This window comes from Meriones unguiculatus, chromosome 8 (assembly GCF_030254825.1).
Source record: "Meriones unguiculatus strain TT.TT164.6M chromosome 8, Bangor_MerUng_6.1, whole genome shotgun sequence".
Lineage (NCBI taxonomy): Eukaryota > Metazoa > Chordata > Mammalia > Rodentia > Muridae > Meriones > Meriones unguiculatus.
In genome coordinates, this window is record NC_083356.1 from 91367555 (window position 1) to 91655912 (window position 288358).

At 40.7% G+C, this 288358-nt stretch overlaps 2 pseudogenes; one reads left to right on the plus strand and one right to left on the minus strand.

Annotated features, from left to right (window-relative positions):
- Positions 1 to 22868: 22868 nt before the first annotated feature.
- LOC110559768 (ubiquitin-conjugating enzyme E2 variant 1-like) lies at positions 22869 to 62312 on the minus strand (annotated as a pseudogene).
- A 1204-nt stretch (positions 62313 to 63516) lies between these two features.
- Positions 63517 to 139188, plus strand: LOC110559769 (glyceraldehyde-3-phosphate dehydrogenase-like; annotated as a pseudogene).
- The last annotated feature ends 149170 nt before the right edge of the window (positions 139189 to 288358 follow it).

Genomic DNA, 288358 nt, shown 5'->3' on the forward strand with positions numbered 1-288358 from the left:
GGGCAGAATTCAGACATGAGTACAAAGCTTCCCTAGATGTATGTCTGGGTTCTGTAGAAAAGCAGAACCAGTAGAATGTATGTATTTGCTAGATCGCCTTACATGATCTCAGATTGAAATGTCCCACAGTGTTGTGAGTCTGCAACCTGGAGATCATAGGAAACCAGTATCTGCTCAGCCTGAGATGATGGGAGCATTCAGAGCCGGCGGGGAGGGGAGACCAATGACAGTGCCAGTATGAGCCAGGAAGCTCCCTGGAAAGTTTTTTGCTGAGAGAGTGAGTCTACATTTAAAAAGCTGAAGTCTGATGTCCTTGAGTAACCAAATAATTGACAGTAGCAAAAAAGAAGAGGAACATGAAGTTGAGGAGGAAGAGAAAAGGGGGGGAAAGAGAAAGGAGATGAAGGAGTGGGAGGAAAAGGAGGAGAAGGAGGAAGAGGAAGGAAAGGAGGAATAGATAACAAACAGAAAAGACAAACAATACACAGCTAACAAGAATTACACTTGCAAGTCTCGTTCTACTTTCCACCTTTTATTCCATCTGGGCCCCTGGTTATACAGAATTGTCTTGGCCACAGCCAGAGCAGGTGCCCCCTCAGACCTCGCACTCACATGCTGTCTGGAGAATCCCCTTCATAGACACACGGAGATGTGTACTTTATCAAGTTTATCATGTGCTTCAGTGTTTTTCAATCTCATCAAGTTGACAAATTCAGATAAACCAAGGATTCTGAAGTCCAGCTAGTGTTCAAACATGCAGGACAGGCCAGATGACCTCAAGCCACGTAGGAGTCAAGGTATTTTCTTCAAAGTGATGTGTCCTGAGGAAAGCAAGCTTGGGTCTGGAGACTGACAACAATTTGTAAGGCCCCATGTATGAGATATATTGGTGTCGGCCCATTCTTCCCTTTACAAAAATGTCCAGGCTCTTTTCTTCATGTTTCCAAATCACATTCTACTGAACTTGTGTTTAAATCCTAATATAGGTAACTTTTTTTCTGTCTGTCTTGTTTGTAATACTGTGTGTCTATGCACCAGAGGGCACATGTACCTTTCTTTAATTCTAGAACGTTCTAGTTTATCATTCTTTAACCTTTTCTTACTTATATGTATATTTCTTCCTTTCCAAAAGCCATACCAAAAAAAAAATGTATACCTTCTAATTCTAACCCCTCTGCATCCATCTGTGTAACTGAATGTGTGTGTGTGTGTGTGTGTGTGTGTGTGTGTTTAGCATTTCCTTTATTTTCTCCTGTGTTGAAGCATTGTGGGAATTCTTTAGCTAAAGCATCTAGCTCACTAGCTCATATACACTGTTTTAAAATCTTCCATTTAAGCCTTTCAGTCCTGTTTAAGTAATGATATTTTGTTCTATTACCTCCCATGGGCCCCTCTCCAAAACTGTCTGGTGCTACTTCATGCTTTCTACCTCCCCTTCTGTGTGGGAATGCCACTGTATTTTTGAATAACTGTTTCCTGCTTTGAATTTGTTGGTTTCTGGATATGTTTTTCATCTGTAGTGGGATTTTTATATCTTCTCTGTAGTAAGGCTTCACAGGTGTGTAAAGTGACAATATTGCTTGAGGGAAGGAAAGAGAAATAGCCTAGGTCTTGCTTTGTGTCCCCAAAATCACTCAGATTGTTTGGAGGAGGCACACACGTTTCATCACTTCTCACTTCTCCACTGTTTAATTATTTGCTTATTTTGAAATGCAGAAGGGTTTCTAGCACCTAATGATATGGCTCTTCAGACTCAGGATCTGCGTTCCCTTCTCTGACTTCCAAGGGGGAGATTCTGGGCAGGGGCTACTAGGCTTCCATTCCCCTAGAATTGTTAATATGTTGTGGACTTTTTCATCATTTTTTTAATTGATTCTTTGTGAATTTTGCACCAGGCATCCCACACACACTCATTTCTCATTCCTTCCAAATCTGTGCCTCCACCCTTGTAATCCACCCTTGTAATCTTCCCCCAAAAGAGAAAAAAAACTAAAACAAAACCAAATGAATGAACAAAAACATCTCACAGTGGAAGCTACAGTGTGTCACACCATATACCTTTTGTCAAACAGCTTTACCTGCAAATGTTCATTGCCAGGTGCCCCTGGTCTGGTTCGAGGCCCCCGGGCTCAGCTACATCATCAATACTGGACCCTCACCAGGGCTTCTCTTGGATATCCCACTGTTCCCTTAAATCATGGAGATCTTGCAGCTCTGGTTCTGGAGGGCTGGGCCCTTCAAGTGTTCCAGCAGGTCATAGGTGGAGTTGTGTTGGGGTGGGCCATCCCAGAGCCCTGAATCTAGCCTGGGTGGTAGCCAAGTTGGTCAGAACTCCAGCTCTTCCAGCTCTCCCATCCTGCCCAGGTGAGGAGCAGGTCCAACTGTCCTGCATGCTGCAGCTGGCAAAAAGTGGGGTCAGTTCAGCAAGGCCATTGGACATTAATATGACCTTGGGTGGCATCCCAGACCACGATGTCCTTATGGCTTTTGTGGTAACACAGGCCACACATATTGACCTAGACCTCTGCTGCAGTAGGGCCACAGACATACACATGGCCCTTGATGACAGCATGGGCCAAGATGTCACCATGGCCTCAGGTGGCAGTGGCAGCACACCAGGCTGTACCTTACCACTCTCTCTCTCATTTTCAGTGACTTCTCTCTTGATCGTGCACAAACCTCTCTGCTTCTCTTTCTCTCCCAATTCTCCACCACAGACTTGCTCATCTTAGTGGCGCCTGCTGCCTGAGTGGCAGACTGGGCCTGTTGCTTCTGGCTCATGATATGGACTTTTACATCCAGACTATTATTATTTATTGCCTTGTGTTTATTTGTTTATTTGTAAAGAACCAATTTTACACTATTACACTTAGATCTGGTATTATAACAGCCATGTGATTCGGTCAGTTCTCAGCAAATGAAAATGTTGATCATCAATTGCTTTTTGCGTAAATTTTTATTCTTATGGAACTGAGCAAACAGCATACATTTTAAGGTTTCTAAAATAGAATTAGGGATTACTTATTTCAAGTATAAATACACTGCTTGACAGAGTTATGATTTAATAAAAATAATCATATTTACTTTCACTTGGCAAAATAGACAGTGAATTTAAAGTTTGGAAGATGGTATATAAAATTACTAATGCCATTACTTATAATTTAACACATCAAAATGAGTATTCACTCAAGTTTTTATGAAAATACGGATTATAATTCCCATAGCTTACATGTCTAAAATATTTTTATTTTAATGAACAAACTTGATTATATGCACAACCTTTGTAATGCTTTTAAAACACTGCATACTCTTATCTTGGATTTGCTTTAACATTTATTTGGCAATAGAGAAATGTGAGGCAACCTGTGTTAACAGCCGTTATTGTCTGCTTTCTCATTTTATCTTTCTCCCATTTCATCTGATTTCCCCTTCACATAGCCCATGTTTTCACCTTGGTGTAAATGTATTTCTGTTCATTATGTCTATGATATGGTTGGTCAACTTCAGTAAAACTTTGACATATAATAATAATGATTCAATTTTGTTCAGGAAATCTCAGGTCAGCCAGGGTAGCTGGGCTGATCTGTCCTATGCCTGGCTGCTCCTTTCTAGAATTGCTTGCATTGGGAATTTGCTTGTTAACGTTATTACGGTTAGCTCCATGTAAGATGAGTCTTCTCTGGTGATGTCCCTCGGGTGAGCTACCACAGCTTGTTTCCGTGGTCTCAGGGAGGTGAGAGGAGAGAAAGTGCAGAAGCCTCATGACACCTGGCACAGTGCCACTCATACCATGTTCTATGGGCCATGGCCAGTCACTGGAGCATCTTGGATCTCAGGGAGGGAAGTAGAGTCTATCACATAAAAGGGGATCTAAAAAGTCACATGGAAAAACACATTGAGATGAGAAAAAAAAAGTCTTGAAAATACACCAGGATGCCCACAAATATTGAAAATTTCCTCAATCTTTCTTTTGAAACAAGCTTATATTCAATTATTGTTTTTGTAATTATTCCAAAATTGGAAACCTTAACCACAACTCAGCAAGAAGGTCAGACATTCATCTATGTTTTCTAAACCAATATTTATTCTTTTTCTCTAACCCCATCCTTCAGTTTTCTTGTTTCTTTTTTATTTTTATTATTTTTTTCTTCTTCACAATTTATTCATTATATATCCTGATTAAAGCCCCCTCCCTCAGCTCCCCCAAGTTCCAGCTTCCCTCCCTGTTCCTCTCATCACCTTCCCCTAGTCCACTGAAAGGAGGAATTCTCCACTATTGCCATTTGCCCATAGCTATTAAGTCTCATCAGGACTGCCTTGAGCCTCTTCCTCAGTGGCCTGGGAAGGCTGTATCAGCATGGGTGAGTGATCAGAGAGCAGTCAACTGAGTTCATGATAGAGGCATCCCCTTCTCCCCTCACTCAGAGATCCACATGGAGACTGAGCTGCCAATCAGCCACATTTGAGCTGGGGATCCGGAGAAGCACGCATGGACAGTTTTCTTGTTTGTGATCACTGCTTAGCCTTTCTGTTCTTTTGGCAAATGAGTGGTTTTTATTCATTTATTTTTGTAACAAGGTACCCAACCATGAGCATTTTATGAGGAGAAGAGGTTCGTTTAGTTCATAGTTTGAGAAGGTGAAGAGACAAGATTGGGTAATCTGTTGTGTTCAGCCTCTATTGAACACTTGGGGGTGCATAAGGTCATGAGCAGATAGACAATAGATAACACAACAAGAGGGGTAGCTAGAGAGGATATGGGCTAGGCATTTCTTCTTTTGACAACTCACTCTGACAAGAACTCATTCACTCGGGAAGGCAAGCATTAATCTCATCCTTTACCAATGTCCTTATGACCTAGTTACTTTGCATTGATCCTCATATCCTAAACGTTTCACTGACTCTCAGCACTGCCACTCTTGTGACCAAAGGCCCAACATATGAGAGAACTCACCCGATAAACATGTCTAAACCACAATAGGCGGCAATGTTCCTTACATCAGTGAAGCAATTGTGTAATTCTTAGAGTTGCCTTCTTTTATTTCTTTGCAAATCTTTAAGTGCTTTATTTTTATTTTATATCTTTTTATTGCTTCTCACATTAACTCCCCCATCCCAGTTCACAGGCCTTAAGTTTTAATTCATATACTAATGTGAACACTCAAAAAGTTTCCTAAAGATCCTTTCTTCTAATTTGAAGTAAGTGCTTTCCAGGCATGATGGTGCACACCTTTAAGCCCAACAATCTCTTGAAGCAGAGGCAGCTGGATCTCCATGGGTTTGACAACATCCTAGTCTACACAGTGAGTTTCGGGACAGCAAGGGCTATGGAAAGAGACCCCTTTTCCAAAACAACAGCAACAACAAAAATAGAGAACAACAAAAAAATAAGAAAAGAAGCATGTTACTTCAGCCATTGTGTGTGTGAGCTTTGGCTGTGCCGGTTCTCTCTCTCTCTTTCTGTCTGTCTGTCTGTCTCTCTCCCCCTCTTTCTCTTTCCGTGTGGTGTGTTAGCATGTGTACAGGTGCACGATGGTGTGGGTGCATGAGCACATGTGTGTCCATGCATGTGGAGGACAACCTCTCACGTCTTTCCAAAAGCACTGCTTGTGTTGTTTGTTTGGTTTTGCAATCCAGCATCTCTCTTTGGCCTGGAATGTATTGAATATGTTGGACTGGCTATTTATCGAGCCCCAAGTATCTACCTGCCTCCAGCCCCAGTGTATGTCACCAACTGTGACTGGCAATTTTGTGTAGGTTCTGGGGATCATATTAAATTCCTTCTGCTTACAAGGCAAAAACTTAACTGAGCTATTACCGCAGCCCATGTTCCTTCTTTAAGTGAAACAAGCTCTTCCTCCACTTGTCATCTTGTTGCAGCTTTCTACAATGAGACTGATTTTCAGTTGTGCTTTACCATATATATTACACTTTGCTGTATATGCCATGCTGTATGTATGGAGGTCAGAGGACAATTAGCAAGAGTCAGCTTTCTCTTTCAGCCACTTGGGGTCCAATAAGTGAATTTAGGTTATCTGCCTTGGCAACAAGTGCCTTTCTCCACTGATCTGTCTTGCTGGCTGTATTAATGGTTCTTTTAGTACTGGTGGTAAATGGAAAAATAAAATATTTTCTGTTGCCTATTGTAAACTTTTTAATCTGAAACCTGGGAGAGAGAATCCCCCCCCCAAATAAATGGGAAAGCATTCATTCTAATTTAAGCAAAGCGGTATGGTTTTTGTATGGACATTGTTTTAGTTACTTTTCTTGTTTCTGTGACAAAAAAAAAAAAGCCTGATAAAATCATCTTGAGGAAGGGAGGGTTATTTTGGCTTAGGTTTTGAGGGTACAGTCTATGGTGGCAGCAAAGTCATGGTAGTAGGAGCCTGAAGCAGCTGGTCATATTCTAGCCATAGTCTGGAAGCAGAAAGCAATAAATGCATTTCTTTGCAGTCTTGGAGTCCAGCACAAGAACTGGTGCCACCCACGGAAGAGTGTGGTAAAGTGTCTTAACCAATCCTGTCTAGAAAGTCCCTTACTTCCAAGCTTAGATGCTTGTTTCTCCAGGTCATTTAGATCTTGTTAAGTTGACTATCAAATATATAACTTTTAAGCTATATCCTATCTCTCTTGTCTCCATAAGTTTATGGCTGGTATAGTGCAAAATACATCTAGTCCAACTTTGAGAGTCCCTATAGTCTCCAGCAATTCTAACATTGTGTAAAATTCCAAAGTCTAAGGTCTCTTCTGATACTCAAGGCAAACTTTCAATGCAATGGCATAATTAAATATTTCCATTTTTTAAGGAGAAAAAGAATGGGAGCGTGGCAAAGAAAGATCAGATCAAAGCATGACCTCAGTCCACCAGGGAAAATACTACATGGAGCTTGAGGCAGAATCACCTGGGGCTCTAAGAGGCCCCACCCCACTCCAACTCTGCTACCTGGGGCACACATGACCTCTTTCTGTGCATGTGGTTTCTTGATGACTCATGGTTCTGACATCAGCATCTTGGAGTCTTATTTACAGATAAGGCTTCAGTTTCCTTGATGCACTAGCCTTCCAAGGTCTCTGTGGAAGCTCAGTCCTGCTAGGCAGTGCCATGTGTTGCCTGGCCTCAGCAGCCCTCTGGAAAGGGCACTACTTTCATGGTCTAACCTTTTAAATGATTTAAGCTATTTCTCTCTACCTGCTTCGTCTACAATTTAAAGCTTTCAGACATTCCTTTTGAAGGAACTCAAGTCAGCTCAAGCTGGCTCTGGAAGGCCCTGCCCTTCTCCCCATTCCCTCTGCCTTGCTAAAAACTGTTAGATTATATTCCTAAAACTAGCTACCAAAGTCTATTTCTTTATTCCACTTTCTCCTCCTAAGGCTGACTACCAAGGTCCAGCTGTCAAAGTACTGAAGTCCAGCAATCAAAAGCCTCCTTTGGTTCAACTAATTAACATGTCTAATTAAAACTGAACACATCCTAACAGGTCATTTGAAATCTTCTTAAACTGATAATATTAACCGTTACAGGCGTGAAGAATATTCTTTCCTATATCACATGCAGAACAGAATTTTCTGTGCCTCAAGAACAGTTATCTCTGTAAAATAAGAAGTGAGGCAGAAAATACTCATCACTTCAACCAGGCAAGGGTTTAAGAGAAAATACTATCTGAGAAGAAGGGGCACTCAGGAGATATCCAATCTGCTAAGAACTTTATCATGGTCCTCGAGCCTTAAGATCAGGCAGAAAATACATTTATGGTACTGGTAAGCCTCTCTGTCTAATGTTTGAATAGATGTCTAGACAGATTATTAACACGAGTCAGCTAGATGACCACACCTAAAAGCCACCTGCTTGCTAAAAGATGAAATGCCATTCAGAAAAGCTACTCATCAGCTGCTGTAACTCCTATTCTCACCTAAGAACAATAAGGAAAGGTTAACATTTGCTCTTCCACTAAGCAAACAAACAAAAGTATGAACAAGCCCCAAATCATTTGGACATGAAGTATGTCAAAATGGTGACTACATAGAAAGCAAAATTAGTGAAGATGTTAAGCACTGATACATGTTGTAAGGCCTATATAGGTTTTCAAAAAGCTAGTATTACCATCACCAAGAGCATACACTCAAACAACGAAATTTTGAGCCAAGAATTGGTTACTGAAAGTCAAGATGTGTCAGAATGAAGTAATCACAATCAGCATAATAAATGCAGGCGAGGACTTTTCGGTAAGTCACTTCTATTGCTGAACCATATCCCCCAAGCTTTAGAAGACCACAACAAGTATAGCCAATAATAAAGAGGAATGTAAAATACATATTCAAAATTAGAATGTGGGCATAGACTTCCAGAATAACACGAGAGTTCCTCAAAGAAAAAGAATTGTTAAAAACAAAACAAACAAACACCCTCACAATTCTCAAACAGCCTGTAACCAGTTCACTAGTTTAGAGAGCAGGTGGGAAGAATGTCCTTACTTGTGCCTGAGGCATGGTGTGATTCCCTCTAGCAATTTCAGGTTTGAGATTTTTTTTTTAATTTAGCAAAGGCTTTGAGGCATCTTCAGTTGTTAGGGGCGGGGGTGGGGGTGGGAGGCAGGGTGAGAAATGCAGATCTAGTTTCACTGTTTTATATGTGGGTACCTAGCTTTCCCAGGACCATTCTGTGAAGAAGTTGTCTTTTCTCCAATGTGTGTTTGACCCCTTTGTCTGGCTGGGTGACTGTAGCTTTGTTCCATTATTTCTGAGCCCTCTTTTCTTTTTCTTTTCTTTTCTTTTTTTATATTCCATCCCATCCTATCCCATCCCTTCCCTTCCCCTCCCCTCCCATCCATCCTATCCCATCCATCCTATCCTATCCTGTCCTATCCTATCCTATCCTATTTGTCTATGAATAGTCTGTCACTACAATACAGTTTTGCTTACTATGATTTAATATCATTTGCAATTGGGTATTATACCTCCAGCAGGGCTCTTTCTGCTTACGAGTGATTTGGCTACTTGGGGGTCTTTTGTGATTCTATGTAAATTTTCATTTTTTCCCCAATCATATGAAGAATGTTGTTAGAATTTTGGTGGCGGTTGTGCAGAAAATCTAGGTAACACCGCCATTTTTACTATAATAAATACAATAGCTTGGACGCTCTGGGGAGAGATTATACCATACTAGAAAAAAAATATTTTGTTTTATTTTTTCATTTTTGTTTTTGAGATAGGCCTCACTGTGTAACTCTGGCTGGACTTGAAATCTGAGGCAATTCTACTGCTTCAGCTTCCCAAGAGCTATTATTACAGGGGAGCATCACAATGTCTAGAATTAATGAAAGAAAAATGTGAAAAGCAAACTGGCAGAACTTAGAAACAAAGGGATAATATCAAAGCGCACAAAGGTTTTTTTTTTTTTAATTGAAAATTGTATAACTGTCAGGGTATTTAAAACAATAAAAATAAAGCAAATGTGATCGCAAATGTTTTGAATACAAGTATGATAAAATTTCAGACATTAAATTGAGTTTTTGTTCTTTTTATACTTTTTCATTTTGTACTGAGGAATTTTTGAAATAAAAATCAGTTTTAATTTCAAAGCAAGACCCATGATTTTTTTTCAGAAGCCTTAATGTCAATTTCTGATTTACACTTATAATTCAAACATAAAGGGAATACACGTTTATGTGTTACAGAAACCTCAATCAGTACCCTGTCTAGACCCATTAAAAGGAAGTTATCTCTTCCTGGTCAAAAGAATGGTATTTACCTCTGGCCTTGGCGGGTGGGAGATCTAACATATCATTATTTCTTCCCTTAACAATTCAGCTAAGCCTGTCAATCACCTGGCTTAGGGAACTACCCCTCAAAAAGGCAGATACATTTAAAGCCTTGCTAAAAAGATGAAATAACTCTTCCCTTATTGACAATGCACACTTTTTCTTCCCAGAACTTCTGCTACCAGAAGGTTTTTGTCAGGTCTTTCGATGTTCAGAATTCTGACTCAGAAAGGAGAAACTTTTCCTGTCTTCTGTTTCTTTTGGATTCTGGCCAAAGTGCAAAGTATGATGTCTCTGGTACTTTGGGCTTTCTACCACTTTCTCTGAGTCTACTTCCTTTTTGCCTCATCCTTGTTCCTCAGTCCTCTCCGCCTAAATCAAGAATGTAAGTCTTCATCCTCCTTCTCATCCCCATCCTCCACACAGCTGCTAAGATCTACAGCTTGTTTGCCGGGGGCTGGGGTTGGGGAAAGGTTCTCTTAAACTCTAATAAAATTGTTTCCAAGCCTCCTGCTAAGTCTGTTTATTATTATTATTACTATTGAGACTAAGAACCCTGAAAGGAAATCCCAATTTCTGGTCAAATAGATTTGTGTGGCAGGTCTATTATGTGCTCATGTGTATGTATGCCTGTGTGGCTGTGGGTATCCACCTTTGTATGTAACCCACTTTCTGGCACAGAATGAATTTGGAAACAAACGAATAAAAGCAGTAAGTAAGTGACAAAGTGCTCTGATTTGGACAGTTCACCACTGCTCACATATGTGTGTTAATGCATGTGTGTTTTTGTATAGGTAGACACAAAAATTACTTACAAGACCATGACAGTGTTCAGTGGTTTTAGGTGTTGGATCGTAGGCTATTTTTTTCTTGTCTAATTTTCTCTATATTTTAAAGCTAATGTAAATTTTTTTTGTGAGATTGAAGTAGTTCAATAAAAAACTCAACTTACCTGTCTGGACAGCTGGAGTGGAATACTGATGCTCTGTCTACTTTCTTTGCACACGACAATTTGCTAAGGTGAATTAGGTAATTTACCTGGTTCCTTGGTACGGTAAAAGAATGCTTCTGCAAAGGGTGAAGTAAAGAAGCACACAACAAACAAATCCATTTGAACTCTGCATAGAAACCTTTCACTTTGCTTTATTTTTTTGTCCCTAAAAAAATAAAGTAACAAGAAATGCTTTAGCTGATGTAAATAGACTAGGAGATTTTCTCGGCTTCACAATACCAAAATTTTTATGAAATCTCCTCAGGCCAACCCATTTGTTCTTTTCACTTGCATTGTGTGGTGGTTTGCATTATTATTTACTAACTCGATTACAGTCTACCGCGCCCTCCAACAATTCCCCTGCCCCTTTCTTTATTTTCTCTCTTTTTTCCACATGTGGATTTCCTTTCTTCTCGCATGCTAGAGAGCTCATTCATTCAGATTTTGGTGTGGTGAAGAATAGCTACATAGCAATCTGAAAGCCACAGGCGAATGTCAAAGGTGTTTCTTAGTCTGTTTCACAAATGATTATAACAACTGGAAAGTAAGTCAGGGGCAAGAAATCACCTTTCCCGGAAGGAATTTATTGTTCATTTGGGTCCAAGAAAAATCCAGCTCAGTGGGAATGATTGCATATTTTTTTTATTTTAAATGTAAGAGAATGAAAGAGACACACAAAAGAGAAATGCTGGCCTTATTCTGTGAATATTTCATTATAGCCTGGTTTAGAGAACTCAACTTGAGTTTGCAATGGACTGTGGTCACAGGAAGACACGGAGAAACGTTGGCATAGAAAAACACTTAACTTGACTCAAGTTGTAATTTCTCTCTTGAGTTTGATTTTTGCCTTTGTTACTGTTTTATTTTATATTGTATAGAGTTAGAGAGTCTTCCTCAATGAGACTTTCCTTTCCTCGGGAATAGAGGGAATAAATATGACCTTCACCACACAAGCATGGGAATAAATATCTTATTACAATGATCTCACCTTTTATGGATAAGAGATATTCTTAAAATGTAACATTTATTTAAATAGAAACGTGTGTAAATATGAACTGCTTTTTATATTTCATATTTCTATTTCGACTATTGTTTATATGATCTATTTCGAGTATTGTTTTTGTTTTTGTTTTTGTTTTATTCCCCAAAATTAAAACGGCATTTGTGTTGTTCAGGCCTTCTTTGACCTACGATTTTCTTCAGCCGTTACGACACTCCTGCACCCGGTTTGACCACTTTATCCCGAGGGCCTCACAGAGCCTGCTTGAGCCTGTACTCTCTGTGTACTTGCTGCTTTCTGCCCTAAGGTTTCTCCAGGTTGGGGATGGATGGGTGTTTGTGGGGATTTGTGTGGAACTCATTCATGATGCAGGTATTTTCAAACAGTGGAGAGACCAAAGCAGCAAGACTCATTTATCAACGCCCTCTGCAAAGATTATTTTCACCAGCGCTTGTCATTTGCAAAGGTTTCTTCCTCCTCTTCCCCGCATTCCTTTTTTTCTTAGCTCTCCGGAATCATTTTGTAACAAAAATAGCCACACACAAACCTTTGCTTGTGTTCAGGGAAACCCACCTTAAAACAGACACCGCCGGGGTAGCTCCAGAAAACTATCTGGTACATTACGGAACAGGTGATGCCCAGTTAGCGGTCAGAGAGGGAGATAAATTTCGTCCTGTGGGAACACCACAGGAACCAGGACTTCCTCCCAAGTGGGACACGTGTCTGTGACTTAACGACGAAGGTAGAAGACTTGTAAAAAGAATCATTACAACATCTCTAATGTCACCACGATAAAAGTGAGGATACCCTTTGAAAGGAAAGGAGTAAGACCCTCGGCGTGGAGCTGCCCACGAGAGGTATTTAGATGAACATGATAGACATCCACACAAGCCCACTTCTTCTGTATTCTCCCGGCTAACAGAAGGTCTGCTTGCTGTTCTACATCCTCATGCGAGGACCGGTGTCGTTCCAGGGACTTGCTCCTGATGTTGGAATTGCTGCTGTACGCTGAGCTAATGGACCCTGTTTTTAGGGAAACGCACTTGCGTGATTCACTGTTCCGTGCATGAATAAACAAGTGACTGATGGTCACCTCCAAGCTGAAAGGACTCCTCTGAACGCTTACCATCCACGGCGTTGAAACACACTGAGTCCTGATGCAAAGGTGCAGGACTCAAGCTTGAACTGGGATATGAAAGTGGGCTACAGTGACGACATTTTGTGGGTGGAAGAAACAATTAGATGAGTTGTGTCTAGATGCTAAATCCATTTGCAGGTAGTGTGTTTACATGCTTTCCCCCGCGAGGCTTTAAGTTTCACGTCGGAGGTTTCTGTGTCCTTTTATTTTCAAAGCTTTATCTCCAGTAGTTACTCCCAATGTTGGGCATGGTGAAAGTATTTACTTAACCAAGGGAAAACAACTCAACAGAATATGTAAGTAACCAAATTCACATAAAAATGAAAAAGCTGGATCTTAGAATTTTTCACTAAAGAGGAACAAGCTTGCAGATATACATGTTTGTATGCACATGCATGACTAGGTATGTTTTGTGTGTGCATGTGTATTAAGTATATTTCTCTCTGTGTGTATACATATGTACATGCACACATACTTGTGCACACAGTATATCAAAAACATTGAGGACAGATTTATTTCGCTCTAGAACACATGTAGTAGCCACAGCATTGGAAATTTCTTCTAAGCCACGCCTAATTTGAGTTGGAATAACTAAAAGGAAAAGAAAAAAAATATGCTCTTAGTGCATTCCAGGAACGCTATTTTATGTGTAAACGTTTTATGAATTACCGTGAAGGGCTGAAGGGATAGTTCAGTGGTTAAGAGTACTGAAGGCTCTTCCAGAGGACCTGGGTTCAATTCTTATCAGTCATAACTGCCCTTCAGTCCTGGGGGATCCCCTCTTCTGGCCTCCACAGGTATCGCACACGTATGGGGCACAGACGTACATGAGGGAAAACACCCGGACACATAAAAATAAATTAACAGAGAAAAAAAAGTACATTGAAATTCTTAAGTTGGCTAAATTTGACAATAATAAGGTTATCTAAATTTTCTATATCAAGAATAAGTCACAAAAGAATCAAGAGCCAAGGGATTCAAAACGAATTAAAATAAACTTTCTTGACAATCAGGGAGATTATGGGAGTAGAAGAATTCAGAAAGAGAAGCTAACTCTTACAACTTCTTAAAGTTTCAGTGATTTCTCATAATTGAACTTTTCCCTAATAAACACAAACTACTGAATCCTGAAGTATAAGTATCAGTGGCTGTGGGGCGTGGGCCAATCAGGCAACTCCACAGGACCACCTGCAGCAGCCTCGCTGCTTCACCCAGGAGAACTTGGGAATCTTGACTCGATCACAGAAAAAAGATCTACAAGAAGAGCCAGTGTGAAGCAGAGTTGGCGTTTATCAGATAGAAAGCTTAACCAACAATTATGCACGAGGGCTAATAGAAAGGTGGTCTGGGAGAGGGTAGGGTACACCACATTTGGATGTGGCTTTCTCAAGGGAGAGCCTTGCTTCTGCGGCAGAGTGACATGTGAAATTCTGGTGACTTTCAAGCAAGTTACGTCTCGGTTGCTAAGAAACATTTCCTCCATCCTTTTGATAGGTGAGCCTCTGAAGGTGCCTTGGACAGGATTGCAACCTGATAAGAGAAATCAATGCATAAGGACGTTGGGACACATTTTTTTTTTTTGTTTTTTTTACTGTGAATGCAGATTCTTGTGAGAGTCCTGGAAAAGCATAGGTTTAGAGCTAAAAAAAAAAATAAAAAAACAAAAAAAAAAACATAATGGCTTTATATAAAATGAATTGTGGTTTTGTATAGGCAATTTTCATGCAAACATTAATGGTACTGAAATTTTAAATGTTTTTCATTTATTCTTTAAGAATTTCATATATATATATATATATATATATATAACTCAGCCCTAACTCCCCATCCAACTTTTCCCAGACTGACTCATGCCCCCATCCCAACTTTATGTCCTCTTTTTGTCTTTTTTATAACCCACTTAGTTCAATTAGTGCTGCCTGTATAGACATGGACATTGGACCAGCCACTGGAGTGTGGTAAGCCTGCGATAGAGCAGACTCTTAAAGAAAACTGACGCTCCCCATCTCAGCCACCATCTAGAGTCAATAGCTCGTCAGCCAGAGTAAGGCTTCATGAGCTCATCCAAGGCTTCATGAGCTCATCCCCACTCAGCTGGAACGTGACGGGCTTGAGGTTGTCAGTCAACCACAGCTGCTGTGAGTTCCTGGTGCACTCATCCTCCATGTCCATAAGATACTGTTTAACCCCAGCTCTCACTTACCTCTGGTTCTGTGATGCTCCTTTTGAGCCTTTGGGCTCAGCATGTATTTGATAGGTGATTTATGGCTGACTCCTCCATACACTCATCCTCTGCTTTTGACCAGGAGGGAGTGTTAGGTCCCAAAGAAACTCAGGACAAATGGCTAACTGAGGGGTCGGTCTATCAGCGTATCAAAGTGGATGCTGACTGGCAAGCTCTCCCAACACCACAAGTGCCTGGGTCCTCTCAGTACTTTTTACTTCCCAACCCTGTACCCTAAACCTCTCCAGACTCTGAGCTTCGCTTCCCTTCCCCCCAGCTTCTTTTTCCTATATAATCAGACCATTTTGGCTTCACCCTCTCTTGGTTCTCTTTGTCCTCTTGGTTCCCTTGGCCTCTTGGTTCTTCTCTCTCTCCTCGTACCCTCTATTATCCTCTTATCTTTTCTCCTTTTCTTGCCCTCCTCTCCCTGTAGCCTGGTCTATTCGCTGGCCATGTTCAGTCTGGTCTCTTCTAGATGCATCTGTCTGCTCTCTCCCTCTCCCCAATAAAGATCCCTCCTCAACCATACCTTGCATTAGCATCCACCATGATTAAGTAGGCTTCATCTCAGGGATGCAGGGATGGTTCAACATACAAAAATCTATCAATGTAGTGCACCATATAAATAAACTCAGAGGAAAAAAAAACATATGATCATCTCATTAGATGCATAAAAAGGCTCTGACAAAATCCAACATCCCTTCATAATGAAAGTCTTGGAGAGATCAGGGATACAAGGTTCATACCTAAACATAATGAAGGCTATATACAGAAAGCCGATTGCCAACATGAAATTAAGTGGAGAGAAACTCAAAAAAGAAAATTTGCTAAAATCAGGGACAAGACAAGGCTGCCTACTCTCTCAATATCTCTTTAATATAGTACTTGAAGTTCTAGCTAGAGCAATAAGACAGCTAAACGAAATCAAGGGCATAAAAATTAGGAAGGAAGCAGTCACTGTATCTCTATTTTCAGATGATATGATAGTGTACATAAGCAACCCTAAAAATTCCACCAGATAGGAACCTACCACAGAGGGACTCTGAAAGACTCTACCCTGGAGGGTATCAAAGCAGATGCTGTGACTCATAGCCAAACTCTGGGCAGACTGCAGGTAATCTTATGAAAAGGGGAGATAGAAAGACCTGGTGGGGACCGGAGCTCCACTAGGAAAGCAACAGAACCAAAAAATCTGGGCCCAGTGGTCTTTTCTGAGGCTGATACTCCAACCAAGGACCATGGAGATAACCTAGAACCCCTGCACAGATAGAGCCTATGGCAGTTCAGACTCCAAGTAGGTTCCCTGGTAATGGGAATAGGGACAGTCTCTGACATGAACTCAGTGGCCTGCTCTTTGATTATGTCCTCCTGAGGGTGGAGCAGCCTTACAAGGCCGGAATGCAGCCAGTCCTGATGAGACCTGATAGACTAGGGTCAGATGGAAGGGGAGAAGGACCTCCCCTATCAGTGGACTCTGGGGGCATGGCATGGGAGGAGAAAAAAGAAGGGAGGGTGGGATTGGGAGGGGACAAGGGAAGGGGCTACAGCTGGGATACAAAGTGAATAAACTGTAATTAATAAAAATAAATAAAAAATTTAAATATTAAAAAAATAAATTAGGGAAACTACACCCTTCATATTAGCCACAAATAATATAAAGTATCTTGGTGTAAATCTAACCAAGCAAGTGAAAGACCTGTCTGGCAAAAACTTCAAGTCTCTGAAAAAAGAAATTGAAAAGATATCCAAAAATAGAAAGATGTCCCATGCTCCTAAATCTGTAGGATTAACATGGTAAACATGGCTATTTTACAAATAATAATAATAATAATAATAATATGCAGAGTCAACGCAATCCCAAACAAAATACCAACACAGTTCTTTCCAGACCTTGAAAGAACACTTCTAACCTTCATATGGAAAAAGAAACATGAACAAACAAACAAAAAATCCAGAAGAGCTAAAACAATCCTATACAATAAAAAACCTTCTGGAGGCATCTCCATCCCTGACTTCAAGCTATACTACACGGCAATAGTATTAAAAACTGCTTGGCATAGAAATAGCTTGGTTGATCAATGGAATTGAATGGAAGACCCAGAAATAAACCACATACGTATGGCCTCTTGATTTTGACAAAGGAGCCCAAACCATACAATGGCAAAAAGACATCTTCAAGAAATGGTGCTAGTCTACCTGGATGCCTACACACAGAAAAATGCAAATGGATCCATATTTATCACTACACAAAACTCAAATCCAAGTGGATCAAAGACCTCAATATAATGCCAGCTACACTAAATCTATTAGAAGAGAAAGTGGGAAAGAACCTCAAACTCATTGGCAAGGAGACAACTTCCTGAACAGAACACCAACTGCTCAGGATCTAAGATCAACAAATAATAAATGGGGCCCCTTGAAACTGAAAAGTTCTGTAAGGCAAAGAACACTGCCAATAGAACAAAATGACAGCCTACAGATTGGGGAAGGATCTTCACCAATCTAACATCTGACAAATGGGCTAATATCAAAATATATAATGAAATCAAACACCAACAAACAAAGTAACTCTAACCAAAGAAGTCTCAACAAAGGAATATCAAATGGCCGAGAAGCACTTAAAGAAATGCTCGCCTTCCTTAGTCATCAGGGAAATGCAAATCAAAACAACTCTGAGATTCCATCTCACACTGGTCAGAATGGCTAAGATCAAATTCTCAAGGGACAGTACATGCTAGTGAGGATGTGGAGAAAGGGGAACACTCCTCCATTGCTGGTGGGAGTTTAAACTTGTGTAATCATTTGGAAATTAGTCTGGTGCTTTTCAGAAAATTGGGAATAGCATTACCTCAAGACCCAGCTATACCTCTCCTGGATATATACCCAAAAAAAACACTAATAATACAACAAAAACACTTGCTCAACTATGTTCATAGTAGCTTTATTCACAATAGCCAGAATCTGAAAACAAACTAAAATTTTCTCAACTGATTATCCATTGATAAAGAAACTGTGGCATGTTCATTTACACAATGGAATAGTACTCAGCCATTAAAAACAAAGAAATCATGAAATTTTCAGGCAAATGGAATTAGAAAAGACCATCCTGAATTAGGTAACCCAGACCCAGAAAGACACAGATGACATGTACTCACTTAAAGGTGGATTTTAGCCATATAATACAGAATAGACGTACTACAAAGCACAGACCCAAAGAAGATAAGTAACATATAGGATCCAAGGGAGGATGCATAGATCTCACTTGGAAGGGGACAGAGGTAGTGGCCAAAGAGATGGAACAAGGTAGGAAAGGGGGCAAAGAATGTTAAGAGGGTGGAGATCAGACCTGGTGAGAGTGAAGGCAGGAGGACAGAAGACATGTAGAGAAAAAGAGAAACTGAGGATGGGAGTATCTCTGTGACAAGCTGAAGACCCAAGTCACAGTGGGCTCCTGGGAGGATATGAGGGGGACTCAAGCATAGTAGCAAAAGCCATAAAAACTGAAGGGAACACTCTCTAACTAGACTAGTCTCCTAGCAGAGGGAGGTGAATACCAAACCACCCACAAAAACTTCCACCCAAAATTTACCCTGTCTACAAGACATGCAGGGAAAAAAGATAAAGCAGATAGAGCAGAGATTGAGGAAATGCCCAACCAATGCCCAGCCCAACCAAAGACCCACCCTATGGGAGAGTGCCAACCCCTGACACTATGAATGGTACCAGGCTAAACTTGCAGACAGGAAACTGACAAAGTAGTCCTTTTAGAGGCTCTATCCAGCAGCGTGTCAAAACAGATACTGAGACTCACAGCCAAACATTGAGTGATGCTCAGGGAGTCTTTGTGGACCTGGAGGTGACAGGAGTTCCACAAGAAGACCAATAGAGCCAACTAAGCAGGTAACAAAGGGGTTTGCTGAGACTGAAGCATCAACCAAGGACCAAGCATGGACTGAATGTAGCAGATGGAGAGCTTAGGCTTCATGTGGGTCCTCTAGTAAGGCTCTTCCCCACTTTCTCTTCTAAGAGATTGAGTTTATCTGGCATTATATTGAGGTCTTTGATCCACCAGCTTTTTGATCACTTCCCTCTGGTGGGACTGCGTCACCTGGCCACAGGGAAAGAGGACATGCTCGGTTCTGATGCAACTTGATGTGCAGGAGTGGATAGCAAGGGGAGCTCCCCTTTTCTGGAGAGCAGGCAATGGAGGAAAGCGGGACTGGGAAGGAAGGAAGGATGGAAACTACAACAAGGATGTAAAGTGAATAAAAATTTAAAAAAGAGAGAGAAGATAGATCTGGGAGAAGCTGGAGCTGAGACTATTATCTAGTTCTGTTATATGAAATTATCAAAGAATTAAATACATTATTTTAAAATATATATTCAAAATTTGGAAATAGGACAATGAAGAGTGCAGCACATTCTTTCCTAGACACAGAGGGGAGTCTACTAACAAGTTTGCCTGAGGGATGACTTATTCCCTTCCAGAATACATTTGGGCTTGACTTCTTGATTTACTACTTAATGGAAACCCAGCAGCTCTGAAGTACTATTAGTTAGATTTTAATTTTCCCCAGGAAAGCATTTCCCTAAAGGTAGATTTCTGTCCCGTAGAACCTAGTCTTTACATCTTACCTGGAGAACTACTTCTGTGCTTTCAACTATCCATACAATTGGTTCCTGATATATTTTTCTGATTCGACTATGCCATTCTTCTAGTCATATAAATACTTAGTTAGGTCAGATGTGTCTGTTCATGTCTTTAATTGTGCCATCAGGAACACAGAGACGGGAGTAGCACTGAGTTCAATACCACTCTGGTCTATATAGTGAGTTTTAGGCCAAACCACTGCTGTATAGGGAGACACTGTGAAAAAAAAGAGGGATGGAAGGTGGAGGGTGATCCCTGTAGCTTATATATTCATTCTCTGTTTGTATAGAAGAGTTATCTTCATTTTTTAAATTATTCAACAGAAATAATCTGTATTCTAATTTATCTACCTCGACAGCTTAGATAAAGGGCTAATAGGAGAAAAGGCTCAGGGAAGCTGATAAACTCTGGACAGGAAATCTGTGGAGTTAGAACGTGGGAACTCCTGAGATGATCAACTTCACAACATCCCACACTAGTGTCTGCGACTTTGAGAGTGCAGAGGAACAGGTTTACAGACTGAGTCTTCCACTCCAAACACTGCTTGCTTTTCTGTCCTATACAACAAAAGCCTGCCAACCCAGGCTTGGGAACAGACTCCACTGCACTTCATACAGATGACGCTGTAAATGCTGCTCTCCTCATCTTTTACTTCCATGTTGCATCCATCAAACCTCATCAATTACACACCACCAATGGATGCTTTTTGCTCTCCATATGTACATGACCCCCTGCCTTTCCTTCCTTCTTTCCTTCCTTCCTTCCTTCCTTCCTTCCTTCCTTCCTTCCTTCCTTCCTTCCTTGCTTCCTTCCTTCCTAACTTCCTTCCTTCCTTCCTTCCTTCCTTCCTTCCTTCCTTCCTTCCTTCCTTCCTTCCTTCTTTTCTTCCTTCTTTCCTTATAGTTTTGTTGTTGTTGTTGTTGTGTTAGGGACCCAATCCAGGGCCTGTATTATCACAGGGAGGCAATCTGAGTTATATTCCAACAACCTTAGAGACCAGCTTTCCTAATGTAACAGAGCTTCTGTTTTTTTGTTTTGTTTTTTGGCATGGAGAGAGTGCTTTAGCTTCTGAGCCAATGTTCCCCTTCCCTTGGTCATTTAACGGTTAGAAGACCCAGGAGGTCCTCAGGCACATGCTGTGGGTGTTGGCTCCTTAAACTGTGTTAGGTGCTCTTGGCCTCTCTTTCCCCTGCACTGGTATCCTTCTGAAGGAATACACCTGCACCTAAAGGACCTGAAATCCAACAGGCAGCCCAATACAAAGACTCAGTAAGCACTGCGAACCACTTCTTTCTTGAAAATGTTAAATCTCTGTGCAACGTAATGGGGACATAAATACTGGTGAGTTGTTACCAAGGCAGGAGGCCCAAAGGGATGGCAGTAACACTGCCTTCTAAAGCCATCCTTTGGCGCCTTTGCCCCTGTGGAGCCACCATCTGGCAGGTAGGCACAGCGCCACTAAACAGATGGGACCAAGCGGAGAAGGATCTGCCACTGCACACTGCTTTCCACTCTTTTGCTTTCCACTCTGGTCCTCACTAGGTGTCCAGTAGAAAGTGCAGCCAGCTCTTTATGCCTCACCCTTTCGTACCTCATAGAAGGAGGTGCTATTCTTTCCCATGAGGAAAAGGTAGACTGGGTCTACCTCTCTGGAAGCTGACCCTCTTCCTGGAGCAGATGCTGCCAGATCCCACATGTGTTATTTACACAGTTTTAATAAACCAAACATTTGTATTAATTTTCTTTCAAAGCAGTTTAAAATGGCCTAACTTTTAGAATCTTAATTCAGCACATGTATAGAAGCTTTAAGGTGGGAATGAAAAGCAAAACAGTTGACAATTTTTTGTTCCTTAGCTCTTTTAGAATGTACTTGGACTGAGGGTGAAAAAAACCTAGCAGTCATTTGTTGCTTGGAAAAATTTTAGTGGGTACTTTAATTCATTCAGACCCAAAGAAGTAAGTTTCATAATTCTTGCCTTCTAGAAACTTACCAGCTTGCTGAGGAAATAGAACATACGTCTAAAATGCCAATAACCTTCTCCCATTACAAAATATTGTTTTCTTTTTTATCATAATTATTATAATCAAAATAAAGCATTCTGAAAATACAGGAGCCTGAGTCCACAGGGTCAGAGTCAGCTGTCAGGATCCACATCAAATTTGATAAGTGGCCAGGATGACGAGAGAGCTCTCTTCAAACCTCTTCAATGTGTAAAAGCAAAATGATCATGGGAAAAGGAACGGATTCAGACACCTATGTGCTTTAAACTCTCTGTGCATGACCTTTTTTAGGCATAATCACAAAAGACCCTGAGTGCTGGCAGGTCTGAGTTGCCCTGCTACTGCTCTCTTCACCTGGAGGCCTGATCTTGGAGATTTGAGCTCTATGCCCATGGTGGCTTCAAAGCTAAGAACCAAAAATTTCTTTTCCCAGGCCAGTGGCAAGTGTGGTCTGGATCAAAGTGAGAGAAGCCAGATTCTTTCAACCTCACCCGATGACTTCTAACCACAGCAAGTTTTGGGTGGTGATGGACAACCAGGAAGTTGAAGAGTAGGGGGAAAAACAGCCTCCTTTGATAAAGGTGGTAGGACAGGAAGCCCTGAATTACTCACCCCAGCTTAATTTCAGAGGGAGAGGAGGGTGACGATTTGGATAGGGTACGACTTAAGACTTAAGAAAGAAAGCAGGATGCAGCCAAAGCACCCTCAAGGCAGCAGTAGTCCCACAGCCACTACCTGAAGCCTTCCCTTCAATTCTAAGGGCCACCATGCAGCTGTGGCCAAAGGCAGACCGAGGCCATGTGTCAGCAGCAGGTGACTGCCCAGTGTCTGTTGACATTTGTGTTAGCTGTGCCCACACTCCCAAAGGATCCCACACACACCTTCTTGATCCCAGAAATTCAACGAGGCAGAGAGCAGTTTCTGCTCGACACAAGATGTGTCTACACAACACAACTTAGGTATTTCAAAGGGACAAGAAGTCAGTACAGTTGTCTCAAGATGAAGTTTGATAGGAGCACCCTCTCCAGTACTTGGGGTCTACAAGAGTATCTAGAAAATTTACTAATTTTGTGGAAAATGGAGACTTGGGTTATATCAGGCAGAGTTAGTGTAACTGTTCCGGTGGCTGTGGCAGCTTCATGTTCCTTTTTACCAACCCCCCTCCCCCCCCAAGCTCCTGCAGAACAACTTTGATGCTGTGGAAATTTTACCATTTTGCCAGTACTGTGGTAGCTCCATTTGAACTCCTCACGCCGCTCATATCGACTTTTATTACAAATCTTACAGACGGGGCTGCTTCTTGGTGTTCAGGCCCTTGTTCTATTTTAAAGTTGTATAGCAGGTTTTTATAAATTATTCTTCGAGGCCCAAATATATTCCCTGTCCATCTTGTGTCATGTCTTCGACATCCTCTAGACCCCAGCTAACTGTGCCATTGCTCACTCTGTGATGGCCTTCTTCCAGCTCTTCCAAAAGTCAGAAATTGCAAGGAACTTTTACTCCCAACTCTATGGTGGCTGCCACCTATAATTTTCTTAGAAAATATTCTTAGGGGAATGGTTTCCATATCAAAGTGAGAAATTTTTAATTATTGATACAGGGGATAGAGAGCTATTTCAGCGGTCAAAGGTACTGGCTGTTCTTCCAGAGAAATTGAGTCCCATTCCCAGCATCCACATGGTGGATCACAACCATCTGTAATTCCAGTTCCAGGAAATTCTGAACCCTATTCTGGCCTCTGCAGACACCAGGCACTCATGTAGTATACAGATAAAACAACTATATCAATAAAATAATTATTTTTAAAAAGATTCTTGATACATTATAAAATATCTTATTACATACTTATTAAATGTATAATTTATTTGACATATTTTGTGAGGCATTTGTATTTTCATATCTTCCCTTAAAATTTACAACCTCTATCATACATCAAATATTCTGAACTCTTACTTAATTGACAAGGCAAATAAGAGAGGCAGGAGTGATTAAAATTCAAGGATCATATCTTGCCTTTGATTTTCACTTCAGATTTTCTTACACTACATTACCTTATTCCTGACTCCTTTATATCAGATATGTTTGAAGAAAACAATGTTTATTTCTTCATGCACTTTAAATAATTTAGTAGTATAGCTTACTTGTAGACAAATAATTTACTTCCAGTTGGTTCTGGTGCCTTTCTACATCTCCATATGAAACCATAGTCATCTATCTACTAAGCTAGCCTTCCGTACAACTTCCTATAGAGCTAGCCTGTGGCTAGTGTTAGGTAATCTTGGTGGAGGAAAGAAAATTACACTGGCTGTAGAAATTTACATAGTAAATTACCTCTAGTTGTAGTCATTTGCATACTGGTTAGCTAGCTTCCTGAAGAAGGGAATTATAGGTCTACTCTCAAAAATTATGTTATCTTTCAACCTGGTAGCTTTGAAGCATAAACTAAGAGACTTGGAAATTGGCAACAATGAGAACTCTGAGTATTCCAAATCAAGTCTGAGTTTTATTTTCTGTATTTCAGGGTTTTCAATAAATAAAATAAAAAGCCGGCATTTGATTCACTGGTCTTATTATTTGTGACGTTTCTGTATGTGTTGTGAGTGTGTGACTTATTTCCTCTCCCAGTTATAAGATCGTGAGGAGTCAGATCTTACTCACTTCAGTTCCCAAACTGAGGAATTATTACAAATGTTCCCAGAGTGGGTTAGGTTATTATGTTTGATGATTGTGTTCCTGAGGACAGAAGGGGAAGAACAACATTCCACCTTGCTTCGGGTTCCAAAGGCAAGTGTTCTTTTGTTGTTCTTTTCTCTTTTAGTCTGAAAATATCACCAGGCCACAAAAAAATATTTAAATATTTTTTATGCAGAAGTGTTATAGATGATGTGTTTATAATAATTTATCCTTTTCCCCTGCCAGATAAGATTTACACTGTTCTTAATGTTGTGTTTGTGCTCAGCAGGCTAGGTCTCATAGCTTTGCCCCACTTTTGCTCAGAGCCATTTAGTGTGCATTTGTCATTTGTTTCAGAGATTAACCCGTTGAAAAATACAGTTGATGATTTAAAAAAAAAAAAATGGTAGTCCCAAACACCGTCATGCTACAAAATAATTCTGTGAATAAAATGCACGTTTGATGTTTTGTTTTAATTATAGAAACTATACAGACTGAAAATCTGTAAATGAACATTAATAGACTATAGGATCTTTGGGGAATGGAATAAAATATAAGGCATTGCTTATTTCTCCAGTGGGATGAGTTTATCCTGGTTGTTATTCTCCCCTGGTAGCAATAGCCACCAGCTTCCATTTTTAATTACCCTCACAGAATTGCTCCCCAAGGCTTCATTCTTGAAATTTCTCAAAAATACACTTTCGGTAGTGGGAAAGAAGATGTTTGTGCCCATGCTTGTATTTGCAAGAACAATTTTAGGATGCATTCTAAATGGTTGAGAATATTGAATTTAAAACCTCTTAGAAACTGCAGTGGGATACCCTCCAAGAAGACGTGAGAAGTGGAAACACAGGCTAATAAAGACATGTGGTAACTAGCAGTATTATTTCCTTTTCAGCAGTATGCTGTCACTGTCGAGTGCCGAAGAACTGAAAGAGAGTCTTGCCTGAACAGTAGTGCACCGTCTATTACTGGGTTGCTAAAATTCCTTCTTCAAGGACCTGTTCAGATTCTGGTAAGGACTGACTTCATCCCTTAGAAAGGCTATTGTTATTATTTTTTTTTTTTAATAAACTTTGGTGAAAGTATTGAATAGTTTTCTTGAGCATCAGTCTTCAGGTCTCAGGAAATCTCTTGTGCAAGTTTGAGCTGTCATGTGTCCAACAATACTCACAATTCATGATGGAAAATAAGCATGCCAACAAAGAAACATAAATACTTCTTAAGGACTAAATTAAAAATAGTTAAAATTCAATCTTATAATAAAAATAAATAGGGCTAGAGAGTTGGCTCAGAGATTAAGAGTACTGACTGCTCTTCGAGAGGTCCTGAGTTCAATTCCCAGCAACTACATGGTGGCTCACAATTATCTATAATGTGATCTGATGCCCTCTTTTGCTGTGTAGGTGTACATGGAGATAGAGTACTCACATACATTAAATAAATAAATAAAACATAAAAGGGGGCTGCAGAGACTGATGTATCAACCAAAGGTCATGCACGGAGAGGGCCTAGAAACCCTGCTCAGATGTAGCTTATAGGCGGCTCAGCCTTCAAGTGAGTCCCCTAATAAGGGCAGCAGAGACATGAACTTTGATATGAACTCAGTGGCTGGTCTTTGATCACTTCCCCCTTGCAGGGTGGCCTTACTAGGCCACAGAGGAAGAGGATCCAGACAGTCCCGATGAGACTTGATAGACTGGATCAGATAGTAGGGGAGGAGGACTCTCCCTTTTCAGTGGACTAGGGGAGGAAACTGGGGGGCAGAGGCGGGGAGAGGGAGGGAGGGGAACCAGGAGGAGATAAGGAAGGGGCTACAATCAGGAGACAAAGTGAATAAATTGTAAAAAAAATAAAAAAATAATAAAAAAAATAAAAATAATAATGAAAGTAAATAAATGTAAGTTATATTTATTCCAGAGAAAATTAAAAGGACAAGTAAAGGAAATATCTACAACATGAATAAATCTTGTAAAAAGCACATCATATTTACATGATGTGAATCCACTTGTATGAATTTGGAAAATAATAACATTGAATGAGTGGTAAAAATACAAATAAAAAGTATAAATGGTCAACTCAAAAACAGGGTTGTTTTGTTTAAGTTTGTAGCTCAGGGAGAGATGTATTCTGCTACTGGGCTATGTACATACCCAAACATTTTAAGATTCTTGTTTAAAAACAACAAGAACAACAAAATAGTGTTGTAATGCCAGGTTCACAAGACCCTCAGAGAGCACCAGGAGACAACTCGATGCAATAGCAAGAGAGCTTTATTATGACAGCGATCGAACTCGGGACCCAAGTCTCACTGACGCAACAGTAGAGAAGTAGGACCCTGAGCTCTGAGTGAGCAGGGTTTTTAAAGGGAAAGTCTGTGATCAGGGGGTTTCCATGACAGCAAGCGGGGGGGTGGGGGACATGTTCCATGACAGCAAACAGGAGGGCATATGCCTTCATGTTACAGGATTAGGTAAAAGTTAGAGGGGCAAGGTGACCTTCTCTGTGGCACAATTGCCTAAGGCATATGGTCAACAATGGCTATTCTTTTTTAAACTATATCTGAAACATTGGGGGGATTTGTTTCCCACCCGATTTTCAACCGATTCTCATTGATTATTGCCAGGGAGATTGTCTCTATTTTCTATGATTTATTCTGTGATATTTCCTGGAGGCTGTTGCTAGGAGAGTTAACTTTGTGTTCTGCCATTTCCCTCTTATTAACTGCTCCATCTTCCTTGACTCCTCATTATGAATCTGACAATGTTCATAGGACTTGCTTGCTTGTGTAGTACATGGGCATGGGGGTGTATTTCTAGCCTTGAGGTAAGCTGAGAACTTTCTGCAGTTGAGTCATAACTAACTTTTCATGGCACAACGGCAAGTGAGCTTTTGCTTGTTGTTTAGGAAGAAATGGCTGTGTATCATATGGCTTTTGCAATATTAATTATATTGCTTCTGGCAAAGCAGACATCTCAGATTTGTAACTGATCAATGTAACTAATGGCTGATTCTCTGAAAATCAATTTTGTGAACTACTCAGTTAAAGAATCAATCTTTAAACTGGAAAATAGGTTGGGCAAGACAGATATTTAATTTAGTTAATTTGCTTCAGAAAATGTTAGTTTTTCTTGGATGATTAAATGCAAGAGTATTATAATAAAAATTTAAGGACTGTACAATTCATTGAAAAGTATCCAACACTGAGCACTTTAATATACTTTGGAATTATGGCCTATTCTTATTTATTTCTTTTCAGTGATCTATAAAATGGTACCCAATTTTTGGATGCCTGAGTACATTGTTCAAATCTAAGTAAACATATTTATCTTTTAGATAGTTATTCTTTATCATCCCCACAAATTACTATTCTCCTCTTGTGTCCTATCTATTTCAAAGTCTATAACCACTAACAATCTCTTTTTTCGATACATACAAATATTAAAAGTTAGTATCTGGCTAGGCAGAGTGATGGTAAACACCTTTAATCTCAGCTCAAAGACAGCCAGATCTCTGTAAGTTCCGGGCCAGTTTGATAAATACATCAAATTCTAGTACAATCAGAGAGAGTGTCATAGTGAGAACTTGTTTCTTTTTTTTTTAATTTTTCATCAATTACACTTTATTCATTCTGCATCCCCCCATAAGCCCCTCCCTCCTCCCCTCCCGATCCCACCCTCCCTCCTCCCTCTGCATGCATGCCACTCCCCAAGTCCACTGATAGGGGAGGGTCTCCTCTCCTTTCTGATCTTAGTCTATCAGTTCACATCAAAAGTGGTTGCATTGTCCTCTACTATGGCCTGGTAAGGCTGCTCCCCCCCAGGGGGAGGTGATCAAAGAGCAGGCCAATCAGATTATGTCAGAGGCAGTCCCTCTTCACATTACTATGTAACTCAATTGGACACTGAACTGCCCTGGGCTACATCTGTGCAGGGGTTCTGGGTTATCTCTATGAATAGTCCTTGGTTGGAGTATGAGTCTCTGGGAAGTTCCCTGTGTTCAAATTTTCTTGTTCTGTTGCTCTCCTTGTGGAAACCCTGTCCTCTCCAGCTCTTACTATTTCCCAGTTCTTACCTAAAATTCCATTCACTCTGCCCAACAGTTGCCCATCAGGCTCAGCATCTGCTTTGATAGTCTGTAGGGCAGAGGCTTTCAGAGGCCCTCTGTGGTAGGTTCCTAGGTTGTTTCCTGTTTTCTTCTTCTTCTGATGTCCATCCTCTTTGCCTTTCCGGATGGGGATTGGACATTTTAGTTAGGGTCCTCTCTCTTGCTTAGTTTCTTTAGATGCACAGGTTTTAGTGGGTTTGTCCTATGTTGTATGTCTATATGAGTGAGTATATACCATGTGTGTCTTTTTGCTTCTGGGACAACTCACTCAGGATGATCCTTTCCAGATCCCACCATTTACCTGCAAATTTCATGATTTCCTTATTTTTCATTGCTGAGTAATATTCCATTGTATAGATGTACCACAATTTCTGCATCCATTCTTCAGTTGAGGGGCATCTGGGTTGTTTCCAGCTTCTGGCTATTACAAATAAAGCTGCTACAAACATGGTTGAGCAAATGTCCTTTTTGTGTACTTGAGCCTCTTTTGGATATATGCCCAGGAGTGGTATGGCTGGATCTTGAGGAAGCGCTATTCCTAGTTGTCTGAGAAAGCGCCAGATTGATTTCCAGAGTGGTTGTACAAGTTTACATTCCCACCAGCAGTGGAGAAGGGTTCCCCTTTCTCCACAACCTCTCCAGCATGTGTTGTCACTTGAGTTTTTGATCTTGGCCATTCTCATGGGTGTAAGGTGAAATCTCAGGGTTGTTTTGATTTGCATTTCCCTAATGGCTAGTGAGGTTGAGCATTTCTTTAAGTGCTTCTCTGCCATTCGATATTCCTCTACAGAGAATTCTCTGTTTAGCTCTGTTCCCCATTTTTTAAGTGGATTACTTGGTTTGCTGCTTTTCAGCTTCTTTAGTTCTTTATATATACTGGATATGAGTCCTCTGTCAGATAAAGGGTTGGTGAAGATTTTTTCCCAATCTGTAGGTGGTCGCTTTGTTTTGATGACGGTGTCCTATGCTGTGCAGAAGCTTTTCAGTTTCATGAGGTCCCATTTATTGATTGTTGCTCTTAGAGCCTGTGCTGTTGGTGTTCTGTTCAGAAAGTTGTCTCCTGTACCAATGAGTTCTAGGGTATTTCCCACTTTTTTTTCAAGCCGATTTAACGTGTCTGGTTTTATGTTGAGGTCTTTGATCCACTTGAACTTCAGTTTTGTGCAGGGTGACAAGTATGGATCTATTTTCATTTTTCTACATGTAGACATCCAGTTGGACCAGCACCATTTGTTGAAGATGCTATCTTTTTTCCATTGAATGGTTTTTGCGTCTTTGTCAAAGATCAGGTGTCCATAAGTGTGTGGGTTTATTTCTGGGTCCTCTGTTCGGTTCCATTGATCCACCATTCTGTTTCTATGCCAGTACCATGCAGTTTTTAAAACTGTTGCTCTATAATACAACTTAAGATCAGGGATGGAGATACCTCCAGAAGATCTTTTATTGTAGAGGATTGTTTTAGCAATTCTGGGTTTCTTGTTATTCCATATGAAGTTGAGAATTTTTCTTTCCAGGTCTGTAAAGAATTGTGTTGGTAATTTGATGGGCATTGCATTGAATCTGTAGATTGCTTTTGGTAAGATGGCCATTTTTACTATGTTAATCTTGCCAAGCCATGAGCATGGGAGATCTTTCCATCTTCTCATATCTTCTTCTAATTCTTTCTTCAGAGATTTGAAATTTTTTTCATACAAGTCTTTGACTTGCTTGGTTAGGGTTACTCCGAGGTACCTTATGTCATTTGTGGCTATTGTGAAGGGTGTTGTTTCCCTAATTTCTTTCTCAGCCCTTTTGTCTTTTGTATACAGGAGGGCTACTGATTTTTTTGAGTTAATTTTGTATCCGGCCACTTTGCTGAAGGTGCTTATCAGCTGTAGGAGTTCCCTGGTAGAGTTTTTGGGGTCACTCACGTATACTATCATATCATCTGCAAATAGTGATAATTTGACTTCTTCCTTTCCAATTTGTATCCCCTTGATCTCCTTCAACTGTCTTATTGCTCTAGCAAGGACTTCCAGCACTATGTTGAAGAGATATGGAGAGAGTGGGCAGCCTTGTCTTGTCCCTGATTTCAGTGGGATTGCTTTAAGTTTCTCTCCGTTCAGTTTGATATTGGCTATAGGCTTGCTGTATATCGCCTTTACTATGTTTAGATATGTGCCTTGTATCCCTGATCTCTCCAATACTTTAAACATGAATGGATGTTGGATTTTGTCAAATGCTTTTTCAGCATCTAGGGAGATTATCATGTGGTTTTTTTCTTTCAGTTTGTTAATATGGTGGATCACATTGATGGATTTCCGTATACTGAACCACCCCTGCATACCTGGGATGAAGCCTACTTGGTCATAGTGGATAATATCTTTAATGTGTTCTTGGATTCGGTTTGCAAGTATTTTATTAAGTATTTTTGCATCAATGTTCATAAGGGAGATTGGCCTGAAATTCTCTTTCTTTGTTGAGTCTTTGTGAGGTTTAGGTACCAAGGTGACTGTGGCTTCATAGAATGAGTTTGGTAATGTTCCTTCTGTTTCTATTTTGTGGAATAGTTTGAAGAGAATTGGTGTTAGCTCTTCTTTGAAGGTCTGGTAGAATTCTGCGCTGAAGCCATCTGGTCCTGGGCTTTTTTTGGATGGGAGACTTTTGAGACCGCTTCTATTTCCTTGGGGGATATAGGACTATTTAGTTGATTTACCTGGTCCTGATTCAGCTTTGGTAAGTCAAATCGATCAAGAAAATTGTCCATTTCATTTAGATTTTCAAATTTTGTGGCATATAGACTTTTGAAGTAAGTCCTAATGATTGTTTGGATTTCCTCAGTGTCTGTAGTTATATCCCCCTTTTCATTTCTGATTTTGTTGATTTGGGTGGTGTCTCTCTGCCTTTTAGTTAGCTTGGCTAAGGGTTTGTCAATCTTGTTGATCTTCTCAAAGAACCAGCTCTTGGTTTCATTGATTCTTTGAATTGTTTTATTTGTTTCCAGTTGATTGATTTCAGCCCTGAGTTTGATTATTTCCAGCCATCTACTCCTTGGTGTGTCTGCTTCTTCTTTTTCTAGGGTTTTTAAGTGAGCCATTAAGGTGCTTGAATGAGCTGTATCGAATTTCTTCTTGAAGGCACTTAGTGCTATGAACTTTCCTCTTAGTACTGCTTTCATTGTGTCCCACAAGTTTGGGTATGTTGTGTCTTCATTTTCATTGATTTCTAGGAAGACTTTAATTTCTTTCTTTATTTCTTCCCTGACCCAGCTGTCATTTAGTAACAAGTTGTTCAGTTTCCATGTGTGTGTAGGCTTTTTGCTATTTCTGTTATTGTTGAGGTCCAGCTTTATTCCATGGTGATCAGACAAGATACAAGGGATTATTTCAATCTTCTTGTATCTGTTGAGGCTTGCTTTGTGACCCACTATATGGTCTATTTTGGAGAAGGTTCCATGAGGTGCTGAGAAGAAGGTAAATTCTTTTGTGTTTGGGCGTAAAGTTCTGTAAATGTCTGTTAGGTCCATTTGATTTATGACCTCTGTCAGAGACATTGTTTCTTTGTTTAATTTCTGTTTTGTTGACCTGTCCTTTGTTGAGAGTGGGGTGTTGAAGTCTCCCACTACTAATGTGTGGGGATCTATATGTGCTTTAAATTTTATCAATGTTTCTTTAACAAATGTGGGTGCTCTTGTATTTGGGGCATAGATGTTCAGGATTGTGATGTCTTCCTGGTGGAATTTTCCCTTGATGAGTATGAAGTGTCCTTCCCCATCTCTTTATTAATTTTGGTTGAAAGTCTATTTTGTCAGATATTAGAATGGCTACTCCTGCTTGCTTCTTGGGTCCGTTTGCTTGGAAAGTCGTCTTCCATCCCTTTACCCTCAGGTAATGTCTATCTTTGTGTCTTAGGTGTGTTTCTTGTATGCAACAGATTGCTGGGTTTAGTTTACATATCCATTCTGTTAATCTGTGTCTTTTTATTGGAGAGTTGAGTCCATTGATGTTGAGAGAGATTAATGACCAGTGGCTGCTAGATCCCTTGATTTTGATGTTGGCTGTGGTCATCAGGTTGTGTGCTTGGTTGCTTTTTGTTTTACTGAAGTGAGGTTATTTATTTCCTGTGTTTTCTTGAATGTAGCTAGTTTTCCTGGGTTGTATTTTCCCTTCTAGTGTCTTCTGTAATGCTGGATTTGTTTGTAGGTATTGTTGAAATTTGTTTTTGTCATCGAATATCTTGTTTTCTCCATCTATGAGGACTGAGAGTTTTGTGTGGTATAGTAGCCTGGGCTGACATCTGTGTTCTCTTAGGGTCTGCATGATATCCGTCCAGGCCCTCTGGCTTTCATAGTCTCTGTTGAAAAGTCAGGTGTGATTCTAATGGGTTTGCCATTATATGTTACTTGGCCTTTTTCCTTGCAGCTTTTAGTATTTTTTCTTTGTTCTTTATACTTACTGTTTTGATTATTATGTGGCGGGAGGATTTTCTTTTCTGGTCAAATTTGTTGGGTGTTCTGTAGGCCTCATGTATTCTAATTGGCCTCTCCTTTAGCTTGGGGAAATTTTCTTCAATGATTTTGTTGAAAATATTTTCTGGGCCTTGGAGAAGGGAGTCTTCTTTTTCCTCTATACCTATTATTCTTAGGTTTTGTCTTTTCATATTGTCTTGGATTTCTTGGACGGTCTGTGTCAGGAATTTTTCGGATTTAACATTTTCTTTGACAGATACATCGATTTCTTCCATTGTATCTTCTACACCTTAGATTCTTTCTTCCATCTCTTGTAGTCTGTTGGTTGTGCTTACCTCTGTAGTTCCTGTTTTCTTCCCTACATTCTTCCTTTCCATTATTTCTTCCATTTGTGTTTTCTTTAATTTTTCCAGTTCTATCTTCAGGTCTTGAGTTGTTTTGTTTACTTCCTTCACCTGTCTGATTGTACTTTCCTGTTTTTCTTTTAGTTCCTTCAACTCTGTTTCTTTTATTTCATTCAGTGTTTTAAGCATTTCTTTTCTAAAGGCCATAAACTGTTTGGCTGCAGCTTCCTCTATTTCTTTACGGATGGCAATATTCTGTTTGAGTTTATCTTCCTCTATGTCTTTACGTATCTTATTTGTTTCCTCTGTTATCATCTTCATGAGCATAGTTGTTAGGTCATCTTCTTGGATTTCAGTTATGCTGGGGTGTCCAGGGCTACTTGCCCCTGGGTAACTGGGTTCTGGAGATGCCATATTGCTCTGTCTTTTGTTGCTTGAGCTTTTACGCTGGCCTCTACCCATTGTGTTATCTTAGGTGTTTGGGGTTATTTTCTGGTTGTTCCTGGGGATCCTGTGGTGGAGAGAATCCCCTTTGCAGAAAGCTGGTTTTTCCTGAAGGATGTCTTCTCAGCTTTTTGGGTATAGTCCCTGGATGGCTGGTGTTTTTTCAGGAGTTGCTCACCTCAGGGATATTATAGACCTGAGTGGTAACTGTGGTCTTTGTTAGTCGAGAGGGTTCTCCTCTCACCCAGGGAAGTCCTGAGGGCAGCTGCCCTGTTTCTGGGTTTCTTGTTGTAAATTTAATGATCAGCTGCTGTGACCCAGTTGGACATCAGGTGAGCAGCAACTGTTTGTGCCTGTGTCTGGAGCACAGCTGAATGATGGCCCCACTGGTCTGCTAGACTGCTAGACTTTTTCTAGGGAAGGATTGGGTGATTTAAGTCAGTACAGTTTCCTTCCTTCCCTGTGGATTCTCTGGAGACACGGACTCCCAGTGTCTTTTTTGCCCTGGTGCACACTGCTCAGTGTCCGCCAGCTGGCTGGCCGCAGAAACTGCCTGTGCCTGGAGCACAACTGGGTGATGGCGGCTCAGTCTCCGCCAGCTGTCTGGTGGGCAGAAACTGCCTGTGTCTGCCTTTGTGCAGCCTTTGGGAGCCTGGGTGCCTCCCTAAGCTGGGTAATTTTCCAGGGACGTTTTCAGGCTGGGGGTGTCAGCTGAGTGCTCTGAGATCAGACCAGCCGTTTCCCTCCCTGTGTGTTTGCACCAGACAGTGAAACTCATTCGCTGGTGCCCTGGTGCCCACAGTTCTATCTCAGGCGGCAAATCAGGCGCGCAGGTAGGCAGGGCTCTGTGCGGAGCCTGGGTCTCGGGCTCTGGCTCCGGGCTGGGTTCTGGGGTGCCTGTGGAACCCGAGTCTTTTCCAGGGGATGTCTGGGTGACCTAAGGCCGGTCCCAATCCTTTCCTGTACCCTGGGGTTATCTCTCGACTGAAAATTCCAGTCTCTGATAGTGTGGTGCCCAAGGTTCAGTCTGGGACCGTGACCAGAGACACTGGCTTGTGGCTCTGGGCTGGGGCTGGGGCTGGGGCTGGCGGCCAGCAGCCAAGCGTCTGGCGGAACCGGGATCTCTTCCGCAGTTTAGCCGGGTGAGTTAAAAGCTGATTGAATCCCCCACCGTGGGGTATCCTCTCACCTGGGAAACACAATGACTGTGTTTTATGGCCGCGAGTTCTGATTACTGGTCACTGTGCTGATCCTGCTGCTGCTGCTCAGAATGAGAGTCCTCCCGGCGCCGCCATCTTGACCCTCCCTCTCGAGAACTTGTTTCTAAAAAAAATAAAAAATAAAAAAGGACCTGAGAATGAGAGAGAACATGTGAGTTTTGAAAATCTTTTTTGTGGTAGGATCACACCCAACCATTTCATCACCTTTTTCAGGTCCATCCATTTTCCTGCAAATGTTACAATTTCATAATTTTACTTTTATTTACGGCAGAATCAAATTTCATTATCTATGTATGCCAATTTTTTTCCATTTATCAGTTGATGGACATCTAGGCTGCTTTCATGGGTATGCATGTACCTCTGTGAAAGGAGTAGAACTGGTCCTATGATAGCTCCGGTTTTAAGTTTTAAAGAAATCAATATTCTCTTTATACTAGTTTACACTCTCAGCAGAAATGAATGAGAGATTCTATTTCCTTAAATCCATCCCAGTATTTGTTCTTATTTGTTTTCTTGCCAATAGTCATTCTGATTGGAGTAAAATGAAATCTGAAAGTAGTTGTAATTTCATGTTCCTGCTGGCTTAGGATGTTGAACATTTTATGCAGGTATGAATTTCACAAATCACTAAAATAATTGTATGACACAGGGCCCAGAAGCCCCTGAGCTGGAATTTCCTGAAGAATAACTAGCTTTCATGGTATCAGTAGGTACCATGAACCACTACCTTTCTTATTGGACTTAAGACCCAGTCAAGAAGAGGGAAATAATTTCTGGCACTGGAAACCTATGCACCTGCTCAGGACTAGTAGTGAAGTCATAGATCTCAGAGGAGAACCTACAGCCATGACTTTAGTAAACCAGCGTAATCCCTAACTACATTCTAAGTAATTCTCCTTGTACCCACAAATAACTATAGTCCTCATCTCTCATCAAGGAAAATCTACCTTTGCAATAGATGGAGACCGTTAACAGCAAACCGCAAGCAATCAAATTGCAGAGTTGTGAAACCTAATCTCAGTGGACACATCTACAATAAGACTTTCACACATACGGCTCAGGCAACATTGTTGGTGAAAGGGAGAAAAGATTGTAAGGGCTCGAGGATTTGGGACTTCGTTGTAAGACCGAATCTCCTAATAACCTCAGAAACTACACAGTAAGACTTGCCAACATGTCTGTCCACACATGACCTGAACAAAGATGCTGTTAGTGGACATCCCAAAGTATGAAGACCATTAGGCCTCAACACTACACAAAGAACTACAGCTGAGGAACACCGAGAGCGGGTGAAATAGTCTTTCTCATGGAATAGCACACCAAGTGGTTATTGTCTCAGCTGGTCTTCAATATACACCAAAATCCCAAAAATAATTGGCTCAAATGCCAGCCAAAGAGCAAACAAAGAGGAAAAGTGAGTTTCCTTCTTGTGAGTCCTTTATATAGGCTGCTAGCAGAAGAGGTACAGATTAAAGGTGGATCTCCCCACCTCAAAGATATGGAGTAGAAGTGGGTTTTCCCACTTCAAATGATTTAATTAAGGGGAAAAAAAATCTCTCATAGATGTGTTCAGCCATTCAGTTTTACTTAATTTCAGATGTGGTCAAACTCCAAGAATAGCCATCTTAGTTATTCAATACTGAAAGGTCAGTCCTGAAAACATATATACAAGTAGCATTGTACGGACTAAGCAAGTTGTATTTATTAATAAACATGTATACATATGTTTACACGTATACATATATGCATGTAACAACAGTTAATGGTTAAAGAGGTTGTGACTTTAAAAAAGAACAAATAAGTATATGGAAAGTTTGGAGGGAGGACAGGAAAAGGAGAAATGATGTAACTATATTATAATCTCAACCAAAAAAAAAAAGGTGAAAGTTCTAAGAAGTCTTAGAAAACAAAGGACTTTTAATGAGTCAATATATAAAGAATGTGAGATTTCTATAGAGGAATTGTTAGTTCAGAACATGACTGCTCTAGAAAGATCACATCCTAAGACCTTCTAGGTGTGTGTGATCTGGCTAGAATACAGAGACACCTTTAATCCCAGGAGACAGAGGCCAGCAGATCTTTGAGTTCAAGGCCAGCCTGGTATAGAGCAAGTTTCAGGTAAAGAAAAACTTAGGTCCAGGCACAGTGGTACCTGACTTTTATCCCAGCACTCACAGGAGACAGAAGGATGCAGATCTCTGAGTTCTAGTCAGTTCAGTTCAGGCAGTTCAGTGTCAGTGAGTTGAGAGACAATGCAGTGAAGTTTAGTGCATGGCAGTTCAGTTCATGAAATTCAGAGGCAGTTTTTACCGGGAGAGTTTTACACAGAGACAGGTTGCAGAGAGAACAAGCTAGACACAGGTGAAGACAGAATGAACCAGAACATGAGAAGAAGCTAGAAGATTAGAACATATTGCTAAAGTTAGTATGAGGCCAAGCAGAGTAATTCACTTAGAAGCTAGGAGAAGCCAGTATGAATCAGTCAGCTTGGAGAGGAGTTTTGAGCTAGATAGCTGAGTTGAAGTAGTCAGCCAGAATTAAGAAAAGCTAGAAATGGTGAGTGTATTCAGAAATAAATCTCAGAGGCTGAACACATTCTAAGCCTAGATTAGGTTGCATGAAGGGTAGAGGTTCCAGAAGTAGCCCTAGGTTAGCAGATAGAGGCAGTAAGCCTCTGAGATGATAAGTTAAATCAGGTGAATGAAAGTTACTTTTATACATCTCCATTTACAATCTTATATAGATTATATAACAAAATGATACTTAAGGTATAATGAGCATTATTTCTAGGATAGTGGTTTAATAAAACATTTTAAAGTTTAAACAATTGGTCACTTGTGTTTCTCCTTTTCAAAGCTGCCTGTCTGAAGCTGTCATTGTTAGGTCATTGTTGAAAGGCAGTTTTGTTCTTCAGTGTTAAGTTCTCAATATCAGCCACTGTATGAGGTGTGGCTGGCAAAGATTCTCTCCCATTTTGTAGGTTATTTTTTTTTCTACTGCATTTTCTTTTCTGGAAGAATTTTTTAATCAATTGCAGTCCTCTTTGTTGACTTATTTTCAGAATATCATTGCCTACACATGTAATTTGAAAAGTCTTTCTTATGTTTTCCACTAGCAGTTTGAGCATTTTATTTTTTAAATCTTTCACTTTGAATTTTTTTAGTTCAGGGTAAAAGATATGGTTCTAACTTGATTCTTCTGTCAGCACCATTTGTTATCTAATCCAAGGTGGGCTTTTGACACCAATGTCAAAAATTAGATGTGATAGGTGTATAAGTCTATTTCTTGATACGGCATTTTGTTCTGTTGGACTACATATCTGTTTTTGTACCAGTAATATGCTGTGTTTGCCATCATAGCTCTATAGGAAAATTTCAGGTTGTTATTTTGATACCCTTTATATTACCACGTATGTTTTACCTTATAAGGTTAAAATTTACTTTTATATTGATGGACAAAAAATAAAAGATCTAATTAATGTTGTGTAGTTAAACAATTTTACACTGAGATTAATGGTTTGGCTCAACTGAGAGAATTGATGTAGTGAGGCGAGAGGAAGAGTAACATAAATTGCTTAAGCATTTTGGTAGTATTTGTATGTCAAAAGACAATCACACTGAGAGAAACAATATGTAGAAAACACTTGTTTGAAATACAAAATGCATCCATAGATAAGTAGTAAGGAAAAATATGAACAGAGAAATGCGCAACCAAACTAAAGTTTATGCAAGTTTTTGTAATCAAACAACTTCAGAGAGAAGAAACCCTATTTTGTTAACATTTGAGTGACAGAGGAAGCTTCCAGATCAGATCAAAATGACAAGTTCTGCAGACATATGTAATGTGTTATAGCAAGGGCACTTTCTCTGTGCGATCTCTGTGCTAATATAGTCTAATCATGAAACAATGTATCAGACAAATGCTTATTTCTCTTTGTTTTTAAGTTTTGCTTTTTACCGAAAGTTGGTGTTGGGGTAAGGAGGTGGGTAAGTTACAGGGAATACTAGCAGCACTTTGTAATCTCCTTATGGGGCTTCAGTTTAAAACATAGTTTCAACAAAAAATTGACTCTGACACACACAAAAAAAGTAATTGGTATCACCTTAGTTCTGTTGCTGGGAAGAGACACCATGACCAAGGAAGCTGCAGAAGAAAGCATTTACTGGGGGTTTGCTTACAGTTTCGGATCCTCACGGTAGGGAGCATGGTGGCAGGAAGGCTGTGTGGTGCTGGAGCAGTAGCTGGGCCCAGTCTTGAATGTTTTCCTTTTCCTTTTCTTTCTTTTTTTTTTTTTTTTTTTTTGACTCCTACATTCAAGACTGGGCCTAGAGTGGAGTTTTGAAACCACGAAGCCCAGTGATACACCTCTTCCAACAAGGCTATACCTTCTAATTCTTCCAAAACAGTCTGAGAACTAAGAAGCAAACTGTGAAATATAGGTCCATGGGCGCCATTCTCATTCAACAGACTGCAGGTGAAAAAATACCAGAGAGGTAATATTTTTGTGTTAATTAGAAATAGATAGACTGGGATCATTTCAAACACAAGAAACTCAAAATTAAGTATGACTGCACTCAGAATTCAGATTCTGGCTATAATAAAAATTATGTTAAGGTTGAGAATATTATAAACATGAACCTAAACTGTACAGTGTCTGACAGATTTTCTCTTGACTAAAGATTTTTCTACTGTCTTTGTCAATGTTCTAAAACAGCAACTTCATCTCTAATGGTCAGGAAAACATTTGAAGATTTCTAGATGATGGTTCAATATACAGATAAGCTTAGATAATCCTCATCCAATATTTGTACAAAAGGATCCAATATAAAGTTCTTCCTAGGACAATAGGTTTTGGAATGTTCTCTAAAGAAACATGAAAAAATCGAATCAATTAAGCAAAGCCTAAATCTTGTCAATCAATGATCTATTTGGCAAACAGATTTGCTCATGTATTTTTGATGATGCGCCAGCGAACGAGGGTTCATTGATTTCAGCTCTGCGGATGAGCACAGCTGGTTTTGCTGTCCTATGCTGGCTCTGCCATTCGAGCCAGTTGTGATAAGAACTGGCTGAAGATGGGAGAGTTAAGATTGGGAGCGACTTTAAGATATCATCTCGGTGAGCAGTAAACATTAAAAACAAGCAGACAGCTCAAAACTCTGTCCACCGCATCAAGCAGTCCTCACTTAGTTCTGGAAGCAGGCGAGAAAGGAAGGGCTCAAGGTCCGAGCGAAGTTGAGACAGCTGATGCTACAAGCACCCACGAAAAGAGGAGCAGTATTGAAAATGTGACGATGATAACACCCAGCCAAAGCTGTGCAACCGCTATTCCTGCTTCATTCCTATGCTTAATCTGTTTTTGCTACCGGCTTCTAGAGTCATGCACTTCGGTAAGTTTCAGTAATGAATCTGGTGGAATGAAGATAGTACCCGGAGGGGCTGCATCCTCTCACAGTCCCAGCATGAAAGTCTCTCAGAATGTGACAGGCCTCACAGGCTCTTTGGAGAGTTAATCAGAGGCGATACTGGTGGGGCTCTACTTGCAGACCGACTGCTGTCCTCATAGGTAAAGCGGATTAGAGAATGTAAAGAAAGAGCTGCCAGAGGCAGACGCACACACCCCAAATGAGTAAGCGAACGCGCAATGGCAGCCACCTTGTAATCTCGAGGAGAAACCGCCACCGAAACCACCCTTCCTGGAACCTTGATCTTGGAATTCCAGCCCTGTGGGGGGAAAAATGCAGTTTTCTTGGTTAAACCTGCTGGTCTGCGTCCGTTTGTTGAGTCTTATAAGCAATGGGAGATAGAGAGCTTTCGGGGGCTTAGGAGGAATGCCAGGTCAGGGTTCAAAGGTAGGTTGAACTTCCTTGTAAGTGCCTAATGAAAAAAAAAAATGTGTAATAAAAGAGGATTTCAGCAAGCCTGACCAGATACCCACGGACATCTTAAAGGAAGAAGGAAAAAGTGCGGAGCCAAGCACTTACTTGTAGAACCCTGTGTGGGGGAGTCCATGCCAGTAATACCTACAGAGACAAAGCTGAGCTGACCACTTCTGCAGAAAATTCCGGTAAACACACACACGGAAGGCCACAAGTGTAACAATCTGCACCCCAGAGCAATTTATCACAATGCTTTCTAATTACAATTTCTAGCCTGAAACATGCCCATAATGCTACTGTCTGAGGTCTGCCAGGCACAGAAAGCATCTGCCACATGAGCGCCATGCCTTCTCATCTAGCCTGTCCCTAAGCAGCTTAGAATTTTGCTAACATTCTCAAGTTCAAAGCTGAAACCAGATCAAATTTTCTATTGTAACAAATGACCTCAATCGTCACGTAATCCTGGCAGATTTTAAATACTATAGCAAATCCTTTTGGAATAGCTCCTGTCCCCCCACTATCAGAACCTTAGAAAATAAAGCTAAGCTGGGAGCAAACAAGTTAGAAATGAAACTGCAGGTAGAGAGCCTAGAGTGGAAGACATCCACAGTTAACCCATGAAGCACCGCTATGCAGCAGGATCCCACCAGCTGCTGAAGAAGCTATGTGAAAAATTCATGGGCCTGTTTGTCTCTAAGTCTCTTTCAGATAAAGACACGCCCTTAGAGGTTTGTAAATGGTGTCAAGTGTCAAAGATCTGAACTGGCCTCAATTTGGGGAAAGAATGATGAAATCAGAGAAACGCTTTAGCTGAGACCCTCTGTCTATGGAGAGGAATGCACACTATCTATCTTTAGGCAATCCTCCAACACAGAGGAAGCCCAGAGCAGAAGCAGGAAGTCTCCGAGTGATTAGATACCCCCGCATCAGGAAGAGTCCTACTGTGACAGTGGTTAAGAATGATGCAGGACTCTTCCGCTGTTTGGGCAGTACCTACCAGACTCTTCCAGGAAGTCTAAACTCTGATTATTGAATACTTAGCACTTGCCAAAGCTGGTGATAAGCACTTTATGCATAGTCCTTATTTATCGTTGAATGAGGAAATAAACTCAAAAAATATTAAATCATTTAACCAAAATGTGCTACTTGGAAAGTTCCGGATAGAGGAGCCAAACCCTGGATTCTGCTCTAAAGCTCTGTCTCCAATCCTTGCTGCCATAGCTTTATCTTCCTAATAGGCTGAATGTTTTCTTTCTTTTTTTTTTTTAATGCTTCTTTCCAACTTTTTCATACATTCTAATTTATGTATACGTTAAACTATACATTCTAATCTGTGTTTACTATGACTAATACTACCTAAGCAGAAGCAACAAACATAGATTTAAGTATCTTTGCTTTATTTTAGTTGTCTTCTTATTGTTCTGATTAGCTTTCAGTCATTTCTTTGGGGGGAGCAAATAGATATTGCTTAACTGACAGCTGAAGTGTCTTCACCAGTCATAATCAGGCAACTTTGTGTGAATGGTATAGTTCTTAGCCAAGGATGAGGCTACGGTAAACCCAGAATAAGCATTCAGCAGTGTGGTGTCCATTGCAAGGGGTAGGGACAAGAGGGAAGGAGGGAAGACTTGGACAGAATGAGGTGGAGCCAATGAAGGGTTAGATGTGGGGCCATTGCCACAATTCCCAGCTGTGGATCAGTCCTGCTGGGAAATGCTCAGACTTGGCCTGGCACTGAGGCACTTGAGCCTTGTATAAGAGCTTTGCAAACCTGGTTGACCACAGGGAATCAGCTGCTAGTAGCTTCGTGTGGACACAGTCTTTGAACTCTGGATTGGAGGTAGCCTTTAACACTGAGGGGAACTAGAAGTTCCAAAAGGTCAGGACAAGGCAAGAGCAGCTTCCGTTACCAAAGAAAAGTTTTGTTTAATAAATCCGGTAAGTCCTGTTCGACTGTCAGACTGTAACTATGAAAATGGTAGTCTACTTTGAAGTTTTGAGGGCTAAATTTGAAAAAGGAAAGGAAGGAAGGAAGGAAGGAAGGAAAGAAAGAAAGAAAGAAAGAAAGAAAGAAAGAAAGAAAGAAAGAAAGAAAGAAAAAAAGAGAAAGAAACTTTCACTGACCCTTCTGCTGTGGTGTGGAGAGCCACGGGAGGTGGCATAAGAGGGTTAACTTACACTTCTTCACAAGACTGCCACTTCCCCTACAGAGGAGACCCTCATTACTAACTGCTTCACAAAGATGAAAGTTAGTTCATTGAGTTTTATGAGGGTGTGAGGGGGCAGTTAGAAGACCACAGAGGTTAAGGTTTTCAGTGGGTGGAAACAATCAGAGACTACACTCAGGGAAGATGAGAGCACACATGTAGAGAGATGAAGCTACAACTCTGATGGCGGCAGAGAGACACAGATGGCTCAGAAGAACGATGAGAGATGGCAGAAGAAAAATAAGTCATAAAGACAGATGTACATCAATGAAGAAGGGAACCTGACTGTTTCACTGATCTCCTTGTCTGGTGCCTTCGACCTGCTCTGCTCTATGCATTCTGGGCTTCTAGTTCTGAATCAACTGTGTGAGTCATGCCCTGCCTCAGGGCCTTTGCCCCTGTTCCCACTGCCTGACCCACTCTTCCTTGTATCCTTGATGCTCTTCTCCTTGCTTCCTGCAAATCTCTGCTCAGTTGACTGCTTCCCCAAGGCCCTAGCACCCATTGTTCCTCATGTCTGGCATAAAATATAACTTTCAAACCTCTGTCCCTCCAGACATGATAGAATCCTCCATGAAGGCAAGAATCACCTGGTGTTTTCCTAACACTTTGCATATTGACTGACAAATAGATGGCCCTTGGTAAATGCTTCCTAAATCAATGTACTTATCAGCAAATGTCTGTCATTTGGTTGTGAACTTTAACAGCTGCTTCTTCATGGGAGGGTACTCAGGTCTAAATAAGAGTTGGTACTCAGCACACAGGCAACACATCCTAGCTCTTGAAGCAGACAGACCTGGGTTAATCACATGCATTCTAAGGCAATCAGTCTCCCAGATTGGTTTCTTCTATAAAAATAAATGTAATCATCCTTGCCTCATAGGCTTCTGACTACTTTTAAAATAAGCATATATTTATTTATTTGTTTGCTTGTGTGTGCATGTGAACACATGGCTGAACCTTTAGAGATCAGAGGACATCTTATGGGAATTGGTTCTCTCCTCCTCACAAAGCTGTCTGAGATTGAACTTAGGTGATGGGGCTTGGAGGCCCCTTGTAGGTCATTAAAAACATTGTGGTAACTAAAACACTGTTGGTAGTGTGCACAGAACTCAGAATTAGAGGCTGTTTTGTTAATACTTGTACTGGATCTTGATCTGATGAAAATCATTATGCTGTCGTGGTGGCCCTTGTCATGCAGTCTTTTTCAATGGTGTTTGAAAGCTAATGCCATCAAACATGAAAATGTGCCATGACCAAGATGGCCACTGGGAAAATAAGGATTCTAGACAAAGAATTCTTTGGCAGAGATTTTCCCCTGTGAATGTCTTAAGCATTGAAAAGCCTTAAAATATGTCAAGTAATATATGCCTTGCCATCTACCCTCTGGTTTATAGGGGAGAGAGAAACTTTTTGCTCTATGCTCTCAGTTTCAGGAGCTAATCTCTGAATCAAGTTGTCAAAAAAAAACAAACAAACATGGACAACAGTTATGTGCCTGTAAATGAACATACATTCCAAAGTTGGTGATGACTAACTCAAGGGCATTCTAGAACTGGGACCTTCTATACTTGTGTTAGTTAGGGCTGCTATTGCTGTGGTGAAATACTATGGCCAAAGCAAGTTGGGGAGTGGGGAGGGAAGGGTTTATTTGGCTTATATTTCTATATTACTGTCCATCCTTGGAGGAAGTCATGACAAGAAGTCATGACAAGAACTCAAATAGGGCAGGAACCTGGAGACAAAAGCCATGGAGGGGTGCTGCTTACAGGCTTGCTCCCTGTGGCTTGCTCAGCTTGAATTCTTATAGAACCCAGGACCACCACCACAATGGGCTAGGCCTTTCCTCACTAATTAAGAAAATGCCTCCAGGCTTGCATACAGCCCCATCATATGGATGCATTTTTCTCAACTGAGGCTCCTTCCTCTCTGATGACTCTAACTTGTGTCAGATTGATGTAAAATTAGCCAGCACATACACCATCCAATCAGAGGATGATAAACAGAACTGAGCAGACAGAGCAAAGGAAAGGGCTCTTTTTTAGAATGCTGATTGTAGGATATTGGCTAAGAAATATGTGGTCGAGAGTCTACCTCACATTGGTGAGGTCTGTCAGAACCATGCCCCTCTCTGTCCCCTGTGATAAGGATTGTATTGGTGCATAAAAGAGGATTGGGAACACTGTCAGAAAGGTAAATTCATGTCACTTTTTCAAAGGGAGTTTTATCCCTTGTGGGAAGGCAGAGAACAGGAAGTTCTTCTGATGTTATTCTTAATTATTGGCAGACAAAAACAGTGGTTTGTGCCAGTGTGTCATATTTGAGGGTAGCATTTTATATTCCCTTTCAGACTCCTACCCCATGCCAGCAGGGCTTGCTTCTCTCTCTACCTCACTGAATGAAGGTGCTCTTGTAGCCTAAACCTGCAAGCAGAGGCAGCTTCCTTGCACTGCCTGGGTGGAAGTCATTCAGGAGGACTGCCAAGTCTTTGAGCTGGGGAAGAGGTTGTTTTGATTTCCAGGTCTTGCTTGGCTACTTTAAACAAATACCTGGCTTATTATCAATAATGTTTTTAGGCAAACTTGTGACAAAGCTAGGAAGAATTCCAAAACTATGTATGGGGATAGAACTCTGCTTTTAGAAACATAATCGCTACCTGACGGGATCTAAATTGCTTCTGCCACCTGCGGCATTGTGTGCCTCTGTGCCGATGTTGCCCTTGGACAGAGCAAGCCCTGGCAGCTAGCACTCTAATTTGAAATGCATGCCAATAAATCTCTTGATCTTGAGAAAACATTTCCCGATATTCAGAAACTTTCCCATTGTTCCTTGCAGCCTTCTCTAAAGGACACAACAGGTTTTCCTAGACTGCTCGACGCCCACACAGCCTTTGTGTTCTAGGTAATGGCAGGCCACAAGTAAACCACAGTCATGGCTCACTGGGATTTACAAAAGTATTCCATAGACTTTCCTCCAATGTTGGAAATGGAGAAAGGATCCTAGAAATTCTGGATCAAGAGTCGTGTGTGTGGCTGTGGCACTGGTGAAATGACATGCTCACTAAGACATTCTGAGTGGAGAGGCACTGACACAAGAGAGGCTCCGGCTTCACGTAAAGCCAAAGTAAGTTTGGGACCTCTGGCAATCGCCCTTTCCAACTTCACCAGTTGCTGCTACTTGAGGTAAGTATGTCTTCTTAAGCATGTCCAGTCTGTGATCCAGTATCACTGGGCTCACCAGCTACATACATAACCCTTTCCCCACACTATGCTCCTCCATCGTGGCCTGTGAGGTGCTCCACAAGAAGGAAGCCTTTCTCAGGCCAAGCAACTTGAAAAATGGTGTGCAGTTTAATCCCCTTTGTAAAGTTGCCACACACAGTGGCACGTTAAATGACTTCTCTAGAAATTATCCAAATACTTAAACACAGTTCCTTTAATTTTTTTTTTTCTTTAAGTCTAGTAACCTGCAAAACTAGGAGGTTTTATAAGATGCTCACCTTGGATGCCCCTGTTTTGGTTAAACACAACTAATTGTTTTTCTGGTAATCCCAGATGGAACTGTTTTAGAGCATTGTTTCTCTATAGGAGCATACAGCAAATGGTTTAGATGCAATTGCTGCGGAAGGTACTTGACTCAGTCATAGAGTGAAGTTAGTCTTGGGCTGTGAACCAACGGGTGTGACTGTGACCTGGTAAAACTTTGAAAAACCAGACCATAGACTCAGGTTGGACCCTGGAGCATAGTTTGTCAAGCCCTGTTTGTCTACAAGTGGTTATCTAGTAGCTTGTAAGGACATATAAAACTTTTTAAAAAGAGGTCACTTTTTGTTGTTGCTGTTGTTTGTTGGTTTGTTTTTTCTGTTCCTGGTTTACATAGGCTATCATAAAAAAAAATCTGTCCATGAAACCATGATCCAGACTAGCCTTGTCCTCAATAAAGACCCATGGTGTATCTGCCAGTGAATAGAACTCAGAAGGTGAGCTCCCTGCTGCTTCATCTTTATTTAATTCTTCTCAAATGGCCTAGCAAGAATTTTCTAGTAGAAAGGGTGGTGGATAAGTGTCAGGACTCCAAACTTAGAACGTGAGATGCTTAGAAGGAAATACGCAGTAAGGACTAGAAAATACCAATCCTGGGGTTATTTTAAGCTAAGCCTTGTTGCAAAATCAACAGTGCCCATTATGCACAAGGAACCGACACTGAAGTATACAGAAACAACCTACAAGAAAGAAGACCACAAAAATGCGGATGCTGAATTTCTGGCAGGCCTGGGTTGCTGTGTTTAAGGAAGTAATTATCCATAGACACAAGATTGGGTCACTATCTTCATGTCAACTAGCTGGCAATGTTTCTGTTATCAATACTTTATTTTTTATATATCTCTTTTAAACAATCTTTTCCAAAAATTTTGTTGTCCTGAAAAAAAGAAAAAAAAAAAAGTCAGAGGAAGGTGTATAAAAATCATCTACCAAGCCTTCATTAGTGTCACTAATGAGTGTCAGTCCCAGAAGTGGTATAAAACTTCCTAGTCTACCTACATTAAAGAGATAGGCTGGGCATTTTGATTCCATGAAAACAGGCTGGCTATCAGCTGGTCAGAGGTGGAATCTGAGAGTGGCCATCTAGACTTGCAGAGGTTCATTGCCAGGGTTCTGGCTGGGCTTCTATTCCAGTATGGCTGGCGTGCACACTTCCAAAGTGGGTACTATTAATGATTGTCTCAACCACATTTCTTTCTACTCTATTGTAAATTACTTGTCCCCTTCAGAGAACAGCTAAAGCTCGGGGCTTAGTATATTTGCCTTTACAAGTAGCACAGGTACTTGTGCAAAGTGTGAGCTGGGAAAGGCCGTATGGAGATCCTTGGCCAGCTGAGACCCGGAAAGCCCCCAGCATTGGCTGGTTTTCAGTTGAGGCCTGGATGCTGTTGAAGGCTTTGAAGACTAACTTTTGGCTGTAGTTCTGCAGGGTAGAAACTAGAAGGGGACAATGACATCCTCTTTAGTCACAAACTCATGGAGCTTTCTGCATGCAATGGCTAACTTCTACCAGAAAACTTTGAGATAAAGGGTTCCAGACAGTGCTAGGCAGGAGGTCCAGAATTGGGAAGAACTCGCCTTCATTTTATATTCAACAAGGCAGAAAGTCAAGGCAATCTGGTGCAGCTGGACACCTTGAGGTTTGTAAAGGTTTGGGCAACCCAAAGAGATGATAAGTGAGCTGTTGTGTTTAGAAGTGTTGGCAGATTGGTAGTGTTTAATCGCATTAGCTGCAGGCAGGTATGGGAGGAGAAATAGCCATTTTCCCTATTTTAGGTTCCTGGATTAGGTCTCTATACAGAGACACAGATTAACAAGAGAAAACCATGCTCAGTCTTTCAATGTAAGTTTTACATGAAACGGGAGCCTCCAGAAATGAAGACTCAAAGAGACAGGGGAACCCCTGCACTTTTAACTTGAGTTTCATGTGTAATCGACACTCTCACAGATTGTGGCTGCAGAACAAGGCAGTCTCATGGTAATGAATGGCGGGGTGGCCTTGCCAAGGCTTCTTTGATAAAGTTATCTGAGTCCGTTGAGAGTTCCCTTTCTTCAGAGGATGAGAACCCCCTCACATATAAGCTTATGGCCTATTTCAAAGAAGAACTTGAGAAGGTAGGAGAAAGACCTCCCTGCCTTATAGCCTGTTACAGAGTTGCCCAGTTAGAAGTTTAATCTTTCCACTTCGCTGTTCTCCCACAGGCTGCTGTCACACTCAGGAGTACATATCAGGTATATCACAGGCAGCAAATGTCCACAGTTCAGTCAAGCACGGTGGCACACACCTGTAATCCCAGCACTCAGGGAAGCAGAGGCAGGCAGACCTCTATGAGTTCAAGACCAGCCTGGTCTACAAAAAGAGACCAGGACAGCCAAAGGCTACACAGAGAAAGCCTGTCTCAAAAAGAAAGAAAGAAAGAAACAAACAAACAAAAATCCACACTTCAGATTGTCCCCATGACCATATGAGATAATCATTGAAGAAAGAACCCTCAAGATTCTGCTGAGGTCTTAGTAATAGAAGTCAGAAGCATGTGATTGTCCTGTCAAGAAATGTGATCGTCGTAAATAGGGATTCCTATTTTTCTACAGCCACCGAAGTCTGCAAACATTTGGGTTACACTTAAAAGTGTTAATATGTAAGCTATCTCCAAGGATTTTTTAAAAATTCTTTCCTAAATGAAGTAAGAACTTCATTTTTCCACAAGGTGGGGGGCGGGCAGTGGCACATGCCCCCCAGCACACAGAAGCAGAGGCTGAGGCAGGCAGATCTCTGTGAACCTGAGTCCAGCCTGGTCTACAGAATGAGTTCCAGGGCAGCCAGGGATACCGAGAGAAACTCTGTCTCCAAATAGCAAAACAAAACAACAAGAACAAAGAACAAATCCACCAACAACAATGAAGAAAAGAACTTCAGTTTTTCTCAGCTCATCACTCACTCACATTGTGAGGGAATAAGCACCTCCAGAAGGTTCTAGTAAACCCTCCTCCTCTAACTCTGAATTCATTGTGTATGTTGTATGATACATTTGAAGATAACACATCTCCCCACAAATGAAGTCTATTCTAAGGGCCACACAGTTTGCAGATAGCACTGATAGTACAAGTAATTAAGAAAATATTAAATAAAATATAGAATATACTTCCAACCAATGCCAGAACAGTAAAATTTCCAACTTTTAGTTGAGGATATTTACTACAGCTTGTTGGTGCAAATAAATATTATGTGTATCGCTTTTAATTGAGATTGAGAGTATTATGTGGTTAACTTTGCTTATGCATATTTTTTTTTCTTTTGAGACAGGGTCCATGTTGCCCAGAGTCGGATTCACCTCAGACTCTGAGGATGACCTTAAATTCCTGCCTCCATCACCCAAGCTGTAGGCACTATCACATCCAGCTTAAAGGAAGGAATCTGTCAAATGTTTGGTTTTTTTTTAAAAGTGAATAATCACCCAGACCATGAACTTCCGTTTCCATTTCATTCTATGCATGCCCTGGTATGTCTCCTTCTCACTAAGTGCCCCACATTATCGCTAGGGCTCTTTCTCCAAACCTTAATGACCCCTTTGAGACACCGAAAGAGCAGGACCTCCTTGACCTTTCTCCCAGATTTTTACACACCCCCTGCCCCCCAGCTCAAGGGCTCTTTCCACACCAACATCCACAGCTTAAGCTAAGGCTATTACAGCACTGCTCCTACCCTCCATGTGGCTGACTGGTATTTCTCAAGTGACACATCTGACAGGTTCAGCCCTGATCCATCTTTCTTGCAGCTAGGCTTAACTTTCACCTTTGAAGCTCAAGTTTCAAAGGTGGACGCCCTGGGTGTGCCTGTAACTCCACCAGGGTTCTCATGATGGCAGAACCCTGGGCTTGCCTGAGCCCTCAATCCCGACAGCCATGCAAATGCCACACATTCCAAGGCCTCTCGTCACCTTGCGGCTCCTGGTTGTGCATTTGCTGCCCGAGGCCAGATTTAAGCACAAGCTGCAGCAAGCAAGCGTGCTATCTCCTCTTCTTTGGGTGTCATTATCACTTCCACAGCAATACACCCAGATTTCATTGTTCCTTGAAGTCCCAATTCTACTTATTTCTTGAGTACATTCAGAAAAACACCAGCCCCAAGAGTGTACCCTTCCTGGGATGTCATGTCTCATACTGTGTCCCCATGCTTGGACAGATCTCATTTTGCTGTGGTATTTGCTCATTTATCATTGTTGCACTTCCTTGAGGTCTTTCTTGGGTTTGCGGTTTATGCTCAGGTCAGCTAGTTTGCAAAATTCTTCATTTACATGTTATTCATAATGTTAGGAAATTCCCCTTGAATCTCAGTCTGGGCTACTAAGTGATGTGAAACCCAGCCACTGCATTTAATAGCACTAAGCTAGCAGAAACCATTCCAGATGTTTCCTCTGTAGCTGGGCTACAGAGTCAGCCTGGGCTACGGAGTGAGTCTTAGGCCAGCCTCTACTACATGGTGAAATTTTGTCACAAGGAAACAAAGCATATGCTTCCCTAAACATGTGTCATGTCTTGAATCCTAATTCCCAACTCAGAAAGCAAGATAGATTGACAAACAGACAAACGAAAGAAGGAAAGAAAGAAAGAAAGAAAGAAAGAAAGAAAGACAAAGAAAGAAAGACAAAGAAAGAAAGAAAGAAAGAAAGACAAAGAAAGAAAGAAAGACAAAGAAAGAAAGAAAGAAAGAAAGAAAGAAAGAAAGAAAGAAAGACAAAGAAAGAAAAACAAAGAAGGGGGAAGGAAGGAAGGAAGGAAGGAAGGAAGGAAGGAGGGAGGGAGGGAGGGAGGGAGGGAGGGAGGGAGGGAGGGAGGGAGGGAGGGAGGGAGGGAGGGAAGGAAGGAAGGAAGGAAGGAAGGAAGGAAGGAGGGAAGGAAGGAGAGATGCAAAAGTCCGTACAATGTCCGTTCACATGAGCTGCAAATAAAGACCTTCCTATAGCAAGTGTCCCCACAAGGAAGGAAGTAGCACTTGAAACAAGTATTGAAAGGACACCTTTGTGTTGGTCAAAGGTGTGTTCAACTGTGGAAACCTACTGAGTACTCTATGTATATTATATAGAGAAAATTTCAGTCATCATGTCTGTGTGCAATATGATTTGTTCAGCAGATAAAGCAGACAGCTCTCCCTATAGTCACAGAAAGCAGCTTGAACCTCTCTCCCTTTCTGTGAGACTCACGGGGATAGCCCATGTTTGTCCTTGCCTGGCCCATAGAGCGTCTGGAATTCAGTGTTTGGCTTCCACAGCTCCAGGATAGTCGCTTTAGTGCTTTGTGCTGCTGTCATGTTAAAAGTGAGCTTTCATGCTGGCTACTTCCTTTCCTCATTCCTGACGACTGCAAGGAGACAACGAGGGCTCTGGGTTTTGTGTCGTTGTATTTTTTCTTTTCTGCCAGTTGTCATCTTGCCACGCGCAGCTCTTTTCTTGATAAAGAAAGCTATTCTGGGAACCTGGGCATTGAGCAGTGTTGGGTGTGGTCTCCCTAGCACCTGGAGACTCTGGGGTTATGAAACATGTCCTCCACTTCCTCATTGGGTGTTCCTTCTGCTTGTCTGCTTCTGGACCTAGTGGGTGTGGCTAATTCAGAGGAACCACTGCATAAAACTGTCTCCATGGCCGGTGATTGGTGCCAAAGTGCAGTACCTTCTTCCCTGGGAAAGGCATCAGAGGGAGGGTGTTTTCAGGGCTCTGCACTCCCATCCAGTACTTTTGACTTCTGATCACATCAGGATTAACCCTGTTTCACTGGGTTACCTTAAAATGTGATAATGAGTCCAAGATTAACATTATGATATCTTAGAAAAAAAATATGTTCACACAGGGTAATATATGAGTTTCTCCCCATAATGACAGTAAGGAATTATATAATTCCCTGATTAAAATAGGAACATATAAAACCACAGAAATGACACTGAATAAGACATGCATAAAACATGGAATACAAACATAAGAGAGAATGGAAAGTCCTTAGCCATGATTGCTCACTAATTAATGGCTATTACTGTTTCGCACGTGTAAACATAAAAACCTGTGTTTTAGATAAATCATAAGAATGGATGCAGCCAAAACTCATCAGCGATGCTGAAAGTAGTGGGTATAAATTATTGGAGACAGTGCTGTATTTTCTCTGAATATCTCCCTGCATGTGACCAATGATAAAACAAAAAAGGTGATTTTATCATATAAAAAATGGCTGACACCAATTCAACCCACATGATTGAAGTGACAGGTGACCCTTCAACACGAGGAACAGACACATCCTGTGTGCTCCAGAGAGGATGTCCGGAGGACCACACACCACTAGCGTGACACTCTTGCTGTTAATGCACACTTAGAGTCTTCTTGCGAACTGCAGCGGCTGAACTGAGACAGACTACCTTCAAAAAAGAAAAGGAAGGACTGAAGAACACTTCAGGGAAAGAGGCTGAGTAACTGAGCACCTATGATCTTTAATTGGATTGTGAACACAGGAAAAGAAAAACATTTATGAAGGGTGCCATGGAGATATGAATGGAATTAGAATATGGCTGGAATACTAACAGTGCTTTGTAAATATAGTTTTCTGTATTTGATAACCGGGTTATGATCGTGTGGTAGTATGTACTTATTCTTAGGGAATAGTCACTGATGTGCCTTCAGAAAATCTTCAGCATCCATTCAGATTACTGTAAAATGGTGCAGGAGAAGGATGGATAAAGAAAGTCAGGATTCATGAGAGATGTGTGGCAAAATTATAATCACTAATGAACTTGGGGGGGGCCCGTCCTACACTTTTAAAGGTCGCTGTTATTTCGAAACCAGTTAAAAATAACTACCCCAAGTCCTAAAATTTCTCAGAGGGTGGGAAGGCACAGAAGTTGGAAAGTCTTACATTTCAGCCCACATATTAGGTATCATATGTCTCGTGATGACTCTCGTATCTAGAGGCTGAAGATACGGCAGCTTGTTGTGGCGTCTCCCCACAGCCAACGAACACCTCACAAAAACGTCTTTAGTTCTGATGCTCCAAGTACCTACCCTCATTACAAGATGCTCTTTCTAAACTTCCCAGATCTTTTGTCTTGATAAATTATAGCTAGGTCTCTCCTGCACCAGCCTTGCTTTCTTAGCATGTATTGGGAGGGTTCAAACACACCCCACCACCATCCTCTTTACAGAGTCTTAGGGCCAGGATGCCTTTCCACCTCTTCCTTCACTCCTCTGGGCTGGAAATTTGTGTCCCCAGCAAAGCACTGAAAGGCACACTTCCCTTCCTTCCCTTCCTCCAAATCAATTCAACTCCCTTTTGTTCCTCAACTTGACCCATAGTCTCAACTTCTACTTTGGTGACTTGGTATTAGGAGCTCCTTAACCTGGTGCATGGTATGGGTTACCAGATTAATTATCATTTTTGCCAGCAAAGCAGAAAAGATAAACCATCATTAATACCATGTAGTCAATAAAGCAGTTAGCCCACCTTCACCACTTCTGATATTGGCCATTTCTCATGATTCCTAGACATTCGTTTCTCTCTCTCCGTCATATATGCATATATATACTCTCTAATATATATGTGTTCTTTTTCCCTTTTACTCTATCATCTATTTTCTGTATCTATCTTTCTATCTATAACTCAATCTATTTACCATCTAAATCTATCATCTATTTATGTGTCATCTATCAATCTCTGTCTGTCTGTCTGTCATCTATATTCTTTTCTTACCATATATAGTCTCTATCTATCTATGTATATCTATATTTGTGCTATTTTCTTCCCTTATAGCAAAGCAGGTTTGGTCCAGCAATGGCTACAGAACTTAGATGTGTTTTCCAAGAATTGTATAAAAAGTAGGTAGTGCTATTTGGGAGGAGAGGTTTGGGGTATCCTCTTGGAATTCTGGTAGCAACATGATAAGGGAAGAGATGACTCTGCCCAGATGCTAGCTTCCAGCCCAAGCTGTCTCAAAGAGGCAGGGGTGGGGAAAATACTGTGTGGCTGTGTGTGCTGTCTAGTATACAGAAGCAATAGTGAATCTGTTGGTCCTCTAACAAAGAGTTAAAGATTATCACAGGTTCTCACAGGCCATGTCCCTTGCTCCTGTCTTATATCAGCACACAAGTCTTGACTCAGGTGTTTCTGTGAATTCGCTTCCTTCCAGAAACATCAGTTTGGCTCAAATCACTGATATTAAGTTGTATCATCTCTATATTAGGACCAGCTGATATGAATTTTTTAATGAAGAGTCTAATGTTCACAATACAGGTTAATCACTGCTTTATCTCAGGTACATGCTCCATCCAGAGTTTTAATTCCGATTCACATGCCTCAAAACTCTTTTGTGTTAACCAGGTGTGGTGGCACATGCTTTTAATCCCAGCACTCCTGGAAGCAAGGCAGGCAGATCTATATGAGAGCCTGGTCTACAAAGAGAGCTCCAGGACAGCCAGGGCAGTCACACAGAGAAACCCTGTCTCAAACAAACAAAACAAAAATTTAAAAAAAAAAAAAAAGCTTTTTTTGTGTTACAACATTATTCTTTAAAATCTTGTTTTTGTTTTATGGAATTTGTGGGCTACTTATCCATAGCTGAGTCTCCATTATACTGAGTCTGAGGGTGCTCTGTAGTTAAAATCCAACCATCACATTCTCTGATACCTCTCAGTAAATTGAGCTGACTGCTGTCTCGATATGTTTTATTCTGATTTCTTTTTACATCTTTGAAAAACATAATCATTCCCTCAGCTCCTCCAGGTGACCTTGGAGCTATTGTGTAGCGGCAAGTCCTTCTGAGAGGAGATAAATGTGTTTCCTGGTGGAGGTTTTTATGTTTGGCAGTCCGCCTTGATATTTTGACATTGACCTTCGTGAAGAGGAGTCTTTTTTTCCCATTGCAGAAAATGAGTCATTAAAATGAATTTTAAAAAATCACTTCAGAATTTGTTTGGTCAAGGAGCAGGGGCATGCATGTTTGTCTCTTTACATGAGAGCTTGCGTAGGTGTTTCTGGCCCAAATATTTTTGACATTCTGGTGTCCTGAAGAATTGAAAATTGGTGTTCTGAAAGCACTGCACAGCGGAGCTGCGGAGAATGAGCTATTCAGGTCTCAGGGCCACCGTCTACACATCTCCTCAAACGTGGGGGCCTTGAAAAGCTTTGTCCCTGGAGAAAGCCCAGGGCCCCACTCTCTGCTAACTGGAGGATGTGTGAGGTGCTGTTCCTCTGTCCCTCAATGACATGCTCCCCGAGAGGCTGACTATGGCAGAAGGAGGCTCTATCTATGTGCGGAACCCCTGAAAATAATAACATACTGCTTGACAGGAAAAAAAAAAAATAGCAAATCCTAGCTGTCAAAGCCAGAGTTCCAAATTAAAGTTGTCAAGCCCTCTGTCATTTGTACGTAAATAGGTCAAAGTACATATCTAGAGGCAGGAAGAGTGCCTAGTGGCCACTGGTGAGAAGGTTTTTTTTTCTTTCAATTTCAGCTAGTTTGTCTTCTTTATTCCTTTCAGATGTGAAGAGGGGAAGAGCAGACCTGGTGGAAAAACAAAAGTTATTTTGAAAATTGTTCTAAATCTTTCATGGGTGTTTCTGCTACTCCCTCACTCAAATGACTTTTCGTTTGCAGCATAAACCTTTTAAAATCAATGTACTTGAAAAAGCCATAAATTATAGAGAAACCTTTCAATGAAATGCATCCAGGTTTTGCAATTATAAAATAATACATGCCTAAACATAAGTAAAATTTTATTATAATTAATATCCAATTTTTTTTTTACTTTGGCCTTCAATGTCAATTTTCTTCGTTAAAACAATGTTGCAAAGCATCAGTCTATAATATTTATTGAGCTAATTCCACTTAGCTTATTTGAAATATATATATGTGTATATATATATATATTTTTTTTTTTTCCCAGAATGTACTTAACAGCAGCAACTCTTAGAATTGTATATTCAGGAAACAATTTAACCACTTTTAATGAAGACAGCAAGTCTCTCTCTCTCTCTCTCTCTCTCTCTCTCTCTCTCTCCTGACAGTAAAATATTTGGCAGGATTTGTTTGTAAAATCAGAAACTTGGGCTTTGTTATTAAGATGTCATACACTCTCTCCTGATTTTAGTTTGAACCACTGGGAACACAAGATTAATGCTGAGAGCTCCGGGTCTCTCTCCCACCCTGGAGTCCCCCAGCAAGGTCTGCCCATGGCCTTCAACTGCCCTGTCAGTTAGAGCACTGTGCTTCCCAGGCACATGGAGGCTGCATTGTCTGTGTCTTTTGGAGCATGGCACAGTGTTTAGCATGGCACTTAGCACACAGCAGGCATGCCATGCTGCCAATGACCACCATTTACACACTTCCTGCGCTGACAAAACAGGCCCCTTGTCATGTAGCCTCATTCTGGACTTCTGGCTCTTTTGTGCTAGCTGTGTGTCACAGTTTGCCCTGAATATCACTCTTTCAAAAGCTATCAACAGAGTTTTGATAGAATATCTTTCTAGGTTGATAAGGTTTCGTCAATCCAGAAGAAGCAGTTAGGGCTTGGTGCTCATGTTTCTCAAATAAGGGAGTCATATTGAATGATCTCTGAGCACATCGGTAGTAGACAGGAGTTCTAGAGGTCTCCAGTGATATCCCATCGCCAAATAGCTATCTCTATCTCAATGTCTCAGGGGCACATTTAATTCAGCAAGTTCCGAATTTAAGCCCCAACACCTCATTGTTGTGTTTTTTTCCTTTGAGGGAGTTGAAAGCGTATACTCCTCGTTCCATCTCCTTTCCACTGTGCATTAACATCTAACCAGCTGCGTGGTCTTCCAGCCTGCCTGTCTGCTTGGTTCACATCTACAACGTCCTGTTCACTGAGACTGGGGAAAGCATTATGGCTAGTTTAAATAGATCACCGGTTGGTTTGTTTGTTTAGGTAGGTAGGTAGGTAGTTCCTTTCCTACCATATCTACCCTATCCATTGCTACCTACTATACCTTTGAATGGTGACAAAATCTCCACCAGTCCCGTGTCTATTTGCTATCCTTTGGAGCATGATTCCAAAATACCTTCCCAGGCATTTGCCTTTACTCTTCAGCATGTTTTCATGTTTAGTCAAATAGCGTGCTATCCCACGATACTTAAAATTCCCTGCTTCTACTCACTTCAGTTGACACCGCCTGTCACTTCTTCCTCTGAATTCTTACTTTTCTTAGGATTCTTTCTCAACTTTCCCTGTGCCTTCTTTTTCATGTGTTTTTTGATGTTTCATCCAGATTGTCACGGCTGTAATACTTGATGCTACCACAGGTTTATCTTCACCTGGAAATCTGTCTACTCACCTTTCCAGTAAGATTTTAAATACTATGATTCCTGTCATGGTGTCTTGTTCATATACTTATTCTTTGAGAATTCTTTCATAGAGAAATTCAGGAAGAATTTGCTCAAGGCAGTGAAGTTTGAAGGGTTTATCAATGATCCTATGGTTACAAATTATAGGAATCCATATTAATTATAGGAAACAAAGAACTTTCTGGATCAGAATGAACCACAGAACTGAAAATCAGGCTGACTGACTGCTCTCATTTCTTCACTTTCCGGACACTTAGACTCTCTGTGACATTCTCTTTTTCATGCGTCCCTTACACATCTATGAGCCTGAGTAATAGTCTCCTTGTTGAAACTCCCAGAAGAAACCAACTAATGTCTGAGTACCAAGCCACATTCTCAGAGAAATCTGGCGTAACACCTCAGTCTGTGCAACTACAACTGGCCCCAAAAGCAATGAATGGAGTGCAAAGCCTCATCCACATTTGGTCTCTCATTCTAGATATCTGAAGCAAACTTCCTGAGGAGGAAGGAAAAGAAGATGGTAAATAAATACATACGTCAGAGAAAGGGATACAGGCTGGCATGAATCTTAAAAAGAATGTATCATTGTGTTTAAGGATTAAAATCACTTCACTCTTCCCCCTTCGAAAACAAAAAATAATCCGAGAAAGTAATGTAGCCTTCAAGAAGGTGCATTGCCAATGCTGTCTTCACATGTAATCAATAATGGTCATGAGAAAAGAAGGACTTTCCAGCAAATGTAGTCAAGAGCTCTCCCCACCCCCCACATGCCCTCAGGTACATACTTCATAGAACAACTTCAAGGAAACAAAATTTGACATAAATTACTGAACAGTTAAGAAGGATATGGCTGCTCCCATCTGTGAATCTGGCACTGTAGAGGTGTAGGCAACAGCAGAGTAAGATCAGGTGTAGGCTGAGCTACATAACCAGATCCTGTTTCAAATACCAAAACTGTTCTGTCAAATAGCAATTAAAAAAAAGAAGAAGAAGAAGAAGAAGAAGAAAGGAAGAGAGGAAATGAGGGACAGGGGGAAAGGAAGGCAAGCAGGTTCAGACTATAGTTCAGGTGGTAGTGCTCTTGCAGAGCATACCAAGGGTGCTAAATTTGACACCCAGCACAGTATCAACTTGGCATGGTACCATGTGCCGGGAATCTCAGAAGTCAAGTAAAAGAAGCAGGAGGAGCCAATGTTCAAGGTTATCCTCAGCTACACCTAAAAGTTGAGCCCAGCCTGGGCTACATGAAACTGTCTTTAAAAGAAAAATGTTCATATTACCAGTGGCTCGTTGGTGCCTCTCTCGCTTTCTCTTTCTGGTTTGGTCAGTGTGGTTATCTTGTCATCTTGCCCCTTACCCACCTAGCATGTCTATGAGATAGTGGGCATAGACAACTTCTGTCTTAACTTTAGAGGCCTCTACATCTAAAGCACCTCCATAGGGCCCTGCTAGAAAGAATAGCGCAAGGGGTTTTAAGCTTGATGTTATGACTGAATTGAAATGGAGTTTGGAGTCTTGGGGAAGGTGAGACTGTGTGTTAGTACAGGAAGAAAGGACGTGTGTGTGGTGTGGTGTGTGTGTGTGTGTGTGTGTGTGTGTTTGTAAATCAGAGTGCAGAATGGTTAAGTAATGAAGGCATATCCTTACTACTCTAATACTTTTTTTTTTCAAAGTATTTTCTGGCATGCATGTAGTTCTCACCGTGTTAAACTGTCCCAATGACCATATGACTTGATTTAGCCAATGGCATGAGTATTAGATTTAGCCACTGACTTAGTGTAAGTCACTGAATACAGAAGCATCAAATTCTGTCTCATGGATTTCCTCCTTATGTAACAGTGTTTGGGTATCGGCTTCTTCAGAGCGGGTCCTAAAATGAAGACAGCATGATAGATTGCAATTGCACAGTCTGTGTAGGACAGGTAAAGTGAATAAACATGAATTACTGCAGGCCACCAAAATTATAATACGCAGCATGAGACTTGGCAGTTTATGCAACCTGGCTTAAGAAGCTCTTTGTGAAATAGTTTATAAATGGACCATCTCTTCTGGACCTACCCTGTAAAGAGGATTAAAGCTCTCCACATCTGAAGAGACAAAATAATAAAATCACACAGTGCTTTCCAAATTTCTTTCTTCCTATTTTCTCTATTCTCTCCTTCCTACTTTGCTCCTTCTTTCTGCTTATTAAACATTGGTGTAAGTTCCTCAAAAATAATTAATAAAAAAAGATTATTCATAGATATATGAGAATTGAATTGCTTTGGAGGTAGGTGGAAGGGAGGGGAGTGAGACAGGCACTTTCTCCTTAACTTCCTGGCAGCTTTATTTTGCCCTGATACCCTGGAGGTGAGTCTTTGAAGCTGTTCCTTCAGAATCTTCAGCAGGCATGATTTTCCTTTCAACAGTAGGAGGAAACATACCTGCAAACCCTCAACTTGTTTATGAACTCAGCAGGAGGCATTAAGAGCAATGAGTTTCAGAATGAGACAGATGACATGAGTTTGACTCTTGCTCTCTTTGGGGCGGCTTTCTCCACATCGCCAAGGATCAGTAAAGTGGGCACTTTAAGCTGTGCCTCATGGAACCACTGAAAGGCTGGAGTAAAACAGTGAGATTGTGTGAAGGCCTTATTGCCATTTCCCCTCACACACACAAGGCTTCACCTGAATCCTAGAAATTTAATTTAATTTATTATTTTTTTTTTTGAAATGATTTGCTCTTCTGTTCCTCTAATAAGGCAGAATCCAGCTTGTCCGGAGTTGCCCAGCTAGAAAGTCCTGCGGCTCCTGCCCTGTATGAGGGTCAGGCCGCAGCTGAGTCTGTAAAGGCCTTTGTGTTTGTAGTCGCAGGAAATCCTCTTGGATTTACGGAAAGTTCCTCCTTACGCTGGACTGAGCAGCTGTGGGGTTCATTTTTCTTCTTTTGACATTCCAAGACCGAAATGTTTCCACTTAGCTCAGCAAAACCCAGCAAAGCATATCAAAAAAAAACTAGGAAACTGTGTTGGGGGTTTACAGTACAATTGACTGGGAAACAGCATAAAATGCTCAGATGAAAGAATCAGGACCCCATTTTGCTTAAGGCTTTTACTGCGCAGGTGCCATAGAATGAGGGACCTGAGATCAGCCTTTCAAGCACATTTCCACATTTCTTCCCTTGGGATAAGAGGCAAGAGGCGTCAAAGAGTTTCCCACCAGCAGAGAGAGGACCCTGGAAAGGAACCCACTGTGCTCTGAAAGGGCAAAGGACTTGCAGAGCCTGAAACCCATGAGCTACTGACCTGTGAACTGTTTTAGTCATTTAACAGCAAGATTTCCCTCCCAGGCAGTAAGCAGTAGCATTTGGGAGCGAGCAAGCAGCCATGGCATTGGCATTCCCCAGTTCGCTCCTTTAGAAGCTGTGACCCAGTAGCTTTGAGGATCAGCAGGTTCCTGAAAAGGAATCCCCTGAGACTTTGACTGCTAGAAAAGGACCCCAAGTGTGTGCTTCACCTTGAGACTTTTCTCTCCGGGAGATTTAGCAAAGTGCTTGGAAAATTGAGGAAGCCCCGAGTTAAATGTTCTCCTGAGATCTCACTTCCAAGTCTATCACTGGTAAATACGTTGCCACGCCCACTTGTTCTTCAGTCCCTTACTCAATGAAACAAAACTGAGAATCCGGCACAAAAGTACATATTGAGTTGATTTGGGGTGGGAGGTCTGTGAGCCTCAGTGATTATGAGCAGTGAGTGACCTAGTCCTGTAACTGGTGACATTTCCCTGGCACATTTAGGCAGCAGTCATGTGTTTGCACCTCTTGCTGTTAAAGCAGGTTAATCATGTCGGATACGGAGTGACCTGGCATAGGGAAGCGGTAATGGTTCATTTTCTCTGCAAACTCGGGTTTAGATTCGCCTTGGAGACAGATGTCTGTGAGGGTATTCTAAATGGTTCACTCAAAAAGAAAATGTGCGTCCCAAACATGGGGGCCCAGACTGCAGGATAAAGAGACTGGGAACTGGGCACCAGAATTCTTCCACCTCCCTTTCTGACTGTGAAGGCCAGGTGGCCAGCTACCTCACCTTCTAGCTGCCATGCAGCAGTGGTTTACTGAGATAGCCTTGGCCCCCATTGGTGGACTGTTTGGAGATGTGGCCGTGTTGGAGGAGGGGTGGGGGGAGGAGTGGGCTTTGAGGTTTCAATAGTCTATGCCATTCCCAACTCTCTCTGCCTCTTACTTGTGGTAAGGGCATAGTCGCTCAGCAATGACTCCAGTGCCAGGCCGGCTCACCTGCTGCCGTGCTCCCACCTTCCGTGCCACGACGGCGGTGGAGTTCTGTCACAGCAATCAAAAAGACATGTGCCATCCCCACCGCAATGGACTGTATCGTTACATTTTGACCCAAAAGGAACCTTTCCTACCTCATGTTGCTCGTGTCGGATATTTTAGAAGAAATGCAACTAATGCAAGGATTCCAGTGGGGTTCTAGCCCTGGTGTAGGCCAGAGATTACCAGCTAGGAAGTTGTGGGATGTTCTTGTTTTCTATCTAACTGGCATGCCCAGCCACGAATGGTCCCCTCACATTATGTGACTTCTACCTTTGAGCTCCAAAGAAGAGGTGACTTGGCCTGAGTGTTCCACGCTGTGCTTAATAGCCTCAACCTATTTATTCCCAAAGGAAGCGGATTTTGCTAGGTTCGGGATTATAAGCTGTTTTTATCCCTGTGCAGAAAGCCTAATAATAAGTTTGGAAGCGGCCCAACACGATTTCATTCAACTCTGTATTTACTTACTCCAATAAGCCTTTGTATTTTCTTTGGAAAAAAGGGGAAAATATTCATACTCTCATTACTGGGTCTATCCGATAGACAGCGAGCTTAAAAAAAAAAAAAGAAACTACCAGTTTTCCTTGGCTCTTTAAATGGATGATCAAAATTACTCAGCAGAGCTCTGCTTGACAGATTTTTAGAGGCATGTCACTGTGATTTACTATTAGTTTACTTTGTTCTCTTACCATCTTTGCTCTTTTACACCTGAACATGATTTTTATAATATACTTATGCTTTTGTAGGGCTCCACAATGTTCTTTCTTACAGCATAATTTGCCTTCGCAGTGTGCTGTGCATTCAGTCTCCAGTGGCTACAGCGTGGTTGTGTTAATATAGCATGTGGTATAGGAAATCCTGGCTGATTTACCTCCTGTACCTGTCAGGGTTCTCCAGAGAAAAAGAACCAACATGATGAGCCTAAGGATGTGCATCTACATAGGTACATACAAACATATGTGAGTGTGCGTGTGCAAGGTAATTTCGTCAGCTTTAAAGTAGTAACTACAGTAGAATCACCCCTGAGACGCTGAGAACCTTGCAGTTCCCTTCCTTGACGCTGGGGGGAGTAGTCCCCAATAGCTGTTTATCACTGGAAAGAGGTGACCCAGTCAAAAGCACTGGGTGACTCACTAATCCCAATCCGGCACTGAAAGACCTCTGGTTCCTAGTTCATGATGAAAGCTTGAAAACCCTGATTCTGCTATCAACAAGGAGGTGGCAACAGTAGCAACAGCCACGGGATGAAGAGAATGCATTGGTTCATTGCTGGACGAAAGGCCCAGCCAACAAAGTATTTTCCTTCTACCGCACCCACCTTCTCTGGGGTGTCTCCAGAAGGTGTAACCACAATTGGGGTAGGTCTCCCACGTCAACCAGGCAATCAAGCTTTCTTCAGAGGAGGCTGCCTACACAGGTGATTCTAATTTGTGGCAAGGTGGCATTAAAATCAGCCATAACAGCTTCAGAACAAGCATGCTCCCTAGTGTAAAAAGAGTGGTGGTCAAGGGGTGCTGTCGAGAGTCGACGCTTCTGCTGAGGTTCTCAACAGGAAGGGAAGATTATTTATGTTCATTTTCTAAAATATCAATTCCAGAACTCCTTAAATTAAAACTGTCTCCACAGAAAAATCCTGGAATCCAATTAAAAAATAATAATGAAACATTAACAACATTTGAGGAGAGTGCTTACATCATATTGCCATGATGATGAATGATCTATTTGTTAGCTGTCTAAATAGCGCATAACAATAGCGCAGAATAGAATTGGAGATTCTAAATGCAGGCAGTAACTTATCCTTGGTGTTATCCTAGGGAAGGAACACTAATTTACCTAAGACACGGCATTTTCCTATGTCACAGTTCCTTTCCTGTCGCTGTGATAGAACACCATGGGCCAAGCCAACTGGAGGGAAGAAACCATTTATCTGGCTTCTTTAGGTCACAGTCCATTATTGAGGGACACCATGGTAGAAACTCAAACCGAAGTTGCGTTCCCGGAGGGACAGCACCTACCAGCGTGGATCTCGTGGATGACTTCTCCTGCTTTCTTATGCAGTCCAGGACTACCTGCACAGCATGGCCACAGTCATGGCTGGATGCTCCCACATCAGCCTTTAACCAAACTGTGCTTCACAGACTCGCCCACAGGCTGATCTGATGGAGGGGGTTCATCCGCTGCACGTCCCTTTGCCCAGGTTCCTCTAGATTATGTCAAGTTGACATAAACCAAGCAGCATCGCCTGGTATTTCAAACATACACAAGATTTTAAAGGAAAACAACAACAACAACAACAAAAAACAAAACAAGGGACTTTACAATAGTATTGTTATAATCGTTAAGACAAAGTTATTATGGAGCAAAATACAAGATTAACATTTCTTAAGAAAAATACCTTCAGGTAAATACCAGCTAGTGACAAGGGTTTTCAGAGTTCCTGGCAGAAATCCTGTGTTGCTCCTCACGCCTCCTGTCAGGACATTTAGCTACGGACAGTAAACTCCCCCTTTGCAGGATCAGGAAATTAGCAGCAACTGATCCTTTTGAAATGCTCAGTAAATCTTTCCTAACAACAACAACAACAAAATACCGAATTTTTCAGTATTCCTTTATATTACAAGGGTAAAGCTCAGTTACCTACATTATTAGATATTTAAAAATTAACTTTTAAAGTATGGCTGGGAGACCATGAAATTCAGTCCAGTGTCCTCTTCTGTACTGTGGCATTTCCCAAACATGACTGATGTTCCTACAGGTGACCGAAGGGTTAGAGTCAGGTCCCCATGTAAGCCAGAACCAGGCATGCCCACTGCCAGACTTTCAAAGTGATTGGTTACTTCTCTCCTTGCTGTGACATAATATCTAGCAGGAAGAAACACTAGGAAGGGAAAGTTTGTTTGGGATTACAGTTCAAGGGTTTACAATCCGACACAGCAGGCAAAAGCACAGCAACAGAATCTGGGTAGAAGCCCGACCCTCCCCATGGTGTCCACAGAAAGGAAGCAGAGAGAGGGCAGGAAGCCAGCAGTGCCATATGACCTCCAGGTCACGGGTGACCCAGTTCATTGGCAAGGCTCAATCCCATAAGGATCCTCAACTTTCCTAGGCAGTGCTGCAAGCTGAGAACCAAGTGTTCAAACACAGTAAGAGCCTCCAGGAGACATTTTGTATTTCAGCCACGAGAGAAACTTCCACCAGCCTGTGGAAGCCGTGCCCTAAGTAACAGCACTCCCCTCCGTTTTGAAGAAATCATGTTTTAAAACACAGATCCAGTGCGTCCCTTTTTTACCAATCTCAGTCCTCACCATCACAGAACAGAAGAACCTGGTATTCCATACATGAAATGGCTTTGAGTCCCTTCCTTCATCCCAAATTCACTTTCTGTCAGGATCCCGCCCACTCCCTTTATTCTGTCGTTAGTCATCACTTGCAGAGTCTCCTCTATTCCTTTCGAGTCTCTTTGCCTGTGCATGTGTGGCTTGCCCGACGTCCCCCTGCCGTGCCTCATGGATGAGCTATTTAAATTGTCTTCTCACCAAAGCTTGTTTTGATGGCATCTTGCCACCCCTCCCCCCTCCCCCCAGCTATTAGTAGTAAGTTACTGCTATGGAGGCCCCAAGGTACTGTCAAAATGACTGCTGCACAGAAACAAACACTGAGCGTTCCAAGTGTTTATTACTAATGAGACACTGGTTTGCTGGAAATTTCTTGAAGGCATTATTACATAGAATTATTATGATTTTTTTTGTCTGCACAGTAAGCCCAGGGGTGAGCATTTAACAATTTCTCAAAACTGTTGCTTTGATAAAAATTCACTATAGTCGGCTTACTTCGAATCTATACATACAGTGTTTCATGGTGTACAAATATTAGATGAGTGGGATATGGTTCCACATGCTTGTAAGCCCAACAGTGGAAGGTGGCAGCCAGCCTGGGCTACATAACAAGATCAAGGGCAGCCTGGGCTAAAGGAATACATTAAACAAAACATGCAAACTAAGACAAGATATGGTTATGTAGAGGGAGACTATCTTGAATTTTAATTTCATTTTCCACAGACTTTGTAGTTCTGCCCAGCTCACTGTACCCTTCTTCTCCCCTATAAAAAATTTGTAAAACTAACATATATTTCATCAGGTTGTACTGAAGATAAATAATGCTTAACAGATTCAGCAAATTTGTGGTAACCGTCACCGAGTGCTCTTTTCTTTCTCTTTTCCGAAGTTCTGAGTAAACAGTGTGTTTTGTTTTTCTTTGTTTATTAGAAATGAAGGCTGCCAGCCCAAGCTCTCTATGCATGGTGGCTTAACTGTTATTGCTCTGTGTGTCCCGATAAACCCAGAGGTGAAAGGTCCATGCTTATGTTGACATGGAGCTGGGCCTGTCAGGTCTCAGCACTGACAGTGCTTTACAGCCCATGGGAGCATCCTTACCCACCAGCCAGCAAACTTCCTGTGTTTTCCCTCCTCTGGCCCAGGTCCCAGAGCTCACAAGATAGGGCCACAGTTAAGCCTGCAATACTTCATCCGTGTCAGTAGAAAAGTGACTTTGCACACAGCTGGCTGGGTGATGGGATACACTGGGACATTTCCTCTCCGCAAATGCTTCCAAGCTCACTTCCACCCATGGGGACAGAAGCGGCAGTCAGAAGGAAGCGACATTAATCTTGACCGTGTGAGAACGCTGGGTATTTCAGGAGCTGGACTTCTCCACACAGAGGGGTATAGATTATCTTTGCTTATGGGTTAGCCTAGCCCAGGTCTTGGTCTGTTTCATTTTCAAGCAGAAACCGTTTACTTTTCTCAAACACATAAATTTCCAAGGGTTTGCTGACCATGTCAATTTTTAATGCAGTTGGAAACTTGCATGAGAACGTCCTATAAGTAGGACTCACACAGACTAGAAGCGTTCAGCTGGAACAAAATTTGGTGAGATTGTCTGGAGTTCTTGAGCTTTTATTAGGGAGGAACTCAGGGCTAATTTGCAAATGAAGAAATTTTTGCAGTCTAGATGAACTCTAAACTGTGAAAGAACATGCTGAGCTCGTGTTCGGCTATGGGAAATGAATGCAATGGGAGAAGGAAGATGAATAAAGACATGCTGACATGCCATAGGAGCCCTAGCAGTTTTGACCATGTCACCTGGGACTCGTGTCTAGGGACTCCTGGTTATACTGGACTGAGTGAGAGCACTCACTTGTGTCTTATGCATTAGTTAAGAAGTGAATCCCTTGGGAACTAGAGCTGCTACAATGTCCTGGGAAACGGCAGAGACAGCTTCAAATATGCCACACTTCAGCGTTCTCTGACGCCTGGTTCTCATAATGTGCCAGAGGCTGGGATTTCATTTCAAATACCTCTCTGTAAGTGAGAGCTTTCCCTCAAACTCAGCAGATTTAACTAGGAATCGCAGAAGAGCTATCAAAAGGATGTGTTTCTTAAGGTAAACCTGAAGTATCTTTAAGCTCTATGCTATGCATTTACTTTTATATTTGAGGATGGCAGGTGTGCTTGTATGTTTGTGGAGGGGCTTGTGTGTGTGTGTGTGTGTGTGTGTGTGTGTGTGCCAGACAGTTCTTTTCAGTGCTTTACTCAGGAACTGTCCACCATGATTTTAGAGACAGGATCCTTTAACTTGGTGAGGCCTTGGGATCCTTTAGTAGGCTGGACCAACTCAACACCTACAAGCCAAGGGGACTTGGCTCTTTCTGCCTCCTCAGTGCTGGCATTACCAAGATGCTCTGCCATAATACCCTTCTTATATTTAGAGTTGTGAGCCTAGCCTTTAACGGCTGAGCCATCTCTCCAGCACCGTATTATGCTCCTTAATGTGTTTTCTGGAGATCAGGTTCAGTTCTCTATGCCTACGAAGCACACACTTTACCACAACTGAGCTACCTCCCATCCCCTAGGTGATAGCTTTGAAACTCAGATCATTAATTGTCAATCTGAAGTTTTTACGTACAAATAGGAAAGATGATGGATGTCGCCCATGTTGGCATCTTCTTAGGTTCTCATTCTGTTGTTACTGCTAAGTTCATGTGGAAGCTAATACGACAGATGTTACACATGTGGATTTTTCCATTCATCTGTGCCTTAACCATCCTCGACGAGAGAGCAAATGCATCTTCTCCCACTTTTCTGCCTCCCAGATGCTGTTGGCCACATTTTTGCTTTTCCCTGACGAAATTTACTACATGCGTTTTATTTACTGTTACATTTATTTGGCTGTTTACTGTGAGTGTCCATGTCTGGTTTCATGTGTTTGGTAGCACACCTGTGGAAGTCAGAAGACAAGTTGAGGAGTTGCTTCTCACCTGCCATGCAAGTCTGAGATGACTGTTGTCAGGGTTGGTGGCAAGCTTTTTTTCCTGTCCGAGCCAGCTCACCCACCTCACTCCATAAATTTGATTTTATAACTAGTAGGACATTTTCTACTTTAAATTGATTAAGAAATCAATGAGCACTGTATAGAGTGTTTGCTTTTGCAAGAACTAAACAGCATGACTATCCTTGTAGAAAAGAATATGTGATCCAGTGTTAAAGTTTCTCCCCGAACAGCAGTGTTGTATGTTTCAGACCCTTTATTCCCCACACACTAAATAAAATTTAAATTAAGAAAAGTCACAAAATTGCTCTTGCTGCTGGAGTGGCAAAGGCAGAACTGGCTCCGTTTCTGAATATTCCTTGCCGCTGATCTTTGCTCTTCTTGTCCTCTGTATTGAGGGGGCTTGAAACGTTGATAGCAGCCTCAATAGTGAACACATATATCAGAACTTACAGGAGGCGTGAGATCCTTGTGCTCACAGATAAGCACTATGGATATCAATAATGTTAAATACTCAGTTACCTCTTTAATGGAAGCGAAATCCAAGCAAACTAGGAATTTATGTAGTTAATAGCCTGGTGACCTGTGCTGTCTGTAGGGCCAGGCAACACCAGACTTGCTCACTTTTTCCAAAATTATACTATGTTTAAACATGGCCAAAGAAACACTCTAGAAATTCGAAACAACACCAGCTATTTAGTCATGTTGAACCAGATTTCCCTCTTGCCTTTCAAAGATCACTACTCTGCCAGCCTTGCTGTTTGCAGAGATTCTCCCCTCGAAGAACTCTGTTTCCTGCCTATAGTAGCCAGGGATCTCTAAGAGAACAGAACCAATCAATTAACACTAAAATAACAACATCTGGATCATACCCAAGAGGCTGAGAACCAGCACAGTCCTTGAGCTTAGGTGCTTCAGCAGTTAAAGTAGTCCCATGGGAGCTGTCTCTCACTGAAAAGGCCAACCCAGTAGTAACTCCCTCCATGAGACTGGGCACCTCAGGAACAATATCCTGACAGTGAAAACCTCACAGATTCTTGGGTAACCTTTGGCCCTTAGTTTATACCAGTGTAGGAATCAGCAGCAAGGAAAGTAAGCTCGTCTTCCCATCATGATCTGGACTGCTAGCAGAAGGTACTGTCCACAATCCAGGTGGGTCTCCCCACATTAGGCTATCCACCAACTATAACACTGTCTTTTCTCAATTTTGTGGTGAGTTTCTTGACTTGCATTCATCTCTATGTAAAATATCCCAATCATTTCGGTTTCTGTATCTGTATCAGAACTGATAGGCTTTCTAAGTTTATATCACTTGCCTTGTTTTTTGCTTGCTTTGCGAAATGATGTGATGTATCTTTCTACACAAAGGAAAGATTAAATGTGGGAGGTGGTCACTAACTGGGATTGGTTGAATGCTCATGTTTTCTATTCCTATTAGCCCATTTGTCCTGAAGCAAGCTTTAGCCTCATTTTATGGATGATGATACAGTCTTGGATATATTTCTCTACCCAAACCTACAGCACAAGTTGACTTCCAAATCAGTTCTTGCCAACTAAATCATGATGTTTGAAACAAATCCTCAGCAGTTGACAAGGAATAGCTTGACCTCTCCCTTCTACTCAAGTTTCCTTCATCAAATGAGCAGCTGCCCAGTCACCTTATACTCTGAGAATTTGGAAAGGTACTGGCCTTTGATGAAAACATTCCAGACAAGGAGCTCTCTGACAGGTAATTTAGGTAGAAGGTGACTCTGGCTGTTCTAATAATTTTTAATTATTACTATGCTTTAATATGTTGTTTCTAATTTCAGGTCCTACTACTATTAAAAAAGATAAACTTTTCTTAGAGAAGTGTTCTCTTTTTGTTCATATTTAGGGAACAGAGAGGGAGAGTCTCAAAAAGCCGCCCCACTCTATGGTGCTTAATGGGCAAACATGTTCACCTTTATAGGTTTCAGGCACAAAAAAAGGGCCCACATCCTGACTGAGCCAAGTTACACTGGCATTTCCCACCTGGATTCCTCCTCACCAAGGAGAAGAGAAAGAAGTCAATTTAGGGAGATTTCAGAAGATTTTTCAGATTTTTTTAAAGACATGCGTTCTAAGAAATCATTCAGCATTTCTTCTAGTTCCCAGCATTTAATGTGGTTGATTTTATAGGTTTATAGGTTGGTTTACCTTTGGTGAGGCAGGGAAAATGATCTTTTAGTACAGACGTTCCTCAAGGTGTTTAAAATATAAGTGCTGTGTGGCTGAGCAAGCCTATCCCTGGGCATACATCCAAAGGAAGTGAAATGTGTGTGTGGAACAGGCAACTGCCCTCATGCGTCAAGAAGCACTGCTCACCATGGCAAGGATGGAAACAAGCTGTGTTTGTTAGCTCCCGGCTGGAGAAAATGCGATCTGTACTATATCACAAATATAAGTAAGTGCTACTCTCTCACAAGAAGTAAAATTGCTTCAGTCGGGGCAACTGTAAGGAACTAAACATCATTGTGTCTAGTGAAATCAGCCAAGTACAACAAGACCGCCCATGGTTTTCCTGGTCTGTGGAATCTAAAGTAGGTGAGAAGAGGATGGACAACAGGTGGAGAGCGTTGATCAAGGGGCAGTAAGTTTCAGTGAGATAAGAGCAAGAAGTTCTGGTGTGCCGTCGCACAGCAGGGTGATTTTAATTAACAAGAATAGACTTTACATCTCAAAATCCAGGAGAAAGGAGCTGAGTGCCTTCATTATAACAAAACAACAGTTATTTGAGGAGGTACATGTATTTAAGCATTAGATAATATGTTCATGTGTTGAACCATTGCTTGGTACCACTACCTAACATGCATTAATTTTGTATTTTCACGGATCATTACATAGAAATTTAATTTTTTAACAAGGCGCTGTAACAAAAACAACACATTTTTCACATCCCTACATGTGTTTGTTTTCCTCTTCAGGCAGCCCAGGTGGAGAGGGAGTTAAGTTTTACTCGGAGCTGCAATGGTTTTCATCTTCATGGCTGCTGTTTGACCCTCTTCACCGTCAGAGAACTAAGAAATTCCAAGGTAACTAGCTGAAAGACAGTTTTATACAGTAGCCTATGGTTTCAGTTATCAAAGGTTACCCATGGTGCAAAGCTATCAAGTGGAAAACTCTAGGCATAAGTAACTGGTCGAATTAAATGAAACAGCTATTGTCAGTAAGCATGATAAAAGTTCCGTCCTTTCCAGATTCCTTTCTAGTTTATCTGCTCTATATACTATTCTCACACTAGTCACTTGTAGATGTCTGAGTTTACTACAGAATCATAATGCCTATGTTAAGTTATGTTTATTTTGCTTAATAATGGCTCCAAAGTATCGGGATCAGGTATAAAACATGGAAGAACAGATGAAATCTAGTGCTGATGGACGGCTTTTAGCAACTATGTTGATCAACTTTTGAATGACCGTGACAAAAGGCGCGAGACAAACAACTTAAAGCAAAGAAAGTCTTAATCTTAGGGGTTTCCATCTGTGGTGGAATAAGCTTCTTTTGGTGATCCATACTATTACAGTAAATAGCTGAGATATTTGGGTTATCCCGTTAAGAAAGCAGAATGTGTGAGCTGGAGAGTTTCTTAAAGTTTGTTTATGGCAATTTAATTTTATAGAGGTCATACTGTGGTCCACTGGGGTATATATGGCAGCCATTGCCCACTTCTAGTGGCAGAACTGTCTCTTTTCAAAAGTAGGTCCATTCTGTCATTTTATTACATATCCATCATTGTCCTTTGGTCAGAATAATTCTCCTCCCATCCCCCTCACTTGTTCTCTTTCTTATCCCAAATAGTCCCTTTTACTTTCCACTTTTTAAATTTAAAATTCTTTAACATTAAATTTTATTTTCATTGTGATTCTTCATAGGAGAGAAAATGTGACCATTATTTTTCTGTGTCTGGCATTTTTTTTTCACATGATCTCCAGTTCTACCTATTTTCCTGCAAACACTATAGACATAAATGCATGTGAAGTTAGTCATTAGTACAATATTGGTGTTGGTGTTGATACAGTCATAAACTTGGCTCCAGGAAAAACAAAACAAAACAAAACAAAAACTCAAAGCTTTGGAAAGAGAAGCATGGGAAGCTAAAGGGCTCAAGTCAGAGAGACAGACAGACAGACAGACTGACAGAGGCAGACAGAGGCAGAGTGTGAGAGATAGAATCCTGACTACCAGTCTGTTTTTGGATACTTCAGGTCACTCAAGTGAAAGAACAGGTATAGTCTATGGGAGGCTTAAGATTGCAAATCTATCTATCTATCTACCTATCTATCTATCTATCTATCTATCTATCTATCTATCTATCTATCATCTAGCACCTATCATCTACATATCCATCTATTATCTATCCTATCTATCATTTATATCTATCTATAAAATTTTAATGACTCATATAATAGAAAATGGTAATGTTCGTATTACATACGTTTTCCAAATACAAATCAAGACACTTTTTTTTTTTGATGATTTGAGTATATTTAAAACTACAAAAAAGGTTTCTCCAGGTGTAAGCAGACATATATTGTTAGAGAAAGACAGTCTGAGACCCACCTGCCTTCATGTTTGTGGTGGCACTGGTGAGCTGTAGGCACATAGGGGTCCCCCCACTACCACACCGCATAGCTCAGGCAGAGGAGGCCACCTAGAGGCCCACCCGCCATGTGACCTGCCCATATCTGGAGCCACTGCATTGTGCAAGTATGTGGTGGACAGACGGGAGAAAAAGAGAAGCGGAGCAGTTTGAGCATCATGAAGAAAGGTGGAACTGGAGATGTGAGGGTACAGAGGAACAGCCTGCTGTGAGTAGCCTGCCATGCCACCTGAGTCTATGGTGAAGTTCTAGCCTGTGCTGCCACTGAGGGATATGTCTATGTGTGTAGCCATGCAACCACAGGAATCTGTGTCAATCTCCATGGCTTATATTACCACTAATGACCATGTGCAGAGCTAGCCCTGCCCCTCTCTGGCTGCAGAACTCTGAAGAGCTCTCACCAGCAGCAATACTCAAGAAAGAAGGCCCTATACTTTACATGGGCAGCATGGCAGAGCTGGCCCTGGTGGCAGGTCCAAGGGTGAGCTGGCCCTGAGGTCATAAGCGTGGGAGAGCTGGCCTCACCTCTATCTGCCATGAGGTATTGTGGGCCCAATGGGGATGGCCTCCCTCCATCCCCCTGTTTTCCTCACCACCTGAAGCACTTGGCAGGAGAGCTGTCCCTGCCCCTTACCAGCTGCAGCACTCAGGAGAGTGGCCCCTGTACCTTACCTGGACAGCATAGCAGAACTGGTTCTGGTGGGAACAGGGTGGGTGAGCTGATCTCAAGGGCCTGAAAGCAGGAGAACTGACTTGGCTTCCATGGCTGCAGCATTGGTTGAGCTAGCAAGGCAGTGCTGGAGAGCTTGCACTGGTGGCGTGGGTGTGGGAGAGCTGGTGGGCTGACCAACTCAGCCACCCACCACGCCCCGATCTAGGGCTTTGGGTAGGCCCACCCCAAGACCTACTTCATCTACGAACTGCTGGAGTGGATGAAATGGCTAGTCCTGCCGAACTCAAGGTGCAGCAACTCTATGACACAATACAACAATAGGATAACCAAAAGGAGTCCCTGTGCGGGTCCAGTATTGATGGTGTAGCAGAAGCCAGAGGCCTTGAACCAGACCAGTGACTCATTATGGTTGAACATTTGCAAGTAAAGATGTGTGGACAAAAGGGCGTACTATGGAACACACTGGCACACTACAGATTCTACAATGGATGTTTTCTATGTTTTTTTTTTTCTTTTTTAATTTGTTCTTTGCTTTCTCTTGGGGTGGGAAGGTAGGGAACAGTTATGAAGAGACATGGGGATAAATGGTATTAGGGTACATGATGTGAAACTCACAAATAATCAATAAAAAGTTACAACAACGAAAATATAAAACCTGAAAAATAAATGACTACAAAAAAAAAAAAAGAAAAAATCTCCTATCTCAAATCAGAATTTTCTCTACAATTTTAGACAGAAAAGTTGCTTAATATAGAAGTGGGTTTTCCAGTCTCTGTCATACTTATTGCTTTTTTAAAATGTGTCTGATCATCTGGGAAGCAAAGCAGGGTCAGGGGTGGTTAGTACTTTGAGGGTGGGGTTCAGGTAGTCTTTTTTTAACATTAACTATGTTCTGACAACTTCAGAAAGCTGCTGGGAATGGAAATCAGTGGAATGAGTCCTCTCACTCTTGACCTTTCCAGCAACTTTCAGGGCTTTACATAGCAGAAACTCTTCTTTACCACTGAGCCAAGAATTCAGAAATCAGAAGAGATTTTAAGAAAGGGCTCTACACCAGGATGAAGAGAGAGAAACACGGTGAAAGCAAAACTGAAGAGTGGTCCTCAAACTCACTAACCAAGTTAAACATTTAATGTGGTATTTAAGAAAAAATCAAATAAGTGCTTAAAAATGTATATCAGAGGCTAGTAAGATGGCTCGGTGAGTAAAGACACTTGGCATGCAAGTCTAAGGACCTGAGTTCAATTCCCTGAACCCACATTTCATCATGCTACTGTCAAGGTGTGTGGTGAGACTCATCTACCAAGATGCTCTCTGACCTCCACACATGCGCTTTGGTACGTGTGCCCACCTATACATAAGATGGGTGCATACATGATGATAGAATGAAGAAGAAGAAGAAGAAGAAGAAGAAGAAGAAGAAGAAGAAGAAGAAGAAGAAGTGAACAAATGTCTTTTTTATTAATTACACTTTATTCACTTTGTATCCCCCCATAAGCCCCTCCCTCCTCCCCTCCCGATCCCACCCTCCCTCCCCCTTCTTCACGCATGCCCCTCCCCAAGTCCACTGATAGGGGAGGTCCTCCTCTCCTTTCTTCTGATCTTAGTCTATCAGGTCTCATCAGGAGTGGCTGCATTATCATCTTCTGTGGCCTGGTAAGGCTGCTCCCCGTTCAGGGGGAGGTGATCAAAGAGCAGGCCAATCAGATTGTGTCAGAGGCAGTCCCTCTTCCCATTACTATGTAACCCACTTGGACACTGAACTGCCATGGGCTACTTCTGTGCAGGGGTTCTAGGTCATCTCCATGAATAGTCCTTGGTTGGAGTATGAGTCTCTGGGAATAAATGTTTTAAATGAAGAAATTATCTGGTCCTGCATTTACACAAATCAGTCTCATGACTTTACCATACACTATCTTGACTTAACAGTTTGATACTTTATCTATTAGAATTTTTTACATTCAATTTTAAATTACTGCATTGTAAAATAATTTATCATGGGTCTTTACTTGAGTTTTGGGTCCTCTGTAAGTTTCACATTGTGTCGAATGCCTACCATACACGTTTATCCTCTGTCCCGACTAACAGGGTGACCTAGAACAGATCTCTAGAACACAGCAGTTTAATCAATGGTTGTGTGATAAAAGAATTAATGGATCAGTTAAAGCACCATGAAAGTATGCTCTTACTCTCCCTTACCCCATCCCTCATCAAAGAGACAGAAATGTACCATGAGCTCCTGGCTCCCTATTTCAGCAGAGCCATCACTTTCGCTGTTTTAAAATAATATAGTGCAATACTAAGAAGCTTGTATTTTCTCTTGCTAAAGCCTTTCATCATAATTAACTAATTACTGTCAGGTTACAGAATTTTTGCTCAAAAGATAACACCTTAGCATAGTTCTACTCTAAACTCAAGATAATCCTCTCTTCAGTTAGAACATATGGATGCTGTCCTCTGGATGGTGTTAGGAAGCCTCCTTCCTCACTCATATTCAAATAAGAGACTGCCAATAATGAACAGTCAGAAAGCAGGGCAAGAAAAAAAAAAAAAAAAGAAGACAACAGAGGTAAGGGAATTGAGGCCAGTGCTCCATTCCATTTTGACCTGTGCTTATATGGATGCCTATGTGTGCACAAGGATCATTTACTCACTCAGAAACCAGCCACACGGAAGAGTGGAAACATTGAAGCATTAGCTTTAGAGCTGAAACATTTTTCTGCTCTTGTTTGAATTACTCCACCTGGCCCTCAGATCAGCTTCCACGTGAGCCAGGGAGGTCAGCATGGCTAAACTGAACACAAAACTAAACCAAACCAAAATTGCCCTTCTGTGCTTCCCAAATGGATGGGGGAATCTTGTTCTCTGTGAACCAAATTCTCACACAGGGATTTGCAATCCAAATGCCAACTTCTTTGTCCTGTATTGAGTCCTAGATGGAGGAGGAGTCATATCTGGGTCTGAAGTTTATGTGTCCTTAAGGTCACATTCCCAGCCTCACAAAACCACCTGACATAGGAATTCTTGAAGGCAAGGATCAGGTCATTTGATGCCTCAAGAAATGGAGTAGATTTGTTTCTTCAGCTGACTGTAGCAGACCCTGTCTCTGATTCTGGACTCTGAACTTGAGGCTTCAGAACTGTTTGCATCTTGTCTCCTCCTGTTTGCTCTTAAAGTGAATGGTTCCCTTTAGCCAAGATGCAGACGTTTGAAGGCTATGCCTATGTGCCAATGGGAGGAAACAGTGATAACGCTTAAAAGAAAAATGGATAAAGAACGAAAAAGCCTTCTGAGGCCTTCATGCAAAAATCCTCTTAGGAGATAGCATAGCTGAAAACCAGTCAGGTGTTTTCATTTTTCTGTCAGCTCCTCTTGCTTATTTTGGCTTAGGCAGGAGAAAGCATACATCATAGCATTTGTGCTTCCTCCTGTCACAGATAAGCGGAAGGAATGAGTTCAGACTTAAATTGGAAAGTGCTTAGAAGAGAGAGGTAGTGGGAAAGCGAATCAATCAATTCATCTGTTAGCTAATTGCCTGACGTCGAAGATGAAAAACAGCTGAGTTTCTGAGAACTCCAACATGGAAGCTAAGTTTTCCAGGCTATTTTGTGAAGCATGTCTGATTAGAGAGTAGTGCAATGCGTTTTTCTCTAGTTATGATTGCATTATGAGGAGAAGAACAAAGAGAGTTAAAGGTGTTGAGCACTGGCTATGGAGAGGGGCAATTTCTTATTGTCAGTCTGCAGGATCAAGGTCACCTACTAAACTCAGAGGCAAATCTAGAGGATTAATATAAGGGTGTCGGCTTCCTCATGTGTTGTTTGGAGTTATAAACAAGTAAAGCTAGAATGACGAAGGAGGTTATAAAACTGCATTCAAATTTTTACTTGTAATGTAAAAATCTTCCCCCTTCTCTTTTCCCTTTCTCTCTCTTCCCTACTCTCTTTTCTTCTCATAATTATTAAGCAAGTGCATTTGGGGACTTTACTCTCCCTTTTCTTTTGATTGTTTGAGTAAGTGCTTTTGGCTCGCATTCTCCCAAAGCTGCCTGAACTTCTGTTATTAAGATATTACCACTGTTTCATGGACAACATGCTTCAGATGGAGCACTTGGTCTTGGAGGTCATTCATTTAGAAAGATAAACCCATCAGAATATTCACTGGGCACTGGCTGTGTTAATAAAAGAAGGTACCAGAATTGGTACTGGAATATATGGTTGGATCTTCAAAGAAGGAATTTTAACTCCAGTGTTTTCAATAATCATCAGCATCTCTACATAATTACCTAGGAGGTGCTCAGTAAAGGTGATATATAGTGATTTTGAAAGGTTTCTGTGAAATGGATTTTACATGTGCACTGTAGTATCAACACAAGTGTGGAAAAAAAGAAAAAAAGAAAAAAAGGCTTTTCATGCCCTCCCTGAAGTAGAGCAAAGTGGAACAAACAACTGAGTAAATAAAAAACATCAAAAGCCTCTCTTTGTTACTGAGCTGCCACGGGCTACATCCGAGCAGGGGTTCTAGGTTATATCCATGCATAGTCTTTGATTGGAGTATCAGTCTCAAAAACAACCCCTGTGCCCAGATATTTGGTCCCTGTGGAGCTCCTATCCTTTCCATGTTATACTAACTCCCCCTTCTTTCATATGATTCCCTGCACTCTGCCAAAGGTTTGGTTATGAGTCTTAGTATCTGCTTTGATACACTGCTAGATAGAGTCTTTCAGAGGCCCTCTGCAGTAGGCTCCTGTCCTGTTACTTGTTTTCTCCTACATCCAATGTCCATCCCATTTGTCTTTCTAAGTGAGTATTGATAGTCTTACCCACCCCCCAAGGGAGGGGTCTTTTCTGAGACTGACACTCCACCAAGGACCATGTATGGTTATAACCTAGAACCTCTGTTCAAATGTAACCCATGCTAGCTCTGTAACCAATTGGTTTCCCATAGTAAGGGGAACAGGGACTATTTCTGACAGGAACTCAATGGCAGGCTCTTTGACCTCCCCACCTCCCAAGAGAGGAGCAGTCCTGCTAGGCCACAGAGGAGGACTTTGCAGCCAGTTCTGAAGATACCTGATAAAACAGGGTCAGATGAAAGGGGAGGATGTCCTCCCCAATCAGTGGACTTGGAAAAGGGCAGGGAAGAGATAAAGGAGGGAGAGTGGGATTGGGAGGGAATGAGAGAACAGGATACAGCTGGAATACAGAGTTAATAAAATGTAACTAATAATAAAAATAAAAAATAAAAAGGGAAAAAAAAGCCTCTCTTTGGAAGTGAAGTTGATGTCTTTTAGTGGGTTCAGCTTCCTGGTACAGAGATTCATTTCTTTAAAGTAGAACAGATAAAAGGTAAACCAAGATAGCTATCTGAAGCTGACAGCTTGGGGCCAAGTCACAAGCTCCATGAAAGCCATGGGAAGGTCCCTTGAAGATGCGTGTGCAGCCTGTGATCCAGAGGACATCTTTTGGTACTTTTTGTGCAAACTGAACATTGAACAATCCCTTACCTGTCACAATTAATCCACTTTCTATAGTGCTGTCAAAGCAGTTGACTTTTCTAGTGGGTTTAGCAATTTTCCCAGTGTCAACCAACTTTTAAGGGGCAAAGTTAAGATACCAGTGTTTGTTTAACTCAATGTCTGTGCTCATACCAACAACACACAGTGTTGTAAGTCTATAAGGGCTCACCCTACTTAACCCTAATCATGTTTCTATTGGCGAGCGGTTTAGATTTGTGTCCAATAAAGTATAGGAGAAGCATTTAGGAATATCACACGCCTATTCTGTGTCCTTCTACAATACATTTCATTTCTGTGTAGTTATTAATTTATGTGTTGTCACTACCCACATTAACACCACTTCCTATGGGGACACTCTGATAAATGTGTGTTTACTGAAAGAGAAGATGAATGAATTTTTCCCAAAACACTCTTCTCAGAGATCGACACTTATACGTAGTCACGGATATGATTTTTTTTTTCTTTCTACTTAGTTTTTGGCTATGAGACAAGATTAAGAAAGGATCCAATTTTTGTGATTTCTAATTTAATATGCACATAGTTCCAAAGTGTCTGAGATTGGGCAGAGAACTGTGTGGAAATTCTTGGATGTGTTGTCCAAAACATCTTTAGTGTTTGACAAATAGCATACTCAGAAAGTATTTCTTAAATGACCTCATTATAATTATCTGAAAAATAATGAGCATATCTTTAGTAAGAAGGTACCTATGAAAATTAGGGTTATTAGTGGTATTTGGGCAAATACAGTGGTGGCCGAACTTCCATATCCTGAGTCTTGTGCCTAGTTGGGTTTTTGTTGTTGTTTGTTTTGTTTTGTTTTTGATGCAATACTGCATAAAGCCCTCCGCTTCAGCAGCACCATTTCTAACATTCCTCACTTGGGAAGCACAGACAAAAATCCCAAAGGGGCTAAATAAGGTATGCCATTTGTTTCCCAGATTTTTATGTTAAGCAGTAAGCCCTGGATTTCAACCTAAGCTGAGAATTTTAGCTTCTGAAACCCCTCTTCCATATCTCTTGCCTGACAAATACCCATTATCGGTCATAGTAAAATAGACTTTTTGTGCTTGGCTAGTAATATGTGAATTCAGATTATCTACCAAAATCTTGCTGCCAAGACACTGTGAGCAAGTTCTATATTGTCTCTTAAGGCATTAGATATCTACATGGCCAGTTTCGGCTTCTATTAAAGCAGAGCCAGAACTTAAAGATGCATGAAAAACAATTACCAATATGAAATCTCTCTTGATCTGCCTAATTGCTTCATAAATAGCTAATCTAAACACCTCTTCATCAGGGCTCATCAAAGCCTTTGACTTAGTTTTCATATAAATAACTTCTATTTTGTATGGTCATGCACACACACTAATGCACATGAATTGAAATTTGAACATAGAGCCTTATGCCTGTTCTGCAAACACTCTACCAATGAGCTATAATTCCAGAATATACTAACAATTTGTTTTGAATGAATTTTCATTGGCTTACTAATACCATTAAAATATATAATAACAGAAAAAAATGACTATCAAAAGCGAACTATGAACAAGTTCTTGATCAGTGGTCATTCTCCTGGGAGGAGGGGGACAGGAGAGGGCAAGAGAATGGCCTAAGAATTAGGTTCACAGGACTTAAGGTAAAGGCAAAGCCTGTCTAACGGAACACCATCGTGCCTGAGTGGACTTTACTGGAGCAAAGAATTTTCAGTCAGCATAGGAAAGCCTATGGTTTGCAGAAACCTGTTTCTTCCTTCCTTATTTCCTTCCTTCCTTCCTCCTGTCCTTTCTTCCTTCCTTTTCTTCTTTTCCTTCCTTCCTTTTCTTCTTTCCTTTTTTCTTTCTTTTTTTCCTTCTTTCTCCTTCTCTAAGTGATCATAATGAACAGGGGCATTTGTTTTTGTTGTTGTTGTTAAGTCACTTTTTCTGATGCCTTTACAATAATTTCCTGTCTGTTACTCTCTTTGTGGTTTTCAGGCTCTGGAAGGAGAAGGTAGATAATATTTAGGAGACTATCATGCCCCAGAAAAGGCAGCTAGAGAAGCCCAAAGGCTCCAGCGCATGTCTTCAGGAGGACCTCAGCTCTTTATCTGTTGTCTGTGGATTACATACAGTGATCCTCACAGCTTCCTGAGATCCCATACAGGTCACAGGGCTCTTCCCGTCTCCTAGTCAAACTGGTCACTGTCATCGCAGGGAAACATCTATCTTTCGATGCCTCAGGAATGGTGGCTGTGGTCTTCAGTTCTGGGCTTGTAAGAAAGGAAACGATCTGAACTGCCAGAAACCCCCAACAATGCCTTACTCCCACAGAAGCTGGCTTTGAGTCATAGGATTTAGTAATTTTTATCTAGGAAGAACATACTGCATTTAAAAACAAACGTAATAATTTTTTAACTATGGAATATGCATATATCTTAAATATCAGAAACAAAATTTCCAAGAGTTCTTCCATGTAACTCTATCTTCCACCACCTAACCAAAAAGAATGATTCAAATTATATACATATATATACAATATATATATATTCAAAATATGAACTATACTAATCAACAAAGCAAATAACCATGAATAATGAAGATCAATATTCAATACCATATTTGAGTTGAAATGTTAATTCAAAAGATCTGATTTTCTGGAATCTTAAACTCTATCAACTCCGAGTATAGTTAAAAAATAAAGAGTGCTCACATAAGAAAGAGTCTAACATTTAAATCACCAAAACTGACTTTTCTATCTGGAATATGTATACAGCTGTATTTTTTTTTTATAATAAATTGGCCTTAGATTGCAGTAGTTCAATAGAAAGACTCAAAACACTTCGTACAAGTTTTGAAATAAGCTTAATTTTTGTATTTTATTCAATTATTAATGTAATAAGAAATCTTTTAAAAATTATTAGTTTATCCAATGTGTATGGATATTTTTCCTACATGTATATGGGTATTAAGTTTGTGCTTGGTCCCTGTGGAGGCCAGAAGAAGACATCACATCTTCTGGGATTGGAGTTATAGACAATGTGAGCCACCATAAGAGTGTTGGGAATTTTGCCCAAGTCCTTTGGAAGAACAGCTACTGCTCTTAATTGATGAGCCATCTTTCTAGTCCCTTAGAAGGGCCAGGTATTTGGAAAAATCACAAAAACCTAGAGAATGTTCACTGGATAAGAAAGAAACAAAAATTGGTCTGAAATTGTATGATAAGGGAAACTCCCATAGACAAGGTTTTCCTTTCCCAAAAATAATATCCCAGCCATGTGTGATATACTAGCAAGTCATTTAATTGTTCTTATAGACATTCCAACAAACAAAATACTACAGCCTCTAGACATGGGAACAGAATGGCAAGCAGCTCTTTTAGGAGGTCATACGTGAACATTTTAGCACCAATTTCGAAGGAAATAATATATCCGTAAGCACTTTCAGCCAATATTGCAATGCTTTGCATACATTATGAGTCTCTCTGAAACATCTATGTATTATCATTAGGCATGAGAAAGAATGCAAGGACTTCCATCTAATTTTAACCTGATGGCTCTCATGTGAATCTCAAGATTTCCATGCACACATTAAGTCAAAAGCTTTGGCTTTTAATAAGCAACTCCGCAACACGAGATTTTTTTGTCTGTCTCCTTGGCAGGTGTCCTCTGGGGCTAAATTTGCTTAGTTCTCGGACAGATTTTGTCCTAGTATGAATTGAATGTCTCCCCAAACACCCATGTGTTAGAGGCATTCCCCCCCCCCCAGCCAGGTGTCTTTGGAAGGTGGTAGGACATAAGAGAAACCTTCAAATGATATTGGTGTACTTGGCAATTCTTGTATATAAAGCAAATGTGTCCTAGCTGGTGGGAAGAGCATGGCTGAATTCCAGAGAGTCTCCTAAATTCATTTATTGATCATCTTTTCTGCCACTCCACCCTAATCTTTAAAATGTAGGGCTTCCCTAGGCAAAATTGAAAAGCATGCATTTTGTATCTTTTCATTTTTTTTCATACTTTTCATAGCTCCTAGACATTAAACAAGCAGCAGAGAGAAGCTGCTGAATGTGCTTAAGGAATCCACATTCTAGGTTTAAAAACGCCTCTAAATCTAGGATAATGAAACTTATGTTTACTACTTTCTGAAAAATCACACATTATGAGTGTTACTGATTAGCACATTTAAAATAATGCCCTGTGTCTGAGGGGCAGTGCTCCAACTTTGCTTGGACCATCCTTGTTATTGTCACCATTATCAACAAGAGTATGTTAAATCACAGTATGTGCGTATAACATAGAGGTGACTCTTTTAGTCTTTGTCTGAGCTGACCAGCCATGTCCATTAACAAACAATAGTTCTGTGTTCTTTTGTATCCTCTAATATTCAGAAGATGAAGCGTATGACACATTGATTTTAAAACTTAGACACAGGAGTCCCGGGTGAGCAATGAAACTCTTAACATATTTTATGCCAAAAGCATGAGTTATTTGAAATAAAACAAACAAACAAAAAATCAATCAAATGAAAATGAAAGCAAGACAGAAACAAATCATGTGGTCAGGGATTGTCCTGGGTATGTGTTGCCAGTCAAACAGGACCCACTTGCTCGCTCTTCCGGGAGAGACTAAGCATCCCTGTGAGAGAAGGGCTCTGACAGGGATAGTGTGAAAGTCAATCACCTTCCCGAGCCTTGGCAGGCAAGGCATCAGGCAATCCATCCTGAAGAAAGATTTGATCCTGAGCCTCTGTAATGGTCAGTTCGATTCGAGGGAGGGTGGAATGAGATGGTAGCTCTGGAAGAGAAAGCTTCCTGTCCGAGATGCAAGGTACAAAAGAGCATGAGTGTAAAGCAATGAGAAGCTTTCAACATGAAAAGCCCCAGCACAAGAGGAGGCAAATGAGGAGATGAGGCTGAGAAGCAGGACAGGACACTGAGCACATTTGGTCACAATTTTAGGAACAGTAGAGAGGAAATTAATGCAATCATGACATTGGAAGCAGTATGGTGGCAGAGTGGATAACAAACCAACCAGTCGACTAGAGAAATGATGACAGAGAAGTGGATGTACTTTAACAGATAGATTGTCACACAGTTACCAACCCACACCATCAATCTGGGGTTATAATGGGTGTGAAGTCCAAATGTGAAAGTTAAGTTTTGATGAGTTCTATTGTTAGATGCTAGATTTCAGGTGTTGGTCACAAATCTAAGCAGGAGTCCCCCCGTGGGTTGTTAGATATAAGAATCTTAGTTCACAGACAAATTTGTGTGAAGTTGAAGGATTGGGAATTATCCATATATAGCCTTGGAAGTCAGTGAAGCCATCCAAACAGAGAGCATGTTAAGAGGAAGAAGCAACTGGGAACAGAGGACTATGGGGAGAATGCAGGCGATGGACCCACAGAAAAGACTGTGAATTAGGTAAAAAGCTGGAAAATATTAAGAGAGTGCTATCAAGGAAGCTGAGCAATGGGGGCATTCCATGGAGAGAGTTGGCGCTGCCACAAATGAGATTTGCCTGTTTCATTTGGCAATGCCTTTGGTGATTTTTAAAAGAACAAGATGATATCAACAAAATCCCAGAGGTGGTAGGTTGAAAATGGGGGCAGGAAGGGACATAATAAATATGAACACCATTTTTAAGAACTTAGGCTGTGAAAGGGAAAAGAGTTATAAAACAAATAAGTTCTTTTATAAAGTAAAATCTTTCACAATATCACTTAAAGTTTTATTTAATGTTATATGATGTTATATTAATAGTTAAAATGTATCATTATAGTTAAAATGACTATAGAGAATATTTCAAAGGAAATGCCCTTTTCTCCAACTCTTAAATATTTGAATGATTTAAATATTTGAATTTGTGCCAGTGTTCAATATTCAGAATTCTTATTTAGCATATTCCTTTTCAACTGCTTTCATTTCTCTTAACTGACAAAGTCAAATATCTCTCCTAAGGGCAGATCTGGCTCCCCAGTTCCATGGCTTTTGGCCATTTTTTTTTTCCTCTCATCAAAAGCTTTTTAGATTGCTGATTTACACAACCACAAAAGAAAAAGTACTTGAACCACCCAAAACTAATGAGAGCAAAGGTTTAGACATGCCTTTTACATTCCCTAGTGTTTCTTTTTTATTTTTGAGATTATAATATAATTACATCATTTCCCCCTTCCCTTCCTGGCCTTCATGTGCCTCCCCTGTGTTATTCTTTTTAAATTCATGGCCTCTTTTTCTTGAATTATTAGGAAAGAGAAAGATAGACAGAGACAGAGACAGAAAGAGAAAGAGACAGAGAGGGAGAAAGAGAGAGAGTTCCTAAATATGTAAATACAACACTTTCAGTTTGTATGTTATTTGTATATACATGTTTTCAGGTCCTGATGAGACCTGATAGCCTAGGGTCAGATGGAAGGGGAGGAAGACCTACCCTATCATTGGACTGGGGAAGGGGCATAGGAGAAGAAGAGGGAGGGATGGTGGGATTGGGAAGGGAGGGAAGAGAGGGCTATAGCTGGGATACAAAGTGAATAATTTGTAATTAATAAAAATTTAAAAAATGAACTAAAAAAAACCAAACCTGATAGTTTGGTGTTAAATAACCAGTTGGTGGGCTTTTCCCAGGGGAGTAACTATTTCTTCCACTTGCAACATTCCTTAGTTTCCTGTTGTTCCTTGTCTAGGGTTGAGGCACATTTCTTTTTTACTGAGAGGGAATTAAATGAGTGACCTAAATATCCAAGAAACCTATTCCAAGTATTTTATAAGTGATATTGACATTTATTAATGATGAATTAGATGCTTAGACAGTAGCTGTGTATCAAAATATGAGTATGATAGATCATGGATGTGACAGAAAGCAAGGCCGAGTCCCGCCTTCAAATCTGTGACTCCTGAACCCATCTTTGCCACTGCAGATGTGCCATTTAGTGCGAATGCAGTTTCTTTGTCAGCAGAAGAGTAAAACTTTAAAACACGAAGCAGACTTTATCTGTGCTTTAGTAATGATGAGGGGAAACATGAACTGCCAGCCCTGGGTATGTGTCACCCTGGTAGAGATCTCTGCATGGACTCTGCTGCACAGAGCTGCTCCAGAAGGTTCATTTCCACCAGGTCCTTGTCCTCCTAGGAAGACCACATTAACATCGCATTTGATAAGTTAACCGTGGAGAGCTCCAAAAGTTCAATGGCTGGTGACACTGGGCACATTTTACTAAACATGCTGGGCGAAAAAATGCCAAGAACTCCGTATACTGGAATAGTTTTGTTCTGTAACAAGTGGCTGTTTGAGATAGTAAGTTAAAATTTTGTTGCTTGAAATTTATCTCTTTTTTTCATGTAGGGGAGGGAAGGAGGATTTAGAGAAAGAGAGACAGACAGATAGTTAAAGATCTTATTGGGAACATTGAAACCTACCCCCCCCCCCAAATGTAATTAAATAATAGCAGAACTTATACTGCTATAAACAGATTTGGGAAAACCCAAATCTGTAGTTATTTTTTTAAAAATGGTAGACTCGGGGATGGAGAGATGGCTTACTAGCTGAGAGCACTCGTTGCTCTTCCAGAGAATCTGAGAATGGCTTTCAGACAGACGTGGGGCGGCCACAAACACCTATAACTGCAGCTCCAGAACCCTCCAAGGGCACATGCCCTCAGGCACATACTCACATGAAGAGACATACACACAGCCACATATAGCTGAAAATAATTTAAAAATTAAAAAAATGATAATCTGAAGGGCAATGACTGACCCTTCTTAAAAACTTAAAATAAAGGAAAGAAGAATAGTTCTGTGTTCTTCTAAGAAAGAAAGAAAGAAAGAAAGAAAGAAAGAAAGAAAGAAAGAGAAAGAAAGAAAAGAAAAAAGAACTGGTTCCAAACATCCCACATAACATTTATCCACACCACCGAATGTTATGGACAACTATGGGTGACAAGGATTTAATTTTATATTTTAAGGTAGCTTTATTCTTTCTATGAAATTTAAAAGCTATCAGAATCCTTGTGTTATTTTTTTCCTTTGGATTCCATAGCTATTGTCTTATGAACTTTTTTAAATATTACTTTTTCATCAAAAAGTAGATAATAGAAAACACATAAACTCATATGAAAATTTCAAATACAGTAAAATGAAATCGTTTTCTTTTTTTTTTAAGGTTTGCTTTTTTTTTAATTTTATTTTTTTCTTATCACTTACATTTTATTAACTCTTTATCCCAGCCGTGTCCCGCTCCCTCATTCCTTCCTAGTCCCTCCCTCCCTCCCTCATCTCCACCATGCCCCTTTCCAAGTCCACTGATGGGGGGGAACCTCCTCCCATTGATCCCATCCTGTTTTATCAGGTATCTTCAGGACTGGCTGCAAAGCCCTCCTCTGTGGCCTAACAGGACTGCTCCTCTCTTGGAGGGTGGAGAGGTCAAAGAGCCAGTCATTGAGCTCCTGTTAGAAAAAGTCCTTGTTCCCCTCACTTTGGGAAACCAATTGGTTAATGAGCTACCACAGGCTACATCTGAGCGGAGGTTTTAGGTTATATCCATACATGGTCCTTGGTTGAATGTCAGTCTCAGAAAAGACCCTGTGCCCAGATATATTTGGTCCTTGTGGAGCTCCTATCCTTTCCCCATCAGACTAACTCCCCTTCTTTCTTATGATTCCCTGTACTCTGCCAAAGGTTTGGTCATGAGTCTTTGCTTTGAAAACACTGCTAGTTAGAGTCTTTCAGATGCGCTCAGTAGACTCCTGTCATACGGAAATCATTTTCTAGGAAAAAAAATCTCAGAAGTGGCAAAAGTCTAAAATTCAGTATGAAGTGCCAAATAAACAGGACAGGATCTTCTTTGATTGAATCTCTCATTCAGCAGCTTAACATTTTTTTCGGAGCTGGAGGGAAACCAAGAGTACCCTTTTTTTGTTTCGTTAGTCAAGTGTGAGCGGAGATAATACACAGATAAGTTATAATTCATTATTTTCTAAAGAGATGAATGTAGACAAGTTATTTTACTTGTATAAATTTTAGAATAAGAAGAGGGTAGCCCTGGAAACAGATAAGATTGAGGAAATAACATAAAACCTACCATCTTACAGAATAACGTGCTGGTGGTGTTTTAATAGGAATGAAACACCCAGTTAAATGAAGCCACTTAAGTTTTTGTTCGCTCTTATGAAATATCAGCTTGCACTGTACAGCGTGCAGAAGCCCTAGCTTTGCTGTTCTCACAGCCATCTTATACACGAGGACAAAGCTGCTGCTTACATTGTTATTTCTCAGGTGAAGAAACTGGCCTTAATGATTAAAGGTTTAAAAGGCCGCCTGAATCTTAACTAAGAGGTATTTTCACCTCACACTGTGGTCCTATTGTGAGAAATTTCCCATTGCTTTAGACCTAATTAACTGACCCTGATTGTATTACGTCAGGATACATATTGACCCAGGGTTGCAATGAAATATGATTATATTAATTATGTTCTGATGCAGTTTATGCTTCATTTTTGAATACTAAAATCATACCATAAAATAACTAGAGTTCGCACATTTTCCACGTGTGACCTCTTCTGGGCGGCGAGGCACTCATTGTGACATAGAAGGAGAACATTTGAGTATGGATGGTACGGAAGTAGGTTATCTGTGAAAAACTAGAAACAAGAAATACAATGAGAAAGCAATCTGAAACTCAGGGGTCCTTTTATTATTTGTATGCTACAGCCAACTTCAAAATCACCTTCCCTGTGGAGATGAATGGATCCCATTGTCCAACCCCTACCCCCACTACTCTTCCCCACTCTCATCTACTGTGCATCACATGTGACACTTGAAATTCTTGTCAGAGCCACCCCATATAATATGTTGTACAGCATGAAGTGGTAAGTTGACTTTTTCTTAAATTTTCTCTAATAGTGAGAAATTAAACTCATGGGAAATATGCATTTGCATGGCCTTGACAATGCTCTTATGAAGTATTCACATAGTAATTTCATGATACTTATCGGATGAAGTTTGCAAGTCTGACATGAAATAAGGCATGTCATAAATGGACAAACCCTGGCTTTTATCCATGGCATATGTCTTGTGTTAAAACCTCAGCCTAAAGAGATAGCAAGGGTCACACCATTAAGTCTAAATGATAGAATAAAAAAAAAAAATCTTGAAAATCTATAAAATAAGAACACATAACCAACACCCAACCTTATGGCCAACAGAAGTTGAAGAAATCACTGGCATGAAGCCATAGGAGCTTAAATCTCCATTTTTCTTAAAGTTAATAATTTTCTTTTTTAGAAACATCATTACCACATAGTGTGATATCCTTAAATGACTTAGTAAATATGGACACTCCTGCACCTGGCAATCGTGAATAACCCTGCAAGGAGTTCAAAGAGTTGAACAGAATGTAAAATAGATCTCATGGCATTTGAAATCCAGTAAAATAATAAACAGTTATTATACTAAGATTCGGCTAGAAACCCCCCAATACGGAAGTTGCATCAGAGTTCAGGGGCTGGTAATCTTCTAGAAACCTTTTCTGGTGTCTGTGATATTGAGGGCCTGGTATTTAACAGTATTGTGAATATTATTTTTAAGTTAGTAACGTAAGGTTAGATTTCAAGGCCAGCTTGTGGTACCCCTTGGAAAGACCTTTGTAGACAGTTAATCATAAACATTGGGAATCTGAAAATAATTGGCCTCCAGATCTTAAGGTCAATGGAATATAGGCTTTAACATGGTTGTACCATGTTACAACTATATCAAGACATAAAAACCAAATTAAAAATCTCAACTGAAATCAGGAAAGTACCAAAGACAATCTCATAATAGTTATAAGATTTAAAAATATAATACTAAAGCTAAGGAGTGAGGGAATGCTTAATAGAAAATTATAATTAACAGATTAACTCTTGAAGAAGTGAGCGATGGCACCAGAGAGATGGCTCAGTGGTTAAGATCATTTGCTGCTATGCAGCAAATTTGAATCCTGTCATCCACATAATGTTTTAAAGTTTAAATGTTTTGTGTCTATCAGTATATTATCTATAATTTATTATGTCTAGTGGTTTATTGTCTATAGTTTTATTTAATATCTATTTACTAATTCATTCTAATACTTAAAATCACACAGATGACAATAAAGTTTAGCTAGAAAAAAATCAGTGTAAAAGCTCTGAAGTAATTGTGTGTGTGTGTGCGTGTGTGTGAGTATGTGTGTCTGTCGTGTGTGTGTGTGTGTGTAAACCCAGAAAGGCAACTTACTTGTGAAATAAATTTAATGTATGAAGTCAGGGAATGCCTTACCTCAAATGAGTATTGACATCACACTACTCCCCACCACCACCCCAACCTCCCACTCCCCTATTCTCCCATCTGCCTACCCCACCCACCTCCTCTCCAGGTGAAATAGTGCCTTCAAGACCTGAAGGGAACACTGCGCTCATGAACTCACAGCAGCTGTGTTGGCTGTGTAAGCCCTGTAGGAGATCAAGCTAGTCAACACCTGTAAGGAAAGGGGGAGAGCTGTTGTGCCCCTATCCCTAACTGAAGAACAGTTGATAGTTGTGAGCTTTGCAGGGAAAGAGAGGCAGATTTTCAAAGGATGTTTCCCCTGATAAACTAACCATGTTCTCATGGACGGTATGCATCTAGGAGAGTGGAGCCAGCACATGTTAGACTCTATATGAGTTATTATTTTTTTAAATAAGTAAATAAAAAGGACATAAACTTGAGAAAAGGTGGGAATGGAGAGATGGGGCATAGATCTGGGGGGAGCAAAGGGGAAGAGAAGAGAGTGAATATGAGCAAAATACATCACAGGAAATAATAAAAATATTATATTAAGAACAAATACATGAAACTTCTAAGCTTAAAATATTTTAAAATATTATTTGTGACTATTGTGAAGGGGGTTGTTTCCCTAATTTCTCAATCCATTTATCACTTGTATAAAGAAGGGCTACTGATTTTTTCAAGTTAATTTTTTTTTTTATCCAGACACTTTGCTAAAGGTTTTATCAGCTATAGGAGTTCCCTGGAAGAATTTTGGGGGTCAGTTAGGTATACTATCATGTTATCTGTGAGTAGTGATACTTTGACTTCTTCCTTTCCAGTTTGTATCCCCTTGATCTCCTTTAGCTGTCTTACTGCTCTAATGGAACTTAAAGTACAACGTTGAATAAATATGGAGAGAGTGGGAAGCCTTGTCTTATCCCTCCTTTTAGTGGATTTGCTTTCAGTTTCTCTCCATTTAACTTGATGTTGACTATTGCATTGCTGTATATTGCCTTTTTTGTGTTTAGGTATGCATCTTATATCCCAGATCCCTCTAATACTTTTAACATGAAGGGATGTTGGATTTTATCAAAGGATTTTTCAGGACATAATAAGATGATCAAGTGGTGTTTTCTTTCAGTTTGTTTATATGGCAGATTACACTGATAGATTTTTGTATATTCGACTATCCCTGCATCCCTGGGATGAAGCCTTGATCATGATAGACGATATATTTGAGGTGTTCTGGATTGTGAGTATATTACTGAGTATTTTTGCATCAGTGTTTATAAGGGAAAGTGGTATTACCCTAACCTAGCAAGTGAAAGACCTGTATAACAAAAACTTCAAGTCTCTGAAGAAAGAAATTGAAGAAGATATCAGAAGATGGAAAGATGTTCCATGTTCTTGGATTGGTAGGATTAACATAGTAAAAAAGGTCATCTTACCAAAAGCAATCTACAGGTTCAATGCATTTGTTATCAAAATTCCAACACAATTCATTACAGACTTGGAAAGAGCAATTCTCAACTTCACATGGAAAAAAAAACAGAATAGCTTTTATTGTACAATAAAAATTTCTGGAAGTATCACCTGTTTTCAAGGTGCACTACAGAGCACCTTAATTAAAAAAAAAACTGCATGATACTGGCATAGAAACAGACTAGTGGATCAATGGACTAGAATTGAAGGCCCAGAAATAAACCCACACACATACAAACACCTGGGTTTTGACAAAGAAGCCAAAGCCATATAATAGAAAAAAGAAAGCATATTCAAAAAATGGTGCTGGTGTAACTGGATGTCTATCTATATGTAGAAAATCTAAAAATGGATTCATATCCATCACCCTAGACAAAACTCAAGTCCAAGTGGATTAAAGACCTCCACATAAAACCAGATACACTAAGTCTAATAGAAGAGAAAGTGGGAATAGCCTTGAATACATTAGTATAGGAGACAACTTACTGAAAAGAACACCAACAGCTCAGGCACTAAGATCAACAATTAATAAATGGGACCTCATGAAAATGAAAAGCTTCAGCAAGGCATAGGACACTGTCAATAGAACAAAATGGCAGCCTACAAAATGGGAAAAGATCTGTACCAACCCTATACCCAACAAAGGGCTAATATCCAAATACATAAAAAAACTCAATAAATTAAACACCAATAAAACAAATAACCCCATTAAAAATGAGATACAGAGCTAAACAGAATTCTCAATAGAGGAATCTCTAATGGTCAAGAAATACTTAAAGAAATGTTTAATGTCCTTGGTTATCAGGGAAATGCAAATCAAAATGACCCTTCCATCTTACACCTGTCAGGATAGCTATGATCAAAAATTCAATTGACAGCACATGCTGGCGAGGATGTGGAGAAAGGGGAATACTCTTCCATTGCTGGTGAAACTTCAGACTTATACAACCACTTTGGAAATCAATCTGGCTCTTTCTCAGAAAATTGGAAATAGCCCTACCTCAAGACCCATCTATACCACTCCTAGGCATATATCCAAAAGATATCTCCACCATACCACAAGGACACTTGCTCAACCATGTACATAGCAGCTTTATTCATAATAGCCAGAAACTGGAAACAACCTAGATGACCCTCATTCAACTGAAGAATGGATAAAGAAATTGTGGTACATTTACACAATGGAATATTACTCAGTTATTAAAAACAAGGAAATCATGAAATTTGCATGTAAATGGGCCATTCAGAGCAAGGTAACCCAGAAAGTACACATGGGACATACTCACTTATAAGTGGATAAAAAATACAGGATAACCATGTTACAATCCTTAGTCCCAGAGAAGTCAAGGATCGCCCAAGGAAGGATGATTGAATCTCACTCAGAAGAGGAAATAAAATAGACACTTGAAGTAGATGGAGGGAGGGAACTGAGTGGAAGAGGGAGTAAGGAGGCTTCCTAGGGTGGGGATCAGGTGTGGAGAGGATGGGAGTGAGGGGTGAAGGAACGACCTGGAGAGAGAACAGAAATGGGGGAGGCATCTGTGGGACAGGAGAGGCTCCCGGGAGTCTATGGGGGTGACCCTAGCTGAGACTTCTAGCAGCAACAATGGGGGTTAAGGAGCTTGAAGTCTACACCTTCTGTAGCCAGGTGGGACTTTCAGTGGAAGAAGGGGAACACCAACCCACCCATAAAACCTTCCACCCAAAATTATTTTCTTGCCTACAAGTAGTGTAGGGCTAAAGATAGAGCAGAGATTGAAGGAATGGCAAACGAATGACTGGCCCAACTTGAGACCCACCCCAGGGGAGAGAGCCAACTTCTATAATAAACAATAAACTACATATTATTTGTTAATGTCAACTAAAACACTAATTTTTGTCATATTCTTCTGTTCATGATTTCTTGACCAAGTCTTTCTTTGACCTTCCAAAGCATGTACTGTGCTTGAGACAATGAAGGATTTTTAAACATCACAACTAGTAAAATTGGGCATCCACCTGCGGATACCTCGATGTTTGTTACATGCAACTGTAGTCCCAATAGCTTATTAAGTAACTTTTTTAATTTAATTTTTCTTATTAGTAACATTTTTTTAACTCTGTATCCCAGCTGTATCTTGCTCCCTTATTCCCTCCCCAATCCCACCCTCCCTCCGTCATCTCCTCCCTGCCCCTTTCCAAGTCCACTGATAGGGGAGGACCTCCTCCCCTTTCATCTGACCCTGTTTTATCAGGTATCTTCAGAACTGGCTGCAAATAACTTTTAAGATAAGATTTTGGAGAAACATTTGTTCAACCACCTCGAAACAGAAGGGTTTTTTTTTTTTTTTTGGTAGGTGGAAGAACTGGGGCCTGTGATGGACGTCTATCTTCTGGGGTCTTTCTTGTCCACCATATTGTTCATACACTGTGTATTCTTGGCAGGGAAGATTTGATGGAAAAACTCTTAATTGCAATATTAAGTGAATTTGAGAATGTAAGCACAGGTGTCTAAGCCAGAACTTAGGTCAATTCCAGAATTTACAGTTGCTTTTACATTAAAAAAAAAATCAATGTAATTACATCATTGATAGAATAAGATTTTTTAAAACTGTTTTTCTTAGTGGATATATTAAAAAGTAGCCAATACAGTACAACATAGATTTATGAATTCAAAAATTAATCTTTGGCAAAGAAGATTTAGTGGGCTGCCTTGAAAACTCTACAACAGCGTCTACTTATTTCTAACATGTTGCTGTCTTTTTCTTCTGATAACAGTGACAATTCAATGTTGTTTGCTGTAACTTCTCCTACTCAACACTGTATTGGAAATCCTAGTCAAGGGAAATAAAATAAAGTTAGTCGTGGTGGCACATGCTTTTAATCCCAGACTTGGGAGGCAGAGGCAGAGGCAAAGGCAGGCAGATCTCTGAGTTTGGGGCCACCGTGGTGTGCATAATTTCCAGAACAGCTAGAGCTGCACAGTGAGACCCTGTCTCAAACAAACAAACAAACAAAGAAAAAAGAAAAGAAAAACAAACAAAATCCCCAAAAACAAAGAGGAAAAGAGAAAAAGAAATTTGTCTGACCTAAAAGTATTTTTTTAATTTAACTTCTAAAAACTTATTGGAATTAAGTTATGATCTTTGTAAGTATACTCCATAAAAATGAGATGCTTCTAAATCAATTTCTGTGCGTGTATGTGTGTATGTGTGTGTGTGTGTGTGCGTGTGTGTGTGTGTGTACATAGCCATGGCTGTCCTGGAATTTTATATACACCAGACTGACCTCAAACTCAGACATCCACCTGCCTCTGCCTTCTGTATGTCACTACACATGGCATATAAATTACATTTTAATGTACAAAAAAATGGAAAAAAGATCCAGAAATGTATATGTTCTTAATAGGAGAAATTCAAGGCAATCTAAAATATAGTGATAGGTCTATGCTTGTAGTTTAGAAGGCCCAGGCTTATATAGGCAATGCTCTTCATGTTGATTCAATCAAACACTGAAGAAAATCTCATAATATTCTTGTTGGTTTGTATGGTTTCAAAGCCATTGATGTTTGAAAAACTTGGCTCTTGTTTATGGCGTGATGATAGCAATGACAATTAGGTAAATAAGGAAGGAAAATAAGGAAGAGGAGAAGTGGAAAGAAGAGGGACATGATTTTTTTGTTCCCTCATCTATCAAGTTCTACTATAAATCTCAGTAACTAAGACACTGTAGTAACTGCCCAGTGGAGAGTAAATGAGCAGCAGAGATTAAAAACTAGAAACAATCTCTATTATGCATGAATGCTTGATTGACAACAAGAGAAACTACAATACTGAGAGAAAGCATGGCTGCCCAGTCCTGTCATCCTGGATATTCATACTGATACTGGATAAAATGAATCATGGTCCCCTACCTGATGCCATGTTAAACATCAATTCTAGATATACTCAAGATCCACATGTGAAAAATCAAAGCAAGATAAAGCTGCTGCAATGCAAGGTTATCTTCATGCTCTGCACAGGGCAGGAATGTTTGCCACAAGAGCAAAACCAAAACTATATCTAAACCAATCATCTGTTCATCAAAACTATATCAAAACCAACCTTCTGTTCATCAAAAGATATTTCAAGTAGGGTAAAGGACAGGCTAGATGCAAACAAAGACATTCTCAATGAGTACATGTATTCAAACCTAGGAAAAACATGACAAGCTTTATGGTGGTCAAACTGCAAGGCAAACCACTACCTGCCATAAAATACTGGGTGGAGGGAATAAAGGGTACAGGCTGAGCACTGAACTCTGCTTGCTGATGTGTATAGAAAATACAAAGTTTACTGTATGGTAAATATGTATTACATAATTAAGTATACACTATGTTGGGAGAAAGGCAGGAGCCACCCATGATCTGCCAGAATAGTCACAACAAAACAGAGGTTATCAGTTGCTAGATATTGACTCAGGGAGATCTGGTGTATTTTCAGTTTTCTGTTGTCTATTGTTCCCTTTACTCATTCAGGTTTTATGACATTGTCATTAAAGCTTGGCTATGACATCTTGAATCTGAGATAAGCTTGTGTCTTTAGAGGCAAGGAATCAAGCTTTCAGCTGCTCCTAGATCCATCACATGATGAATAGATAATGAAAATGTGGTGTATAAAGGGAACAAATACTCCCATTCGCACCAACATTTGAGTATAAAGTCTTTGAGATAGCAACATAATTGCTTAGAAAATCTTTGAGCATCTTCTTAAAGAGAGTAAAGAAAAAAGCTATCTTCTGGTGGTAGTCCAGACGATCCCCATCTACATGGAAGGGCACTGGTTAAAACTGATCTCCTCTCCAAGGCCGTGACTTTCTAAGTTAGGTAAAGAGCTGACCCATTCATCCAAGGTCAGAGTTCACCAATGCTGAGCTTGCAGCACACACTCATTCAAGTCCTTAGGGGTTTTACTGCAAAAATCTTACAGCATGGGATCATCAGGCTTATCAAAGATTTGATAAACTTCATTATCAGTTTATTCTCTTGCCTGCAGCAGATTACAGGAAACCAAGAAAGGAAGGTGGAAAGGCTATTGGAAGCCATATGACCTGGAGAAAAAAACAAGCAGACAAACAAACAAACAAACAAACAAAAAAAAAAACAGAAAAATTAGGTAGAAACTCTTTACTGCCCTGAGCATCCATAAACACCGGAGACAGCATCCTCCAGTCAGCTATTTGATTTACAAGAAGACAGCTTTTGCAGGACAGCAGAATTTTGAAAGAAAACACTATTAAAAATATTTACTTCCACCCTTTTTGTATCACCTCCCTCCTTTTTACCTTTAATAAAATATATTCATGCAGAAAATTATAATATTGAAAGCATAAGGCTCATTACATCACCAAATAAAAAGACTGTGCAACTAGCATTCATATAAAATTAATATTACACGCAGAAACCAAAAGCTGTTCACCCTACTCTCCTAAACAAAGACCTGTTCTACTTCTGGTCTTTAAACTGCACCATATTTGCTCTTTTACCACTTCGTGTTTTAATAGTTTGGTTCAGTTTTATGCTTTTGAGGTAATGGTCCTCAGGACCTAAGAGCAACTTGTCACGCAGAGAAGAGGTAGCCAAGCAAGTCACGAAGGCAGACACTGAACTCAAGCCCTGCCTACCTTAAGGGTCAGGAAGTTTTCCTTACTAGATCTTCATGCTTTTCCTTTAAAATACCTCTCTACTGTACAAAAAAAAAAAAAAAAAAAAAAAGATACAAAACAGCAACAGCAAATGTTATAAGCAAATAATTTATTGTGTGTGAAGCCTGTCGCTTGAATGTCCAGTTTTGTGTTTCATGTGCTCCAGATAAAAAAATAAGTTAGTGTTCTGGAAAAAAGTAACTTCAGGCTATCTTGTTTTCCTCCACAAAGTAGATTGTTTTCTGTTTTTCTGTTTTGTTTTTCTAATTATTCAGTGTTCTAAAAGCTAAGTCATTTGTAGAAGCATGAGTGTGATAAATTCTCAGCTTTGAATGGGCTGCTGTGATGACCAGGATGGTGGCAAAACCACCTGATTTTGAAAAAAGAAAAGAAAAATAGTACACTGATCCCAGAGCAAAGGTCTAGCCTTCAGATGGCCCTGGCAGGAGAGGCCACACACCACAACTTGCTTACAAGTTGCTAGTTTGGCAATGTTGTTACTTCAGCACCCAAATACTAAAAGTATAATACACGTTTAGAGACAAACTAAAACCAGTAACAGAAATTATCTCTCTGAGGTACCAATTTAAACAGATTTATTTACAAAAGGCAAGTATTCCCAACTGGTGTGCATATTTAGAAACAGTCAAAATTTCTTCCAGAGAAATGTTTGAATTAATTATGCTGCACTTCCCCTGGTGGCTCCATCTCCTTTCTGGGAACATCAGAGATTGTGACAACGCACATGGCCCCTTTTCAGCTCTGTGATTTGTATTTGTAAAGTTCTTTCTTTCAAGCTGACCCAAGTCAGTGCTGCACTTAGCAGGAATTACAGTTTGTCGTTAGTGATGCCTCCTATCACACAACCAAAAGTAAACTGTATTTTCCCTAAATGTAATAGCATCCAGTTAGAACAGTAACTTTGGCTGATGCCTATAAAAATCAATGCCTTACCAGCAGAGCAAAAGAACACATGTATCAAGTGGAGAAAGGGCACTTGTCTAAGGAACCAGCCGCTCGCGTCATGTAAATACTCGGGGGGGGGGGGGAAAACATATAGAAATAAATCCACTTTCATTCTCTAACAGAGGTCTCACGTGCAAGATCATTAAAGAGAAAATGAGTTGCAGACTGCAGTTTACCCTATACTGATAATGTGTTGGTGTCGTGTCCATGTTACCATGTGAGAAGCATACCTAATCATGTTTGTAGGTATAGACTCTTATGAATCGCCTTAAATCACTCTTGAGCATGGAATATTCATTTGGGAGGCATTTAAGGTAAGACCTTTCAAATATATTTTAAGCAATGATTGACGTCAGCCAAGGATTCAAGCTTAATTTTACTTGCTATTTGTCTTTAAGGTCTCCATGGCAACCTCAGGATTCCCAAACTTTCTACAGCAACATGACAGGAGATCGAAATTATCACAAAGGTTTCAAAAAGTTGTTAAATCCAGACTGATTTCAATTTGAGGAGCAGTCAATACTTATCTACCAAATATGGAGGTCTTCTGTAAGCTGAACACCAGCTAAGTTATTTAAATAAGCTTACTGAAAATATGAAGCTTTTTTTTTCTCTTGAACTCATGGGCATCATTTCACTATTTAGACAATAGCACGTCACTGTGACAGCAGGCCTTGTCTTGGCATGACAGGAGAGGGGCTCAGAGGACCCATGCTCAGGCACATTCCACTGTGAGCCTGGGAAAGAATTCCATTCTGATGAACATCGTGTTCCCTTGCATGGGTTTTCTGCTTGCAGAGTGGAAGGTGGGAGCATGCACAGATGCTGCACGGCATTTCACCATGGCTCGGTTTTCCCATCGGTAAAATGGCGTCAGAAATGGGCACCTGCTTTCCTCAGAGCCCCAAACTCGGGCTTTTAAAACCCACTTTTAAATACTAACAAGAGTGGCAGGCCTTAAAATGGAGGGAAAGAAGAAGCTATGATTTTTCTTTTCTCTTTTTCCCTGGTTACCTTCTCCACGCACTCCTTACATAGGGGCATGATAGGAGAGAAAAGAAGCAGGAGAAAACCAATGGACCATCCAAGGGGGATGAGTGAGCCTAAGTCCCCTAAAGGGAAAAGAGAAATATAATTTTCCTAACTTCCTACCCGTCTTCCTGGGAAAACATCCAGACCATGGGCCAATGACACTGAGATTGTCTGCTGTTCCTCAATCTGCAGATGGAGAGTGACGATGAAGTAAGGGAAGGACTGTATCACGGAACGAAAGGATGAAGAAAAAAAGTGTTCTGTTTCTATCTCTGGGTTCATCATGCTTTCTCTCAGGGGATGAGAGGATCCTGGCTGATCTGAGTCAGGAAGAAAATAAAACTATCCCAACCACAGCTGCGCTGTTACTGTCTAGCTTATAACTGAAATAAGACCCCAGCCTGGCAGAATTAAAAAACACACTACCATCCATGAAAGGATTTTCCACACCAGACATTCTGTTAAGTCTAAAAAAAAAAAAAAGAGGCCTGATGTGTTAATATTGAAAATAGATGCGTGTCATTTGAGAGTGAGTATAAAATACCACGTGTATTAAATTAATAATGTTTCATTACTCTCCCATCACTGAGTCATTATTTTAAATAACCATATTTCATTTCAGTGGACAGAGTGTAAATGAGTATGTATTTTTATGTAAAGTGGACCTGCATCATTATTTATTCATGAGTTTTAAAAGGATCATTATTTTTGACAGACAGCTCCTGTCAAAAGATTTATGCATAAGAGCTCATGTTTCCCCACAATAATCATCAATCAATAAACTTTAGAAGTTGGTACTTAAAATGCAGCGTTACAGGGATGCACATTTTGTTCTAATTAAACACATGTTTGCATTTGGAAAATAAACTGCAACCTCGGTTCAATTATATATAATCTGAAATATCAATATTGCATGTGCAGGGTGAGTCATGCTCTCAGTTTGTGAATGTGTCTGCTTACATTTGAAGTGATTGCTTTGTTTTCCTTCAGCAGATTCTTTGTGTGTGTGTCCCTGTGGGGCAGGAAGGGAAACTTGACATCTAACACAGTTATTGGTTATTACTGATGGCAGTTTTCAAAGCAAGGATGCCATCCTTTACCGCTCTCAGCCTGATTTTCAGGGAACTGAGAGACAGAGGGAAAAAAAAAAGGTATCTAGGAGTCCAGAAAAATCACCTGGCTTTCCATTTCAGGCAGGGCCAGTTGAGGAGTGGATGTAAAATGAGACAGCGGTAACAGCACAGCAAAGCCAGAAGAGACTGGAGCTAAGAGTGAGGGAAGGCAGTTTCTTGGTCCTTAAGCTAGAACAAGACAGCAATGAAGTGCTATTGTGATGCAAAATTGTGATGCTCAGAGGGCAAACATCGAGCCTTTGTCATCCCAGAAGAAATAACTGGTAGGTTTCCATCACTTAGCACAAGCTGACCTCTTGGGACATGTTTCTCTGAGATAATGTTCCAGGCTTATCTGGTATGCTCTTTTCAATACTCCGAATCCCAGAACCTGAATTAAATAGACTTTCCTCCAGGGCAAAGTCCATATCCATCTCTAGATTTCTAGAGTTCGTATTATCCGCTACTTGGATGTATTGCTTGACTACCAAACACTCCACACATAGTGTTCCTTCTCAGGCTCTGAGAGTGGAAAGTCTACCTCTGCTTCTCAGACCATCTAACTGAGCCACAGACAGGGAGAAAGAACTGTTGCCCAGAGCCCATGCAATCTTTGTCTGGGAGTTACAGAAACCTTATCACCAGGGTCAGTTTTTTTTTTCTTTTCTCTTCTTTTCTTTTCTTTCTTTTTGCTTTTTTTTATGTCTGTTTATGGTTTCCTGTTGCTGTTTTTTAATTCAAGTAACTCAACAACCATGCTAAGGACAAAATAAATGTCAGGCCTCGTGGGAAGAGTTGGTGAGAGAGGCAAGGAACAGTGAGGAACATGATGGGACCAGAGAGGAAACAAGAAATGGCTGAGCTATGAGGTATCTTCAGACAGTCCCAGGAATCATGACACCTTTATATTTTCATTAGATTAAAAATGCAACCTTGGGAGCTTGCCCCCAATGCTGAGGACCTGAGTTACTTCCGTGAGAGCCAGACTGTAGAAAGAATCACCTCCCATGGGTTGTCTTTCTACTTTCACATACTCATGCAAAGAAACACACAGACACAATTAATAATGGTAATAAATGTAACAATACTAAAAATTACCTTTTCAAGTTGTATATAGGCTTTCTTTCCTCTTGGAAAAGTTTAATAAGGCATGAAAGGGTGACTCCTGTTACTTAGCTCTTCCAGCTTCTTAAGCTGGGTAGAAATTAGCTAAGTAGCAGAGAAAGAGACATCGAATGAAGAGCTAAGCAATTTTGTTACAGCCTCCAAACTTGGGATGGAGGAGAAAGCCCATAACTGAGGCATTGGTGACTTGAGTGAAAAAGCTTTGGAAAAATACCCTTATTGCAGATTGTCTGTGGAGGGGGCAAAGAACTGGGTGTTTATTTTCATAAACAAACATTTAAACATGTATTTAGAGGGAAATGAAGATAGTGTCTGTCACAGATGTGCACTGTGCAAAAGATAGTAGCTAGAGGCCTGGGGAAACATGGAAAGAGGAGGAGGAGAGAAGAGGAAAGCGGGAGGAGGGAGGGGAGAGGCTCAGAGGAGTATTGAAGCTTTGAGTACTGACTGCAGAGAGGGAACACCAATTTTTTACTTAATAGATGGTTTTCAACATATAAAAGCACCTCTATCTATTTATATTTGCAGAAGAAAACATATAAGTACTCATCATAGTATAAAATTAAACCATTTTACTTTTGTACTCAGCTGGCATTTTCATTACAAAATGTGTTCTGTATATATATATATATATATATATATATATATATATATATATATGTATGTATGTATTTCTTTCTGGATAGATTTCCAGGAGACAGATTGCAATTTTAAGAAACAAACAAACAAACAAAAAAAGCATATGCCAACTCGATATGGAAAAACAGAAACTGCCAAGCTTAGATGTCTGGACCCCTGGTCATCTGCAGGTCACAGGCCAAACTCACTTTCCTCTTCTCCAGGAAAGAGTAGTTGAGTCTATTGACCTGAGTCCAAAGTCCTGGAGAACCAGGCTTCCAAGACTCTAAAGCCTTCTCTTTGTCAATAACGGGAAAGGCCTGGTAAACGATTGGCCAATATATATCATGTCCATTTAAATCCTGTTAATTGTTTTGTGTTTATGTGTAAATCTTTGCACATGAAAATAATTCAAGATAACTGTCCTAGCTTTTCCCCTTAATTTAGATCGCCTTCTTTTCTCCCTGCAAAGGTCTTACTCATATGCATTCTCAATCGTTTTTGCAACATTACAGTAGAGCAGGGAGGTATAAACACTTCCCCAACAATCTAAATAATTGCAACCATCTGCCCATCATTTGTCCTCTTGCATTAGAGGTAGAGAACTGTTAAATGCCCGAAGCTCTTGGTAGTATCTAAACTTGTATTTGTAGAGTGTGGTCATGCCTCATCGCACAGTCCTGCATGGCATTCTTTTTGGTTTGGTAGCTTGGAGTGAGCAACCAAGCTAGCAATGATCTCCCCTCAACCCTGTCCTCTCTCTCTCCCTCTCTCTGCTTCAGTACTGAGACCTGAGTCTACAGTCTTGCACATGCTCTACCACTAAGTCTATTATTTTGTTTGTTCGTGACATTTTATTTTGACACAGGGTCTCCCTAAGTTACACACACTAGTTTTGTATTTACCTGGTAGGCCTGGGAACTTGTAACTCTCTTGCCTCAGCCTCCCCGAGTACTGGAGATTCCCAGCTAATCTCCTCCTTCACAATTGAATGAGAAGTAAAATGAGACTTACTAGAACACAAGGACTGTGATCCTATGGCAGTGGAGCTGATGAACAATTGGTGTACTAAGGGACTCCCAGTGGATAGCAAATACAGCAAGAACACTGAACAAAAAATTACTCCTGCCCCTGGAACACAGAGCAAAAACATCATGGATCTCATGGGACATTTAGAATGGCATGCAAGTCAACCTGCAAGTATGTTTAGCAGTGGTTCTCAACGTTCCTCATACTACAACCCTTAATGTACTTCCTCACGTTGTGGTAACCTCCTATCATAAAATTGTTTCCGTTGCTACTTCAGAGCTGGAATCTTGCTACTGTTATGGGTCATAATGTGATTATCTGTGTTTTCTGATGGTCTCAGGAGACCCCTATGAAAGAGTCATTGACACCCTCTCCTCAAAAAGTTGTGACCCACAGGTTGGGAACCGCTGATTGAGAACCTCTTGGATTTCCCATTTCATATTTTTGTGTTCTCATTGATTGCAGGTAACTGAAACCTCAGAAAGGAAAATTAGGTAAATACACACACTGCACACAGTTGGATTGGGTTCACTCTTACTCATTTCCTCAGGCCTTGTTTGAAAGAAATTCTCTTAAATTAAACTTTTAAAACTGGATACATGTTAAAAAATACACTTACCAACAATGTACACATAACTTTGGGTACATTTCCCCGCAGGAGATTATGCCTTTGGAAATGCCGCAGAAATAAAAAAGCGGAACACTGCCGGCAACCCCCAGGTCCCTCCTGTGCCTTCTCCCAGTCACTTCCCCCCACCCCGCTTTTCCCCAAAGAAATGATTCACCTGACTTCTGTCATCATGCGTAATTTTGTCTGTGTCTTTTTAACTTTCATTAATGTGGGTTCTCATAGAACATGTCTTGTTCTTACTTCTTTTACTCAGCCTTGTGTTTGGGAGCTTTGTGCAGGTTGTTAGGTACGCGGGCCACATGTGTTCATTTTTATTGCTCAGAACCGTTTCATTGTGTAACTAAATGGTAATTTCATCCCATTAACAGTAGCATCTGGGTGGCTCCCCATTGTGTGCTATTATCAGAGTGGTACTATGCACCTCCGTGTCTGTTGGGAACACACGGTACTTTTGTCTCGGATATATACCTCAAAGGTGAATTGCTGGATGACAGGGTGTATAATTTTCATCATTAAAAATGCTGTCAATTTTCCAAAGTGGCTGTATTAATTTATTCTCCCACAGTGAGGGACCCAGCTGCTCCCTATCACCACCATTAACACGGGGCCCTGTCAGTCACTCTTCTTTTGGCCATTTAGGAGTGCATGTGTTAGCATGGCATCGTAGTATAAATTCATATTTTCCCAGTTTTTAAGGAGTCTTGGTGCCTTTTCATATCACTATCCAATTTTGGAAGATGCCTGCTACAAACACAAATTTGTGCTTAAATTGTCTTTCTTTTTATTTGAGTCATAGATGACCTAAAAAGCAATGTTTGAGTGGCTGCTTTCATTGAGAGTCTACAACTCATAAAGCGACTGCTATGGGTTAATAGAATAAAGACTATGTAGGTTTTCACACTCACACTTCAGCAGTTTCCTTCCTCCATCATTAACAAGAAGAAGACCTTTAGTTAACTCAAGGGAATGAGTAGATTCTCAGTTAAACAAAAAAGTTCAGTTTATTGGGAATAAGAAAGTTTAGATTTGAAAAGTAGAATTGTCAGAGGGCATTCAGATGTGCCAGGGACATAAATCTTCAGTCTTATAGATGTGTTTTAAAGACATCAAGGATTACCTGGCTTTGTTTGGCCATTAAGCAGAGGTTGGCTACCCAAAATAATGAGTAATTGTTTCAAAGACTGTATTAGGAGAATGAGGTTTGTTTGATTTCTGCTATGCTTATTTTAGGAACACAGACAGGTTTCTCCACCTTTTGTTAGTCAGAAATTGCAAAGATAACATTTTCAGAGTGTGGATTTTATGCTGCAAAGTTACAAACAGAGTCTAGTTAGGAACTGCATCAAATCACCTTTGCAAATTACAGCTTCTCTACCAGTAAACAGGATAAGTACTCACATGAAGGTAAGTCAAGCCATTCATTTAAAGCATAAAGCACACAATTTCACATGTGGGAAATAATAAATTTTATCTTTATTCACCAAAGAATTAATTCCGATAGCAACCAAACTGTGAGGGTTTAAGAATACATTGTCAGGTAATCATCTTTTAAAATGAGTCATTTCCCTTAACTTTGTTAGCACAGATAAGATATATTTTCACTCTTAAACACAAATCTTGCAAAATGCTGAGAAAAAAAAAAAGCACTTCTATTTGCCATCTGCTCTTCAAATGCGTTTCTTCAAAAGGCAGCATGATGGACTGTGAAACCAAAGGCTAGTTGTCTTGAGCTCAAATCAAAGCTTTACAAAGAAAACAACAACAACAACAAAGAAACAAAACCCCACACACACTTTAGAAATTTCATCTGGATCTATACATTTTTCATTTTTGTTTTGCATCTTGGAGCGAGTCTCTGTGCCTAGTACGTAGCATCACCATTTTGAGGTCCAAGCAGCTGTAATTACTTATGCAAGCCCCTCACAGACTGTAGTTACTGAGTGTCCCTTCTAAAAAGGTGAGGGTCATCAAACTCTCACGTGAGATATTAGCCACCGCTCCCTCTTGCTCGAGTTGCGTGTGCTATTGGAGAGCTGGTGGAAGGTTTGCTGGTGGTGGGAATCTAGTGATGCCTATTTCATGACCTGTCACCAATGCTGGGATAATGTGTTTGTCCTAGTCCTTCTGTTCACTCCCCACCAATGACTCTTTAAACACCAGCACTCAAGCTAACTGATTCCAATCTCCAAAAGCTTATTGGTTCAGCAAGTTGGGCGTGGTCCATATGTCCTATTTGAAGTAATAGGCATTTCTTTGGTCTTAATTATTTCTCTTGTTTTCAGTGCAGTAGCCTATTTGATTAGTTTCTTTGAGTGCTGTTTTTGTTTGCTTGTGTTTGTCTGCATCGAGACAAAAACTTACATGTGGTAAAATACAGAGACTTAAAAACAATTCATACACCCCCATAACATCGGTTCAGTCAAGAAACAGAACATCTCTGTAATTCAAGAAAATTGCTCTGTCTTCCAAGCCAGTGTAAAAGCAAACTGTTCTGTTTCCCACCATATCTTAGTTTTTCCAATTCAAGAAGTTGGCTGGGCCCAATTTTACATGTGTGCATACTCTCTCCATGCTTTCTCTTTCTTAGGCTTGACAAAAATCACTTGAGTTTTCTCAACTGTACACCACTCAGCTCCGTTAAACTTTACCCCATTCAATTTGGGCTCCGCTGTTCCCACTTCCCATTCTGTCTTAAATTTCTAGAGGAATATGTCCCAATAAGGAGTAAGACATGAACACCCTGTGGAAGTCATTGTTGGCTTCAACAGATCACAATGGTCAGAGCCTTTACGCATTGCTCAGAAACACTTGGTTTGATGTACTTATGCAAGTGCGGCAACTATACTGTTTCTTACTCAAGCCAACTCAGAACCTTAATGTCATTTGGAGAGAAGAAGACACTGATGGTTGAGTCTGCACAACCAAAGCATTTGAAGGAAATCTAAAAGGATTTCAACAGCCTCTCATCAGTCATTGCATATCACCCATTTCCTACAGACGAAGACAAAAGCAAGCAAGCCAGAAAAGCTGCTGAGAGTTAAGCGTGCCCTAGTTGAAGATTCAGGAGTTGCTGAGTGCTCCAAAATGTGTGGGATTTGTGTACTCCGTAAGTATATGAGGTGGGACAATTGGCTGTAGCAGTATACTTACTTTTTCAAATTATGATACGTGTATATAAAGACAAATGTTTCCCCAAGAGCTGAGGGGTGAACTTTTTGATTGCTAGGGAAATGATCTACCACTGAGCAAAATTCCCTATTCACACATACATATATATATGATACAATTTGAAAACATATATATATATACTATATATATATATATATGTTAAAATGCCAAAATATAATGCTGTAAATAAGGAATACAATGCTGTAGATAAGGACTACACTACTGTAAATAAGGAATATAATGCTGTAAATACAGATAGTCAGGGAGCACTGGTCTCTAGTATTCAGAGACAGCTTGGAATACTTGTGATGGGTCCAGATGTGTGCCCTCTGCCTTATCAGGAAGCTCATTTGTCTCCACAGATGAGTAATGAGGTTCTTCCTCGTGTGTCATTTGCTCCCCAAGAGATTTCACTCTTCTTTGCAAATTTTAAAGTGAACATATACCTTAAATATTTTTGAGAAACTGAATTTTTGCCTTGTTTGAAAGCAAAGGGCAAAATAAAAACAATTTGGAGAGGTACAAAGTCTTTTTGTTTCCACATTTTTCTCTGTTTTTAAACTTTAATATTTGAGAGTCTTATTTTCCACAATTAAAAGTCCCTGTAACAGTGTTGCTTTCGTATGTGCACATGTGTGCACGGGTATGCGCGCGTGTCTGTGTGTGTGTATGCTGTCCATCATCTCTTGGGAACCTCTCCGTGGAAGGACTTTACCAGCTTCCGATTAGCTCTCTGGGTAAGGAAGCACTGCACTCAGGGTTTGGATCTTCCAGGCCCCAAAGTCTCATGTGCCGACTAGTGGTAGAGCCGTCAGAGGGAAGGGTTAAGTCAAAGGAAATTAGGTCAGCAAAGGCATGCCTTTGAAGGGGATACTGGGAACATGGACCCTTGTCATGTGTCTTTCGTTACTTCCTGGCCCACCAGGAAGAAAACAGCTTTACTCCAATATTTTCTGCTAAAGCAACAGAGCCAACTGGCAAAAAAAAACCTCTAAACCAAGAGGCCAAAGAAACATTGCACTCTCTCTCATTAGCTGATTTATCGTAGGTTTTTGTTAGCAGGGTGGAAATCTGAAGAGCCCAGTGAGGAAGGATCAGCATGCACAGTTCAACCTTCAGAAGAGATAAGCACTGACTTTAGTAACAAATCCAGAGAGAACAGGACGGGACTGAGCACTCAGGATTCTGGCCTCAGCTGTGTGGGAATGCCACGGATGGCACCTCAGCATTGTATACTCTCTCATTACCTGGACACTAAATTTTTGTTTGCAGATTCATGAAATATCTGCTTTGTTCTAAAAGAGCAGATATGCTAAAATGTGGTTATTCAGACAAGAACAAGGATTAAGGAAAGTTACCATGATCGAAAGATAAAGCTAAAATTCTCAACTGAATTTGATAAAATGTTCGAAGATCTATATTTGTGTTAAGCATGTCAAAGATCAGATGAATATTTCTGATTAATGCAAAAAGAGCACAATATTTCATGTAATGATGGTAATGTAGTAACACTGGTAATAATAAAAACATCAGTAATGACTTCATTACTGCTGATGGATTTATCTATGATTCTTTAATATCTCCACTGGCAGATATTACAGATTAAGAATTCACATCCAATGGCCAAAGGGAATGTTCATTGTCACCCACCAAATCTATGTTAAGTTTAGATGATGAAGCTTTAGATGTTGAAACGGTTTCATAGTGTGTTTTCTATGTAAGTGTGTGATGCATGCACATATATGAATGTGCTCACCCGTACATCCTCATTCATGCCGAGGCCCAGAGAGGGAGTTTGTATATCTTCTTCTAACATCCTCTGCCTTATTCCCTTGAAACAAGGTCTGTAACTGCTGCAGAAGCTCACAGTTTCAGCTAGGCTAGCTAGCCAGCAAGCTTTTAAGATTATTTTCTGCATGTTTCTCCTCCCCAGTGCTGGAGTTACAGGCATGCACAGTCACGCTTGACTCTTTACGTGGGTGCTATGAATTCTGACTCAGGTCCTCACATTGGCAAAGCAGATACTCGGACCCACTGAGCCATCCTCCCAAATCCTGAAAGAGTTTTAGTCTATAAACTCTTACAGAGATGCAAGAATGAAACCCTTGTGTCACGTCCTATGAACTGGGCAAATCTTCAACATACCTAACAAGAGGTGATCTGTGGTTAATGGAGCCACATATTTCATGTGATCTTCATTTGCGTATTATGAGCTCTGCATTTGCTGTTTCCTGAAAAACCGATGGCTCCTGAGCAAAAAATGCACTTACTTAATCACCTCCAAGATCATTAGAAAGAGTGACTTGGGCTGCATTTAAAATCACAGCGATGCTTTGCTCTTAAAGAAGAAATCTTGTTTGCAACCGCAAATTACCTCTGTCTCATTCGAACCAATGAAAACATTTATTAAAGGCAATTGCTCCCGGGAGTGTGCTGGAAGCCCACTGCAGTATCACTTAAGAGAAAAGATAGCTTTCAGAACTAAATGTGTGATTACGTAACTCCTCATTGAAGCAGTATTCCCACTCCCTGCAACTCCTTGAGCTGTGGGAAAGAGAGCGTGAGCAGTGTCTTGGCCAGTGTCTGCAGTTTCAGGACCGGAAGGATCTGCCAGGCTGTTCTCATTAATGGCCTTCAGGAAGAGAATTCTTGAACATGGCATGTTGAAAGCAGATTTGATCTGAACATGCTGTGGCTCTCAGAATGTCAAGCCCTTTGGAAATGCAAGGCACTCAAGACAGCCCCACCTGATCAAAAATGGCACCAGCATCAATTAACGCCAACAACTGCAATTAGGAAACCACAGATGAGTAGGGACATGAGAGGCTCTAATTTCTCTTTGCCCGGATATCTGTTCTTGGTGACACCTGTCATGTTTCATTGATGTGAATACTTTTGGAGGCTAGTCACCATCTTCTTGAAAATTGCATTTCTGACCAGAGCTCCCTAAGCACAGTATCAATTTATCTTCATTTGCAATAACTCCCTAGACAATCCCTGAGTACTCCCAGACATGGAGACTTTCCGTTTGAAGAAGGGTGCAGAGAAAGAATACTGACTTTTGGAGAGATAAAATCAGTTGTTATGTAGGATAAGAGTTATCACAGGCACTGAGTCCGAATGTGGCAGCTGTGCTTGGGACCACCTTCCCATTATCAGTCAGGGAATTAGGACCAAGGGAAGTGGTCTCATGCTTTGAAAATGTCACCTAAGAGACTGAGAAGTCAGCTAACATTATTATATACCATGCTAAGAATGCTACATGGAAGATTTGATCAAGACAGAATTACCTTTTAGTGCATATATCAAGTTTTAAACTGTCATTTATGTCTACGGTTGCAAACATATCACCTTCCAGAAGGCAGGAGGGTAAGACTTAGAATAAAAATACATATCCTTAGATAGACACAGAGACAATGAACACAGAATATTAAATGCCATTTTTAAGTGAAACACACAGTGAAGCAAAGTATATGGAGATCCTTGAGCTCTTAAAATCTGAAGGCTAATTGCTTGCATCTTTTACTTTCTCCTGAGATACATTCCTTTGATAACATCATTCTCATTTCTCTAAGGAGCTTGGAATCGGAAAAGTCAAGCCAGGTGCAAATACATGCGTGCTCCTGGTTCTCGGCTTTGGAGAGATACATTTGAGGAGTGCATGACTAATAGATGGAATGTTGTTTTTGCCTCCTCCCTTATTATTGGCAGTCTATTGAGAAAACAATTTTCTGGATCTTTTCTTTCAACCATAAACCATAAACATATTGAATGTCTACCTTTCTCCCAGCTTCTGAGTTTCTTCCTCACCTAATAGAATCAAGTTTAACACATGAAATCTTGATGGATGATCCTAGGTAGTTAATCAAATCTTATCTTTCTATTAATCTAATTTTTTTGTCAAGATGTAGTCTCAGCAGTTTATCTTCAGCAATAATCAGATTTCATTTTTAATCCAAGTAAGTTCAAATGGTTTTAACTTCTATACATTTTTCTTGTTCTGCCAAGATATATCTGGAGAAGATTCGCCATCCACAAGCACTTTCCTTACACTGACAGTTGTCTATCTACTTCTTTTCATGGGCCATAGACTTGTCCTGTAATTAAGATGACTATGTGACAGAGGTAAGAGAAACCTCAAGCTTGGGAGGTAAGGAAGGGCAGGGGTAAAAGAGTTTGGGACCTTGTGGTCCATCAGACAGATTCCTCATGAGTAAGTGAGGTAAATGTTTGAATCAGTGTTCACACTGAGAATAATTGTGCTCCTATGGCATTCTAATATTTGAAAGCTGCACATAATAGATAATAGTTTATAATATTTTGAATAAGAAATGAAAATTTTTGACAGTGAGCTCTACAGGGTCATCCTTTTGCTACTTGGAAGACTTGCTGTCTGGGAAAATAAGACAAACTCTATATGGTATTTTGCTGAGAGAGAGAAAAGAATGGGTGGTAAATGGGACTGAGTAGGCACTGTAGAGAAAGATACAGTGGTCAAACCACTCCTGTCTGCAAACTTACGATACAGCCAGAGGCCTGAAGGTTCACTATTCCTAATGAGTTGCTAGGAGCTCTTCAGATATCCACAGCCCCAAATGAATGGATTTGAGTGGCAAAGAGAAGAGTAAGGTCATAAAGCCAAAAATCACTCAATCCAAGTGTCACCTTCGTCCAGCACAGCGCTTTGTGTTTGCTGTTATTCTTTGTTTATAGTTTGACTGTCGAGGAAACTAGCAGTTGTGCAATGTGGATATTTACATTTAAACTAATTCAAGTTAAATAAGTAAGACTACAACTCCTCGGGACACCCAGCTACATTTTCAGTGCTCAGAAGCTCCTGTAGCAAACCACTTTGGATGGCATAGGTTTCGCTCATGGGATGTAGCAGGAGCCCAGGCCAGGGAAACACTGGGTTGAGGTTGGAGACCCTAGCCTTCTTGTTGAGCTTGCAGTGGGCTTATATGTTGCTCACACTTTTGGCTTCACAGCCCTTGAGGTCTAGGTAGAGGTTAAGAACATTCATTTTGCAAGTTACAGTGAACAATAAACTTATAAGAAACTCTGGCTTGGTATACAACCCAAGAATTGGCCAACAAATGGTACATGTTTAATAACAATAACTTACATTGTTAAAAAAAAAAATTGGTTAAAGACACCAAATAGCAGCTAGGCACTCAGGAGGCAGAGGGAGGCAGATCTCTGAGTTCCAGGCCAGCCTGGTATACAAAGTGAGTTCCAGGACAGCCAAGGCTGCACAGAGAAACAGTGTCTCACTCTCATCATACACACAATGACATCAAATAGTGGAAATTTCTGCGTAGCCTTTCTTGTCTAGGACATGAGGCCAATATTTGAGGAGCACTTTCCAGCATGGTGTCAGTCCTGTTACAGTGCGGTAAGCCTCATCTGAAACGCAACTAGTTAAATCAAATCTATACTTCTTCATACCTACTTTATAAAGATACATTTGCAAGTAGATTTGGATATAAGGGAGAAATTTAAGTAGTAATTTTTTTTTCACAAGAAAAACAGTAACTGTAAAGGTTAAATCTTCATTTAAATGCAGGCTAAACCCTGAGCATGAATGCCCTTTTCCTATCAAAAACACATTCTTTTGTGCAGTTATTAATACAAGATTAGTTTTTTCCCCTACTTAATATGCGGAATGTACCGTGACAAAAGGTGGCCCCTAGGCAGACTGAAGAAAAAGAAACAGCAGCAGGACTGCTCATTACAATGACAATGAGATAATGCTTTCTAGCAAACAATGTTTTCTTTTGTTTTTCCTCTCCTGATAGGAAACCATGAAAAGCTATTCAGTGCATCCTCTCATGTTCCATTTCAAATGCATCTCTGACAGCCATTTTAGAAGTCCTCGCACTGAAATGAATATTCTCCACATTTTAAGAATAGCAGCTTGTATAAGGATCACAGCAAAGCAGAGCTATGGGGGGTTGGAGGGTGGGGTGGAGAACTGCTGGGCTGGGCCCAGACGTGAACAATACAGACTCCTGGGTTATTTCTAGTGGGTCATCAGGTGGTGGTGTCCCCTCTGCTTCAGCTGCTGCAGTGGCTTCTTTGTCTGCATGTGTCTTCTGCATGTGAATGCTGTCAAATTCCTCTGCAAAAAAAAAAAAAAAAGTCTCTTCTTCTCGATAAGACCTAGGGACACTCTGGTGTGGTTTGGGACCTCGATGGCCCTAATGAGAGCAATTGGGGTTCCATCTGCTCTGAACTGCAGAGGGGCTCTTTGGTCAAGCTAAGGCCCCGTATGGGGTGCGCCAGTGACTGGCAACCTGTCCACAGTAGCAGTGAGAAGCATATTTGTCCTGCTGCTGATGGTGACAGTTTATGAATGAGTGGATTTTGATACTGGTTAATTAGAAGGAACTTGATTGTGGCATCTGCCACACAGCAGCAAACAATCCCTTCTGTGTGATGTTCAGACAGTTTTCCTTATGGCGTACAAACTGGCTAATAGAAAAGGCCATCAATACTCCAGAGATGAGAAAAACAAACTTTTTAAATTTTTCCCGATAGCATAAGTCTGTCTATATGATTCCATACTATCAAAACTAACCCTAATTACTGAGGACAATAATAAGCCTGATGTTTGTTCAATCTTTATACTGGCTATTGTTGTAAATGCTATATTGGAGTTTACTCAATGGAGAGACAAGCTCCCTAATATTATGAATATTCACAAATTGAACACATTCTCTTAGAATTTCACTACTGAAATTTGAAGATGTTAACAAAAATCACTTTGGATGTTATGAAACTTGGAAGATGAAGTGACATATCAGGGAATCCCTTTGACTTTCTAGTCAACTCCAGCTGGGTATCAAGAAGTTCAAAAAGATGCAAGAGCTAAAACAACAGGAAGTTTGCTGTAAGGTTGTGACTCCTAGAAATGTCAGAAAAACTACACCCATGAAGCCTCACCAATGTGACTGCCTAAATAAGACCTAAGCAAGGATGACACCAATAAAAATGCTAGCATGAATAATCAAGCGGTTTTCCAATATGAAACGATCAGTCTTGAAAACATACATACAAGTATCATAATAGTGACTGAGCGTTGTATTTACATATTTGGGAGTATTTGTACAAGGGAGAAAAGCATAGGTAGGAAAAGATGTAATTATAATATAATCTCAAAAAAATATAAACAATAACAACAAAAAGCAAGTCCATGTTCAGGTCAAAATGCAGGCAACTAAAGGCTCTCCATGTTACGTTCTCAAGTCTATCGAATCCAGAGTGTCCAACTTTCTTGACCTTCTGACCTCCCGAGTTACATAGTTGATTTCATGACTTGGTTAGTATCAAAATCTAGCCGCCTACAGCAGTAAGCAGCGCCAGTGTAAACATCACAATCAGGGCCTGGTAACAAGGAACGCTCCATATCTCCAAATAACAGACCACAAGTCCTCTTTCAGTCTAATCTCCTTTCTGTACCAAGTTTCTATGACCCCATGACGTAAGACGCTTACTATTCCAGCAAGATGGTGGGTTCAGGCTCCACAGCCAAGCCCCCGCCGGCCTTCATATCTTGTCACTGTCCTACTTCCAGCATATTTCTGGATCTTTCCATCCTCCATTTTATCATCTGTAAAACGGGGAGATGGCAGTAGTGAGTACCTCCTAAGGCAGCTGTGGTGATTAAATATCTTTAATGCACTTAAGAGACTTAGTATAGTGCCTGGCACTTAGCTTTTTGAATTACCAACTCAACTTTTTTTACTTGCTGTACTGACTCCCTTTTCCCTGCTTTCTGTCTGTGTTTGGCCTCTTTATTTCATGAGGGACATTGGTAGGAAACATAGTTATAAACACAACAGCCAAAATCTTTTTGGGATCTGGAGTACAAACGCAGCTATTATTTTCTGTCTCCAGAATTATTTTTCCTGGAACTGTAAGACTCTGATGACTCATTTTTTTTTCCTAATTCTAATTCGGCTTTTAGTATTCAACTAATAAGAATGAGTAGATCATGCTTGAATTGTAATCAACCAAGTGTGGTGGTGGTGGAGGTGGTGGTGATGATGGAGGTGGTGGTGATGATGGAGGTTGTGATGGTGGGCTGTTGGGGGGGGAGGTGAAGAAGGAGGAGGATGATGAAGAAGAAAAAGAAAGAGAAAAAGAAGAAAAGCAAGAAGAAAAGCACAAAATAAAGTAAGTGAACCAAGGTGAACACTGGGCAACAATAAACAACCTCACAACAGAAAGAGTGGTGTAAGGAGCTTGGCCTATTTGCAGTCTTTGTGTAACAAAATTTAGAAGCAAATGAGAGTCGGTGTAAATGACAAGACAAAAACAGGAAGTTCAACATTAATGACTAGATGTTAACTGTCAAAATGTTTGTAACCTAATTTCTCCTGACAGGTAATTATGCCAGGGAAAAGCCCACAGCATTAGTTATTTTTATCACATTGACAAAATACTCAATGGAAAGTACTCAAAGGAAAGAGTTTCAACCAAGAAGGGCGGCGTTGGCTCAAGGTTTCAGGGGACTCCAGTCCATCATGAAGGGGGTGGTGGGAATGCGAAGCTCAGAGCAAGCACAGATCTCAAGAGCCATCTATAATCTATCACCTTTCAGGATGCAGTACGTGTCCATAAAGCGTGGAATGAACAGGGTGTTTCAGTGTCTATTTTCCATGTGTTGTCTGTTCACATACTGCATAGCCAGACAGTGGAGCCTCCGAGTTAAAGTGGTCATTCTATTTTAGTTAATATGAGCTTTCCAAAAAGCATTTGCACCTGCCGCTAAGATAATACAAACAGAAAACAAATTCAAAGGAAAACTTTCCTGGATAAGCACTCTGTGTAAATTCTGCTTCTCCCAGATGGACTTCAGATTATTAGCCAGGAAAAGCGGTTGCTTCTGAATGTGTACCTAATGCGGTTACATGGAAGAGGCTGGCCTGCATAAACCAGGCATTGTGCAGGCCTACTCTTTCTGCATGCTGCGCTGAGAGTAGCTCAGATGCTTCAATACAGCAAGCTTTGTCTTTTCCGTGTTCTCTTAGAGGAAACTTGGCTTGTTGTGAGCCCTTTGATCATTTATCTCTTCCATCCTCAACAGGGGGTACACACTAAAAGGATTCCCCCACAATGGCCTTTCCACCCTGTGCTGCTTTTTCACTGGCTCACATCAAATCTATTTGTGATATGCAGATGCCTGGACAGTTGGAGACAGAGAGGCATCCTGTGGCTGATGGGCTGGCTGAGGAGAATAAGATGGCAACATTTGCAGAGGACACTGGCCCTCTGATTTTCAGGCAAACCCATGTACAATGGGCCTTTGTTGATTAGCATAGAAAAAACTTTAAAGAACTGTTTTGATAAATGTAAATCCTCAGGTAAACTCCCTTTCCAGGACAGCTTGGCTGGGCTGCTGCCTGGCTTCCAGAAGCAGGCTGAGGTTTTGGTAAGATGTCATCAGAGCTGTAATGCAGAAACAGAAAGAGCTTGTCAAAGATCTGCTGTTTTAAGGCCTTGAGAAACCAAGGCGGTTCTTAACATTCTATTTTCCATCTAAAGGTAGCAACACTGTACAGCCGGAATACAGTAAAAAAACAAATCTAAACAGGAACATTCTGAGCAACTGAAGGGTCCTTGAAGAGAATAGGATGGGAAGCAGCATAAGTTGTATTGAAACAGATCAGCAGTATCAAAGCAATGATGTTAATTGTTAGCCAGAGACTGACAAGGCAGAGGGCAAGTTAATGCCTGGGCTATTTTTACAGATGTTTTTCATATAGGATGAGCAACAAAAGCTAGACCCAAAGTCCCCATGATAAGTACTACAGGGGATGCCATTGACATTAATCAGGACTAGAATAAAATAAAGAGAAGCCACAGCCAGCAGGACATGGCTATCTGAAAAATCAGGGGGCAATCATGGAAGAAGGAGCCTGTCGCTAGACTGCCCTAGTAGGAAATCTACATCTGGTTCTTATCATACACTCACAGTAATAATTCTCTGTGTCCCAGTTCCTTCAGCTGTAAAATGGGGATGATGGTCCTAGAACTTACCTAACTTAGTTGCTATAAGGTTATGTGAGTTGAACTGATTTTCAAACACATTAACAAATTATGGTTGGTAATGAAGTAACACATGGATGATTGATGAATAAATATATAATAAATAAATAATGAATTGTTCTTTAATATTTGATTGTATATTTACTGGAGATCAATGTCTGTCTAAACTAGGAATCTTTTCATTTTGGGAGAATTATTACACCAGCACTATGAAGATACAGTAAAACATACACACTAAAGAACCTGTTCTCATCCTCTGGTTGAGGAATCAGGTCATGCAGACACTAAAGGTTCACTATTTCAAATAGAGAAAATGTCATTCAAAACTTCACGTTAGAATATGTACCTTGTAGGATTAACTTCAATGGGACTGGTGACAGAGATTGCAAAAAACAGAAAGTCCTCTGTTCCTGCATCATCACATCAGATCTGTCTAAGGAAAGTTCCAGTAATAATTCTCTGTGTCCCAGTTCCTTCAGCTGTAAAATGGGGAAGGGTTAAGTGTCATTCCAAGGAGCAAGGCATCTATCCAAGAAGAATTCATGTGCTGGGAAAGTAGGTGGCTCCGCGTTCCTTTTTACTACCTACAGATTGTTCTGGTTATTCATTCACGCCACCAGTGCCATACACAGGCTTTTTTTTTTTTTTAATCTAGTCGTGCCACATTCTCTACCACTTTATCCCAAGGGTCTATGAACACAGACAAAGATTTGCTGTTAATCTTCACAGGGATTGTTGGACTCCATCCGAGGGAGTCTCTCTGCAGCAGTACCTAGGGGTACATCCCACAGCAGCACATAGGAATGTGTAAGGCAGCAGGCTTCACTTTCCACATCACCAGAAAAACAGCAACAGCATCAACAGAAAACTTTAGTGTTTGAAAACAAAGCCTGCCGAAAATAAACTCGGTTAACGTTTAAAAACAAAACCGGCTTAAAATAAACTCAGTTGTGGCCACTAGAAAATGGGAAATAAAACACACACACACACACAAAAGAAAAAAAAAAGCACAATGAAAGATGTAACCTTTGTCCACACTTGTCTCAGTCGTTCAAATCTCAAAATGGAGTGAAGAAGCATTGGAAAGACTTTGCTCCTGCCCCTGCTCTGCTGCTCTGCTGCTGCTGCTGCTGCTGCTCCTGCTGCTCCTGCTGCTGCTGCTCCCTCACTACCATCACCCCTCTGTATCTGCCTGCTTCCGTTCCTCACCTTTCCTTCATTTTCATAAGCTACTTTAAAAAAATTTTTCTGCCATGTTTTCATAGAAAACAAGAGCACAGTGTTTCCTGTATGTTGGGATTTACCATTTTGTTAATCACAGCCCATTTATTCTTCCTATCTATTTAGTTTACAGTTTATTTAGTTGATAGTTAGGAAAAAGAGAGCGAGGGCCAGCACAGCTTTTCATAAGCATGACTTAAAACAGTCAGTGTTTTTCCTGAGGTTCTGAATGGTACTAATATCAGTATGTGCACATAAGTTTCGTTGATATATATATATAAAAAAAAAATCCACATGACGCTGTGGTGGGAATCTCCAGAATTGATACCCAGCCATCAGACAGGTCTGGTTGGAATGACCTAGCAAAGGAAATGTTATTTGTGTACGTTACAGTTCCTTACTCTATGCCATGCTCACTTCTCAGGATATTCTGGCAGGGGGGCAGTTCACACCTGTAGCCCCAGGACTTGCAATGCTGAAGCAGGAGGATTTCTATGACAGTGAGACAGTGTGAGTTACAAGGTGAGATTCTATATCAAATTTGCGTTTCTTATCAGGAGCAATTAAAGTCTGGGTAATAAAAGCGTAGGGTATAAGGCAGAACACTGTGAGCAGAGCCAATGAAACAGCCATGACCTAAACCCCACTCTGATGAATCATTTAAGCCAAGCACTGGGTGTTCTGAGTATTTGGCATGGATTCAATAAAACAATCAGTTCTCATAAGCTACCATACAAAAGGGCCACAATGTTAAGATAAAAACATGAGGTTCTATTTCAAATCTATAGCCCATAGACTTATAAAACACATTAGCCGTGATCTCTTTAGAGCTGCCCTATGCTTTTTAAAAAGTAGAGAGAGATGTAAGGCATACAGACAAGAATAACCATTGTCAATGGCACAGCTGAGTACTTTTCATATGGTCACACGTTTGTACAACCATTACTGATTCTAAATGGGTGATTCTAAGATTTTTATTCTCAAAGCTCAATACCCTTTAACAGTCTCTTCTCATTCATTTTTTTTTACCAGCCACTGGCAACCATTATTCTACTTTTAATCTCCATTGATTTACCTGTTCCAGAAACTTAACACAAAAATAACTATGTAAGATGTGACCTTTTATGTCTAACTTCTTCTTTATGTAATATTTTGAAGTTCACCCATGTTTCATTCCTTTTTATGGCTGAATAATATTCTACTGTATGATTATACCGCATTTCATTTTACCCGTTCATAAATTTATGATGTAATGGCATTTGGATTGCCTCCATGGGGTCTATTTTGAATAAAGTTGTTTGGAGTTTACAACATGTGGATATAAATTTTCATTATTCTTGGGTGCATAGTAACACTCTACAGTATTTAAAGTGCTAAAAACTTTTCCCTAGAAGGTGTACCATTTTACATAGCGCTACTTGTGTCTGAGGGTCCCAACTTCGCTACACCCTCATGAGTATTTGCTGTTCTCAAGTCACTCTGGGATGTGAAACAGCATCTCACTGTGCTCTGGACCTGTGTTTCCTAAGGCTGACCACACTGAACACTGTTTCATGTGCCTCTGGGCCATTTGTGTATCTTCCTTGGATAATTGCTTATTCACACCTCCCCCTTTTGAGTCTTTAAGTTTAGTTTGCCTTTCTGGTCTTACCTTAAATATATATACATATATGACACTATCTCTTTATCAGATGTACAGCCTGCTGATATTTCCTTTACCCCCTTAGTAGTCTTATCACATTCTAACTAGAATGATATTACAGTTGCTTATTATAAAATATTCACTAGTATTTAATCCCACAGTTTCTAATCTGTTGGTCACCACTTGGGACACCTTTTTAAATATCTTGGTACATGTTGAGATAAGCCATTGACAGGCTTTCCCTTCTCATGTAATTAGAGAAGAGTCCTAGAAAATTGATTAATACCTAGAAAAACAATGTAAGACAGCAATGCCCAGGTTTCCATACCCTTAAAGAATTGGCTAGTTCTAGTGATATGTGTTTATCACATCAATGACTAATGATCAAAATGTTATCAGTATGGGATGATGAGAGGAAAAATTAATTCTCTTGCTAAATATATCTTTTAGACAGAATGGGTTGAAACTTCCATGTTGCAGAGTACACATAAATACACATCTTTGTCTACCAGAGATCTCAGGGTTGATAAGATGGAAAATGTCAAAGGCATCCTAAAAGGAATGAAGAACCTTTCAGAATGCATATCAGGACTTGTGACCTTCTTGGTGTGTAACACTACTTGGCTGTTCCGTGAGAATGGAACTCTCCTCCAGTAGCCACTGGGGAAATGTAAGTTCAGACAATGAGACAATGAGATTTTGCCTCACATTCTAGGACAGCAGTAGTCAAAAAAAATTAATAATAATACAGTAAATGATGTCATGATGCGCAAATAGTGTGGAATTCTTGAAAACCAAAGTATTATGCAGAGTGCTATGCAAAAAAAAAAAATAGCTAAGCTATAGAATCAACTAAAATGTTGTAAGTGGAGAAACGGATGAAGAAAATATGGCAGATTGAGCACAAAAGAATAGCATTCCATCTTTAAAAAGTAAGAAATCCGCCCATTAAAACAGAGTGGGTGAACCTGGAAAATACGCCAAGTTCCAGAGCTAAACTGGGAAGGACCAAAATTGAATTTCAAGTCCAACTGAGTCAAACTTACACTATTAGAGAATAGAATGAATGCTGGACACCCGAGCTGGGAGGGAGCCAGGGGGACTCAGATGACTTTGGATTAAGGACAAAACATTTCAGCTGGATAACAGGAAATAATTTATTGTACAAAATATGTGACTACAAGTATTTAATCATGTAGTCTGTTCTTGAAATTGCTAAGAGAATACATTTGAGTGTTCTTGTTACAAAAAATAAATAAACAAAACTAAGCATGTGAGGCCAAACCTTTGTTAATTGATGGTATTTAGGCAGTCTGTAATGTGCACCTATATTAGGACATTATATTATAAATTATAAATGTATTTACTTCTGGTCAATTAAAAAAATAAGTATTCTCAGGTCTATAAATATAGCTTCATGATAAAATGTTTGCTTAGTCCCTTGTTCTATCAGCACTTTAAAAAGATCAAGTACCTTCATTTTACAATAAGGAAATGTAGCAGCAACAGGTGGGCCCCTCAGCCACTTATCTTCAGCACTTTGTTAAAAAGCTTTCCTTACAGCAACACAGAAACACACACATGCACACACACTACTAGGCTGTCTCACTGCCCTGTAGTGAACTCACAACTTAATAATGCTACAGGAATCTACTGATTAGAAGGTAATACCAAATTCTTCTGAAAAGTCCTCCTTGAATAAAAATCTTTGGCATCACAACAACCTCTTCATCTACTTGAGGAATACAAGTGAAAATGGCAAACATATCTTATGAATCCAGTGTTGCTTTAGATTTATTTTATAAATTCATACCATTTTCTACAAATGCAGGACAGAGATAAAATAGGAGAAGTTAACTTTTACAAAAAAAAAATACCTCTAGTCATTTAATTTATTCTTTAGGGATTTGTTCTTTATTTCTGATTGTGGAAAGGACCCCTCCCCCTCAAAAAAAGGAGAGAGACAGTTAGAACAACACAAACCACTGACTAGTGAAATTAAAATAGCTTTATTAAGTCCTGGGTGTCTCACTGTGACCACACTCTTCCACACATGTCTATTTAGATCTTGCTCCAACTAAAAGGAAATCGTAAAAAAAAAAAAAAAAAAAAAAAAAAAAAAAAAAAAAAACACTTGTAATAATACAGCCATTTTGCTCATTCTGAAGGTCAGTGCACTTAAAATTCCTCTTCTAAGGCTGCTGGATACACACACACCTTGGGATAAAAGTATCACATTGGCTGAGAAGGTAATGAAGTGCTAAAGTATTCAGGAGGGGATGGGAGTTGGAGGTATGTAGCACGTGAGAAGGAGCTATATAAAATCTCGAGGTACAAAGTGATTGGCGTATCCATGACAGTCTTGAAATGTGATATGCAGGACAGCAGCAATGAAGCTGGAGAATGCCCTGTTCCTGGACTATCCATTCACTTTAGTTTTATTCTCAAAGTAGAGGTCACATATTTCCACAATAATTCTGTTGGACAAACTTCTTTGATACTCACTGACTTAAAAGATTTCTCTGTCTGTCTGTCTGTCTCTCTCAGCATCTCTGGGATGGCTGGGAACTAGCTGTCTGGGCTGGCTTAGACTCTTCACAAAAGGTTGAGAGCTGAGCTAGCTCAGGATCAGGAGTCTCTCATCTTTCCTAGACACTTCTCTTATGCCCACAGCATGAGTGCAAATGAGAAAGACTCAAATGGAGAGCATGGGATTGCTCTGATTGTATCATGCTTGTTCAAGAAAGTCCTACCAACTACAGGAAGTCAAAGGGTGTGCTTTGTATCATCGATCACAGAGCACAGTCTATGTCAGCTGTATAAATCGGGTCAATACCTAAAAAAGCACAGATGGAAAGAGATGAGAAATTTGGGCTACAACTTTAATCTGCCACACCTGCCACGGTGGGATTGGGTGATAAGATTTCTCTCTTTCTTTTGAGGGGTTAACTTGGCCTTTCTTGAGCCTGACATTTCATCTGGAACCTTGTTCTCTTAGATGACACAGGACTTACCACCCCCAAAAGTAAGAGCAGTGGTTCCTGTTCATCCACTTAGGGAAAACATCTGCAGGGTTGTTTTTGTTTTTCTTTGGTTTTCATCTGGATGATTGGCCCGATGTCAAAAGTTTTACTCCGAGAAGTCTGAAGAATAAGTGCAGCTCATGTATTACTTCCTTTCCTGTTATAATAATACAGCAGTGTCCCCTACAAATGTTTCTCCTGGGAAACATGTTGTAGGCAAAGAGAGGGATAAATCCTATCTTGCACTCATTTACAACAGCATATCCTGCACGCACCTAAGGCAATAGCCCCATTTCCAGCCACCCCAACCATTGTTTTATCACATTACAGGGACATTCTGATGGGTAGAAGATTATTGGTGGCCTTAGGTTTAACCACCATAGCATCTCTTTTCCAATTCTTTCTGCTCTGTGAAGGAAAATCATTTGTCATTAATGAAGATACATGTTCAAATGTCAAGTGCCTCATCTTGGTATGACAGTTTGGCTTTCTATTGTTAGCTCCTTTACTTTTCTTGGGAAAACTTACTATTATTGACAGTGTTTGAAAATTTGAAAATGTCCACGTATGTTGAGTTATCAGCCTTATGAAGGATGCTAGTATTTCTTGATATTTTTCTCTGAAAGGGTCCCAAAATGATTATGAAGCCAGAGGTCAGTATTTCAAATAAAATACCAGTTGTATCACATACTTCATAATTAATAAACAATATATATGTTTTGTTCATGAAGACCTGGTATTTTTATATCAGCAAAGTTCACAGAGATTGAGAAGACTGAAGTATTAGATACAGCTTGTGGCCCAGTCATGTATAAAAGAGTAACCAACAACTGACATGGTAATATATATGGGGCTAAGATGACAAAGAAAATGTGGAATATTTAGTGCAGAATAGAGACAGATCAAGTCAAACAAGACAAAAGCAAGTAATGGACACAGACCATGAAAGGAGGTAATGAACAAAAACCCTAGATTGGCTTAGGATGTTATGCCACAAGTCTGCACTCTCCAGAGCTGCTTTAGACACTCTGACAGGTTGAGGTCACTGGGTTACCATGCACCCCATCATGTTCTATTGAAAAGAAGGGGCCCTATCCCCTCTACATTGTTTCCCAGTCTCTGGTATCTAGAACATTGCTTGACTGGTAATAGGTGTTCAATACATGCTTACTGATAAGAAAATAAAAGAATATATGGAAATCTGTTGATGAATAACAGCCTGTTATTTCAGAACACTGTCAGTGGTCTTTCTACCTGCTGGCAGGGTGGAGAAGGTCACAGAGATTGAGCCTCCTTCAGAAGATGGTAACAGGTGGCACATCATCAGGAGAAGTACTCAGGTTCTGTGGTTATGTCATAACCCATTTATAAATCTGAGGGGAGAAAGGGAAGAATTTATATGACAGGAGGCTTAGACATTAGAATGGAGTCACGGAAATAGAGAAGAACAAGCAAGATTTCCTTGTAAGTGTCCTAAGTATTGAATTAGATCTCCTGATACTTTCTTGAACATGGAAATTGTCCCTTGGATAGGGTCAAGGTCATGTGATCTGCACTGTAGAAAGGAAGGACAAGACAGGAGACCTGTGAGGGCAGTCACCAGTGTTCATTCTAATGTGTTGCTGGAATGCTGGAAAAAGTCCTTCTTAAAGTTCATTTGAACAATGCTTAGAACCTAGATAAATATGGAGTCCTGTGCTGCCTGAGTTTAATATTAGAAAATATTCAGATGCAAGTAGTTCATCAACTTAAAGGAATTATTTCTAATCTTTACAAATCCCCAAGAATACTATAAGTAATTTACAAATTTTTTCCTTTGACATTTAAAAATCTCTTTTCACATCAAAAGAGATAGTCTCTCTACCCCACAAAAAGTAATGACATGTCAAAATTTCAGAGCTGGAAAATTTAAAAGTACATTTAAATTTACATTTTTTTTCTTTTCTTATAATTTAAAAGTACATTTAAATTTATATTTTACATTTTTTCCTTATAGTTCTTTCCTTGTCTTTTCCCCAACTTTGAAATTTTGACATGCCATTAATTTTTATAGAGTAGAGAGAATATCTCTCTTTTTTTAAATGTGGAAATATATTTTTAAATGTCAAAGGAGTAAATTTTTAAATCAAATGTAAATTTAAAAGTAGAATTAAAAGCCCATCTCCCGGGTGTTTGCCTGTAATCCAAGCACTCAGGTAGGCAGAGGCAGGTGGATCTCTCTGAGTTTGAGGCCAGCCTGGTCTACAAAGTGAGTCTAGGACAGCCAAGGCTATACAAAGAAACCCTGTCTCGGAAAAAAATAAAATAAAATAAAATAAAAACCAGGAAACCAAAGATAAAACTATTAACTGAGACCAAAACTTAGCTCATTGACAGTCAAAAAGAAAGAACATCACAGGGATCTGAAGGTCAAGAAGGAAAGAGATGGGGGAGGAAAAGGGAAGGAGGGAGGGTCAAAATCTACTGACTAATAAATACTGAAGTATGTATGGAGAAGGCAAGAAAGCACAAAGGCACGAAATGCCTTTGAATAAAGAAAATAGGAGTGAATACAAGGAAATTGTACTTGTTGATCTTTGAGAAAATATTTGAAACCTGAGTTGAAAAAAGTATGTTGCCAAAACACATCCTGGAGAACACACAAACTTAAAATGAAAAGTTGTCAGGGGACATCAACAGCAGAAATACTAGTCCAACAGTTTTGCCAGCCAATTCATAACATCTGAAAGAATCAAGAAACTCTCGTTCTGTCTAAAACATTTCTGAGCATAGAAGAAAGGAGGAAAGGCTATCTGTCTGTCTGTCTGTCTGTATGTGTGTGTGTGTTTTATGATGTCACTATTTGCATAATCTTACAGCATAGCATAGCTATGCTCAATAAAACATAGCACAGCATAGCTCAATAAAATCAAATGAAATATTACCTATATTATCAGTTCAAAAATCAAACATAAAGTCTTGTCAAGTAAACTACAGTTACCTATATAAGAATAAGATAACACAGCCATCTGAACTTCAAAGCAAGGATTCAGAAACGTCCAAACAGGAAGATCTGCTAAAGTAGCACATGTATTTAAGAGGTACAAAAAAAGCCGTCACTTGAGCATATTTTTTTTTTTTTTTTTTTTTTGCTGTGCCCAGAAGCCATTTGATGAAAGCTTCCATTTGATGAAGTTGTTCTAAGACAGAATTAGAATGATGATCCTCTATCATAATACCTTCACAGGCTTAGTGGTTCACACTAGATAGTTTTCCATTAAGCTGGATACAAGTAAATGTTGTCTATCAGGACAGTGTTGGCTAAACTCATGTAGGCCTTGGCAATATCCTGGGTCAGCAAAGAGGAAAAAGAAAGACCGGGAAGGTTAGGAGGGAGGACGCTAAAGTTTCATTATCGTCAGCTTGTAACAACACCAGAATATGTAAAAAGATAAACTTTAGCAGCGTCACAATTATGCATCCAGGAGGTTCCCTATAGATGATACACGGAATTTTATTTCCCTCCTGTAACAGATAATTTTAGTAGGGCATTGTAATGATATATAAAAATCCCGCTTATCAACAAAATCTAAAGCAACGAAAAATGCATTCCCTTGACCTATTTCACAAAAGTTAAAAGTGCTGTCACATCTAGCATAGTCAAGTAAATGTAAAGGCCTGACTAGGCCCAGGTGAGAACTCCAATTTCACTTAGACAGAACTGTCCTTCTTCACTATGCTCTCCTGGAAGTGCCTTTTTTCGTTGTTCTCTTTAAATTGTAATGACGCAGGCATACTAGGTGTTGTTCACACACTTTCTGTCTATCCCCTAAACACAAAAAGAGTAAGGTTTTTGTTTTTGTCTGTTTGTTTGTTGGGTTGGTTTTGTTTGTTTGTTTCTGTTGTTGTTTTCCTCCCAGGGGCAGGTTTTGCCTCTTCAAAGGTGCTGCGGCTCCTGTGAAGCATGCTTAAAATTGATCTCCCTTAATTACTTCAAAATTTCAGTACTAAGCAAAATAACAGCAATAATCCCTTGAGACAGATTTAGATTTACAAGAATGGGAGGGAGTGTTCCAAAATGAAGCATGGGGAGGTGTCCTAGGTCTCCTAGCCACTAGGCATGTCATAGAAAAAAAAAGCAATAAATATTTTGGAATCTATTTCCCAGAATAAATATTACATAAAGGAGGGTCAATGAATGTGGACATTTTGATTTAACAAATGAAGGACTGAGCAAAGGATTTGGAATAATTGACTAAGCAGAGGCACAAAGCTGGGCTTGGGGTCTGTACCTTTACTTTGGAATAAATTACATGGTTCAACGATTTTTAACACAAACAAGCTGCTGTTCAAGTGGTGGGTGAGAATAGAACTCTCCACATCTTGGGCAGGGGAAGGAATTCTGTAGAAGAAGACACAGAACTCAGGAGTTATACAATTAAAGGGTAAAGGCTTTGCATAAAATAGAAATATTTTTCATGATTAAAAACACAACCAATGATGTCAGAACAAAATTGCACAGAAATATAATATAATTGCATTGTGTGTATCAATGTAAAGTTGGTACTCCTAGGTTAGAGTAAGTTCTAATAAATCAGTAATAAAGATGCTAGTGGCCCAAGAAAAATAGGCCATAAACGCAGAAAGGAAAGAAGCAAAAAAGCTTCCAGTTGTGAAAAGAGCAATCACCCTCACCTGAGGGAGAAATTGTTTCTGAGCTGTCACAATGGCATTATGCTTTAAGGGCCCTCACGGGATATGTAGGAACAACTTTCTGCCATGTACACAGATGCCTACATCAGTAAAATCTAACTCTCCCAAAATGTTATCACTCACTGTGAAATAGGAAAACGGATACATTCCTTGTATTAGCCTGTTTCTCTGTTGCAGAGATAAAGCCAGCTTTCTCATCAACTTGAGAACGGAGGGGTTTGTTATGTCTTCTTGCTTACGGTCAGCCATCATGAAGCGGAGCCAAGGCAGGAACCTGGAGGCCTTACTGAAGCCGAGGCCAGAGGAACATTGCTTACTGGCTTGCCCTCATGCTTGCTCAGCCTGCTTTTTTATATAACTCGGGACCACCTGCAGAGATGTGGCACTGGCCACAGAAGGCTGCACCTTCCCACATCTCTCAGCATTAATCAAGAACATGCCCTGTGGACCTGCCTGATGAATTGTCCTCAGCAATGGTAGCAGAGAGGGCTGGGCTGCCCAATGGAATGGATAAGGATTTTGAATGAATGTTGGTTTTGCCTGGGTATCTATTTTGTTTGTTTTTCCTTGATTTGATTCTTTTGAGAGAAGGTCTCCTTCTGTAGCCTAGCCTGAGTTAGAACTCACCATGTAGCTGCCTGCTGGAAGCACAGGTGTGACGCACCACACCTGGTTTGCTTTCCATTTGGCTTCTATTTGTAGGTATTGTATTTCAGGCAGAATTTCAAAAAGCAGACCTCTAGTCCTGTTTGCTTATTTTTTAGATAAAGACATTATCTCCATGTAGCAGATTTTGAAATTTTAACTCAATAGGCTTTGAGAGCTTTAAAAAAAATAGTATGATTGGTATCACAGAAGATGAGTTGATCTTACTAGATAGCAAATCACCCACCTGATTTAAAGAAAAGCGGTAACTTAAGAAGGAGGGGAAAGAAATACCGAAAGTCAGCCTTGGGGAGAATTATAACACCGCTAAAACCAAAAGCGGTGTCCATACTTAGTCAAGCTACAGCCCTTGACTGGTTTCCAAAAATGAATTGAGCCCGAAAAGGCAGCATCCTGGCATTCCTGTGAGTCTGTTGTCTAATAACTAGAAGGCCATTTCGCCACCCGAGCATGCAGAGGAACTGGGAGGAACAGTCATAATCTATCACCTGCCTTCCCTGCTGCAGTGTCCACACAGCCACGCTCACACACACTTCTGTCACGCCTCCTGTGCCTTCCGATAAACTCACCCCTGGGGAAGTGTTTTTAAGCCCTTTAGGCCTGTGGGCCAATCAGATCCATCTGTCTCATCTAGCCCAACACTACACACAGGACTCTGCATGGTGCTTGTCACTGCAGAGGGAGCAGATGTGATGCTATTGGTGCCAATTTAAATTGTTTCTGAACATTTTCACTTCCAGAGCTACAGAGAGCCAGCTCCACCCTAGGCTTTGGCATTGAGTTGCTCCCCAAAGCCTACACTTACGTTACCAGTTGTCTCCAATGTTAAAAATGTATAAGAGCAAGGTACCTACAGTAAGGCCCCATTGGACTAGAAATTAGAGAGCCTTCAGAATACTAATTATGAGCAAGCCATGGTGATGTGTGCAAATAATTCCAGATTTGGGAAGCAGAGACACAAGGCCAGTCCAGGCCACACAATGGGCTCTAGGAAAGCCAGAATGACATAACAAGACCCTGTCTCTATAAAGTAGAATACTCACTCACGGGTCAACCCAAAGCACAGAGAAGTCTACTATTCTAGCAAATGGCCAGAGGCTTCCAAATGTGGTTTACAAATTTTGTATTAGTAACAAATCCTTTTTATGAAATGTAATTTTTAGGTAGATTCTCAATATTCAGAACAGAGACTCGGGCTTTCAGAAAAGGAGATGGGTAGGGCCAATTTGTGACCTGTTGAAACCAGCCTTCTCTCTGATGAACTTCGAATGACAATTGCAGGGCCCATGGGACCAAGGGAGGCAGTTTGCCCATCAGTGTTGAAGTGGCACCCTGCATTACTTTCCCATCTGCTTTCTCTGCTTTCTGCAACATCCCTATCCTCTTCAATCCCCAGATCATAAAAGGGACACTTTATCCTTGATTTTAGGAGATTTATACATTAACCTTGACCACTTGAGTGAGTCTTTATAAACTCTACAGAGTATCAGAATAAACAGGCTATTTCCTAATGCGTTAAACAACATACTAAGTGGATTTTAGTTTTTCTTATCTTACACTCATTATGCAAGCTATGATATTAGACAGTATGCACTCTGGAGTAGATAACCTATTTATTACAGTAATGACCTTAGGCAAAAAAAAGACACTTAAAAAGGTAGCAGAATGACACCCATTTCTCAAAAATATGTATATAAAAACTGGCTTAAAATGATGCCTTCTACAGAGAGGAGAGGAGAATTGATAAAGACTATTAACTATCCAATTGTGATGGCCAAGGGTCACTGTCCTTTCCTTAAGTGAATTTTGTCACAGCAGTGAGGTTACCACCCAAATCCATCCTTCCTATGTAGGGGCTATTTCCCTGGGGAGGAATTTGACTTCTCCATCCTTCAGGGTCTTCATCAACTAGAGCAGTACTGTATCTTGCATCTGTTTCTTGCTAGAACCAACACAAACAGTTGAGCTGTTTTCATTGCAGATCCTTATCCCTTCTTTGTCAGTTGAATGTTGTCAACCTCAATGAAGCCAGATGTTTGAGATGAAAGAGATAATAATACACAACACAGGGAGGTGGCATAGAAGATGTCACTTGTTTTTCATGGATTTGTGATCTGCAGAACGGGGTCCACTGCACATATGTACCATTTCTGTCAATAACTGCTGGACACCTGACTGGCCTTGTGACTTGGGGAATCTGACAGAGTCTTGGACATATGTGTTTCCACAGCATCAGAAGTTCAGTCTATACTCAGGCACTGCTTTGAAAGTGGTGCACACACAGCCCTGCCTGACCTTTAACTGTCCTGCATTTCTGCCATCGCCCTTTCATTGACCTGGCATTCAAGCACCATGGACACCTATAGCAGCAAGGGATCTGTTCAATCTTATGAGCCGAGTGACAAGGCCACTTCTGCTGCCTGCTCTTTGATCACCTCTCTCTAAGGTGGGAGCAGCCTTACCGGGACACAGAGGAAGACAATGCAGTCACTCCTGATGAGATCTGATAGACTAGGATAGATCTGATAGAAGGAAGGAGAGGAAGACCTCCCTTATTAGTGGACTTGGGGAGGGACATGGGTGGAGAAGGGGGAGGGAGGGTGGGATTGGTAAGGGGGGAGGGAGGGAGGTACGGGGAGATACAAAGTGAATAAAAAAAAGAAATGCATTGAATCTGTAGATTGCTTTTGACAAGATGACCATTTTTAGTATGTTAATCCTACTGATCCATGAGCATGGGAAATCTTTCCATCTTCTGATATCTTCTTCAAAGACACAAAGTTCTTGTCATATATGTCTTTCACTTGCTTCGTTAGAGTTATAGTGAGATATTTTCTATTATTTGTGGTTATAGTGAAGGCTGTTATTTCCCTAATTTCTTTCTCAGCCAATTTTTTGTTTGTATATAGGAGAGCTTCTGGGTTTTGTTGTTGTTGCTTATTTTTTTTTTTAAAGCTAATCTTGTATTCAGCTACTTCACTGAAGGTGTTCACCAAATGTAGAAATTCCATGGTAGAATTTGGGAGGTCACTTGTGTATACTATCATATCATCTGCAAATAACAATACTTTGACTTTTTCTTTTCCAAATTTGTAGCCCCTTAATTTTCTTCAGCGATCTTATTGCTCTAGCTAGAATTTCAAGTATATTGAATAGATTTGGAGAGAGTGGACAGCCTTGCCTTATTTCTGATATTAGTGAAAACGCTTTGAATTTCTTTCCATTTAAGTTGATGTTGGCTAAGGGCTTGATGTAAATTGTCTTTATTACATTTTGGTATGTCCCTTGTACCCCGGATCTCTCAAAGACTTTTACTAGGAAAGAGTGTTGGATTTTTACCAAAGGATTTTTAAACATTTAAAGATTTTAATGAGATGATAATGTGGGGGGGTTGTTTTATTTTGTTCAGTTTGTTTATATGGTACATTATGTTGACAGATTTTCATATGTTGAACCATGCCTGCATCTCTGGGAGAAAGCCTGCTTGCTTATGGTGGATGATCTTTTTGATGTGCTCTTGGATTTTGTTTGCAAGTATTTTATTAAATATTTTTGCTTCAATGTTCATGAGGAAATTTGGTCTGTAATTCTTGTTCTTTGTTTAATCATCTACTATTTAGGTATCAGGGTGATCTCGGCCTCATAAAATAATTTTGGCAATATTGCTTTTGTTTCTAGTTTGTGAAATAATTTGAGGAGTATTGGCTTTAGCTCTTTGTTGAAATTATGGTAGAATTCTACACTAAAACCATCTAGCCCTGAACTTTTTTGGGTGGGGGATGTGGAAGATTTTTAGTGACTGCTTCTATTTCATTAGGGTTTACATATGTATTTAAAAATTTTAGCTGATCTTAATTTAACTGATAAAATTTTCTATTTGTTTTAGATTTAAAATTTTTTGGAGTATAAGTTTTTGAAGTAAGACCTAATGATTCTTCGAATTTTCTCTTTGTCAGCTGTTATGTCTCCCGATTGTTTCTGATTTTGTTAATTTGGATATTCTCTCTCTGCCTTTTAATTAGTTTGGCTATGGATTTGTTTATCTTGTTGATTTTCTCAAACAACCAGCTCTTGGTTTTATTGCTTCTTTGTATTGTTCTCTCTTTTTCTATCTTATTGATTTCAGGTGAGTTTGGTTATTTACTGCCAACTACCCCTCTTGGATGTATTTACTTCTTTTTGCTCTAGGGCTTTCAGCTGTGCTGTTAAGTTGACAGCGTGAGATCTCTCTAATTTCTTTATGAAGACACTTAATTCTATGAACTTTCCTTTTGGCACTGCTTCATTGTGTCCCATAAGTCTGGGCATGTTGTGTATCCATTTTCATTGAATTCTAGGAAGTCTTTAATTTCTTTCTTTATTTTTGCCTTGACCCAGTAGTCATTCAGTAGAGAATTTTTTTTTTAAGTTTTCATGAATTTGCAGGCTTTTTGTTGTGTCTGTTGTTGAAATCCAGCTTTAATCTGTGGTGGTCTGGTAGGATACAAGAGGTTATTTTAAAATTCTTGTAGCTGTTGAGATTTGCTTGTGACCAAGTATGTGGGCAATTTTGGAGAAAGTTGTATGAGGTATTGAGGAGAAGGTATTTGTGTGTGTTTCAGTGGAATGTTCTCTAGATATCTGTTAAGTCCATTTGATTCATAAGGTCTGTTAGCTCCATCATTTCTCTGTTTAGATTTGTCTGAATGACCTGCTCATTGATGAGAAAGGGGTGTTGAAATCTTCCACTATCAATGCGTGAGATTCAATGCATGATTTAAGCCTTAATAATATTTCTTTTACAAATATGTATGTCCTTGCATTTGGGACATAGATGTTAAGAATTGAAATGTTATCCTGGTGTACTTTTTTCCTTTGATGAATATAAAGTGTCCTTCCCTATCTCTTTTGATTAATTTTGATTTGAAGTCTATTTTTTTAGATATTAGAATAGCTGCACCATCTTGCTTCTTGGATCCATTTGCTTAGAAAGTGCTTTTCCAACCCTTTGATCTGAAGTAATGTCTATTTTTAATTGTGAAGTGTGTTTCTTTATGCAACATAAGGATGGATCCTGTTTTCACATCCATTCTGTTAGCCTGTGTCTTTTTATTGGGAAATTGAGTCTATTCATATAGAGAGATAATAATGACCAATGATTGTTAATTCCTGTTATGCTGTTGTTGTTGTTGTTGTTGTTGGTGGTGGTGGTGGTGCTGGTGCTGGTGGTGCTGGTGGTGGTGGTGGTAGTGTGTGTATGTTCTTCCTTTCTTTTGGTTTTCCTGGTGTGAGCTTAATTATTTCCTGTATTTTCATGGGTGTAGTTAACCTCCTTTGGTTGGAGTTTTTTTCCTAGTACCTTCTGTGGGGCTGGATTTATGGGTTGATATTATTGAAGTTTGACTTTGTCAAGTTATATCTTGTTTTCTCCATCTATGATGATTGAAAGTTTTTGCCATCATAGTCTGAGTTGGCATCTGTGGTCTCTTAGGGTCTGTAGCACATCTGCCAGCCATTCTAACTTTTAGTCTCCATTGAGAAGCTGGGTATAATTCTAATAGGTCTACTATTAAATCTTACTTGTTCTTTTTCCCTTGCACCTTTTAATGTTCTTTCTTTGTCCTGTATGTTTAATGTTTTGCTTATTATGTGGAGAGGGGCTTTCTGTTCTGGTGCAGTCTATTTGGTGTTTTGTACCATTATAGGCATGTCTTCTTTAAGTTAGGAAATGTTTCTTCTATGATTGTGTTAAAAATGTTTTCTAGGCCTTTGAGCTAGGGTTCTTCTTCTTCTTCTTCTTCTTCTTCTTCTTCTTCTTCTTCTTCTTCTTCTTCTTCTTCTTCTTCTTCTATTCCTACTATTATTATGTTGGTCTTTTCATACTGTCCCAGATTTCCTGGTAAAATTTTAGATTTAACATTTAGAACTTTTTAGATTTAACATTTTCTTTGACTAATGTACTGATTTCCTCTATCATGTCTCTTATGCCTGATACTTGCTCTTCCATCTGTTGTATTCTGTTGGTGATGCTTGTTTCTATAGTCCCTGTTCGCTAACCTGGATGTTCTATTTCCAAAATTCCCTCAGTTTTTGCTTTCTTTATTGCTTCTCTTCCCATTTTCATGTCTTAAACAGTTTTTATTCATTTGTTTTTCCTGTTTGTTTTTGTTTTTCTGGCTTTCTTTGAGGGTTTTATTAATTTCCTCTTTAAGGACCTCTATTATCTTCATGAAGTTGGTTTTGAGACCATTTTTGTGCTACAGCTGTGTTGGAATATTTATGACTTGCTCTAGTAGGATAGCTGGGCTTCATAATGCCCTGGATGTTGTTGATTTTGTTCTTACAATGACACCGGGGAATCTGGGTTTGGGATGATTATAGGTCTAGGTGTCAATTTTTGGCTTTGTTTTCATTGGATGTGTGTTTTTCTCCTTAGTTTCTGTTTTCTTTTGGGTCTTCTGGTCTTTGTGGCCTAGCTTTCTGGTGGCTAGTAGGACCTCTAGTCCAGAAGGGAGTCTCTATCCAAGTTGGGAGCTGGACTTCCAGCAGTAGCTTGGCCTTTCGTTCAGTATGTAAATGGTGTGTGCTTGTAAAGGGTCACTGCCTGAGTTGGGGGATAGGACACAGTGACGAGGAGAAGAATGGGGATTGGGGATAAAGTGAGGGGGCACTAAGAGAGGGGAGGAGGACATTGGTGGGCAACCTATCGGGGTTCTGGCAGCTGACGTGGGCTTTGGTTCAGCAGTGAGTGTCTGCTGAATTCAGCTACCTGTTTTTCTTACTGGCATGGCCAGCACAGGTTCTTCAACTGGTATAGGCTGTACCTGCAATAGTTTTATGTTTTGTTTTGTTCTTAAACTTATTTTTGTTTTCTTGCTGTTGAGTTGTGTCTGTCCCTTACATGTTTTGTATGTTGCTTTTTTCCAACAGATGCAATGTTCCTGAGTGTTTTCTGACATTAATTAAAAACCATGGTGTATGTGTGTGAGTATGCTTGTGTCTGTGTCTGTGTCTGTGTGAAGCCAAAACCATGCTACAACACCCTGTGATGGTCAGGTTCAGAACCTCAACTTCCCCCTTGTTTGTGGTGGGGTCTCTTGTTTACTGCTGTACATGCCAGACCTCCTGAACCCTGAGAGCTTCCAGGGGGTTCTCTGTTATAGCCTCCCTCTTGTTATAGAGTGACAGGGTTACAGGCGTCTGATACTGCATCTGGCTCCTAGGTCCTGATGATTATGAGCCATCTCCTCATGCTTTTTGGCCATTCTCTAATTTCTCCCTTCATTCCACTGTTTCCTTTGCTGGGTATAATGGTTTAACCCTGACATCTGACTTTTTTCTGTTCCTTTTGTTTTCAGTGTTGTGGGATCAATCTTTTTTACAAGACCAATTTGTAAAAAAAAGCTGTTTTTGGAGAGCCTAGTAGCGTATACCTACTCAGGAGGCTGATGCAAGAGGACTGACGTGAACCGAAGGCCATCCCGTCCTACATAGTGAATGTAAGCAAACCTAGGTCACAGAGGAAGAGAGCCCTATTTTAAAAAAGATATGAATACTTTGTCCTATGAATTTCTGGCATTTAATCCATTTACCCACTGTGAGGTTTTCCAGGGACCCTGTATACATAGAGATGAGAAAAGGTTGCAACTACATCATTCTGTGTGTGGATATCTCATTCTCTCAGCATCATTCATTGAAAAGACTGCCCTTTCCTAACTGTGTGTTCCTCATACTTTGTTGAAAAGTTCAGGTTTCCCTGATTGTGCAGAAATTTTTTCCCGTTCCTTTCATCCACATGCTGTATTTCTTCAATAATAATGATGAAATAATCATTATATCCCTTGGAATTTGAGATTTTTCCCACCTAGCTTTCTTTCTCACTGCTATGCACATGGTTTCTATAGCATCACTCCAAATTCTTCCTCTATGAGTTTAAAAGACATAATTGTGATTGTGCATAAATTAAGAGCAAATGGTCCCTTAGATAAGGCCTGAAGTGATCGTTAAGAAACACTGACAGCGTGCTTTGATGTGTCTGCTTTATCTACCTGATGGCCATTTGCTTCCTCCTGATTCCATATTCTCATTATTTTCTGGCTTGGTGAAATGATCAGAAACCCACGTTATTGGTTAAGAAAGACTACTGCAATGATCTCAGAACTGTATGTTATTTCTAAGTGAGGTTAAAACTTAAAAGTATGTCACCTATAATATTCTGTTAACATTGTAGTTTTATATTGTCACTCTCTGGTATGTATCCAGCACATAATAAAATTCTTAAGCATAAATTAAGTTTGTGTTTGAGTTCATTTATTTCAGTCGCATTACTTAAAAAATTAAAGGAATGTTAAATTACAGATAATAAGAATATTTGAGAAATCTTCCAATATATGATTCCAAATAATAGTTTCTAGTAAATAAGCATATTTCTTTTGAAGACAAAACATTTAACTCAAATATCTACTTCCTCTAAAATGCTTCACAAAAGAGGACTCAAGACAAAACTAATAATGAAAAATTGCACTTCAAATGGATTTTATCTTTGGTTCAGTCTCTAATAGTTCAAATTAAGCAAAGACTAAATTGCAAATGTTGATTTTGGTCCTGGCTGCATTTCCAGGGTCTTTGAAATGTTTAGAAAACAGTCTGCACATTTCATTTCCTTTTTGTTTGGACAGCACATTGCTGCCAGTTTCTCTTTGATTCAGACATCTGGAATCACTAACCACACAGCTGGGAAGAGCTGGCAGTGATATTTTGTTTTCTTGACTAAGAATCGGAACCTTGACCTCAGCAGAGGGTAATTATCTGGGCAAGCTAATGATGAGAATTGAAAAGGCAGGGGCTCAAGCACCAGAGCCTGTGAGATGTGGAGCTGGTTTAGGGCTCTGTGACACTGAGTTCTACAAGATGCTATTGTGGGTCTCACACTGTTTGCCAAACCTCCTGGGTCCCTGTCTGCTCACACATGGCCTACTACTGCTGAGAGAGATGACCCCAGGCTACTCTCCTTCCAGCATTTCACCCCACTGCACATACAGGACACTCAAATCAACAGAAAAAAAAAATGAAGAAAGAGACACTATGTGCCTGGAGAGAATGGAAGGAAGGAGAGATTGAGAAACAAGGGCCAAAAAGAAGTCTAAAAAATGAGGAAAGTAAAATGATGAAAAAATTATTTTAATATCACAAAGCTTGCTATAAAAGAAAATAACATTATGATAAATATAGGCTCAATGATCTTTCCTACTCTCTCATTTATGCCACACAGGAGAGTAAATGGGTACCAAGACGTAAGCATAAAAATGAACAAAGTGGCTCTCTGCTCCTCCCTGTTCCTGAGACAGCTGCATCTTTTCATGCAGGGCCAACCTCATCCCTTAGACACGACAGTGAAAGTCAGAGTGAACGGATATGGCTGTATTGGATGCCTGGTTACCAGGGCTACCTTCATCTCTGTCAAGGTGAAGATTGTTGCCATCAATGACAACATTGACCTCAGTTACATGGTCCACATGTTCCAGTATGACTCTACCATGGCAAGTTCAACAGCACAGTCAAGGCTGAGAACAGGAAGCTTGTCATCAATGGCAAGGCCATCACCATCTTCCAGGAGCAAGATCCCACTAACATCAAATGGGGCGATGCTGGTGCCAAGTATGTTGTGGAGTCTCCTGGTGTCTTCACCACCATGGAGAAGGCTGGGCCCACTTGAAGGGTGAGACCAAAAGGGTTATAATCTCTGCCCCTTCTGCCGATGCCCCATGATTGTGATGGGTGTGAACCATGAGAAGTATGACAACTCACTCAAGATTGTCAGCAATGCTTCCTGTACTACCAACTGCTTAGCCCCCCTGGCCAAATTCATCCATGACAACTTTGGCACAGTGAAGGACTCATGACCACAGTCCATGCCATCATTGCTATCCAGAAGACTGTGGATGGTTCCTTTGGAAAACTGTGGTATGATGGCCATGGGGCTGCCCAGAATATCATCCCTGCATCCACTGGTGCTGCCAAGGCTGTGGGCAAAGTCATCCCAGAGCTGAATGGGAAGCTCACTGGCATGGCCTTCCATGTTCCTACCCCCAGCATGTGTCGTGGATCTGACATGCCAATTGCAGAAATCTGCCAAGTATGATGACATCAAGAAGGTGGTGAAGCAGGCATCCAAGGGCCCACTAAAGGGCATCCTGGGCTACACTGAGGACCAGGTTGTCTCCTGGGACTTCAACAGTGACTCCCACTCTTCGACCTTTGATGCTGGGGCTGGCATTGTCCTCAGTGACAACTTTGTAGAGCTCATTTCCTGGCGTGACAATGAATTTGGCTACAGCAACAGGGTGGTGGACCTCATGGCCTACATGGCCTCGAACGACTACGAAGCCCTGGATCAGCCACCCCAGCAAGGACAGGAGAGCAAGAGGGAGGCCCTCAGCTGCTGAGGAGTCCCTGTCCCAACTCAGCCTCTGACTGAGCATCGCCCTCACAGCATCCATCCCAGAACCCCAGAATAGCGGGAGGGGCCCAGGGAGCCCTACTCACTTGAATAGCATCAATAAAGCTCACTGCACCTCCCAAAAAAGAACAATACTCACCAAACATCCACTGCATTTATATATCTATATATCTATACATATATAGATATATCCATTGTATGTGTATATATATATATACATATATATATGTTTCTATTAAAATTCTTTAATGTGCAACCATATTGTCTTCTTTTTACTATATGTCACTATCAATCACAATGAAAATTAATAGTGAGAAGTTAATAATAATACATAACTGAGATGTAAAATTGCTATTAGAATCAGTGATATAATCAAGAAACCATTACCACATTTAAAAACCTTTCCACACATTGTTTGCAACCATGCATTTAAAAAATGAAGTCACTTGAAGCAGACAACATGAAGACCCCTCTTTGAACTGTACAGACTTTCTTTCTTCACTTTGTACTCCTCTTTAGAAACTGACTTGCCAGATCAAGGGGTAGTTTACTGTAAATATACTTGTGAGTCAAATATTTATTCTTTGAAGATACCCTAAGTTTCAACTTGAAATTGTTCTGGCATGTACACAGGATTTGCAGCATGGCCAATAATATTTTTATTGTTGTTCACAGTCAGATATAATTGATCACAAAATAAAAGAATAATGATGTGTTGCTCCAAATGTATTCTGAAGGCTAGTTTTAAGGAGAAGTCACTAAGCTCTGTAGTTCTCCTCTGGTTCTCATGATTAAATGTTTATGGCCCTGACAGCTTGACAGGTTTGCGTAGGCAAAAAGACTTGGGCTCCAGAAAACCAAAAAGTCAAGACCCAAGAACTGAACAACTTTATATTCATTTCAGCAATCCCAGTGGGAACTCACCAGTGGCTCAGCTTATCCTCAGGAATTATCAGCACCTCAATTATTGTGGAATAGGAAAGTCTCTCCAAGAATGTCATCTCTAGTCTAAAATCAGCCTCATCTGTCTTTAGAGGAGACCATCTTCCTTCACCTTTGTTGCAAAGATCCCACCATAGATAACCACTCAGACACAGTTCATAGCCAACTGAGTCTCTTGACCTTCAGATTCAGATCATGTACTTGGCTTAATCAAGAAAATATTTATTCTGAACACACATTCTTCACACATTCTGTTGGTCTGTTTTCACTCCTCTATTTGGAAAAAAAAAATGCCAAAGAACTGCAGACAGTTGGATTATTTACCCATTTCCCCATAGGAGAATGTTGAAAATGTTGTCCGAGCCTCAGTTCCCTTGTCTGTGAAATGATGACATGAAGCTTACCTTACTGGATTGCTGGGAAATGTTTAAGGAACATTCTTGGCCAAGATCCTGGGAGATTCCTTCCTTTGCTATGTCTTGTGGTAATTAGTTGGCTCATGGAGCAAAATCTTCAGACTCCCAGAGAAGTCCACAGGAATTTCATGCACACCCTTTCTGCTGTTGGTGATGTTAACTATTGTTCACAAATTTCCTGTACTAGATTCTCGCCCATCTTCTTGTTGGGAAACTTCTCTAAAGGAAGTCAAAGCTGTGAGGAGGAAAATAGGACACACAGCCTTTCCAGCCCTGAGATGAGTACTTATCTTTTTTTTTTTTTTTGAGTAAAAGTATGAAACCCCAGTATTTACATTTATATTGACAAAAACAAGATAGAACTATTTTTATATAATATATGTAATACATGATATTGTCTAGTGCTAAGAAACATTTCTGTTCTCTCAGAACAGGTAGGAATGGCATTCTTCATATATTTTTGTGTGGGTTACTTGGCTCAGCTATGTTACAGCATTTCCAATTTCTAGGTCCAAACTAGCCCAGAGTCCACTCTTTCTAAGTATTCAGATTACTAATAAATACTTGTCTTTTAACTGAGTTTTCTTAATTTCTGAATCTGGACTTTCTCCTTCTTTTATCACCTTCATAAACAAGGTTAGGGAAGGTGGTTTTATTATATTTGCTCTAAATTAACACTACGATGACTGAAGTCTGCACCACTCACTTTCTTTCACAACCTATGGTGACACTCTCTGTGATCATCAGCATCAAATAAACTTCAAATCAAAATGCAATATGCTACTTCTGAGGATGCTATCTTCCTTCCTGGGAAAGCACAGTAAATTTTGAGCTGCCTGTTTTATAGCCTCTAATGGGCACTTAGAGATTTAGTTGGTTTAATTAAAGCAGCATACGAGTAATTGCTAACCCCTGTGCTAGACTTATGTTGCTTTCCGTATTCACTGTGGGGGCTGAGGCGGCAGCCATTGTCTCTTGAAGCAGTTCAATGCTTTAATTTATTTTTAAAATATTTGTCGTGGTTGCTTGCTTATCTGATGGGTTTTTGTTTGTTTGTTTGTTTGTTTGTTTGTTTTTTGGTTTCAATGTGTCTTACAAAGGTTACAATATAAAATTCCGGGGCTGCTGGGTTGATCCAACAAAACAAGCGAGCTGCCTGGTCGCATATCCACAGAATCTGTGCTCCCAGACCACAGCATCAGCATCACAGCCAGAAGAAGAAAGTACAGGAGCTGGCCGTTCTGCAAGCAACACCTAGGCATTAGGATTCTCCCAGCCAAGCCTTGGCAAAGTTACGGTGGTGGATGTAAGTTCATGCCCCAAACCTGAAGGCACATAGTTTCAGCCTTTCATATTCCTTCCCAAGCTATTGCTAAGTGGTCCTGTATGAACTTGACAGTTAAAAGCCATGAGTCATATTTTAAACTTTTTGCTGCTCTGCTCTCTTGCACAACTCATCATGGCTAAGGCATTCATTCATGTTCTTCACTTCTTTGACTAAATGTAGCTTGCTGGATGGCCCACCTGCTACTATCTCCCAGCATCAAAGAGAAAGGACTTTGTGATATCTGGCAAAAGTACTCCACTGGGAAGCTTTTATGACTCTCTAGCTCTGGGGTGGAGCTAAGTCCTTCCTGGGAGAAATGAACAGGGCTGCCCCGGTTTATTTCACTTGGATGCCTTGAGCAATTGGGTTATTGTGTAATTACGGAAGAGCCATTACATTCCTGCAGACACTTGAGGAAAGACTGGCATTATCTTTTTGCTTTCCTTGCTTCACATTTCTTGGTCTCCAAAGAACTCAAAGTATGGAGTCCTTGATTCTTAGAGCCACAGTGCAAACAGCTATGGTCTTGAATTACTACAAAAGAACTTTTAATGTTTTAACCTCTCAAAATATCAACAAATATTATCAACTATTTTGCCACGGGACCCGAAACATTTTTAGGTAAAATTAGATATTTCTAAACATATCCTTTTGCCCTTTTCTTTCATATTACTTATCCAGCATTGGTTTGGGAAGTACATGGAAAAAAAAAAAAGCACTATCTATACCCATTTAAATGACATAACACATGCAAAGACAAGCAGAGGACAGGAACTGCCTCTTCTTCCTTTTTCCCCAGTAAGTGTGATGAGTTGATGCATTGCTGCTGTCAGGTGTGTGGGAAAGCATATCACTGGATACCGTAACACGAAATTTTAATGTGTTATGCTAGTGACTTTCATCCCACTGGAATACAATAATACAGATTGACATAGCTCTCAAATTTAGACATAAGATTGATTGTATATATTTTTTAAAAGCTTGAAAAGCAAAAGCAATTTAGTAGTCCAAAAACACTTCAACCTGTTTAAAGAAAGCCATGGCGCTGCTCAGAAACCTAAGCCAGTTGTTGAAGGGCTTGCCACTCAAGCAGGAAACAGCCAGCCTAACATAATTAGTGAGTATCAGACCAAAGGAGAGACCCTGCCTGAAAATGCAAGGTTGACAGTTCCCAGGGAGCATCACCCAAGATTGACTTCTGGTCTTCACATGCATCTGTACACACATGTGCACACATACATATGGTCCTACCCACAAACACACATGCATCTGTACATACAAACATGTATATGTTTGTATACATAAACACACACACACACACACACATAAAAGCCAAATAATTATATAACCTAGAAATAATTATATTAACCTAGAAAACAGTCACATATTGGTTTTAGATTAAAAAATCCAAATTACATAAAGAAAGCATTTGTGAAAAAATACAAAGACATGTACACACACTGAAAATACGGGATTCCTAAAAAAGAGTCATAGTAAAAATATTAACAGTATTGGGATTTTGGGTTTTCTAAAATTAATTTCATATCTGTATTGAATTTTATGTTTCCCACACTGAATGTCTGTTATCTTAAAGGAAAGCAACAATTACTTTAAAGAAAGGGAATCAACAGAGTAGAAGCAATCAGTCCAACTGTCCTGATGAGAGCCTGACTTCAAAACACCTGGCTGATTGAATTGCCCAGTTTCAAGCTAGCTGTTCGGATTGGAGAAGCAAAATGCTTGCGTTTGTTCACTTAAGAGCATGTTTTCCATGTAGGTCAAAGAGAGGACATTTTCAGGAGACCAGCTACCTGATTCTCTGGGCCCAGGATGAGCTGAGAGGCCTCTGCCTTCGAGTGAACTGTGAGCAAGGCTGTTTGCTGTTTGAGGTGGTGGCCTTCCATTTGCTGTGCGTAGTGACGATTTTCAGGCAGATGTCCAAGGAATCCAGATGTTAAAGACCATGCACAGACAGATACAGAGCAGTCCGTGGCCTTGTAACAGAGGAGACACAACAAAATAATAAGCAAAGCCAAATGGCTGCAGAAAAAAAAACAGCTCTCTGAAAGGTGAGCTCGGAGTGTGTGTTTACCGTAGAAGGTCACGGCTGGGAGCTCTGTGCCAGTCAGCCAGCTTTTCCAGTTTGCCCAATCTTACTTGAACTAAACTAAATATAAAAATTGCTGACCTGTTAGCCAAAAGAAAACAAAATCTTGACATTTCACCATGTAGCAGTCATTACCCTACAGTGTGCCTAATTTTTGAGATCATTTTTCCTTTTGAGAAAAGCATTGGCCTTCTTTTCTTTTCTTTTCTTTTCTTTTCTTTTCTTTTCTTTTCTTTTCTTTTCTTTTCTCTTCTCTTCTCTTCTCTTCTCTTCTCTTCTCTTGTTTTCTCTTCTTTTCTTGCTTTATTTTTTCTCACTTTCAGTGGCCAATTTTACTTTGATTTAGCCAGTGAATATGCACATTCTGCACAACTGTACCATCTTTTTTTTTATCAAGAAATGTGGAATAGATTCAAGGTAAAATGAGAAATTCTAGGAATCTTTGTTGAAATGTCACAGCTTAATAATCTATCAATCTGTACTTAGTCATATTTGCTGGGTATTTCACACTCTGTGTGTCTGGCTATCTGTCTCTGTGTGTGTGTGTGTGTGTGTTTAAATAAAAACAAATTGTAGGGTCTAGAGAAGTAACTTCGTGAGTAAAGAAAGGCATGTAGCCTGATGTACTAAGCGAGCTGAGTTCTTTGAGTCGGCTGATATGTCCATACATATTGTGGCACGTGTGACCCATCACAAACACTTAGGGGAGCAGAAAAAGAAATACCACAACATAAATAGAGTACAGAACCATAAAGACTAAACTGATAGATTCCAGGCCCACACTGCTGCCTTCTCCTATAGGCCTGGAAGTACACAGACAGACAGTTCATGGCTACACAGAGTAAAACCCCGGTTCTGTGGGTTTAGCTTAACCTTAACAGGTCAGGGTAGAATAATGCTTTTAAATTTTAAATGCAGATTTAAAATTTTAAATGCAAAGTTTTTCTTTTGTTTTGTTTTGTTGTTGTTAAATCTTTGAGAATTCCACCTTCCCAGATCCACCCTCCATCTTTTTACCCACTCCCAATTCCATGTCCTTAAAACATAAAGACAAAAGAAAAGAAAACCCACCGAGTCTACCTGATGCTTCCATGCACCCTTGGGTGTAGGCTCATCCACTGGATCATGGCCCATCTACCATAGGCCCCACCCTTAAAGAAAACAGACTTCCCAACCCCCAAGAAGTCAGCTGCGGAATAATGTTTGTAAAGCGAGGCATTTGGAGTGAATGTCTCAAGGGGCTAGCTGTCAGATTGGTGCTATTGCATCATTAAAGGAGTCTGACAGAAGTAAATAATATTGAGAGAGTTGGGTTTTTTTTTTTTAAGTGCACATCTCATCAAGCAAATGATATAGCTATGTCATGCCACGCCGACCTGTTATATCAATTTTCCCTGTTGCAGTCCAAGTCTCCTTTGATGGCTAGTGCTTGGCAACTCCTAGGACAGTGTGCGGTGTGCTGATGTGCTATGTCTTTATCGTCTTTGTAGTAGACTATAAGCCCCATGAAGTCACAGCTACTCTGAAGTTTCCTCACCAAACCCATTCACCTGGACTCAAGTCTAGCCTGCAGCAGGTACTCATGAAGTCCTCTGTGAATATTCAAAGCTTTGTGTATACCATATCCAAAGATATTGCAGATGCTCTTGTAAATGTAAAGCATTCCACTTTAATGTACAGGCATGCTAATCCTGGCGTTGTAATGTTTTGTCTCTTCTGTACTGCTGTTGAATTTCCAGGCTCAGAGCAACACTCATGCTTACATTGTGGCTTGCTTTCCTCTCATGGCCTGTGGGGATGAGAGGAATAGTTAAATTTAGGGAAATCTTTCTTTCCTTGAGGCAATCAGGAGACAACTTTCTGTGTCAGTGGGGCTTGACTTGTATTTATGAGACATAAGAGATCATTTTGTGTTTTGCTTTTATTCTATGTCAAAGATAAAGACCAAATAGGATCTGTGGGCTCTTTCTTTCATTTTCTATGCCTCTCCTGATTTCAACAAGGAAAAGCAGGCTTCTTGCTCTCCCTTCACCTCCTCCTGTGCTGCCTCATAAAGCTAATCTGCTGGCAAACAGCCTTTTCCCAGGGTGCTCTCAAAGTTCAAGCTCGTAGTGAGCCTGCGCGAGCTATTGCCTGGGCATGGGGAGTAAAGGGGAACATTTGACAAGAAGAAAGATGGAAAACTACATAAAAGAGATGCCAGTGGCCTAGATTCTGTGTCTACCACACAGCTGTAATCCTTACTAGGAGCTGGTGGGCAGCTGTGGGCTAGAGTGAAGAGTGAATTATCAGAGCTTTCACATTAAGACAATCACGGTTACCTTGTTGAGAATAACAGAAGGGAGAAAGTATAATGGGTGAAATCTGAATGGTAGGAAACTCTACGGTCTTGGAGGTTTAGGATGGAATAACTATTGCCAGTGTTATGCTCTAAGTTAATTAAATAAATCCTAGTCTCTGTGTGGTGATTTGGGTATACATACACCTGATTTAGGAATAACACTGCTTAACTAAAAGATAAATCAATAATAAATATTAATAACCCACAACAATTGAGATTAATAAGATAGTTAATAAGATACTGGGCTTCATTATGACATATAACTAATAAGTTATTTTTGACTAACACAAAGCACATAAAATTGTATATATTTATGGAAATACTATGTACTCTCCTGATAGAAGTATATGTTATATAATATTGTGATCAGGTTTAAATATCTCTCAACATTTATTAATTTTCATATTTCTTCAACTTTCAAAATCTGGCTGGGTATGGTGGCACACACCTTTGATTAGGACTTGGGAAGTAGAACAGCCTGACCTCTATGAGTTTAAGGCCAGCCTGATCTACATAGTGAGCTCCAGGCAGGCCAGAAGTATCAGTTCTAAAAGAAGAACAATACTTTCCTAACATTTCTCCTAGCTTTTTCAAAGACGTATTTATTTATTTTGAGCATACACGTGCATAGAGTTGTATGTTCACCATGTGCATTTGGGTACCCTTGGAGCCAAAGGGGGAATCAGATCCCCTAATTACAGTTACAGGCTGTTGTGAGCAGCCCAATCTGGGTGCTGGGAACTGAACGCAAGTCCTCTGTAAGAACAGCCATGGCTTTTACTATCAAACCTTTCTCCAGCCCTTCGTCTAGCTTTTTGATGTCCACCATTCTCGTTTATTTCTGTTTTGATCAGGAAATAATAATTAAATGTGTGAGTTACACACCATGATTCTTGATTACCAAATAATTACATTTGTGGGTATATAGCACGACGCTTTGATCCTGTATACATTGTAGAGTGATTAACAAGCCAATCAACATCTCCTGTTACCTTCCTTTTTACCTGTGATATTTTTAATGTTGCAGCACTTAAAATTTACTTAGTTATTATGAAATGTACAATGTATTATTCATTGTCATAGTTCCATTAAGTAAAGAATTAGGACGGGAACATTTTGACTTCTTTCTCTCTTGCCTGAGTCACCACGGCATATTGCAGCATGGGTTTGAGTCCCATGCAGTCTGTACGTGTAGACACAGAAGAATGAGCAATATTTGGCCTACACAGACATGGATCAGAAACATGATCCTTAGCTGCCACCCAAATAAGTCGGGGTAAATACAGATCAGGGTACACAGGGAGTCACACTGCCCTTTCTTTTACTCTTTGCCAGCCTCAGATGGAATTCCCGACTTTTCTTTGCCTTTGTTGTTGAAACAGTATTAAGTGCCTATAAATTGGACTTAGAGAGTATGGCCAATTTTACAGAGAGTTCAAATATCCAAGCAAGCCCTTTCCCTCTTGGACTTTTGTAACCACTCTCCAAAAGTCACTTTTAACATGTCCACCGTGATAATGTTCTTTAATTGAAAATTAATTAAAAGTTTTTGAATTTGCTCACTTCCCCACAAGGGATCAGTTTGCCTTCTGGACACACAACTGTATGTTCTAACAATCATCCATGGGGTGAAAAAAAAAACTGTATATGACTCAGACGAAAATCAGATGGGGGGTAACCACCCCTGAAAAATAATTTTCAGGTCTTTCTTTACCCAAGGCTCACGTTCCTGATTCCTGTGGGTGGGAACATGCCAATTATAAGGCAATTGGTTTGTTTTTCTAGCAGACTGGCTTTATTAGGAGGCCCCTAATGTGTTACACATTTTGTTACAAAGTGTGACAATTTATGCTACATTCTGGGGGTTTCAGAAAAGGGAAAGATCTTGTAAATTATTATCTGTGACAGAATTATAATTTTACAAATGATTAATCTCAATCATCCGTCTCTTTTCTCTCTTGGGTTAAGCGAGAAAATTATATCCTACAAAATTAGCTGTCAAAATGTGAGCCTGTGGTTTGGAGTATTTGAACACGAGGAAAACGGAGAGAAGATCTTTATTAATGAGCTTGCTTAAATAAATAAAAATGTTCCTGCAGGAAATGCAAGATGCACTGCTCTGCTATACCAATTGCCTCACGAGTTCTGAGTAGTCAGTAAGGTTTACCCAGTTGGGTCGGGACACTATGTCTATCATCTGTTTCTGGGCATTCCCTCCCACCCCAACATGAAGTGTCTCCCTTTGCCCCCTGTGGAACAGTATAAGCAACAATGTGACATTACCGTCCATTGTCATTGGAATGCTAGTGACTAGAATTACAAGTGCTGACAATGGAATTTGTGGAACACATTTGAAAATGGAGAAAAATGGACAAACATCCTTGGACAATTGTTTAAGTCAGTGGGCAGTGGTTTGGGGAAGGGACGAGAACTTAAATAGAACATTTCAAGAATCATGTAACAAACCAAGCGGTCTTGAACCCAGCCACTTTCTCAGCTAGCGTTGCTCTTAATACAAGGAACTCTGGGGCACCTCATGCTGGCAGCGGGTATGTCTACAACTCTGTCTTGTAATTATGTCTGTGTGTATATCATCTCACTAATAGTTAAACTGCAGGCTCAATTCCTGAAACATTGTAGACAGATTAAAACAAAAGAAGAATTTAAAACATTTATAAAGAAGAAAATAGGAGGGTTTCCTGAGTAGAACAAATGGCTAAGAATAATTGGTTTATCAATTGTGCTGATTCACACCCAAACAACTCATGTCTTGATGCATGTTTTAATCTGGAAGAAAGAATGATGGCCCTTATGTTTCCAAGCTCACACAAATAGAGAGAAGAAACAAAACAAAGCTGAAAGACAGAACCACTATTGCCTGCGGCTGCTCCCTTTGTAATGTGTTGCTGTATTTTTCTAACCCTTAGGTGTGTCTAATGATCCTCATGGCTTCATTAAAATAATAATAATAAAATAATAAAAAATGAAAAGTTGAAAACTCAATATTTGGATTCTCTCAAATATTTTCCAATTCTAAACTCATCATAACCTCTCAAACTCAGTATATTTTAACATTGCACAGGTTGCCCCAAGGGTGTCCTGTGCAGAGGCTGCCTGGCTGAGGACTGGCTGGCCACCATTCTGAGGAGACAGAAAAAACATGCTGATGTGGCTCCCTTTGTGCCTTCTCCTCCTGTGTCAATCTGCATCTTAGTTGAAGGAGTAGAAGTGTCCAATGAGGTCACTCACTAAAACAGGAATTAGGGTCACACATGCTGGGCTGCAAACTGTCATAAGAGAAGGCCACTCTAGAGGCCATGCTCAAGTTCCTTCACTGTCTCTAACCATGTGTGAGCGTGAGTGCTCCTCCTTCCTTTCTTCCTTCCCTCGGTCCTCTTCTTTCTCTCTTGTTTTTTTCTGTCTTCAAATGACTTCCAAATTACCCCATACCTAGCGATACGCTGGGTTTTTCTCTTCATTCTCTTATTTCCTCACTCTGTATATGCTGGGTTTTGGGGTCAACACTGGACTCTAATTTTTGCTTTTCAGCTTCCATTTCCTCCCGATCCATGAGAATTGCCTTAGCTCTTACACTGGTGACCGCTCCATCTCATTACCTCACTACCTTCTTCGATTTCAAGACTCACTAACTCAGCACATCTTTTCTCACACATGGCTGTGTCTTGGTTTACTGGTAAAACATGGCTCAGGTGCCCTTTACAGTGCAGTCATCTAGAACCTGGTTCTGGGAATCAAGACGCACAAAGACTGTCTGCCTCAGGAGGATCTCTTCAGAACTGTGGCAGGTACTTGGCATATTATAGACCTATCTCATCATCTGCCGTGTCTTGGAGCTCTTTATAGACATTTAAATGTCTCATCTTCTAGTTTTTGCAGTTCTATGAGTACAGTGCATTTCTTTTAGGTTACAAATAGTATAACTATCAGTATAATTGCCATACTTTTATGTTCAACACATGTGTGCTTCATTGATATGTGTAATTACATTCATTGGTTTTTTTTTCCATCATTATTCTTTCATCCCTCTTTTTCTTGACTCTCTTTTTCATCCTCTCCTCCCTTCTTTTCATAAGAGGAAAAAAGGCTTATTGTGTTGGGGACTGTATCAAGTGCTATCACGTGTAATATCAAAATCACAAAGGCGTATTTAGTGCCACCAAGAGGCTCACACTCCAGTAGGAAGCCGTTATGCTGAACATGTGTTTGCTCCCCAAGTGATTTTTCTCTCCTCTCTTTCAAAGTTTGCTAATTCCTTATTACTTTCTTTCTTGGGGGATGTTTTTTTCAGAGTGGAAAACATGAGAAACAGATGCCAATGTTTCTTTTTGCCTATTGTAAGTGCTTATAATCCCTGCACTGTTGTTTGTGTGGCCGAGAAATTGAAAGCAGAGGAGGCGTGCCCCTGAGGAAATGAAAGAAAAGAGAAAGAGTACACACACACTTGCAGCTGGGGCAAGTGTGTACTCCAGGAGGGATGCTGAGAGGCGTGGAAGGCTTGTCCTTCCTGTGCAGTTCCCCGGGGAGATGAGCCATCTCAGAGCAAACCATTGGGTACTGTTCAACAGAGGCTCCCACTCTCCCCACAGCCCAGAAAAAATAAAGCAGACTCCTCCTACCCAAGCCTCTCATTTATGCTCGGGCATTTGTAGGGGCCAAGAAACGAGTGTCCAAAGAACCATATTACTGCGCTTCTCCAAAGAAACAAGCAAAGAAATTTCTACTGAGGGGTGGGACAGGACTTTATACTGGCTGGGCAAGGGTGGACTTAGAATGAAATTTAAGTAAATGTAAAGGAGAAGACAAGTACACCAGTTCTTGTAGGAACTATTGAACTCTGAAACCCAAAATGATCCTAAATTCAAAACTTTTCAAGCCTGAGATGGTGACATAAGACTCAGTCCTGTAAAACAGACTCGTGTGTATGATTAATCACGACATCACATAATGCCTCAGTTGTGTGGATAAATGAGCTTCGTATCCAAACTTTGATTCTGTCTCTGGCACCTCATTCTGTGTAGGCAGCTATTCAAAAAATATGAAAAAGGGCCCATGTCCAAAACATTCCTGGCACGAAGAATTTCACGTGAGGCTTGTTCACCCTGTTCTTGCAAAGGATAGAACTGAAATGCTGCCGTTTCTAATGACGGTCACTCTACTATGCCCTTCATCCGCGTGAGAGCAGATGAATGAGTCCAAACGGAAATGATGGCTTCCAGCATGAATGTGTACAGAGTTTCTATGGCAATGCAGTTAAACGATCACAAGAGACTAGAAAAAGTACGCTGAAGGGCCACATGCTGTGGGAGGCACTTTTGGAACCTCAGGTGAGAGGCCATGGATCTTTGGGGGCTGAATCTTATTCCTAGAATAAGGGACTCATTTCTACACCGTTCTCTCAAACTTTGGGTTATCTGGCTGATTCACATCCCTTGAAATGTCACTTTGCTTCTCCTTTTGAGAAACAAAGGGAGTACTCTATGGAAATTCCGGGTGGATTGAATTTATACATGGAAAAGTTACCCATAATTTATTAAATATGTTGTTAAATGTAATTTACTTGGATAATCAAAGTGTATTAGCTCGGTTCTAAGACATCCATCACAGTGACTATTTTCTATAATCTATCAGAAAACATTCCCGAGCTAAATAACACCTAATTCCCTCATAATGTATGTACTATTAAATATGAGGACACAGGAAGTATGGTAGATGCTATGGATAAAGTACGAATAACAGACAAGGTTCTCCTACTCAGAGAGAGTACGGTCCCGTGGGGGAGCCTGTTATCACACCAATTTGCAAAACTTGTGAGAAATGCTACCGACGTTATGAGCAGAATGTTGAAGGGGATTTGGGTTTGGCATCCAGAAGATGCCATTTGTCATGAAGATAATTAAGAATCAGGGGAAATGTGAGAGTCCTTAGGAGCAGGAACAGTCCGGCCCCCCACCTCTCACCCCTGTTCCCATCTGCCCCAAAGTAGTACCTAAACATTCCCAGAGACAGGTGAACTCCTCACTCTTTACCCATTGTCCCAAGGAGAGGAGAGTGACTCTTACCACAAACGATAGTCTCTGCTAAACCTGTGAGCCCAAACTAGCCCTTACTAAAAAAGCTTTCTCCTGCCATAGTTTTCTAACATCTTTTTGTTCATTCCTCCACTCTCACCTCTTCCCGAAGCCCAAACTTTATTTTATTTCTTTGAACCTATGTGCATGTAGATCCAAATGAAAATTGTGTGCCTCTTTTTTTGTTAATCTGTCTTTTGAAAACTACATTCGCAAGGCTGCAAGAGACAAAGTTAGGAGCTATAAAACTGCCTACTTGACAGTGTTTTCTGAGATAATAAAGCAGTGGGGTTGTTACATTGAGAGTAAGCTCAAGAAGGAAATGGAGACACTTTATAAAAACAAAACTTTGAGCAGAGTCCTAAAGGATGAGCAGGGGCCAGCGTGCGCACTCTCTCTTTCTCTCTCCCTCTCCTTTTCTCCCTTTTTCTCTCTTTCTCTGTCTCTCTCTTTCCTTTCCTCCCTTTCTCTCTCCCTGTGTGTGTGTGTGTGTGTGTGTGTGTGTGTGTGTGTGTGTTGGGCAGCAAGGAAGAGCCAGTTAGAGACACTGTCTGTTTAGACATCTTTGAGGCAATGAAAACACTTGATGTCACAAAAGAACATAGAAATAACATCCTTCCCCCACCCCAAGGGCTTTCTTGTTGAGGCATTTCTTAAGTATGTTAATGTTTTAAGAACCTTACTAGTGACATTCAAAGCATGATTGCCTAAAGCCCTTTAACACTAGCAAAAGGGCATGGGAACTAAAAGCAAGTGGTATCACATATTCTATATAGACCAAAGGTAGAATTTTTGGAGATTCCCTACATATGAAATGCTGCATTATGATTTCTATGACATTAGAATGGTTGTGGTACTAACTTGTTCAATGTAACTATTTTTGCCAATATCCTTCTCTATATCTACAATTCAATTCTTCTTTCTTGCCTGTAAAAGTTAAAGTATCTGTAGTGTTCCCAGATCTGATTTCTTTACTTGATTTGTTGACTGCAGTTAGTGGTTCCCTCGCACAACTGTGGACTAGAGTCTAGTGTCCTTGTTGTCTTAATGATAAAAATATTGACCTTCACCATGTTACCACAGGTCACAGGAAAAAAACAAAAACAAAAAAAAAAAAACTTTGCTGTCTTGGCTTATTTGAGTTTGCTGTTCTGATTCATATATACAGACATAATCTCGAGGGCCGTATCATCTAATTCACAAGCTCATGGCAACAAAGTGACCAGGTGCAGCCGAACAGAGCCATATCTCTCTGCTGTACGGTGCCACGCTCTTTTATTATCTTCACTGAAGCATCTGAAACATGGCCTTCAAACCGACTCTCAAGTGCTCACCGCCTCTACTGGATAGTTTTTTGACTACCCTATGGCTAGGATACTTTTTCTAAGAGATATAGGCTCAAACTGTCTTTCTACTCAGCTCTGATGATTGCAATTATTGAAGCTCTTCCTAGAGTTGGTCTTAACTGTGTCTGTGAATACCGCTTTCCAGCAGCCATAGCTGAGTTTGAACAACAAAGTGAAACTGAATTATGCTGTAGACAACACATAGCATAGATACACAGACACACACATGAAAGTTATTTTTATCAAATGTGTTTGTTTTCTCAGTTTTTCTCTTAACCTGGCTATCACCCAAATAATTGAGACTCTATTATATGATTTACTTATCAAGTTTTACAGCACAAGCTTGAGTAGTTTTAATCTGTTCTTAACCCTCTAAGCTAGTCTGGCTTACTCACAGCATAAACCCCAAAGACACTTGCACTATATGGCTTTTCCTGTTCAGCTGAATCTTCCTCCTGGACCTAAGTCTCTGGTGAATGAATCCCCTACCTCCTCTAACTTCTCCTCCCCTGGTGGGCATGAAGTACAGCCTTATTCTCTCCCCTGCTATACAGATTGGCTATAAGCTGCTTTATTGCCTTATCGGGGACAATTAGGGAGCAGTGTTTACACAACATTGAGATAGAAGATTCTCAGAACAAGGATTGCAACCAGAAATGGGAGGTTCAGAAATCAGCATTTGAATTACACAATGACCTTATGCCCACACACACACATGGATCTATTTGAACAGGACAAACATACAGAGGAGAAAAAGGTGACAAATCTTTACAAAAGAATGCACTTTTTAAAAAAGTTACCGGGCATAGAGTTTAATCTTCCTCTTTTGCATTTGAACTGGATTTGGCAACATGCTTCCTAACATAAGATTTAAAACGAAAAAAAAAAGCTACTTAACAATGGAGAAACTGGGGCACTATTGCTTTAATCACTGCGAGCTTTGCTAGTGATGAAGTCTTGATATGATGCTGTGGATCTGAGGTGTTTCTCAAATCGTTGTCTCTAGTCTAGGCTTGAGAAAAGAAAAAAAAAAAAAACAACAACAACAGATAAAGTCAATCTTGGGCATTTTACAAAAGAAACCCTCTTCAAAGGCCAGTGTTATTCAAACAAGGTAAGTCTGGAGTTTAGTCAGTAGCAATCCATCACTGTCAGTGTCCCAGTCTCCACAGATGTATGGCAATTATGTGTGATGTTAACTGGGAGATCTAGGCCAAGCCTAGACATTGTGATGTCTGCAAGGTTTTGTAAATCCGAAATTGTTCCAATTTAAGGTTCTTTTAAATAAATAAAAAAGAAAAAGATGTTAGTGTTATTTTATTTCTAACAACCAGGTTCTTTATTAGCAGAAGGTTTTTTGCAAGATTATGCAGAGCGTAGAGAAGATGTGTTGCCGGGTGCTGAGCTGTCTTTGCATAATACTCACGCTTACAATACAAAGGCTGAATATGATGCCTATTCCCATTTCACAGATGGGAAAATTAGACAGGTGACGTGACTTGCTAGATATGCCACTGCTGATAAATGCTACAAAACACTCAGAAGTTGTAGCGTTGTCTAAAGAGCCGGGTACACTAAAACTAAATTAATGCTGCATTAAAACTGCAGCATTGACTGTTGAGAGTTTTCACTGTGTAGCGTAGTCAATTACGAAGAAAAGCCATTTTCTGAATTATTTGCACTTCTCTACGCATTTGCCATAAAAATAAACGTGCATTGTGCCCATGGTTTCCATCACTTCTCCCCCAGAAGACCCTTGATTTCTGATAGAGAAGCTCAAGCAACTGTGTGTTATCTCCAGCAAGTAACTCCGCCTGGTTCCCACTCCTGGCCTGTTCAGTGCAGAGAGGGAGCTCCTTGTACACAACAGCCCCTCATAGGAACGGTGGGCCGGCTGCTCCAGCAACCTTGGACCGAATCAATCATTCCTGTTGTTGAAATTTACATTTGAACAAGCACATTTCAAGTGTCACAGACGTAACACTTAAAAGAGAAGCAGCCCAGAGAAACGCCCGGTTTCCTGGTTGTGGCCCTGATGGTGATGCGGTATTTTGTTTTCTCTTGTGAAATTTAATATTTTGGTTTCAATATTTTCATCCTGAGCTGCTCCGTTACTTAATTCGGTTATCTTTTATCTTTGCCTAGGCACTTTCAGAGAGGAAATAAAACACACACAGACACACACACACACAGACACACACACTCTCTCAGGGAGTGGGGGAGAGAGAGAGAGAGAGAGAGAGAGAGAGAGAGAGAGAGAGAGAGAGAGAGAGAGAATTAACAGGAAGACAAAATAGATCTTTCTGTGTTCACACCTTATGTGTTTCGGCCCCCGATCCCCCCTAGCTGCCATCTTTTGTAAGCCCCCCGATTGTGCTCTATGAATGTTTGCCAGATTCACTGTAACTCCAAGGCTCTTCAAATACAACCCTGCTGTTTGCCTCGCTGGCTTTGCAGTAGCTGTTTACACAACATGCGGATAAACAGAAAACTCGTTCTGTTTATTTCCAGCAAACACATTAGCAAAACAGACGTTAATGAAGGGCCCCAGCAAAGAGAGACAGGGTGTTTAAGAAAATGCTCTCCCGCAGGATGGGGAAGAGGCGTCTGTCTGTGGGACTCAAGGTCTTATCACTAAAGCGGAGTCTCCCTCCAACCTGGGACTTTGTCTTCCTCCCTCCCACAAGCTTCTCTTTCAAGCCCGGTGGTTTGCTTTGTAGTCTTCCCTGCTCTGGAAGGGAGTGCAGAGGAAGAGCGGAGCTGGAGAGTTCATTAGGGGTATTTCACAGTCACTCAGATCCCAGGGTCTCCGTCTCATCTTCGCAGATCACACTGCTCATGGAGGGTCTTTCTTTATTTGGTTTCTTATCCGTGCCCCGCCGGAAGTCTACAAAGCCAAGCCTCCTGCCTGTCTCCATTCATACCAGTGGAATGCGAGCACAATTCAACGTGTGTCCCCCGTGCCTGTAGGCAGTCACTGACTGCAAATCAGCTTATTGTATTTAAAAAATTCAACATATTCTTGAAAATGTAGCACTGAAGATGAAAATCTTAATTCTAAGAAGCATATTACAAAAAGAATGAATAAAATAAAGAGATAAGAGAGAAAGCAGGAAGGGAAAATGGAACAAAGGGAAAACAGACACATGACAAAAGAGATGATCAGGAAGGATAATGTCCAGATAGCTGAGCGGTGGGAACCGAGTCTTGCTTGAGGATTTAATTGATTTCTGTGCGTTTGTCTCTTTTCAGAAACCTTTCCTCAAAGCCAATCAGCATTGCTAATGCATCAATCTCATTTTAGCTTCAAGAAGCCAAGCTGAGCCCAGGGTTTGTTAGAGCTCCGGAAATCGGAAGTCAGGACCTGTTCTCCACCAAATGGTCCTTTCTCTCTCAACCTTTCTGAATGTGGACCCTTGATTAGAGAAACCTTCTTCTAATTAGATGGTCTACTTTGAACCCACTGCTTTCTGCCTAGTAAACCAATAGCCATTGATGATTTTATCACTGGTTTTCTGTGGTCATTTGCAGTTTTCACACGAGCCGCCTGCTCAAAAAGAACATGGTTAATACAATTTAATGAGAACTGTACATTTTTATGGGTCCAGAGAGGAATTCATCTCATTTTCCACTGATGAAATGAAACTTCTGATGCTCCCTAGGACATTTGGATGAAAAAATGGACTGAACTCTCTTAGCTGGAAACCCCTAAGTTCTCATGTCTGCCTGGATGGAGCTTTGTACTCATTGACTCTTCATTACAGCCGATTCTCACAGAGTAGGGGACAAATTTCAGGGCAGCTGATGTCGAAGCTGGCTACAGGTGCTCTTTCTCATGAGAACTTGTAAATTTCTTCTAGGCTGCTACTTCTCTGGAGTGGTCGCCGTCCGTACATCCGGGTGTCTAGTTGTACAAGAATTTATGTGACGGCAGCTCTGCAGCCAAAATACAAATACACATGTCTCTCCTTAACATTTTAAAATCCAAAAAATATATATTAAAAAAGCAGCAAAACTGTAACTACGCCTAAAGGTTTTCTTTTTCCCCCCAGAACACTGAAACAATTCCAAAAACTTTTAGGTTGTCCTAGAATCCTTACCGGCTTTGAATTAACAAGTCTTCCCTCTGAGCCTACCAGACACAGCTGTGACTGCGGGGACACCATCAAGTTTCTGGGCGTGTTTTCCCTAGAGTGTGCAGTGCAGTGTCGTGGTATCAGTGCTGCTGCCATGTGTAAGGAATTGGGAGAAGTGTTACAGAAACGTGTGCCACTGCCTTTGACCTCAAGGCGTGTTGACATTAAATACAAAGATATACATAAAAAAAAAAAGAAAAAAATGGGGCAACCACTTAAGAGCTGGCCTACAATACATGAAAATAGGTGGTATAGGACCCAGTCGGGGCTCTTTGCCAACTCTTTGCAGAGGCAATGAATGCTATGGGTTCAGACGAGCAGAATGAGCTCTAACTAAATGCTGCACCTTGAAGCAGTTCCCATTTCTGACAGAATCTCCTTCTTCCGGGGAGCCCACGATACACTCCCAGATCCCAAGGGGGTCATGCTGCAGTTTGAATATGTCAGCCTGCTTTGTTTTCAGCTGCTGTGCCTCTCCTGTAATTTTCTTCCCCTTTTCCTTGCTTCTCCTTTGAAAACTCTTCCTTGGACCCTGCGCTTTAATGCTGTGCATTTGCAATTCTGTTAGTTTTCTCTGCAGCTAAACGTGCTCACATTCTTGTTCACCCAGTATTAATAAAAAGGCTGTCTGCACAGCAGGGAAGCACATTCTCATTTATCTCTGAGCAGAAACGTGGAGAATGGAATGCTCTGATGGTCATTATCTTAACCTTGTGTGACTGCAGACATTCTGAAGTCCGGGAAGTGACAAGTGGACCAGGAAAGCCTCATTAAATTTTTCTTTGAGCACCAGTCTGTGGAGCAGGTCCCCAGTCCATTTCTTATACAGAACACTTTGCGATAAATAAATATAAGGTCGTTTTGTAGTCAAGACAATTGAGTTTCCTAACTTGAAGGACTGGGAAGGACTGTGAGTTCAGCGCTCTCAGTGGGAGTTACCTACTCCAAGTATCCTTCTCTGAAATTCCTCCCTCCCTCCGCCCCACAAAAGAGAAACATTAAAGGTCACCACAGAGCTCCTCTCCTGTGATATCTTACCCATCCTCTGAGAGGAAGCAAGCCCCACATAGCTGCTTCTGGTATGTCTTCAGGGCCAGGATTTTCGTGTGCAGTTTTCTACAAACCAAATTCAAACAGAAGAGGAAGAAAAGGGATGTGTGTATTGATAATATTCCCAACATGATTATAAATAATTCTGAGACATTAGTCTCACAAGAAAAACCCTGAGGGCAGTTAAGAATCACACAGGCATGTAGGCAGACTATATTCAATGAAAGAGAGTCAGAGAATGGCCAAGTTGTTGCTCTCTCTCTCTCTCTCTCTCTCTCTCTCTGATGGGTAGTTCCACACTTTAAAAAATATTTCCAGCATTTTTGGATATGCAAACAAATTTCATCAGCAAACGACAAGGACCAGATTCTTTCTATTTGGTTACTTTAGAGTAACCGAAGTAGGAGCAATACGTTCTATAGGCAGCAGTAGTGCTGCTTCCGATGCCAGAACCCAGTGCAATGTCCAATGCCCAGACTCCCCGGGAACTGTTTCCGGGCCTGATGGCAGTGCTCCGCAGTAGTGAACATGAAGTGATGACTCAAGAACCACAGAAAATTCTGAACACCTGTGAACAATCCCAAGCGTCTCTGCTGTCTTTCTTAACGTAGGTCAAGTGTGATGGGCAGGGAAGGTTTGGATACTAAAGATTTGGATAACTAAATCTTTGTCAGAGAGGAATGACAACCTCCCCCACCCTCTTCCCCACACACCTCTCTTACTACTCAGGAATTATTTCGTTTTTCTCCAAATGGAGTCTTGTGTCTCCATTTGGTTCTTAAACACTAATGACCCACACTACGAAAGAGAAGATCATGGATTTTATTCAGTGGTGTGTAGGAATTTTGTATACTGCCTGCTTACTTGCTCAGCCCCTGTCATGGTTTGGAGTCGGGGTGGGGAGCTTTCTAGAAAGCCATCATTGGCTCTGGTTTACTTGTTTGTCCTTGTTGCTGAGGAGTTGAAGGTGTGGTTAGGAGAGCTAGCTTGCAGCACGGCTCTACAAACAAATCAGTAGCATGTGGGAGCCATTGCAGTGGTCACAGACCTACACAGACTCAGGCCAGCATCCCTGGGATATGAAGTGCTTGAGAATATTGAATGGAAGAAAAACGAGGTGTGTTGAAGAGTGTTCTTTACCTGCAAATACATTAGGAAAGGACGAAATGCAAACATGGGTGGCCTGAGTGTTTATCCCAGGCTCAAGATGAAACGCTTCTTCCAGAGGCTGTCTCTTCATGCTCCCTGAGTCACCAGGAGTCTGGGTGAGGCACGGAGCAGCCACAGCTATCAGTTCTGCAAACACTATTCCATGACATTTCTCCAGTCTTCTCAGGCACAGCTCGCCTCAATAGCTGGATGTTTAACAATGTCTCTGAATAGCAAGGTTGGTATTGAAGCATCTGTGTGCTGATCTCTGGACCAACTAAGAGCCATTTATCACACTTGCTTGCTTTTTTCTCATACTCCTTCCTCAGAAACGACCATTTGATAGCAATTAGGAAGACTGAAGCTTTGAACCAGGCTGTTCACTCACAGTGGCCTGTGTGGGTTCTGAGCCTGGGGCTCCTACGTGTGCAGAGGAATGTGAGCTCCATAGAAGAAATGAGAGAAACGAATGGAACTAGTTGATCTCGCTGGGCTACAAATCCAGCAACACATTCTCCCAAAGATGAAAGCTACAGAGCCGGTTTAGCCCACCCAGGTGAAGGCTCTTGCCCAGGGCCTTGCTGTAAGAACTGTTCCTTGAGCCACATAAATATATGCTTCGTAAGAGAATACAGTCAGGACATGATGAGTTTTTTTTTTTTTTCCTGAATTGGGGGTGGGAGTATTGATTGAAAATAAAGTGTTCAATGCATTTTATATATATTTTTAAAAAAAACTTTTTATTTTTACTTTTTATTAGTTTTACAGTTTACGGTTTTACTGAAATTCTTATTTTGCTAAAATAGGTTTTTACTTTATATGTTTCAAGTAATATCCCCAAATCATCTAGACAACTATGTATCCTGAATAGTTGCCAGTGAATAATTGGTTGGCTGATGCCAGGATGATTCAAGTGCCCAAAATGCAAGTCAGGTCATTACAGCTATTAAGCAATTGTCAAGTTCACCCTTTACCTGCCTCCTCTTAGCTGTGCAGCTGCTGCCTGGCTAATGAGGTGGGGTTGAAGAGTGTTCCTCTCTCTGCAGTAGGAGACTCCATAGGATTCGCTTGATTGGCCTGCTTAATTTAGCTAAGCATCATGTTTAGCTAAGCCCCAATACGTTGTGTGGGGCATACACAGGATAAAAATGGAACAGGGAAGCCAAGGCTTGCTTAGCTTGGCTACCAGTTCTGCTTCCCTGCCTTGGGTGATCCCTGCAGACTGCTATGACTGTAGACTGCTATGACTGCTCTGCGTTTCCCTGAGTACCATCCGGTATGGGAGAGAGGCGCAGGGTAGTACCCACTGTCGTCAGAGGACTGTTGGAAACATAGGTGAGCTGCGTTCCAGGATAGAGTGTGGGGAGGGAAGACTCCCCTGAGAATGCATTTTACATGAACTCAGCCTTGCTCCCTGTACACATAGCTTATCACCACTGTCATGTAGGAGGCAGCTCTGATTGACCAAATGTGGCCACAGAAGCATGGGGCCTTAGAACAGGAACCCTTAGAACAGGAGCTCCTTTTGTGACTTCCAGTTAAACCCATCAAACCAACTAAACCTCGTTCCTCTATGGTTCCCAGGGGTTCCTGGGATTTAAAAGGCCCACAAGCACTTGCTCCAGGAATGGGACCGATCGGCTAGCATATGTATATCACTTGTTCTGGTGAACAATGTTTCTGTGCGTCAATCAAGTTGCAAATGAAAATATTTGCAGCGCTCTTATGGCTGACTATCCTTTTATCTTCAAAGCTGAAAGACAGTAATGGTCCTGAGGCCTCCGCAGAGCCACCTCAGTCAACCCTTGGCCAGACTCTCCTGGTTTTAAAAGTGATGTGCAGTTCCTCAAGAACACCTGGTGAGAGATGAGAGAGGACAAAACCCGCAAAGCGGCTTGCTTTCTTTAGAGAGAAACCAATACCCCTACTAGAAGATGAAGCTTAAGGACAGATATTGTCATACGGGCTCCTCTCGTGGATGGTTTTCGGTAATCATGGGAGTGGGTCAGTGTAAGAGTGGTTCAGTGGCCTCTTGTTTCTCCTGTATTTGCTGTCTTGTCATGTGATACCTTCTATCTGGTGAATAAGAAGACCATAGCTGATGTAGCTACTGATCTTCAACTTGTCTGCCTCTGCAATTTCAGTGGTCAGAAATAACCTTCAGAAAAGAGAAAAAAAGATATCTAAGTACTCAGTACTCAGTCTAAGTCTAGGTACTGGTATCTGTTGTTTTATTGGTCCCTCTGGTTAGCTACTCTAGTTACAGTCATAGCTGGGCTTTACCCTTTTGCTCCCAACCCTCACTGTAGGACCTTGTGTGCTCAACTGTCCACTTAATTATGTAACAGAGAATGTAAACTCTGTTAGGTGTTGAGGGCCAATATAAGCCCCTGCTCCATTATGAGCTCATGATTTGACTCATTCCCAAAGAACCAGTGGGACCTTAACATAACTAATGCTATCTATGTTAGAGAGACACCATTCTGACCTTAAAACCCAACACATAGGCCTGAATGCCTGCCAAAATGGGAACAAAGACGTAGTTCTAGGATTCCAGGAAAGTCCCAAAATGTTCTAACCTTGCTTTTTGGCTTCTGCAGCTCTGCCTCTTGCTAACTAACATGTATTCACCAAGATGCGGCTCTATGCATAAAAGACAAAGAACGGCAAGGTGAGGACCTGAGAATCGGTGCTGCATGATTTGAGCAAGTTTGCCATGCAGCCACTGGCCAGGGATAAAGACTTTCCTTTCGGTTTTAAGAATGTTTCTGTGGTCTCTGGTGGGTTTACCTTGCAACAATAGCTCGTCGTGAACTGGAGACGACGGCCATATTTTCCCTTATACGTTGAGACTGTAAATTGGTAAAGTATCTAAAAGAGAGCAAGGAAAGTACACATATGCAAAAAAAGAAAAAGTTTCCTAGGGAGAAGCAATTATTTCACAGAATTTTCTAAATTCTCTGCTCTTGGTTTCAATCACAGGACCCTAGAGTCTTTTGAAAGCAACAAAGTTGGGGAGCAATGATCTCTTTTCAGGCCTTCATTTTACTTTAGGTTTGATTTTCTCACTTGAAAAGATCCCTTTCTTTGCTTCCTTTTTTATTTTTATTACGTGTGAAATTATGATTCAGTCCTCAGGAAAAAAGAAAAAAAAATTGGCCAAATGCATGTCTCAAGCTTACAAAAACTAAGTCAATATATCTCCATTATAACTAGGAATCTTTCCAATATTTACATTGGATATCCTTCCAAATGTTTGCCATCTTAATGGGTTGTAAATAAATTGGGAGGAACATAGCACTGGAACATTTTAAACATAAAGGATGCTAACGTTTGAAGACAAGAAACGGAATGTGTAGGAACAAGCCAATTTTCTATACTGAAAAAAAAAATGCATAATCTGCCTTGTAATTAATCTCATTTTTGGGGGGAGAAGTAAGACAAAAGCGGGCCTACATAAAAAGAAACTTGAGACTTGGGTTGTGTCCATGGCTTCTTGAGAGATGCTAGATGCTTCCAGAATTTTTAAATTCCTGCTCACACCCATTGCATGCACAGCTAGGAGTTATTCGTATGGGGACCTACCGCTGCCAGGCAGTCTGGAAAATAGCAGCAGCAGTGAGAGGAGGAGGAGTGCTTCTGTCTGGAGTGGCCAGAATGAAGGACAGAGGTCAACTGGACCGTGAAGAACAAAGGGTGTTTTCGGATGTCTTAAAGGACGGAACTATTACAATCTATGCTGGATCATTCACACTCTAATTATCTAGACATTTCATTGAAGTCAGTGTTGTAAGAGACAGAAATCATGATTTCCTTTGATATTGAAGCTTGTCTTACTTCCTATGAGTGTAAGTCAGGGGAGCCAGGGTTGCCTGGATAGCAAAGAGAAAATGGGGGGGGGGAATTACAGAGACAAGAAGCAGTTCATATTTTGTTCCCAGATTTGCCACATAGTTACAATGATTTTTCAAATAATCATCAAGAGACAAACGTTCACAAAGTGAGAGTTGGATACTTTTCATCCCCTGAGGACTGTGTGCTCTCTTCCAACTTCCTCCCTTGAATCATTGCTGGGAACAAAACACTGGCTAGAAGACACATTGAGTATTTGTGTTTATTTAATTTGATCTTTGGTTTTCATTAAAATGAGGACATGTTACGTTTGTGGGGGTTTGACCTGCTTGTATGTGTGAGCACCATATGTGTGCAGTGCCCTTGGAGGTCAGAAGAAGGTGTCAGATCCTCTGGAACTGGAGTTACAGATGGTTGTGAACAGACATGTGGGTGCTGGGAATAAAACCCAAGTCCTGTTCCATTACAAGCAAGGCACTTAACCACTGAGCCATCTCTCAGTGGTTTATTTTAATAAGACCATTTATTTTCTGAAGAAAAGAAGCCTTATGGAATATCTGTCATCTGGAATGTTTGATGGCTGAGGTCTACGTTTGGCTACTTGTGTGAATGCTCTAGTTACTTTTAATCTTGAAGATACAAGACTTAAATAGGGAGAGCTTTTTCAAGTCAATACCTATTTTCATTTTTAATTCAGTTTTCTAATATAGGACTCATATAATTATTTCACTAGAAATAATCTTAATGATTACCTAACATTTTAGTGATTATTTTAGAAAGAAAAGGTACACAAAACAATACATACATATATATGGATGTATAGACATATCTATGCATTTGTTTATTTTTTTCTATTTACTTTATTTCAATACTTTCTTTTTCAAAATATTATATGTCCAAAATATTATATATATATATTATAGTATCTGAATGCTTTCATCTAATAATAGTGACTAGTAATACTAAATAAAAGTTTTGAATAGTATTCTATTTACTCTCTGAAAATTTTATACACGTATACAAAATATCTTGACCGTATCTACCTTTCCCCTCCAGTTCACTTTGGAACCCCAATATATCTCTTTTCCAATTTCATGTGAATAAAAGCAAAATCAGATGTGATGATTTTTCTCTTTCGCTAAGTTCAGACTGCATGATTTGGAACTTTATAAGAGTATAACCATGACTAATTTGCTGATAAGGCATATTCAGGTCTGTATTTTACAGTTCAGTACCGAGGCACATTCAAATTAAAATTTCATGGATGCAGTCATTGTTTCTCTAAGAATTTATGGCCACCCTACACACGAGGACTGTGTCAGCATTAGTTGTGTCTAATTCTATCTGTTAAACCGAGCTACTTGGTGACAGTGATTTAAAAAAATAAATAAAATCATTGCTTTACTCTACAAAAAGTATCCACAAACTTCCAAAATGAAAAGTTAGGTTTTTTGTTTTTTGTTTTTTGTTGTTTTTTTTTTTTTTTTTAGATGAAAAGGCATTATTAAAGCATAAAAAGTTGTCTTCGTTTATTGCCCACCGAATGGTTCTTTGGAGAGGTTGGTTAGACTAAGAACATGGAGACTTGAAATGAGATCATCTTCAGAGAGAGACAAAATTTCAGCATGTTTCCCAAGTCTGATATCAGAAAGGAATTTTTTAGTGATGTCTTTTTAAAAAAAAAACAAAACATATTATGACCTGCAGCACAACTTCAGGACACTAGTGCAATAGGAAAAGTTATAGGAGCATGCTGGCTTGGAAGTCAGCATTTGCTGACATCTACATATTTCTCTCTGTATATCTGCCTCCCTATACCTATATAGACATAGCCGCATAAATATAAATATAGATATTCCCTTCTCTCTACCGTTTATAACCACAAGTTATTAAAACCTAAACGCGAGGCCATTACAACCACATAGCACGTACCTAGTAATTGATAGGTGGTATAGATACAGAAGAATCTTTAATTTCCTCACCATGTAATAAATTTAGCCAGTCTGATATTTTTGGTAATGAGAAAAAAAAAAAAAAAGAACTCACAAAAAATTTTGGTCAGCAAGGTGAGATGGCTACACAACTAAAGGAGCCTGTCACCAAGCCTGAGAACCTGACTATAGTTTCTGGGAACCCTTGTGGTGAAAGGAGAGAACCGACTCCTTCAAGTTGTCCTCTGACCTCTGCACTAACGCTATGAATGTGTGCATACACATATGTACACACACACACACACACACGCGCGCGCGCGCGCACACACACATTAAATATAAAGAATTCTTTTTAAAAATCACATAAAACAAATCTCAATATGAAGGGATACTGGAAATGGAAAGTTCCCAGAGAGATGAGTTGTCCCGGCTCCCCACATGCCTCCTCCAATGGAAAGCATCCCTCTTCTGGATCTGTGCTTTCTGTCTCTTCCTCAAGATACAGTAGAGTTAAATACATGGCGTGACATTTTTGAGAAAAAGGAAGTTTGGAGTTTAATATGAAAGAGAGCAGGAAAGTCCTCACAATTTTCTTTCTTTAAAAAAAAATTATTTATCCACTTTATATTCCAATTGTGGCTCCCTCTCTCCTTTCCTCCTGGGCACACTTCCCTCCTTCTTGCCCCCCCAGAAAAGGGAAGGCCCCCACTACCGCCAACCCACCTCAGTTACATCAGGACAGATAGCTTTCTCTTCCTTGGTGGCCTGGCAAGGCAGTCCCACCAGAGGGAAGTATCAAAAAGCAGGCAACAGAGTCCTTGTTAGAGACAGCCACCACTCCCCTGACTAGAACACCCACATGATCAAGCTGCCCATTAGGTATATATTTGTAGAGGGCCTAGGTCCCGTCCATGCAGTTTTTGGTTGGTGCTTCAGTCTCCACAAGCCCCCCATCGGCTCTGTTAGTCTTGTGGCATTCCTGTCCCCTCCCTCCACTAGAGGTCCTGTCTGGTTAGAAGGCAGCCTCCTCAGTCTCCATGACTCCTACCACTTGGGATCTCAGCTAGAGTCACCCCATATCTTCCCAGAAGCCTACCTTATCATAGGCCTCCAGCTTGTCTCAGAGATGTCCCTGCCTACAGTTGCCTCTGTCCTCCCACCTCCACTCTCGCCACCACAATTTTCAAGACATGAAATAACAGTAAGTAAATGACTCTCTCAGGCTTTAGATGAAGCAGAGGCCAAGAATCATTGCTCTTCATGCAGCAACATAGGATCTCTGTAGGCAGCTTGCACGCTTTTAACTTTTTCAATTACATCAAACATGAGCCTTTGTGTTGCAAATCCAATTTCTTCACTGAAATGAGTGTATGAAGATCTTGGCTTTGTCCTCTGAAGGGACATACTGAGACCAGCATTGTCTCTTTCTTGAGGGATTGATGGAAGTTAAAGCAAAGAAAGAATACGGGTATTTGTCTTTACCTGCTTTTCTAGAGTATTCTGTAGGAAACAATGCCCTGACCGCACCAAAAGATGAAACTAGCAACAAGAACATCTGGAAAACAGACCACATACTCTTTCCATTGACACTGACTTTGCATGAAGAAGCATGGGTGAGTGTGCACCATTGGGCTTCCTAACCCAACCATGTGTCTATCACTCAACCTTCATCACTGTCACCAAGCCTGGCTTCTCTAGTCATGTATGTGGCTACATGTATCTACTCAGTCTTTACTGTGTATCCAAACCCTGCATGTTTACAATCATATAGACAAAAAAAAAAAAAAAAAGGAATTCTAGTGTGTTATAACAGCTACATTTTATGACAATATATTATCTTCTTTTGAATCTAGAGTAAACTCCCCTTTATGTGAGGGAAACTACACGTAGATTTTCAAGAAACCCGGTTTCACCATAGCCAAAGTCCTGGAAGATGGGCCTTGAAACAGAACCATAATCATCACTCTACTCTGTGTTTACCCGTGCCCATACCACAGGCTTATCCCAGCAATACATTAGAAATGGCAGCTGTTGTACCCTCACAGAGCATGTTTATCAACACAGGCACTCCAGGATGTGCCTGCAGTCCCCAAAAGGGGAGCTCTCCTCATTCCAAGTCAAAAAGCCGGTCTGCAGCCTTGTCCTGCTTGATGAAAGAAATTTGAGCAGAGTTCAGTGAACGGAGTGTAGCATCAGCCCTGGGGCTGGGAGAAGGTGGGAAACACACGATTAGCAAATGGGAAAAGCTTTCTGATGCACAGAGAAAGTATTTCCACAGCCAATTAGACAAATCACCCTAAAGGGAAAACATATTTCCCTATTAAAAGCCTGCCAGCATCCAATATTTCCTAATTAGTTCAAAGAACACAGCCACATATGTGGGCCAAACTGTGCTATATCCTTTGGAAGCTCCATATCAATGGTTAGAATCTCTTTGATTTTACGAATCAGTTTAATGCTGTATGTGAGTGTGCCTTCTCTTGAAAAGGCAGAGACCCATCAAATGGGAAACTAAAAAGCAAACCCTCCCACCGAAAGCACGCAGCAGGACAGCTGTTTAACACCAGTGTACCAAAATGGACAAAATGATGAGTACAAATTGAAATGTCAGAGTTCCAATTTGCCACACCTTTGACCTAAATCCCACCCAGAACTCTCTGTAAAACATCCTTTCTGCCATGAGAAAAGTTGCTGTATTTGGTAAATAATACGACAACACACTAAATTAAATCCGAATGTCAGATGAACAAGGAATGAGTGGTTCATGTGTGTCTCAAGAAACTTGGATCACACCCAATTTGTTCCTCATTTGCCTGAAACTCCATTTTTGCCCGTGCTGTACTTCATCTGGAGATGGAACCCAGCAAAGGGTGAGGTGCCATCAGTAAGAATCATGCAAGCACATTCACACAAATAATGAACACTGCCTGGCAAATGGGCTACATGGAATTTCTAGCGTGGAGGACAGGTCTCTAGAAAAGCTGTCAAAGGTCAGGTGCGGAGTCCACCTGCATCTGAAGGCAAGAAAAGATACGGAGGAAAGGGCGCTGTTGAGGAGGAAGAGATGGAGGAAAGGGCCCTGCTTCTCGAAGATCACGTGTTTCCTTGTTCTCCTTTTCCCAAGTCTCCCCTCTTGCCTTGTAGTCAGCTGGCACGACTTCTTATTTCTTTGGTCAAAGTCCGTATACAAGACATATATTAGTCTTAGACAAGTGACATTAGAGTTCTACAGAATATGTCGCAAATTATTTCCATGTGCAATAGTTTTAAATGTATGTGAGGGGAGAGCTTCACTTTCACAAACCTTTGGCACTCTCCATGTGTTGAACCTGGACAGCCCATGTCTTAGTTAGGGTTTCATTGCTGTGAAGAGACACCATGACCACAGCAACTCTTATAAAGGAAAACATTTAATTGGGGTCCTGGCTTACAGTTTCAGAGGTTTAGGCCATTATCATCCTAGCAAGAAGCGTGACAGCATGCAAGCCGACAGTGTGGGAGACCAAGCAGAGTGTTCTCCACGTTGATCCACAGGCTGCAGAAGGAGAGAGCCGCACTAGGCCTAGCTTAAGCATAGGAGACCTCAAAGCACCCACCCTCCGTGCCCCAGGGACACACTTCTTCCATAACTTCCTAGTAGCAGCATTGCCCACGGGGCTTATGGTGGCCATTTACTTTCCAACTAGCATAGGTTGTCATTCTCAAAACCACCATATTCTTTCATATTACAGCTAGAAGAGGTCGCAAGCGTGCTTTGTGGTTGCTTTGTACAATGATACTCATCAGGAGCTAGAGCTGGTACTGGGGCGATGATTCTGGGCTTGAGCTGCTGTACCATACCTCCGCTGGAATCTTGTGTGACTCTGAGTGCATGGCAACCTATATTGCATTTCCAACACAATATAACCCATCTGTCCCTTCTGTCATTTCGCTCAGCATCCATGGTAGCCACAGTAGTGCTGGCTGTGGCAGGCCTCATCTCAGCAGGACATTTTGCAGGAAGCACATTCAAATATGCTTCTGATTTCTCTCCAATTTCTGCCTGACCTTTCACTAAGGACTGAGGAGTGGGGAAATGTCTCTTGGAACATCTCTTTCTCACTTGGGAAATGGGGACGGTGATGGTGTCTCCTGCAGATGATGGCTGTGACAATGTCAGAAAATCCACAGGCAAAGTTGTCAGCACAGGATCTAGCCTGAAGTAAGCCCTCAGTGACCACCAGCCACTCCCCCAAGCCACGAGAAAAGAACTAGTTGCTGTTTGCACTGAGCTTAGATTTCTTCTAGAAACTACACTCCCAGTCATTTCTACTTGGAAAGAAATATTTCAAGCATTTCCTGTCAGAGGAAGATATAATAGTCCGTGAAATAAACAGATGATTTGAGCCAATTATCTCACAAAGCCTGCAAAACAAGTTCCTTCTTATTGTTCAGGACTCAAGTCAACTTTTTCCAGCAGTCTCCAGCAGTGGTGAGGGGAATTCGACCACGTATTACATACGAATGCTCTCTCTTTCTCTCCTGCCCCTCTATTTTATCTGGGCTGTTTAAACAACTGTACTCACTAGTTACGCTAGTGAGTCATTTGATGATGATTAAATGCATGGGAGGCAAAGATGCAGTGGCAATTCTCTGTACTGTGGCGTTTCTCTATAGCCCTATCTCATTTGTATTCTCCAGTTTTCTCTCTCTATTCTACACCTTCAGTTTTTGGTGTCTTTTTTTTAAATCTCTGACTCCTAAAAATAAATAAATAAATAAATAAATATATGCTAATCAAATTAGCTCTATACACAGGGACGGGCCACCCAGGGCCAAAATGACCTTCCACTATGATCCTTCCCTGCATGTCCATTGAACTTCTCATTTTCTAGGACAACTCATCGATTGTGGAATTAGTGGAAATAAACTGATCTAATTCAGTAGAAAGTTTGCTAGACTGATGGTCAAGGGAAGCTAGGCTATGTTCTCACATGGCCTTGGCTTCAGTGTCTAGCAACATGAGGGCTTGGGATGGGGAGGGGAAGGCGGGGTCTCAGTCTATTAGACAGTTGGAGTCTTCTGAATTTCTGCTCTACTTTGAAGTGGGGTTGTGTGAGAGAATTTTAAGCCATGTGAGCTGGAGAGGGCAACCTAAATGTCCCAAATTCTCTAGGCTCCCGGGATCACTCATCTCTTTAATACCAACTGACGTGGAATTTGCCTTGTCTTGTACTGGCACAGCAGGTCAGCTTTCTCCTGTTTCTGCAAATCCTACGGAATGTGGACATGTGGGAGAAATCCAGCCATCACGAATGCGCCAGCTCACATTTTATCTGCTTCACCAGGCTACATTGTTCTGTAAAAACGTACTAGGAATGGCATAATCTCAGAAATGAACTGCAAATATAAAAACTTTTCAAAAAGATTTAAAATTACATCTCAGAATCCAAACCCATGTACTTTCTGAAAAGACATGCTGCCGTGTCTATCACAAGCTTTTCTGCCCAACTCATGCCATGACCCAGCTCCTCTTCCTGTTCCACAGGGATGACAGAAGTGTGTCATCAGGGAGCACCCAGAGCCAACTGGAAGAGCTGTGCCGTGAGAGAGAAGGACATCTGGGTCAACCATGAAGAGACTAAAATTTTTGCCAGAGGCGTTCTGGAATATGATGGCCACAGGGTGCTGCTTGGCTGCAGACAGCAGGGATCTTCCAGGAACTACTTCCTGAGTGTATTTTTAATGAAGAAACAAAAAACATTTGTCCGGTTAGGTCCCTCCTGAGTAGCTGTTCTCTCACTGTTTCCTTTCCGCTTCTCCTAGGAAAGGGAAATAGTCTTTGAAGTAAACATCTAGGCATGTACTTGGGTGGGGTAGGAGTTTAGACGGAGAAGAGGAAAAGTATTCATAGAAAAGGACCAGCACAAGCAGAGGGTCCTGGGAGCATTTCACAGGAATGCAAAGAAACAACAGCCACAACCGCAACCCAACCAGCCAAGCCACAGATAACTGAGCTACTGGGGATGATGTGAGGTAGAAAGTAGAGGAAGGTGAGACTTGAGGTGTCGGGGACTTCCTGTGAAGAAACTGATTGTTATGAGTTTCCATCTTATCCTAAGTATCATGGAAAGTCATACTTAGTATTACTTTCATCATCAGCAGATGAAGGAGAGGACAAATGTTGGGTTACGGTGTTCCAAATTTTACTCTGAAGAGATGGTAAATTGACAAAGATAAAAGTCTAGTGACGGTTATTGAGAGTGTCCTGGGGAAGGCAGATGTTCTGAAAGCAGCAGATGAAAAATGTGAAAGGCCCAAGAGAAGTCGGGAAAAGCAGCCAGAGGAGGACTCATTGACTCCCAAGCTGTTTCAAAGAGGCTTCTGGCATCTTAAAAGAGGTCTGGGTGCTGGTGGTGTGGAAATTCCTGTGTAGAAGATGGCTCAACCGTTTGCTGCAGCTGCCCACCCTTCGAGTTCCCTCTTTCTTGTGGACCACACCAAAATAAAACGTGTAAGCACAGTTTCTGTCTTGGCAGCAGCCTAGGAATCTGTAAGCATTTTTTCAGTGAGGAAAACTCGATGAAAAGGGAAGAGTGAGGAATCGAGCGGCCTGTTCTGGTGTGTGAACACCAAGAGTCCCGAGTCACCGAGGGGCCACGTCACACGCACAGCTGTGTTTGTGCATCTGGGCCTTACAGGGGAGACCTGAGGATTAATGCTAGGGACTCTTTTCATTTTTAGAGTTTTAGTGCTGCTTCCTGAGAGAAATCAGATAGGAAATAATAAACATACCCTCTGAAAAAACAAATTGTAGGAAGTTGAACCGGTTTATAAAATCTTAAGAAGTTTTTACACGGACTGACTCCAGTTTCTGTGGAAATTCCAAAGGCCTGATGGTAACCAGAAGGGCGATTAGGCTTTCACTCTATGTAACACAGTCTGATTTTCTGGCAGAGGAGAAGAAAATATCCAGGAGGAACTTAACTTTTAAAAGATTTATTATTTTTAATTAAGTGTACATCTCTGTGTGTGTGTGTGTGTGTGTGTGTGTGTGTCACATGCCCTTGGAGGCAAGATTTGGATTCTCTGGAGCTAGATGGACAGATGGTTGTGAGCCACCTGACAAGAGTACTGGGAATAGAACTTGGGTCCTCCCCAAGTGTAGTACATTCTCTCAGAACTCTCTCTCCAGCCCAAGGCTCTTTGTTTTTAAGATCATAATTAACCCAGAATGTGTTACTCTACTCTTCATAGATTCACGGCAATACTACACACACAATAATGATACCAACACCTTGGCTTGGAAGTTTGAAGCAGTAGATGAAATACAGAAAAGACAGCACGATGTCTTCCAAACTTCTGGAGAAGTCAGTATGAAGAGCATTCAACTGAAGTATTCTAAGATCTAAATGGTGTGGCCAATTATAATAGTAGTTGCCAACCAATAGTAATCCATGCACCTCCGTGTTCCAAATTTTCACTTTTTAAAATGGACTTGGAAAGATTTTACTTGTAAGCCTCATTTCTAGAGCTCATTAAAATGGATTCATGTTATAACTCCGTGAATTACAATTATATTACAGATAATGAAAACAAGAAACTGTCTTTTTATTAATTATAGGAACTCATTTTCCTTCAAATTAAATCGTCATTTAATTCTTGATTATGTATTACTCTGTGTCACTGTGCATTTCAAAATAAGATCATTTCAGATGATATAACAAAATGAATGTAGATACATTCTTTCACACACACACAAACATTTTTGTTATTGGTGTGTGCACACAATGTTAGGAGATCATATTTGCAATGAAGAATTGTTTAAGAGCTATAACCCTCCTAGGAATCTTCCCTGTGCAGAAATACATTCAGACACAGACCCGCCACCCACTGAACAGAGTACACAACCAATCTGCAGGCTATTATAATTATTTCAGAATGGGCTGAGAGCAAACTGTGTGGAGAGTCAATCACGACATTTAAGCTGCCTCGGAGTTCATCACAGTGAGATATGCTCCGTCATTTCTGCAGCTCTGGAAGAATAATTTTCTGGCCCATCACCATCCAGTTTATACCAAGTCGCTAGAGATATGAAAACATTTTTTTTTGAGACTCCCATATCCCAATAAATTATACAAATTATCTGTCAAGGGCAAGTTTGATTTAGTAGGCACTAGTGCCAGGCATGGTACCCAGGGGAGCCAACTAAAACCGCTGATAGAAAATGCAGAAAGATTGTAGGCAAAACATGAAAATATGGCTAAATTCAGTAGGATATGACACCGTACAGTGCATGCTGCAGTCATTTCCTGTGTACACACATTGTGTCCATGCTCCAAAGCTGGGCCAGATTCCTTTAGGGACGAGGCTAAGAATAACATAGCTGTTCAGCGATGGGAGATATGAAAGAAGGCTTGCGGGATAAAGGGATGTTACAGAAAAAGAGGTCATTGACATCTCCTTTCTAAATAGTCACTTGAGTGCTGGAAGCACAGGGGACAAGTGGAGACTCAGTTTGTCAGCCAGAGGCAGGTGAAGATGATAGCACGCAGTGATCACACAGAGAGTGGGCTGCAGAGTAGCATGGAGCGAGCGAGTGAGCAGGGCAGCAGGGCCAGGCTCAGGCCCCTCCTAAGCACACAGCTACGGGAGCCAGAGATGCTCTCTCTGCTTCTATTTCATGGGTTACAGACTAGGAATCCTGATAGGTCCTTTCACGTAAGACTATCTTGAGGACTGAGTTTATTCTTGCAAAATAGTGTTTGTTAATGAGTGGTCCCTAACAAATTTTAGAAATTCTTATTTGGAAACAATTAAAACAACTAGCTTAATAGCTAGTTTTCCTCTAAACAACTTATTTTATCTTTTGAAAGGCAGCAAGAATCAATTTGTAATGTCTGCCCATGACATTACTTGCTACACTTTCATGCTTTGCTGAAATCGAGGCTGGCTATGTGCTCTGAGACAGCCCTGTTTCTCCTCTGCCACTGAACCTCAAATAAAACCCATGGCCATGTTTTTTCTCTAGGAGTCAGGAACCAGCTCTAGAGACACAAATACTTATTTACATGAACTTTTTTCCTTTGACAAATCGTATGTCAGGCTATCTGTCATCCATAAAATACACTAAAACTGTGTACCTGTCCTTGGGTCCTTCTTACTAGTGTGGAATCCAAGGCAGTCCTAGGTAGGGTAGCTGGGGAAGGATGAGGACTGGAGGTTGCCCTGGCTGCCCGATATGCAACAGGTAGTGAAAATGCTCTCTTCCCAGGCTTGTCTCACTTCATGTTAAGACACTCTGACTTCTCCAGCCTGTCACAGTTGGAGTGTAGAAAAAGCAAGGCAAGTGCCCTAGTAGTCATCTTAATTACCAAACCCTGTTTCTTAGAGTTTTAATAAATAAAAAAAAATGCTATTTTCCATTCTATTAAAGATTCCCTTAGGTGGTTCCCACACAAGGAGGAAATGAGATGCACCAATGACATATTACATCATCTTACAGCTGTGTTCTGCTTACATAACTGAGTTCCCCGTAGAACAATTGCCTACCTAGCCACAACTGACTCACACTGCCATCTTCCCTCTGCTGTTCCTAAAACGCAAATGACGTCATACTGTGTGACTAAGGAATTTTACCAATTTGGATATTGAAGCTAGCTCATAATAAAACAATAACTTTCAGTTATGGTAAACTCACTTCTGGGACTTTAGAGAAGCCTAAGTGACTATGAGCACTGGCTGCTCTTCCAGAAGACCTGGATTCTATTCCCAGCACCTCCACAGCAGCTCACAACCTTCTGTAACTCCAGTTGTAGGAGTTACACCTTCTTCTGGCCTCAGTAGGCACTCCATGCAAAAGGGATTCAGACATAGATGTACTCAATATACTCATATACATAATACATAAATACAACCTAAAAATCCCCACCAAACGAACTTCTATGAGGCAGAAAAATTTTAGAAATACAAGTAGAAATCACACTGTTTACTGTGTTTTTGCTCTGTTGGTCTGGAAGAATCCTTGCATCCAGTCAGAAAGCAAAAAGCCTCTCTGAAACCATTAACCCACTGCAGGCAGTGTTGAGAATAGATCACATGTTGAACAATTTTTCAATGAAGACCATTACAAAGAACTAGTCAGATGAGAAGTGGATAAATATTCAATGCCAGAAGGAAATCTGTCTCTGTTCTTACATTACATGCATTTACTACTGGCTGCACTTTGGCCTTTGGTTTCCAAAGGCCCATGTATTGAGGGCTTGTTCTTCAACCTGTAGAGAGGTGAACTTTAGGGATTTGAGACCGTGTGGATATGCCTTTTAAAAACTCTCTCTCTGTCTGTTTATCTATCCCTCTTTCCACTAGAAAGTAAGCACCTTTATTCCTAATACAGACCCAAAATCAACAGGGCCAAGCAACCAGCCATTAGTGAAAGCATCAGAATAACGTAATTTTTATTATTTCTTTTAAATTATTTCTATTGTCATAAAAACCAGAAAGTTTACCAACACAGTACTTGAAATTATGAAACATGGTAACTCTCAGATTAATGTAGGATTTGGTCATGCAAATTCTTAAAAGTGTTAAATTTATACTGGGGCTATGCTTTAGTTTTGTGCAATAAAACTATTTCCCATAATTTTATGGTATTTGCTGTGTATTGATTAACTGCAACTCATAGTTTTGAGTATATGCACTCATGCATTAATTTTTTCATCAGGCATGCCATCTACCTGAATCTAGCACTGCTGTGGAAGGCAAAGCTGCAGAAAAAAAAAAAAAAAAAAAAAAAAAAAAAGGCAGGTTGATTAAAACATCTTCCCAGTGGGGTCTAGCACCCTGGCTCCTGAAGCACAGCTTAGAACTTGGCAGGCAACACAACTCATCCATATGTGGGATGAGTAAAGGATGGTCATGGGAAAGGTATAGGAACACATTTTATGTGCTGTTACACAGTTAAAACCGAAAAATGATCTAGAATAGATATCCTTCATTTACTGAACACCTGCTATGCATTTGATCACAAGCTAACATTTTCTTTATGACACCGTTCTTCAATTATGGAATCTACTGAGTCAAACGATAAATACTTTCCATTGTACTTGTATATATGGGATATGTTTTGCCCAAAGTCAACAGCTCTTACTTGAGAGGGTGGATGTCAGGGTAGGTCTGGCATCCAAGTCTGTGTTACACATTATAACAATGTGCCCAATAAACTGTGGTTGAGGCAAGACATCGTTGCAATATAAAACACTTCTAGGAAATAAAGCCCATCTAGAGCAAAGGCTGCTGAGACAGTTTAAAATACGTAAATATTTCAAAATTTCACTCTTAGCAATCTGGCTATAAAATTAGCATTTGCAAGGAAGCTTAGGGTGGTGCTCCAGGATCTTACCCAGACATGGGATCATAATGCTTAACATATGAGAAGATTGGGTGGCCCAAAGAGAGAGCATTGATCAGAGGATGGAAGGAGGATGCCACATTCCCATGTGCTGTTTCACTTTGGCTTTCACAGTCAGCTACATTATTGCAGAACGCGCTTTGAAACATCCAAGGATCATTTGACTACAGAATTGTTTTCTCCATCTTTTTCCAGCCAACTCCCTATTATTCAGTTAATGAAGCTTATTCCCTGTGCCCATCTAAAGAACGAAATATGAAAATAACCTTATTCTTTCCATGTCTTATAAAGATCTCCACATGCCAACAGTGGAGATCGGTTATACAAAGGAGGACAGGACACCTGTGGAACAAGTGACAGGTGCCTCGCCTGTCAGTAATAGCAGGGTTAGAATGCTCATAGCATGATGGGCTTTGCTTCATTAGGGAGTTACATGAATTTGTCAAAATAGACACAGATAATGTCTACTGAGTCTATTTTGAATAAGCTTCCAGATAAAGTCAATTAAAATTCTAAACAACTTAAAAATAAAACAAAAGTCCTCTTTGCCAGTGTTGGGGGAAAAAAATGTGCCCCATGGGCATCATCTTTCTTTTCATAGTATCCACAGGATCCTTGCAAATGCTAATTTTATACTCAGAACGCTTTTACCTAGCCTTGCTCTGGGTGCTCTGTGTAGCTTAAAGAGGAACTTTCACTGTATTTGCAGCCCTGGAAGTCCGGAAGAAGAGGGAGGCCTAGGTTCCTCACAGCCAAAACCTACACAGCTGGCAGAATTCCCAACTTCTAGGTTGAGCAGCATGCCTATAGATTCTATAGTAGAGGAGGAACAGTGCTGCCATCCACATCATAAACTGAAAGGGAATGGAGGAGAAGCTTCTATCAGGAGCTTGTGCCACTGGACCCACTGAGAGCGCAGTTGAAGTCAGTGCCATATCCTGTATCCTGCAGATAGATGGTCTGCTGGAGTTCCCAGCCGCATGGCCACTCCTGTTGAAGGAATCGTCTTTCTCTAATCATCACTACCAAGACCCAGTCTTCTGCAAGCCGCATCTCCTGATGTATACAGATATGAAGTACTGAACATGTGCCTCTGACAGAGATTTCTTATGTCAACCAGGGCGCCATGGCTCTATTTGACAGATTTCTCCTGTGTTGTGTGGACATCGCCATCCCAGTCTCACTAAGCAGAGGTGATAGGTAGAAGCTGGCCCTAGTATTCCATATGTATGCTCCTTCCAGAAGCATCCAAAAGGAGATTCTGTACTCAATCTCTGTCTCTACAGAGACCCCAAAGATATCACAGAGGACAAGTGAGATGCTGCAGCAGAAAAAGCTGGGATCCAGGAGTTGTTTGGGGTAAATGTCTACTCCGCTTCCTAGTTCACTGACACCCAGTCTGATGTAACAGCGGCATTCTGTGCCTGCAGGCTAAAGGACTTAGAAGCCACAGAGACCTTTCTGCACTTCTCTTTACTCAGTCATGATTGGGTAGGAATAACCACTGAGCTCTAGCTGGTCCTGTACAGCCTAAAATCCAAAGGAGGTTGAGGGTGGATGACCATCAGCATGAATTTCAAAAGGGCGGATGTGGGGGTTGCTTGGGTATGGAGAGAGAGAGGGGTATGAGCAAAACACCAAAAAGGACTGCATAGACCCTGGTTATTGTGAAAACATCAAAGCTGCTTTTTATCTGAAAGATCAGACCTGGAAGGTCTGGAGCATCCATCCATCCCAGGACAGCACAAGGTGCAGGGATCAAGAGCTGAGAACAAAATGTTTTCTGACTTCCACACAATGCCGAGACAGGGAATCTCTGTCTCTTGCCTTTCTTCTCCTTCACCTAATAAATCAGCACTGCCATGTGATGGCAAAAAGGAGGTTGAACATTGCAGATGCCTGTCCCCCCATCTTATCTAGAAGGTGGAGGAACACTCCAATTTATTATCTCCTCATTGAACCCTCCAAGAAGCCCCTAGAAGCTTTTTGTGAGCTTTTTCACAAGTGTTCTGTTGAGAGTTCACCTTTGGCCCTGACTCAGAGGCAGTACGGCAGGCCATGCAAGCCAAGAAGGCACACCCATACATGGTGGTCTGGCTTTTCTCTTCCCTAAATCCCAGAAACAAGCATGTGAGTTAATCCTTCATTGATTGACACAAGGGCAGCTGCCGGTGCTGCTTTGATGGGAGCAGCACAGAAGAGCAGAGCCCGGCTGTAACCTTTACTTATTTGAGGCTGATAGCCACTGCCACACCTAATTCACCAACATTTAAACTGAGACTAAGGAAGGGCTAAAAATCCACCCGCCTGTTACAGCTAATAGATAAGTCATGACTCAAGCCCTGTTCTGTGTGTCCGCATCACACAAGCTCTGCCGGTGTTGCTGCGTGGTTATCTGCTTTCTTCAGGAACTCACAGTGGGGTGAGGGAGACTCAGAAGCTGTGAGCAGCAGCAGCAGCAGCAGCAGCAACAACAACAACAACACCACCAAAGAGGACTGCACAGGCCCGGGTTATTGTGAAAACATCAAAGCTGCTTTTTATCGGAAAGATCAAACCCGGAAGGGCTGGAGTGTCCATCCATCCCAGGACAGCACAAAGCTGCTGCTGCTGCTGCTGCTGCTGTTGCTTTATGATCACTTTCTCATCAGCCTTTCCCCCAATACTGTTCTAGAAAGAGCCTCAGTCCAGCCAGGGCATCGTATTGGACAGGCTACCAGCACTTACTGTGCTTTAGATAAACAGTAGTCCTAAAATTAGGACATTTAATAACTTCCCTTTTGTCATGTATTTAACAGCTAGCATGTCAAAAAAAATTACATTAATAATAATGTGATGTCGGGGAATGTTTGTCTTTCAAAGGAATAAAGATCACAGGTGCTGAGGTGCATGATCAAAAGGCTTCGTGCCACCCCAGGACTGTGACATGAATTCTTGGGTAGCGTGCTGAGTGTGAGGGAGTAATCAACTGTTACAGAGTAGGTCCACTCCCTGGCTTCCTGGAGCTGTGGAGCGTTTTTTTGCTGGAAACCTACTCAGTTTCACCTATCGCCTTTTTCTCAAAAGTGTGAAACAAGCTCAAATATAATATATTGACTCATGGTGAAGGAAACTGCTGAGAAAGCTGATCTGATGATCCTCCCAAATCTGCTTGTCACCTGCTGGGACTTTCTGAATCATGCCACGGAAGAACAAAGTACTGCCAGGAGCGTCTCAGATAAAGCGTCAAAAGTGTCTGGCTTAATTGTTAGCACAGGGATTTAAGATGCTGTTTTCCCGAGTGCTAACACCTTCCATTGATTCTGGAGCATTTCCATTGTGTTTAGCAGAAGGAGTGTCAGTATTTATAGCCTGATCGCTGCGGTAGAGAAGCATTTGCAATTTGCACTTTCAATTTTGACTCTTAGCCTTGGAGGGGGGAGGGGTTTAACACCCTTCAAGTAGGTGTCAGACTGCAATTCAAAGTCAGCCTTGCAAGCGGTCGCATATAACACTTCCCCATCCCCACACACAAACATTCCAGAAGGCCCCCTAATCCCGTGTTAATAGAAATCTAAATTGACAAGCCCTGAACCACAGTGTGTGTGCACTCGAGAGCGTGTGCGTGTGTTTGTGTGGTGTGTGTGTGTGTGTGTGTGTGTGTGGGAGTCTGCAGTCCATGGCTGCTGGAATGGCACCCCATTTTACACTGCTTTGACTACAGGGGTCACATAGGTGTGTGTTATATTCTATTCCAGATGATTGGTTCACAGTGAGACATTACTGACTCTGTGGGTGTAGGTCTCTGTGCTCTTCTCTTGAACTTGAAGAAATTCATAAATGCCCTCACCAATACAATCTAGCCAAAATGGCACTGCATGGCTTGTGTAGGGTTCACCATGTCTCTGTCTTTTCCCTTCAGTCCTGTCCTTAGTTATCGCACAATGGAAGCAAGCCCAGGTCCCATGAAGATGCTGTAAGGAGATAGATTTCTGGCATATACTGCCAACCAAAATCAGCCAGTGTATGATCCCAACGTCACAAAAATCATAAGCTAGACTCATCTCTTCTTGTTATGCCTTAAGCCACAGAAATTCTGAAGAACCATTTCTGTTTTAAGTCTCTGCTTGTGGCAAATATATTATGATACAGTATGGGAAGACCATTTGTTATTTGTTAGTTCCTTGATTAGCAGATCTGTTGGCTTAGATATACCTTTTTTCTTTTTTCTTTTTTTTTTTTTTTTAGCTTTACCATTGCAATGGTAAAAGCAGGCATTCTTGGTTGATTTTTTTTTTCCCCGTCATGAAGAGAATTTAAAAAATAGCAGTTAGCATGCCTTGAAGATTTGTTATGTCAAGAATTGTTCTAAGTCCTTTGAATAAGTTAACATCCTCTAATGAAACCTGTAAGATGCCATGGTTAACCATGAGGTGATCCTGCTGGGCAGAATTTAACTGAATACCCAGGTTACTCAGTACCCTCCAGGTTCAGGAATAGAGAACTGGATTGAGGAATGAATGGAGATGGGGTATAGGGAAGCCTGGCTGTGTAAATAGCAGTGGATCGTTCAATCGTGAATTCAGTAAACTATCTGAGTTCCTCCACCCATCAGGCCTTGTTTCAGAGGATAAAGGTACAGCCCAACAGAATGAGAAAGAACACCTCCTCGCCTGTGGAGCTGGTCCTCGGGTATACTAGACCTTACATCTTCAACCTTCACAGATTGGCCGCTAGGCACATATTCTGCTCCCTCCTGCTTCGCTGCAGAGATTTCTCTCTTCAGCCTTCCTTGATAAAAATAATACAAGGTACTCCCTGACTACAATCAGAATCTTAACCTGCATAGTGAGGTATAACCCCTAAGGAAGAATGTAATATGTTGCCTTTCTGGGTGCGTGTTCCCTTTTCTGGGATCATATATAATATGCAAGCTTAAAATATTTGTTTCGAAATGCAAGCAAAATAGGCTGCCATGTTTATAACCATTTCTGATGAGTGGTTTACTCAGATCAATTCCATAAAAGTGGCCTATATTCAATGGGAAAATGAAGGAAAGCAGGCTCACTGGTATTGATGTGAATTCTGAGTTATACATAATACTTGGGAGGTCTGATCTCACTCATTTCTGAAAATGTAAACTAACACTGACGAGGAACCATTTCACTCCCCAGAAGGTAAGACACTGAAAATTCGCAGTTATGTTGCGGTATTAGAAATTGCGCAATCTAGATTGTCACATATGCCAGAGAAGATAATAATGCTTTGTAATTTTACCATAGAAAAATTTAACACTATTCCTCAAAATGCAAAACATGCATGCTTTTGATGTAATAAATTTGACATTCTATATAGATAACCAAGTTAAAAATAGTGCTTAGAATTTCTCTAGGTCACATCAAATAAGTTTAACACATAAATGTGTGTATGCTACTGCATGAGAGAGAGTGTATGTGTGTGTGCGCTTTACGTATGTGGATGTGGAGTGCAGAGTGTGGTGTGTATGTGTGTGTGGTATGTGGGTGTCATTTGTAGTTTGTATGTGGAATGTGTGGAGCTGTGTTTGCTTATATGTGTGATGCGTATGAAGTGTGTGTGTGCTGTCTATGTGAATAAGTTATATTTGTATGTGGTGTATGTGCATGCCTGTGTCGTCACACATAGATTTTTCACTAGCATTCTTTATAGTAGATTTAAATTAGATGCAACCGATTTATGAAAAATTTGATCTGTATGAAGTTACACAAAACTATATCAGATATAGGGGAGAAATATTATATGAAATACGACTCTTTACTATAAAATGAAGACACAAAAATACGATGGAAGGAGAGATGCAATGTCATCCTGAAAAATGTGTGAGTAACTAGCAGGCACTTTAAATGGAGGGGGAATCTGAGAGGTACAGTGGGAAGGAGAAAAGAAATACTTTGTATTGTATCTGTTGACATGTTCTAGCCTAACACATTATTAATTTCACTTTGTAAAACAGTAACTGAATTATTTGAGCAGCGGCATTATAATCTTGCTCTTGATTCTCCGAGCACTTTCACAAATAGTAATAGCTGTGAACTGTTGCAGTGAAATATGCATTATCATCTTCATCCTTCTTTTCACAAGTTGGAAATCACAGGTAAATTTTCTACCAGTTGTATAATTAGAGCCTGCCAGATGAAAAGGTGAATGACATACGGTTCAGAAAATGACCCCATCTGCAAAAAATCCCAGTTAAACTCAATGGGGTGTTTTTTAAATAGACAAAAATATAGGCAGGGTTGGGGGGAGAGTTAAGAAGAAGGATTGCAGAGGGAGTAGAAGGGGGACGTGAGAAGAATGGAAGGGTGTGAATGTGAAATAAATAGATCATATACACCTATAAAATGGTCAAAGAACAAATGAAAAAAAAAGTTAGGGAAATGAGGAACTGCTCATGTTGTTGTGCTCCTGGGATTAAACCCAGGACCTTAATGCCTGTGGAACAAGTGCCTTACCACTGACCCGTGTCCCCATCAACAAGGAACACTACAAGAGCAGCAGTGACGCACCAACAGTCTCTGAATAAGTCCCTCAGTGTTGGCGTAGCAGTGAATCTCCTAATCTGCCGTCTCTCTGCTGACGCTGCTTCATAGCTGAAGATGATCCAGGTTCCTTTAAATACCTTTAGAAAACACAAGAGTAATCCGCAAAACCTGGTGGCCATGTTTGATTGGTTAATTATCCATTAACTTGTTAGCAAATGCTGTTTATTATAAATGATACATAAAAATTAATATTTGACATGTTTATTGGTATTCTGTGTCATGTAGTATACAATCAATATGAGTAGTATGCAATATGAGATATTGCCACAGTCAAATAAATTAACTTATCTATCACCTCATATGGTTATAGCTCGTCATTTCATGGAAACCTGTCTGAGCACTACCAGAAAATATCTAATTTTTACTACTATTTTAGTACAGTGTTTCTCATAGTTATTAAGATGCAGTCCACATCTTTAAGTGGATCCAACTATTTCTAGCATCATGATGAAAGAATAGGGATACAGACATCATCCATATAAACAAGAAGCTGCTCATGGCTCCCTGCAACATCAGCCCCATTCTGACTTATTTTTAAGGGCATCAAACAAACAAGGTATACAAATCAGTGAAAAAAGAAAAGAACAAAAAAAGATCTGTCAGATAAAGACAGGAAAAACAGTGTCTGCCGATAGGCTGAAACACAAGAAGGGCATAGGAAACCAGAAGTAAAATCAACTTGATAATGTGAACAAAACAGACAAGTTCTTTAAAGGTAAAAATAGCTAAAACAACATAAAATGGAAGAGAGAGTCTAAATAGCTTTATGTCCATTAAACAAATTGAATGGCTAATTAAAACCATAGACAATTACCATATGCTGTTAGAAGTGTTGACATATGAAAACTGGCAACAACTAGAATAGGGCCATATGTAACAGATTGGAGGACAACAGTATGAGTTCATGTTTAGATTAATAAGGACACACATGGTTGACAAAAAAATAACCGGAGATCACACACTTCCAGGAGAGGAGGGTACCCACGTCTGTGTGAAACACTTGTGATCTCTTACATCACAGCACATAAAATCATAGGACTAAATTGATTTAAATCATAGACCTGGAAAAATGTTAATTATAAAAGGTACAATAATAAGAATGCAAATCTTTGTATCCCTGGAGAAGACAAAGAATTTTAGAGAAAATACAATGCATTGGTCTGTTTTTTGTCTCTTTGACAAATACGTGAGAGAAATACAGGAAGAGAGATTTATTTTGGCTCATGTTTTCAGGAGTTTATGTCCATCATTTCAGGGAGAATTCGGCAAGAAAAGCTCACACAAGAGCAGTCAAGAATTAGAGAGAGTTTATCGACTCCCTCTAATTTATCCATTTTCTAATCAGATTATAGCCATTTCTCTTTGAAAAGTACAATTATGAATTGAAAATATAACCACAAAATGGGTGAAAAGATTTGCAATATGTAGATCTGACTTAAGACCTTACTAAAACTATATAAAGATCTAACACAAGCCAATAATGTGACAAATAGTTTACTTAAAAAAATGAGCAAAATATTTAAAAGCAAACCAGAAAAAGTTATAGGTAATAAATACATTAAAAAGTGTTGTTTAACCATGGAAACCATCATAGCAAAACACTCAAACCACAGAGGGATAGCACTGTACACCCACAGAAACAGGCGACCTTAAAATGACTATCGCCATCAAGGCTTGGAGACATGAGACGTCATACTTTTTGTTAGAAAAATAGAATGAAAAATTGTTCTGAAGAAATGTAACATATATGTTACATTTAAACCATAAACATTAAACTCAGATATCTGCCCACAGAAATGAAAACATACGGCCCCACATGAAACATTTGTGCACAAATCTTCCTGATAGTTTTTATGATAGACACAATAAGGATGAATTTCAAAACTATTATGTTGATTGGAGGGAATAAAACAACACATTCTATACTTTTTTCAGTTGTACTCAGTTTTAAAATAGACATGACTAAAATAGCAGGAAACTGACCAGGAGTTGGCTAGTGCCAAAACTTGATAGTAGGATGCATTTTATAAGGGCAAGACGAATTAGGAGATATTCTATAGATTAATCACGGTGGCGGTTTTGTGGATATGTATCACTTTCAAAGTGTGAGTGATGGATTTGAATGTAGCTCAGTGGTAAGGTACTTGCCTAACGTGTACTAAGCTCTGGGTTCCCTTCCCAGAACAGATGCAGGGACAGATGAGAACCTCAGATAAGTTCACTTAACTCGGCTGATGTCACACATTGTCTATGAAGTATATTGTGGTAAAATTGTTGCTTATCATCATATAAGGCACGATTTCAGCGTAGGCTTGCAGTAAGTTATATTGTGGTAAGATTGTTGCTTATCATCATATAAAGCATGATCTCTCTGTAGGTTTGCAGTCCTGCCTGGCAAAGGGACAGCTGAAAGTCATCCAGTCCCTTTGTCTGCACACACACACCATCATTTGAGATGCCCAGGCTTCCTCAAAGCACCCTGGTTGTGAATGGACTTCCTCTCTCTCTCTCCCTGATGGTGTGCTTGGAGCACCTTATCAGTTGAAGGATGGGAGGAGCCTCGGCCAGTGGAACTCTGGGTTCACTTTCTACAGCCACGAAGTGTTCCTTCCACTAACGGTCGGGTCAGCCTAATCAAGTCATAGGAGAATGCATACAGTCTGCCAAAGAAGAATACTGAGTAGAGAAAATGACCTTTCTGCTTGAAGGAGAAACCCCACTCTCTTTTCAGTGCACTAATAACTGGGATGTGACCCGCAGATTCAATGTGCAGGACAAATGGTTCCTTTCTATATAGTTTCTTAGTCTTCCTACTGTTGTCTTAATCCAGTGTCCAATACAGAGCTCACTTACAAAACAGGGGAATCAGACGCACCCCTGTGACGTCATCAGAACCCCAACTTATTTCTTTCAACAACTTAACCTGTTTTAAAGGCAATTTAACAGACTGCAAAGACTTTTTTTGTGCAGGTGTATTATACTGAGTAGGTAGCTTTTTACTGTTCTTTCCCTGTAGGAGATGTTAATATATTACACAGTCCCCAAATTATGCAGTATATGTAGTAATTATTCCACAAATATTTTTTTTTCCTTTTTCCTTCCCTTAGTGCAAGCTCTAGTGGTTTGAAACCTGTGACCCCAAAACAATGTGCTAAAGTACCAGTCTCCAGACCAGCAAATGCGACCTCATTTGGAGCTAGGGCGTTGCAGTGAATGAATCATTTAGAATCTCAAGAGGAACCAGGCGGTGGTGGCCCACACCTCTAATCCCAGCACTAGGGAGGCAGAGGCAGGCAGATGTCTGTGAGATTGAGGCTAGCTTGGTCCTCAGTGAGAGTTCCAGGACAACCAGGGCTACATGGAGAAACCTTGTCTCAAAACAAAACAAAACAAAACAAAACAAAACAAAACAAAAAATTTCAAGAGGAAGTCCCTTTGTATCTACTGTGAATCCTAAATGCAGGCTGGTGTTTTTAAAAGGGGATGAGTCACAGAAGCAGCGTGCATGAAGAGGCAGAGAATCGAATGGTGTAGCTTCAGACCAGTGGAGAGCAGGAGCCACCAGCAACTTAAAGGAGCCAAGAAAAGATTCTCTCTGGAGCCTCCAGATGAGTGTGGACCTGCTGTCACGTGCTTCTACACGAGGCCTCTAAAGCAGTGAGGAAAAACATTCCTGCTGTTTTCAGCCACCCAGCCTATGGTCATCTGTTACAGCAACATTAGAAAACTAGATATTCAAACCAATCCTACACCCTCCCAGGTCACCATCAATCTTTAATTCAGAGCACATTCCACAACCACGTCAGAAATGAGGAACAGGAATCAAAATCAAGAACTCTGCACACACCCCGCCTATCGTAAAAGCTGAGGAGACTACTTCCATGTAGGGAGTGAAACAAATGCTGAAGAATTGCAGATGGGACAACATTTTTGGAAAGCAGCCCGGCTGTTTTCCTATAAGGCTGAAGTTACGCACACCCTCTGGAAGATGGGGGTGCGGCACATGCGAGGGGCTACTACCCATTGGCAAGGGTCATCACTGTTATGCTATGTTATGACATCCCTGTTCTCAATACTGGGAAACAACTCAAATGTCTACAACCCGGATGGTGAGAATATGAGAAATGCCCTACACCCTACAAACTGAATGCTGTTCTTCAATGACTCTTCACCAGGAATCCTCTACGTGAAATGAACTGAAAGACCTTTCCAACATCATATTGAACCAAAGACCCCTGTACATGCGAAATATGACCGGAATTGTGTAAAGCTTAAGAGGAGTACTCAAAAGTAGAACATTATATTTTGATATGAATGCTCACACAGTAAAACTAAAAGCAGATTAAGAACATAGTAATGGTAAAGAATCAAGGGGGTGTTTAATAAGAGGGAGTAAGGGATTATGACTGTTGAGTTTTTGTAGGGCTTGGGGCTATAAGCATGTTGGAAGTAGTGTGTGAGTGTGTGTGTGCTTCTGTACGGGTGTGCACATGTGCAAACACACATGTGTAATGTGGAGTTCGATCATCCTCAGTTGCTCTCTGCCTTGTGTTTTGAGGCAGGATCTCTCGCTGAACCTGGAGCCCACTGAGTTAGCTACCTTGTCCGGCCAGCGAGTGCCAAGGATCCACTGCTGTGTACCTCCACAGCTCTGGGATCACAGATGCATCCTACCACGCTCAGGTTTTTTTTATTTTGTTTTGTTTGCCTGTTTTACCCAAGGCTGCTGGGGATCCAAACTCTGATGCTCAGGGTTGCTCGGCAAGTCCTCTACCCGTGGAGCCATCTGCCCAGCCCTGGTAACATTTTTTTTTTAAGCTGTGTAGTTATTTCATAAATTTTTATATTTCTACTTAACTTCCATTCATTACATTCTTTTCCTAATGGAAAAAAGAAAAAGGAAAGAAGAAAGCCAGAAAAGAATGTGAGAAGGCTTAGAAGTGTGACGCACTCCGATTCCCCTTCCGGGAACATGGGCTTTCCACTGCTTCGGTCTATTCCCTTTCCTGTTCTGTTTTCCAGCCGGTCTATTCAATTCGTGCGTACTCAAGGCATTTTCCACCAAAATCCAAGACTCTGGAAAAGAGCAGCAATATGATGAAAAATTCCAACAGATTCTAACTGTTGGTTTGGGGGTCGGCAGGATGGGGGGTAGGGGAGGCGGGGTAATGGTGTTCAGCTCTGCTGGAGCCCACTGGCCCAGGGAGGCTCAGTGGTGGCGACTGGGATTAGCTGGCGATTGCTGGAGGTGTAGAAAAGAGACAGCTAACAGGCTACAGTCCATCATTGCCAAAACCTTCAATGTGGCCTCGTTTGAGCTTCCTCTAAGCCCCATAAGAGAACATGGCTGCTTCTATGTCTCCTAAGTGAGCTTGTTCATGGAAGAGGGGTTAAGTCTAAAGTCACAAATGATTTCCGGCGAGTGTTAAAAAGCATGTTTCCTCCCGGGAACTCAATGACCTGGCGAGGAGTTCTTCCACAACCTTACTGATGTCAACACACCTAAGAGAGGAGGCAGTCTGAGAGGCAGGTTGTTCTGACGAGGGCGCCAACGGCTCTGAGAGGCAGTGGAAACTGGCAGTAGACACGGCTTTGGCTGATCACAGCACTTCTGAGAATATTTGCTTTTTTGTCGGGCTTCTACCTAAAGCAGAATCCACAGAGCGCATCGATATTGCTTGTGGTCGTTTGTGCTAGTCAGCAAAGCCCTCTGTTTATCTTCCACGAGGTTGATATCCCATCTCCCCGTCCAAACACTTAACACGCTCCCAGCCAAGGCTCGGCTCTTTACAGACTCAGAGAAATGAATCACTTAGCAAATCACTCCAGATAAACAGACATAATCAGAGCTCTGTTTGGATTCATGCTGGAGAAAGTGTGCAGGAACTGGCTGGTTCATATCACTGCCCTCCCTGCCAATAAATCGGCCATTTACAATATTGCTTCTGCCAAGAATTCCCCAGGCCCCTGTGTGGTTTCAACAGAGGATATATGAAAAGACTGAATAAATATCATTGTGTTATCCCTACTCCCGTCCTCAGAGCTTTTGCAAACGAGCAAGTTATGCTTTATGATCTCAATGAATTGTGGAAATTGATTAAATCCATCCCCAGTACTCGTATTTTTGAGTCTAGATAAAAGTTTGCTTCCTTTAAGTGCCTTAATAATATAATTTTGACATTAAATAGGAGCTAAAATGAAACCAGCATGAAGGGTTTAGGCAGCTTCGACACTGTAGGTTCTTCCTACTGCATCCTGTTGAGTTTCTTACACCGTGAATCACAGACATAAGACAATGAGTTAATAATCATGCAAAAAGCAGAAATCACCCCAGATCTAAGGAGAGACAACACCCCTAGCAGATGCTAAGCTTTTACTTGTACATGCATGTTCATGATAAAGTTTAATTTATAAGTTAGGTACACTGAGGACTTGATGGTGGCAATCAAATAGGAGAGTTCTACAAATATCCTAATAGTGACATGGGAAAGGAGTAGACAGGGGAAAACCTTGTAAGCGCGAGGCCAGGCCTGAGTGTCACCCACTCCCTACTGAGGGATCTGGCCACCTGGATGTTTCAAAAAGCTCATCTCCTTTGTTGCCAACCACATTTCCTAAGAGCTATTTTCATAGCACAGTTGCTCATTTCCCATCACAATATAATAATAATAATAATAATAATAATAATAATAGTTTCCAACATCATCATTTTCTCATCTCAAAGGAAATATAAGCTCATGCTTCAGAACATTCTGTTACCTTTTTGAAGAATCAGAAAGCCCTCCAAGTGAGGGTTATTTTTGACGACGTTAGCAGGGCACATGTTTCACATAACCAATGTATTAGAAGGAGGCATGTTTCAGTTGGCTGTTAGGAGTCTTGTCATCTCTAAGGAAAGGCCACAGAGAGATAATTTCCCCTGGGAGAGTAAACCTCATGTGCACTTCGCTGACAACACAAGGGTGCTTACTTTGTTCCTTTTGGACACTGGACAGCTATGAGCCAGTGAAGCTACCAATGATAGGAGAAAACCCAAGGAAATAAACACAGCAAATCAGGCTGGGCATCAGAGTGCACAAAGACTACAATTACTGTCTGATCAGAAGGAAGTCTTCAATGGAGATCATGTGAGCATTGGGGGCCGTGAGCCTCAACTTCCCAGTTTGTAAAATGGAGATTCTAGTCGTCTGTTCTTCACTGGATGCCTGTGGTTCAAGGAGACCCTAGAATGTACTCAGCGAGAAGCCTGGTACTTAACAGCTACTTAGTAAAGATTCCAATTAGTGGTCATACTCACAATATTTCCTGTATCGTGTATCCATTTGCAAAGGAAATCTCAGGTTTGCTAGAAAAAGGAATAGTAAAAGTACCTCATGCTGCCATGCTGTGTTACCATCTACTAACCAAATTTTCTTCCCTTTTGCCAATTACTGCTCACGGTCATCTTAGGTCCCACAGTGCCATTTTTAAGGAAAGGAAACCATATTCTCTGAGGAATTCATAAAGAAATAAAATGCAGGGCTATTTCCTCACTATGTCTTTTTTTCTGCTGATTCTTGAATATACCTAGAGAAGGTTATAACTGTTTTAATGAATATACTTTTACATGGTATGTTTTTATAATTTTGATCGTGATAAAAGATTCTCTAAATAGACATGCACTATTCAAGGAAATCTCTTTCATTTTCCTTTTGTGTCTCTTTCTTTTTAAGATGTTAAAGGGGCAAGCGAAGGAATGTGTGTGTAGTATATGTGGAGAGGTACCTTGCAGTTTCTAATCAGCAGGGACCTTTCCCAAGGGGAATGAAATAGAGGCACAAGAAATCTACTGGCTTTTTTTTTTTCTTTCTTTTTTTTTTTTTTGGTTTGCTTGTTTCCAAAAAAAGCCTTTTTCAATTAACCACGGAATAGGTTAATGATAATTTATTGTAGAAAGATTGTGTTAAGTTAATGAAGTGTAGCTGTTTTCATGGGAATTTTGTGGTAATTAAAATGACATAATGGTGTCTTAAAATAGCGCATGACACCTAGGCTAGGTAAGGCAGTGGGCTAGCTCCAGCCTACCTGCTCATTAGCAGCATCTGGAATGTTTAACATCTGCCCAGACCTCCATCCCACTGCAGAGACTAGCAGTAATTTGTCTGTACTGGGTCTCAAAGGGTGGCATTATGATAAAACACTAAATGTGTTTCAAGATTGAAGCTGTGCTTAAGGATACATGACAGATGTAATTTTTCACCTCCCTTCAAGGAGTATAAGTCTACTTAAAACACTATACCTTTTAAACTATGTTGGCTTACATTTGGTGGGGGGTTGTATGTGTGTGTGCATGTGTGCGTGTGTGTGTGTGTGTGTGTGTGTGCGTGCGTGTGTGTGTGTGTGTGTATGTGTGTGCGTGTGTGTGTGTGTGTGTGTGTGTGTCTGTGTCTGTGTCTGTGTCTGTGTGCACGCGCATGGGAAGGTCAGAGCCAGAGATTGACCTCTGCTGTCTTTCTCTACTTTCTTTTCACCATGAGCTTGAGGGATCTCCTACCTATGTTTCCCAGTGCTGAGATCTTAGGTGTGCTTCTCTGAGCCCAGCCTTTTATGTGGGTCCTGGGGATCTGGGCTGAGGTACTTACGTTTGCAAAGCAAGCACAATACCAACTGAACCATTTTCCTAGCCCAATGAATAATTTTTAAAAATGTGTTAAATGTTCTGCCCATTGATAGATTCATTATTCCACTCTTTCCTCTTCCTGTCTCATTTCTTTAGTAATAAAATGATTGAAAGTCAGACTCACAGAGAATCACATCTTGGGGATAAAGAGTGGAACAAGCAAGAGCCATTTGAAAATATGCTTTGTTGGAGACAGCTTTAATCCCAATGAAAAAGAATTTCTTCTTGAGAAAGAAAACGTGCTCGCAAAGTGTCCAAGCATAATAATGGGTGCTTTGGGGATGTGTTAATTGTGAAAACTGAGCATTAAGAATGGATTGCGCGGGCTTTATTTAAGTCTCTGTTGATGCTCATTTGTTCTGTGATAAAAGCAAGATCCCAGGTTGTCCCATTAGCTTTAGCTCCATCTCTGCCTTCCCCCGCTAAGCCCCATGGAGCTATAACTCGAAGCCAGTTTTGTTATGACACCGCGAGGAACCAGGCTCGCCCTGTTCGTAGACTATGCCAAAAGTTGGAAGAGTCCCAGTGGAGAAAATCTGATTCCAATTTAAGGATGAAAGTACAATCCCCCCTGCCAGGTTTCAATTGAGAGCATATTACTCATTCTTAAGCTAATTTCTCAGCTTGCACATGTGTGAGCAGTATTTGGTCCCTCAGCTTCCTCCTCAGGGACCCTGCCCTTGATGGGCTAGTTGTAACTAGAAGGAAAAGTTAATCAGCGAGAATCCTAGTTAAACACTTGAGTTATGTAAGAAAATAACGCATTAAAATTAAGAGAGGGACCTCACAAAAGAAGTGAGAGGGCTGATTCAGTCATGTTTCTTGTCCCTAACTCTTTTCTACGTGTGACGTACTGAAACAATGGGGGACCAAGTGCTATGGTTCTCAAAGCACGTGAAGTGAAAACAGTCGTGATTAAAGTACATCAGAGAGAGAGACATGAGAAACTGCAAGTTTCCATGTCCATTGGACATGTTGTCCTGTGGGTTTAAACCCAGTGTCACACATAGACCTCTGTCTAACTTCAATTTTTGTAGGCTTTTTTTTTCCTGTCAAGTTTTTCTTTGTTTTCATATTTGTGTGTGTGCATTGTTGTTGAAGCCAGAGGTTGATGTCACTTGTCTTCCTCAATTGACTTCTGCCTTATTTTTTGAGAAAGGATCTCTCACTAAACTAGACCTTATGGATTCAGTTAGACTGGGTGGCCAGCAAGGCCCAGGAAGTCTCTTATCTCCACGTTTGAGCACTGAGATTGCAGGTGTATGCCGTAATCATTAACCAGAATTTTACATGGGTGTAAGGATCAGAACTCAAAACCTCATGTCTGTGCAGCAAAACCTTACCAGCTAAGCTACATCCCCAGCTCTCTGTGCGTCTCTTTAAGATCAGCAGTTCAAAAGAAATTTAATGCCCAAATGTAAGAAAAATAAATAATCTACATTTTTATGTTACACACTGTTAAGTGAAGCTGAAAATAGTGGTACAAGAGGTCACCCAAATGTCTCCCTGTTCCTCAGTCTATGATCATTCTTTCCTTCAGTAACAAAAAGCAACTCCCAGGTCCCCATCCTATGTGTGTACTGACCACATAGCAGCCCTCATTGTTCCTGAAGGGTCCCTGAAAAGGATGCTTCTGTATTTCCAACCTTCTCTCCTTGCCCCCCACGCCATACCTGGTCCTCTGAACATCACCCTTTCATCAGACCTCATTTCTGTAGGTAGACATAAGTTTGTCCCCATTCGCTAAACTACTATGAATCCATACTGCTGCACCTAAGACTTGCATTTTGATGTGGGCGTAGGAAGAGAGTGACATTACATCAAGTAAAAGAGGAAACTTAAACAGAATATCATGCATTGCTGTGGAGTCATTTGTGAAGCATTCCTTACCCTTGCTTCTTGGGATCTGGCCTGGCCGAGGTTTGTTCTCTGTTAAGCAGAAATGTATCTTCCCCCAGGCATCTCCTCTTCAAGAATTTGTCTGTCTGCCCTGGACCTCAACCATAGCAATGCTGACTCCAATTTATGCAGGCTGTTACCTCATTATATAAAGACATTAAGTTCTGCTACTAACCCGCATGTTTTGCTTAACCTAACCTCCCCTTAACCCTTACACACACACACACACACACACACACACACACACACACACACACACACAGGAAGTGGAAGTTTCTGGTTTCTTTGGAAACTCAGTTGTGTCATGTGAATATGTTTTTGGTTTGGGTCCCAAGTGTGGGATGTGAGACTATTTCTCCCCCTCCCCTTCTGCCCCAGGTAAACAGCCCCTCTGAAAAGGCATGTGATGTTGGTCAGCTGAGAACTACCCTGTTGGAGGGACATGGTTTTTGTGAGCTAGAAAACATCCTTGTGTAGAAGACCACAGACAGTGAGACAATGCTTTCTGCATGTCTGTGCTTTGCAACAGTTCAGAATGCTTTGCTGGTTTTTGCAGAGAGAGACTCTCCAGAGAACTTTTCATGCTTCTTTGCTACTTTGGCTGACTTGTGCCATTTGGGCAGAGTCTCCTTGCTTTTGCTGACTAGTCTCTCTGCTGTTGCTGTTACTGTTGCTTGCTTGCTTGCTTGCTTGCTTGCTTGCTTGCTCGCTTGCTTGCTGCTGCTGCTGCTGTGATTTGCTGCTTTACTGTTTGATTGGATTGCTGGTATTCTGAAGACTGAGACTGGTATATCCACAAAGACCCCAATGACCCTAATCAGCAGGAAGTAGATAAAAGAGGTCTACAGCCCCTTTCTCTATTAATCTCTTACCTAAGGTTGGGGTGTGGGAAGGGAAATAGAGGTGTTTAAGGACATTAAATAAAGTAGGTGTTTGAAAAATCTATGCCTACACACACACAAGCACACACATCACTTTTTTCTTGCAACTTTCCAACATTTTAGTCTCCAGGTATCATCCTAGGTTTCTTCCTCACCCAACCTATGTCTGAGAAGTACTTCTCTCGCCATATATATCCCTCAGAGTCCCTCAGACAGCATGCTCATCAGTGGTCTACACCCAGCCTAGCTTAGAAATAGTTGACCACTCCATCAGTAAAACTGTTGAGTGGAAAATTTTGGCCTTTGGATGCTGATCAATTTGGGTGAAATCAGTCTTTCCTTCGACTCCACAAATGCTGCTCTTTTTCCTTTTCCCCACTGCCTTCTGTTATTAGCTGATGGACAGTTACAAAGAGAGGGGTAAGAGGAGGCATAAGATAGAGTGTCAAGTCTCCCAGAAGCATTACACTGTAATGTGCAATGCCGTCTCAAGCCAAGAATATGTACAGCAAGGGCGTCATTGTCTGTGGACATCAATCATCTAAAGCCAGTGCAGAACATGACTTTGAGGTTAAGAGGCTTTCCTACTTCCTGGAATCCTGCCACAGCACTAACTTCTGTGCCATCTTTCTCTAAGCCGCCTTCCTCAGAGACTCCCTCAGTATGACAGCAGATTAGAATAGATGAGATGCAGAGCCATGATGTCCTCTTGCAAACTATCACATTGGTTTAATAGCTTGGGATTGCTTTTCTTTCATCGTCAACTAAATGCATCCAAGCCCCGACTTCCTAGTCAGTGTTCAATGGATACCTGCTTATCCAAGTTCAAAAACAAAAATAAAAACACCTAATTGCTGAGTGTTCTAAAACATGTATATATCTATCTTATCTCTTTCTTAAAAGTTAATTAAAGGGAGGTGGGAAGATGATAGCTCAGTATGAACAGTGCACGCTATGGGAGCTCAAGGACCTGAATTCAGTCTCTAGCCTTCATTGGGATGGGTGGGGGATGGGGTGGAGGAGGAGGCAGCAGTAATGATGCACACTGTAATCCCAGGATTGGAAAAGCAGAGACAGAGGCTACCTGGCTGGCCAGCCCAGACTACTTGGCAATCTTATGTCACAGGAAGTGACCCTGTCTCAAATGTAAGGCAGACTGATCCTGGAGAATGCCCCTGAAATTGACTTCTATACTCCCTGTTCATAAACACACACACAGATATCACACAAGTGAACACACACCACATAGAAACCACACACGCACACACAGACACACAGACACACAGACACACACACACACACACACACACACAGAGTGCCCTGTGCACATTAGATCATACTCAATGCAAAAAAGTCAATCAAATGGTTTTAGTATAGTGCCAGTGAGCAGCATTATGACACAGTGGTTAGAACTAAGATTCTGAATCAGACCTCCTGGGCCTATAGTTCAGCTCAGCTCAGATAGTACACAAGTGATCCAGGACACATGATTTATTCTCTCTGCCTCAGTTTCCTCATATATCAAGTGGGGTTAGTAAAGCAACTACCTTATGGATTTGATGCAAGAAGGAAATGACATAGTTCCTGTTTACCCTTAAAACAGTCGGTAGCAAAACTGCACATGTGATGTTTCATATCTGTTTTCACTGAAGCATCTGTACCATGGAAGCAGAGGTCAGGAGGCTGGCTGCAAAGTGAAGTCCAGAATTCAAAGTAAAGATCGATGAACAAGTTGCACAACTCGACAATTTCCAGACTCTTTGAATCCATAAACTGTAAAAAGAGGCAAGGAGAGGGATCACAGAGAGAATTGTTAGGAAGAGTAAGGAACCACAATGGTTGTAAGTTCTAAACATCTCTTTTGCCTTGTGAGGTTGCCTTGGACAGTTCTTTTTTCACTTAACACACTGGCTTTTAGCTTTCAGATGAGACAGGACTTAATTAAGTAGAACCCATTTGAGAGCTGGATATGCTTTATCCAGAGAAGTCCAGCAAAAGAGACCAGAGTCATGTTTCCACAGTCACTGGAGCTGAACACACAGAGACGGCCATTGCCTACGAGTGGGGCAGGAGAGGGCATCTGGCTAGTGAAGGTCACAGCTTTTCTCTGGACAAGGGGTGCAACAGCGTCTCGTGTTCTGAGTATTATGGACAGTGCAACCTACCTTGTCCTAGTGCTGTCAGCTGCAGTTAGCAGGGACAGGTGGAAGGCCAGAGCAGCAGAGGCTGGAGGGCAGAGTCAATAAATCAAAAGAAATCGTGTGCAAGCACCCAATACAGAGATGCATACTGCGGAAGGAGGGCAGGTCTGCCAGCCTCTGGGACCAGTCTCGGAAGGAAACAAGTGTTTCAAGGGAAGTGGCCATGTGTATCAACATTTGCCAAACTCAGAGGACCAGTCAACAAAAATCTTTCCAAGCCTCTTTTTTGCTTCACTACTAATGCTCTAGCCTCTGTGAGTAATTCTGGTTAGCAAGCTGTTGGTTGGCTCAGTAAGGACTCTGCAGGGAAATGTGTGTGTGTGTGTGTGTGTGTGTAAAGAATTGCCTCATTGTGATCAAGGAATCTGGAAGTGTGTGCAGGCTGGCAAAGTGGAGACCCAGGGAGGAACTACAGAACTACTTGTCTTTGAGCAAAATCAGTTTTTACATTAGGGAAGGTAATTTTCTTTCTTTCATATCTAAAATGAAATCTCCACGGAAACATCTAGAATCTTGTTTGCTCAAATTCCGGGTACCGTGGCATCCCGAAGTTGATGTGCTGGCATAAGCATCATGAGCAGAGTGCAGAAAAGGCATGCACCAGGGGCTCAGAGGACAGCCACATGCGGCTTTCCTACTTCAGTGTGCAGATGAGGAGAAGGGAGGTGCGGCTCCATGTGAAATCACTTGGTCATTTTGACTCATCGTGGGGAAGGTCTTCTAACTTTACACATTCAAGTATCTGCGTAACCTCAAAGAAAGATACCATCTGACTTGGTAAATAGAAGATAACAACCTTTCTAAAGCATGATGATCCACCCACCTAAAGGTGGATTCATGCATACGGTGGTTGACCTAAAGGGGGGTATGCCATTATGCTTTAGAAAGATTCATGTCAGAAACCCCAGCTGCTTGGGGAAGCCTCATTCTCCTTCCAACAGACCACTTTGAGAGGAAAAATCCCTGCCAGTGTTGGGAAAGTGGCAGAGAAAGAATGTTACTGTCACCCTTGGCTTTGCAGTGCTGTGTAAATCAGAAGGCTTGCCTGACTGGTGATTGAATGAACATCAGAATTCACAAGGATGCAGTAGTTTGCTTTAGCGAATGTCAAGTCTCAGAAACTGAGGGTGTAACACTGTGCTCATGAAAAGCTGAGGGAAAAATATCCCTCCGATTTTCTATTGATTTAAGTAGCTGCTATCTTTTGACAACTTGTGGATTTTGTTAAAGCTCTGGAAAGCATTTATGATAATAAAAAAATAGTATTTCTTTCATTCTTTCTCTGTCATAAATCACGGCCAAATGGTACTTCTTGAACATTTCTTTAGGAGCTATTGTAAATATTAATAGCATTGGGTAACTTTGCTATGAAGGAGAAATGAGAAGGGGTGGAAAGATCTGCGGATAAAATAATAAATGGTTTAAAAAGAAAAATGTCTCCTGGAAAGGGAACCATCTCTCAGTCCCCTTTCCCTTTGAGGTACACTATGGATGGCAGTGAATTGCTGGCTGTCATTTTCAGTGAAGGGCTCTAGCAGGCCCAAGAATGGCAGACATGGTACCCACAGGCTTTGCCTTTTACCCTTCTCCTTCTTTCTAAAAGCCATTATATTATATTCCTAAAGCTAGCCCCCAAGGGCTAGTTCCTTATTTAGCCACTTCCTCCCCCTGAGGCTGACTACCAAGGTCCAGCTATCAAAGCATTGAAGTCCAGCAATCAAAAGCCCCCTTTGGGGTATCTAATGAACATGCTCAATTAAAATTAAACAATTCATCCTATCATGGTTTTTCCCCTTTTCCTATATAAACTGCCATTTGGCTATGGGCCAGGTCTCTCTCCTCTCTATCCAGAGGATAACTTTGTCCATCTAGGGCAAATATCCGCCCCCACTCACTCCCCTGTTCCTTTCACCTTCTGCCTAGTCTTTGTCTCACAGTCTCTGTCCTTTGTGGCTCTAGGTAAATACATCTCTTTATGCTGAGAAATGGGTCTTGGTGTGTCCTGTCGACCCTGGTCCTTTCAGTCAGCCTTGTGTGTGTTTCTTTCAAATGGGGATGCCATCCTACTACAGTACCTAAGAAGCTTCTTCTATCCCTATCTTAGAAACTCTCATGCCGAGCTGTGGTGGCACATGCCTTTAATCCCAGCACCTGGAGGCAGAGGTAGGTGGATGTTTGTGAGGCCAGCCTGGTCCATAAGGCAAGTCTCCCACAGCCAGGAATACACAGAGAAACCCTACCCCACCCACGCCCCCCCCCCCCAAAAAAAGAAAAGAAAAGGTAAAAAGAAAAAGAAAATCCCTGAAACTTGATGAAAGCCAGGTGCGGCCAATGTGCTGAGAAGTTGTGGAAGCCAGCCAAACTCCCTTTCCCAGCATGCACAGGGCCGTCCAATTAGACTATACTCCGAAGCAGAGCGATAGGACCTCTGAGGGCAAAAAAGACAAGCTCTCTCTGTCCTCTCTGTGGCAAGGCCGCCAATGAGTTAGTTTCTCTCTCCAGGGGAGCCACAGAGCATCCAATGGGGCACAGACAATGCCAGGCAAGGAAACAGCAGATTTCTATGCACGTCTCTAAGGTCACGACCCTCCAAGCCACCTTTGCCGTTCTCCATTACCTGTCGTGGTACCTCTGAGAGGCACTAGTTAGTCCTACAGCAGTTTGCTATGAACCCCACTACCTCCTCATTTCAAGCAGCAAGAGGATATTTACCATTTAGGCGACGGATAAAAATGCAAGGCCCTGCTCATTTTAACTGGGTCTTTGATTGGGAACAGAGCACGTTGAGCTACTGTGGTGGCTTGGGGAGCTTATTTCGGCTCAGTTTGGAAGCTAGCAGCAAGCACCTTTTTTACACAGATGATAAATAAATATGGAATGAGACTTTGGGGCCAAATTGGAATTGGTATCATTTAATTTCTTCTTATGTTTCCAGCCAATTAAATGAATGGGTGCCTGTGGTAATTAAACTCACTTTGATAATTAGACACTGAGGATTCTTAGATTACTGAACATTAATGAATATTTTCCCAGTATGGTCCCTGTGCCCTAGCGCTGCCAAATGAAATTTCCCCTTTAGCCTTAACATTTATAGCTTTTCAAAGATTCCAAATATGGAGACAGAAACAAAAAAAAAAAAAAAAAAAAAAAGAAGAAGAAGATTCTGTTATGATTTTTCAAGTCTATGCAGATTGACGGCATTTTAACACAAATCAAGTTTCATTATAAAAAAAAAAAAAAAACATACTCGAACCTGCTTTCGTGGAAGCTGGAGGTCACTTCCAGTGTGTGAATGAAGACTATATTCAGAGGAGAAACTGCTGCTTGGCTGCAGCTACAAACAAATGGACCCCATGTACATGCCCAGTATATGTACTAGAAGCAAAGGCAAAGGGCCTGGACCTTGCTATGGTGCTCCCGTGAAGAAACATACAATGGCCCCACCCAGCTCATATTTTTCCACCAGAAGAGTCAGACCAAGAACTCTCCCATCAAAGGCGGCTTCTCTGTTTCTCTTGGGAATATTGTTCAACCGTTTGGATGGAATTTGGTCCACAGGCTTATAATACGAACTAGTAACCTAAAACATGTTCAGTTCAAGCACTTACTATAAGCACTGGGTATCTGAAGGAGTCCTTTCTAGGATATGCTTAAATATAGTTATGTATTTCAAATGCTTTAAATATATGAATATCCCAATTTTTCAGGCAATCAAGTCCTTGTCTAATTGTTAGAGGGAGGTTAATTAGCCTTTCTTGAACATTGTGTGATCTGAATGGTTGTGCCTTCTCAGAACTCAGATAGCATATGGCTAATTCATATACCAGTGTGACAGTATAAAGTGGGATCTTTAAAAGGTGATTAATTGACAAGGATGGACCTCTCATGAATGGGATCAGTGCCCTTTAAGGGGAAAAAAACCTAGCAGAGTCTACCACCTAATCTTGGACTTTCTGGCTTCTAGAGCTACAAGAAAGAAAGAAAGAAAGAAAGAAAGAAAGAAAGAAAGAAAGAAAGAAAGAAAGAAAGAAAGAAAGAAAGAAAGAAAGAGAGAAAGAGAGAGAGAAAGAAAGAAGGAAAAGAAAAGAAAGACAACAATCTTTTGTTTGTAACCCCTCAGTCCATGTAATTTGTGAAAACAAAATGGATGTCACTGTCCTTAACTAGTTCTGATGTACCTTGACTCATCACTGTAGAGTTCTGGCATACGGATATGTAGAACATGAGTTCCCATGGAAAAAGACCATGTGGTCTATTAGAACTAATCCAGATTATAGACAGTGTCCCATTAGACTTTATAAACCAGGGGTCTCAAGAGTCACCGAAGCTGAGCCTAATCCCATTTCAGCACCATTTTGAGAACCTCCTGAGCCTTCTCATGACTGTCATATCTCACCTAAATTTTAGATAATGGATGCTGGAGAGATGATCCTGTGGTTGAAAGTATATACCACTCTTGGAGATGGCTGGGGTTAGTTCTCAATTCATTAAGCAGCTCACAGTCACCATTCACTTCAGCTCCGGGAGATTCAATACTCCTTTCTGGACTCCACGAGCACATGAATTCACATGTGCATGTCTGCACAGCACAATTAGAATGTTTTTAATCTTTACACATAAATGGATAAAGCCCTTGCTAAACAACTTAAACTTAGAAGGCCACAACGTATCTCCTGGTGTTTAATAAATGCCTCTTTCTCTCTTTCTTTTCTCCCTTCACAGAAAAGGATCTATGCTCAAATTTGGCCCTAACTCAGATTATACATAAATAAAATGCAAAGAATGTTATAACTAATGAGGGGATGAAGAACAGAGTTGTCTCTTGGGTTGTAAAAAGGTTTCTTGTTATTTCCCATATAGAGATATTCTCCTTCCTTTCATTTCATCCATGCAGTCCCAACCCCATGAATGTGTTTCTCTTAAATTTACAGAAAATTTATGTTTGCCTCCTATTGGTCAAATTTTCATCATGGAGTTTTATATCCAGGGACATCTGGCAATATTAATAGAAGGTTGTATGGCAACTGAAAGCCATGTTCTTTTACTGATGAAAAGGAGCATGCAACAGGTCACATGACACTATTTGCTTCAAGGAGGTGTTATAAAATTCAATATGAGAGGTGTCTGTAGCTTGGATTCTAAACATATTTTGAAGCTGTAAGTAAATGAATTGACTGACCGTAGGGCATGAGAATAAGCATGATTTTTAAGGTCTGAGCAATGAGATGACAAATTCATGTTCGCAGGGTTAGAGAAAATGAGTTTTATGGTGGACTCCACTGGGCACTATTTTCAGCTTGTACTTTGAAGTACACATTACACATGGAAGAAGCAGTTTCTCAAGTCAAGTGCTGTGCAAGTTCAGAGGGAAGGCTGGGTCTAGACAATTGAGGTGCAAAGTGTCACAGGATAGAAAAGCTTCAGTGGTTAGAGATCTGAAAGATGAAGGGACCAACAAGGAATGTGACTGTTGAGATATAAAGGGGATGTGGAGAATGGAACTAGTGTGTGGAATGTTTGCTGTGGTTATTTTAATGCAGTGGGCTACGATGTGAATTATCAGCTAAAGGGAGATGGCAGGAGGTGATGTTCTGAAGTGTTAAAGTTAGAGAAAAGTGATCATAGTGATGCATAATAGCCTACAACTAAGATCTCCCCCCAAAGGACCATTGTCAACAGCATGGTCCCCATCTTTGCTTCATAAGGAGATGGAAGAACCTTCAATATATGGGGAAAATGGAAGAGCTTCCGATCATCAGAGGCACCCACTTCTTATCTCTTCCTTCCTGTGGTTTTCCTTCACTGGGCACTCCTGCTGCAGGCTTCCACAAGCACAAAACAAGGAGGCCAATTGACCTTCTATTGAAACCTCTAAAACTGATGTGTAAAGCATTTCCCTTTATAATCATGATGGTAAAAGATGACCAACAAACATGTATGTGATAGCTCAATCCTGGAGAGCAAGAGAGCTTTTAGGAAAGAAAGATAGTGTCATGGGGGAAATACTCCATTTTGGAATGAGACAGAATTGACAAATGAGTCACAGAAAGGTCAGGTGAAAACAAAAATCAATGCTGATAGAGAGAAAACATGATCAAGGACAAATACATATTACATAAAAGTATGAATTAGGGAGTCATATTCAAATTCCACACCTACCTATTTCCACCTTTTGACCTGAAGTGCGTTTTTCAATACTGTTGTACAAATGGATACACCCATATAACATTGGCATAACACTGGTAACAGCTTTCAATTTACATGGATTGATGTTTGGAAGAATACTGTTTACAAGAAGCCAGCATGGTCAAAACTCAGAATGAATGCAGAAAGTAAGCTAGCCAAGTGTCAGGACCAAAGCAATTCCAAATATATTATGAGATAGATGCCCGAAGGGATTAATGAAACCCGAGCACTTGCCTACCAATGGAAGACATTTCAAGATTCCATATGCAATGGTAGAGAACCAGAGCCAAAACCTTCCACAGAGGCAGAGTGTGGGCTAGTGTGGGTGAAAGTGCCCAGCTCTGAGTGCTGAGTATGCACACTCACTGTGCCCACAGGGAAGCTCTGTCCAGAGAGGGAACAGCAGCTACTAGCCAAGATCTGAGCAAACTCGCCTGCCACCTCCCCTACCTGAAAGGCTCAAACACCGGAGAACAAGAAAACCGCCACTTTAGGGCAACGGTTCAGAGCCTCTTTACCTGGAAGCAAGAAATGGACGAAAATGAAACAAGGAAATGAGAAAAGAAGCCTTCCTTTTGGGAGACGAGATGTCACTCGCTTCAGACAGGAGCTCCTCTCACTGGAAAAGCAGCACAGCATTGTTCAGACTGCTCTGGGGTGACTGCGGCTAACAAAAATGTCAGCGCAGGTGGCTCTCCCAACTCTAGCAGAGGTGGCAGTGCAGAGCACTGGAAGAGCTGTAGGAGAGATTCTCCAAAGCAAAAAAAAAAAAAAAAAAAAAAAAAAAAGAAAAAAGAAAAAAAAATTGACAAAATTATGGAACCAGCCTCTGCTGCAGCCCCATAAGGCCGGATTCAACCTTGCTCCTGGATGAATGAAATCAGATGGCGCATAAAACGTAGCTTATTTGTTCTAATGGGTCAGCATCGCTGGGAAAGTCAGATTACTTCAAGAGCCAGATGTGGGACTAACAAGGTGAGTCATGGAGGAAAGACACTTGCTGCCCAGTGTGATGACCTAAGCTAAGTCTGAGGCCTACATAGTGAGAGGAGAGAACCAACTCCAGCTAGTTGTCCTCTGACCTCCACATGTGTGTCTTGACACACATACCCCCACACCCTTAATGAATTAATTAATTAATTAAAAGAAAGGGAGTAACATGTAATAATTAAATGGATATGCTAAAAGAGCAGATAACTATATAGATATAAAGCTTCCAGACTCATAACTAGAGTCAATGTGACCAAAGAAAGCATTCATGAACTTAATGCAAGGGCAGCAGAAAATCACATTAACTGAAGCAGAAAAAAAAATGAATAAAAAACAAAACATACAATAGTATGGGACCGTTTCAAACAATAGTAGCATGTGTTCAAGTGGAATCCCACAAAGAGACAATGGGACAGAAACAATATTGAAATTTTGATTTTTTTTTTTTTTTTTTTTTTTACAAAATTAGTGACTGACACAAGAAATCACAAGTACAAGATGGCCACAAACCATAAGCAGGATACATACATGCCTGTGCCTCTCTCCCCTGCCTTTCCTACAATATACTGCCTTGTTCCACACCTGCTGTGTAGCTATTTAACTCATATATCAGTAATAGCGATTCGTTGCTAACCACTATCTGTGATAGGTTAAGGGAAGTTCTTTAGGAAGATGACATTGAAGACCAATTAGAGACTTAGATCTACAAAAATGAATTCATTTGGGCAAGATGTTACATACTATAATCCCAGAGCTAAGGAGGCTGAGGCAGGAATAGCATGAATCTGAGGCTAGCCTGGGCTACCTGGTAAGACTGTCTCAAAAATAAAAAGTAAACATCAAGAATAAAGAAAAAGAGACAAAAGGAAGGAAGACCAGGAGGGAGTGAAGCAAACAGGGAGGGAAGCAAGGAAGGAGGGAACTAGAGTGAATAAAAGTGAGATAAAATCTAGTGTGCAAACAGTTTGTATAAAAGCCAAATACATGTCAACATTAGAAAAGAGATCAGGTAAGACTGTGCACATTCTAATCAGTTACATACTTATGGAGCAGAATAATATCATTGGAAGTGAATTCAAATCAATTTAGAATTTGTACTGTACACCCTAGGAGAGTCACCAAAGACTTTAAAAAAGGAGTTGAAATTTTAACTCAGCATAGCAGATAAAAACAAAATTATAAAGCCAATAAAGGCAGACCAAAAAAGAAAGAAAGGAAAGGAAAAGGAAGAAAGAAAAGAGTTAAAAAGGACAAATGTAAAGATAGGAAACAAGTAGGAAGAAGCCTGATTTTTAAACGTGTCAAATGATAATAACATGAACGTGATCACTTGAAATCTGAATAGTCTAAATATACCAGTTTAGCGATAAAGGGCAGATTAAATAAAAGGCCAGATCAAAATTTCTGCCTCCCCGAGGCTAGAGAGATGACTCAGCAGTTAAGAGCACTTCCGGCTCTTCCAAAGGACCTCCGTTGGATTTTGGGCACCCACATAGCACCTGGAAACTATGACTGCAGTTCCAGGGATTGGATGCTGCCTTCTGGCCTCTGTGAGCAGGAGGCATGCACGGAGTACACAGACATACATGGAAACAGAAGACCTTTTCAAAAGTTTTGCTACCAATAGAAATTCATTTATATACAGCAATAGAAACACAGTTCAAAATGTTTTAAGATTAACGATATAGAAACAGTTGCTGTGTCAAAAGTACAAAAACACAGGATACAAATAAGGTGGATGACTGTCTTCCATGGGAGTCTGCACAGGATACACGTGCGTATGACATCATCTCAGGAACCTAGAAGGCGTTGTTAGTGCTCCGTGCTTTAGAGATTAGCAAATTGTAGCTTTAAAAATTAAATAACGTGTCCAGTGTTTCCTGGTTAATAAAAGGCAGAGCTGGAACTAACAGGCAGACTGTCTGATCAGAAACACCACACAGTGACTCACTGTTCGGAACAGCCGCTTCAGATAGGTAGTGGCTACAGATTTAATGCCTATGAGTCTATTGATCAAGAGCGATTTTGCAGTAGTTTCCAGTTCTCCTGAATAATTATGAATACAGGTCTGATTTATTATGGAAAGGTGGATGGGGACTTAGCAAAGCCTCAATTCAAATTAATTACTGTTTCGCATACCCGTATTTTATAGTCTATAGTAACATATTTATAACTTTTTAACTACCTGAGTTTACCTTGCCCCAGTGAACTCAATGTCTCATGAACTCACATTTTCTAAATATTAACTACATTACAGTATTTATTTTGACCCATTCTTAATTCTCTTCTGTTTTGAAAGTAAATATTGGCTAGCTTGCACCATACTGTGACAATATCCAAGTTTCTATAAACACAGGTATCAGGTTTTCAAACACTTTATCTATTACTTGTATACATTTTGAATCCATTAAGGTTTATATTAAAAAAAAAAAAACTCATGTAAAGATAATTCCAAGAACTGGAAATAATTTTATGGAAAAGTTAGAATACTGCCAAGAAAAGGTTTTATAATAAAATAAAAGCCAATAGGCTAATAAGATGTTTTTCTTCAAATGTAAGTTATAAATTTTATATTTTGGAGTTTTTTAGGTGTGATTGACTCTACAGTCAGCACAGAACACAAGCTTGTATTTCTTACTTAATAGTCACAAGGGTACCTTTGGATAAGAAAACTGCAAATTCATTTTTTAGCTACAGATGTTTGCTGTAAAGAAAGCTAAAAGTGGCCATAAACCATTAGGCCAATAAACACAGTAAAACGAATAAGGTGTGTTTGGAACAAGCTGGTTTCAATTGCATGTACCACCCATCAGAATCACCAGGTCTAGATTTAGCAATGAAGTGGGTATGGACCAGACATGCTAGGCATGAGCATTCCAACTGCAAGAAAGTTGACAAAGGACAGAGGGAAATGTGTTGTCCTGACTGGCAATCAATATGTCTTCCTACAGTGGGTCAGAGAGCACTCCCTACTCTAGAACTTTCCTAACTGCTCAAATCCTTTATAGCCGTGCTTTCTGGTGCCTGAAGCTGCCACTGTGCCCCATTTAATCCATTAGAAAGAATAGCAAATCATTGGGAAAGAGCAATAGGTCAAGTGGCTTTCTTTATAAGTCAGATGGCTGATGTTACAAACTCACGTTACAAACAAACATTGCCTGTTTGTCTTGACTTCCAAACTGGTGTGTGTGATTCGAACCCAAATCCAAATTCTCCTGTTGATAAATGATGAAAATCCCTTTGACTATGTCTATACTTAAACATTGTATTATCTCATATTTCTCAGCTGTATCATCTTTCAGACACTGGAACATCACTTTAGAAATAGTTATTCATTCAGCTGTCTTCAGAAGTAGATTCTAAACTATGAGCATTAGAAAGAGAAGTATCTCCCTGACACTTCCAGTAATTATCTGGTGAACTTGGCTTTGAAACCACATGTTCATTTGTCTCCCTTTTAAGAGGAACAGCCCACCTAGGAGGACTCTATCTGCTCACTAGGTTTGGAAACAGCCCAGATCTCAGCACAGTATTCTATTGTGTCAGTATTTACTATGCATTAAATCACTGAATTATTTTAGTAATTTTAAATATCATGCCACTTAAAATAATTTCAACCAAAATCTGTTGCCCCAACATTCTCAAGGTTCAGGTGAAGTTTTCTTTGTCTATCTGACAGTATCTGTTGGTATTTATATAAAAATTCCATGCACACAACCAATCTTATATGAAAGTGGTTTATTGGATAGAGATGAAGAGAGAGAGGGAAGGAAAAAGAGACATGGAGGGGGGAGGGGGAAACCTGACAGAGAGAGGGGAGAGAGCAGGAGAGGGGAAGAGATCAAGGGCCAGAGTAAAAGAGTAAGAGAGAGGAGGAGTGATGGACAGGTCACTACATACCTGGCCCAGATGATGTCATGGGACACAGGTACTGTCTTAGGACATTGTCAGGACCCTAAGGGAAGGCCAGTTGAATTTCCTGCACAATGTAACAGTATCCGCTTAGACTTAATGCTCTGATGGCCAGCTTGTAGGAGAAGCAGGGGAAGGCTAAGGAAAGTGAGTCTCTACTGTCAAAATGGCTACAATTCTGAGACCAATAGTCTAGGGATTCTGTGTGCTCAATGATGCTTCAGGAGCCTTATTGGGGGGTGTGATGGCAGTCAGGAAAGACTTCACAGAAAGAAGGACACATGAAAAAATGAGATTTAGAATCTACGAACCAGTTAGAACTCATGTGCCAATCAGAAAGGGTAAAATTAAAAGTACACAGGTTGTGTAGCCAAGAAATCATTTTGTAAACAAATGCAGTGTGGACATAAATAAGGGCAGAATACTGAAGCAGGCTGTCGAGGTATAAAATCATAGACATGTTGATTGATCACAGAAAGACACAAACTTTGAGAACAACAAATATCTTGAAAACATCTAAGGATGGGAGCACGATAGGATTGATCTTGCAGATCCAACAGTAAGAGTATCAATAGCTTTTGCAATAGCTCTGGCCGATTAAGTACAGGATCCTGAGAGCTAAGAGCTATGAGTGAAGGTTAAGAGAGTTTGAGAGACCATAGAATTAAAAATTAAGTATCTGTGTTATTGGATTAAAGTTTAAAGCACAAGCCTGAACAAACGCCAGCCATGTCTAGACATGTCCGGCCAGCTGCGGGAAGGAACCGGCCTTGCTGCATTCCTTTCCAACCACTAGAGATACTGTTACCAGGAAACTGGCCCAGATTGCCCCTCTCTCCTAGCAACAGCCAAACAGCACATTCCAACTGAAATCCAAGACCAGATGCCCCACCCCATAAGAGAAAACAAAGAAAGCCAGTACCATTTATGGTTTTGGTGCCTTCCCACAGCCAATCATTTTAAAATGCAACATCCCCTTTTGTGTTCTAACCAATAGAAGCTTGCCTGGCTGGAATTCCCCTGCTTTGTGCAAGCTGGGAGGGACTGGGGAATATAATTCACTCTCAACCCCCTGAGCTAGGGGCTCTACACTCAAGGTAGAAGGTGAAGGTGTGGGCCTGAGCTCCAGCTTGTAATAAAAAGACCCTACTGAGTTTGCTTTGGAATCAGCTCCTTGATGGTCTTGGGGCCCGAGAGACTTAGGCATAATAAGCTGGGATGAATAAAGCTTAAATGTGAAATGAAATAGGATCAAAGAAATGACAAAGCTATTGTATCTGTGTCTACATGAAAATCAGTGTCACAACGTAAGATAGAAAAATTAACAAACAGAAAAAGATTGCTTATGTAGTTTGGGGACTTATAACACTTATAACATGGTTAGGTACTGGTCGTTACATCTACTAGATGTAATAATATTCAGTACAGCTAAATTCATTGCAGTAAGTGAGATGAAAGACATAATAATAACTCCTTAGAGTTATCAGAAGATCAAAAAGGTCCATGAATAAGACTGAGAAGAAATGACAAGGAGACAGACGAGACCAGGAGGTTAATTACACCAGAAGCCAAAGTTGTGGAATTTCAAAATAGGGAAATCCTGGCAGTGTCTAAGGTGACAGAAAGGCCATGAGCTACTAGGGCAAAATGATAGTGGACTTTACAGTCCAATCACTAATGACCTCAGAGAAGAAAAATTTGGTCAAGAATTAAATTTCTACAAACATAACTGTGTGTGCTGTAAACTGAATCTAGATCCTCTGGAAGGCCAGCAAGAGCTCTTAATTGCTGAGTCATCTTTCCATCTCCATTTTTTTCCCCCAGTTTTTCTGCTGTTGCTGCAGTTTTATTCTTTGTGTAGGAATTTTTATTACAGCACACTCTGGTTGGAAACTCTTAAGGTTAGAGTTTGTGGAATTCAGAGGCCCCATCACATTATTAATATAACAATTTAAGTTTCTATTTTGGATAATTATTTGGTCTAGTCAGGTGTCCTATTAATACTTCCAGGTTACAACAGATTGTAGGAGTTAACACATTTAATATCATTTGAGAAAAGCTTGTTTCCTCAAAAGAAAAAAAGAACCCACTGAAGTTATTTTTAGATTTCAGTTTTAGTGTGAAATAATATTAGTGTGTAAAATTTTAACTGATACATGTATCCAGTCAAAAGATATCAAAGACGTTGTCCCCAGCCACCAGGATTTCTTGGTGTGAGAAATCACAGTGGGACCCATTCTACCTGAGTAAACAGTGTGGTCACTAAATCAGGTGCTAATAAAAACGACGTGCTCACCCGTAGAGTAAACTCTAAGTCCCTTTGCATTTAGTTGGAGGTTTTCCTTCCTTCCTTATCCTAGATAAACTAAAACTATACTAAACTGCTGCTTAATATAACATGTCAAACATGTCCTGATTTTAGTTTTAAAATATGGCGAAATACCTTTTCACAGACACACCCTCAACTCCCTGCCCCCAACCTGTCTTCTTCTGAATCAGGAAAACAAATACCAGCTCTTACTAGGGACAAAGTACAAACAGAAAGACTGGGCTCCGCACCAGCCAAATACCTGAAATGGGAGGCTGTGGATCAAGGCAGAGTAAGGGTGGCTGTGAATCCCTACACTGAGTTCCTGACCACACAGCTGTTGTTAGATGAAAGCCGAAAGCCAGTGTGTGTGGTAAAACATAGACGCAGTGAGACACAATTTGCACAAGGCACAAACAACATTTTATACATCTTACATCACGGTTTTTTGACTACCTGTGACAAAAGTATATCCACGCACACATTTCAGTAACAAGTACTCTGGTTTGCACACTTAGTCCTACAGATACAAATGTGAGTTCTAGAAAATGGGAATATGTATAACATCTCAATGGTTTGAGTATGTGTAGACTTATGTTTCCATTAAATCTATCATGCCTATGTTAGGCATAGAAATATATAAAGATTAAAGAATTTATTTTGCCAATTTCAGTAAAAGCAGCATCTTCCTTCAGAATAATTTAGTCATTTCATTAGAATTGTATAGACCAAGGTAGGATTTTAGAAACTAATGGGTGCTACTGCACTCCGGGAAACTCACTAAGAAAATCACACAAAAAAGTGGTTGTGACAAAAGGTGTAAACTGCGATCCAAACAATTCACACTTATTTACAGTGATTTGACTTGTTTATAGAGAATGTCGGTTCAGCTCACGGAGTGTTTGTTCCCGACATTATGAAAAACTGCCATCATTTTTAAAACTAAGTCAAGTTGGGAGGGAGGTGGGCTGAAGCGGGTTGAGATGCGCACACGGGTAAGAGGGCAGAGCAGATCTTTAATGGTTCTGAGCATGCATTTGTAAGGTAAACAAGCCTTGGCTGGTGCATAAATGATTTTCAGAGTCACTGAAGATTTGCCCTGGAGGATGAACATATACTTGAAGATGAATGCTCTCAGCAGACCTGTGGCTTGTCAAGTAGTAACAGCAGCAGAAAAAGAAACCACCGAAGAACTTTGCACACATTCAGCAGACCAAAGCCAGCGATCTGTTGATTTCTGATGCTATTGGAACAAGAAGAAAAATTATTCTGGATGAAAAGCTGTGCAGAAATATCTCCAAAACATCTCTAGCCATGCCCCGCCCCCAGGAAAGCTGTGATAACAACACTTGGTGACAATTCCATGGTTTCATCAAAATGAGAAATTTTTTTTTGTTTACGTTTGTATTCCACATGACTTCTTTCTCATCATTGAACACCAGCATTCCATTCTCTTTTTTTCCCTGCCTTCTGCCTCTACAACACACATTCTTATTAATCCTGTTTTCCCCTCTCTCCTCCAGTCCCCTCCCCTTTTCTGCAGGTCACCCTTGGTTCACACATGCTTAGTAGCTGAATGAAAGATTCCATAAGAATAGATCAGCCTGGCCTCAACCTGTAAGGACAGTTTTAGAAGAAAAAAAAAAAATGCTCAGCTTAGGTTATTTTCTAACTCTCCCAACCAGGACATACCTTACAAATAACATACTCCAAACTTCTCCCTACCAATCTCACAAGTAGAAAACCCTAGGTTCCAGGCAGTGAAGTGATCTGCCTAGTGAAACTGACAACTAAATCCAAATGATTCTTTTCTGGATTAAAGCATTCTTGGAGCTGGGGCGATGGCTCGGTGATTATGAGCAGGTACTGCTCTTAAAGAGGACCAGACACAAAGACATACGACTGAAAATAAAATAACAAATAAAACATTCTTGTTAGTTCATTACCCTCCACAGAATGAAAAACATAAGCTCTCGGGGCGGCCAGGTCTGTCTTTGTATTCTCTGTGTTCTCTCCCATTCCTGCCATGCTGTTCTCCTCCATGATCCTGTCATTCAACTCAGAACTTCCGGGGCATCCCATGCCCATTCAGACCACAGGGCATCACTCATGATGCACTGTACTTCTTATGCAAGCCATTATCCCGTCACAAAGTCTCACTGATTCCCAGTGTATTGTGCCTGTAGCCTCATAGTATCAGACAGCAGTTCCTAAGCATCAGCAGGCTCCTCTCCCATTACTCTGTGAGTATGAAGGATAAAAATGGTGGCTTTTGATCTTTGCATTCCTAGCAAGTATGTGAAACACACTAGCATCTCAACAAATTATAGTTTCTATTTCCAAAACAGAGAAAATTTCTTAATATTTTTCCCTATCACTGCACATGAAGCATGCATGGGCTTATTTATTGGTTTGTGCAGTGGTTGAGTTTGCACACGTATTCTTTAGGCAGATAACATATTGTAGCTGGCTTTCTCCATTTGCTTGTCATCATGTCCAAACCATGATGCCAGAATACAGCATTAGTCCTGCCTAAATTTCATTTTATCTCTGTGGACTTTTCTCTTTATCGTAAGGGATATTTTTTTGACAGCTTAGATAAAATAAACTTTCCCTTGGAACTTTCAAAATAACTTACTTTAGCTCCCACTCATAGATGCTTAAATAGTTGGCAAATGAGTACTGTGACCGTGCAGTCCACAGCACTGTGGTGTGGAGTCTAACCGTGGGCTCTGTGTGCCAACAGCCTGAGTTTAAATTCTAGCTTTGCTTTTAAAGGCAGGTCTCCAGATAAATGACCTAACTCCTTGCTTCATCCCCTCATCATCTAGACATCGGGGCTAAAAATTATAACTCCTTCAAATGACTGTGAGTACAAGTTAGCTAAAGTATATGTAAAGCTGCTGGCACATCCAAGGGCTCAATGAATGCAACTATTCTATTTTATTTTTGGTTTAATTATTACATCAACTGTACACTTTTGCAACTTTACAAAAGGTCACAACCATGAAAGAAGCGCATGCTCAGTAAGTGCCCCATTCCAGTTGATTGATGTCTGTACTGAAACATTTAATGCAATTTTTATTTTATCTTTCATGTTTATTTTCTGTGTGTATGTGAGCATGTGGACCATATCTTTTATGTGGAAGTCAGAGGACTACCTATGGGAATCAGTTTTTCTCTTCCAACGTGAAAGCTCTGGGGTTTAAACTCAGTCTCTAAGGATTGGTAGCAACTGGCTCTCCTGGCTGAGCCACCTCACTATCCCTCATTTAATACGTTAAAGTGAAATTCTTGTTTAGGTGATTGACATTTAAAAAAAAATCATAAACTTAGAAACTATGTGTTTCTTATTTTTATTAACAACACATTTAATTATAACAAATGCTTTGACTATTGCGGGAGTGGGTAATGGGTAGCAATGGCACCATCCAGTGAAATACACAAATAAAAAAATAACACGAGTGTGTTTGGATTTGTGCATATGCACACAGATATGGCTACTTTCTCTACCTTAAACATTGGGGCAGATGCTGCTCGCTCATTGCCCTCTGTCTCTACCTACCGAAACTTGGGCTTGTTTAGAGCACTGATAGGGCAGGATGTGGTGGGGCTGGACATGTGATTATAGTGTAGCCAATAGGATGTGAGCAGAGTCTTGGGTAAGACCTGCGGGAAGTTTTACAGCAGGGTTGACCTTGGCTTTGCTGCGGCAGGTATGCTTGCTTCAACTCCTCCGTTCTATTCTGCAGAGGCATGCACCCTGCTCCTTAGAAAGGGAGAAAAGCCCAGAATTGTAATTTTATTCTTCATGTGCCATGCCAGTTGTGGAATTTTAACCACCCACAAAGTTCCAACACTTAAGGAAAACACCCCATTGAGTTTAAGCCATGGTTTATGGGAAGATCTGTTATTGCTGAATTAAATTTCAAAAGGAATAAATATAAACAAAATTATTGTCAGGAAACCCTTAAAAAACGTAAATAAATCAACTGGGTTTTTGTTTTGTTTTGTTTTGTTTTGTTTTGTTTTGCCAGACAATGCTGTTAACTGTGTTTGGCTCTTATTCCATAAAAAAATTTGGATAGATTCTATTATGTCTGTATCACTTTCAATGATAAAAACTAGATTAAATTAAGTTTTAGTCTAGAAATGATTCCTCGTTTCTTCTAGAAAAGACATACGACTGAAAATAAAATAACAAATAAAACATTCTGGTTAGTTCATTACCCTCCACAGAATGAAAAACAAAAGCTCTCAGGGCGGCGGGTGTCTTTGTATTCTCTGTGTTCTCTCCCATTCCTGCCATGCTGTTCTCCTCCATGATCCTGTCATTCAACTCAGAACTGTGGGGGCATCCCATGCCCATTCAGACCATTTAAATGTCTTCTAGAAAAAAAAAATTGATTATTAGGATCCAGAGATAAAATATTCAAAAACACGAAACGTCTGAATCATTAAAAGTAGAGGGCAGTTTAAGTACTGGATATGTTTAAACTCTGAAAGAAAACTGTAAGATGAGTCATGATCAAAGCCTTAATATATTTTAGATATTTTGAATGAAAGCATAATTCATACTGACTAGAGAGTTCATGAGTAAAAGGAGTAGACGGAATTAAGATGATGAAGAAGAGGGATCCCACATTACATAGGATTCTTGAAATGCAGACCTCGACCTATTGTGAAATAATGAAGGGTGATAAACTGAGAGATTCCGTTTTACAAAAATTTAAACTGATTTATACAACTCTGAAAAAATGTTGATTTTTAAAAACATGTCTTCAAAGGAAAGCTACACTATAAGAAACTTAACTATTTCAGTATAATTTCTAAGACTGTGGGGACCCTAGCTAGGGGCTGGCCATGTTGAGTCTTACCCTGCAGAACTCAAATCACTCTTTTGCATTGATAAAGATATATTTTATCTTGTTGTATAACCTCCCCTCCCAAAGGAGTGAATTTCAGTACAGAAAAATGTAAAAATTAGAAAGAAAATAAAGAGTATATATCACTCTGTTCCTTCCCTTTGGCCTCCTGGCACCCTCACATTGCAAATTCCTTCAATAGGCGTAACTTCCATAACAGATCTCTCAGATGGCAGCACATGCACCTTTCTGTTTGCTTTGGCAGACTTCACCTCTCTTAACAAGACTCAGGTAACACGTGAAAATCAATAAAACTATAGCTGGTTGTGAAAGACTTGGGTCTTGCTTACTCAGGGCTTGTGTTCCACATCCGGGGAATAAAAATTCCACGGGTTTTATGTCCCCTGTGGTGGGTCTGCGCAGTTATTGGCGCAAATAGATGAAGAGGATTTACACGTTGAGCATGGCAGCATTCTCAGGTGCTGATTTTCTTTGCAAAGGAATAAATCACAGCCACTCTGGATGTTCTCGAGAAATCCAAGCATTCCTGGGGACTGACTCGGTTTGTCTTTTTTTTCCCCCTACATTCCTTCCATTTGCAGCCCTTCTCAGGGGCTTCTCTGACATTGTCCCCCAACAATCAGCATCCAGTGTGTGTGATGACATCCCCTCAAGTAGGTGTGTGTGCAGATTGATTTGGGGTTCTCTGACAAGTAACTGTACTTAAAACCCTACACTTCAAGCTAAATAAGGTAGACCAAGAAGCCGGGATAATTGCATAGATGGCCTGGAATCTGCTCTGGACTTTATTCAGACTCTGCCTCTTATATTTTGACATCATCCCTGTTATAGCTAAGAAATAGCACCCGTTTCGGTGTTCCGGTTTCCCCTTCATAGACATACAGGGTTACCTTTCCTACTGAAGCCTCCAGGCTCATCCACAATTCAACTTGAAAACATATGTACTGAGCTTTTAAACTTTTCTCATAGCCTGCTTTCAGCCATAAAGGTGCCTATGACTTCAACAAACTCTCAGAACGGAGTCCATCGGAACGCTGGAGCTCTTATGTCGGACTGAATGCTGTCTTCCATTTCCGTGTTAACAGCGGATACGGCACGTATTTGTTACTTGGCCATCTAATTGTCAATCATCCATCCTGGAATGTGTGTGCTCATCAAAATAGTTTTAGCTTTCCAGTATCAGCCTTTGGCTCATTTCGAGCACGTGGGTGTTGGATTAACCTCAGGGGTCCCATCACAATAGCCTCAGAACATCCAATGGCAACCATTTTTAAAAGGAACTCTTTACATTCTTGAATGCCATAAGCTAATGGGTCAGCATGTGCACAGACTTTTCTTTGGGCAAGTAAATAAATGAGCAGGAATATTTGTAGTCACCAAGAGAAAGACTAGAAAAATCACAGTAGTCTAGCAGGAATGTCTTTATTATTTTTCCCAGTGCCTGACAGAGAACAACACGAAGAAAGCGCTAATTTTAGACCATCCTTCAAGCTATAGGACAAGGAAATCAAGGCAGAAGGAGCTTGAAGCAGCTGTTCACATCCTGCTCAGTCTCTTTTCATTCGTGCAATCCAGGATCTTCCATTCAGAAAGTGGAGCCAGAGGGGGTGGGGGTTCCACCTTATTAAAATCAAGAGAATCCACTGCAGGCAATGCTCCGAGGCCCATCAACTCAAGTGATTCTGGATTTGGTCAGACTCATAAATAACACAAACTGTATCTCATTTCATATCTTTCTAAATCAGCTTGCAGTAAAATCTCAATCAAGAGAAAGGTTGGCATCATAAACTGAAGAACATATTTCAGTGAAAGGTGGCTCTATGCTCTAAACCTAAGCAATAGGGTCTTGGGAAACAGAAAGCCAGGTACAATTTGAAATGAGGTAGGTGGAGTATTGTTCCCCCATCACTCAGACATTTGACTCCTTTGTCCTTCCAATCCTAGAGCCTCATTCTTTCAGTAGCTGAGGCTATCTTTTTCAACTACTGACCTAATAAACATCTTTATTCACAGTTTTTATGTGACGTTTTATTACTGCTTGGTCTGATTTTTATACAAGATCCACCTCTTGTTTCCTTCTGGTGTGTTTCCCAAATGATGACTTTGGGATACATGGTCTATGCTGAGTCCCTATAATGCTATTTTCATGTTTTAAAAATAATCATAATACTTAGAATTTTTCATTCTTACAGGATTCAAAAGTCCTGTTCCCTTCACATAGTGGGAACAAATATATTCTCTGCTCTTCTTCCCTTTATTTCCTCATGTTGGTCATGTTTGTTTGTTTTTTTTCTAGATACCATAATATAATTAAAGTAACACGCTTAAATATCTATTACTTGGTTTAAATGCTTAATCAATAGGAAAGACAAGAAATCTGACCTCATTACATATCTTTCTACCTTCAAGCATGTATTAATTATATTGTTTATAGATTCCTAAAGTTTTAATTGATTTGAGGTAAAACTGTAATGACTATAACATTGAAGTTTGTTCGTTGTTATTGCTCATGCAAACAGATTGTTTGAACCCAGCTGTTCCTTAAAACATCTTTCTCATTCAGTTTAATGGATCAAGGGTAGGAGCTGATTCCACAAGTAATCTTCATCCGCAGACCTTATCACTGAAAGAAAGTGGTGGGTCTGTCAGAGGGGCACTCCACTGGTTGAGGCCCTTGCTGTTTTTGGATGATTTCAGATGCAAGAGAGAGAGCCTAACACTCCCAGATATATCTTGTTTTCCTTCATAATTGAAGATCAGGACGAGGACACCTTCAGACCAACTATTGGTTAGACAGAGAATTGCAAAGGACTCAGATCCTCTGTATTTTTTTTTTCTGACTGCCAAACTCAGCATGCCCACTCTCCTCCCAGGCTGGCTAGTCCCACTGTTTTCTGAGGCAGCTGCTGCATTTCTAAGAGCCACATGCAGATAACATTCAGAGGCACTAACGGGGTTCACCATTGTCTATGTCCCTTTTTAAGTGGAACGAAAGTTTTCCAGAAGTGTCCGTTTTCTAGAAGCATGTCACTTCTCAGCCTCAAAGGGGTCACATGATGATAATGGACCATGACTAATCATAATTAACCTTGACGTTCATGGCCACCCCATAGTAACACAAAACCTAGGGTGTGCTGGCACAGGATAAAACCAGGGATGGGGTTGTGTCCAGGGAGGGAGTGGTGAAGGGAGTGATTGTGGAGGAGACAGTCAGGAGTCTGGGCTGCCTCACATACTGCCAGACCCTACAGAGCACGTGTCTGCCCTTGGCAGTCTTCTGTCGGGTTTGGCAGTTACTGTTTGGATTGTGTGATATGTGATTGTAGACACAATCCTGGCTTCAGTGAGGGCATTATCTTTTTCTTTTTGTCTTCTTTTGCTCATTTTGGTGGGCTTCAAAGACAGTAGTGGGAACAAACATCTCACTCTGATGTCTGCTCAAACTGCTGGTGGATGGAAAGGTTATTATTGTCTTAGAGAGAATTAATTGACAAAGCACTGGAGAAAAGCTTTGACACATGCCAGAATGAATAAGACGGACACGTGAGTTCTTGCTCTATTAGAAACACTTCCTTCATTTGGGAATTCTCCATTTCTTTCTTTTAGTAGAGAGGAAACCTTCGTAAAACTGAGAGACGGAGTAGATCTAATGATTTTATCACTTTTGTTTCCTGGCTAAGACGATATCCCAAAAAATTAAACGTTCCCTATATTTTTAATACTGCTTTAGGGTCTCCAAACAGTTGAATTTTTTGTTCAAGTAGCCCTGTATCTCAGACCTAGAATTTCCTGTTTACTGATGGGATGGGAAGAAGACAAATTTGACTCAGTCTGTATCTGGTGCTCCATAGGGTTACACAGGTGAGTGTCTCAGCAAGGAGGCCATATGTTTATACTTTTCATAACCTTTCTGGGTCAAAGATTGAAGGTCGAGGGTGAAATCTCACAGGCTGTCCATGGTCTCGTCCCATTAAACCGTACTCTGGGGAAACCCACTAGACCTTAAGCAGAGGAACAAGTCTTCTGTAAATAGATTAGAGGACATATATCAAATAAACAGGCTCTCCAAACAAAGGACTTCTACACTCTCTTTCAATGCAAACAAAGCAGATATTGCAAAGGGATCGTTGACCCTTGCTTCAAGCTGTGACTCCAATCTCAGGGCACTCCTTTCCTGCAATGAGGATAAATCATGGCACGGTGAAGGTCACGTGTAAAGGGCTAGCTGCTGACATCTTCCCATACAGAAACACATTGCAAAAGCACAAGCATTCTAGGAATGAGGGTAGAACCCATTATCATTACTACATTAATCTTACTATTACATCATTAGCACCCCAGATTTTATGAGGCAAAGAACATTCAGGTTATATGTTCACACTTAGGCAAATACCTCAAGCCTAAGGCAATATAAGCTGACCTCCACTGCCTCTCAGCAGAATTCTGCTGTGGTGAACCGATTGTGTGGGGAAGCCATCTTTGAGGCGGAGGCGGTGATTTCATTGTGAAGAGAGTCACGCATGGTACAGGAGAATGACTATGAGCACAGTTGTGGGGGTTACTATAATCCCATCCGGCCCCAAATGACTGAATCAGCAGATACCCTCAAACATCTGTCACAACTCTGAGGGAGTATGTGGACCCCATGTTTGATTTGATTTAAAAAAAAAAAAGTGCAACCTGAAGGAACCTCAGGACATCTCTGTTGTGACTGGGCCCTGGAGGAGAATGTAAGAGCCAGTTGACCTGATGGGAAAGCCGAAGCAGCACAGGCATGCTGTTTGGAGTGCACATGGGCGTCTGCTACAGCAGATAATTAAACTCTCTGGTCATTCCACACAGGAGACAGCCTGTGTGGTATCATTTCCCAAACAACAGAATTAAATGTTAACATTACAATAAACATCATAAATGCCCCTCCCTCCCTTTCTTTACTCAGAAATTGCTTTCTTAAAAAGATTTCTGTGTGTGTGTGTGTGTGTGTGTGTGTGTGTGTGTGTGTGTGTGTGTGTATGGTTGTGCATAGTCATGGCTACACAGAGGCTAGAAAAGGCCATCAGATCCCTCAGGGCTGGAGTTACAGGCATTTGTAGGATGTCCACCTGTTTGGGTGCCGGTCTGGGCTTCGGTCCTCATGATTGTGCAGGAAGCGCTCTTCCTTTTCAGCTTAGATTTTCTATGTTCGATAATCTACTCTTGCATTTATATAGGAGGAAAATAGGAGGTTTGTTAAAAAAATGTTTTAGGGGCACTTTCTGCTTTAGATAAGGTCTTCAGAGAGATGTGGGTTACATGGACCCCTGTGATTGACTGATTCTGAGCCTTTTTCATCATTCTAGTCCCTAAAGACTAATCAACAGAAACCACTGATTTTAACATCTGCCAGAAGATAGTTTTCAGCTTCCTGAGAAATTGCCTTTGGGTTGGATAAGAAAGTAATATTTTCCTTAGAGAAAAAAAAAAAAGACCTATACTTCAATTTTTTTGGATTTCCTTGAAAATGATCTCCTATTTCCCATACAGATCTATATGTGCAAACAAAGCTAAAACAACCTCATACATTCAAAGTCTCAAAAAGTAAAAAATCACCTGTTTCTATGGTTTCCGTCTCCATGGCACCTAGTTACAAGAACATCCTCCTGACCCAGCGCGTCTTCCACCTCTAATTTCTGTTAGTGGCGCTGCATATGCTTTATATTGGAGTCTTCCCGTTAAGACAATTGTCTCTTCAGGGCGTGCTCCTTGTGAAATGAGAATATTATTTCATGCAAGACATGATTCTTTCTAAAACACCAACTGAAAGTGACCCCGCTCATCTCTCTTCTTGCTCACCAAATATGCATAAGCGACGTCCGTCTGAGGCAAGATACAACTGCCGAGAGAGACACCATAGCCACTAGTTCTGGAAGCACTCCCTCTACAGAAAACAGAGCTTACTGCTCTGTTTAGGTCCTCAGTACCGTGCATTACTCTGACTGTTCCTGTAGTAAGCATAAACCCATCTTTCCTTTCCTGAGCCGTGGTTAGGCATAAGTGTGAAAGTAAACACTGTGAAACAGTGAACATTCAGTCAGATAGCACACTCCCACAAAAGAAGCTTTCAGCAGAAGAATTAAAGGGGAATGGCAGGAGGAACTGGGCTGCTGCTGTGGAAGATGAACTGGGTAGTTTACTCTGAAACGAAAACCAATTATGATAATAATAATCCTGAAATAAGATGAAAATAAAAATCTGCTTCTCCAAAGCCGGGAGCTGTTCTGGATTCCTCTCCCCCAGGGGTATGTTTATGACTCCTTGTTTTTGTTTGCTTGTTTTGTTGTTGTTGTTTTTCACACATGAAGAAAGTAAGGCTCAGAGAAGTTAAATATCTTGCCCAAATGTTAGCCCCCACAGGCGTGTGTGGAGTCCCTGGTACCAATGCTTGCCCTGAGGACAGATATGAAGAAGACACTTAGTGGTTTGTCACGAGATAAATACATTTTTGGAAATGTAATTCCATTTTCAGGGACATTGAGACTTGTAAGACCTAAAGACTGAAAAAAAAATGATAGTCATATTTATCTGAGAGGAGCACAGACTCTGCCTTTAATCAAATGTGGGGTAAATAAAGAAGCTCCTTCTGGAGGCTGGCTGTGAACTCTACTGGGCTGGCTGAGACGTGCAATTCCACAGCCTGCCTGCAATGACTGAGAGTTAAAGAGACGACTTTCTTCTGATGCTGGGAACCCTTCACCTCTGTTAGCAGTGCCTCATCCCCTGGGCTCCTGTTCCTAATTGTGTTGTGTAGTCGTCGTCATCATGTCACTGCGTGGGAAGGGGATGTTGCACTGGCGAAATCCAAAGATTTTAGTTTATACTCTCTTGTTGAAATCTCATGAAAAACTCACAAGGAAGGCTCTGGGATCATCATAACCTTGGAAATGAAAATAAAGGAAGGAAAGTTACTTACCAAACGCCATGCAGTCTAATGCATTCTAATACCCATGAATGCATTAAGTAAGTGGTTCTCCTATGCACTATGCTGCCGTCTGCGTCTCTTAAAATGTCTGGCTTTAGAACACTGCTTAAACATTTGCACACTGGCTGGGCAGTGGTAGTGCATGCCTTTAATCCCAGCGCTCATGAGGCAGACCAGAGGTAGGCAGATCTCTGTGAGTTTGAGGCCAACCTGATCTACAGAGTGAGTTTCAGCACAGCCAAGGCTACACAGAGAAATCCTGTCTCAAAAAACAGAAAGAAAAAAAAATATACACACTGAAATTTTCTCCCAACAGTTCCCGGGAGAAAATTTGCCTTAGATTAACATACACTTCAGTTCACATCATAGAGAAATTTACTGTCCCAAGGGGAAAAAAAAGCACATATGACTAAAATATTAAGTGTTTATAATTTTGAACACACATTCACACCAATAGTCCATATGTTGTTTATTCACATAAAACATGCATTAGAGTAATTAGAGGGGCCCTAAATGTTGACTTGCAAAATACAAAAATCACATGGTTTATGATCAAGCTTTCAAGTCAAACTATCTGATAGCATCCAGACTTATTCAAATATGATTATATGACACTTATTACTCATATGGTGACTCCTATCTCTCAGCCTTCACTTGAGCTAGTTGGGTTATTCCCATAGCCATCCTGAGATACAATCTGCTACAAACCTTATTTTCTGTGAAATTACCCATCCAGGGTCGGGATCTGCAGAGCTGGGCTAAGGACTCTGCGAACCTCAGAGCCACCATAGCACTGTTCCCACGATGGACATGCATACACACAGTGGACACCGCAGATAGGAACTGGACATCAAAAAACCTTTACAATTGTAGTTTGTCCCATTTTGTTTGCTTTCCCAGTTATCACTAAACACTTCCTAAGATCCTCTGGAAGAAAGAGCACACTGTGATGGGAACAAAGGGGGGACCTCTTCTGAGTGGTAAAGAAGAGATAAGACGAAGAACGAGAAACTGAACTCGATATCGAAGCAAAGAAAATGTTGAACACTCCAAACGCACAAGTCACCACACACATCCTCTATTCCCAATTTTTTGGTGTTGCCAGCCGTGCTGGGGTCTGAGGTTTTGCTTTGTTCTTCCCTTTGTTTGTCCTTTTGCTTGTACGTTGTGTGACTGGTTTTGGCTGCTTTGATTCAATTATCTAGATCTCTGCTCTTCTGAGTGTGGTTTGGCAAATGATAACAGCAGCATTTCCTGCTTGATAGAAACAGAGAAGGTTGCTCAGGCCCTTTCCCAGGCCTGTGGATTTAGGATTTAGAATCTGCAAGCTCTGACAAGATGCCCAGGGGTTCTACATTCTCATTTGAGAGGCTGTGTTCATAAAAACCATGCCAAAATCCTTCACTGATGAGAAAGCTGTCTTCCCAGAATAGGAGAATGGCAGAGCAGCTCATCTGCTAGATGGGAGGGGTAAGAAGGATGAGGAAGGAGAAATGACCCCTGCATTGACATATAAGAATGTCTGGGTTAATGAAATAAGCCAGGTGTCATAAAATATTCAAAACATAAAGTGGAGAGGAGCAAGCCATTATTGAGTGTCTTAAAAATGGCTTACAAATGACATCTCCTGAAGTTCTCTCAATTAGCTGAAGTTCTCTTTCCATTTAACATATCAGGAAACAGAGACATAGTCAGGTAAGCACAGTTGCCATGCTGACCCAGTGAGTTGAGGTCCCTATGACCCAACTCTAGTTTGTCCTCTTACTTCTGTGGGGTGCCCAAGCTACTACAGGAAGCTAGATGTGTGATGGAGAACAGGCAGCTTCAAATGATGAGAATCATCTCTAAGGTGTACCCTTTAGGGACTCTTTTGTGTCAGTGCAGAACAGAAAGGCAAGGGATGAGGGTGTACGGCAATGGAGGAGTTTATAATTTAACTAAACAGGGGAGGGAAGCCTGGCTGATAAAACAAAGAAGCATCAGGCTTGACGTGGTTATCAGTGGTGAAGACAGAGCCATTCAACAGTGAGTTGTGAGTCATCTTCGTCATCCAAGAAGGCTTTGAGATAGGGTGGATCCAAGAATGCTTTTGAGATAAGGTGGATAAGATCAAAAATCCTGACCTCACTGCGTAAGCATCCTGAGTTTCCATTGCATCGATGTGACTCTAAAACTGTACTCACATGCTATAGACGGACCTGTTTTATTTGTACTAATAAAAAAGATTGCATTTGCACAATGACTCCATAGATGAAATAATTATTACTTTACTTTTATTCTAATTAGGATGGGCTGATGACGTGGATGGTACTTGAGGAAACCGCATGCAGAGAGACTGTAGACCTAGTACCGCAGGGACAGTTTAATCCCTTTAAGAATCAGGGATGTGTGTGGATTCATCACATACATAAAGAAATTCAAAATTAGAGATGTTTGTTAGATGAATTGTTTATTAGAAAAATCGAGGAAAAGTGTTCAGTCCTTGGCTGAATTGAAAACAGTCCCAGATGGCATTTCTTCCTTTGCTGTCAAGTTCTTTGTGGAGTGGGAACCTCAGAGAGACAATGTTACAAGAGGCAGCAGAGCAGATCTCTATGATGAGCCCTGAGGACAATTCACTTTTACCTGTAGCTGTTGGGGACACATTAAAAAGACGCCACACTGCCTGAACCCCCTGGAGATATGAACCTGTAGGAATTCCTACCGTGGCTATTGTTCAGTCCTATTTTGGGATCATTAGAATTCAGAGTCCTTAGACGTTACTTCTGAAAAAGACTCATGAACAAGAGCACTAAGGAAAAAGTTGCTGACAAGCCATCACTGAGGTTGAAGCTGTTCTGATGCCGAGTGGGCGATTTCTCTATTCACACAATAATTTTTTTTCCTATACTTCCCATGCTCAAGCCCTGGCGAGACTGTCCATATGACAAACTTGTGAAGATTAAATTGGAAATAATTTGTACCTTGATCTTCACAGTTTTATGGATTGCCCTGACTGGGGGCCACAAGGGAATGAAGAGAGGACGGACACACAGATACACATACAGAAAAGCTGGGATCAGATGGACCGTGAGCTCTGATGGAGGCACACAACCTAAGATGTACCAATAGGGGACCAGAACTCAGTGTGTCTATTTTGTACCTCTGAATCTTGAGGACACAGGTTTGCTGCACATAGTTGAAGAAGGAGGCAGGTTTACCTAATCTCAGTAGTGGGGTCTCCATGGGAGCAGTCACAGGCTGTAAGCAACCAGGAGGAGGGGGCTGTGGTTCATCCTTTCTGCACACACTGTCAACAGCCACAGGCTGACCGGGAGAGCCTTTACCATCGCCCCCGCCCCCTGCCTGGCTGGGAAAGGCTTCGCTATTCCCATGGGTCTTAGGCACCGGGGTCCTTAAGATGGCTGTGCTCATGTCAAACGAAATACATTCACTCAGAACTTCATCTACTTTCCACACATTTTAAAGCTATTCATTTCAGTGTCTTAATCATACTGGTTCTTGAATAAACTTAAATAGAACTACTGTGTTAAGGTAAATAATCACAGGACTTCCACGACTTCATTACAAAGCTCAATCATTTTTAAATTGAAGCAGCTGTGGGATATATACCTAAAACTATGTAGCACACACAAGGAAGCCCCATTGCTAATGTAAAGTAGATGTCGAATCCCCCTTCCAGACTTACCACTGCCAATTTAAATTTTTCTGTGTACTGGAATTTTACTGAATTAAACATCATTCCAATAACAACAATAATGTCATATTTTTATATACCTTAGGAAAACATTTTTCACATTCATTAAGTTTAAATGAATTATTGACAGTAGGCTTGGAAAATTCTGTTTTATGGAGATTTGAGAATGTAAAAATATTTTTAATGAATTTGGTCTGGATCAGAAACTGAAGTAAAACAATTAAAATGTCCAATTTGGGGGATTCTTGGTAGCTTTCCAACATACCCCATGCTTTTATAATCAAGCTGTTATGTGATAGCACTTTTTTTTCATTATGCATGAGATTCCAGCACATTCAATTTGAGGCAATTATTATCTGTGACACAATATAATCAAAAAGCTACTGCTATTTGTTGAAGGATTCTTTGTTTGCCAAGATTATTAATAAAGTTATGCCGGGAGCACATACAGTACTGCTTGGCACTCGGCAGCTGGCTCAGGCGATGGGAAAATAAATCAGCATTCTCCATGCTTGTATTTTTCAATATTCCTGCCAGTGTGTGTATTGGAGAACATTTTGTATTAAATAGCACTAATTGCCTTAATTGGCTTATGGCTAACAAGCCTACCGTCCTGTTGTTTAGTAAAAGCCAATGGGTTTGTTGGATATTTGGGAGGCTTTGTTCCCTCCATCTTCAGTGGTTGAGATGTGATGCACAGATTAACAGTGGACTGGGTGCACATGGGTAACGTAGAATAAAGAAAGGGCAGGGTGACATGTCTCCTTATATTAGCCCAGGGTGTAATTACCAACACATCCATGTTAAGTAAACAACTTAAAGAGGGTATCAGGGATACATAGCAGCCAGGAGCGAGTTGCAGACCAGACTATGAACTGGCAAGAGTTCTCGCTTACTCTTTACTTACTCTGGGACATCTGTGTCTGCAACTGACAGAGCCTGGCTTTCAGGTGTTTGGCAACCAAAGCAATAGCTCTTAGAAGTTTAAGCTGCCTTTTCATTTTATCACAGCCCAAACAGACACACACACACCTTGATTCTGCCATTATTCTGAGTCCTTTCATTTGGTTTTTACTGAGACATAGTGGTCCCAAAGGATATCCCACTGCTATTTAGTAGGGGCAAGGGAATGTCACAGCCAACTTCCTGTGCTAGCTCTTCTCCAAGACTGCAGATGTCAGAAGTTCTACAAAGTGAACACACCCTCTTACGTATTCTGTACCCAGACTGCCCGTGTAAACTTGCAGACATTCATACCCTAATGCACTTGAGTTTAAATTGCTGAACTAGAACTTGAAGAAGATGCTTTAAGGTGACCCTAATGGCGGGCCATTTACAGCTTATGATACCAGCCATCCCCATAAACTGTCAGGTACCACCACTATCAGGAAGTGACAGCCTGCTTTATTTACTCATTAGTATAGCTAATACAAAACAAACAAAATAAAAACCCAACTGCTTATTACGACAATAACATTTAAGGAATAATTTCCTTGCTTAGTTGTTTTAACTCCTGGGCTCATAAGATTAGCCTTTGTGGCCGGAAGTGGGGCTGACTTTTTTTTAAAAAAGAATTTATTTATTTTTATTTTTATGCACATTTGTGTCTTGCCCACATATATATCAGTATTAGGATGTTACAGACAGCTGTGAACTGCCACATGGGTACTGGGAATTGAACCTGGGTCATCTGGAAGAGCAGTCAGTGCTCTTAACCACTGAGCCATCTCACCAGCCCCTGGGGCTGCCATTTTAAATTGCGGAAGAACTGTGGCTCCATCCAAGCAAATGGGAGAAACATATCATCTCAGGAGCACAGACGGACAAAAAAAAGCATACCAGAAAATAGGAAGTTACTGCCCTAGCAACTCACTGCCTGTGAGCTCCTGTGCTCAAGTTGGGAAGCTGCCAATCCTTTGCCTCTGTCTGCACACATCTTGGAAGTACACAAGGCCAGTTGGTGAAAGGACCACCATTATGTGGAAGCTTTACAGACATGATGAAAGGAAAACCATGAACCCTGAAACCAGACAAGCAAGCGATAGGACAGTGTGTTGTTACAGAATTGGCTTCTGATGGTCCTATCAAGCCTGAAGTGTCCGATCATTTCCCTCTTACAACTTGTGAGCAGTGAAAACCATGCTAAGTCAAGAGAGACAAACTAGAGTGAGCAAGGGAAATGGCAGCACAGTACAGACTTCTTGGGTTTTTTTTTTTTTTGTTGTTTGTTTGTTTGTTTGTTTGAGCTTAAGGTTTAGGAACCTTAGTGATTCTTTTATGCTGACATTTTCACATTGAAAATGTAAAATACAAAAGAATTTCCTTTACATGTTAGATGAGTCATTGCTTTGGTCTGCCCTTCATCGTGGCCCAGTGTGGGGGGTGCGGGTTGCAACAGACACGGCCTTTTGCAGGAAACTAGTTTAAAGTATGTTCATTGCATCGTTTTAGCCCTTTGATCACTATGGTAAATGAAATAGCTTTGTATAATATAAATGTGATCAATAACTTTATTCATTCAACAAAAAACCTATGAGTCAGTCACTGTCTCCCAAACATTCAACTAGGTCATCAAGGAGGTAAGTCCCTTGCCTCAGGGAGGCCCTGAAGAAATACACTGTGTTAAGATGCTTCAGGTTACAAGTCCCATCTCTTGCGTGAGTTAAAGCACCGAAGAAAAGCCAGACACAGATTAACTAATGACAACTGATCCACTGACCAGTAAACTCACCAGAACGCCAAAGTTTTTTGTGCCCCCTTCTGCACGTGATGTGGTGATTTCGTCTTAGCTTCATGCTCCTGGTGCTCACAGGTGGTCATGGGAAGCATCCATGTTCCCATTCCCTCACAATGGAACACAAAAACACCTTTGCATGGCTCCAAAGAATGGTGAAATCTCTTGCTCCAAATATTAAGCAATCTTCTTATACCCTGTTCTGTAAAACTAGCGGTGTATGGGGCTTCAGCCGTCAACCTTGAGAATGACTGTCCAGGTGATGCGTCTATCAACAGTGAGGCAACATATACTGTAAGAAGACCACCATGCCGTCTGGGGAAACTCCAGGTGGTGAGATCATAGCTCTCCTGAAAACACAAGTTTGGGTTTTTGATTGATTGATTGTTTGTTTGTTTTTAATTTCTTTTATTGTTCCGAAGCCTGGTGAACCTTGAATACATTTTGCCTTCCAATGACACAGCCTTGCAAAAGTGATTAGGAAGAGCAACGAATATCTTTGAAAAGCCACTCCTACTATTATTATCTAGTAAAAAAAAAAAAATATATATATATATATATATATATATATATATATATATATATATTGGGTTATTTTTTTTAAACCATTAAGGTACGTACTAAGTGGAATTTTCATAGCCAAGGTTTATAAAAGGTATATTTCATGTTACACAATTGTGAAAATATCTACTGTGTACACTGAGAGTTCTACTCTACTGACAATAGGAAATATGTGATTGAAAGTATTAAAAAATAAATGTTTGGGAAATAAAAACTTACGAGTTAACTCTGCATGTGTGGAAGGCAGTCTTGTTCTGACATTGAATCAAGCAATGCAAAGCGCCTCTTTCCTACTCCGTTACTACAATAGATCTTTGCTTAATATGAATGTGATTCTTGTCACTGAAAAACTGTTAAATATTCATAAGAGTTGCTAGCTTAACCCATTACAAGGCATTTCTAAGGAGACCAAATTAAAAATATGTAATAGACACAATACCTCCTTCTTATTTTTTAAATTAGTTCTTTTAGAATTTCCTACAATGTTTGTTGTTCACAGTCGACATCCCAACTCACTCCCTCTTCCCTACCCACCCAACTTTGCATTTCCTTTTTTTTTTCCAGTCCTCAACATCAATTTGTGTTACCCCAATATCCTTGGCTATATGGACTTCCCTGGAGCGTTGTCTGCTTACCAGGGGCTGCACTTTTAGCGGAAACAGCTTCTTCCTCTTCTCCCTCTCCAGCAGCTAACAATTGCCAAGAGCATCACAGCTTGGGGTAGGACTGTGTGTTCAACTCTTCCCTCCACGCTTGGGTTTGATCAAGCTTAGGTCAGCACAGGTTTTGCATGTGTTCTTGCAACTACAGAGTTCATGTGTGTAGCTCCCCTGCTGTGTTCAGGTGTTTATTCCCTTGCAGTCATCCACAGCCATGACTGTAAGATGAAAGGGAGCCTACTTGGAGTCAGATACTGCTTGGGGACTGCATTTGTCATTTCACTTGAAATATTATATTGAAAGGAAAAAAAACCAGTAAAGGACACTCTAGGGTTTTACCATTTTGTTTATCTCTCTTTGTGACTGCTGTGTTCTGAATGTAGACGGCCCTTGACATCCGTGTGCTGAAATCTCATCCCAAATGTGGTGCCATTATGAAGAACCATTTAGAGCTGATTAAATCTTGGGAGTGGAGCTACCTTGCCTTGTCCACCATGAAAGAACACAGCTAGAAAATGCCACCTATGGAGCAGGACATAAGACCTCCTCAAGACTGGCACTTGATACTGGACTTCTGTTGCATTCTTTTTAAACTCTATTTTATTTGTCTTTTTAATAACCACTCCCTTCTAACCCCACCCCCAACACTATGGAGTAGAGAAGGTTAAAGGAGAGAGGGGCACTGACCCTTTTACTTCTCCTGGCTACTTAAGGTCAATTTTTTTTTTTAGGGTTATATGAATCTCCATCAACATCAGAAGCAGCAAACCATCTCCTCCAAGCCACTATGCTGAAACATTTCTCTCTGTCTATCTTCAAGCCACCACATCATCAGTCTCTGGTCTCTCCAAACTGCCGTTTCCAATTTGCCATACTCCATGGCACACCCTCTCTTTATGGGCTCTCATACTTATATCCTCAGAGCCCTAGACCATGCATGTGCCTCTCTGTGCCTCATGAGCTAGGCCATTATCAGTGACAGAGACCAAATGAGACAACCATCAGCTGTGGACAAACTAAAGCCCAAACTAAAATCCCACACTTGAGATTAAAACAAAAACACATTTATATAACATAACTGAGTTTACAAAGAAACCAAAACTTCCATGCCAGACTTCTGCCTCCGTAATGAGAAATCAGTGTGGTCTGTGCACTCCCTAGCCTGTACTCTTTTATTATAGTGGTCAGACATATTGAGATAGCGACCCAAGAAATCATGGTTCTAAAATCACTTTCCTCAGCTTAAAACCCTTCCAGAACTTCTGGCACTCACTCTGGAAAGATGTGTAGATACTCAATAGCACTACGACTCCACACGACTGACTTCATGGTAGACACTGACCTGGGGCCTCTCACCCCAGACCATCTTTCATCCAGTGGGCAACTCCGGGCAGGACTTATGTTGCCTCCCTCTGTATGTGGTCCCTGCAGGCACAAGCCCTCCCTCTGTTGGAAAAATTCCCTCCTATATCATGTTTTCTTCATCCCCCTAATTGTACCTCTACCTGCGTATTTCTACTCAAGTCTTAATTCCTCAAGAAAGACTTGTCAGACCATTCAGGTTTGAGGAGTGGACATATAAACACAAGAATTGAAGAAACAATCACAGGCCAAGCATGTGTGGTATGATAAACCTTCCTGGACTGTTTAGTGGTTTTTTGTTGTTTTTTTTTTTTTCACTTGTGAGGTCTGTAATTTGTTCAATATTGAGATAGGGAGGTGCCAGATGTGAAACTGCTAAGCAGTGAAAATGGTCCCAGTTTCTAGGGAGTGAACAGGACTGTCACACACTGTCAGTGTTTATATATGGACTATATATTGTCTGGCAGTCTCTAGAAAAAGACGTGTTGTGTTTCTTCACACATAGAACTTGCTAGAAAAAGAGGTGGTTAGTCCTTTCTTACTTCTCAGTGTTTGGCCTTCCATTGAACTTAGCAAAAATATAATACATAGTAAAATTTTTATGATAAAATTAAAAAAATAAAGGTATGGAACTTAGACGATATGTAAGGAATGTTTTGATATTTTGCTAGGGCAGTATAAAATATAAACTTCGCTAGGAAAAGTTTACCCATGACTTATTAAAGTAACAATAAACAATTTAAGACGTACAGCCTAAATTACATTCAGTAAAAAACAAATAAACAAACAAAAAATATCCAAATTGAATGTGGGACTGAACAATTAAAGAAAGCACTTCAGGAGACATTCAGGAGACAGCTAAGTTTGGGACATCCTCTTTCCTCCCAGCTAAGGCAAGACATTCAGCCTCACTGTTGTCATTGCCTTGTATTTATGTCCATAATACAACTGAACCCCATCAAATGCAGAACCCCAAAGAAGCAGACTGCTTCAGTGTCATAGCTTAGGTCTAAGGAAATCCTGTACTGCATGCCTTCTTAGTATTGTAAGCTAGGTTCAGGTTCCTTTAAACTCCTAATTTTTTTTTTAGCTAATAGGCAGTGAGATTTAAAAAAAAAAAAAAAGGAAAACAAACAAACAAACAAAAAAGATACAATTTCAATAGAGACAACTATTGAAAAATATTTGTGATACTGAAATTAATAAAAAAAACTGTTGTTTTTCTAGAAGGTTTCTATGAACTATGTAATGTGTTTCTTCTTTTTCTATAATCAAAACAAGTGATGCTTAAATACAAATGAATGTGAAATGTTTTAGAAATTGTTTTAATACAGCCATTTATCAATTCATTTTTACACTGCTGCTGTATAACCACTGTCTAAAATGCAATATTTCAGGAAACATTTTCTTTTAAAGGATTTCATAACAGCTAATAAAGATAAGTCCATGTGGCATGATATTGCAATGAATTTTCTCATAGAAATTAATTAGATGTGTGACTATGTGAATGCTAACATTTATTTACATTCCAGGCTAAATGTTCAAAGAGGTGTATGTTAAGCACACAATTAGAAGCAATGATGCATTAAATTAGCCCCACGAAGAAAGTGTATTAATTTTAACGATGTTATGGAAGTTCCTTCGAAAATCCAAGATAAGATTTTCTTTGCTCCATTGCCTGCTTTTGGGGCTCCTTGTCACCAAAGGCCTTTTTTTTTTTTTTTTTTTTTTTTTTTTCATAAAGGTTGATGGAAGACTGAGGTACAAAGGGCATTTTCTGTCACATCAGAAGGTTGTCCAGTGCTCTCACTAACCTTTGAACTTTGGCCCCTTCCACCCCTGGCCCCTGTTGATTTGCACTGTGCAAATGGTATCTAGCAACTGTTTTTATAAATAGCCAGAGCCCTTTCCATATAGGGAGAGTATTCCTCACTGCTGGAAACCTTCAGTACCATGGTCTTAAATGTGCTACTTTGCTTAAACTATAAAGAAGCAGCAACGGTCCCTCCACCTAACTAGATCACGCTCAGTTGCAAATGTGTTTCTGGTATATGGGAACCACAGAAGCACGGGTCAGTGGTGGAGTCATCCCTATCTAGATCAAAGAACATTCCTAGGAATATTCTGGAATTATTTATACTTTGTGTTTGAGCTGCCTTTCAGTTTGAGTGGTTTATTGCCTTATTTCAAACTCTGCATACGCTGATAAAGACAATGACTGTCATTTATTGAGTGGTAAGCTACTGTGAAATACTAGGCTAGAGAAATGTTGGGACTACTAGTTGAGTTCTCTTGCAAATGCTGTGTGTGTGTGCGCTTTTACAAATGTGTCCAACTGTGGGAGTGAAAAGTGGAGCTTCTAACAGCTGGTTTGGAAGTAATATCTATTGATCCAGTGTGGCAATTAAAGAATGCTAAATGTTTGGGAAGAATTTTTCTTAAACCTAAAAATGTATTGATGATATCAAAGTCCATTGCTGATTTTGCATAACGAAGTCTGCTTATCTTCTAAAATAAATTTTGTGTATACACAGTACCGTATATGAGAGGACTTAGATAATAGTACTATTATATATTGTGCTAGGCAAAAAAAAAAAAAAAAAAATATATATATATATATATGCAATTGGGATAAACATTTTGTATTGTCAGAAATTTTTAAACTCTTTTTGATACAAGTACTTTGTAGTTATTTATGAAATGAGCTTCTCTACATTAAATCTACTGACCACTATAGTCTAAAAGTAGAATAGAAAGGAAAAGAACATTGGAATGTTGACCCTAGCCAGGACTGAAGGTTAGAGGTCACCAAGTTCTTTGCTTGCAAGTGTAATTATGTGGTAAAACTATTACAAACTATTCCTTGGTTTTAATTTCATGCAGTCAATAATATAAAATTTCAAACTACTAAGAGAAATTACTAAGTAATCTTCAGGTCTGACTTTATTTGTTCAGCAAACACCATGAAGTACGTAGCATCTGAGCACAGAAGAGAATTTGAAGTAAGCCAGTCACTTAGTTACTGTCCTATTGCTGTGAAAAGACATTATGACCAAGGCAACAATTATTTTAAAAACAAACATTAAATTGGGGCCTTGCTTACATTTCTAGAGGGTTAGTCCATGATTTCATGGAGGGAAGCAGACAGGCTGGAAGAGTACCTGAGAATTTTATATACTGATCTGCAGGGAGATAGACAGAGAGAGAGAGAGAGAGAGAGAGAGAGAGAGAGAGAGAGAGAGAGAGAGAGACTGGGCCTATCATGGGTGTTTTTGAAACCACAAAGCCCACTACTAGTGACACACCTTCTCCAAGGCCACACCTACCCCAAACAAGGCCACGCCTAGTTCAGCAAAGCATCACATGATAATCCTTCCCAAACTGTTCCACTAACTGATGACCAAGCATCCAAACATTGAGCCTGCAGGGGCCAGTCTCATTCAAACCACAACAGGCAGTGAGTATACTGTGTAAGTTTTTTCTCTTGCTTCATTTGCATACATGAGATTTAAAAGTCATGAGACATTCTCAAAACCACTGTTTTAAATGTGGACTATAAGGCAATGGTTTGTGGCTGGTTGTGTAATTCATGCAACAGAATAATTGTCCAGACTACAGGAGTTCCTGTGTTCCATCCTTGCCACCACAGAAACTGCAATGATGGTTTATACTTCTAAATGCCAGCACCTTGAAGATGGAGGCAAGGGGATCAAAAATTTAAAGTAATCTTTGGCTACATAAGAAGTTCAAGTTCAGCTTGGGATACGTGAGGTTCTGTCTTAAAGAAAAGCCAAAAAAAAAAAAAAAACCCAAAAACTAGTGGTAAAAAAGTGGTTAGCTGCCAGTAAAATCAAACAGGAAAGAGTTCATATGCCAACAGGTCATTTCCTAACTATCAGATGTAACATGCTAATATGATCTATGTTACTGTCCTGGAGAACATTTTTTTACATTTTAAATTTTTATTTATTTTGGGGATTGCTGGCTGGGGTCACACAAATCATGTAGCGCTAGTGGAGGTCAGAAGGCAACTAGTGAAAGTTGTTTTTCTCCTTCAGCCACACAGCTCCCAGGGATTGAAATCCCGTTCTCAGTCTTGGCAATGAGTGCTGTTACCCAGCGTGCAAGCTCGCCAAGCCCTGTCATGGATGCCTTTATGACACTTCTCACGTTTCTTTTGTCAGTCCCCAATTTCAGTGATTCAATTTCAAGCCTTTCATTTGCCCCCAGAGTATTTGAGAAGGTGGTTGTAGGTAGTATTTGACACCTAGAAAGCACCTTTGGAACAATATGAGGAAATTCTAGTCACTGTGAGAAGAGGGAAGAGTACCTGTATCTTAACTCACCTGCTTAGAAACTCATAGGGCTGCAGCCTTTGTTCATTAAGTCTGGGTAGCCTGGGAATGTGTAATTCAGTCAAACCTCCAGGTGAAGCCAAGGACACCAGGGTGGGAGTGAGGGTGCCCTGAGAACTTCGTCTAAGATCACAGTTCACTTGTTTCTGTTACTGTGATTCCAAGTCTTTGAAAGGTATAACCAGTACTTTATGGCTTATTTAGCATTATTCCTGCCACAGAGCTTTAGAGCTTTATTTCACAGGTATTCTTAAACTTGCCTTTGTTTTTAATGCTGACATTTTCAAGACAATTTAATAATCTTCACATAAATAAATTTAAGTTGAGCTAAATAAGAGGTTTTATGTTCTTTAGTGTGTTTACTTTTTTTTTTTTTTGTCAATGTGATTTGATTGGTCTCCAAATTTCCATTCTTCTAAAAATTAACCTGCATTATTCAGGTATTTTCTTTTGTTTTCATCCTTCTCTGTACATATCCGATATCTAACTCATGAAAAATAAAATCTTGACCTGAGGATATAACTCATGGGTAGAGTACTTACTTAGTATGTTTGAAGCACTGTTTTTATACACACACCACACACACACACACACACACACACACACACACGCACGCACAAAATCCAATACAAAGACATAACTAGATACTGTAGTTTGGGAAAAACCTTAGGATCATCTAAGCAAATCTGCTTATAGACTGGAAACATGGCTAATATAAAAGCCATTTAGCTGAGTGCATCCAGGTCACTTAGGGCAAATTATTAATATTACACTATCGCCATCAGAAAATACTCATATACTTACAGCTTCCTTCTCAATTACTTAACCAGGCTGAGACAAATAACAACATGGCAAGAGCAGGACCGTGGCCTGACCTCAACATGGCACAGTGTTAATTGGTGATAGTTGGCTTCTGTAGGAGCCAGTCAAGGGGCCGGCAGGCAGGCAAGGGACATGAAATCTGTGGTTCTAATCAATGGATAATGGCCTATAATTGGAGCGGGCACTCCACCTGTTACTAGAAGGGACTCTGGGTGCATTTGAGAACAATGTCACAGACAACATCCACTTCCTCTAGGGAAGAGGGCCATCGGTCTCCTCTGGCAGGCGGGTAAGAGAAGGCTGCCCTTTTGTCCACAGCGCCACCATATATGCCCTGTGTTATCTGGACTTCTACTGGTGGGTAGTTATATTGCTTTTCTCTCATAATGCACAAAAATGGCATTATGGTCTTTGCCACCCATGTATACAGATGACAGGAAGGTGAAATGCATGCAAGGGTAGTGAGGGTCCACCTCAGCTCCTCAACCTCAATTGTCAATTATCTTGTTGTCTTTCACTGGGAGAACGTTATCTTGAGGGAAACTAGAGCATATTTTATACATAATGATGAGCTGTCCTCTGAAGTATTCTATAAGTTCTTCTGTAGGTAAAGAGCTCACCCATGTTTATGGACACCTGTTGTTAGAAAAGCTTCCTAAAGTACGTACATACACACATATCTATCATATACATACACTGCATAAAAATAGTTTAGATGGAGGTACCTTACTGGGGAGGGAGTGCCTCTTTCAGATACTACAGGCCATAAAACAAAAGCCCTGTTCCAGAAATGAGTTAACTTTTTTCAATGTGTTGGTCAGCAGAGTCTTGTAGAGCCTTGAAACTTGACAGTTTATTGTTGTTGCTTTTGGCTACCCTTCTGAACTTGATGGTATGACCCTGTTGCTGATGACATCACATACTTGAGTCGTGAGACAGAAGAAATCAAGTTGGTACTAACCTGGAAATTTTAACCCTGCTGGGTAGCTTTCCTAGTGCTAGGTTAGCATATCAACCCATACAGAGTGCTTCTTTTTACAGTAGAGGACAGTATAGACTCACCAGAAACAGTATGCTGAGAATAAGAGACTACAAAATACTTGACCCTAAGCTGAACTACAGCAATGTCACACCTCCTCCTAAGGCCAGAGGATCATTTCCAAAGAGGAGATAGGTTTTACGAGCCAGGGATGGAGATTTGAAACATGGTCATGTCAGAAATTTGTCCGTATGAGTTCATGGCAGCTGTTACTGTATGTATGATCCCATGTACTAGATCAAACCAGTGTGGATCATCAAGGGGCTCACTAAGTTCCACCCCAGATGAGGAGCTACTGGCAAATGAAGGCTGCTAGGAAAAAGATAGTATCTGGTCTCTTCAGGGATTTGCCGGTTGTTAAAACTGCCTGTGTTTCATTGGGTGGTTTCACTACTTTTCTTTATTTTTTTTATGTTAGAAAATTTGGTATAAATGTGTTTATTCATATGTAAATATGTATATTTTTTAATTCTTTATTAATTACACTTTGTTCACTTTGTATTCCCCCTGTGGTTCCCTCCCTCCTCCCATCCCAATCACTCCCTTCCTCCACCCTCTGCATGCATGCCCCTCCCCAAGTCCACTGATAGGGGAGGTCTTCTTTTCCTTCCTTCTGATCCTAGTCAATTAGGTCTCATCAGGAGTGGTTGCATTGTCTTCTTCTGTGGCCTGGTAATCCTGCTTCCTCCCCAGGGGGAGGTAATTAAAGAGCAGGCCAATCAGTTCATGTCAGAGACAGCCCCTGTTCCCATTATTATGGAACCCACTTGGATACTGAACTGCCATGGGATACATCTGTGCAGGGGTTTTAGGTTATCTTCATGTGTAGTCCTTTGTTGGAGTATCAGTCTCAGGAAAGACCCCTGTGCTCAGATTTTTTGGTTCTGTTGCTCTCCTTGTGGAGTTCCTGTCCTCTCCAGGTCTTACTGTTTCTCACTTCTTTCATAAGATTCCCTGAACTCTGCCCTAACTCTGCTCTAAGCATCTGCATTGATAGTCTATACCACTCCTAGGCATATACCCAAAAGAGTCTCAAGTACACAATAAGGACATTTGCTCAACCATGTTTGTAGTAGCCTTATTTGTAATAGCCAGAAGCTGGAAACAGCCCAGATGCCCCTCAGTGGAGGAATGGAGGCACAAATTGTGGTACATCTACACAATGGAATATTACTCAGCAATAAAAAAACAAGGAAATCATGAAATTTGCAGGTAAATGGTGGGATCTGGAAAAGATCATCCTGAGTGAGCTATCCCAGAAGCAGAAAGACACACAGGGTATATACTCACTCATATAGACGTATAATATAGGATAAACCTACTAAAATCTGTACACCTAAAGAAACTAATCAAGAGAGAGGACTCTTGCTAAAATGCTCAATTCCTATCCAGAAAGGCAAAGAGGATAGACATCAGAAGGAGAAAAGAGAGAACAAGTCAGGAGCCTGACACAGAGGACCTCTGAAAGGCTCTGCCCTGCAGACTATCAATGCAGATACTGCTTTTCCATATATACTAAGTGGACCCAACACTAAGTGGACACAGTGAGCTTAAATAATCGTGCAAGTTGGAAGGAAAAAGTGGTTTCGGGAAAATGGGATGAGCTAGAGGAGAGGGACTGAGGGTGGGTTTCCTCAAAACACTTTATATACATGTATGAAGTTTTCAGACAATAAACTTTCAAAAAGAATTCTTTAATCTCTTTCCAGAGAGTCCCAGAAACACTCTCCTGGCAAGCTGGCTTTTCTCATAACACTTTTCCTACTAAAGATATTGTTTGGTATCTCCAGGGGTCTTTCATATCATGGCATAGAACGACAATGAGGCAAAGGAATCAAAACAAACGTTAGTAGATGGAAAAGAGGCACGCTTGTTTTGATTCTACCTTTTCTGTATTTTTTAATTGTTATTTAAACTATTTGAATGTATTGATAAAGCTGGCTAAAACAGAGAAGTGGCCTGTTTGAAAATGCTAATCACTGCTACTACCAAGGTTTTAGGGGCTCTTGTGATTTTTTTTTCTCTCTGGAGTAATATCACAAATGGCAAAGAATGTAGCTGAATATGACTGAGAGTATGATGAGGAATCTCTCAAATTACATAAGAGAAAATCTAAAGAGACTGTGTGAATTGGAGATTGGATACTCATATCCAAATAAAATTCATCCATCGGAGTATCAAACCTTACTGTGATAACCTTAGGAGTTGGGGTCTTTAGGAAATTACTAGGACTTGTTTAGAGTGTGAGGATGGCTCTCTGTGCTGCCATTCATGCCCCTAGAGGAGTGGAGAAATGGAATAACGTCATTTGCTCTTTGACATGGGAATGTAGCCGAGGAAAACCCACATCAGACATTGACAGCTTAATCTTGACTTCTCAGCCTCCACACCCATAAGGTGTTATTGAAAGCCTTCCCATATGGAGTTTTGATACAGCAGCCCAAACTGGTTCCCAAAAAGATAGTGCTTGAGAGGTTTGGAGGAGATAGTTCTAAGAACTGACATTTTTTATTCCATTAATTACAAAGAAAATAAAAGTAGGGGTTAGGCTAGATTGTAAGATGAAAGAGTGAGCTGAGCTGTACAGAAGATGCTTATAAATGCAAAGAAATGATTATTAAATCCCGAGAGTGGAACTCTCAAGAGGAGGAAAGGAAGTAGGGCAGTGTGTGGCCTACAGGCCAGATGGAGCTTCTTAGCACCAACACATCCCACTTCCTGACCTGAATGGCTCTGAACATTTGTGGTACAGCTACTGGAAACGATGTCCACACTCCTACAAGGGACACACACACACACACACACACACACACACACACACATATATTACATTTCATATTATTAAAGCTTGATAGCAGCGATTAAGTAGACTACATGCAATTTCTGTCTGAAATCTTGAAGGATTTGATTAGATTAGACTTGGAGTAATGAGCAGAAAATAACATGTCATTCAATAGTGCATTTCCAAAGTCTATAAGGATCTTCATTTCTTACTTTTTCTCCTACCTAGAAGGCTGAATTTCCTGGGCACTCTTTTTTAAAATATTACAATAAATGTATTAGATATCAATACCTTATTATGTGCCAGGTTTTCAGAAACTAAAAAAGCAAATAAGCAGAAAGTGTTTACTCTTTATATTTTAAAATGTTTTAGAGTAGGTATGTGTTGGATCAGCCCACTTTATATCAACAGGAAAATGTGAAGAGGGTGAAAAAGGGAAGAGATGGAGAAAGGAATGGAGAGGTAGAGGAAATGAAAGTATTCTTTATGGATGCCTTCCTCACATTCAATATACTTTGCAAAGGCCAGAGGAAGGTGTGTTGCTCTCACAAAGAGGGAAAAAGATCTGGATTGCAGTGTTCCCTTTAACTGGGTTGCATCGGGCCACGGTGCTGAGGCTGACAGATCAGGTAGGGAGAGATGCAGTAGAGCCCAGTTCTGGTAATGCTGACAGTTTTCAATTAAAGTGGCCTTGGGTGTAACCTCTCTGGAGTAATTCCCGGCTGCTGGAAAAGTTTTCACTTTTTCCCTTGTTAGGTCATTAGAAATGGAGATGTGGGCTTCACAGGATGTCCACTCTTTCCCCTTTGAAAGCAAACAGGCCTTATATTAATAGAAATATATGTGAATAGATCTTTTTTTTTTCTTATTCTGATATATCACCTGTCTCCAGGAAGGAGATAAAGTCACACCTTATTGGGAAATGGTGAAATAGACTTTTGAAACCAGAAGAAATTGTATGATGTGTCATTAAATGTGATTTCTTTTAAAGAATTCTCTCACTGGTAATTATTCTTATTATGTAGGTGGACAGTCTCTTCATATAGATAAAGACCTTTGCAGCTGCTCTCATCCAAGGCCTCCTGTCTGATGCACACTTTGTAATTAGCATGAGTGTAGAGCCCCACATTTCCAGCCTCTCTTTCTGTCAGATCGGGTTTGAATCTGGGCTGTGTTCAGCTGCGAAGGGCTGATAAGCATTTCTGAAATCTCTGTACACGACAAACAGCACTTTAATCTCGTCTTTCAATTTCCAGTGCACTCATTACACAAATTCAGCTCAAAGAACCTTGATGCATGAAAATTAGCCTTCCTGCATAGGCTACAATCTCTTTTAACCTTTTCTAAGATAGTCTGATCCTCCAGGCCATTTGTCCCTGAAAAAATGTCGGCAGTGGTATAAGTGGAGAAAATTTATCCCCAAGGCCCATGAGTGCTAAAGTCGAGTTAAATGTTAGCTATTTGTTTTAATTGAGGATGAGGGAAATGATGTCTTCAATTTTAACCTAATTTTCAAAGAATAAACATCATTACATAGTGATAAATCATATTTCTGTGTAATGCTTTCATACACAGAATCTCAGACCAGCTCGGCTACCTGACAGGACTTGCTCATCCAAATCTCAAGCCAATTAGCACCAATTCTAATCAGTTATGTAAGCATTAGCGTGTTCATCTCTGTATGTAATGTGTCTGCAAGCAGCTTGCGAGATGAAATTCTTAAAGTGTCAAATGGCCTTCCTTAAAGTGTGCTTAGGTCTTTATTTCCATTATAGTCTGGGCTCTGGTTTTAAATTTTCCAGTAGAAAAACACGCGGGCCAACTGCTGTGCCTTGCTGCTCCATAAAGATGTGGTGGAGCTGCAGAGCGATGGATATTAGCTGTGGAAAGATCCAAAGGTCCAGTGAGTGGGTTAGCCTTTTCCTCTAGGCAAGCAAGATTTTTTTTTTCTTTTATGGGTCTCCACATAATATTCCTCAAGCTTGAATCAGGGAGAGCTGAAGACAAAATCGCCCAATCCTTTGACCCTGCTTTGGTTGTAAAAAGTAAGGTGCATCTGAAATACTTTAAAAAAATTTTTAAATTAAAAAAAAAATCTTATATAAACATAAATTGCCATAATAGAAGGCAGGTTTATATGATTGATCCTAGGACCTTGGGCAAGGAATTTTTCAAAAGTGACAGAAGGGGTTTCCTCCAGGTTGACGGAAGACCAACTTGCCACATCCACTCACATGCCCCTTCTTCAGGAAGACGCAGCCTAGAGCAAGCCCCTGAGAATGTTCAGCTCTCTGGTCTTGAGTTTGGAGCCTGGCCTTCCACATCTCAGACATGCCTTTCCCCCCATGCTCAAAAGCCAGAAGAGATGTGGAAAGATAACCTTGTTTTATGTTTAGGTCAAGGATGAGGCAAACGAACTGCAAGGTGTTTCATGAAAAACAGAGGAAAAATAATTACACAATGACTTTTCTTTTCCAGAGAGCTCGCTGAGATCCACCCAGGGCCTTTGTTAAATGCATAATGAAGACATTCTTGGTGGAAAGAAATGCCTGTTGTTGTTTTTGATACAGCAGAGGGTTTAAATATGAGGTTTGGGGTGTCACCATTTTCTCTGTACAGATAAGCTCAGCTTCCTGGCTCCCCTGACTTAAGAGTCCAAATCTGAGAGGGTGGAAGTTAGCACTGCAAGAGACAGTGACGTGGGACTGCTGCATTTTTTCTGTTTTCAAATCTCACTGGTTTTCTCCTTTTTTAGGAACTGTCTTAAGGTCATGACCCAAAGGTGGTTTGTAAGAGATGTAGTCCCAGGTGGTTGCTAAGTGAATAATCATACTTAAAATTCAATATTTGATACCAAGTCGCTATTTATGTAGGATTCTAAGGGATCTGGGATTAGGTGGATCTTATCTCTAGGTCACTAGATGTAAACAGTAGACAATTTCATGTGGTAGAGTTTCCTTTCTGAAATTCTCTTTTGTTAGTGATCCATGTGAAAGAAAAGATAGGCTCTTCCTCCTGGAGTGTGCCACTCTAGCAGAATATTCTCTACCTGAAGACAGAATTGTAAATTCCTGGCATCTGTCCCTTCTCAGCAAAGAATTCTCAACAATTTGTCATTGGTGTTGGGCCAGTTGTAGGATAAGTTAGATCACTGTGTTTATCCCACATCTAAAGCAGGACCTTCTGCTTCAGGTACTACACTAACATGTAAGATCTACCCTGAGGGACTCTACAGTAGCTTACAGGTCACTGTGGTATTTCCAGACCATTCCTTGGTGTGGTCTGTGAGTGATTTATGGGTTCCTCTCTCAGGGCACAGGTGCCTCATTCGTGGGAGGTGACGAAGCACTTACTGGTTGGAACACCATGTTTGATGCATTCTCTCTTTATTCTTCACAGAGTCTCCTCTGTTCTTGATTGAGTGGCTATTATGTGCCTACAGCAGGTCCTTGATTTGTTTTCCTTCCAGAGGTTGGTCAGCAGTAAGCCCAAATGCTCTTGATTACTTTGCTCACAAGACAGAACAGGTTTCCAGTGCATGACATCTGGGAGCCACTAGTGGCAGAAAAGGACAGAGAAAACCAAACACTAGGCAGACTAGTGGTCTCAAAGTGACTTTCCTTATAAGGCCCAGGGGATTTCCATTTCCATCAACTCAACCAAAAGATTTCTGTGGCTCTCTTGATTTAGGAAAGCTGGCCCGATTTAAATTTCAGTTTGATTATGTGGCACTTGATAAAAGCAGTTCCAGTTGTGGTTTGGTGTGGTCTGCTGTGGCCCAATGAGGCTCACCAGATTGCTTTATCAAGTTAGCAGCAGTATGCTGCATTACAGCTATAAAGAAGATAATGGCAATCTGGGGAGATAGTTCAGTGGATAAAGTACTCACCAAAAAAAATGTGAGGGCTGGAGTTCCAGTCCCCAGAACCCCCAGCTTTCAGGAAGCAGAGGCAGTGGACCCAGGGCAAGCTGGCTAGTTACACATACCCAAAGGCGCCAGGCATGGTGGTGCAGCCCTGTAATCGTAGCACAGTCAGGCAAATCTCTGTGAGCACAAGGCCAGTCCCAGACAGCCAAGGCTACACAGAGAAATCCTGTCCCGAAAAGCCAAAAGAAAAAAAAAAAAAGAAAGAAAAGAAAAAGGCAAACTTCCACATGCATGCATAGCCACACAGAGATGTGAACTCACAAACAGGTATATAAACACACATGCACATCACACAAAAAAGAAAGAAAAGACAAAAAGGCCAGATGTCTGTTGCTCAACAATCTGAGTCTAGAGAGGAAAATAGAAACATAAACATTTCACTATGGCAAACAAAGGTGTACATCATAAAATAGCATTTCTCGAAGTGGATTCCATAGACTTTCAAATCCATTCTTCAAGGTCTATTAGTTTTGCTCAAGGAAAGCCCACTCTCTATTCATGGCATCACAGCCACAATGTTGGCTGTTTAGAAGGAGGATATGCTTACAACCTTTGTTGTAAAATATACACACACAAACAACACACACACACACATACACACACATATATAAATACATCCACATATGGATACACGCACCATGTGTTAACTTATAGGCAGCCTTCTGGGTTGCCTAGTAACCTATGATGTCATCATATGTCACCTGACAGGTGTGTGACAGACATGCCTGGCAGATGTGGTTCAGCTGCACATGCAGGAGATATAAAAGGACCAATCAGCCACTTTATCACTCTCCTGCTCCTCTCTGTTTCAGTTTCCCTCCCCTTTCTCTGTCAGGGTGCTCCCCTCCTCCCTCCATACCACCTCTCTCTCTCTCTTTCTCTCTCTTTCTCTCTCTCTGCACTCATGGCTCACTCAGGCACTAATTCTCTTCTGCTTCCCTTCCCCCCAATAAAAGCTCTTTCATGAGATCTGTTGTGTGCCCGTGGCATCATTTCTAAATGCTAATACCATGTTAACGAATGTGTGAATTATCTGTTGTACAGTATACAAGATGCCTGGCATATCCTATTCCAGGGATATATCATTTGAATTACTACACACAAGGACACAAAACAAAAAATAAAAAATGCTAAATGGAGTTTATGCTTGGCCTAACATCTCTGTCCCTCATTGGGCCACAGCAGACCAGACTAAACCAGAACTGGAGCCGCTTATATCAAGTGCCACATAATCAAACTGAAATTTAAATCGGGCCAGCTTTCCTAAATCAAGAGAGCCACAGAAATCTTTTGGTTGAGTTGGTGGAAATGGAAATCCCCTGGGCCTTATAAGGAAAGTCACTTTGAGACCACTAGTCTGCCTAGTGTTTGGTTTTCTCTGTCCTTTTCTGCCACTAGTGGCTCCCAGATGTCATGCACTGGAAACCTGTTCTGTCTTGTGAGATGAGTTGTTGCCCAAGGCTAGAATCACAAATAAAAGCCATTTCTTTTTTGAAATTAGATGTGCTGTAAGTTTGTCTTTTGATAGAAGGAAATACACAGAGGGCTTATTTATGACACAGAGGTATGTCCTTCACCTCACTCAGAATGTGCTATCATCAATTTATCCTTGCCTTTCCTTAGGAATGCCAAGGCTTAGAATTCTTCTCATACCAACCCAAATTCAACACATTCCACTCTAAACTTAAACAGATAGGGACTAGCTAAGAAGTTTCAGATGTAAGTTTAAGCTCTCCTAAGGGTTTAACAATGCCTCAGACCTCATTTTCACCAGAAAAGCCTCTTGCTTGGTAGTCAGTTGAGACTGTTTTTCTCTTACTATAAAAATAGTCAGTGGCCTAATTTTAGATATGTTGCATTCCTTTTGAGAATGAGATTGGAGTGGGATATAAAACATTAGTTCTTTTCAAATATAATACCTGAAGGAAAGAGTTGGTTGCTGGAGTCAATGTGAAAATTATGAGCTGCACAAGAAAAATGCCTGGCTGCCAGGGAAGTGGGGAATCAAAGCAGGACACAGCCCAGAAGCCCTGGCCCCTTGGGATTATCCTTGTTTCAGATGGTTTGGTTAGGTAACCAGGGAAAGCATGGCTGTTTTCCAGAGGGCCTCCTCACACAGCTGCCACCATTCAACCCAAGAGTAGATGGCGGCGGTGTCCAGGAGCAGTGAAACAGTGCATCAATAAGGCAAGACAGGCCTGCTCCTTCAGTGCAGCACAAGGCCAGAAATTAGACTGATTTCTTTTATTTGAATGAAATAAACATTCTAAATTCAATCTTTCTTCAAAAAAAAAAAGACTAGAGAGAGGGAGGGAGAGAGAGAGAGAGAACACATTCCACTGCACATAAAGAGGTCAGAGGGCAACTTCAGGGGCTTATCTTTACCTACCTTGTTTGAGAATGGGTCTTTTTGTTGTCTGTTGCTTTGTTCACCAGGGGCCCATGAGCTTCCATGGATTCTCCTGTCTTAGTCTCCCATCTTGCCATAGTGCTGAAAAGACATGGGTTCTAGGGATACAAACTCAGGTCCTCATGTTTGCACAGCAACTGTATTACTTAAGTTACCTACTGAGCCACAAACAGCCCAGAGTTTTTTGTTCATAAGATACCTTTAATTTTAAGACACTAAATATTAGACAACATCATTTCTAAAAACAAAAACAAAACAAACAAACCAAAAAAAAAAAAAGTTATTCTTGCACTTCCAAGAATAACTTTCCAAAGTACCGGAAGTAATAGAACTAACACCCAGTCATTTGAACTGTTACATTCTACCTTAATCTTCAGTACCACAGCAAACCTGGACTCCATGCTTCTCCTTTGTAGGTCGTTTAGTCGTTTCATTACTGAGAACCCTGCTGAGCACCACTGGACCTATGATTAACTTTGAATTTGCCTTGAAAACTCCACACCTTTCTCCCAGCTTTGGATGATCATGGGCAGCAGCGCCTGCCCAGCCGGCTTAAGACCCTTATTCCTTAACTGTTTCATCTTCCCTTGATTCCTCACTCAGGTCAGTCTTTACTTCTCTGACCATTAGAAAATGGTTAGCCCTTACTTGCAGAGCAGCTTGTATAGTGTTCTTAAGGTTTTCAGAGGTAGACAAGCTTTCAAAACTCTAAACTCTTCTATGGATGTGTTATTGTTATTTAATTATGTAGCTCTTCTCTACCCCCTTCCAGTCCTTCAAACTGAAGACCTTTATGGGAACATGCTGGTTTCTTGGCTACCTCATGTCCTGAAGAACACCCAGCCCACTGAAGCTGTGCTTGGTATCTATCTAGTCACTTCAAGCAAAGGTTTTAATACTAACATGGTCGACGGGTTGATAGACTTATTAAACAGTGATGGTGATGGTGATGATGATGGTGAAGGTGTTGGTGTGCCCAGGAACACTCTATGTCAGGCTAATAAATAACCCCGACTCTGCATTTTTACTCCTGTACAGGAAAAAGATGGAAACAAGTGACCATTTCATGATCTTTTGATGACATGACAGCTGTGACCAGCAGGCATGCTGGGCCCTAGCTCTGCTTTGAGTATACAGGACTCATTGGTTTCCTCACATAAGGGAAGCATGTGGCTCTACTCTCCAGAATCCGCAGAGGAGTCCTTACCCAGGCTTCCTCTGAAGGTCCCTGTTTGTATCCTGTTGCAATTAACAAATGATTTTTAAGAAAACTGCGGGATAATTTAGAAGAACTGGTGGAAGAAAAAAATAAATAAAGACCTAAAGAAAAACCTACAGCAGTGCAGTGTCTCCCTGTTAAGGGAAAATACATGTCTCCAATTTATCCCTGAAATCTGGGTCAAGAAAGGGTATAATCTTATCCTTTACATTCTAAACCTCTATGGTTCTGCTAGAAGCTGCAAACATCTTGGACCATGGGAGAAGTTTCCAGTTAAAAATATAAGAAGACCCCCTTTCCCCAGAAAAAAGAAATAACAACAAAACCCATGGAGTTTGTTTTGTGTTAGCTAACTGCTCCCAGGCTTGGGACCTACCATAGAGGGTGTTTGATATGGCAGTTTGATACTCCATGGGAGAAGGCTGATTTTTTTCCTTTATCAGAGCTTTCAATTGCGAATCGCTTCTTGGCTACAGGTGGGGGTCTGTGTCCCCTTCACCCTCCCGGTGCTAGGACCCCATCTGACTTGAACCAGTACAGGTCTTGTTTGGCAATTTTGTCCTACTCTTTTTGTTTGTTTGTTTGTTCTAATTTTTGCTTCATGGGGTTTTTTCTTTTTCGTTTTCTTTTAAAGAGAGAGGAAGAACATTGAATAGAAGGAGTTGGGAGAGGGAAAACATGATCAAAATATATCTTAAAATGTTAATAAAATATATGAGAAGAAAAATATACCTTCAGGCTCATAAAAATGGAAAACCTTTTCATGTTTGCATGGTATGAGTTTGGAAAAATTTAGTTGACACAGAACTCTGCTAGCTGCCACTGTTTTCCCCTGGCTGTCTGTGGTAGGTGTTCCTTATAGAATCCTTTCACATTACCGTCCCATTATTTACTTCGCACGATAAAGGCAAATCCTACAGCTCTAAGATGCATTGTTGTCATAGCTATGGCCACTGGATTTCTCCCTAGAAGCTGCAGAGTGCCAGTCAGAACCACTTTGGAGAATGTGTTTTGAGAAGAGTGAGAAGGAAGAGAGTGGTAAAGCCATGGTGCTGGGGACAGCATTGCTGTATCTAGCCGATAGTTATGCATTAGTCAATGTCTGCTGCATGAGCCAAACTGGTGTGACATAGATGCAACCAATGCACATTGTTGCATGAAGCTCAGTTTTGTTTTGTTGTTGTTTTATCAAGTCTAAGAGCATCTATATGTATTAAGATTTATTTTGTACTTTCTGTCTTCTTAATTCCTTCATTTAAAGCATAGGTAGAAAAATCATCTATATGTCTCACATATGTTGGAGCATTTTAATATGGGTTTCTATGGATGAAAATTCAATCAATCTAGGAATGATAATTCAATTACTTTATCAAGCAATTGTTGGTCACATACTATGAGACATTCTATGCTAGATGTCCGAACAAAACAATGGGCTCTGTTTCCATAAAGCCTGTATTCAGGTATGAGGAGATAAATGATGGGGACTTTTTTTTTTTTTTTTAAATTTAAAGGGCACTTACGCTGTGGAAACATTACATACTACAATAAGTTAAAGTAACACAAGCAGAAAAAAGACTAACAGGGCAGGGGACATTCCATTGCTCTTGTTGGTTGCACTGTCCTAGTAAAGTTGCTTTTAAGTAGGAGACAGCGAATGTGGAGAAGCAACTGTCAGGTGCTGGGGGAGCAAGTGTGGGTGAGCAAGACTGAAGACTACCAGACATAGGAGAGAGTATGAGACTAGGTCTGAGGAGCAGGTAAGTGCTAAATTATGTAGGATCTAGATAAATCAAAATTTCATATAACTTTGACTACAGTGAAGGAAAAGAACACAGTGAAGAAGGCTGTTCAGATGGTGAATCTGGAAATAATGTCTCTGGTTCTAAAGTTGGCGGTGAAGTTGAAATTCTAGTAAACACTGTAAGTGGAAGAAGTTGCAGTGACAAATTATGACATGGGAGCCGTGCATAAAAGATCAGATTTTGATCCTAGTCGCTAGATGAATAAGAATTACCACTTACCTAATAAGGTTAAGGAAGACAGTGTCCTAAGACCAAGCATGGTGGCATGCATCTGTAGGTTTACTATTCAGGAGTGTGAGGCAAGACAATCACAGTCACACATTTAAGACCCTTGGGAAACAAAAAGAGACCCTATCTCAAAACAAACAACAAAAAGAGGATTACAGAGTTAATGTTGGGTATGGGAGCTGAAGAGAATTGAGATTTACTTTCTGGCCAGATATGATATGACATGCCTATAGCCCCAGCAGAAGGGTTCTGGAAGGCAGAAGCAGATCAATCAAAATTTCAAGGCCAACCTGGACTACATATTGAGACTTTTCCCCGGGAAAGTTCTAGGGTTCCCGCCAGTGCCTGAGGCTAGCCGCAAGCCCGCAAGCTGCACTCACTGGCCAGTGAGTCCCTTCTGGGAACTGGGGCATACAGCTCCATCCTCAGGCCTCCTGATGCCTGGGAACCAGGGAAACAGCCCCAGATAGGGCTGCAAAGCTCAACCTGTCTCTCTAGGAACACTCGCCAAACCTCTGGGCTTCCTGGTTCTCTAAGATAGCTGCACCCAGCAAACAGTATCTGAGCACAGGGTCTGGGGCTCAGTCGGGATGTTTAGTGAATAGATTCTAAAAAGTAAATTTTAAAAAATGTAAAAAACAGAGCTGGAGAGATGGCTCAGCAGTTAAGAGCATTGACTATTCCTCCAAAGGTCCTGAGTTCAATTCCCAGCAACCATATGGTGGCTCACAACCATCTATAATGAGGTCTGGTGCCTTCTTCTGGCATGCAGGCATGATGTTGTATAAATTATAAATAAATAAATATTTTAAAAAATGTAAAAACAAGCAAACAAAAACGGGTAGAAAGAAGGCCAAAACCTCTAATCCCAGCAGGAGGCTGAGGCAAAAACGCACTTTGAGTCTTGAGTCAAGAGCTCCATTTTTAGATGGTTTATCAAAACCAAAAAGCCCTGGTAAGATTAACTGTATCCTTTTATGAATAGAAAAGTAAGTTTGACTTGAAGATGACTTAGTAAAGACAGGAAGGTGAAAGTAGAAATACCAAATATATCCAGAACACCTTTCCGGGAGTCTTGTGGAACAAGGAACTTGAGAGATGTAATAATAAAAGTTTGGAGTCAAGGCCATTTTTTGTTTGTTTGTTTGTTTCAGATGATAGAAGAGATCTCTTCAAATAAGAGCAAGCGGTGACAACAAATGAAAAAGAAATCCCTTTGTCCAAACAAAGGCTCAGAGGAAGGGAAGCAGAGCTTGGGGAAGGGGAATGTCCAATAAAGAGAAACTTTTCACAGGTTAGGAAGGTCAGAAAGACACAAGTTATGGAAACAAGGATACTGATGGCTTAGTAATGGCTCAACAGCAAAGGCTGATGTAACGCCTTCTCAAATCTACAAGAAGTCTTTTTGAAGGAGAAGTTGTGACCTGTGAATGCCTAACTGATCACCATGTGTGGAGTGAAGGATACATGTAGAAATAAGAAAGCGAGCAATGGGGTCATGCCAGTGGGATGATTCTCAGCGAGGCTGTGGGAGTTGACATTCAAGTCTGGACACAAATATTGGCAGTGACCTTTATCGTGGGAGCTTGCAGCATCTTTGGAGTTCTTAGAAAGGCAAAGGAAATAATCTATGTTGCCACTACCCATACCTCTAAAATTTAAGTTTTCTGTTAAATCTATCCCTATGGAATAAACTGGTAGAAGAAAAACAGTTTTAAAATAGAAAAACAAGAAGAATTGTTTTGCTCTAAGTACATGTGAAAATCATACCAAATGATGTTGATTTTTAACAAGAACCCCCTTTTGCTGTCAGAAGACATTTTTCAAGGCTTGCATATTTTGATATATTTTTTAAATAGGGCAACTGTCAATTTGAATTACTCCATTCTGATTTGCATAATAATTTACATATTTATCCACTAAAAACACCCTGATAAAGGACAATATCCCATGAGAGATGAAAAGGTTTGATTCTCAAGTCACACTTGCATTCTTGAATAGCCAGCCCTCTTTTCCAGAAGCAAAATTGGAGCATTGAGAAAGACAATAGGCCAGGTCAGCAGCTTGCCACTAATTTTTACTTACTGTGAAACGCCATTATGCAAAATTGCTCTGAGCCATTTTTGTCCACAACATCTCAGTTAGAGCCGTTTTTTTGTTTTTCAGTGGTGAAGAATACTCCTTCCCTCAAACAAGATGAACACAAACAAGCTTTCATCTGTCCCCATCCCACATAAAAAATGCTGAGCTGCTCTTACAGGGGGAAAAAAAAATCCACTTTCTGGCAGTTAATTGTTCAGTGTATCTTGCATTCATCCACTCTGAGTTTTGGTTTTAGAACTCAAGCCTATGCTGAGAGTTGCCCAGGGTTTTTAAGATCCCTTTCCAAAGGCATCGTCTTTATCTCAATCATAAACTTGACCGAGTTAAGCGTAAAAGCTGTATTTTTTTTTTCTTTTGCTTTGTTTCTCTGTGACTGAGGCAAGCCCCAAAGAAGTGAGAGCAAGGCCCATCACTGTGTCCCTCTGCTGGACATCATTTGGTGTGCTTGTTACTCACCTAGACTTTTCAGTTTCTCTCAGCACAACACAGCCAAAAAGACTACCTGGAATTGAGAGACCAAAAGATAAATTAGCAGCTATTCTTAAGACCTGAAGTAGGCATGTAAAGAAGTCTAGTAATGCCCTGAGGGGAAGAACCGCCTTACTGCATTCTTTCCCCACCCACTAGAGATAACAGTTGCTAGGAAACTGGCCCATCCCCCTAGGGAGGGACACCAGGTCATTATGGTCTGGGGACCTTCCTATAGCCAATCAATTAAAAATGTAGCATTTTGACCAATAGATGCTTGCCAGGCAGGAATCGCCCCTGCCTTGGGCATTCTGGGAGGGTCCAGAATCTTTAAATCACCCAACTAACGTGGGCACAGCGCTCAGCTCCCACCGCTTCAGCAGTGGGTGTTGTGGGCCCAAGCTGCAGCTTGTAATTTACAATAAAAAGACCCTCATGTGTTTTGCAACGGAGTCGATTCCTGTAGATCTTTTGGGGGTTCTCGAACTGGGTGTAACAGAATCCCGAAGGCGTGGCCATGTGTAGGGTAGAAATCACTGGTGTCCAGAACTTCAACATAAGCTCTTATTCTGCAGAGTAAGAGTTGGAGACACTGAAGGCCCCTGTGACAGTAATGCAAACCCGCTGCTAACACTCGTGTTCAGAGGCGGCTGCCAACCCCTTTTCCCTACACACAATGCCTCACTGTGGCTCTACTGAGAACTCCCTTCCACCAGCGTGGCTCAGCTTCTCCCTCCTCCTCTATACTGACATTTCACTCTATCTCCAGCATGTAGCATCCTTACGGTCAGTCACTTATCTGTTTATGAGGCAGACAGTATTTGAGTGGTTTTGGAACTGTATTTCATAGAGCTGGAAAGGCCCAGGGATGAGTCACTTCTGGGAAGCATTTCCTCAGAATAACTTGGAACCATCCCATCTGAGCTGCGGTTTCCCCACAGCGCATCTCTATCCCTCTGCAGCTTGTAGTAGCAGGATTCTGCCATGTATTTTCCTTTTCACAACGTGTTCTGCTTTGAAGGTGAAAAGTTTGAAAATAAAAAGTTGGAAGAAAACTTACAGAAAATTTCCACAGCAACAGAAGTGTAGGGGCTTGTCTAGGAATTCTCCTATACCATGCTGAATTTCTTTCTTTCTTTTTATAACCACCTCCAAGAGTCTGAACTCAGTTTTGTGGAACCAAAGAAGAATGAAAGTGCAGGTTGTACGGGAATGGTCCTTCTAATATTAACTGATATGAACAGGCAGCCTGATCAGCCTAGGAGTGGGGAGTAAGCATTGATTCCCTATCAGAAACCAAACAGTCTCTCCTTGTATCTTCGAAGGTACCTGAACACTCGCCTTCTTCCTTGTGTCTTTGTGGTCACTCTGGGGGTATTTTGTGCAGCTTTTGCTTTAGGATAGTGCTAAGGGCACAAATGGGAATTTGTGTTTTCCTCGACAAAACAGAAAACACAGTTTAAATGAGAGCTCATTTACAATGTCTCCCCTCTCACCTTGTGAGTTGCAAATGGAATGATAAATGGTACTTCAAGTCTCCAAACAGTCCTAGCATAAATCAGAGAGGAAAACCACAAAGCAAGGTCGTTTTTTCCTTCTGTGATGGAGTAGGCTCACAGGACCCATGTTGTCTTTTGTGCAGGGGGAATAGCTGCTTCAATTCTACTTTTTCCAGAACCTCCTAATGGCAAGGCAGAGCCCAGGGAAAGACAAAGACCTCAGACCACGTGGGACTCTGACCCCAGGGAACCTTGTCACCTTTTAGATTTTGTTGTTGCTGAATTTTTGCCTTTTCAGGAATTTCTTTTCCTGTTATTTCATATTATTATTTTCTGTTAGCATACAAAATAACGAGCTTGTTGTTAAATTTTCATATATGTATACCTTTGCTTTTCTTTTGTAGTCAAAGCAGACGTTTGCTTGCTAGCAGTGACTCACTAGGAATGAGACATTACAGCGTGACTTGCCCAGTGGGTCCCTTCCACTCCTTCCAGGGACTGCATAGCTGGTTGTTTTGCAAGTCATCTTTACACATGATCCCGAGCCAAGATTCTGGCTTTTGTATAGAAAAAGGAATTGATTTCAATCCTTTGTGTGTCCAGAGCCAGCCAAACTCCTCAAGGCCTCCTTTGGGCAAGGGTGACTAGAAACAGAGCTTTTTTCATTTGACTTGGCTAGCAACAGAAGCTAAAACAAGCTGAACCTTTCTGCCGGATGGTGCCATAAGGAAAGCAATGTTGTCTTTCTCCGCTGTAGCACTCACACAGTCGGGTATGTGTTGTAAAGCAGAGAAATTATCCAACGGCTGTAATTACAGTGACTCACTGACACAAATGCTGAGAGGCAGATGTAGCATAAATAATGAGGAGACACAAAGAACACTCTTCATTATCAGCTCCAAGCCTTCTAGCCCTCATCACACAGGAGGGCCACAGAGGCCAATGGAAGAGTCCTGCTTCCCCAGGGCCTCTTGATTATTCCTTCACCTGGAGAAAGTGTGCTTATCAGAGCCCCAGATCTACTAAACTAAAGCAAAAAGCGAACAAGGGTCTTGCTCTAAGGTTGCCAACTATGTGGCGCTGAGTGCAAGCAGCCATATGGGAGGGTTAAACAGGGACTATTTGGGGAATGTGCCAAAGCCCTAGAGGAAGGGGGAAGCCCACATGAAAACATGACTGCAAAGAAGTCAGGCTGAGCTAGGAGCAGTCACAAGTCAGTCGCCTCAAAGGTAATTATGGTTGACAATGATGTTTGGCAATGTTGGTAAACCAACACAGAACAACACAGTGGCTTTGAAGTCAGGGAGTTGTTTGTGTTCCTGGAAGAGATGACCATCTTTCTTATCACACAAAAGAATTAGTAACCTTTTCCTAACCATTATCATGAGAATGAAGAGACAATGAGCATTACAGGTGGGTATGGGCTGAAGCCATGCTTAGGAGAAGACTCCCTCAACTCTCTTGATCACTTTTTCTCCCACCCCAGTGTCTTATCTTCTCTTCCCACCAGAGATATACACCGTCCATATGCTAGGAAGCACACCTCTTGCTGAATACATTGACAGAACTAGTTGAAATAATGGGTGCTTAAGAGGGAGAACAGTGTGAATTTGGCATCAGCCACCTAACCCCTCACATAACTCATTCATATTTATCCTATAATCAGATAACAAGGAAAAATAGTGCAGTTTTGGGAACTGTCTTAGGAGACTGCCTATATTTAAAATTCCAACTCTCTTGTGGCCGTGGATTCTTAATTTCTTTGCATTACAGTTTTCTTTGTAACATAGGAAAAGTGATCCACTTAAAGAAAAATCCACAATGTTCTTTTGGTAAAATGTTAGGTTAGTGGCTGAAATAAGTCCTGCCTTATTATTTATTAAGTAAGTAAATAATCATTAGTAGGTATGCTGCAATAGAATAACTGATACTGTAAGTAATAAAAATTTAAAATTTGCCATTTCATTCTGCTTCCTAAAAGAAATGTACACATTTTAATTTTTCAATGAAATGGATTGGTATTGGCTGCCATTGCATTCACTGTAGTCAGAACACCTAAGAGGTCAACTTGAAGAAGGAAAGGTGGTGGTTGACTCATAGTTTCAGAGGGTTCAGAGAAGAAGGTGTGACAAGAAACAGAACAAGTGGCAATGGCTTACCACCACCTTTCCCTTTTGTCCCCTGCCCTGCCCCTGCCCCAGCTCCAGCCCTGTGGGAGGTACCAGCCATAATTAGTATGGATATCCCTGCAGCAATTCACCCAACCTAGGAAAACCCTTCACAGACCTGCCCTAGGTGTCACCTGTCAAGTTCACAGTCAATATTAAACATTGCAGGTGTGTGCTCCATTCTGAAGGACATTACATCCTTCACAATCACCTTTTCATGTTGACAGACCAGGTTCATCTGCCTTGTTTTTCAATATGTCAAGCTGGCATCCGGGATGGTACAGTGTGTGATAGAACCAGTGAATTCCATGGTCTTTTGCCCTTTCTGTGTCTCTTTCACTGTAAAGTGGATTCTTTTTGAGATAACACAGTGTATAAACCTATAAGAGCAGGCTAATGAATCTCTAAATACTAGAGCAGAGTGCTAGCTAAGAGACAAATATGTGTTAATCTCTATAAGGATTGATTGCTGCCTTGGGGTTGGGTGAAAGGAGTTCAATGTAATCAACTTACCACAAATTAGCTGATTGCTCTTCTTGATGGATGGGTCCATAATGGAGGTTCAGCCATTGGTCTTTGTTGCTGCAGGAAGCAGATGAGGCTTGGTGAGGGGTAGTGTGTGGTGGAGGCACTTAGTGGTCTCCTTTATTTATTATTACACTCGCTCTTCTACTCATAACCTTAGTATTCAAAGAGAGTCTGTAGAGTAAGTCGCTACCTCATTCTGTCTACTAATATTCTACCTCTTCTTTGGCAGGTGGTCATCAGCACATGTCCATATTTGGGACAATGATGCTCAACATTCACATCAGTTTCCTTAAGTGCATCTGCTTGACTCTACTGAAGACATTTTTATCTTTAAACATAACTTTTTTTTTTTTTTTCCTTTCAGGACCAGGACCAAAGAGTCATATATTTTCTTACCTTGTGCACTTATTTTTTCTATAAAGTAATGGACAAGATTTACTACTGAAAACTATAATCTGCAGGTTCCCCTACTGTTCCCTTTAAACCCTATCTCTGGGTAAAGCAGTGTGGAAGAGCAATGAGAATGGTCTCCATAGGCTAAGATGGGAACATGATGGTTTGAATGAGAATGACTAAAATAGGTTCATGGAGTTGAATGCTTATTTCATAGTTGGTTGAACTGTTTTTGGAAGGATTAGGAGGTGTGGCCTTATTGGAGGAAGTGTGTCACTGAGAGTCAGCTTTGTGGTTTCAAAAGCACACACCAGGCTCATTCTGGCTCTTGTTCTCTTTCTGCTGCCTGCAGATCAGGATGTAAGCTCTTAGCCCCAGCACTGTGCCTGCCTGTCTGCTTCCATGATCCCTGCCATGATGATCATGGACTAAACCTCTTAAACTAGGAGCAAACCCCAATTAAATGCCTCCTTTTATCAGTTGCCACGGGCAGGGCTTCTCTTCATAGCAATAAGATAGAACAGGACATGAACTGAGACAGACAGCCTGGGTCAGAAACAGTTCACATATAGTTTTCACTTACTAAATGGAACTCTCTTTAAGCCAACCTTAATTCCTTCTTTTTGGGGGAAAATATTCAACTGAAAATCCCTACTTGGTCTGTGTATGGTCTGAGGATAAGGCCCTATTGTGTGACTTTTTCTGGAATACCTAATCAAATGTCTATGGTCACCCCAGATGGGCTACCAGCAACAGACCAAAAGCATGATCTTATCTGAGTCTTCTTTAGAGAACCAGTGAGTTTATTGGGGTTACTTACACGATATGAATGAGGACTTACTTAAAGAGGCATGAATGACCCAAAGTTAATTACTTCAAGGATAATGTCAACACAGCCTAGGTAAAAATTCAGAAAAGGTGCTTCCCTGGAATGCTGTGAATGGCTTGCAGGCAGCCACATAGGTCAGAGACTTTTCTTCTTTTCCTAGTAGTCCTTACAGCTCATGTAATCTGGAGCTCTGTGAATCTTAGAGCATATTTTTCTTTCCTGCATCTTAAGGAGCCTTCATTCAAACTGAATGTTTCACTTTGTAGGACACTGCTCACAACAGGGACCAGTGTGACGGCGAGCCTCCTTCGGCTTTTGGCAACCTGCTCCCAGAGTTTATAACTGGAGACTGGTCAGTACATAATCCCACATGTACCTCTTCTAACTTACGATGAGGTGCTGTAACAGCTTACTCAAGTAAGCAGAAGCCAGCTCACATTATATAGCTCTGTCAGTGTGGCCCTCTGATGGTCATAACAAGGGCAATCAGGTTGTAATCAAACACCAGGAACAGACCTCAAAAGGGTGGAAAGTCCTAGGCTGCAGGCAGGATAGACTCGCTGCAGAATCTTAGGGTCCCCAAATATGAAGTGCAAACAGAGCTGCCATTTTTCAGATGCCTGCTGTGCTGGAGGTAGCAAATGACAAGAATGTTGTATTATGGAGGTAGAATACTTTCTGCCTGGGTCCCATTGAACTCTTGAAGCTTTCCATGAGCTCTTAAATGGATCACAGCTGCATTTCCCTACCGTGGGTCATTGTAACACTGCATTGCACATTTTTTTCCTTTGTGTTACATGCTGTGGGAAGCATTGTATTTGTTGTTGTTGTTTTCCTTTTTAAGGATTATTCTAACATTTCCCATACTGCAAAGCTCCTAAAATCTTCCTTTTACAATACAGCTATCTCCCCCAAGACAACCAGAATTTTGCCACCTCATACTTATCTAGGTTGATTACAATTGCGGTCAATAAGAGGTTGCAATAGTCTGTCTAGGTGTTTGTAAACTGCTTCTGATCTTCCTTGACAATGTGGATGAAAACAATGCACTCATTACACCCACTACCACTTCCAATGCCCGTAAGATCATTTTAACAAAGGTACATACGTATCTGCCACATTGGCCCACAATGGGGATATTACCTTTTTTTTTTTTTTTTTAAGCCCTGGATCCAAGTTGAGAAATCCAAGTGTTCACTGTAGGGGAGAGCATGGAGTTTGATTTAGTGGCATGGTGGTGCCTAGTACCTGTATTTTATAGAAGTCTATGGGTGGCACTAATCTGTTCTATGTCACTCGGTAGATTTCATAGCAGAGCTGGTGTCAGAGCAGCCTCCTGCCTTCTTCTCTTTAATACCTCTTAAAACCACAGAACGTATTCTGACATGTTGCTTGCAATGTACACTTCAGGGGAGTGGAGTTATCTATGAGTTAGGTTCACAGATCTGGGAAATCCTTTTTCAAAAATCTTTCTTGTGACATGATTCCTCTAATCATCTGGCCACTTCAAATCTCTCTAACAGAAGATTGATGGTCCCTTACGTCCCTCAGTTGAAGTGACAAGTTAGATCAGTTATCACTGAAGTATCGTTTACCTAGTAGAGTAAATAGGCTTTGGGGAATTGGAACATCCTTATGACTTAAGCTTTGGGGGCACGGTCCTTCTTCATGCTTGGCCTCTCCTCAGACAACGGCAGCTGGATGTTCTAACCGGGTAGGTCCTGCGAAGCGAGCAAGGGGCCTGTGACTTCTATATGGAGAAATGGGTCTCAGCCTTCTGACTGTCCATCTTGGATTTATTTGGTTGTAGAAACATCTTTGCTGGTCACCCACCTATCGTGTCTTTGGGCTTCAAAGTTGAGTTAATCATGACCACACTGTGAGTTGGGACCCAGGACTTCTATTTTGTCCATGCATATAAATGGTGACTGATTTTCTTCTGATGCTAAAGTGTCACCACCTGACCAGGGTTGTGTTTCTTTCCTGCCATTGCTTCTAGAAAGCCTAGTCTTATAACATCTGCTCCTATGCTTGGCCACAGAATACAGTGATGCATAGAGCTGTAACTGAGTTTTAGAGTTGGTACCTCCCTAGCAAGTGGGAAGGATGAAGTAATTTCCCAAGGCTTTGAGATCTCAGATGACGAAGATTCCAAGGGTCTAGAGAGCATCAACCCAGATTTTCCTAAGTAACAAAATTCTGTTCTCTCCTAACCAAGGTTTTTGGTCACCTTAGCAGAATTGCTGGATTGGAAGTCACAGTATTTTCTAGAGTTCTTGTACCTGTCTAATTAAATGCTGTGCTGTAAGTTCAACTTTTACAATCCTCACTATATATAGGAAATGAAAGCATCTATGCAATACTAGAGAGGCCCTTTGGTTTACCCTCTTTCTCTTAACTTTTTCACTAATTATTCTTCACTTGTCATCATCTTTCTCCAATTGATTGCCAACTTGATTCTGTGATCTTTACAAATGCCCTATATATTGAGCCAGTTTCCTTCAGTCCATGTAGTATTTAAGCTCACAGTAACAGCCACACCACACAGCAGCTCACGGTGGTGGGATATTTTTGAAGATGAGAGGCAATCCAGCTCCACAGTTTCATGTCCCTCTTCAGTTCTAGAAGGAACCTGACCTGAGCTGTGTTCTGCCCTTGACAGAAGTTTTGAGGTGAAGACTTTATTTTGAGATATGCTTGCACTGTTGTCTGAATGAACATGGGCTCTCCCAGGTATGCCATTTGTGACATATCTCTTTTAACCCAAAAGAATCCAAAAACTATGAGCAGTCAGCACTTAAAATTCCCAATAGCTAAGAAAATCATTGCCTCATTCCTGTAGTGCTAATTGCAGATTCATTTTCAAGTTTTTCATTTTTCTTCCCCTAAGATTTTTGTCAGAAAGAATTCATTTGCATGCACACACACATATGTACACACACACACAGAGAGAAAGTAAATATATATATAAATAAATAAATAAATAAATAAATAAATATAGTGTGTGTGTGTGTGTGTGTGTGTGTTTTCTTCATCTGCATCTTCCCATAGGTACTTAATTCATTTTCCTCTCAGCTGAGGATCCTCTTTTTAACCTCCTCAGTCTTTCTGAACATTATTAGAATTCTCAACTGGTGAAAAATGACAATTTTATTCATAGCTATCAGGTCCTTGATTGGGGGTGCCCATATTAATGAAGTTTCCATTTTAATTTAAATAGATTTTTCATGTGCTGAGCTTGCACATCTCATGCAAGTGCTGTGCGGCTATGCTACACCACAGCCGCACTGGGCTATTGTGAATGAAGTTGCTATCAATATTAGTGTATGAGTTTTTATGTGAGCACATATCTTCACTTCTTTATAGTTATACCCAAGAGGGAGTTGCTGGACCACACTTAGTCCCAAGTTTGGTTTTTAAAGAAGCTATGATTCCTCACGATGACGCTATACTTTTCATTTCTAGAAACAGTAATATAGTTATTCTGTACCCTTGTTAGCATTCCATGGAGGGTCCCAGGCCACAAACATGATGCATTTCTTTAAATCTTCCTTCATTTCTTACATAGATTCTATCTGTGTTTTGTTATACTTGTACCCAAATATACCACTAATTTTTTTTAAGTAGCTGCTCTTGGCAATATATTTTTAATTCCAATGTCCACACATGTTTTGCTGGCTTATAAAAATACAACTGAGTTTTGTATGCTTATTCTGTATATTGAGAAGTTGATAACCTACTAGTTCTAGGAGATATATGAGATGCATGCCTTTGTGTATCACTAAGGTAGCTGTGTACATGTGCATATGCACACACACACACACACACACACACACACACACACACTTTCCATGCAGAATTATCACTCTGTGTGTTTGCAAATAGAATAGTTCCTTCCCTCTGTGTCTCACCTATAAGCCTTTCATATTTTTCTTGTCTTGGACTTGCTGGAATTTCAAGTGCTGTACTGAGTAGTAAAAACACAAGTGACTGTGCCTGACTTGTTTCTAGTTTTAGAGCACAGATTTTGATCATTTTCCATTCAGCATAGTGTTGTTAATAGAATTTTATCAGATATCTGTTAGTAAGTTAAGAAAATTCTATATTCCTTATTCCCAGCTAAGTAGAGTGATTATTTTGAATGCATGCTGGGTTTTGTTAAATTATCTTCTTGTGTTAATTGATATGATCTTGTAATTCTTTGCTCTATATATATGGTAAGTTACATTGACTGATTTTCAAATACTGAACCAGCTTCTCATCCCTTCAATAAGCAGCATGTCGCCATTATATAACTTTCATATCTATGTAGTGCATTGTTGAACTTTTATCTCCAATGTGTTAGGGGGGTTGTATCTGTTGTATGAGGGATTTGAAATCATATTTATTTTTGCATCGGCTTTCTTTAATTTTTGGTAAAAGGATAATAAACATAAGCTTGATAAAGAGATTGTGAAATAATCACTGGTTATATTTTATTTTTTAAAAAACCTGTGCAGAATTAATATCAGTTTTTCTTTAAAACTGGATATTGCTAGATATCTTCTAATGAAATTTAGAAAAATTTCTTTGGGGAACTGTTTAAATTATGAACTCAGTTTCTTTAAGGATATATTTCCATTTAGTTTATCTCTTTCATGTAAGTGATATGTGCCATTTTTTGCTTGATTTCAGAAATTATTTTATTAGATTTGGTAACTTTATATGTATAGATGTGTTCGTGGCATTTGCACATTCTTTATCTGTAGAGACTTCAGTGAAATCTCCTGCCACATTTCTGACATTAAAAAATGTAAGTTTCTTTCTGTTAACTATCTGTCACTCTAGAAGTCTGTCAGCTTTTCAGGTATTTAATATCACTGGCTCTGTCTTATTACTTTCTTATTGTCCTTTCTGCTTTACTTTTTTTTTCTCTTTATTGGGGCAGAAAGCTAGAAGAAAGAAAATGAAAATAAATTGTATTATGTAGTATTTTTCTTTTTCTTTAATATATTCTAAGTGTTCTACTAGCCTTCTTTCTAGTCATATATTTTCTTTAGTCATTTAAAAAATAATATGTCTCATTACAGATTTTCTTAGTTTTTTTTCCTTCTGAAAATATTCTTAATTTGGGGGAACGTTTTTTGCTGCATAAGAGTTTGAGTTTACAGTTAGTCTCTTTTAACATTTGATAAAATATCTACTGCTTACTCCTAACATCTATGATTTTCTGAAAGAAAAATGTGCTGCTTTTATCAAATTGTTTGCTTTTACTGTCTTGAGTGGTTTTGGTGTTCTCAGTTTTATCAGCTTCACTGAATGTGTTAATGGGAAATTGAGTTTATCTTGCTTACAAACATTCATTTTCTTTTTTTGTGGGTTTGAAGTTTATAAAATTAGAGAAGCTTTTGGTTTTCACTTATTCCAGTCCTTTTTTCAGATCCAATCTTTTCTTTCTGTTCTTCGGAGACTCAGCACTAATTGCTATACATTTCATTATGTGTTTATAGATTCCTGAGATTTTTTTACAATTTGTTTATTTGATTTTCATTCTAATGTCTTTGCATTGTTCTGAATAGGCAGTTTTACTGTTTTACCTCCCAGTGTATGAAGGGAATGCACTGTCCTCCCTTCCCACCCGCAACTCCACAACATACATACACACACACACACACACACACACACACACTTCTTGCTTGGATGTTTGCTTAAGAAGTTGTATTTGGTTGTTTTTTTTTTTTAAGACGTTGTATTGGTAAATCATAAAATTATATCTGAACATTCCATCTTCTATTTCTCTTTTGAAACCTTTCTACCTTTTTCATTGTGTATCTTTATTGTATTGCTATTGCTCATTGCCTTAGCAGAACAGAAGGTCTGACACCTTTGCCAGGTAATTCTGTTGGCTTACTGTTTTCATTAACTTGGGGGGTTTTGTTTTGATTTTTTTTTTTTTTTAGTTTCTGATGTGATATACAAGTTCTAAATAGAGAATCATATTTAGGACATTCTATTGAGAGACTTTGAATAATATTCAAACCTTGTGCATAGCTGGCTTTTTGTATTCCAGCATAGAAAAAGAAGCAGGCTGGCTCAAAGTCTGGTGTTGTCTTTAAAGAGTGTATCAGCACACAGGGAGACCCTCCTTGCACTGATAGGAAGGTTCTTCATCAATTCCATCCATCTGGCTTCACTACTGTTCCCCTCTCAGCACTCCTTACACCATAGAAAAACAGATCACGTTGCTATCACAATTTGGTGATAAAAGTCCTTAGGTTCTGCTTTGCCTTCTTACTACAGCTTGAGGGTAGGGTGGAGCCAAGTTGACTAGCTAGGGTGGAACTTGAGAATTAGTATTCTGTGCTTGCTGGTGTTGTTAGGAATGGGCTATAATTTATCTAGTATAAATGCTTGTATACGTTCATATGGATGAATGCATTTATTTCCTACTTGCCCCATACCTAGAACTGCCAATTATGAATATTATTGTGTCTTCTGTGTTTTATTTTGTTGTGTTCTTTTGTTGTTGTTGTTGTTGTTGTTTTCCTGATCTTTGGGGAATGAATTCTGGCTTTTCTTTTCCTAAGCAGTTACTGTGTGGATTTTTATAGGTACTTTTATCAGACTATATAAATACATTTTCAAGCCTGGCTTTTGAAAATTGCCCCAGGTCAAAATAGCATGTTGTTCGATCTGTTTAATAAATCCCATAGAAACTTTCTGTGTGTTCATTACACACTGTGTGGTTTGAGTAGAGTTGGGAACCATTTTAAGTGTGGTCCATGCCCTGTTCTTACCACTAAATGGGCTAACCTAGTACTTACTTACAGTCTTTCTAACCTCTTTGAGATTGCCTATAGTCTCAGGATCTTCCTCTTCTGCATTCTTTCCCTGTGTCCTTTTGTTGAACTTCAGACTGGTCTACCATTTTATTGTTGCCAGCTCTACCAGTTTCCTTCAATGTGCATGTAACAAGCTCCATGAATTTTACATTAAACAATAGACCTAAGGGTACAGTTCGATCCTATGCCAAAGAAATTCTTTCCATCCTCTCCATGGGCAGAGCTTTGGAGTTCTTTGCCTTTATGACCAGCATTTTCCTCTGTGTTGCAACTCTGCATCAGTTGCTTAGAGCCAGACAGAAAACCCAGCTTTCTGGGAGTTCCGTGCCAACTCTTTGAGTAAGCTCTGGGGACTAGATGGCCACCCCTCCAGGTACTGACTCTACCTACCCCTGTGGGGAAGCTCAGGAAATCAGGATCTTGTTCCCAGTCAGCTGTTCTTGTTGTTGTTGTTTGTTTGTTGTTTCCTACAAATAGGAACTGAGTGGACTCCTGTCCCAGCTGTGCTTGCCTCAAACACAGCCTCTGCAGGAGCAGAGTAAAGAAAGCTGTGTTTCTCTTTTCACAGACCAAGATTTAAAAGAAAATGTAGTCTCTGCTGCAAGTATGAGTAGCCTTTGAACTCTGTCTTCTGTAACACAGGGCTATGCATGACAAAGGCTAGTAGGGCGCATTCTGACTCAATCACCAGGGACTTTCTCAAATAGATATTTCTTCAGTTGCCATTCTCCCACTTCTGGTTTGTGCTTTGCTACGCTTTCTTGAGAGGAGAAGGAAGGGAAATTGTTGTCATTTCATCCGTGTAAGCACCTAGAACAGTGTTAACCTGGAGAAGGGGGAAATATCACATTGTAATAGGGTGAAATACTGACTGCATCTAACAGAGACGTTGCTTTTAAAGATTTTTGAACAAAGGGGCTATGTGAACATGTCTTGCAAAGTCTTGTAATGATTCTAACAGCTGCTACAAAAATATGGATTTGATAAAATGATGGGAAACAAGGAAATTGAGACCTACTAAAATTGAGTCGATTATCTCATCAGCCAACTCATTTGTAGCTTGCTCAGAAGGTAAAGCAATTGCAAGTGAATCTACAAAGACTTATATTAAAATGATAATGATGACATTTGAATAGAAAAGAGGAGAAAATATTGAGGATGAAATTTCTATAGTTTTTGGCAGTGTGCTGAATGATGAAAGGGAAGAAAAAAAATAAAGAAGCAAAGGTCACATTGAGTTCCTAAGGCAACCAGACTTGTTGCCATTTACGGAAACAGGCAATTCAGATAAAGGCTATGGATGTGATTATTAGCTTTGATGAAGGTAAAACGCCATTGCTTCATAAGGAGGGTCCACGTGCTTTGTAGCTGCATTTCTAGATTTGAGGAGGGAAGTACCACCTCAGTGAAGGTATAGGATAGAATGCTAAAGAAGAACAGGAGGACCAGGACATTTCTAGGAGACCAGTTGATGAAGGAGAGAGTAATCATCAGTAGCAAGAAATAGAAAGAAGGGGGTAGCTATGCTGTCTTTGCTAATCGACAGACTAGTTGCATGCTCTAGAGCCTTTTAGGTTATCAATATTTCAATGGTCCTTTTTAAAGATTTCACAGCCACTGGCATTAAGCAGAAACTAGACATAGCCAATGGCATCATTGTTGAATTATTTCAAGGGAAAATAGGTTTTCCTTCTGTCATATCTTTTAAACGTCTATTCCTGTGACCAAATGTGGGAATAAACTATACCGACATAGTTACTTTTATCTGACAACCGACACAGCCTAGAGTCCCGTGAGCCTCAGCTCAGGAATTTTCAAGATCACACTGGCCTGTAGGGAATGCCCGTGGAAGGTGGCTTTGATTGCTTATTCATGTATTCGTTTGCAGTCCACCATAGTGGCATCACTCCCTGCTATGTGGTCCTGGTCTATATAAGAAAGTTAGTGAAGCATGGGCCTCTTTGAGATGGCAAGTAGCCTTCAGTTGTTTCGGCTTTCAGTTCCTGCTTGAGTTCCTGCTTGGACTTCATTAATGTTGGGCAGCAACACGTAAGCTGAAGTGAATTTGTTTTCCCCTGAGTTGCTTTCGGGAAGACTGTTCTGTCACAACAACAGAATGCAACTAGAACATATAGCTACGCCGCACAGAGTTCTCCGCTGCCTTTCTCCTGCTTCTGTTTGCTCCCTGCAAGGCATCCTCACCGTTTTCTAAAATGCTATGACTTCTTAATCAAACCTAAAGATATATTAGCTTTAATCATTAGGCTATTTCTTAAATGGCTCATTTTACTTGGATACCAAAGATTTGCTGTCAATTCTACTTTCTAGTACTTTGAGTTTCTGCTACACATTTTTTTATCATTTTCTTTTATTCATGCATATACTGAGTCCCATAGACACAGCCAGCTCAGTTCACGTGCCCCTCAAGGAGAAAGCATCATTATATTACATACCTTGAAGTGACAATAATAATGGATGGTGTTTACTAAGCCCTTATTATTCACCAGCTAGGGTCTTAAGTATTTTATCATAACACTTTTAATCCTTACTCCCATACTCTGTCCAGTAGTCAGCTCGCATGGAGATGATTTCTGGCCCAGGTTTATATAGTAGTATATAAAAGTAGGCTTCATCAGTTCTGACTCCACAGCCAGAACCACGAAAACTCAACATTGTCAGAAACATCATTTTCCTTATTTGTGTAGGTAGGATTATTCTAAAACCCTAAAAGAGGACATGAGAGAGAGTTCAGTAATTAACAGTGAATACTGCTCTTGTAGAGGGCTTCAGCCCATTCCCAACATCCACATCAGGTGGCTCATACCTGCCTGTAACCACAGATTCAACGAAACTCAACATCTTTGTCCTCCTCGTACCCTGGACCTTACACTTACACTCATCCCCATACACACACATACACACCACACACACACACACACACACTTAACCTTTTAATTTTTTAAATTCTGAAAGAACGTGTTCTTGCTCTGACCCAACATACTTGAAGGTTAAAATACGAATCAAGTGCTTCTCTATTAAAAAGAACTTAGAACAATTTACAGTCAAAACGTACAGGTGCAACAAATGTGAACTCAGTCAACAGAACAATCTGGAAAGCAGTGACAGAAAAGCAGGAGGAGTATATAAATAGATCTTCAAAGACGTGTCTTCTTAAAGGCAAGTCTGTCCTTCATTAATACTGCTTTCCTCCTCCCCTTGTTCCTCCTTTTTGGCAAAATAGATTCCACTTTTTATTTTTATTTTTCTCATTGTTGAAATCTTCAACTGGTTATTTAATCCCAGCAGAGAAGGACCCCAAGGACCAACTCTCAAGCCTGGGCGACACTTGGATAAACGTTAATGTGCTCAGAATGCAAAGCTGTTAGATGTAAGAGACACCGGCGCATTACTCACTCTCATGTTCCACCACAGAAAGACAGGTGCCATTCAAATACTGCATCCCATTGCACACTTCAAACAGAAGTGCTGCAAATAACATATAGAGGCCAAAGCCTCGGGATGTCCATTCACAAAGAGCAGACAGACTTTGCTCAGATTTGCTAGTTAAGTTACTTACATCCACTCTTCAAATCAAGTCCTGACTACAAAGCCAGCTGGTACTGAAAGTGCTACTTAGAAAACTTGTTAGATTTTTAAATGGCATGACAGCTGCCAGTTGAAAAAAAGCAGTCATACCCAGGATCATGTTGAATCCCAGAAAGTACGTACTGGAGTAAGTGTTAATTGTTAGTGAAGAAAAAGATGTGTCTAAAGGCTCTTACAATTAGCGCTTAAAGTCTGGGCCTGTGCAGCATATTATTTAGTCAGTTGCTATAATAAACTTTTACGTAGTTTTGTTGTGGAAACTTTACCAAAAACATTTTGCTCCTCATATGCCCTCTGGCACCAACATAAGCCTCAGAGTGACTTTCAGTGTCGTGACTGGCCTCACAATAACTGGGTAACAAGGAACAAATCTGAAATTTTCTGCACGGAAAACGAATGGTAACATATTAGTATAGTCCATGCAAGGCTGAGGTCCTTCCAGGTCATGTCCCACAGATTAAACAAGCAAGCAGTTATGTGAAGAGCCCATATTTCCTTGGGTCTAGGTATGAAAATGTGTATTTGTATCCTACCTCGCTACTCAATAGCCATACAAGAGCAGGTAAAGGGGAGGGGAAAATTTGGCCTCAGCAACTCTTACTACTGTTTTAAGCCAATTGCTCTCATGGGAGTAGAGGCAGTAGAGCCTCATTCCTAAGGCCATAACAACTTCTCACCAGTTTACCAATCCTTTAATTACACCAAGGTAGCCCAGCATGGCAAGGAAGACAGATACCATTAATTTTTATTTGTAAGATTACCTTTCAGGATCCTCTCCCTTAAAATACGAGTAACACTTAGATCCCTTTACAAGAGTCATATATTTAATCAAATTATAAGCAGTGTTTACTAGAGTTTTCCTAGAAAGAATGTATGAGCATTTTGGACCCTGATTTAAAAATGTGATTTTAAGGTTTTGATTTTGGCAACTACTTACGTTTGTAGGCATTTCCCAAATATGTCCAACCCATGGGAATTTGCTTTTAATTATTGAGTTAAAAAGAAAACATTTAGCCTAGAAATTCAACCACAGCTGCATGGATTGTGCCCACATGTCTTAACCAAGCTAATGCAGGGCTTTGGGAAAGAACTGGAAGAGAGGGAGAAACCAGGGTCACCTCCCACTGAAAAGGGGGAGAACAAAGAAGGGAGTGCTGTGAACGGTACATGGAAACTATTAACCGCTTGATTCTTTTACTGCTTCATTCTTATAGAGTCAGGAAATAAAAAAGTGGTACTGAGGGTCTCTGTAAAAAGCCTTTCTGTTTGTCTTGGCACGGTTACAGGTAACATAGTTATGAAATATCATAGATGGAGGAAATTGTCCAAATCACACTTCCTCACATTAAAATGGGTGGTTTTCCATAAATTACTTATCTCCCCAAATATTTTGTTTCTTGTCTTCAACTCATTCCTTAAAGTCATCCCTACTGTGGTTCCACTTTACATTTGTTAGCAGCAAGACATTATCTAATGTGAGCGCATGCGCACAAGTAGGTTTGCTCATCCTATTGGTTCAGTACTGAAGTTGGGACAGAGATTAGAGTATGTGACTAGAAATGGCTGTGGGCATAGCTCAATGGTAGAACGATTGTCTAGAATTCAGGAGATTCAGGGCCCTGGGTTTGATTCCTGGTGCTTAAAAATAGAAAAAGCCAAAACACGGTTTGCCTTATCCGTGTTCAACGTTGTGTAGAAATTAAGGGCCTCACAGCATTAACTCACGCCACTGTTTTTACCACTCCGAGGGTCTGTAGGACTCTGCAGGGTTTTTTTCCATATACCTTTAGAGGCACAGGCTCAGTCGTGAGGTACCACAGTACCTCAAAAAAAAACCCGAGCCGATACAGAATAACTATGGTATCATGGTGTCTAGACACTTTTTGTCATTTTGTGCTTGTGCCACTCTCAATTATATCCTCTCTACCCTCTATGCCATCGGCAGGGCTGAACATACGTCCAGCAACTTGCGTGCATGAGCTTAATTTAGATTCTTTCTTACTGCTAACGTATATAAAAACGGAACCATAATAATGCGAACCGTAAAGGATCGTTTTTACGGAAATCTATTAAGCAGTTCTCAGATGGGTTCTACTTGCCCTACCCATGTCGCGGTACCTGGTTAAATAGTTCCATCAACTTCGAGTTGTTTTGTTTTCACAGGTATCAGCGCTTCTGCTCAGGATCAACACATTGCATTAGGCTGGTTTCAATTTGGATCAATGCCATGCTTTTACACATAGAACCTCAAATGTGACATTGTTCAGTTGACCCAGTGTCTTCGTATGTGACTCCATCTTTTCCTCAATCCACTATTAATGGTCTGGGAAGATACCCCAGTCCCTAGCTAAAAGCTTTTGTTGGGCCCATGGTAGTAATTCATCAAGTACGTCACTGCTGTCCCGAAAACTCCCTGACTCAATCTGAACTCAATGTGAACTTCTGAAAAAATATATCATTACTCTTACAAATAAAAGATTGAGTCTTTCCATGTCTTACAGACTATAAAAGCAGGGCATTAACATCATATAAAATACTTGCCTCTTTTTTTTTTTCCTTGACAAATGTTTGTAGTCCATCACTTCCCGAATTCGTATAATCCAAAGAAGTCCAATTTGAATGGCTTCTAGAGGACAAATACAAAGGACACCATGAATAACACTGCCTGGCAGAATTAGCTAAAGACAAAATTTTATATTCTTTTGTTTAGGTAACATTTACCAGTCTTTCCAGCAAAAAAAGGAATAACGAGTTTGTTGTTATTTGTTTGTTGTTGTTGTTTTGTATTCTGAAATGCACCAACAGGAACACACACACACACACACACATACACTGAAAATCACGCTGAAGCATGCATGTATGCAGGAGCCTTCATTCATGCCCCTCCCACATTCTGGAGACTATCTGATGATGGCCCTTGGGGCAAAGGAAAAATAAACATAGAGAAGATCAGATCACTCAACAGTGCATGAATTACCAACAGATATAAAACATTTCAGTTTTATGTAAAACTCTAATTTGTATTGCCTCTAATTCAACATGAGCCATATCCCTGTGTGCCTAGCACATGCTGCGATAATTTCATTAAAGTATCTGAGGCGGGCATGTCTAATATCTAATTTCTTTCTCTGTCTAACAAACACGCACACAAAAGCTGCGAGAGAAAGTCCACATTTCCTTGCTATCCCCTTTCGTTAAAAAGGAATAAGGAAATGTAGAGGACACAGCAGTGTGCACTGGGGGAGAGATTTGTGGTAATTCGAGGAGAGTGACTCCAAAGCAGACTGGGTCTGCTATGTGATCCTTTGAAAATGCCAGGAATTTTACATTTCTGAAGCAAGTTGGTAGGCGACTGCAGAGCAAAGTGGGCTCATTCTCCACACTCACACACTTGCAGCAGAGTCACACAGAAATCTCTTGAGAGAATTACCCTTTCTCTTGATTATCTCACAAATAATACTCATTAACTCAGCATTGTGAGAGTTTCACAGTACAAATGAGACAATTATATACATTCAGCCTGCAACAAAGCTCTAACTTCCCCGTTATCTGAATGGTTCTGATGGTAGTGAATTAAAAAGACGGGAGAAAGAAAGAAGGAAGGAAAGAAAGAAAAACAGAAAGGAAGGAAGGAAGAAGGAAAGACCATTAAAATGTCCCCATCTTATTGGGCTAAAGAAATTAAATCAGAACAAGAAATGTTGTCTCTCTTGTGGCAACGTTTTATGTGTTTAAAATAACATTTATTTTATGATTGTTCCTGCAGTTGTAGCCTGGGAGGCTGAGAACATCAGCGGCAGTGGCTGCCATTGCTTACTCTTTTCTCTGGTATATTCAGCATAGCGGTGAAGGTGTAGCTTTCCAAATGTCTTCAAGGGCAGACACAGAGGAAAGGGTAAAAGAAACCCAAATGGTGCAACTACAAATCATAAGACTGTCTCCAGGTAGAGTGAAGCAGGCAGCCCCGGGTGAGGGGTCAACGCCAGGACACTCCACCTCTTCATCATCTACACAGTCTCTACTCACTTCTGAACCCAAGAACCATTTTATTTATTTTTATCTCCGCAGGAGAAAAAAAAAGATTCCTCAAAAAGCTGCACAGTAGCTTTTACTTCATGCCATTCTTCTGACAGACAGCCTGCCTCTCTAACTTCATCTAACATATCTCTACAGCTTATGGAACATAGGCTATAACCTAAGGGTATGCCTGGGGGCAATGACTGAATGGTCAGCTGAGTGAATCTGCTATCCAGAAGAGTATGGAACTGGAAAGCCATGTGGCTGAGAGAGGAAACATTGGCAAGTGCATCACGAGCCTTCTTTGAACCATCCTATGTTTCACCAGTATCCACATTTTGGTTTACATCTCATGGTGGAACAGAAGGAGACCAAATATCCAAGTTTAATTTGCTTTATATGAAGCTGGATGTGAAGGAAATTTTGAAAATCATTACTAGAACCTTGTAGTTTCAACTCTGAAAACAAAGGATACAGATGTGCTCCCTCTTATAGGAACTAGAAGAATCAAGCACACTGCAAGAAACCCCAAAGAATCAACTAACCTGGGCTCATAGGGGCTCACAGAGACTGAACCACTAACCAGGGAGCCAGACCTAGGCCTTCTGTACACATATTACAGTTGTGTAGCTTGGTCTTCATACGGGACTCCTAACAGTGGGATCAGGGGCTGTTTCTGATTGTGGTGCCTGTCTTTGGGACCCTTTCCTCCTACTGGGTTGTTTCGTCTAGCCTTCATAGGAGAGGATGAGCCTAGTCTTACTGCAACTTGATAGCCATGGCTGTTTAATATCCATGGGAGGCCTGCCCTTTTCTAAAGAGAAATGGAGGAGGAGTGGATAAGGGGTTGGTGTTGGTGGGGTGCTGGGAGGAGAAGAGAAGGGAAAACTTCTCCTTGGGATGTAAAATAAGTAAATAAATAGAAATGATTTCTCTATTTCTGTTACCATCTAGGGATCTTAATTGGGTTCCTTTTCTCTACCAGTTAAGGAACTAAAGGACAGGAACAGATAGTAGTAGGGGAAGTCTCCGTCACAGCAGAGAGCTGGTACAGAAAGGCTTTTATTAGTGGTGAAAACACACATACACACAAAGAGAGAGAGAGAGAGAGAGAGAGAGAGAGAGAGAGAGAGAGAGAAAGCAAGGTATTTACAGAGAAAGACCCTTTGCAGCATAGAATGGAAGACTGGAAAAGCAAGCCAAAGCCTGCTCTATCCATTAGGGCTGGAGGCTTTAAGGGTATTTGAAAGGCTTTAAGTTTCTTCTTCCTCCAATTTTGGGCTGATCAGTTTGAACAAAGACAGGGAGCCTGATAGGCTAACATGTCCTGGCCTGACCTTCAACTTGTTGGGCCATCCCACAGGCCAGGTATACTACTGATATGAGAAAAAGTCAATCAGAACTTTGTTTTAAGCCATGAATCTTTGTCTCAGGTCAGGAGGATAAAGAAATGGCCATCTTGGAAGTTCATCATCTATTTTATTACCCATTCATGGTGCCTCTCCCTAGCTGTCTGCCTAACAGAGATTCTGTCTTAGCCCTTCTTGTGACAAGAAAAGCTGTACAAATTGAGAACCAGTGGTTTTTTGTTTTATATTGATTGTTTGTTGTTGTTTTAATGAAGCCATCAGAACTCTGGGGATGAAGGGTAATCCACAAGCTGAGAGCAATAGAAACAACCAGGTAGAGACCAACTGGCAGCTGTCCTGGCCAGGAGCAGGAGTTCATCAGTGAGAAAGATGTGGTCCTCTTCTGGCATTTTTGGAGACAGAATGAGGACTCCCTGGTGAGACTGAGGATCTCCTGGGAGCTGTAGTAAAGGGGGAAAGTTACTTTTAAGGTCTTAGTCTCTAGGAATCACATCAAGCTTTCTTGATAAATAGCTAAGATCTTCACAGGGTTCTCAGGAGAAATGAAAAGTAATCATTAAAAAAAAAATTCATACTAGGCTCCTGGAAGGATATGGAGTTGACTCTAACTGAGCCTCCTCATAGCAGGAGTCATGAAGACTGAAGAGGCCACCCTCTAACTAGACAGGACTCCTAGTGGAGGGAGGGGAACACCAATCCACCCATAAAAACATCAATCTAAAATTTACCCTGGCAGGGTGTGCAGGGGGGAAAAAAGCAGAAATTGAGAAAATGTCCAACCAATGCCTGGCCAAACCTGAGACCCACCCCATGGGAGAGAGCCAGCCCCTGACACTATTTACCAATATTCTGGCATGCTCGCAGATGCGAGCCTAGTATAGCTGTCCTCTGAAAGGCTTTCCCCAGCATTGGATTGAAACTAATGCTGGGACTCAACAGCCAAACATTGGGCAGAGTGCAGGGAGCCTTGTGGATTAGTAGGGGAAAGGATAGAAAGACCTGGAGGGGACAGGAGCTTTACAAGAAGAGCTTCAGAGCCAACTAACAGGGCACATGGAGGCTTCCGGAGACTGAAGCACCAACCAAGGACCATGCATGGACTAGACCTAGACTCCCTACACAGATGTAGCCGATGGAAGGCTCAGTCTTCATGTGACTTCACTAGTAAGGGGAACAGGGGCTGTCTCTGACATGGACTCTCTTGTGGGCTTTTCCAGCATTTTTTCTTGGTGGAGCTGGCTGGACAAACCACAGGGAAAAAGGATTTGTTCAGTCTTGATGCGACTTGATGTGCTGGGGTGGGTTGGTGGGGGTGGCTCCTCTTTTCTGAGGAGTAGGGGAGGGAGAGTAGGAGGGAGAAGGAAGTAGGTAGCAAAGATAAGGAGGTAAAGTGAAATAATTGATTAATTAATGACTTGATTGAGTGATCAATTATTTTAAAAAGAAATGCATCCATGGCCTTCTCCACAGTAAAAGTTTACTCCTAGGGAAAGCAATGGATTTATCCAAGCTCTTATCCTATTGTTCCCACTCTCCCCACACCCTTTATTTTCCAACTGCATCTTCATCTAGACTCAGTTCCTCACCAAAAATTGTGTGTGTGTGTGTGGTCAATGAGGTCATTACTTCAAGGAAATGAATTAAGAATGCTGAGCCTAAAAGTCAGAAAGTGGAGGCTTGTCTGCAGTGGTATAGTGCTGAAAAGTATCTGTGACATGCAGAGCCCAGAGAAAAAGGCTAACTATAAGTCTGGCTCTTAATTGGTAGCTTGTAGAACATTCCCCTTTCCCATGACCTGCTCTGACACCAGCAAAGCTTCAGAACAATTACAGTGTGGGGCAGCTGAAACAAGTACAAGACAGGCATCTCTCAAGGGCATTCAGAAAAGACCAAAGTCAGCACCCAAGGATTTTGAAGCCCTGACCATCTATAGCTACAAAAACACCAAACACAATCTAATGTCTGGCTAGATTAAAAAGACCCTTTACATCTGAGGACTATTTAAACCACCAGACAAAATGCAAAGCAGGCAAACAAACAAAACCCCAAACCTTAATCTACTCCTACTTTATCACACTTACCAATAATAGAGGTTAGAACAATTTGGGAATTTGAAATAATTGTGACTAGTGTGCAAAGAGTTGCAATGCAAAAAGTAGAAAACATAGGAGAATAGATGGGCAATAAGTAGAATTGGAAATTAAGGGAAATACAAAAGGAAAGTACCAGAACTCACCAGCAGAAGTAGAAATGCCCTTTATCAACTCTTCAGCGCGATGGGTACAACCAATGAAAAGTAAGTTACTTGACTATAGATTCCCAAACTAAAATATGAAAACAATAAAGATTTAAAACATCTGACCATGACAGAACTGTGGAAGGTTTTTAAAGGTATGAGCTATGCATAATTGAAACACCAGGTGGAGAAGGAAGAAAAAAAAAAAAAGCAAAGGAAATATTTGAAATGCTTATGGCCAAGAATTAATGCAGACACCACAGCACAGAGCTGCAGATTTGGAAAACACCGAGTCCCAAACCACACAGTTTGTACCTTATTGCAAATTGCAGTGAACAAGAGCAGTGAGAAATCTCCTAAAGCTCAAGTCACCAACACTTCTGAAACACATACACAAGCCATGCTTAGTAACATGGTTCTCATCCTCTCTAATGCCGTGATGGTGTAATACAGCTCCTCTTGGAGTAGTGTGACCTCCAACCATAAAGTTATTTTTGTTGCTACTTCATAACTGTAATTTCATTACTGGTATGAATCATAATGTAAACACATGATATGCAGAACATCTAATATGTGACCTCTGTGAAAGTGATCTCGACCCACAGGATGAGAAACACTGGCTCCACAGTGTTCAGAACACTGAACAAGTCACACAAAATGGACCTACTTCTTGGTCACATGAGCTAAACTGGCGCCTGAAAAGCTCTGGACAAAAAAACAAAAAACAAAAAACAAAACAAAAAAAAACATTATTTGTCAAGACCCACAGATATCACAACATGAAGCTATGCAAACAAACAAAATATCACTTTTTCTCTGCTCTGAGAATGGAATGCAGATTTTGACAAACCATTGAAGGGGGATCAAAAAAAAATTGTTGACCTAAGTCACTTTGGAAATGGATAGAATTTACGATTTGTAAGAAAAAGGACAAAAAAAAAAGTGAATATTGTAGTTCACGATTATTCCTCTTGGAGGTTACAGGTTAGCAATCAAAAAACAGAGAACCAACTATTCAATGTAGGAGCCTAGAGGGACGGGCATTTCCTGGTCAAATCATAGCACACATGTACAGTGCAATAGATTGTTTTGAGGGTCCAGGGTTAGCATTAAAGGTCAAGAAGGCTGAGCCTCCACAGCCATCCATCATTAGCCGGCAACAGTAGTGAAGGACACTCACAAGAAGCTACTCCAGAGCTTTGTCATTCCTTTCTGCTACTGACTTTAGCACCTCTGTGTGGAGAAATGCTTAGCTCTGAACTCTCATCTACAGTAACTTTTCCAAGAACTCATTTGTTGTGGCTATGGGCTAATCATCATTGCAGGTTTGATTACTGCTTCATTAATTAAGAAAAGAAAAAAAGTCCAGGAATTTAAACTACTAAACAGTCCCAAACGATCTAGCATTCATGGTAAATGTGAATCTGTGAGTTGATGGGTTGAGAATGACACTTCTTTTTCAGTCAGAACTTGTCGTTTGCTCTATTTTATACTTAAGTGCAGTACTTCCATTCATTGACTTTTGCATGTTTCATATGTATATATATATAAAATAACTTAGTGTCTAAGAGGATGGACAACATTACCTTGTAATTCCAGCTTTGTTCTTGTTAAGCGTATTGAAGTAGACCTTGGAAATGATGCCACTGCCCAGAGTGATTTTTCAGCATGCCACTAAAGCATTGTCTAGAAGTCTTCTCTGAAGAGTGTCTTTTGCCCAGGAGGCCACTGTCTTTATTTTGTATTTATATTATCTGCTCTCAAACTTCTCAACTCAGGATACTTTGTGGGACTCCTTTCTAAGAGCTCATTGGCCATAGGTCTCAGATGACCAAGAAAGCAGAAACCACGAATAGAGGCAGCTGTTCTGGTGTCTCAGTGACTACAAGAGAATACCTTTCCAGGAGTAGCTTCAGCGAGACTGCTCAACGTTATTTGGGGTGGACAGGGTTATATAGTTCTTTGGCTGTGGGTGAAAATTCCAAGAGTAGGTGTACACTATTGTCTGGGCCTGGAGGTGCCAAGGATGTTTTACATTCCAGGAATTCCAGATACTCTAGGGCAGGTTCTTATCAGGAGAAAGGAAGTTTGGCCATTGGCTATGTGATCTCCCTCTGGGGTGGGGTCATGTGTAGAGACATTCTCCAGATGAATTCAGGCAGGGAGAAAGAAGCCCCTGATGATAAAGGGAGTCCTCCATTCTGCACCAAGCTTGGGAGGAGTGTCCTGCTATGCTGGATTATCATGTCAAACAACAGGATCTTTCAACAACACTTCTCCATGTTGCCTGATTATCGAGGACACCTAAAGACCTTTTCTGTTGGTGTATATTCATTTGTTGTGTCATATTAGGTATTAAATTTTAAAATATTTATGAAATCATTTATTAGTCAGCTTTCTGGAACTGGACAAATATCTGAGAAAACCAAGTTAAAGGACAGACTTATTTGGGCTCCAAATGTTTTAGTTCACAGTCAAATGATTCCACTGCTTTGGCAGGCCTGTGGATGAGGCAGAATATTATTGTATGGGCACACGGAGGGCAGAGAAAAATGAGATGAAAAAAAAAATCTACCTTCCTGGGCAAGCCCAGTGACCTCTGCCTTCCAATTCAGCCTTACCTCCTAATAGTGTCATCATCTAGAGACCAAGCCTTTGACACATGAGTCTTTAGGAGATAGTCCAAATCTGATCCAAGCCATAACAGTTAAGAGAAGACAAAACAAAACAAAGCAACAACAACAAAATCTACCAATAAGCCAATTACTTGCTAACAGAAATAATGTTAAAACAACAACAACAAAAATCTTTATTTCTCCAAAACAATAAGGTGATTTAGGTGACTCTGTTTCAGGAAACACTGTCCCAGAAGGTGATACCGTGTAGCTGAGAAAACAACAGAAACAGAGTGGAATCTCTGACCCTCTTTCCTAAAGCTGAACATGACTTTCTAGACCTCCTGAAGCACAATTTTCCTGACCTCATTCCACCCTCAGCTAAGAGGCAGATCCTCTCTGTACTCAGAACATCCTCATATCTGAAGACACAATGAGAGTTGAACTGCTTTGGTCAGCTCCTTTGTCTTCATACCCCTGTCCCCTTCTTCATATACACAGGTACAACCCTCAGGTACACAGGCACCTGATGAAAGAGCATCTCCCATGTTAGGAGGCAGCATGACCCTTGTCAGAGGCAGCTGCATGCTGTGAAAAAGTCCCTGAGTCGAGGACGGTCAGCTAAACAAACCTTTTGTCTTTGTACATTACCCAGACTTGGGCATTATGTTATTACCTCAAATAGACTAAAACAACTACTTAAATTATAAAGTTTCTTAACATGGTCATTACCACTCCCATGCCTTATACTAGTATCTAATATTCAATATTCGGCAGCTTGAAAAGAAAACATTTAGAATTTTACTTCCATGATTTCCATGGGTGAGGGAAATGAGCTTTTCTTAGATGCTGTCTTCGTTACTGTTCTATTGCACCATGACCAAGGTAACTTGTAAAAGAAAGAATTTTATTGGGGATTTGCTTACAGTTTTAGACTTTTAGTCTATGACCATCATTGCGGAGAGTATGGCAGGCATGACACTGAATCATTAGCTGGAGAGTTATCTGATCCACAGGTAGCAAGCAGAGAAAGATAGAAAGAGAGAGAGTCTGGGCCTGGTATAGGTTTTTGAAACCACAAAGCCCATCCCCAGTGACTCACTTCCTTTAACAAGGTCCTACCTATTCTCCCAAGGCCACAACTATTAATCCTTTTCAAACCGTTCCCCTAAACGGGGAGCAAGGACCATTCTCATCCAAACCACCATAGACACCTGTGTCTCAAAACGTCTATGTTGGATACTTTTATGTCAACTTGACACAAGTCAGTAATTTTGGAATGGTGAATGTCAACTGAGAAAATGTCCCCACCAAAATGGCCTGTGGGCAAGTCTGTAGTGCATTTTCTTAATTAGTGACTAATGTGGGAGGGTCCAGCCCATTGTAGGTGGCACTACCCTGGGCTGGTCCTAAATGCTAAAAAAAAAAAAAAAAAAAAAAAAAAAAAAAAAAGCAGGCCATGTGGAACAAGCCAGTAAGTGGTATTCTTCCATGGCTACATCAGATCCTGCCTCTGTATTCTTTGTATTGAGTTTCTGACCTGTTGTATTTAGATGATGGACTACAAAACATAAGATGAAATAAACCCCTTTCTCCCCAACTTGATTTTGGTCATTGTGTTTTATCACAGCAATAGACAAAGTTTTTGCAGCTAAGTTGTTGCTCAATTCTGTGTTCTTATACAAAGGTTCATAGGGACACCACCTGCCTCCAGGTTTCTCCTAACCAGAAAGCTCTAGAAGATGAGCTCCTAAGTGTACTTATGAAGGTTTTTCTTATGACATGGCAACTGGATTCCTAGAAAAATGAGTTAATGATAGTAAGAGAAAATAACAAGATTTAAGTCAATGTTTTCACTATGTAATCCTCAAAAATGGCATTATATAACTTCAGCCATTTTAACTTTATTTAGTCAGTGAAACAACCAGCTAGAAAAGAAAACAAGAGTTATAAAACTATATATTGGTATATAAGTATATAACATATATAAGTATACATATAAGTAAATATATATATATATATGTATATATATATATATATCATTATATGGTATATGCCTGCTGTTAATGTTTTTCTTTCCCGATGAAGGGATAACATTGAAGCCATTCCTAAGCCTTTTTAGCTCTTCTTGAACTGTTTCTGGCCAGTTCAACTCAGTTGTTCTGGCCCAAATTCATCAATTCATCTTCAAGCTGACTGATTCAAACTGACTTCTCTTGGATTCTGACTGAATTGTTCTGCTTGACAATTGACTTTGGCAATATGTTTTAATCTTCTGGTTCCTTCTTACTCTCTGGCTCATTCTGTCTCCATCTGTGTCTAGCTTGTTCTCTCTGCAACCTGTCTCTGTAAAATTGTCCCAGTATTAAGAAAGAAAGAAAGAAAGAAAGAAAGAAAGAAAGAAAGAAAGAAAGAAAGAAAGAAAAGAAAAACTGTATAAAAGCAAAAACAAAAAAAACTTCTCTTTCCACGACTGCTCTTAAGTAGCCTCTCTTTCCTGTCCTGTTCTTGTGAGTTGGGTGTACTTCTGACTCATTCTATCAACCCTTTCTCTGATTCATCACTTTGCCCCTCAATTAGATGTCACTTTCAAACATGGCTGCTTCCTTCTAGAAAATAATCTTACCTCCATTGTTTGCAATTGAAGTTGTATACTAAGAGCTTGTCCACATTCCATCCAGATTACAGAAACCTAGAAGGTCTTTGGATGTAATCCCTTGCCAGAGTAGCCATGCTGCTATATTAAAATTCATCTACCGCCTTCCATGCCTCCAAGCATAAAGCAAGCATGATGGAAAGGAAGTCAGAAGAGAAAAAAGCTGTTCATCACATTTAAGTCAAATTCTGTCACACTTAAAAATCTTCTTATAAAGTATGTTGTTAGTGCTATTAAGGATTTCAAGGAAACACACATGGGGGACCCTGACATGGCATCCTTATTTGTTTCATGATAAAGGGTACACCTAGGTTCCCTTCTTTTAGGGAATAGCTACTTCCTGGTAGACAAATGGCAACTGGCAATCCATAGTGTGAATTTTGATATATATGTACTGCTAATGTCTATATATTTTGTAGTCATATAGGGAACCATTTAAATTTAAAATAGTTTGTTCTATTTTTTTAATTGTTCTAATTTTTATGATCCCCTTTTCTACCTTTTCTTTATACACCCCACTACGTCTGTACTATGTGCTCCTTGGCAAATTTTCTCAATAATGCTACCAGTTAGAGTACAGGTTGTCTGCATACCGTTGGAAATTCTCTTTTGGGTGAAAAAAAAAGTATAAAGTATTCACAGATATGATTTCAGAAAGTCTAGATGCATCCACTCTATTTAGTATCCAGATCTGAGACTTTCCACACTATTTTTGGGGTCTTGTAAAAGTGGTTAGAGGAAGGAAACTGTTAAAATAACTCACCCTAGGATGTAATTCCAAATGAGCCTCTGGAAATGCCCTCTTAGGCGTACCTTCTGACTTAGTCTTGGCTATTCCAGTATTCATTTACATAACAATTAGTAAGTTCTACACGCTATTGCCTTATCTCTGAGCGTAAAGGATTATATCTTACCATAGCAACACGTTAAAATTCCAGCCCTCGTGGGAACACATTAGGATGTACAACATTTGGGAGGCAGTTAACCTGGATTGCATGCTCATAAATAGGATAGCTGTCTTTATAGAAGATGCCTTGGAGAACTTGTTTTTTCTTCCTAGAAAATCAGGACAGAGCAAGAATACAGCAGTTTGCCACTGAGAAGAGGTCCTTCAGCAGAACACAACTGTGCTGAGCTCTAACCCCAGAATTCCAACCTCTAAAAGCAAGAGAAATAAGTTTCTGTTGTCTCTACATCACTCTGTCTATACTACTTTGTGACAGCAGCCTGGCCTGACCAAGTTCTCTCAGCAGTCTCCTGAATGAGTATTATTATTATCTGCATTTTTTAGATAAAGAACTGGCTACTTAGATGAATAAATAGCTTGCTCACCATCCCTTCCAGGCATCTCTACACAATAATTTTACACATCGACAAAAAATTCAAACTCAAAAAATAGGGATATGAATTCAGCATGTCAATTCCTAAAATCCTAAATAAATAAACCCAGTTCTATTACTCATAGATACAAACCTGAAGGAATCTAAGTCAGAATATCACAGATGCAACCAGTACTTCACATTTGGCTCACATACTTTTAGAACCCATGCCCTGAGCCGAAGTCAAGGGATTATCATGAGGAGCAGGGTCTTAGTGACAGTTCTAATGCTGTAAAGATAGATACACAGTGACTGAGCCAACTCCTATAAAAGATGCATTTAATTGGGGTCTTATTTGCATCAAGGTTGGAGCATGGAACTTCATGGTACTGAGGAATGGCTGAGAGCTACATCCTGACCCCCAGGCTGATAAAAAGCGAGGGAGGGAACTGGGCCTGGAATGGGCTTTTGAAACCACAAAGCCTGTGACACGCTTCCTCCAACAAGGCTCTACCTACCCCAACACTGCCACGCCTCCTAATCCTCGTAATTCTTTCAAATAGTTCTTCTCCCTGGTGAACAAGCATTCAACTATATGAGCGTATGGGAACCCTTTTAATGCAAGCCACCATAACCACATTCCAGTCAGAGGAATCAGCAAGTTAGAGCTTTTGTCAAGTGAAATGTCCGGAGTTCTTCAGACGGTGAATTTTCATCAAAATCAATGGCATAGCTTTTGTCTTGACAACTTCTGAACAAAGCCTTCTTTTGCCTTCCTCACCCTCTTGACAGTCTGCCTTTTGGGTAGCTGTCTCCTCAAGCTCTTTCATAGAAAACTAAATCACGTGATTCCTCTTTCTATAAAAGCACCTCAAAACATGAACCAAAAAATAGGCCACTCAGTCCTTTGAGATCAGGGGAAAGGACAATCTACAGTATGCCTGTGTCTCTGGGGTTTTCAGGGAAGATATTTCACATTGACTATTTAGTGACTTGGCTCATATCATTGTTTCTTAACTACTTCACTGAAATGCTGTGTACTTGAGCATTATCCAGAATTGTAGTACTTATTATTTCAATGAAATGTTGGAAATTTCTATGGAAAAGTGGATCTGGAACACTTCCCCTCTGTGCTCAAAGACCTGTGTTTGCTGGAAACATATCCCTCTAATGTAGCTCTTAGGAGTCCACCACCATTTCTGAGAAGAGAATTGAGATAGAAACCAAGCCACCTGCACAACCATTTTTGTCTTCTTTTAGTGTAGAAGTGAGATCACTTTCACGGTTTAAAAGACACTGGAGAAATTGGTACACAAGTGCTAATTCTGACCATTTTCCACAAATCTCTGGGAAAACACTGGAAAAGTTTTCAGTGTGGTCCTTAGGGATACTGAACTTGGAAGCTCATGACATCATGTGACTCAGCAGAGACACACTGGCCCACAGGATTCATTTTTTCATTAGAGCTCTCTTATGTGCCAGAGTCACACCTCCTCAGTGGCTCCGGGATGAAGCAGAACTCTTCCAGGAGACAGTTGACATGGCACTATTGCCTCAGAGAACAGACTCTACTTTGCCATTTCCCCTGTGCTGTGACAAACCAAGATGACTCTTCCAGGCTGTTCTAACACAACTAAAATCATATTGATGAAAAATGCTTATCTTTCTATACCAAATCCACCCTGGAATTGCTCCTTCCTGCAACTGCACCTCTCTCATAGCTCCCTTGGCCTCCTGGGCTTCTCGGCTCAGATAGCTTGCTCAGCTTTCACTTTGACACACTTCCTGTCTCAGTTTGGCTGCTGCACCCACATCTGTCCCACAGTGTGTTCCAGATCCAGATGTGGCCTCTCCAAAAACTGACTTGCTAAGTGTGAGTCTGTTTTTATGACGATAATGATGGAGATCTGCAGCCCTTTATAAAATCCCTGAAAGTTTTGCCCCAATCATCATCCTTCACTTATTGGGAATGTGTTTGTTTCTTACACAGAGAAAGAGTTTTAAAGCTAAAAAGTTGGGAACCATTAGCCAATAACTACTTGGTAAAGATACAGGTACTAATTAACAAACAATTCTTGGTTTATATTGTCTGTGCACACTGTTGGTTTTCATGATGACAGTTTATTTTGAATATAGCATATATTTTGATCATATTCATCCCGTGATACTCTTCTCTTCCCCCTCCCCTTTCAACCTTCTGCTTATCATTTTCCTTCACCTACTCTCTAATCTCATGTCATTTATATACATTAATTGTTTTACTCATCTACAAAAATTCTAAGTACTGCATTAACATAAATTAGTCTAACCACTGTGAAAATTATTATGGCAAGTCTTTAAAAAAATAGAATGACTGTGATCGAGTTGTCCAGCTCGTGTGTTTGTGTGTGTGTGTTTGTGTGTGTGTGTGTTTGTGTGTGTGTGTGTGTGTGATAGAATCTTAGTCAGCATAGCACAGAGATACACATCTTTATACTATTGCAGCACTAGCCACAAAGGCCAACGTCTGGAATCAGCCTGGGCGCCCAGCATTGAATTCTAACAGTAGAAGCTATTCTGGAGACAAGGTAGCAGATGGAGCGAGGCCTGAGGACTGAGCCAGCTGTGAGATCGTCTTAATGAGTGACATTCTGTCAGGCCAGGTTATCTGATCCCAGGGGCTGCTGGGAAAGTCCAGACAAGACACGCTTAATACCTGTTTTACACGTAGATCTCCAGTCTTTAAAGCTTTCTTTTAGTACAAAAATAAAATAGTGACCACCACAGAGGTCCAGAGTTGTGGCCAGACAAGAGAAAGTTTTCTGAAGCAGTAAAGCCTTCATATTAGAAGAGGTAACATGGATGTTGACCACACATACTCTCAACATGGGAAATAATGGTGTTAGGGCGGAGAGTCTCAACTTGTGGGTTGTGATGCCAGCTTCTTTGGGGGCCGCATATGAGACACCCTGCATACCAAATATTTACTATATGGCATTACTATGTACAGATATTTGCTGTGTAAGAGTAGCAAAGTCACAGTATTGAAATAGCAATGAAAATATTTTATGGGTGGTGGTCACCACAACATGAGGAACTGTATTAAAGGGTCGGTTTGCAGCATTTAGGAAGGTCGAGGGCCACCGGAATAGAAGAACTAGGCAGCACAGTGAAAAGGGCATAAAGATGAAGGCACCTTCTCATGAGCGGCTTGGCTGTTGGCGCTGAGCTCACGACAACTCAGTTTCACTCATCCGCTTATTTATTTACCCCACTGAAGTAAACCACATCAGAGGGCTCGGTAGTTCTAGTAATGCATCACAAAGTTGACTGTTTAAAGCACTCAGAGCGCCCCTCCGCTGCCTCTCCTGCTTTTGCTCAGTCATTGGCCCGGGTTGCCAGGACAACCTTCCCCTGGGGAATTTAGCCCCTGGGGTGGACAAGGACAGGATTACCTTAAGGAAGAAAGAGTCCTGGCAATGGTGCAGGGTGTTCCCTTTCCCAGGCCATAGGCCAAACAGTTCTTCAGGGCCCTGCCTGGAAAAGAAACTACCTTCCTCCGCCTACCACGCTCCCTACCCAACTGTCCCACACCTGGGATCTCCTACCAGCCAAGGAGGCTTAAAAAAGGAATTTAAGACCTGTTGAGTTGCTTCCCAGTGGGGAAAAGGAAATGGAAGCTGGGAACCCAGGACTGGAACAAATTGAGCTTTTCCAAGGGGCTGAAGGGCTGTTTTTATCTACCAGTGGTCTGGTGTAGAGGAGTTTGTGGAGCGTTTTCGTGTGCATCAAGCCTGCTTTGTGTGCTCTGGGGTGGGTTCCTGCATCCTTGTGTTTGTGTCATTCCCACGTGTTTACAACTGCCGAGCTTCCACACTGGGGTCATGTGATGCACATTAACACACCGGGAGTGCAAGCCCAGAGCAGCTGCCCAGCATTTGTTTCCAATGGTCTAGGGAAAGGTTTAGCCAAAGACGGTGCTCAGGGGTCCAGTAAAACACTTCATCCTGTCTTTCCTTTAGGTTGCTGTGGATACGGGAATGTGGGAATTGTGAGCGGCCTGGGGAAGGACGGTGGCAATATGAAATCTGCGACTGGGGAGATGCAGGCTGTTCTGATGTTTGAAGAGGAGAGGGAAATGACCCATCTTTTAGTGGGGCAAGGAGCCAATGGGCCACTTAGTGGAGGTCTGTGAGGACAGAGGAATGGCCACAAGTGGCTTCACTGGTCTTTTAAAATATGTTTGACCTGCAAATGCTGCCAAAATCCAGTGAGTGTTAAGTTCTATCCCTCTTACTCTCCCTCCTCCTCCTCTTCCTAACACTCCTTACCTTTTTCCTCTCCTCTATCCCCACCCCCATCCCACTCCTTTACTCAGCCCTACTTTGGGTCCAGACTCATGTTCTGATTCAGGAGTGTGTAAGAACACCAGAGTTGCTATTTGGCACCTGCTTCTGCTAAACTTTACAGTGATTTCATCATGAAAGCAAATCATCAAATTCCCTCTTGCGCCCAGAAACAAGCAAGCTATCAGTGCTTATTGAAAATGTCAGTCTTATTGTCCTCCCCTCCCAGGATGGCTGCCACATGCACGGACATCATGGCTGCTTCATCTAGAATGACATTTAGAATAGCTGAGGTGATCTGCAGAGATAGTCCCAGTAATTTAAGCACCGGAGCCGTTGGCCTGAATTGTCATGCCCTGGTTCATCTGAATCTTCACAAGCTGAGTTATGCTTTATGCCTTAAAATAACTGTTTAAATCACGTCCTTTCTGCTTATTTCTCAAAACACATTTTACTGATTTTTCTCTGCCAATAAAAGCATATCTGCTTGCATCAGGAGAGGGATATTAAGGACAAGACAATTAAAATATAATAGGTCAGGCTGGGGAAGCATGAGTTCCTGAGTTCTGTCCCCAGAAGCCATGTAGAAATACATGCATGGTTGCATGTGCTTGTAATACCAGTGCTGCAGATGGAGACTAGTAGATTTTCAAAGGCTTCTGGCAAGCCATTGGAGCCCACTTGGTGAGCTCCAGGCTAATGTGAGACCATACCTAAAAATTCAAAGACAAGGTAGCCAATGCTTAAGAAAAGATATCAAAGGCTGTTCTCTGACACATGCATGCACATACTTGCACATCACCTCTTCCCTGCCCCACAGATGTGCACACACTTGCATGTGTTCGCAAATATACAATGCATAGATCAATAGATGATTGATAGATAGATAGATAGATAGATAGATAGATAGATAAATAGATGATATCTGATATTTGCCATGTTCAGCTGTTGCTATGGGAACTAGCAAAGTGTGCACACATTTTGTCCTCTTGAAGACTTTACAAATTTAAATTTGAGTGTCAAAATAATCATTACGCAGGGACTGAGGACGCAGCTCAGTGTAGAGCACTTGGCCAGCATTACTGTGGGT